The following is a 271,634-nucleotide window of genomic DNA, read 5'->3' on the forward strand; positions in this document are numbered from 1 at the left end:
GGACACTGGTCAGTGAAAAGAATATACTAAAATGTGTAAAGAAAAGCAGAGATTCAGAGACAGAGAGAAGGTGAGTGGTCGAGCAAGCAAGAGAGGGGTTGGTCCCAGAGCTTCTCGAAGGTTTCTTGTACTAGTTTAGTCTATGTGAACCCTTGCAATAACATCTTCCTTCCTTCCTTCCTTCCTTCCTTCCTTCCTTCCTTCCCTCCTTCCTTCCCTCCCTCCCTCCTTCCCTCTTCCTTCCTTCCTTCCCTCCTTCCCTCCCTCCGTCCTTCCCTCTTCCTTCCTTCCTTCTTTCCTTCCTTCCTCTCTCCCCCACTTCTTTTCTCTGGTAAATTAAATTATCAAAAGGGTCAAACCACTAGTAGGCTTTAGAAGAAAACAAAACAAAACAAAGTATGTTACATTCATGCAATATAACATTACAAACAAGAGGATATAGTCTTTAGAAAACAAATGGTCTGTAGCAGGTTACCTAGTGGAACTCTGTTGTCCAGGTTTGTCCACAGCCCTCTCACCTTACTTTGGTAATAGATCTTTGATTTTCCTTTGGGGACTATCCCACACCCACTGACCTGTCACCTCTGCCACCACCTGTCCAGGCTGGGCATGAGACTCAGTTCTAGCCAATCAGTGGATCCTGATACTCAGACCACAGTCATAGATAGATAATAGCCATGACAGCATTATATAATTTTGAATCACTTTAATTCTAAAGAAAAATGTGACAAATAATGTGTGGAGAAAGAAGGAAAAGGTGCAGTTAAGATTTGGGGGCTTATATAATAGCAAAAAATAGAGACCTAAATAAAAGACCAACTTCCAAACTCTGCTATTAATTACCTAAGTGACCTGAGTCAAGCCCTTCCCTTCTCTGAGCTTCAGTTTCCTTGTTCATGGTATGAGGAGTTCAACGCAACTGTAATCAGGGTCTCTTTTCCTTCCTAAATCTCTAAGCCTTTCTTAAATTTAGAAATTCAGCAGTCAAGTCCGCACCTCCACTTTGGGCATTTTCAGAAGTGCAGGTGCTACGCCTTGGTTTATGACAATGATCTTTTCACAGTCTTGGCCCTCAGGGAACTTGCAATGGATGATTTTGAAGTAGGCCAAAAATCTCCCTTCCCTTCCCTGCGGTCTAAGCTTTTGACCTTATCATTCCCAACCATTAAAACTTGTCCTCTTTAATGACAGTTAATCAGGAAACGAATCTCTGTGACACCTTGCTTCATTTTTTTCTCCCCTGGAGACTTCCTGTCTTCTTCCCTTTCTTCATTCCAGGAACACTGATACATTTGACAGAGGTCATCGGGCCACATGGAAAGAAATGATGTTTTATTCATAATTGATCTACAGAGCGTCTCAGAATTCAAAAGGTGGACCGATCCACTAAGTGGAGGCAGGGTAGTTCTATTACAGATTCGAGGTATTTTGAAGGATCTTTCTCCTCAATGTGCAGCATATATAAGGATGGTCTTGGCTATGTTCAGCCACTTAAAGTTGAAAGAACCCAACTGTGGCTTCTGTATCATCAATTAGCTCTATTACTTGCAGACTAGACATTCAGGTGACTGGTTGATCTAGTTTTTCCAGCTGGATTAGCAGCTCAGATCCAGTGTGAAGGTCTCTTCAGATATCAAAGCTACTGTAAAGTCTTGGATCTTTGAAGCAATGATTACCCTTCTTTAACCCAACCAGTAACCCTTCTTTCTACCTCCCTGGACACTAGAAATTCCAAATACCCTACTGCAGCTCCTGCCCTTCCAGGTTGGATAAGGAAAGTACGGGCACTTAAAAAATGGTTCCTGTTAACATGTTACTTTTAGCTAGGAGACTAGGGGAGTAGTTGGCACTTTCTTACTCCCCTGGGTGAATTCTCTCTGCAGAAACTAGAACCAAATTTATTACTGACTTGCCCACTCTTGGGGCTGCTAGAATTGGGAGGTGAGAGGGTGTGGGCAGAAATACAGTGCCCAAGACTCTACAGTATTTCCAAGGGTGGTGCAAATCCCTAGAAGGCAAAATGAAGCATTTATTTGTAGGGGCGAGGACAGGGGGGAAATACACCACTGTGAAGATGAAAAGCAGAAAATGTGGAAACAGTGTAGGAATGAGGGGGTAAGAAGTTCCAAAGACAAATTTACTACCCTCACAATTTTGTTTCAATCAGATCTACCCACTAAGCAGTAAACTCATTGATTGCTCCAAGGGGTGGGGGGCATAAGAACCTTATCTGGGTTGACTTTTCCAAGTGGGGAAGGGGAGAGTAGGAGATCTCAGTGAGACACAAAGACTGTGGTATCATTTACCCCTACCTTACCTAGGCATCTGTTGAATGCTTTTCTTCCTTAAGTGGTTTGAGACAATCCTTGGACTTAAAACCAATGAGAATGAATTGAATGTTAAAAATACCCACTTCACTGAGGAAGTGATTGGATTAATTAGATTCTCTTTGTGTTATTTTTAGTTCTGGTATATTTGATTGTCTTTTTTTTTTTTTAAACAAAGCTACACTTTAGCAAGTGAGCAGTTGGCAGTATGAGATGAGTGAACTGCCATAAACTCTTTGTAGCTTCCCTGATTCTTTGCAATGCCTGCCACTACAGGTTATCACAATTCATTATAATAATAGAAACCCCGATTTCCTGGAAAGAATGTGCTCTCTTTTTTTTCAATTTTTTAAATGTTTATTTATATTTGAGAGAGAGAGAGAGAGAGAATGAGTGGGGGAGGAGCAGAGAGAGATGGAAACAGAATCTGAAGCAGGCTCCAGGCTCGGAGCTGTCAGCACAGAGCCCGATGTAGGTAGGGCTCAAACTCATGAGCCCTGAGATCATGACCTGAGTCGAAGTCGGATGCTTAATGGACTGAGCCACCCAGGCGCCCCAAGAATGTGCTCTCTTACAAGAAACTAGAAAATAGTTAAGGACTTAAATTTTTTTCTCCTTTTGGTGTCGAATCTTGCTCTCAAAACAAGTTTTTGTAAATTTGTTTTGGTTTTTATTGTTAATTTTACATTTAATCTTCATGAAGGCAAGGATTTTTATATGGTTTGTTCACTTCTTATCCCCAGGGCCTACAGTATAGTAGGCATTCAATAACTACATGTCGAATGAATGAGTGAGTGAATGAACCCATGAATCATAAGTAAATAGCACTTTGGTACCTATCAATACAGAATGCTAAGCTAGGGTTAGGGTTAGGGTAGAGCTATCAAGTCACAACTTTGAGCAGTATGATGACGGCATTCTAAAAGACAATATGAAGGCACTTAGACTTTTAAAAAATGCTAATTACACAAAATGAAGGAATTTTTATGGAAGCACTTCAAAACATTAGAAGTTATATAAATATATTATTAAACTTTTTCATATGTATGATTTGCAGTCTTAATGTTTATTGTGTTTGACTTGCAATTGATTCTACTAGTAAAGGCGATGTGCTATGGCCAAAGATACCAAGTGAGATTTTCGAGTCTCTGTTAAATATGTGAAGTTTCCACAAATACCTAGAGGTCTGGTATGTTTCCTGAAGAGGCAGAAGATCAGGCGATGTGATAAGGTAAAGAGACACTTCCATTCCATCAGAGTTCACTGGGGAGGAAACCAACAGCACAGAGGCGGCCTGTGTTAAAATGGCTGGGATACATTCACTTTGCCATTTGAAGGAATTCAGCAGTACAGACGAGAGCTACATAAGCAAAAAAGCTCAAGTCCACACAAGAAAGTCTTATCTGAATGCTTTGCTCACTTGGAAAAGAATAAGTCTAGGACTGTCCAACTTCCACAACAAAGCAGAGCTTTGGGAAATTCCCATCATCTAGGAAGTAGAGCCTCTTTTTGCTAAACTAGCTATCTGCAGATCTCCTAGGTGTAAAAAAGAGTGAAAAAAGGTCACCAGATATATAGGTAGATGGGCTGTGATCACAGGTCTTGAAGTATTGGGGGAATGCAAAAACCATCTAGCGATAAAGCTTGTCTTTGTTGGGGGTGGGGGGGCGTCTGGGTGGCTCAGTCGGTTAAGCTGGTCTTTGTTGTGTCTCTGAATTCAATGATTAAAAAAAATTTTTTTTATTCCATCTATTAAATGTGAATATATCCGTGAATTCTGGCATTCCTGGTCCTCGGAGCTCCAAATGCCTGAAATAGGAACGGCTGTAGTGTGAATTAGTTGGCCTAAGCTCTTGGGCTGCTTCCAACTTCGCTACTGCTCATGCCCCACAGGTCAAGGAAAGAAGTGATGTAATGCACTTAGCTGGGCCACTTTAATTACAATGCAATGGGGAGGGGGAGGGGTTACAGGCGGTGACAAGTTTAGCGCATGACTTGCCCTGGGATGCAGGAAACAAAAACACGGACAACCATTGGCTGCGTCCACTTCCGACCCGGTATCTAGCTCCAAGTCTGGAACCTTGAAACACTTATTTCCTGGGAAGAGGGGTGGCGCTAGCCCACAGAGCGTCAACCATAAACATACAGCACACACACACACACACACACACACACACACACACACGGAGGCTGGCAGCGTCCTCCCCGCTGAGATGGGCGTGGGGCCGAGCGCTTGGCCCACGGTCCCCAGAAGGTTCCCCCAAAGCCCGCCACAGCAGCCGGGCTCAGCGCTCGGAGCCCGCGGAGGACCCGCGTCCGCGGAAACTGGTGTCACTCGGGCCCGCTCTAAGTGAGCCGCGCTGGCGTCATTCATTCGCAGTGTCCGGAGCGTCCTTCCAGCTGCAAGCGGGGCTTCGCCGCAGGTGCGAGTGGCCCCGACGCGGAGCGTTACCGCGCGGTGACCTCGAGGGCGCGGAGCGGCTAGAGACTGAGGAGATCTGGAGCTCGGCTAGGTGCTGCTGTAGCAGCCGCGCCCCAGCCCAGCTCGGCGCTCGCCGCGGGGCCGTGTCGGCTGCAGGCTCCCGCAGCCCTGCTCGCCGCCGCCGATCCGGATCCCGGGACTGAGCGCCACCACTTCCTCCTCCTCCCGCTCCTCTTCCTCCTCCTCCTCCTCCTCCTCCTCCTCCTCCTCCCGCTCCTCGCGCCGCCGTGGGCCGGAGCCGGGCTGCGGGGCGGCGGGCCTGGGCGTCTGCGGCCGCGGGCTCGCGGGGGGCGGCGCCGCCGCGGGGAGGATGCTGCTCGCCGCACCCGCGTCCTCGCCGTCCTCCCCGGCCGCCCGCGGGGGCTTTGTTGTGGCCCGGCCTCCGCGGACCGCCGCCTGGTGAAGTCGCTCTTCGCCGCCGCACCTAGCGGGCAGGAGGGCGCGCGTGTGCCCGGGAGTGCGCGCCTGTGCGCGCCGGTGTGTGCAGGACCTGACCCGCGGGCCCATTGTGCGTCCGCCCGCGGCGCCCGGGAACATGTGGGTGAACCCCGAAGAGGTGCTGCTGGCCAACGCGCTGTGGATCACGGAGAGGGCCAACCCCTACTTCATCCTGCAGCGGAGGAAGGGGCACGCGGGCGATGGAGGCGGCGGCGGCGGACTAGCGGGTAAGGACCGGCGGCCAGTCCCTGCGGGAGGGGCCGGGAGCGCTGCGGCGCCGCCCGAGGCCCTAGGCTGCGGGCGCCCGGGACGCCGCCCGGTCCCCCGGGGCCGGGCGACCCGCCCCACTTTGGTGAGCGGAAGACCTCAGGAGTCCTGATTTTTCAGTCTGTGAAAGAGATGATTCTTCTCTGACCCTGTCAGGCTATGGGGCCCTTCGAGTACCGGGTGCCCCCTAGGTGGGTGATGTTGATGAGATTGGAGGTGGGGGAGGGTGGGGGGAGCAGCCCTTACGAATTAAATGCAGCACTTCTTCCTACCTCCCCACCCTCCTTAAAAATTATCGTTTTATATATGGGCAAGAGAGGCAAAAGATGGTTCATTTTGACTTCATTCTCTTTACTGATCATGGCACGATCAGGTATAAAATGCTCTTTTGTTTTCAGGGAAGCAATCAGTAAGAGACTGGTGTGGTCATTTCCTAGATTAGTTATGACTGAAGAGAATGAATAAGGAAAAAGGATATTGTTGTTGTTGTTGCATGCACCTAATAAGACCTAAGAAAGCAAGTTACCTGATTGTGAAACGAATTAGCGCTATAACTGCATTTTAACTAGTTTAACTCAGTCACTTACCCGAACCCCCTCACAAGGTGTTATTAATGCCTTATCATTTCGGGATTATAAAATCAGACCAATATCCCAAGTAGTGCCCTATTAGAAAGGTCTTCGTTATTAACTCACGAGTTTGCTTGCTGGGAGATGACCAATAATCTTGAACTCATACCATACTGGAGAAATTGGACCTTCCCCTCCCTATGGTGATTAGAGCGAAGAGAACTGGGATACTTTTTACAGTGAAGAAGTTAGTTGGAGAAATAGAAGGGAGAGGTTTAACCAGGAAAGAGATTGCAGAAAAGAGATGAACCTTGACCTCTCCAGAGTCCAAAATCTATCACCCTCTGGGAGTTTGCATGCTAGCTAAATTGTGGCTTTCAAAATGCCGTGCTATGAACTAAAAATTCTCGATGTGGTACGTATTTAGTTGAGATTGTAGTTTACAGGCTGGTTTTCTCAAGATTAAAATTCAAGTGGCACATTTTATGGCATATATTGGTTTGAAGGATCTTGCTAGTATATGGTATGGCCTATGGCTAACCTGATTTTTCTATACATTTTCTGCCATGAAAGAGAAGGCAATATGCAGAGCTCCAGACCCTGTTCTGGAAATTCTGATTAGTGGCCTAGAATCAGAATTTTCCAGTTCATTTTGTAGAAGTTGTCTAACTATATACGCTAATATGTAGCTTGCGTATCTAAAACTGGGATCAGCTCAGATTGTCCTTTTTTAAACCTAAAACAACAATATAAAGTAGATAGTTTATTATATTAACAAAGAACATTTCCTACCTGAGCTAACTGTCCTACGCCGTGTAACTACTGTGTAGTATTTATTTTCTAGAGTCATTTGCAATAGATTATGAAAGATTCAGAGACGCAGAACCTTCTTTTCCTAGTTAATATTTTTATTATGTTCCTACTGACTCTTAGAGCTATAAGTAACCATAGCCTGCTTGGAATCTCATTATTGATAACTCACTTCAGAAAGAAAGTTACATCTTTTTAATTGGAAAATTGTCATTATTGCACTTACTGCAAGAATAATTGAGATTATCATCATGAGTAAAAATATTACTGCCAACTAAGGCTCTTTTCAACTAACATAGGAAAAATGTCTGCTCTGATAGATTGGTGCCACGTTAAAGGTAGCAGGGACATTTTAGAAATCCTTGTACTATGTGTAGTATATTTGGATCCTAATGTGAGTTCCTTCATGCATTCATTAACGTACTAAATCATTTAACAAATATCTGTTGGTAGTGCCTGAAGTGCCAGTGTCAAGAAGCTCACAGCCTTGTGGAGTAGACAAGTGTTTATAAAATAATCATAAAATTCATATAAAATTGCCAATCCACAGGGTCCCAGCAGAAAACAGAATCAAACCTAGTTCAGATGAAGAGTTTCTTGAAAAGACAACTTAGAAAGGTGGGGGCAGGGTTACCAGAACCAGTGAAAGACACAGTGGTGGGGGGGTGTTACCATCCTAGGCGGCAGGAATGAGGTTCCTGGAAGCCTTATGAGCTGGAGCCAGGCAGGAGGAGCTTTGGGCCTCTGGAGACGCAGCCTCCCCAGAAACACAGAGCACAGCAAAAAGGAAGTGGAAAGGACATGCCTGATTTCTCTCCTCTTACCCTGCCAGCTCCTGCCATTGCCTTTCATTAGTAGAACCCAAGAGAAGCCAGGTGGATAGGATGTCCTGGTGATCTAGTCCCAAGGGATCAGCCTCCCAGGGATGGATCTGGGAGGTGGGGGCAGACTGAGAATGACCAGTACTAACATCGAAAGGAGAGGAGCATGATGTTGGTCACTCCACTCAGAAAAAGAGGATGGAAATGGGAGCAAGGCAAGTTTCCCTGAAGAAGTGACACTTGAGCTGAGAACTGAAGAAAGAAAAAAATTAGCCTGTGAGGAGGGAGGGAAGACCAAGTGTTGGGCATCAATTATCGGAAATTTTCTGGAGGATCTCAGGACCATTATATAGTGTGCATTATCTGGGCCAGTGCACCATTGTCCAGTCCTTAAATGGATGATGGTCATAGGATGATGAGGGGGAAACTTGCTCAGGAGGAGATGGCCAGGAGTGCTCAGTGGTCCACAGTCCTTGGTAAGATAGTAGTGCAAAAGCTATAAAAAATAATGGGTCATAGTGAAGACACTTGCTTTTTTTTTTTTTTTTAAGTTTACTTATTTATTTTGAGAGAGAGAGGGAGAGAGAACCAGTGGGGGAGGGGCAGAGAGAGGGAAAGAAGAATCCCAAGCAGGCTCCATGCTTTCAGCTGCTGGGCTTGATCTCATGACGGTGAGATCATGACCTGAGCTGAAATCAAGAGTCAGACACTTAACTGAGTCATCCAGCGCTCTGCTTTTTTTTTTTTTTTTTAATTAAGCTATTTTCTTCCCAAATTCCAGGCAATATACATAGGTTCTCAGGCAAAGAAGGTTTTTTTTTTTAATTTTTTTTTAACGTTTATTCATTTTTGAGACAGGGAGAGACAGCATGAATGGGGGAGGGTCAGAGAGAGAGGGAGACACAGAATCTGAAACAGGCTCCAGGCTTTGAGCTGTCCGCACAGAGCCTGACGCGGGGCTCGAACTCACGGACCATGAGATCATGACCTGAGCCGAAGTTGGATGCTTAACCGACTGAGCCACCCAGGCACCCCCAAAGAAGTTTTTTTATTGTAGATGCATTCGATGTATTTATTTAACCTCCTCTGAGATTTCATACGTATACAGAAAAGTACACAAAATAAAAGATGCGGAGTGCAATAATTTATCACAAAGTGACACCTTGCAACTAATTCCAGGATAATAAATAGAACATTGAGCCAGAAGCTCCTCCTTGTAACCCTCTCCCATTCACTACTCACCCTCTCCTAAAGAGAAAAAAAACAAAAAACAAAAACCCACTATACTTGTGTTTTGTGGTAAACACTTTAGTGCTTTTCTTTAGAGTTTTTTGGTTTTTGTTTTTTTGGGTAAAGAACATATCTCTTTAAATACATATTTTGGTTTTGCCTGTTTTTTTGAGCAAGGGATGAATATAATCAGAGTGTGTATTCATGTGTCTGGATTCTTTGTTCAGCATTGTGTTTGTGATATTTACAAATGTTGTTGCTTGTGGCTGTAGTTTATCTTTCTGTGCTATACAGAAAACTATTATATGAGTATACCGCAATCATTTGTTCATATTTATCCACTGTGTTGTTGGTGGACCTTGAAATGATCTGTTTTGGGGCATTGAAGGTAAGGTAGCTCTGATCTTTCTTGTGGGTGTTTCTGATGCCTGTGGGCATACATTTCTTTTTGGTCTGTCCACAGGAGAGTAATTGCTAGCTTATAGGTTATGTGTATCTTTAACTTTAGCGGATAATACCAAACTGTTTTCCAAAGTAGTTGTACCAGTATACTCCCACCAGCAGCATATGAGAATTTCCCTGGCTCCGTATCCTTGCCAACATTGCGAGTCTTTGTAATTTTACCTTTCTGGTGGTTTTGTAGTGATACCACTTACTTTTTCGTGACTAATAAGGTTGAGCACCTTTTTGCATTAATTGGCCATTTGAAATAGTCTGTGACATGCCTGTTCAAGTCTTTTGCCCAATTTTCAATTGGATTGTTTGTCTTTTTCCTACTGATTGTAGGTATTTTTAAAAAATATATTCTGAAGATGAGTTCATAGTTGGTTATCCGTGTGGCAGAATCTTCATTTGTTGCTTGCCTGTTTACTCTCTTAAGGATGATTGAAGGTTCTTAATTTTAATATCCAAATTCTTTATAGGTTCCATTTCCTTTATGGTTAGTGTTTTATTATGTCTTGTTCAATAAGTCTTTTTCCAGATTGAGGTTATAAATGTATTATCTTCTAGAAACTTTTCAGTTTTAACTCTTACACTTATTTATTTTTGAGAAAGACATTTATTTATTTTTGAGAGAGACCTGCGCGTGTGTGCACGTGCGTGCATGAGTGGGGGGAGAGCCAGAGAGAGAGGACACAGAATCTGAAGCAGGCTCCAGGCTCTGAGCTGTCAGTTGTCAGCACAGAGCTAGTCTTAGGGCTCTAACTTGTGAACCATGAGGTCATGACTTGAGCCAAAGTTGGACGCTTAACCGAGTGAGTCACCCAGGTGCCCCTAACCCCTACATTTATATTTACGATTCACTGGGAATTAATTTTTGCATATTGTGTGAGATAGTGTTCAAGGTTTATTTTTTTTAAATGTGTATGGACATCCAGTTGCCCCAGCATGATTTATTGGTAAGTCTATTCTGTTTCCACTGCTCTGTAAAGCTACTTTGGTCATGACTCAATGCTCACACATGTGACAATTGATTTGCTTGGGCACTCTAGTCTATTCTTTTTGTCTACTAGAATATTCTTGCACCAGTACCACACTTTAGTTTTATAATAAGAGTTTATATTCATTTGATCAAGTACTCTTATCTTGTTCCTTTTATTTTTTAAGAGTTTCTTGGCTATCTTTGTCTTTTACATTTACACAACATCTTAGAATCAACTTATTAAAGTTCCACCAAAACAAAACAACAACAGCAACAAAGATTTAAACTGTTGGGATTTCAATTGTAGTTGCATTGTGTCTATCAATAAATTTGGGCAAAATTAATATCTTTATAATATCAAGTCTTCTGGTCCATGAACATGGTATGTTCTTCTATTTATTTAGGTCCTTTAAAATTTCTCTCAATGATGTTTCATAGTTTTCTGTGTAGAGGGATTACACATATTTTATTAGATTTATTAGTAGATATTTCATATTTTTTCACCTATTGTATATTGTATCTTTTTAAAATTTCATTTTCAAGGGAGCCTGGGTGACTCAGTCAGTTAAGTGTCCAACTTCGGCTCAGGTCAGGATCTTATGGTTTGTGAGCTCGAGCCCTGCGTCAGGCTCTGTGCTGACCACTTACTTAGAGCCTGGAGTCTGCTTAGAATTCTGTGCCTCCCTCTCTCTCTGCCCATCCCCCACTTGTGCTCTGTCTCTCTCTGTTTCTGTCTCTCTCTCTGTCTCTCTCTCTCTCAAAAATAAATAATAAGCATTAAAAACAAATTTTAAATTTTATTTTCTAATTCTTTTTTGTTGACCTCTAGAAATATAGTTGTTGTGGTTTTATATTGACCTTGTATCCAGAACTTAGCTAACTTATGAAATGAATTATAGTAATGTATCTGTAGATTCTTTTGCATTTTCCACATACACAATCATATCCTCTAAGAATATTGACAGTTTTATTTTTTTCTAATTTTTATGCTTTTACAATTTTTTTCTAAGCCTTTTTTGTACAGGCAAATTATATAGTGTTGAATAATGTGTTGATTGTACATGTCCCCTTCTTTTTCCAGGTCTCAAAAGAAAGACTCAACATATGGTGGTTTTGTAGATATTTTTTTTTCACTTTAAGGGAGTTCTTATTTCTCTTTTGCCAAAAATTTTTAACTAAATATGGATGATGAATTTTTTCAAATGCTTTCCTACATCTGTTGAGGCAACCATATGATTTTTCTCTTTTATTCTGTTAGTGTAGTGACTTACATTAATTGACTTCCAAGTGCTTAACCAAATTTGCATATATAAAAATAATCCAGCTTGGCTGTGATATATTATCTTTTTTATGTGTTTATTAGTGTCACTTGCTCACCTTTTATTTAGGAATTTTGCATCCTTATGAATTGGTAGTATTGGCCTGTAATTTTTCTTTTTCATAACATTCTTGTCAAATTTGGTATCACCATTATACTAGTTTTAAAAAATAAGTTGGAGAGAGCTCACTTTGTTCAATTTTCTACAGATGTTTGTGTGATAGCAGTATTATTTCATCCTGACATGTTTGGCAACATTCTCTGGTGAGGCAATCCAGCCTTGAACTTTTATTCATGGGTTTGTTGAATGGTATGACAACTATTCAAATAATTTAAAATTTTCTTTTATTGTCAGTTTTATAATCTATTTCTAGGACTTATCTTTTTCATCAGGATTTTCAAATATGTTGGCATAAATTTGTGAATAATATTCCCATAATTTTAGTGTCTGTAGGATATACAGTGGTATATATTTTAGATGTGCATTTTATAAATAACAGAGTTGATTTTTTTTCCCTAATCCTGCTTGAAAATTTTTGCCTCCTAATTGGATTATTTAGTCAATGTACATGTGACTTGGGTTTAACTCTACTATCTCATTAAGTGCTTTCTTTTTTTTTTTTTTTTTTTCTCTACTCTATTTTTTTCTTCCTTGCCTTTCAGTAGGATATGGGATTTTTTTTTTTTTTTTTTAATGATTACATTTTTAAGCCTCTATTAGCTAGAAGAAGCTTTATATTCATTTCACTATTCTTATAGTGGTTACTCTGGAGATTTTAATGCATTCTTGATTTATCAAAGTATATTGTTCATTGGTACTTTCATTTTATTTTATTTATTTAAATTGGTACTTTTAATCTTTTCCCAGATAACACAGTAACAAAAGGGTACTTTAACTCCATTTATCCCCTGACCCCCAACTTATATGCTATTGTTTTAATATATTTTAATTCCTTATATATTTTAACACTAGAACATATAATTACTACTATTTTTATTACTACTACTACTATTTTTATTATTATTTTTTAATGTTTATTTACTTTTGAGGGAGAGAGAAAGAGCATGAGCATGGGATGGGCAGAGAGTGAGGGAGACAGAGAACTGCAAGCAAGCTGTCAGTGCAGAGCCCTATGTGGGGCTCAAACTCATGAACCTGAGGTCATGACCTGAGCGGAAATCAAGAGTCTGATGCTTAACCCACTGAGCCACCCAGGTGCCCCAATTACTACTATTTTTAAAAGTCTCTATTCAGTTACATTTCCACATACGTTTACAGTTGTTTTGTACTTTCTTCTTCCATTTTTGTGTTCTTTTCTGGAATCATTTTTCTACTGTCTGAAAAAAGTCCTTTTCTGTTTCTCTTAGTGAGACCCTGCTCCTGAGAAATTTTCTGTTTTTTATGTCTGAAAATGTCTTCATCCTACTTTCATTCCTGAAGGATCTTTGTGTTTTGAATGGTTGGCAGTAATATTTTTGTAAGCAAGGTTAAGGTATTGTCTGATTTACCATTTACTATGTTAATTTGCTTCTGACTTTCTACATGTTTAAGATAGTGTTCAGATTTACCATTTTATTTACTTCTGGTTTACTATGTATTTATTTATTTATTTAGGAGTAAACTGTCACTCTGAATTGTTATTCCTTTGTAGGTAATAGTAACATGTCTTTTTCTCCAGCTGCCTTTAAGGTTTTCTCTTTGATTTTGGTTTTCTGAGGTTTTACTATGATCCAGCTATTTGTGAATTTTTAAAAATCCTGCTTGGTGTAAAGGACTTGTTTCAATGGTTTTGTAAACTTTGCATCCACTGTTGCTGTAAATATTGCTTTTCCCTCATTCACTTCGTCTTCTTTTCTGGCACACCCATTACATGTATATCAGATCTTCTCATTGTATCTTCTATGTCTGTTACCTTCTGATTTTTACTTGCTTCACTTTGGTTATTTTCTTTTGGTCTGTGTTTTAATGTTCGATCTCTTTAACTACATTTAGTCTGTTAAGCCTGCCCATTCTGAATAACTTTTTCAATTCTAAAATTTCCATTTCACTAATTTTTATAAATTCCAGTTATATATCAAAACTCAACATTTTTAAAAATCTGTCTTAGGCATGGCTAGCATAGTTATTTTATAGTCTCTGTTCACTCCAATATCTTGAGCCCAAGTGGGTTTGTTCTGTTGTCTCTTGTTTCTCCCGGTTTTTGCTCATGCTGTTATGTCATCCTGTGTACCTGGCTACTTTTGATTATGTACTGGACATTGTACTTCTACTTTGCAGAAGTAATCTGAAGTAGAAGATGATATAGGAGAGAATTTTTTTTTCCTGCCAATTGCAAACCCAACTCACATTAGTTTTAGGTATTGATATGCTTCAAAGCTGAGCTTTACCCTGAGTGGTTTTGCCTACTTAGATTCACACTTATGATTAGGTTGTAGGTCTTGAAGGTCCCAAAGCAAAGAGACTGGAGCATCATCGCTTCCCTACCTGTTTGACACTGATTCCTGTCCTTGTCTTCATATTCTCTGATTCTGTTAAAAGCACATCCTGACTTTCAGCCACTCCGTAGCCCTTTCTCGAAGAGGCAAATGCCTCCCAAAATAAGAGCTGCCAAAATAGAGCTCTTCTCTCTGAGCTGTTCTCTTTTCTAAGTGAAGTCATTTCTATTTTTTTAATTCTTTGATATTTTAAAGTGTATTTTATCCCTTTTGTATAGGCCTCAGTAGCAAATTACCTTACATACCATTTAAGATGGCTGCTATTATTATCCCCATTTTATAGAAAAAAGAAAGTAAGATGTTAGAGAGATTGCATGACTTGCCATGGGTCTCACAGCTAATAAATTAAGGGCCTATTAGATTTTGTATTTATTTATTTTTCTTTACAAGACTATAGTAGTGTGGACTATCCTTATTTTCCTTACTATCCTCCTTGAGAATCTATTAAAAGCTATTGACTCTATCTCCAGAAAAATGAAAACACCCCCAAAATTTTCAGGAATTCCGGGATCCCTGGCAAATTAAGACCATACATGCTTCCGGTTGGAGGATGTCACCAAGAGATCAACGCAATTTCTCATCATACGCAATCAGAAGTGTAATATCCACCATAAGCTATTCTGTCAGAAATGTGTTTGAGTACCAGCTGTTTGGAGGGCTGAACTTTATAAAGATACACAAGAAGGAAAAGGCAGGATTCTCTTGCTGAGCCCTTCATTACTAACCTAGTGATCAAACCTGTATGAATAAATTTGGGAGAGCTAAGAACAGAGGCATGGAGATGATATTAGTGCAGACCAGGGCTCTCAGATTGTTTCCATTGGCGATTCAGCACTAGACTGTCCAGGAATTGGACTTTTTGCATCACATGAAGACCTTCACAACTAGGGAAATGCTCCATTTGCTAACCGATAAAGGAAACCAGATTGTCACCCAAAAATATGCCTCTTTGACTTAGAAATTATTTTGAGCTGGAAGCAATTAAGAAGCAGTAAACATGGAAAAAGCTCTCCCTTTTCTGCCTAAAGGCGGGAAATAAATTCTCCTTTACCTACTCTTATCAGCCCAGAGAGGCACCAGAGGAATCTGTCAACAAACCTTGTTAAACTAACCCTTATCTTTCTATCTAGTTAAGGAAAATGAGGACGATCTAGCTCTAATTGCATTACTCCTAGCCAAAACCCCTTTTTCTTGTCAATGTTTCACAAAGTATTGTTTCTTTGACTAAAGGGTATCAAAGCTTCCTGCTCTGGCCACTTCTTTATTTCTTTATTTTCTTAGAGTTTTTTTGTTTTTTTTTTTGTTTTTTAAGTTTATTTATTTTTGAGGGAGAGAGGGAGAGGGCGCAAGCCTGTGATCAGGGGAGGGGCAGAGAGAGAATCCCAAGCAGGCTGCTCTGCACCATCATTGCGGAGCCCCATGCAGCGCTTGAACCCAAAAACCAATAGATCATGACCTGAGCTAAAACCAAGAGAGGCTTAACCGACTGAGCCACCCAGGCACCCCTTTTTATTCTCTTATGAAGGCCTCCTTGTACATGCACAAATTCAGTAAAATTGGTGTTTTTCTCCTGTTATCGTCATCAGTTTGGTTTTCAGATCCAGCCAGTGATCCTAAGAGAGTCAAGGAAAATTTTTCCTCCCCTACATGAACAAAGAACTCCCAGTGGTGAGAGAAATAATGCTCTTTAAGCCCTCACCTAACAGGTGCCTGCTTTTAGGGTAAATGCTTTCACCTTGCTAATTTGTAAGTACTGTGTCGACAAAGTTACTGGTTCCACGCAGCAGTAGACGTTTTTCTTTGTGGATTAATTATACATAAGCAAGTAAAACTTGTTTTAGTTCCTAACGAAGTTTAATGTCGTAACTGGTGATTCTGTGTTGGGATGGGCAGTCCTCTATAGTGATGTATGGGGTTGGCTCATACTACATAACAAGTGCTACTAGCAAGGAGCTTGATTAGACAAAAGCAGATATTTCTTGCTTGTTCCATGAATTCTTCCCCATCTACTTGTTATTACGAACTTTAAGAGCATTTCATCACAGAATGATTTAATCACCCATTCCAGTTTGTCCTGAGACTTTACCCTATTCTGCAAAGAAGTTGAAGAGTGAATGCATGTAATTTACGTAGGATTTGAGGTGGCTTTTGAGGTGGTCTTCTGGGTTTTTGTAAACTGGTCTGAAAGGGTACTGGGGGTGGCACCTGGCTGGCTCAGTGAGAAGAACGGGTGATTCCTGGTCTCTGGGTCATGAGTGTGAGGCGCACATTAGGGGCAGAGATTACTTATATAGATAGATAAATGAATAAACTTTAAAAAAAAAAAAGGTAGAGAGGGGAATATTTATTCCAAGATTCCTTTCATAAATTTACAGGGTTGTGACTGACCTCCTGTTCTAGGGACACTGAATATACTTTCCGCTTTGCTGTCTTGTACAGGATTCTCACTTTATGAAGAGATCAGGTTCTTTTTTTTTTAATGTAATTTTTTGTGGTTGTTGTTGATTTTAATTTAAATCCAAGTTAGTTAACATACAGTGTAATAATGATTTCAGAACTAGAATTTAGTGATTCTTCACTTACATATAACACCCAGTGCTCATCCCAACAAGTGCCCTCCTTAATGCCCATTGCCCATTTAGCTCTTACCCCCACCCAGCACCCCACCAGCAACCAGTTTGTTCTATGTCAGAGTCTCTTATGGTTTGTCTCCCTCTCCGTTTTTGTCTTATTTTTCCTTCCCTTCCCCTGTGTTCATATGTTTTGTTTCTTAACTTCCACATTTGAGTGAAATCATATGATATTTGTCTTTCTCTGACTCATTTCGCTTAGCATAATACCCTCTAGGTCCATCTCTGTTGTTGCAAATGGCAAGATTTCATTCTTTTTGATCATGGAGTAGTGTTCCATGATATATACACCATATCTTCTTTATCCATTCATCAGTTGATGGACATTTGGGCTCTTTCCATACTTTGACTATTGTCGATAGCACTACTATAAACTTTGGGGTGCAAGTACCCCTTCAAATCTGTATTTTTGTATCCTTTGGGTAAATACCTAGTAGTGCAATTGCTGGGTCATAGGGTGGTTCTGTTTTTAAGTTTTGAGGTGCCTCCGTACTGTTTTCCAGAGTGGCTGCACTAGTTTGCCTTGACATCAGCAGTGCAAAAGCATTCCTCTTTGAAGAGAAGCGGTTCTACATTGTGGGATGGTTCCTATGCTGGCCCACAAAAGCCTGTTTTGTCCTTTGGAACTAGGCAGCTTACACCAACGGCTGTGGTAGGTAGCACCTTGAGTTCTGGGTCTTGGAGACTAAAGGCCAGGCAGGCTTCAAGGCGCAGTGGAGCGTAAGGAATGCCACAGGCAAGTTAGAAAACCACCAGGATTGCTCTTTGCACAACTTCTTTGTGTTCACTACCTGCCTGACTGGGCGTTGGTCTTTTCCAGTCCTTCCCTGGGGAAGTAGACCACAGGGTTCAAATCCCAGCCCCATCTATTATCAAGAGATATGATTTGGGAAGTTTCTCTTCCTTTCTGAGCTTGATTTCCTTATATAAGATGGTTTAATAATCCTTTAGCGTCTGTTAAGAAGATTCTATGAGTTATGTAAAGTACAGGAAGCATAAAGAGCCATTCATAGATGATGGCCCATCATTGTTCTACCCCTGCGATGATCTCCAGTAGGTGTTAGAAGGCGGCTGACTGGGAACTAATTCACACCAGTGTGTGAGCTGCTGAAGAGTCTGCAGTTTACAGAGACATTACATTTTTCAAAGGGTGCTGTTAAAGCAAATGGATAACTGTCTGATATTTAGGCCACTTAAAAAGGTTAAGGCATAGTCAGGGTTTTTGGAAGATGGTAATTTTTTTTTGAAAAGGTAATTTGTGATCGGCAACTTTAAATTGTTTCTACATGCCGGCCTTTTTTCCTCCCTCTCTCTCCCCCTTCCCTTCATGGACAGGCACATTTTAAGAGCTCTGCCAGGAAGCCTAGTACTGTCTCCCACCCTTCTCCCTCTCCTCTGTCCTTCTTCCCTCCTCTCTCCTTGCACAAATGATTCTCTCTGACAGTCTAGGGACAAGACTGGGGTGGGAGGCAGAGAGGAGCCATCTTTTCTCTTTATATGTATATATAGTTGATTAGTTAACCAGGAATTTGTAATTTAGAAATGTGGGTTCTAATGGTTAAACCAGAGAGAATGGTGAAGAAGTCCTTAACCTACTTTCCTCATTGTTTTCCCTTCCTGTCAGATGTATATGTATTCTAGAGAGCTCAGAGGATAGGCCAGTCATTTTTAAAGGTGTTCTGAAATTGCCACTGGCTTCTGGCTTGCTTCAAATCTCCTTTCACACTTCTGCTGTTAGGTTATTTACCTGTCCTTTCAATAGAGCTAGATTTCCTAGTGTGAGATCCATTCAAGGAATCCATTAAGGTTCTTCTGACTCTCCTCTGGAGATCTGCATTAGAAACTGTCATTTAGATGAAGCAACTGTTTCACTCTGTGTGGGTCCTAGAAGCACAAAGCTAGGTGGGTGACTGTCTAGTCCAAGAGTTGAGGTCTGTGAAATGCACTCTCCCTCTCAGCTGCATTGTTCACAGCCTCGCTGGGCAAGTATAAGTACTTGCTGGAGGGAAGGTCAATTCCAACTTTAAGGACCAGATCTCCGTTTACACTCTGAACAACAAAAAGTGAACTCTGTTGATCTCATTTAGTTTTCTTCTAGATTACCTGCGTGTAATACTTCTTAATAAGGAAAACTATTTACATCGCAATAGTACCAATGACTTTTTTAAAGCTTTGTGTTAACCTAGGAAACAAGGTAGTCTTTAATAAAAATAAGCAGGATTTAACAGACTTATATTTGGACTCTTTAATTAAAGCATAAAAAGAAGAAATCATGAATTCATTTACTGTCTTTCATTCCACTGGCATTTTATAACATTTACTTATCTATTCCTATAGTAAATAATATAAAATACACTATTTCTTTTTTTTTTTAATTTTTTTTTCAACGTTTATTTATTTTTGGGACAGAGAGAGACAGAGCATGAACGGGGGAGGGGCAGAGAGAGAGGGAGACACAGAATCGGAAACAGGCTCCAGGCTCCGAGCCATCAGCCCAGAGCCTGACGCGGGGCTCGAACTCACGGACCGCGAGATCGTGACCTGGCTGAAGTTGGACGCTTAACCGACTGCGCCACCCAGGCGCCCCTAAAATACACTATTTCTAAAAACATCTTCATAAGATTTCATAGCTTCGTGGTCTAAAGCTAAATTTCAAAGCATTGTTATTGTGGTCATGCTTTTTAATTAACACTTGATTCATATATATTTTTTATTAATTTTACAAATGTCATAAAATTTAAAGGCAGAGAAGCTAATATTCGCTGAAATCCTTCTGTGGTTTAGGCATTCTGCTGAGAACTTCACCGTATGTAACAAATTTGATTTTCATAGCAACCCCGTAGGTTAGATATTCCCTCTATGATATATGAGGAAACTGAATGCTTTGAGAAGTTAAGTATCTTACTTGAGGAACCCTGCTACTAACAGAGCTTGGATTTGTACTTGAGTTTGGTTGAATTTGGAAAGGGAGAAGGGAGGTAATAAAAAAGGAGAGAGGAGGCTGAAAATGGAATGCATCCTTTGGAAAGCTAAAGGAGCCAGCCCCGGTCTTAGATATGCAGTGTTGAGTGTGGAAATGAAGGGAACAGGTGGAGCAAGGCTGCACTCCTGGGTTGTGACATCACTGCCTAGCAGCTCTCAAGGGTTATGCTTAAGTGACTGTGTATACCTGGGTGGGAAGCCAAACATCAGCTCTGGATTTTCCTTTGGAAAAAGATTTCCAAACTTTTCTCATTTCCATTTTTCTAGTCAGCTGTCTTTGGGACAACAATATGGAGCCGTCCGTTCCAGGTTGTACAGTCAAGAAGCATTGAACCTTTGGGTGGAGGACCAGACAAGGGCAGAGCCTGTTTATATGAATGAATATTCCGCAAAGACCAGTATCCATGTTGACTGTGAATGAGGTCAATCTCAAAACAAATTATGGCCACCAAGGAGGAAAAATGTGAACTTGACATACAGCATTGGCTTTTTGTTAATGTAATTTGTGTCAAATGTCATAAAGATTTTCTTTATTTAGTATCTACTTTTCTCTTTGTGGATATCAAAATATTACGGAGTTTTTTTATAGGATAATACTCCTCAGCCTTTTTCTTGTCTTTTAGAGATACTTAAGCTGGTGGGGATTTCAGGAGGTCCTTGAATGGCCGGAAATCATATACTAAACTTACGGAATTCATTAGGAATGTGTATTTTTCCAAGGCTGAGGCTCCACCAGTTCCATTAGCTACTCAGAATGATTGTGAATCAAATAAATGAAGAGCTAATACCCTAGAGTCTTGCCTTTCTCAACGGTGAATTTTGCACCAAAGCAATTTTCAGAAACATATTGTTGTTGCTTATGCCAGCAATACTATAAAGTGTAAGAAGCCTTATGCCATTTCCAGGTAATTCTGTTGCTACATATTGTTTAAGCAATAGTAATACATCACTGTCTTTGAATACAGTGTTTAAAATGCTGGTGTTCCTTTTACTCTGATCCCGATACCCCGGTGTGGGACCCTTCAACTATAGCTCTCAGTGTCTCCTGGTGGGGAAGACCCGAGGGGTGGGTGTGTGGCGTGGGGGAGGGGGCAGAGAGGGAGGGTGCTGGCCGTTCCTTCCCTGTAGATGCTCCTGTCAGGCAGCCCTGTCTGGGATGCTCCGTAATGTGGGGCACACAGGTCTCACAGATAACTCCCCTGTTTTTCCCTTATGAATTCTCCTTCTCTACAGGTGAGTGGAAAGAGGAATGGAGTCTAAATACAGAACAGTGAGTTGACATTTCCCTTTCGCTCTCTAAAACTCAGCTATCAGCCTGTCGTTGTGCAGATCTGAGCAGATGGCATGGCTAATCATTACAGACCTTGCACTCCAGTTCACTTAACTGCCAGAAGGCTGATCCTCAGAATAAGAACTGTAAACCCCTCTTTCTTCCTATTTCCTGCAAGATAGGAAGCTGTTTTGCAGCTGGACCACCTCTTGTCTCTCAGTCACGTCCTGAGATTATTGCCTGACTGTAACCTGTGATCTTTAGGAAGAGGGTGCCATCCGCCCTCTGACTTTAACCATTTATCTGCTCTCATCTGTTTATCTGAGCCCCCTGTCGCCTTCCTCCTCACTCTATCCGGGATAAAGGCCTCTCTCCCCTCTTCTGGCAACCCCATCTTCGTGGCACATTCCATGGAGCTTCATAAAGGCCTCATGTCATTTTGTTTTTGAAAAGATTCACACATTATAAAATGCAAGTTTCTTTTTGAAGCCCTGCTAATTTTGTCTATATGATGCTAACCTCAGGATGTGTTTGACCAAACAAACACCCTATGATTTTTCCACAACTAAAATAACTTAGGCTGTACCCTTGATAGGAGTATCTGTAATGTGCTGTGGTCTGTCTCCCCTTTCTTAGCGCCAGTAGAAACTTTGGGTAGTAGAGGGCACCTCTTTACTCTTTTCGTGTTTTGTGGACATTTCAGTTTGTCACTGGGACTGTATACAATTGGATGTTACAGCTTTGCTGAACTTTACCATGTGTGTTTTTAGAAGCCTCTTGCAGGTTTCAATTTCTGATGTGTTTATAACCCACATTTTCAAAGTTTAGAGGAAGAGCACAGGATTGTTAAAGTCTTTAGACGAATACTTTCTTTTCCTTGTTCTTATTCACTAACTAGATCCTTGTCTTAAAGGATCCCTAGGGGCGCCTGGGTGGCTCAGTCGGTTAAGCAGCCGACTTCGGCTCAGGTCATGATCTCGCGGTCCGTGAGTTCAAGCCCCGCGTCGGGCTCTGTGCTGACAGCTCAGAGCCTGGAGCCCGTTTCAGATTTTGTGTCTCCCTCTCTCTGACCCTCCCCCGTTCATGCTCTGTCTCTCTCTGTCTCAAAAATAAATAAACGTTAAAAAAAATTTTTTTTAAAAAAAGGATCCCTAATGAGGAATGGGAGAAGAATGGGAGAGAGTATTTTCAAAAAGCTTAGGAAATGAGGATAATCATCTCTGAAAGGGCCTTGGAAATGTCTTTCAAATAGAATGTAAATGTCACAGAGAATATCTCTCCCGATTGAGATTGTTTATGGCACAAAGAAAGAATTTGATAAAAAGAAATTCTGTATCTATCATTTGTTGTGAATTATATCTGTAGCGTAAGAGTTTCAACATTTTTGGTGGTTGCTATCTGAAAGGGATTTCTGGAATGGAAGGAGACCCAGCAGTGCTGTCTCTTAAATGTGTGGCCATGATTCTTAACTTCTTTGGGACTGTTTTCCATCTGAAAATGGGGATGATCCCCCCATAACCACCTCACATGTTCATTGTGAGGGCCAAATGAGAAACTGAAAGTGCCTTGGAAGCCAAAAGCACTGGTCAATTTTAATAGGTTATCGGGATTTTGTATTTCCAAGGAAGTCCTCTCTTACTGAAGTATCCTTCATCATCTCAGCCAAATCAGGGAAACTGCAGCGGTGGTATCGCGTATCTCCTGGCAAGCCATCAGCTAGCATAGCGAAAGCATGCACCAATTAAAAACAGCGCACAAATAAGACAGGCTTGCCCACAGGAGCACACGTTCATTTGAAAGAAGGAAGGAAAGGGAGGGAGGAAAGAAGAGAAGAGAAAGGAAAAAGAAAAGAAAAGAAAAGAAAATGTCTGCTTTCAGTAACTGGGATGGCAAATTGTCAGTCCCTTTACTTTTTCAATTTTTTTTTTTAACGTTCATTTATTTTTGAGAGAGACAGAGGGTGGCGGGGGGAGGGACAGAGAGAGAGGGAGACACAGGGTCCAAAACTGGCTCCAGGCTCTGAGCTGTCAGCACAGAGCCTGATGTGGGGCTTGAACCCAGGAACTGTGAGATTATGACCTGAGCTGAAGTCTGGCACTTAACAGACTGAGTCACCCAGGCGTCCCAGGCCATTTACTTTTTAAATCTAAGTGAAACTGGCCGACTATTCCTTATTTCCTTGAGAGTAGATAGTACATTATTTTCACATCACACACTCCGTGATGCATTTCCATGTACCTGGTTATGATTTCATTCTGGGACAGTCAAAGTGGGAAATGGAGAGGAAACCTGCCTATGCGTTCTTAGGTGGTCCTTTGTTCAGGTTGCCTAGGTACAATCAGGGAGAGTCTGGGTTTATGGAAATGAATGTGTAAATGCACGTAGGAAGAATTTAATATTATTTAGTTTAAAGTTGTTGAGTTGTTTGCTGAAATTTGACAGCGAAAATGAAGATCCAGGCATTAAGAGATATCAAACTTCGAATCTCTGCAAAACCCCAGAAGGATCTAGGGAACATCTCTCAGAAAGAGAAATTTCTCTGGGAAGACTTTTTGTTTTCCCAGGCAAGTCTGATCTTGACACCAGCTAAATAAAGGAGGGATTAGTACCTGGATGTTTAATAACTCCTGGCATTTTAATTATTTTTTAAAGTTTATTCATTTATTTTGAGAGAGAGAATGAGCATGCCCCTAGGAGTAGGAGGAGGGCCAGAGAGAGAGAGAGAGAGGGAGAGAGAGAGAGAGAGAGAGAATCCCAAGCAGGCTCCACACTGTCAACACAGAGTTCGACCTGGGGCTTGATCTCATGTACTGTGAGATCAGGACCTGAGCTGAAATCAAGAGTCAGAGGCTTAACCAACTGAGCCACCCAGGCACCCCTAACTCCTGGCATTTTAAACTCCAATAATGATTCTTGAAGGGGAGTGAGAAAGGAGGGAAAGGATACTGCCTATACAGTAAAGGTCAGTTTTTAAAATGTTAAACACTTCAGAATATTCTCTGTTGCACAAAGAAATACCTTTTCCCCAATATTTTGAAACATATAGCCCTCTCAGCCTGTTTTTTTGTTTTTCCAGCTTTAATAGAGATGTAGTTTATGATTATCGAGATACATTTCATTACTGTGAATAACGATTGTAGTTTTTTCTGAGTGCAAGGTGGTAAGTGGAAACTGGCCTCGTCCCCAGTGTCAGGGAGACAGTGAGTGATGGGACCGGGGCAGATTGGCGAGTCTGTACCCTGTCCAGATAGCTAGCCACAGGCTGTTATTTACACTGGCAGTTGTAGTGTACAATTTCACCATGATGCCTATTATTATAATTTACAAATAGATGCTGTTGGTTGGAATGTGCCAGTAAGAATGTTCGTTCCCTGCTATTTATTCAGCAGCTTTGAAATTTACTCCAAAGTGTTGCTGATTCAAATAATCACACTTTCCATAGAAAATCTGGTTTCCTGGTAACAGTGAGGGAATTCTGGGGCTTGGGGGAGGGTTATGTCCTATGATATGAACAGCTCTGGAAAGACTTGAATTCTGTATCAAAACCAGTTTTAACTGGTGATGGTGTTACCTGATCAAGATGCGATTTTATTTCAGCTAATGAAATAAACACTTAATGAGTTGAGATGGGAACTGAGCAATGTTTTGTTTAGAACTTGGGGGTCATGAGTGAATAAACAATAGCAATGTCCTAATTGGGAAAGGTGTTCTGATTTCCCAAAGACCTTCTTGTATTTGAGACATCTTATATTAGTGTCTAGGCACAACATATTTGCATAACTGAATAAATTTGTAGCTGTACAAAGATACCTGTTAGTGTTTGGTTTTCTTTCCAAACAAGACCTATGAGAAGTGTCTAACAAGGATAAGCCATTGACCATGGAGACTTGCTGTCCTGGAAGTCAGCTGGAAAAGATTAAGGTATAATCTACCCCATGCCCCTAAGTCCCATTCCCCTTTAATAACTTAGAGCCCATTACTTATTATACATTATTCATACATTCGTCAGTGCTCTTTTGAGTTTATATTTTCAACTGGTACTCCCCTTAGGGACAATGGTGTAGTGTTTAAGAGTATGGGCTTGTGTTTAAGAGGATGGCTTTGGAGCTGCTTCCTAGGCCGGGCCTTGTGCACTTAGCAAAAGGTGTCCCTTCGGAGCTGTGTTGCTGGGAAGGCACAGCAGCCCCCTCCCTCCCCCGCCCCCCCCACCCAGGGCAGAGCTGGGGCTAGACTTCAGCACCACCCATTCCTCTTATCCCGATCCCTGTTTGCAATGCATACATTGCTCAGAGACATAGAACTGCCCTGCACTTGAGTTTGAAATCCACTTCTCACTTCCAAGCTGGTGTGATTTGGGAAAAATTGCATTTCCCTGCCTCAGTCTTCTCATCTTGAAAATAAGGGTAAAAGTAGTACTTGCAGTGGGGTTGTTTACATTTATGAATGGAAAGCATTGAGGACGGCACTCGGAACCTAGCAAGAGCACAGCAAGTCACGGCTGTGATTAAGAGGAGTTACAGAATGGGGAATGAGGATGGGGGGCTTCACCCCATGGCACTCAACTCCATTCATTAGTAGATGGTTTCCATTACCAGGAAGAAATGGAAGCTCAAAGCAGCCATGTTTCTTGCTGGATTCAGCCTTGAGCTCCAGAGCACCAGTGAAGAAACATTTTCGCTTCATGGTGTAGTGCAAAGAGAGGTTTTGGAATAAGAAGTAAACTTGGCTTTGTGGCCCGATGCTGCCAATTTCAATTTTTTCATACAGGTATGAGGTGAGAAAGAGAACCGCTCTTCGGGATTTTCACTAAGATCAGACAAATTGTGAATCTGGATGCACTGAGGTACTTGGGAGATGTCTAGCTTGGTTTTGTTTTGCTGTGAGGTTGGTTGCACTGGGTTTTAGACCGGGTCGTCTTCCACGAAACAGGCGCCAGCTTGCAAACCATTTATTTATCCTCTTATAAATCAATCACTCTGGTGATTTCAAAGGCTTGGTTTTTGTTTTCGTTTTTTTTTTTTTTTTTTAAATGGGTTAGTCAGAAAGAAATGTCTGGATTTGGGCAGTGAGACTCCTCATAATAATTCATGATCCTAATAATAATAATGACAATGCGTCATACCAGTTGAATACTTACTGAGAGTCTGGCATGCTTTTTTTGACCATCACAACAACCCCCAGAGTATCACTTACCATTATCCCTACTTTTTGGTGGAGGGGATTGAGCCTAAGGTCACTCAGCCAGTCAGTGCTTGAGCTGGGGGTATGTGAACCCAGGCCTTGAGTCCACCTGCTGGAACACCCTGCAGCCCACCTCCTTTTCCCTTTGCATTTCTGGAACCTCAAAAGCAAGTTTAAATGGCCCCATGGTCTGGGTAAGAATGTGGCTGGCCCTCTTTGGATCAAGGATAGCTGTCATTTAGCTGGAGTTCATTGAGGACAGGCAAGTACTGCTTGATTGATAGTTTAGAAAAGCAGTTCAAAGCCTATTCAGGGTGGACAGTGATTGTTTCACTGCCTGTCTGCAGTGTTCTCCGTTGTGGAGTGGAGAGTACCCATCATTCGCATTTGCCACCTGTGGTGCTCGGCTCCTTACCGTTGTGTGTTGCTGGCTGTCTTTGGTGTGCAAGCAAGATGCATGTCCTATTTCTTGTTGATGTCTCAGGTAGACAGTGCCATCAGATCCATTATTTGTCAAGGTATCTAACATTTGATTTTGCCCGATTCCAACAGCTCAGAGTGGAGGCCTTCTTCCTGACCAGCTGCCCTTGTTCTCACAGTGGCCAGCTCGCACACACCAGGCTGTAGGAGAGGCGTTAATTGTCAGAGTGGTCTGATGAGGAAGAGCCACTCATGAGAGACCTAAGGAGCCTTGCTAATCAAGTCAAGAATTGAACACTCAGGGGCTCCTGGGTGGCTCAGTCGGTTAAACATCCGACTTCAGCTCAGGTCATGATAGTACAGTTTGTGGGTTCGAGCCCTGCCTCAGGCTCTATGCTGACAGTTTTAGAGCGTGGAGCTTGCTTCAGATTCTGTGTCTCCCTCTCTCTCTCTTCGCCCCTCCCCCCCCCAAAATAAATAAACATTTAAAAAATTTAAAATAAATATTTAAAAAAGAATAGAACACAGACAAAGCCTTTTAGTGCCTCCACTAAGAGTGGGATTAAAGGGTGAAGCTCTGTGAAGTTATGGGAAGAGACCAAGTGGGTGAATGTTTTTTTCTGTCGAAAGTACCCAGGAGTCTATCTGGAGGAAGACATAATCTCTGCCGCTCATGAACACAGATTTTTGGCCCCATAGAGGTCACAACAAAGTGTCTGGGCAAGTCAGTGATGTTATCCCTCCAAAACAGAGTGCTTGCTCAAATCCCAAATGAAATAATTGCTCAAAAGAGACACTTTTCCGAAGGAACATGCTAAAGGATAAAATCCTATTGCATCATTCTTTTTTTTTTTTTAATTCTACTTTGAAAACCAGGAGGAAGGAAAAGTACAGCTTTTTCCATAGGATAGAAGTTATCACCTTCCCTGGTGCCTTCCGTGGGTCCTTGGCTGTTGTGATGGACAAGATGAAATAGGGAATATGGTTGAATGCATATTCCACATGCGTATTTCCAAATCATCTGAATCTTCTGGCAATAGTTAAATCTCATTAAAACCGGGAATTTGTTCAAATCATGCATATCCCTAACATCTTACGGGGAGAGCAAATTAGCTCTCACCCTCGTTGCTTTTATGAGGGCTTTACTTTCAGAAATCCCCTGAGGTGGTTTCACTGTGTGGTCTCTGTTGTCAACAGAGAGAGCCAGGAGGCTGCCAGTTAATGGCACTTCCATAGCTATGGTGAATGAGGACTGTGACATAGAGAAAATGCAAGAAGGAGGAAGGTACAAAGGGGAACAAAGCAGTGCCAGCAGAATCTGGTATGGAACCCAGAATGGCAGTAAACACTCCCATTTATTTGCATTACATATGCCTAAATTTTCATTAGAGGAAACAGATTCCCACCTTTTCTAAAATGGTAACTTAATCGAATTTAATTTGGCAGAACTTTGGCAGAACTGTTAACTTTCTCCCCATTTAAAGTAAAATAAATAAATACAAACCTTCATGTAGCTCAGAAACTGCCTGAACTCGAGAGAAACTTGTTTCCTTTCCCCCTTAGATTGGATGGTGGCCAACATTCCGGACTGATGTTGAACTTGGTATGAAAAGAATGTGCCTGAAGTATATAGCCAGTGACCTTTATAAGCACTGTACCGTTTAATGGCAAAGTGTTTACCACCTTACATTCTTTATTAACTTAAGTCCAGTAAAATCTACTTGTTTTAGCTTTAGTCTTGGTGACCGGCCAAATGTCAGACTGACCTCCCTGTAATGTACCTGCAAATGCTTTACAAATAAATGCACACGAAGGCTCTAAAAATGTTAGTGTATCAGAAAACTATAATAAAGAACATTGTATGTGGAGTAAGATTCTAATTAGAAAAAGGGAATAAATATATACTAGAGATATAAAGGAGAGGCCAGCTGATGTCTCAGGTGGAGTCTACCAGCACGTGATACTTGGATGAGCTCTTTTTTGCCTTTTCCCTGTTTTTACTCTCTGCTAATTCATCACTCATTCATTCATTTATTCATCCATTCACTCACTCATTCATCCATCAAACAGGTATGAGGTGCTTACCACATGTTAGGCACTGAAGATGGAAAACTATATGACGTCATCCCTACCCTTGAGGGACTGGATTCAGCAGAAAACTGCACAGATGTTTAATGCTGAAATCAGTTTCTTGGTTTCGGTTCAGACTTAATGAGGGAGACTTGGAAATGCAGATTGAAATGTATGTGCCCTCTATGGAGATTTGTTATTTGTACTAAAGGGGGATTATGTCAGGGATCATCCACACTCTCATCCTAGCCCATAGGTGGTTTGAGACTTTGCCCCAGGCTGGAATTTGGAAACCCGGAAGTGGGCGCCAGAATGTGGCCAGGCTGTTCCACAGCTGTGGACAGTGACACAAAGAGGGCATCGAAGGTGAAGGCAGACTCAGGGGCCAGAGCCTGACCCCTCAGAGGCTTGAAAATCAGGGCGGAGTCTTCAACTGGAGCGACGAATAGAGGCACCATCTCTCAGACACAGGAACTGAATACAGTTGTGATGTTCACTCTCAGCCTGAGTTCTCTCCATAATTTTTAAATTTGATATTTTCATCTTTATTGTGATGTTAAAAATTAGTAGTACGAATAAAATAATCTTAGTAAGTTTATTCTGCGTTACTGGAGTGACCACCTTCTGACTGACACCAATTTTAATGCTCAAGCAGCACTTGGATTTATGTCTGTGATAATTCCATACCAGTGTTTTAAGCCATTGAGAAAAGTGGCAGAGGAGTTTTATACATTTAACCGGAAGAAGGTCAGATGATTTGACAACACACTGCACAAATGTTTCCTGAATTCGAGGAGAGAAAAATGGTGGTAGCATCACCACATTGCGTAACAAAAGGTAATGAATGCAGTATGGTGAATTCCCCGAGGACCTGTATGGTATTCCTGATCCAAATGGCAGTTTAACTCAAACAGATAAACCTCAGCTTTCCATTATAATGTAGTTATTTTAGATTTTTATTTGTTCTATAATTTTCCTGTATTTAATTTGGAAATACCTTTTGGTTTTAGAACCGTAAATGAGCTTTCAGGGTAAAAAGTTTATACTTGGTTCTGTGCTTGTATGTCTGTGAGTAATGCCATTTTAAGAAAAGGTACTATTGGAGATGAGTGTGTGTGAGAATCTTTTCACTTTTAAGGTCCATGTTTGGGAAACCATATAAGACAGGAAGAGACTGCAAATGATGACTTTTAGTGGCTTTCCCTCAGGCATCCCCTAATTCTTGAGGTTATTTATTAACGTTCTCGGTAAAGAACATCTTCAACACAGCCGAGAAGACATGTCTTAAAATTTAAATAAGTTTTGGGGGCGCCTGGGTGCCTCAGTTGGTTAAGCATCTGACTTTGGCTCAGGTCATGATCTCACGGTTTTTGAGTACAAGCCCCACATCAGACTCTGTGCTGACAGCTCAGATCCTGGACCTTGCTTCAGATTCTGTGTCTCCCTCTCTCTCTGCCCCTCCCCTACTTGTGCTCTGTCTCTCTCTTTTCTCTCAATAAATGTTAAAAAAAATTTTTTTAATAAAATGTAAATACATTTTGAATAATAATACATTTCTTTGATTTGAAGATCCAAAGATATTAAAAGGTATACAGTGCAGTATTTCTCAGCCCTGTTACTCCCTCTTGGTGACCACTGTATTCATGTTTTGTGTATCTTCCCCAGATCCTTTTTTGCATATACAAGCAAACACTGGTATATAGCTTTAGCCCACCCTTCCTTCAACTCCTTGTACAGAAAGGTTTTTCTGCACCTTACTCTTTTCAGTGAACAGTGTATCTTCCTATATCGGGGCACAGAATGTCGCCATTCTTTTTTATGGCTGCCTATTATTCCATTATATGGCAAACCCATCATTTATTTAACCATTCCCCTATGAACAGACCTTTATGTTGTTTTCAGACATTTACTATAAAACTAATGCTCCAATAAATAACCTTGTAAATGTTATTTAGCCGAGTGAAACTTACCTGTGGAGTAGAGACAAAGAGGTGAAATTCAGGGCCATTGGGTACATGCATTTGGAATTGTGATACATGTTGCCAAATCACACTCCCTTTGGGTTTTACTGAGTCACGCTCTCCTAAGCAGTGTATGAAGAGTGCCTGTTTTCCCAGTCTTGTTATAAAGAGAATGTGTTACCAAACTTTGGATTCTTGCCATTCTGATAAATGAAAATAGTATCTCAGTATGTTTTTGATTTCCATTTCTCCTATAAGTGATGTTGAACATTTTTCATATATTTATAACCTATTTCTAGTTCCTCTTCTATAAACTGTCTGTTATTGTTCTTCGCTCGCTTTCTATTGGGCGGCTGCTCTTTTTCTTACCGACATTTAGGAACTATTTATATAGTAAGGACGTGGGCTCTTTGTGATCTGAGTTGCATCTTTTTTTTTTTTTTTTCTGTCTGTCTTTTGACTTAACTTAGGGTATTTTTGCCATGTAGAAATTTGGGTTTTTTTTAAAAATGGTCTCTGGATTGTGAATCATAGTTAGAAAGGCTTCCTACTCCCAAACTCAAAGGGAGTTTTGAAAAGACCTTCAAAAATATGTGCTCACCAGGGCTGATTCGGTCACCTCTCTGGGCTACATCAGAGCCGGGTGACGATGGCACTTCCTGTGGCACTTCTTATGTCATTCCTGTCTATTGCAGAGCTTCAGGGAGCTGAAGCTGGACAAGGATATTTCAGTTGCCTATTGAACCAGTGATAGACCCACTCCCTCCTTAGCCTGTATCCTGTTTCTTTTTCTTAGCACTTTTTGAGAGAGTGGTAAGAGAGAAGGGTAGAGCAGAAATGGCCAGCTGACCCTGGAAACTGCACAGTGACCTTGCATTAATCGGGCCTGTTTGGTCGTATTTCACAGATATAACATCACTTGCTATTTTGGTGACTTTTATTATCTTAAATTTTTTTTCAGAAAGTAATGTTGCCTATACAGGTGAAAGACAGCATTTTGATCATTAAATTTGACATTTTTGTGGAGCCTGTATGTTAAAACGTTCTCATCTCAATAATTCTGAAAGCCTGTCCAGATTGGAAGGAAGCTGTCAAAGACTGGGACGTAATGATATAAATCAGTTAGTTTGAGGCTGGGTCTGTTGGTGATGCCTTCTTCACAGTAAGTCTTTGCAGGAAGGCCATGATGATTAAGTTGTGGCACATGGACATCCTTTTATTTATGTCAGTCACCCAGGGTCTTGAGAAGAAGAGCTGAGAGTACACAGCATATAAGGGGTAATTACTAGGACATATTAGACTTCGTAATTCAAGATACCATAATCACTCAGACACAGCAAGGCCTTTCTCACTGGAAAGGACTCTAATGAGTAGGTACTGTGCTTTCCATCATGCAATCTAATTTGATGGTCTAAGAAAAAAAGGAAAGCTCACCCCCTGCCAAAGGAAGTTGAAAGAAATAAAGAGGAGAGAGGAAAGCAGGGATGAGGGGAGGCATGAAAGATGATAAGAGAGAGCCCAAAGAGTAATTAGCCATAATTCAATGAACAGGGAGGAGAATTGCTGGCGAAATCCAATGCCGTGAGAAGGAAAGAAGGAGAGAAGGAAAGAATGGGATTCAGAGGCACACCTTGGAGAGGATGAGAATGACATTTCAGACAAAGTGGTGATGAGAGTCTTTTCAAAGTAATAGTAAAAAAAAAAAAAAAAAAAAAAAAAAAGAAAACCACCAAATAAATAACAGCAGCATGGAGCGGAGAATAGTCATTTAATTGTTTTAATAATAGCTGAAGACCGAAAGGTTTACAGTGGCATCACTTATAAGAATTATCACTAGACCAGAATCATAGTGTTGTTATATACCACATTAGTTAGTCCCCACTAACCAAAGGCTTAATTAAGAGCAGTATAGCCTTGCCATGATAGCCCCACACCAGACATCTGGTAAGTCTGTGTGTAAACGTTTGCTGGGTGAATGAATGATTGAATTGATAAATGAATGATCTGTTTGTGGCATGCTTAGTGTGACCTAAGTTCAGACTGAGTAAAAATATTTATAGCTTTGGCTTTATTATGATAGTGATTTATCTGTTCGTAGAACCAGGTGGAAAGGTTAATGGAAAGGATTTCAGTAAACACACTCAGTGCAGTTTATATTTCCACTGCTCCTATATTTCTGAGGATTTGTGTATTTTATAGGAAATGAGTAGAGTTGAAAAATGATCAGTGATCGATGGAATTTCTCAAATGACCAAATAACGTGTTTTAGTCACGGCATTTGTGATCACTTCGGCAAACAGTAATTGGTTCATATGCCCATGTAATATTGTAATACTTTCCTTGATTTCATGTCATTTGGAGTGGTTCTGATTGCTGAACTTGGCCTGAGTAAACTTTTTCTCATCCCCCAGAGGTCCCCTGCTTCTGTGGATTGAGCATCAGTTATTACTTCCATTGATTGAAAAACAGGCCCTGTGGGAATCCACACAGGGAGGGATAAATCCTGGGTTGGTGATGGAATAAGCCAGCCCTGAGAAAATGGAGCTAGACATTTGGGACCACTGAGGCAAGGCATGTTTCTGAGAAAGTCTCAGCAAAAGGCGGTTGGTTAAGACCTAGGCAGAGATGAGCAGGTGTTAGCAAGTAGGAAGGCTGTGTAAGGGAATGGAGATATTGGGCAAGACACCAAGACAGGCATTCAGCCACTGGAGAATAATTCTAAGCACTGAGTCAAAATGATCTGGGTATTAATAGAACCAGCAGGAAGATGAGGGTTCCTCAGGTACTCCTTGTCACAACACAGAGACTGCAACCAAGTACCAGTGTTCCATGTTCCTCCACTTTGGGATTTAGGAAGGTGGAGAGAGAGGAAGGAGCACTGCAGGCTCACAGGCTTGGTTGGAAGCTAAATCAGGGTCAGTAACAGGCTAACCAGTTCTCTAAGCTGGCTCACAGTTTCCAAGACAATGCCTGTTGTATTTCATCTTGACTGTGAATCATCTTTATATATGAAAATTTCTAACAGTTACACAAGTGGGAGTTAAGGAGAATACCACAGTTTTTATAGATGGTCAGTTAAGAAAATAATGGAAATGGTAAGGATGCTATAGGATCTAAAGTACATAAGGACTGAGACAAGGTTGAGTTTTCTAGAAGCTAGAGAAAGTTCTTATTATTACCCTTTTTATTTGTACTGTTTCCTTCTGAGCATCCTCAACTCCCTTAAAGAAATTCTAGAAGCTGATGCAGTGTAACTACCACAGGCTTTGGAATCCTCCTGCCCGAGGACCAGTGACTGGAGCTGTCACCTAAGCTGTATGCCCACTGGGCAAGTTGCTTCAGTTTTTGTGAGCCGCACTGTTTTCATCCATCAGAAAGAGATGACACATAAAGATATACATACATAAGGGGCACCTGGGTGGCTCAGCCGGTTGGGCATCCAACTTCAGCTCGGGTCATGATCTCGCAGTTCGTGGGTTCGAGCCCTGTGACGGGCTCTGTGCTGACAGCTCAGAGCCTGAAGCCTGCTTCAAATTCTGTGCCTCCTCCTCTCTCTGCCCCTCCCATGCTCATGCTCTGTCTCGCTCTCTCAATAATAAATAAACGCAAAAAAAAATTTTTTTTTAAAGATATACATACATACATGGCATAGGATGTTCTGAGGTAATTAAACTAGAAAATGCATAAAGTAATTAGGACAGCAGCTGGCATATGGTCACCACCGTTAGCCATTATTGGTGATATTTGGTTGTTTCAGGGGTTCATTGGAATAATATACATATGCCTGGCATAGATAGCAATTTTCATTTCATTTCCCCCAACGAGAGTATCAATAGGCTTCTGTTTATGTGGACTTTGTTCCCCAGACCCTTAGGATCTCTAGAGACTTCCCCACCCGTTGGGTCTAGGTATTTGTTGCTAGTTAGGTGCCAGGGAAATTCTGGAAACTTCCTTTGAAGGCTGGCTGAGCTATAGTGAGGACATGAATTCCAGACAGAAAGCACCTTCTGGGAACCAGAAAAGGAGCTGTGTTTGCTGATGGGACCACGGTGGCTCCCCTCTGGTTGCACACATGAGGAGCTGGTGTAGGGCCCCACTACAAGGGTCCATCTTCCCTTCTGGAGAGAAAACAGAAAATACAAAACTTGTGAGGGCCAAACTTGCCACTAGTGTTGGAGACCTATGGGTCACCTTGGAAACCAGCTCTTCAAAGGCTAGCCCCCCTGGGAGAGAGTGGGTTAAGGAGTGTTGCCCCCCTGATGGAAATAAAAACAGCTGAGAATTTACCACCTTCCCCGCGGTGGCCAGTATTATTGTCCAAGTAATGCAGTGCTATTGGCTTTCCCTTGCTGCACAGGGCAGTCCATGGCCCTTGTTAACCTGTGCAGGGGAAGCAGCACAATGGACTCACTTGAACAGTTAACAGATCTTGGCTCTGTCTCTTGATCTCTCTGAGCCTCCATTTCCTCTTCTGTGAAATGGGGATAAGACTTGCTAGGGGTTCAAAAGGATTAAAGAGGTGATTCTGTATATAAGGAAAGTTATTGATATAAAAGAAGGGGGCATGATAAATCCCCTCATAAAAAGTTTCCTAATTTGTCTTCTGGCTTCTGTTCCCCCTTTCTCAACTGCTGCACACTGCCCTCAGAGGGACTTCTAAGCAACAGTTGTAACTCCAGCTCAGAAACCGTCCTGGGTAAAATAAAGTCCAAACGGTGCAGCGCAGGGCTGCCCAACCACAATCTGGTCTCTCTATTCCAAACCTTATGGCCTCTCCCCAAGCATGCCACATGCCTTCCCTGTTGGCTGGGCTACCTTAGCACACACTTCAGCAACTGCAGTAGGTCCTGTTATTGAACACTTAACAAAGTGCCAGCTGCTGTGTGTTTCTTACGCATTATGTCCTTTAATCCTTACCGCAGCCCTGTGAGAAAGACACTATTATGTCCACCGTCTGGGTAAATAAATTGTGATTTTTACAAATTATATGCCTCGCATCCATCCTGACCCTAGGATTTAGTCAAACTAGGATTCCATACAGGTTCTCCATGCTGGCCGCTTATTTATGTATTTATTTATTTAAGATATAATCGACATAGAACATTATATTAATTTCGAATATACAACATAATGATTAGATATTTGTACATGTTGCGGTCTGATCACTGCAATAAGTCAACATCTTCCACACAATTACAAGAAATTAAAAAAAATGTTTTTAATGTTTATTTTTGAGCGAGCGAGCACAAGCAGGGGAGGGCAGAGAGAGATGGGAACAGAGGATTGAAGTGGGCTTTGTGCTGATGGCAGTGTGTCCAACATGGGGCTCAAACTCAAAAACCATGAGATGATGACCTGAGCTGAAGTCGGATGCTCAACCCACTGAGCCACCCAGGCACCCCATGAAAAATTCTTTTCTTATGATGTGAACTTTCAAGGTCTACTTTTCTTAACAATTTTTATCTCACTGCTCTTAAGTCCTACCTTCTACCAAAGCCCAACTCCAGAACACTGTTCAAAACTGTCTCTTGCATGAGCACCCCAGCCCTGGGCAATCGCCCCTATGGCATCTGTTATACGTATCCTTGAACTAACTGAGCAAATTGTCATTTTAATAGTTATTGTTTGCATGGGCTGCTTCTGTCTTGGCAGCCAGATCCTACTTTCCTCTAAGACAGCAGAGATTATATTTCCATTGCCCAGAAAAGTGTCCTTCCCACAGTTGCTCAGTGTCTGTTTCATGAGGATAAGGATGAAAACCCACATCTCCAGGACTGAGACCATATTTATTCCTTCACCTTTTCTGTTTTTTAATTTATATTAAATTTAATTAATTAACTAATTTTAAGTTTGTATGTAAATTCGAGTTCATTAACATGTAGTGTAATATTGGTTTCAGGAGTAGAATTTAGTGATTCATCACTTAGGTACAGCACCCAGTGCTCAACACAAGTGTCCTCCTTAATGCCCATCACCCATCTAGCCCATCCCCCCCCACCTCCCTCCATCAACCCTCAGTTTGTTCTCTATTGTTAAGAGACTCATGGTTTGTCTCCCTCCCTATTTTTCCCTTCCCCTACGTTCATCTGTTTTGTTTCTTAAATTCGACATATGAGTGAAATCATGTGATATTTGTCCTTCTTGACTGACTTATTTCACTTAACATAATACACTCCAATTACATCGACGTTGTTGTAGACGGCAAGATTTCATTCTTTTTGATGGTTAGGTAATATTCCATTGGGTACCACATCTTTATTCATTCATTGATGGACATTTGGGATCTTTCCATAATTTGGCTATTGTTGATAGTGCTGCTGTAAACATGTGCCCCTTTGAATCAGTATTTTTGTATCTTTTGGGTAAATACCTGGTAGTGCAATTGCTGGGTCATAGAATACTTCTATTTTCAACTTTCTGAGGAACCTCCATACTGTTTCCTAGAGTGGCTGCACCAGTTTGCGTTCCCACCAGCAGTGTAAGAAGGTTCCCCTTTCTCTGCCTCCTCGCCAACATCTGTTGTTTCTTGTGTTGTTAATTTTAGCCATTCTGACAGGTTCTTCACCTTTACTAGACAGTAATAACCATGGTGACTACTTACTAAGATTCAAAATATAACCTTGGCGAGCACTTTTTCGTCTAGTGCTCAGTCTCTCTCTCTGTAATACAAGAAGATGGAAATGTATGACTAAAAGCTTCTCTCTTGCTCTAAAATTAAATATTATTTCAAAAAAAATCTAGAAAACAAAATGCAAGATACTCTGAAATTTATGAAGCACTTCCATACACAGTGTCATCTGATTTTTCCCAACAACCCTGGGAGACAAATTATCTCTGACATAGTAGCAGGAAACTATGGCTCGGAGAGGCTAAGTGACCTTTCTCAGGCCACACAGCTCCTGAGTGGGGAGGTGGGAACTTAAATCCACTGCGTGTGATTACTTTGCACAACACAGGGTGAGCCTTACCATGTCAGAAACATTCCTATTCCATCAAGGAAGTAGGCCAGTACAAATATCTAAATCTCTCCCTTGGATTCCTGGGTACTCTCCAAGATTTAAGTTAAAAGAACTGAGTTTTTATAAGGGGTTTTCCTGATGATCTTTTTGAAAATTATTTGAAAGAGGCATGTTGGTAATTTCCTAATTGTCTGGCTTGCTCATGTGAAAGTATTCCGTCAAACTGGTTATTTATTCATTGGACTCTCTGGCTAGGGGGGCAGGAGGCCTGAGACCTGGGCACCAGTTATATGGGGTGACCCCGGCTCACTTTTCCTGAGCGTCCATTCAGAAGAGTAAGAAAAGGATCGGAGATACCAACACTTTTACAAAAAGGTTGGTTTTTTTTGGTCCTAATAAAAATTTCCCAAGAACTAGCATAAAGAGAAGCAAAGATCAGGGCGCCTGGGTGGCTCAGTCGGTTAAGCATCCGACTTTAGCTCAGGTCATGATCTCACGGTTCGTGGGTTCGAGCCTTGCTTCCTGCTCTGTGCTGACAGCTCAGAGCCTGGAGCCTGCTTCGGATTCTGTGTCTCCCTCTCTGTCTGACCCTCCCCTGCTCACGGTCTGTCTGTCTCTCAAAATGAATAAACGTTAAAATTTAAAAAATTTAAAAAAAAAGAGAGAAACAAAGATCAGGCAAAAGTCACGTGAGTCACCTCCCAATGTACAAATTTCGGTGTATTTTTCTTATAAAAAGAAAAATACATATATCGCATTTAAGTAAACTAAAGCATGTTTGGTACAACTTTACAGGCAAACTGTGGGAAAAACTGCATACTATTAGCTCAATTGAATGATGTCAGTATGCACTGAGATTAAATGTATAGGAATTTTGTAGTGTAAGCGTTGTATACTTTGTTTCATCTAATACAAAGCTTTTCACCTATTTTCATATCATAGCACACTTTGAAAATGGTGGTATTTGCAGGTTACACAAGGGAAGACCCCATTCAGCTCCACTAAGGGCTGAGGAATCCATATGCCTCTCCAGTTCTGAACGTATATTTCAACACCAAACTCCAGTGGTATGATGTGTCTTCCAAAAAAAACCCTCAAGAGAATGGCCTTTCTGTATATTCAGTAAAACTCTGAAAATGAAAAAAAGCAAAAAACCCCACAAACAACAGCAACAGCAAACATTTGTCACCATCTCCTGGCCTAGGAGACAGAGAATTATGGAGTGGGGACCTGGAAACCCAGAACCCTGCTTTCTGTCTCTCCTAGATGGCACTGTGTTGCACACAGTGGAAACCGTGAGTGAACGAAACACGCCTCTCCCAAGTGCGTAATCTTCACGATGTGACTGAGCTGTGGAAAGCATCTGTTTTCCTAGTCTGTGTTCTAGATTTCAGAGGCCTTGGCCCTCGACCAGTGGCGGAACAGTTCTGCAGCCAGGAAGGGCTGGGATGTGATGCCTCACTGTGCCCGAGCTTCTCAGCAGAGCATTTGCTTCAGCTTATTGTGCCCGGGACTGTCCCTGCACTAGTGATTACAGCTGACACGCTGTTGGGAGATGAATTTGAGAGTCATCCATTGTCACAATGGGCATAGGGAAGTCATATCTAAAAAGATAAGGGATGGTGAATTAGCCATCAGAGAACAATCACTGGCATTCTTGAATCGTTTGTGTGGTAGCTACGAAAAAGAAGGCTGCTGAAATTTGAAGAAGCATCTTATTGTTATTTTATAACTGATAATTTATTTTTATTAAAAATTTATTTATTTATTTATTTATTTATTTATTTATTTATTTATTTTGAGAGAGACAGAGACAACACGAGAGGGGAGGGGCAGAGAGAGAGGGAGAGAGAGAGAGAGAGAGAGAGAGAGAATCCCAAGCAGGCTCTGAGCTGTCAGCACGGAGCCCGACGTGGGGCTCGAACCCACAGACCATGAGATCATGACCTGAGCCAAAACCAAGAGTCGGACCCTTAACCGACAGAGCCACCAAGTGCCCCTATAACTGATAATTAAAAAAAACAAAAAACAAACCAAAAAACCTTAGGCTTTTTCTCTATCCCTCTCTTTCTATTTCTCTCTCTCTCTCTCAAACAAATGACAGAAAGGAAAGTTGGGACAAAAATCTTCTGCTTATATCATCTGGATCAGGGAACATAAGGTGATTCTGTACAGAATCATGATGTTTAGCATAACCACCTGAAAGAGTAAAATTTCTGTGTTTATTCAAAGAGTATATTGCCTGAGAAACATTGGCATAAAAAGAATTCTTGCATGTGATTATCTTTTTTAAAAGTTTTAAAATATTGGAGCGCCTGGCTGGCCCAGTCAGTTAAGCTTCTGACTTCGGCTCAGGTCATGATCTCACGGTCTGTGGGTTCGAGCCCCATGTTGGTCTCTGTGCTGACAGCTCAGAGCCTGGAGCCTGCTTCTGATTCTATGTCTCCCTCTCTGTCTGTTCCTCCCTCACTCATGCTCTGTCTCTCAAAAAATAAATAAACATTAAAAAAATTTTTTTTTAAGTTTTAAAATATTTATCTTGTTGTAGTCTTATTCTTTCATTGCATCATTGTGTTTCATTAAATCCAAAGATAGAAACCAAACTTTCAGAGGTCATTTCAGAACCCAACTACTCTAAACTCAGTTTAAATGAGTCTTATTTCAACGAGCATAATATAGTATGTGTGTGTGCAATATATGTATGTGTGTGTATGTCATTCCTGCTTACAGATGGAGGTACGTGTAAAAGATATAATTCAGGGTGACAGAAACATAACAAGACCTTTATTATTTTAATTTCCCCATTTATTAGTAAAACAATAATATAAAGAGTAATAGATAAATATAAATAAATAAAATTAACTAAAAAAATAATACAAAAAATAATTTCCCCACCTTTCATCTTTGTTCGTCACTCTCTACTTGAGGATAGATGAGGCAGTGGCACTGCTGGTGTCATGCTGTTGATAGTCCTACTGCTCTGTGTCTCTTGTGTGATGACATTGTTAATAACATGAAAAAAGAACCGTTTCTTGGAAGTGACTTTGAAATCACTTTGCAAAGGAATGCTCCCCCTACCTCAGTATACTGCCTTTGCTATTGCCAGTGATCCCTTTTTCCATCCATTATCAGTATTTTCCCAAAGAACTTATAGGCTATTTCTAGGCCATACCTGAGCTATTATTTCTTAGGAAATCTCACTTGGATCTAATGTATTCCATAAGGGACTCATCTGTATATGCAGGTCTTTCATATATACTGAAAAACACAGGGGCGCCTGGGTGGCGCAGTCGGTTGAGCATCTGACTTTGGCTTGGTCATGACTTTGCAGTTTGTGGGTTCGAGCCCCACATCGGCTTGCTGCTGTCAGTGCAGAGCCCACTTTGGGTCTGTCCCCCTCTCTGTCTGCTCCTCCCCCCACTTGATACTCTCTCAAAAATCAAAAATAAAAATAAAAGGAAAGGACATGGTGTTATAACGGGCAACTTGACAAAATAAGGGTGTTACTTGCTGCTCTACACCTGGCTTTGCAAAGCCACACCATATTTGGTCATTTCTGCCTTGTTTACTTTCTCCAGTTGTTGGTGCCACGATAGTCTCTGTTATTTTCAGGTCCTTCCAGCTCAGTTTTCTCTTTAAAGCTTTATCTGGGCCGTAGGTGAAAGTCGCTCTCATTGGATGTGTCACAGATTAGCTTTGCTCTGTGAATATCCCTTAGTCTTATTCAGGTGCGTTAAGGCTGAGCTAGGACTGTAATTCTTCTGAGGAGGGAAGGCAAGTGGAGGTGCGTGCCTTCAAGGTGATACAGTCAGACCAAATTCCCGCTCACGAAGCTGGGCTGCTCCTGGGTCTCCCGGCTGTAGGCAGCATGATTGTTTTAATTACAGTTGAATAGCTGCTATTTTTATCTGTTTTGGAATTTGGGGATGCAGGGCTAGAAAGCATGTTATTACTTGGCCGTTGCTGCCTTAGTACTTTGTTACATAGCACTTGTCTTGCTGTAGGAGAAGGGAATGTTTACTCAGTTCATCTTAGATGAGCACGGTTAGCTAGGGTTTTCGTTGGGCTATTTGGGTTGCAAGGAACTCAGGTTACCTCTAGTACCTGGTGTTCGTCGCCAGGACACACAGGAACCGGAACCAGGCTTGGAGAGCTGACAGGAAGCCAAGGGCAGTGGGGGCCTCCCCTCCCCGCTGCCAGGGATCCCGTGCCGCTCCTCTGCCTTCTCCTCTTCTCTCTTCTTGCCCACGGCTGGCTCTCTTGACCTCTGCTTTACATCTTTTCTTTACCTCGGTCTTTCCGCTTTCCTGTCATCTGGCTTGTGTGCTACATACTCTTTTCATGAAATCCTTTCATCTTCCACTTCTGTAGCCACTTGGCTTTTCTCTTGGCATTTCTCAGCTCACGCTCCCTTGAAGAGGTTGTGACTGCCTGCCTCATTTTTCACTCTAGGCTACCTTTGAGTCCTGTGTGTTAGCATCAACCAGAGTCCCTGGTGAAAGACAGCCTTGTCTTGTGGCAGTCTTGTTCTCCACCCCCATGCCTGGCATGCCAAGAGTGACTAATTCTTAGGGTAGCCAAGAGTCCATTGCAGAAAGTAGCAGGAGCGGCTTGGTTACATAGTTTCATCTTGTATAATATCTTAGAGCAGGATATTCGTTGTGATATTTTGTTGTAACTTTATTAGTTCTTGTATCATTTCCTTATTAGAATCCATGAACAAGAGTACAGGTTTATAGAGTTCCAAGAGCATAAAAATTACTTCTAAAGACACAGTTAAGAGTCAAAAGAGTCTGATTGCTTCCCTGTGGGGTGTCTCGCCATATCAATGTCGTTTCCCAGAAGTAACCATTATTAACAGTTTAATGTACATCCTATTCCAGACATTTCCGATGTAGAGATAGCCTCTTTCTTTGCCTTGCTTATATATAACCAAAGGCTTACATACAACCCAACTGTGGGTATTTACAGTCATAAGGAAGACTCCGTAATGAAAGTAGCGAAACTAATTTCATTCATTTAATGTCTGTAGTTTTTATTTGGGGAATATAAACTCCTGACATAAGCTAGTTGTTAAACACGCAGTCCCTACAATTGAGTTAAGCAAAATGGTGCTGTGTGGTTGAATATGTGTCAATTTACAGTATTGATGCACTTCATATACTAGAGGGGAAAAAGGAACTTTAAAAAATTTTCTAAAAGATAAAGGCCAGGCCCCTCTCGATCAAAGTGTGTTTTTGAGGATGCCACTCATTTAGATATTGCCCCTACCTGTCCTATTGCGTTCTGGCAACAAAATTACTAACCTGTGGCTTTATGAAATGAAGTAGCAGCTTTGTTATAAACACAGTAACCACGTATTTACTTAACGCTATTACCTCTGAGTAAAAATGCCCAGAGTAGAAGGTTGGAAGTAATTGAGATAAAACATTTTTTACATCATAAAAGTATTGAATGTACATTAGAGAAACTGTATTCTGTTTGGAATACAGAAACAAGGAAAATTATTTTACTCACCAATATGTTAATTTTAGTCTTTAAAAATAATGCATGTTATGTTTTATAATATGGTAATGTTATATTTTGCTGGGAATCATATGGGACAAAAATTATAGTTTTGTGCTCTTCACATAACATACTCGATAGGTTTCACCAGGTCATTAAATAATCACTTGAGGGCATGATTTTAAATGTCTGTGGGGCACCTGGGTGGCTCAGTCAGTTGAACGTCCAATTCTTGATTTAAGCTCAGGTCATGATCCCAGTGTCATGGGATTGAGCCCTCAGTCGGGCTCCATCCTGAGCATGGAATCTGCTTAAGATTCTCTTTCTCTCCCTCTGCCTCTCTCCCTCGCTCACGCAGTCTCTCTCTCTCTCAAATAATAGTAATAAAAAAATGTCTATCACTGCGTAGATGTACTATGATTTCTTTAGACATACTAGGTCATTACCTAAATGTAATTTAAAATTCATAATTGCCCCTATTTCATGATTTCCTTCATTGTGGAGAAGGGGGTCTCATGAACTAGAAGAAGGGTTGGCAGTGGTCTTGGGGCAGTATGTGGCCCATCCAGTAGAAGATGTCTGAGGGGCATCACCCCCAGGTTTCCCCAAGGTCATTGATGTGGCTTATCTCTTAGGGACTGTGGGCTTCACAGTGATGAACTGCTCCCACCAGCACCAAAAAGGCCCCTCTGTCTTCACTCTGCAGGCTGACATTGGCCAGCCCTGAGCCATCAGGTTCAGGTTTTCATACCTGGCTCTACAGACCAGATTAGAACGAAGACAACTTCCTCTGGCATATATGGAAGCAGCTGTAAATGTAACAAAAATGCATCTACCTTCCTCTTCCTGGGTTGAGGGCTCGTTTGAGGAATCCGAGCACACAGGTGCCTAGAGTATTTTCTGAATAAATTCAGTTCATTGTTCTCATATGTCTGTATCAGAGCAAACCTGAGTCCCTGATAAAAGTCTGAGAATAACAGGCTTGTCCGTAGGGATGAGATCACCACACATTTCGGGGGTCAGGGCCAGCCTCCTGGGCATGTGGCCTGTGCTGTTGCACAGGAACCTGCATCTAAAAGGGCTCCAGGCTTGGATTAATGTTCTACTAGTTGTCTTGAAATTCTTAAGATTTTTTTTAGGTTAATTTATTTATTTTGAGAGGGAGACAGAGACGGGGAGGGGCAGAGAGAGAGAGGGAGAGAGAATCCCCAGCAGGCTCTGCACAGTCAGCATTGAGTCTGCTTTGGGGCTCTCTCCCACGACCCGGCGATCATGACCTGAGCCAAAATTGAGGGTCAGATGCTCAACTGACTGAGCCACCCAGGCACCCCTTAAGACCTTTTGAGCAAGGTCTTCCTTCCTTCCTTCCCGCCCCCTTCCGCCAGAGAGCCCTGCAAATTATGTAGCTGGTCCTAACTGGTGTGCTAGGTAATGTATTAAAATAGTTTAATGATTCCTTCTCAGACATGGCCCCAAAGAGAAGGGAAAATGAATCCCAACTGCCCTTTTTGTAGGAGGAGGTGCATGTGACTTTAAGAGACGGGCCTACAGGGTGAAATGGAGCAGGTCCTGGAAGACGTGGCCTTCAAGGGCGCTTGGTAGATTTGAAGGGCACGTACTACCTGGCTATATGACCAAGTCTCTGCTGAGGAAACGCTCTTCAGACTTCAGTTTTCTGCAGTTACTTCAGGCGTAAGGCAGCTTGTGCTTTATCTTCCGTGATGGAAAATGTGAAAGTCATGGCTTCTTTCTCTCCCTTGGAGCCCTAACTTTCTGCGTGCAGTAGTTTTCCCCTTGTCTGGGGCATACACGTTCTAAGACCCTCAGTGGATGCCTCATACTGCGGATGGTACTGAACCCCATGTATACTGTTTTTTCCTACACATACATACCTGTGATAAAGTTTAATTTATAAATTAGGCACAGTAAGAAATCAGCAACAATTACTACCAGTAAAATAGAACAATTATAACCATACCCTGTAATAGAAGGGGTGTGAATGTGGTTTCTCTCACTTAAGATACGTTATGGTGCTGCACTCACCTTCTCCCTGGGATGATGTGTGATGATGCGATGCCTGCGTGACCAGGAGAAATGACGTGGAAGACACAGGCATTGTGACGTAGCATTAGGCTTCTGATGATCTATGGTCAGAAGAAGGTCATCTGCTTCCGAAGGCAGTTGACTGGGGGTAACTGAAACCAAGGCGAATGAAACCACAGGATAAGGGGGACTACTGTACTTACATGGACATGAATGTCAAAGACCTTGCAATCCCGAATTCCTTTGCTGTACTACAGAGGGAGTGCTCTGCCTCTCTGAGCTCTGTCTTTCTGCCCCCTAAGCCTCCTCCTCCTTGGTAAGAGTTGTGTCAGGGTCTCCTACAATTCCTCTAATGCAGGAGTGCAGATTTTCCATACTTCAAACCGGTGCCCTTGGGATGAATACACGATGAAAACCTCATGCCTCCCCCCATTCATGTATTCTTGCCTTCAGTTGAGAAAGGATTTTTGTTGAGTTTCATTTTAGTTTGCGGTGGGTAAACAATTATTTTAATTTCCCAAATGAAAATGTATACCGTAGAATCGAATGTGCTCTTTAAAAGTATACGCATGATTCTAATAAACATAGTCCTGAGAAAATTACTGCCCTCAAGCCTTATCTTCCTGAATGTAGCGCCATTTTAGGTACTGGTTTGCAACCTGTTTGTTACCACTGCCTTGAGCTACAGAACAGAAATTGAAATTAAGCATTTAGAAATCCAGAGCAAGTTGTTGAATTAAATTATTAAAAAATCGGAGGCTTGTTTGTGTCTTCTTTCATATTCTGTAGCTATGTTTTAGTATTTCACATGCACCATATCTTACAAAAATATCAGTCCATAACAGATTGGAGACTAAAAACAAACTGATTCTTGACCACAAATAGTTTGAGAAGTACTCTCCTAATTGACAGAGCGGCAGTATATTTCCTGGACCACCAGACTTCTCATTACTTCCGTCTTTCCACAAATGGTGACAAACCCCCGTGTTAGTGTGTGTGTGAGTGTGGTCTGTGTGTAAGATGGGCTCTCTCTCCCCTCAAGAGAGAGGCATTGTCGTAAGGCAGCCGTGATGCATGTGTGGCTGGGATGGTGTCATGAGAGACGGCTGTTGAAGTTGAGACAGTTGTGGGTGGCCTTTTCAAACCAACAACAGTGGTTGAGAAACCATTTTTACCTAACCATGCTAGAAGGGTTAGAAAATACTCACTACTAGAAAATAAAAACATGCCCAGACTGTTCTGCACCAAAGGTAGAATCCCAGCATTGAGAATGGTCTCTCCCTTTTAGCCAGTAGGATCCATACTTGAGAACGCCTTTTATACTCGTTGAGGTTATAAAACTGAGAAAACTCCTTGCCTCCATATCCAGCCCCAGCCATCTCTCCCAACAAACCTGCGTCCCTCAGCTCCTTACAGAACACAGACATGGCTCGCATGTCTCTCAGAGATACTGTAGCTGGTCTGCAGGAGCCCATGTGTACCTTCTCATTGTTTATGGTGACACTATGAACTCGGGTGTATTTATAACCACGGAGCTGACCCCTCACCTGCCAATGCCAGCATCCCCCCTGCACGGCTGTGCGCACATCAGTATTCCTAATCTCTTACCTGGTCCCCTGGCCAGGGTGGGGTGCGAACAAATTGTTTACCAGTCTGTGGGTGGGTGCAAGAGTTTACACTGGTTAAACTTCGGGGTAATTTCTTGGTTTTTTGGCAACAACTGCCAGTCTCTGGATTGGTTTCCTTTGCAAAGGAAGAGAGTAGGAAGACTTGTCCTTTCCCTAAATATCTCTGCTTTTGGTCCATCATAGTGCCAGATAAATCTCAATATTCATTAAAAAGTGCCCAATTACTTCAGAAATTAGAGTCGTTGATCTCCCATGATACAAAGCTTAACTGGGAGCTTGATCGGTATTGCCTCACACTCTCTGAAGTGAGATTTTCCAACCTTTTCTCAAGTGTTGGTCTCCTTTCGGTGAATCATTCTTGGGCAGTTTTAATTATTTAAGGCCAATTGGCCAGAACTTATTATATCAGGACTTACTGTAGGCTTCGGGAATTCAAGATCAACAAGGCTGTGCCTGCCCTCAAGGAGCTCACAGTGGGAGGAAACTACGAGCAAGATTCATTAGGAGACATGTAAAAAACTGTGGTGTGGCTGGAGTTTATAACTGTCAGCAGCTGCTTCTGGGTGTTACTGTCTAATCACTTTCTGCCTAATATCATGTACCCTCTATAAGTACTGAGACTTACAGGGGATATACCAATAATGCCTTGGGAGCAGCTGATAGGAAGAGGTGGAAACTTTCCATGGGAGTGATGCAAAGAGGTTTGCAAATGTGACCTCACTTTCTCCATTTATATAGAATATATATATGAAGAAGTAAGTCCAAGTGTACTGCCTCTCAGGCTTTAGGGAGATCAGTGTATATTTGGTGAAATGAATCGATCAGCGTATATATTAGTGGAAGCCTCAAAATGGTAAACTGTGAATTTCTGAACTGGGTCTCCAGCAAAATTCAGCTCAGTGGGAAAAGCAAATAGCTTACAGAACAGGACACTAGAATGGTCAGTAAAGAGGCAAAGATACTCAAACTGATTGGTAATCAGAAAAATGCAAACTTAAACAACAAATGGGGGCGCCTGAGTGGCTCAGTCAGTTAATCCTCCAACTCTTGATTTTGGTTCAGGTCATGATCTTCTGGTTTGTGAGATTGAGCCCTGCATCGGGCTCCATGCTGACAGCACTGAGCCTGCTTGGGATTCTATCTCAATGCTGCTCTCCCACTCAAGAGCCCTCGCTACCCCCCTCACCTCAATAAATAAACATTTAAAAAAATGTTTTAAACAACAAATGGGTACTATTTCTCAGCCTTGAGACTGATGAAAATTTAAAAAAAACAACTGATAATACCAAGTGTTGGGGCCATTATGGAGAAACACATTCTCTTGCTTTCCTTGTAAGAGTAAATTGGCAATCAGTTTGGACAGCAGTTTTGCAATATTTAGTAAGGTTTAAAGGTACACTTACCCTGTGACCCAAGAATTCCATTCTAAAATGTTTTCACATGCTTAAAGCATCATATACAAAAAAAATTATTGCAATGTCTGTTATAGGGGAAAAATTGGAAATAAACCCAAATGTCCTTTATTAGGAGAAAGAGTAACTTACAGTTTATTTATACAGTGAATATTACACAACATTTAAAATGGATGAATTGGATTTACAAGTATAACCTGGGTAAATTTTATAATCATATTATTGAGTGAAAACAATAGGTTGCCAAACAGTATCTACTCTTTATCATTAATGTAAAAAGTAAAATGCATATCAGTGTTAAATGTACATTCATGTACATACACTTGGTACAATAAAAGTATAAGGACCTGGATGGGAAGAATACAAAACAACTTGACAGTGGTGAAGGAGAGAGGGAAGTAGGATCAAGGAGGCACAAAGAGACCTTTATTGTGTGTGTTACACTTTCTTTGTTTAAAAAAATGAGAGAAGAAGGGGTGCCTGGGTGGCTCAGTCGGTTAAGCGTCCGACTTCAGCTCAGGTCATGATCTCGTGGTTCGTGGGTTTGAGCCCCGCATCGGGCTCTGTGCTGACAGCTCAGAGCCTGGAGCCTGTTTCAGATTCTGTGTCTCCCTCTCTCTCTGCCCCTCCCCTGTTCATGCTCTGTGTCTCTCTCTCTCAAAAATAAATAAACATTAAACAAAAAAAAAAAAGAAAGAAGATAGGGACAAATGTTAAAGTCAGAGTAGTGGTGCATGCATTTGTAATTTCCTGTACTCTTCTGTGGTTTTGAAATATTTCATTAACAAATAGTGCGTAGGGCATATGGGGCACTCTCTGAGAAGGTACTATTATTGTTTCTGCACCAGGAGCCCATGCCCCTGAGTTTTCTGAGGCCATGATCTTTGTAGACTTCTGACTGTCTGTATGGCTAAGGGGGTAGAGGGAGACTGAATAAGCTTTAAGATCCTGTCCATTTTAACATTGTTATTCCAAGATCATCAGTAGATGATTGATTGTTGTCATGGCCACATTCCTACATGTCCGGCACTCTCCAGGCACAGAACCAGGGCAAGCGATGACTCTGTGTGTCACACACCCTCCAGTGCCCACAGCCAGATAGGAAACCTAAATATACCAATTTTGTTGTGTTTTCTGAATCCCCTTGAAACCAGCATTTTTATGTTATGAGATGCCCCAGAACTAATATAAATAGGTAGATGTGGGGAAGAGTTATTTTGAGGGCCATAATTTGATTTAGTTATCTCAGGCGATCAATGATTGTTTAACACCAGAAATAGTTGACTAGAACAGCTGCTAAAACAATGCTTTGTGTGGGAAATGATAAAAGGTTCAGTATTTTGACAGCCATTTCGGAGGTATGAATAATACGACTTCTAAGAAAATCCTGATTGCTGGGTTGGTTTGGGGGGATTTTGAGTGTGTGGGGGGGGGAGGTTGGATTCCCTCCCTTCCAATGGTAAGATTTCCCATCTCCTAGTATTCTGCATGGATAGTGGGTATAGGAGGAATGTTTTCCCTCTCCCAGAGTCTTGACTCTATATCAGTAGGGTTTAGGCAGCACAGCAATAAATTACTGTTTAGGTTTTTTAAAAATACCTAACTCATCCATTCATCAAATGTGTATTCAGGGCTTACCGTGCTTCAAGCAAAGTTCAGGACCTAGGAGTCAGAAAGAGTCTGTTAGATTCCGCCGTAAGGGGCTCCGTCTGGAAAGAGGAGGAAAAGTAGAACAAGGCAAAATGTGCAAGTAATTTTAAATAAATTCAATAGGTACTACAGAAACAGAACTTGGAGGGGGATGAGGGATAGAAAGAGGTGGCGTTAAATAATTGGGAGTTTGTCATTTGAGGTGGTGGGAGGTAAGGATTGACAGACAAGCACAACATTCCAAATAGACGGCAAATTCTAGTCAGTGTTACAAAGTGACAGAGTGGAAGAGTGTATTTATTGATTCAACTCTTAATGTGGAAGAGTGTATTTATTGATTCAACTGGCCAACTGCATGCCTCAATTCACAGTATTGCTTTCTGTCTGGATATCCGGTACCTTAAATTTTCACAGAATTTTCACAGCAGTTTTCTGATTGTATATGTGCCTAATGTGAGTATTACCATATTATACTGTCTGCCGTTAACTTTTAAAATATTTCAGCATGGGACCCCTGGCTAGCTCAGTCAGAAGAGCATATGACTCTTGATCTTGGGGTCATGAGTTCGAGCCCCACAGGGGGTGTAGAGATTACTTAAATAAATAAAACTTTAAAAAATAAAATATTTCAGCATGAACCATATGTAGGTATTAGTTTTCATCTAAGTCTTAGTGGAAGCTGGTGGTGCCAGTTGTTTTTTTTTTTATTTTTTTTAACATTTACTCATTTTTGAGAGAGATAGAGCATGAGCAGAGGAGGGGCAGAGAGAGAGGGAGACACAGAATCGGAAGCAGGCTCCAGGCTCTGAGCTGTCAGCACAGAGCCCAACGTGGGGCTTGAACTCACAGGCTGCAAGATCATGACCTGAGCCGAAGTTGGATGCTCGACCAACTGAGCCACCCAAGTGCCCCTGGTGGGAGTTTGTCACAACTGGTTGGTGCCAGTTGTGAGTGCACACTCAGTGTTAGTGAGCTGACATGTAATCAGAAGCCCTCACCCTGGAGAATCTTCTTTAAACAACTCAGTTTTCTTTATCTCTGAGTGACACTAGAGGTTTTGTTAATTAGAGTAATGGATATTGCAGATGAATTTTAATCGGGGATATTTGTGGTGGTGAAGATGAGTGGGATCAGGTTGAACCTTTACAGAGACCTTCCTTCCTGTGTGTTACAGAATATAAAAATCTAGTGAGACATTAAGGATGGGGAAACTGAGGCTCGGGGAGGCTGAGTGTGAGAGTTGGGTGATGGCAGGGCCAAGACTGAAGAATCCCAGAACCAGGACTGTCTCTGTTGGCTGCTCTGCTCAGTGAGGTATGCTTGCCCTTGGGAGAATCTTTATCTGTGATGACACTCTTTTAGGGGCTCATTAAACCAAGGCTAATCCTTGATTGAATTCCCTAACCCCAGACTGAAGTGTGTGTTCTTTAGAACCAACGTAGGTGACATTTCCAGTATTGGGGGAGTTTCATTTCTTTTAGATTCAAGAAAAGTAAAGTATTACAAACACTCAGTTATGAGCGATGTATTTGTATTTCTAGCTCACATCGAAGGGAATCCAGTTTAGCTGGCGTTCTTTTCTGCTTTTCCTATTAATATACCCTTCCATCTGCAGATAATCGAAAAGTAATTAGAGCTCTTCGCAGTAAATCCATGTCATATTAAAGAAAACAAAAATGCAACACATGTGTGGCATTATGTGGAAATTTACCCCATGGAAAACTACAGGCTGTCGGGATTTTATTTTTAATGTATGTTATACAGTCCAGATCAAACAAATGAATTAATTTCCACTCTAGTGAAGGATTGTTTTTCCTGGTGTGTTTAGGTGGCTATGGTCACTGTGGTTTGGAGTGAGCCTAAACAGGTTCCTGTCCTTGGACAAAGACCAAGGACCACTATAGGACTTGCCTACGGTTAATCTCCCATAGGCCTCTTGACTAATAACCCTGGGGCAGGAAGGCAAGTGCTAGTATGATCACTTTACAACGGAGGCAGTCAAAACAACGAGAAGTTAGGGCATGTTCACACCACGGAACTGGCTATAACAGAGTCAGGGTCAGAGCTAAGCTCTTCTGAACACTGGGTGACTGCACAGTGGCTCTGTCCGTGACCCCAGGCTGCCAGAGCAGAAGGAAGTGAATTTCAGTGGTGTGGTGCACATCAGAGAATTCGATATGGTCGGAACCGAACCTCAAGACATTAATAGAAGACGACACATCAAGACATACTGGCGGTGACGGTTTCAGAAGAACTTCTGGTTCAGATTCCGCAGAAGTTTATGCAAAGCCTGCTATGGGTCAGGTTCATGCTTCTGGGAGGCTACTTATTTTCAACAGTAGCAGAGCAAGGGAGCCTGGACCTTTAGCCTCCCCCTCTAAGCCTTGACCACCATCAGTGCTACTCCAAACCATTTGCAGTAAACATGCCATCTAAGGATAAGTCGAATTAAACAAAGGAATGTCTTGGCAAGTTCTAGACCAGGTTTCTTAAGCCCTTATTCTATTCTGCCTCTTGCCCCTAAATCCTGTTATATTTTGTCTTATTACCAGAGCAATCTTGTAGTTGTGATATTGTCTCCATTGTATCATTGAGAAAATCAAGCCATTGAAAATAAAATGCCTTGCCTTAAGATGAAAACTAGTCAGAGTTTCTAGTTGATTCTTCTGAGTCCAAGTCCTGCTGTGTGCTGATTTCCATCTGACCTTGGAATAATTCTGGGCATTTACTTTATAGGGATATTTTGGAGTCATCTTGCCGAGAAAGGGATCTAGTTTATTTGACTTTGTGGAGTTTGTGTGTGTGTCCATGTTATTTTAGAATAGTGGAGAAAACGTTTAGTGCCTAATCCCAGCTTAGGATAGATAAAAGAGGCACACTTTCCTGGAGGGGAGACTTGGAGGAATGGTGGTTTTAAGATAGACTTGCACTTCTAGCGAGAGAGAATGCACGCACACACACGCACGCACATGCACACACACGCACGCACATGCACGCACGCGCTGCAATCCAAGAGTCTGGTGCTTGGGGCACCTGGTGGCTCAGTCAGTTGAGCTTCTGACTTCGGCTCAGGTCATAATCTCACGGTTCGTGAGTTCAAGCCTCGAATGAGGCTCTCTGTTGTCAGCACAGAGCCTGCTTCAGATCCTCTGTCCCCCTCTCTCTCTGCCCCTCCCCTGCTCTCACATGCTCTCTCTCTTGCTCTCAAAAATAAATAACCTTAAAAAAGAGTTGGAGGCTTAACCGACTGAGCCACACAGGTTCCCCAAGGCGCTGCCTCTTCTTAAGTGAGCAGCAGCATATTGGGTATTTGCATTTCTCACAAATAAAAAGGTAAAATCATGTGTTGGCTATTCAGGCTTCCTGGACAGACTTGGATGATGTGGGCAAGTTTCCCCCAGGGCCCGGACAGATCAGTGAGGTTCCTGACCCACAGAATTCTACTGTATGTTACCAGGATGCCTTCCTGGCATTGTTTGCCTTTCCAATCATTTTAATGTTTGATGTGACAAATGGCAAAGGACTCTGCCACTGCGATGGGAACTGAGATGAGAAAATGCTTGTTTCACAGCCCTTGTTCACTCCTGAACAAGTGTTAAGACTCTGTTTGGCCTTCTTTCCTCCTAGATTATAAATACCTTTAGGACTCTCTGTCTTATTATGTTTTGTGCCCACAGAGTTTGCTTTGAACGTAGTAGGTACTGATTTGATGGTTGCTGAGCTGAACTATACTTTTCCAATATGAAGAAAAGTGGGGCAGATTAAAATAATATGTAGGCCAGCCTGACACAGTAACTCAGATAGACATGACTAGTTCCTGGCCTTGGCAAGTTACTCAAATTAAGACTGGGTTTCTTAGGTGGAGAGAGGGAGAAAATAATGCACATTGGGTCTCATGTAGGTAGAGCAGAGACACCAACATGTAAATGCTTAATACCTTACTTATTTTTATTTTAAATAGGCATTTATGAATACCAGCTTATGCAGACTGAGCTACCAGCTTTGCTAGCCTTCGCTTGCTTTTGAAACCAGCAGACTGCCTTCCAGCCTGTGCTGTTTCTCTTGGTGGTTGTTGGAACAAGTCACGTAGAGCCGACATCAGAATGTTTAAGATGAACATTTTGTCACGGCGGGGTGCGACAGGAGAGGGGTTGTCGAGAAGGGTTGTAGAGGAAGACCATTGGGAGGTCCAGCCGAAGGGGTGTGTTGACACTGCCTCTGGGAATTTGGGGAAGCCCTGGGGAAACCCTTAAGCATTTTTCTGCCTTCTCCACCCTCAGGCCTTCTCGTGGGTACCCTTGATGTCGTGCTGGACTCCAGTGCCCGGGTGGCTCCTTACCGAATCCTGTACCAGACTCCTGACTCTTTGGTCTATTGGACCATCGCCTGTGGTAAGTAGTGATATTCAGAAATACCGAGAAACCTCATGATTCGTAACTTTCGGCCAGAGAGGAAGGAGCCTTTATTTGGGAATGCAGTCTCTTGGTGTTTTAGGGTAATAACCATAGCCATTTCGGCAGATGAACCCCAAATCTCAATGGCTTAATGCAGGAGCGGTTTCTTTCTCACTCTGGTGAAGTCTTGTGTGGATCTTGTGGCCTCCTCCATCCGCAGTGACACAAAGCCTCCATAGGAGGACAACTTAGAAGGGGAAAGAGGGAGGTAGAGGCACACCTGCATTTAACTTCCTTGGCCCAGACGTGTCACACACCACCTCCACTCACACTCCGTTGGCTTGAACCAGTCACAAGACTCCAACCTAACTCCATGGGCAGCTGGGAAACGAAGAGAAACACAAACACCTGAGTGTACTAAGTGATACACGCATATCCTAGCACAGTGCTTCCTCCTTGGGTAGGGATCAATTCTTTTTCCTGATGATAATCTGGAATAATGTCCTGTGTTTAAAATGGTGGTCAACAGCTCTGCCATTGTTGGATCTCTCACAAGAATGTTTCATCCAAAGTGGCCAAGGTTTTATAGTTATTCGTTTGCCTGTGCCTTTACAAATAACCATAGGAAAAGCAAGGACACAGAACCCTTTTCTTTTCATTTTTTACTGCCACTTGGTTTTTATTATTATTAATAATAAACTTTATATTTATTTTATTTTTATTATTTTATTATTATTATTTTTTAATTTACATCCAAATTAGCATATCGTGCTACAATGATTTCAGGAGTAGATTCCTTAGTGCCCCTTACCCATTTAGCCCATCCCCCCTCCCACACCCCCTCCAGTAACCCTCTGTTTGTTCTCCATGTTTATGAGTCTCTTCTGTTTTGTCCCCCTCCCTGTTTTTATATTATTTTTGTTTCCCTTCCCTTATGTGCATCTGTTTTGTCTCTTAAAGTCTTCATATGAGTGAAGTCATATGACACTTGTCTTTCTCTGACTAATTTCACTTAGCATAATACCCTCCCCTTCCATCCATGTAGCTGTAAATGGCAAGATTTCATTCTTTTTGATTGCTGAGCTATACTCCATTGTATATGTACACCACGTCTTCTTTATCCATTCATCCGTCGATGGACATTTGGGCTCTTTCCATACTTTGGCTATTGTGGATAGTGCTGCTATAAACATTGGGGTGCATGTGTCCCTTCGAAACAGCACACCTGTATCCCTTGTATAAATACCTAGTGGTGCAACTGCTGGGTTGTAGGGTAGTTCTATTTTTAATCTTTTGAGGAACCTCCATACTGTCTTCCAGAGTGGCTGCACCAGCTTGCATTCCCAACAACAATGCAAGAGAGATCCTCTTTCTCCACATCTTCGCCAACATCTGTTGTTGCCTGAGTTGTCAATGTGAGCCATTCTGACAGGTGTAAGGTGGTATCTCATTGTGGTTTTGATTTGTGTTTCCCTGATGATGAGTGAAGTTGAGCATTTTTTCATGTGTCAGTTGGCCATCTGGATGTCTTCTTTGGAGAAGTGTCTGTTCATGTCTTTTGCCCATTTCTTCACTGGATTATTTGTTTTTTAGATGTTGAGTTTGATAAGTTCTTTATAGATTTTGGATACTAGCCCTTTATCTGCTATGTCATTTGCAAATATCCTCTCCCATTCTGTAGGTTGCCTTTTAGTTTTGCTGATTGTTTCCTTTGCTGTGCAGAAGCTTTTTATTTTGATGAGGTCCCAGTAGTTCATTTTTGCTTTTGTTTCCCTTGCCTCGAGAGACGTGTTGAGTAAGAAGTTGCTGCGGCCAAGATCAAAGAGGTTTTTGCCTGCTTTCTCCACTAGGATTTTGATGGCTTCCTGTCTTATGTTTAGGTCTTTCATCTACTTTGAGTTTATTTTTGTGTATGGTGTATGAAAGTGGTCCAGGTTCATTTTTCTTCATGTCGCTGTCCAGTTTTCCCAGCACCACTTGCTGAAGAGACTGTCTTTATTCCATTGGATAGTCTTTCCTGCTTTGTCAAAGATGAGTTAGCCACACGTTTGTGGGTCCATTTCTAGGTTCTCTATTCTGTCCCATTGATCTGAGTGTCTGTTCTTATGCCAATACCATACTGTCTTGATGATTGCAGCTTTCTAGTATAGCTTGAAGTCCAGGATTGTGATGCCTCCTTTGGTTTTCTTTTTCAAGGTTGCTTTGGCTATTTGGGGTCTTTTCTGGTTCAATTCAAATTAGACTTTATTTTTTAGAACAGTTTTAGATTTATAGAAAAATTGAGTAGATAGTTCAGAGAGCACCTATCTGCCCTTCACACACATTGTTTCCTTTATTATTAACATCTTACTGTGGTACATTTGTTTTAGCTAATGAGCTCATATTGATACACTATTACTAAACAAAATCCATAGCTTATTTAGATTTCCTTAGTTTTTTTTAAAAATTTTTTAAGTTTATTTTTATTTTTTTGAGAGAGACATAGCAAGTGAGGGAGGGGCAGAGAGAGAGAGCGGGAGACAGAAACCCAAACAGGCTCCATGCTGTCAGCACAGAGCTGATTGCAAGGCTCAGACTCATGAACCATGAGATCATGACCTGAACTGAAGTCGAGTCAGACGTTTAACCGACTGAGCCACCCAGGCACCCCTTGATTCCCTTAGTTTTTACTTAATGTCCTTTTTCTGTTCCAAGATCCTATCCAGGATACTATATTTTGTTGTCATGTCTCTTTAGGTTCTTCTTGGCTGTGGAAGTTTCTCAGGCTTTCCTTGTTTTTGATGACCCTGCCACTTTTAAAGGATACTAGTCAGGTATATTATAGAAGGTCCCTCTATTGGAATTTGATGTTTTTCTCATGATTAAGCTGAGGTGATGGATTTTTGCTGAGGAACATCACAGAGATAAAGTGCTATTTTTATCACATTATGTCAAGCAAGGGTACCTATTGTCAATGTATGACTGACGATGTTTTCTTTGATCACCCAGCGGAAGTAGTGTTTTTTTGGGTTTCTCCACTGTTAAGTTACTATTTTTTCCTCCTCTCCATGCTGTATACTCTCAGGGAGGAAGTCACTATGCACAGCCCACCCTTAAGGAGTGGGGAATTTTAATTTATTCAATTATTTTTATCAGTATGGAATCATATATATTAATTGTATACTTCGGGGCAGTCTAGTACCACTTTATTTTGTTGCTCAAATCATTCTAGCTTTGGCCATTGGGAGCTTTTTCAGTTGACTTTGTTCAGTCTTTGAACTGATCTCTACTCAGTAGGAAGTGCTGTGCTCGGATCTAAAGATACAGAAATAATTAGATCCGGTCTCTGCTCTTGAGAACGTAAGTAAATATTCATTTATAGCCCAGTGTGAACCAGTACCACACGCTGCCAGTTGATTGCAGGGTGCCCAACTAAAGTCAGGAATCTCAGCTGGCCTTTTACATAGGTAGGGGAAATGATCTGGGTGTGAGCCCCAGCTGCTGGAAGGCTCCAGTGCTCTATTCATGCTCCCTCAAGGATTTAATGGTACCTGAAATTCTAACATTGTAGTGTTGTATCCCTTTCAAGTTACTCTGGTTAAGATGCAAACAGTCCCATGAGACATGATGGAATTAATCAGTCATTTATGCATTCTGGTGAATGAAGGAATGGCATCAGGGTGCAGGGCATGGAGAAAACCACCTAGGGGTGAAGGGTGGGGATTGGAGTGAGAGGAAGGAGATAAAGGCTAAAGGAAGAGGGAAGCTGGGACCCTGAAGAAGACAGACTTACCAGTGTAACCCAGGCTCCTGTAAGTTAACATTCCAGCCATCTGTGCCATTTATTCAATACAAAAGGGAAGAACCCAATAGCTACTGTAGAGTGGGGAATGCCCTGGGGTGGTTGGTGAGGAAAGTGTCACATTTAGTTGGCAAACATTCTAGAATCCTGTTAAAATAGACATTGTAGCCAGCAAGTGAAGAAATAAAAAGAAAGGGAATTAGAAATCAGACAGAACCACTAAACTACTTGACTTAACAAGTGTGTGCAAAGGACACTTTCACACATTCTCTTTCACCTTCCAGCCTAGCACTTGTGCCCAGAGGCTTTTGAGATCCTTTGGAGCCTGGAGCTCCTTAGAGCTCTCCTATCTGCCTTTCTAGTGCTCTAGGTGCCTGCCCTTCCCAGGTCAGTGTGCTTTTACACTTCGATGAGCTGCTGGTTTGTGCCTCATGACTCTTCTTTTCCTGCCCTCTCAGCCTTAACCCTTTTTTTTTTTGTTTTGTTTTGTTTTGCCTGTTACCTGACATTACTACTCTTCAGTTTGTTTCTGGGACTTTGCCATTCTACGAAGCACATGCTTCTGTGAAAGCTCATGTGGGAAAGAGCCCAGAGTTACAAAGCTGAATTGTTCCTGAATTATTTGCCAAAACAAGGCTAAGGAACACTAGGCAGTAAATGCTGATGGCATAATTTATACCACAAAGAGATGTACTTTCATTTTCCCAGTAAGTAATGCCTGTCACAACTGTATGATCTCATTATCATAAACCCAGAACAGTTTTAGCTTTTGTATGTATTGATTACCCATAGAGAGAGCTCCAGAATTTCCTTGTGGAAGACTCCACGGAAGTGACAACCACCGTGAAAGTCCCATTCACCCATTAGCCCTTCTTATCGATTTCCATTTAAAACCCAAATTGCTGGCTCCCTTTCAGGAGAGGATTTTGAGAGCGGAAGCTGCCAGCTTTCAGATTTCTCTGATATGCTGACCTTCTGGTTTGTAATTTTAGTGTTATTTTTTGTAAACTACAGAGTTGGTACTGGTGAGACAGTATGTCAAGAGCTTTTTAATTTGCTTCAATTTCTTGAGTCTTTGCTGTAGGGAGAAGCTTCAGCAGAAAACTGGGTGAGTCTAACTCACTGCCCTGTAGAACCCATAGCATTACAAAACCTTGTGTGCCATGCACCTTGTGAACCTTCAACATGTCAATTGAATTGAAGGAAGCATCTACTGTCAGAGTCTTGACGTAGACTACTTTCTATAGAAGAGCAGTGGTAAATCCTATTCGTTTGACTTGCCTTTCACTTGAGCCACAAAGAGCCAGGCAGAAGGAGTCTTATGGGCCTAGTCTCACTTGCTCCCAATATAATAATCACCTGGCCCTTGGCGATAATATGATCCATAAAGAAGAATGGGAAAAAAAAGCAGGAGTTATTTGGTAAAACACTATTTTCGTATGCTTCTTCTAATCTTTTAACAGTTGTATCCAGATTGGTTTGAAGAAATTGATGCTTTACATTTCCTTGAGACCTTTAATTGGGAAGGAGAGCCAAAAACCTTCCTAATAATGGCCGTGTCTTTTCACTACTGCCCAAAATGAAGCCACCATTCTCTTTGGTTGATATTGCATCACACCATCAATTGTAGCTTGCTGAAGTGCGTTTTGCTCAGTGGTTTATGCAGTGAATTATACCTTTTGCGATCTCTAAGATCATAAAGAAAGCAGTATCCTAGGGATTTGGACAGCCAGCTTTGTTGAGCTCATTATATTCTGACAGTCGCCCCCACTCCCCACCAGTCAGTTGACTGACTGTTTTGCACCTGAGACTCTCACAGGGCGCTAAACAGCTATAGGTCTTCCCCCAGCAGCTAGAGTTTTGGACTTGGTGCCCCAGAGGCAGGAGAGAGCCTAGTTCTCTCTGTCCTCCTTGGCCTTAAGTGGATTTAAGTAGAAGGCAACCCATTTGGCTTTCCCCATTAGAAGAACTAGAGAAGGTTCTAACAGTAAGAAGGGTTATACAACCTCAGTGAAAATACAGACACATAAAAATGGTGGTATTTCCAAGGACGTTGTCTACAGAGGAAGTCTGGGACCGCCAAGAAGAGCAACAAACAGAAAGAAAGAAAGAAGGAGCTGTTGACAGTTCCCTCTAGATACATCTGACCTTCCAGCAGGACTGATAAAGGAAACAGGGTGGAGGATGTGTGTTTGATGGGCATTTCACAGATGACACAGCCCTGCATGCTGCCTTGATTTGGCTGCCTATTGATTTAGTTTCTCTTTTCTTTACCATCCCAGAATTTCATCTGGGCCTAGATGTTCATTCAGAACTAAGTCTTTGCTGTAAGAGAAGCTTTTTCAGAACTGAAAGATATTTTAGCTGCCATCTTGTCTAACATCTTTATTTTAATAGGATAGAGGCAAGGGGAATCGCCCAGGTTCACAATGCTAGCTGTAGCTGGTTAGTGCAGAGCTGAGACCAAGTTCTCAGCTCTCCCCCTTCCCAGCCTAGCAACACCATCCTGGCTTTTATGATTAAACATTCTTTTAGTCAGCAACTGGTAAGACCCAGAGTTTAATTAAAGATTGCTAATTCTGTTTCTGCCATTTCTCTACAATTGATAGAGAAAATGTGGGGGTAATTTAGTTGCCATCCACATGAGGTACACGTAGTGTGGAAGTTGCTATTTTATAATCCTTTCTTGGTCTGTGTACCTCAAGAACTACTCTCGTATCCTTGGGAACATAGCAGCTTAAAAAAAAAAGAACTTCCTTTTTTTCTTTAAGCAATACATGTTCATTGCAGGAAATTAGAAAATATAGAATAAGAAAAAAGAATAAAAATTTGAAAACAGTACCACCTTCCAAATCACCTTTCAGACTTTGTGTGTGTGTGTGTGTGTGTGTCTATACATACACTTACATAGGTATATTTGTGCATACATACATCTATGTATATAGACTTTCCACATTAATAAAACCTATTTCTCTAATGTGAGTTTTAATAGGTAGATAATATTTTATTGTGCATGTAACATAATTTATCTAACTGACACAGTATTATTGGAAATGTGGGTCTTTCCCCCCCTAATGTTAATTGCATGTTGAACAGCCTTAATCAGTATCCTCTGAAAAAAATCTTTTCACATTCCTTTAATTATCACTTGAGGATAAATTTATAGAAATAGTTATGCTGAGCCAAAAAAAACACACATATCTGTAAGGCTTTTAGTATTTCTAGCTTGATTGCCTTCCAGAAAGATAGCCGTTTACATTCTTTCCATCAGAGTGGGAGAGGACCTTGGCACTTAAGTGAAAAAGTAAAATAAGGACATCAATCACTGATTCTTATAGTCAAGGCTGGATGAGTTACCTGGGTTTCTCTTTTGTCAAAGTGTTATGAAGCTATGAGCATATTGTTATGACCGGTAAGAGATTATAAACAGAGTTATATGAGAAGCTTACAGGGGCTCCTGGGCAGTTCAGTCAGTTAAATATCTGACTTCGGCTCAGGTCATGATCTTGTGTTTCATGAGTTCAAGCCCCACGTCGGGCTCTGTGCTGACACCTCAGAGCCTGGAGCCTGCTTCCAGTTCTATGTCTCCTTCTCTCTCTGCCCCTCCCTTGCTCACACTCTGTACCTCTCTCTCAAAAATAAATAAACATTTAAAAAATATGTTAAAAAAATAAGAAGTGGGGCGCCTGGGTGGCTCAGTCAGTTAAGCGTCTGACTTTGGCCCAGGTCATGATCTCGCAGCCTATGAGTTCTGTGCGGACAGCTCAGAGCCTGGAGCCTGCTTCAGATTCTGTGTCCCCCCCCCTCTCTGCCCTTCCCCCCGCTCACACTCTGTCTGTCTCTCTCTCAAAAATGAATAAATGTGAAAAAAAAAAGCTTACAATAGTTCCACAAGGAGTTCTATGCATGCCTTACTTCAATAATGTGTACACTTTGCAATCCAAACAGAATGATGCCATGGCCAGAGAGATTTCTGCTGAGTGCATGTTAGTCAGGCAAGGGTTAAACAGCTGATGTCTTAGTGCCCTGACATCGGACTTTCAAAATATCTTCTCCATCACAAGTCAAGATGAGATCTTTATGTTCTGCTACTTAGAGTGGCAAAGGCGACTGTTTATTTAGTGCTTTGTATTTTCTTGACCTGTGCTAAGGACTTCACATGCCTGTATTATCTTCTTTGATTCCAGCACAAACCAGTGTGGCAGGTGTTGTTACCTGTGTATTACAGATGAGGTGTTTGACGCACAGAGAAATGAGCTAATTTACCTACCATCCCAAAGTCAGTATGTGTGCTTTTGAAACCAGGTGTACTTTTTTGACATCAAAGTCTGTGTTCTGCTCCGTGATATGGTTTTGTCTCCCCAATAACCAGGCTTCTTATTATTCCAGATAATCCAACCTCAGTCATACTTACCGCACTTAAACATAGGTTTTGCATCACAAGGAAATGTCTGCTGGATATCTATCCATAGGGCCTTAGCCTTTGTTCTTAATCCTCAGAGGCCAGATCTGATAGAATCCATTTGTGGGTCCCTCTTAATGCTTTTTCCTTTTTATTTCCAGTAGTCTTTATGTGCTTTAAGATACATTTAAAGCTAGATGAGAGTTTAGGCTAGGATGATTTTGTATTTTTCATCATCTTAAATAATGTTTACATTTTGCCCAGGTATATGCACAGGGCCTGTGACTAGTATTCTTAAAAACAAAACAAAACAAAACAAAACAAAACATAAACAAAACTCTACTCTGAATGATAAAGATTCCCACTTTTCCAAAATTAATTTCTCGGTAACCTTAAGCCCATCAAGTGTCAATGTAGTTTTTATTACTGCAGAATGATTTAACTTGGGTTAACTTGGATTTCCTGAAGGGTTCTCATTCTCGACACCGGCTTTCTTTGTTGTTCCAGCTGAATGTACAGTCAGGTCAGCTTGTTTTTCTTGCTGTATCTCTGTAAATGAAGCCTTTTCCAGAAAATCGACAGCCAAGCCCTTCCTTTCTTATTCTGAGTGTCCAGCACATTCTGCTCAAACTGCTAGGTAAATAGACCTGTCCCTATTCACAATCATGGCACAAGAGCTTCGTGTCATCTCACCTTAAAAAATAACAAAAGAAAAGTCCCAACATCTTAAATATTGCAGCCCTTGTATTTAGTTTCTTGAGAAATGAAAGAGCTATTTCTAAGGAACATTTAGGATTGCAACATGGTGTTGTTGGAGTTTCGCTCCTTCCTAAAGAGTGGTCTGCCAGAGTGACAGTTGTTCCCAAACTGTTGGCAGGGCATTTGCTCTGTGATCTCTGAGATGTGATGTGGACTCTTTGTTCTGGAGTGAGAAGTGGACAGAAATGGATACCTGATTTCAGAAATACTTTTTATCAGACTGGCATCTTCAGAATCTGTTTTGTCTGCTGGGTCAGGAAATCAGGCTCTGCTTTATAGGTGTTGTCATACTTTTAGACTGTAGAACATGGAGCCCTGAACCCCTGTCTTCATTTACCCTTTGTGAATTTAGCAAAGCGTTCAGAGAATATGGTGCTTTTGTCTAGTAAGCAGTAAATGTAAAAGGTGTATTCCATTACTCACCCTGGAAAGTATCCGTTGGGTACAGATAAGTATCCATAGTTAATTCCTGAAACTACCATTGGCTGATGGCTTTCTTTTCTCCACTAATACATGAGACTTTCTTTTCTCCACTAGTATATGGTGATGATGGTTTCATATAATGGTACACAAGGTTGTTTCTTATCTAGAGCTCAGTCTTCTGGAACTTGGGAGTCTTAGATGTAGATGTAGTCAGAAGAAACCTCCAGAACCTGTTTGGTAGTACAGAAGCAGGCCCACGGCACTGAATAAGCTGAAAGAGCTGCAAGACCTAAAGATGTTGAGATGTGCGGCGTCAGTTCCTCAGTGAGTGGCTCATTCTAGAAGGCCAGCCTTTTCATGTGTCACTGAGAAGTGTGGGAGAAACAACAGGAGATGGAGAGCGGGACAGAAATAGCACAAGCAGCAGCAGTGGGGAGGGCAATGATGGTAACTGAAGATAGAAATGTGGGGATTCACATCCTGAGCAGCAAGAAGTGTAGAGAAGAGCCAGTGGTGCAAATGGCGTTAGGTGGTAGAAGGTATAAGTTATGGAAATGTTGGGTGGGACAACGGGGTGGAGAACAGGAGGTCTTGGGACAGCAGAGAAGGCAATAGGTGGGGAAACAATGTGTGTAGTAAATCTGAACTTCACATGAGAGCAGGCGCATTCAGGGTGGTATGGCCATAGATTGTAAATCTGAACACGAATACAGGAGCGGTCAGATGGTTATTGGTAGATGGGAATCGGCCATAATGTTTTCGTATTATATCCGTGAGAGTTGGAAGCATGAGTGAATGTGTGTTGAATGAGTGCATGCATGCGTACGCCACCTTTACCGTGTGTGTGTTGGGAATGGGGTGGGTGTATGGGTATACTTACAGGAATATGTACACAAAGAACACTTTGAAGGCAGCATGTACAAAGCTGAAGGCATACCTGTTCTGTCCTAGGTCTCATAGCTGATGGACTTCTCTATCCAGGATAACTGAGGATTGGTGGGGTTGAACTGAGGTTGGGTTCCACAGCCAGTCTAACAGGGCGTGTAAAGTCAAGTGTCTGATGTGACTACTTGGTCAAAGGCAGAGCACGGTGAGATACGAGTCAACAGCCAGACCACATGGAAACCTGCCTGTGGAAGGCATATCTGCAGTCGACAGAGGCAGGGGCAGAAGAGAGGCAAGATCAGACAGACGCTGGGGAACTGTGCCCAATGGGTCTGCAGGACCTCGGCAGACTCATGGGCCTCCAGGACTGACGCTGTCCTAAGGTGCATACATCTGACAGTGCAAACCAGCACAGATGGCCAGGGTGGAGGGCTCATGGCAGGCATTTACCGGGCTCTCTCTGTATATCACAGCCAGTTATAGCTGGTGATGCTAGTAACCTGTTTACAGACGAGGAAGGACACAGTATATTTTAGAAAATTATCTAATGACTATTTAAAATTTTAAAGTCTCAAATGTTCTTCTTTAAGATGTATTTTTGAGAGACAGAGAGAGAGAGAGAGAGAGAGCACAAGCAGGGGAGGGGCAGGGAGAGAGGAAGACACAGAATCCAAAGCAGGCTCCAGGCTCAAAGCTGTCAGCACAGAGCTGGATGCAGGGCTCGAACTCGTGAACCGTGAGATCATGACCTGAGCTGAAGTTGGACGCTTGACTGAGCCATCCAGGCTCCCCTGAAATCAAAAATGTTTTAAAGCTCTCTGGTAAACTATAGAATAACCCATTACCTAAATATTCCAAATGGGCATTCTTCTTTGCATCTGAAAAAATATTTCCTCCTTTCCAAAGTATGTCTGTGGACATTATTCTTTGGGATTTTTACAGCATTGCCCTGAAATCGGTAAGCGTTTGTTGTGGTTTTTGTTGCTGTTGTTCATTCATCTCCATTTCACAGATTAAACAGACTGTCTAAAGTGATCCAACCGGCTAGTGGCAGAGGGAGGGGGGCCCAGGTGTTCTGAGTTCTAGCTCTCGCCATAACGACATAGTACAGAATCATCAATTGCCCTCGCATGTGGTTGACTATGACCCCAAACGAGTGAGCCAGGGAAAATGCCCACAGGGAGCTATAATCTGTTCTCTCATGTTTTCACAGGACTGCCTCTCCACTAAGAAATCTGCTTTTCACCCTCTACATCAGCATTCTGTGAAGGCAGTTTTGGTGTTTAAAGTAAAAGAAAATGAACTTGGGTTTTGTTTTGTTTTGCCTCTCCTTAAATAGTGGGTCTGAAACCTCTCAAACCTACCTCATTCTCAAAGAGATTTTAGTTTTCCTCCTACAGTTCTGGTATCATTGTAGGCGCATTCGTGTCTCCCTTCCTTGTCAGGAGTCAGAATGAGATTCTGAGATACCTTGAGTTACTGGTGACAGAGAATAAAGAGGGAAGACACTATTAAGAAATCACATAAAAGGAAGCTTGGGAATTGAAAGAGATGCCAGGAGGTTGGATCAGTGGAGTCACAAAATCATTCCTTAATTCTGGAATGAGCAGCGCATACGATTTATATATATGGCATATGAATGATTTATAAAACATTGTTTTTCTGCAAGATCGTTAACAATCCCAGGGCAAGAATAAAAGGGGAGGGGATTTAGTCCAGTGTCTTTACAGCCACATCCTGACGGCCTCTGTGTTATGCCCTGCAGTTGTGAGCAGAGAAGTGCCCGTTACATAGGCTACAGGCTAGGATTGTTTAAATGTGGAGGTTGCCAGGCGAGGTGACTTACGCTTCTTATTCCCTACCCGCGTATAGAGACTTGGTCGGAGGCTGTGAGGATGACCTCATCCCATTACATTTCAAGGCAGCTGTGCCCGTGAGAGCCAGGCGGCTGTTCCCTAGCTATAGTCCATTTTCACATCTCATTCATAATTGAAGTGAGTGGGGATAATTTTTGCCCATTATAGGAGGTGGTTACATCAGACCTCCAGTGGCATACCAAAGCTCTCATTATTGCAGCTTAACAAAAGTAACCTAGTCTCCTAGCAAGATCTACGTCACTCTGTGAAGTGCAGGTTCTAGGAGGGAGAAAAATGGAAGATAGTGCTCAAGTCCCAATCCATAAAAGTGAACGGGAGAGATGCTGCTACCTTCTACGTGGAAACAGTGTGCGAAAAGTGTCTGAACTCACCTGGTCAGACTTGACTATAACACAGTACTTACTCTTGGGTTTTCACATCGCTACTTGTCCTCTGCGTCTCCTCTGAAGAGGAGAAAGCAGTTAAATGCAGTTGTCTCCTTTAGTGACATTGCATATTGATGAATTGAGCCCGTTTACATATCTTTTAAATTCCGAAAATTCTGTTATCATCTTTACATTCATACAGGTGGTTCCAGAAAAGAAATCACCGAACACTGGGAATGGCTTGAGCAGAATCTGCTGCAGACACTCTCCATCTTTGAAAACGAGAATGATATCACCACATTTGTGAGAGGAAAAATACAGGTAGTGGGTTGTCTGTTTTGTTTAGTTTTAACTTTTAATTGGAAATAATTTCAAACTTACGGAAAAGTTGTAAAAATAAGAATTGTGTAAAGCCACACCTGTAGACCATCTGCATATTCTCCTGTTGTTAACATTTTACCCAGCTACATTATCGTGTGAGTGCTCATTTACTTTCTATTTGAGAGGAATTTCCTCCAAATACCTCACTGTGTATTTCTAAGAATGTTCTATTGAATAACAACACTGCAGTTATCACCCACAATAAATTTAACATTAACATCATACCTTAATATTTGGCACATATTCCAATTTTGTTAATTGACCCAATGTACAACATTTTTTTCTTTTCAGTCCAGCACAAGATCTAGTTTAGGAAGCTGTTGAGTTGGTTTTCGTCTGTTGTCTTCTTCAATCTGAACATTTCTATAGCCTTTCTCTGTCTTTTATGACATTCATGATTTTAAGTTCTGGTTTTTTTAATGGGATGTTTTTCATTTTGGGTTTTGTCAGATATTTCCTATGATTTGATTCTGATTATGTATTCCCAGGTGGAACACTTCATAAGTGATCTTATGTGCTTTTAAGAGTATCAGTTCTGGGGACACATGATACCCATCTCCCCTCGTTGGGCGATATAACCCCAGCCAGGTGTTACCTACCCAGTTTCTCCACTGTAGAGTTACTAATTTTGCCTCTTCAAATAATAAACAATTTGAAATTTTCTGTAGGAAAATATTTTAAGGCTACACAAATATCCTATTCTTTATCAAAATTTCCCCATGATTTAGTGAGGAATCATCCCTTGACGATTTTTTTTTGTCTGAACCAATCTTTGCTGTGATGTTTTTACAAACTGATAATTTTCCAAGTCCAGCATTCTCTATAAGAATGCTATTCTACTATAAGCAAGGGCTCTCTCATCATTTATTTATCTATTTGTTTTGGTATCGACTCATGGATTCCTGTTTTTCGGTTAATGTTTCATTACTGGGCTTAATTATTTTGGTACCCACACTATCCCAGGTTTAGCTAGAGGAAACACCTACAGATTGCCTCCTTTGTCCTTGTGACATGTCCCTGTTGCTTTTTTGAGCACTTCTCTACTTCTGCTATAGCAGGATGTCCTAGACTCCTCTGTACTTTCTCCATCCCAGTCCTGGAATCAGCCATTTGTTTCTGTTCGCTTTCAGTTTCAGGCCCTATCTCCTTTCCCGCATAGTTTAATATTATTTTTTGCATGCAGAAAATTTTAACTTGCTTCCGAAAGTTTAAATTCCTCAAAATGTTACTCCCTTCTGCAGTCTTGCTATCCTGTTCTCCCCAACCCCTTGCAGTTAACCAACCTCATTATTATCGGGCCTATGCTTCCTGTGTTTCTTTTTGTGAAAAGAGGCTGGTATATGTTTTGTTTTGTTTTTTAATTTCTCTTTAATTCTTACACATAAGCCTTCATGTATATATGCTCCTTTGCATTTGCTCTTTTCAGTCAGTAACTCTTGGGTAACACCTCATATCAGTTCATAGAGAGTATCCACATGTTGTGTGTGATTATTTGTTATTTAAAAAACATTTTGATAGTTTGGTTTTTATGTTGAAATATTATTAATTTTTAGATTTACAGAAGAACTGTAAAGATAGGACAGAGAATTCCCATAGACCCTACCACTCAGCTTCCATTAATATTAATATCTTCTATAACCATAGTATATTTATCAAAACTAAGAAATGAACATTAATGCAATATTGCTAACTAAAGGCTTAATTTGGATTTTACCAGTTTTGCCATTTCATGTCCTTTTTTATTCCATGATCCAATCCAGGTTCCCATGTTGCATTTAGTGCCTAATTCTTTTTTTTTTTTTTTTTTCCACGTTTATTTATTTTTGGGACAGAGAGAGACAGAGCATGAACGGGGGAGGGGCAGAGAGAGAGGGAGACACGGAATCGGAAACAGGCTCCAGGCTCTGAGCCATCAGCCCAGAGCCCGACGCGGGGCTCGAACTCACGGACCGCGAGATCGTGACCTGAGCAGAAGTCGAACGCTTAACCGACTGCGCCACCCAGGCGCCCCCATGTGCCTAATTCTTTTTAATGGGTGCATATTATGTGTGTACGTACCGTAGAGAACTCAGCACTCTCTTATGCTCGAACATTTAAGTGGTTTACGATATTTTATAATTATACTTATCTGTCTACATATACACACATACACACAAATATACAGTATATGCATGAATTATACTTCATGCATATAGTAATAAACATGTATGTATATATGCATGTGTATTTTTGTATTGTAGGGATGTATCTTTAAGATCAACTGGTAGAACAGAAAATGCATGTAGAAAATGCTGAATATTACCAAATGCCCCCTCCCCCCGCTACAGAAATTGTAACCTTTTACATTCCCAGTGGCTTGTAGGGGAATGCCTGTTTCCCCACAGGATAATCCACCCACAGGTAGATTATCAAGCTTTTGAGTTTTTGTCAATCTGATGGGAGAAAAATATTTTAGTGTTGTTTTAATTTGTATTTACCTCACTTATAAGTGAAGTTGAACATCTCAGGTATTTAATGGCCATTTTTATATAGCTGTAGATTGTCTGCTGGTGTCTTTTGCCTATTTTTCTATGGGACTTTGGTCTTATTTTTCTTTCATTTTTAAAAGTTCTTTTATATAAAAGCCATTAGCCTTTTGTCGGTGATATTTTCTCTGAATTTGTCATTTGTCTTTTGACTTTGCTCATGATAGTTTTTGCCATGGGACGCTTAAATGTTTTATTTAGTCAAGATTAGAAATTCTTTCCAGATTTTTAGTCGTAGTTAGAAAGCCTTTCTTTATACCCAGATTAAGGAAGAATTCTAGGAAGTGATCTGATAGTTTGCTTCTCATTAAAATTCCACAGGATGGTCAATTTCTGTTTGATTTCTTCTCCTTCACTAAACTTTTACATGAGCAAGTAGTAATTTCATAATCTGAAAAAGAAGTGGAATTTCATTGCTGTTTAGGGTCTAATGTTGTGGAAGGAGAGAACTGAATTTTACCTGGACCACATAAAATTAGAGAGGGCTAAGTAGCACAAAAACACATACAACTCATCACCCTCTCCCTTTCTCCCTCCCTTTGCCCCTCAAGATGGATATTTATCACTGCTTCAAGACGGCTGATTTCAGTTCATTTCTACTCTGTTGTAATTAAAGAGACTAGACACGTAATGAAGAGGGTAAAAATAAGAGCAAGGAGGACATTGGAAAGGTTCAGTTTGAAGCTGGGAGGAGGTGAGAGCTTCCAAACAAAAAAGGGGTTTCTGAGTAATGGAGAGTTGTGTTACTGATAAAACCCATCTGATTTTATAACTTCTTCATTTCATTTCTGAGTCATGTACTGACCTTCTGGGAAGTAATGTAAATGGAGAGAGTGTGAGTTTCCTCATTTGGCTGCATCATAGGGGGCAGCGACTGGTGCCGGAAAGGGCTTGAGGCCTCTTTCCCATCCAGGAGCCACTACTGAGGTTCTCCATTACAATTTCCTAGTCCTCCCTCAGATGGCATGTCTTTGGATGATAGATACAAATAAAGAGCTATAGGAGGAAACTGAAACTTAGAAGTGACAATAGCCAGGAGGAAAACAAAAACAAACGTGAAAAAACAAAAAATAAAACAAGAACCAATTATGTCAAATAGCTGTTCTTCTCACTGTTTGTATTACACCCAAAATGTCACATTTAGTTCCCCTGAAACCAATTATGAAGAAGGAATTGCTATTAATGCAATTATGTGTGAAAGAATGTCATTCATGTGCAAATGAATGGTTTAAGCATTCCCAGTTGTCCAGTAATGAAGGGAACCAACAAATTTATTTGTTTTGAGATTTAATTAACTTTTATAAATTATAAATATAATAATTAACTACAGAGGCAGCCATAATCCAAACCCATAGAGTGTATTTCTTTCTAGATTTCTGGAGTGCATTTTATCATAATAGTAGTCTTACCATACTATACAGTTTTGTATCATGTCTTTGTTTCCTTGACTGGTATTGTTATATAATTTTTAGTTGTTGTTTTAGTAATGGCATATCATCCCACTATTGACCTTACAATTCCTCTCTTTCTAGAAGTCTCCCTAGCTTCTAGGCCAAGGGGAACAGACACAAACAGTGATATAATGCAGTGAACACTTGTGTTCATATAAGGTTTCTTATAGTTTTTCTTTCCTTTGGGATAGATTACAAAATGTTGGTTATGAGTTAGTATACACATTTTTAATGGACCTTACTAGAGATTATCAGTGTATTGGAATCCCTGTGTAATTTGCTTACTTTTCAACAATCTGGTTGTTTAAATGGTTTTGCAAAGTTAATAGGTCTTGTTTTAATTTTCTGTCTTTGATTGATTATGAGGTTGGACTTTTTCTATGTTTGCTAAGTTAATTTTCCTTTTTGTGAATTCTCTGTCAGTGTCCTTTGCATATTTAAATTTATATTGGACCTCCCAAGTATTTGGATTATATGTGGGGTTGTTGCCTGGAATCAGGGCAACCAATTGTATGTTATGTAGAGCCTGTAGAACATAAAAGAAGGAGAGGGGCGCCTGGGTGGCTCAGTCAGTTGAGCATCCGACTTTGGCTCAGGTCATGATCTCACAGCTCGTGAGTTCAAGCCCCGCGTCAGGCTCTTTGCTGACAGCTCAGAGTCTGGAGCCTGCTTCAGATTCTGTATCTCCCTCTCTCTCTGCCCCTAACCCACTCGCATTCTGTCTCTGTCTTTCTCAAAAATAAATAAATGTTAAAAAAAATTTTTTTAATAAATTAAAAAAATGAAGGAGATATTCCATCCCTTTGTTCCATCATCCAGTCCACCTGGCTAAAAAATTATAGCAAACTAAGGAGAGGTTCTTCATTCTGGATCCTCTCTTTTCTTAAAGGTGGGGAAGTTGGGAGTTGAACCTTAATAGGGACTATTACCTTTACTCTTGAAATTACTTGGCAAGGCCTGTTCTGTTGACATTAGTGTGTTAGGCCCTGGAGTGTTTCAGAGTATTGTTTCTCAATTCAGTAGCCTCATAAATTCTCTCATAAATTTAGATGAGCATTCTAAAAGTGTGGTATTTAGTAGATCTTGGATAATGTAGTTTGAATATTTTTCCACTCAAAAAAAGGGTATCATTTGGTTTGTTATACATCACTTCCTTCTAATAGTCTCCTTATTCTGACTTTAGGTCCAAGCCCTGCTAAGTGGTCCAGGAAAGAGCAAGTATTAGCCCACTTGAGGGTCTCCAAGCTTACTCTCAGTCTATTGGCCATCAGGATTGCCTAGGAACCTGACTGCTACTAGTTATTAGTGGGTTCCCATTCAGTCACTTTTATTTATTTATTCGTTTATTTCTTCTTATATAAAAATTTTCGATCCCCCTCTAAAGGCACTGATAACTTGAAATGTCACACAAGCTGTAGGTGTATTTGCCAATTGGGAAAGGTTTTTCCATCCTTCTTCTGAACTGGCTACTTCTTCCCACCCAGAGGTTCAGTGCCCTCATGCCACCTCATGGTTGTCTCAAGTTCCCTAATAGAGCATGCTACCAAAGCCCGCTCATCCCCAAAATAGCTTTAGTCCAAAATGGATCTTCCCTGGTCTCCATCAAAGCCAACCATCTCTATTCTTTCGTTGTAGAAGTAGCTTTGAGAAAAGTAGAGCTTGACCTTTGGGATGGCTCTATCATGGTGAGCTAGGAAAAGCAGTAGAACTTGCAAAATCTTTACATCTTCACATTTGGAAAATAAAACTATGGGCTTCATCCTAAGTGAACTTAATAACATGATTAGCACCAACAAACAGATATGCAGATCTATATTGTCATTTCAAAATCTTTTAGTACGCAGATGCTCCTTGGTAACTGGCTTAGAATTTGGGGGTTGCCTTCGAAAATAATTGATCAATTTTAAAGAAAATTCTAGCATTAGAAATTGTTCTCTTCTTTCCTCTCCAATATCTATAGCATACAGAAAAAAGCAGCCCCAGTTGTATTAATACTGGCTGCATGCTTTGTTTTATCCTCGCTTAGGGCATCATTGCAGAGTATAACAAGATCAACGATGTGAAGGAAGATGATGACACGGAGAAGTTTAAAGAAGCCATCGTGAAATTCCACAGGCTGTTTGGGATGCCCGAGGAAGAGAAGCTCGTCAACTATTATTCTTGTAGCTACTGGAAGGGGAAGGTTCCCCGTCAGGGTTGGATGTACCTCAGTATTAACCACCTTTGCTTTTACTCTTTCCTTATGGGAAGGGAAGGTGAGTTGTCTAGAATTTCAGGGGGAAGCTTGGGAGAGTCTGCTGAGGTTCACCCTGAACTCATAAACAACAGCAAAGTGCCAAAAATAGGTCTGTAGTTATGACTGGGTCAACACTGTGTTTTAACTATTTAACAAGTGAAGTCAATTATTTTTGTCTAATATTTGTAAACAAAAATGGTTATTAAGTAATAAAGATCCACCAAAGTTATAATTAATGCAGTTGACGTGAACTTAAATCCATAATGCTTATGAACTCAGAATTTATGTGGTTTGAGTTTGTCTCTTAAGCAAACAAAATAGTAATGAATACGGGCATGCAAGCTCAAAGGAAAGGAGTGCACCGAGATTGGGGGTTGGGTTGTGAGGCTGAAGGATCCTCAGGGGCTTTGAAGGAGCCAGGTGTTGACCAGCCTTGTTCCCTGTGCTCAGCCAAGCTGGTAATCCGGTGGGTGGACATCACACAGCTTGAGAAGAATGCCACACTGCTTCTCCCTGATGTGATCAAAGTGAGCACGAGGTCCAGCGAACATTTCTTCTCTGTATTTCTCAACATCAATGAGACTTTCAAGTTAATGGAGCAGCTCGCCAACATAGCCATGAGGCAACTTTTAGACAACGAGGGATTTGAACAAGATAGATCCCTGCCCAAACTGAAAAAGAAGTCTCCTAAAAAAGTGTCGGCTCTAAAACGGTAGGTGACAGAGACAGAGTCTTACACGCTTTAGAAAAAAGAAACCCTTACATTCTTTTATGAAATTTAACATTTCCTTAACCACTTCAAGGGTTCTCAAGACTTTTCTGGGTATTGATACAGAACTGAAAGAGACTGTCTGAAGCAGTCACAGTTCAGTGAGTGAAGCAGACAGCCAGCTTTGGCACAAAGTGACGGGAACTCTTCCGGTCCTATGGGCGGTGCGCCATGGGCACACCCACCGGGAGATGGGGCAGGGTGGTGGAAAAGGCCCTCAATGGAGGCTGCTTGGAGTGGACTCTCAGGAGGTAGTAGAAGTTGCCTATGTAGATTTAGTAGGATGGATATTTCAGGCAGAGGGAATAACCTGATGCAGGAATCACAAGGGAAGAGCATAGAGGGAAGTGAGTCCATTAATATCTGGAAAGTGGCAGGTCATGGGATGAGGAGAGGCTGCAGAGAAGCCTGGAAGTCTGGATGGGGGAGTGGGGCTAGAGAGAAGGCAAGGAAAAAGTCGGTGCTCTCAAGTGTGAGTGTATGCATTGGAATTGTCCTGGACCGAGATGGGGAATGAGAGAGGGAGAGCATGTCTAAGGGATGGGAGAGCTCAGTTTTGATCATGTTGAGTTGCCTGCAGAGCATCACATTGGAGATTGGTCCAGTAACACATATGGAATTGGAAATCGCTGGCATATAGCTGGCAATTGGGACCTGACAAGAGATCACTGCAATTAAGATGCCTGGTGATTTGAAACGTGTTTCAGTGGAGTGGTTGTGGGTGAATGGTGTTACTGTGGTGGATTGAATAGCAGATGGAAGGCAAGAAGCGGGAATTAGGCAAGTGTAGACTTGCTTTTTCAAGAAATGCAATGGGAAAGGAGGGGGTTGCTCTGATAGAACATAAAAGATTTGAATATAGGATAGCCTGGGATGAGTTTGTGGTGAGGGTAGCTGCAGGGAAGGAGGGAGCACAGAGCTACAGCTGTAAGAAAACCAGTTATTTTAATAGTGACATCTGAAAGGGCCTGGAAAAAGATGCTTGTGTGTGCAGATGCCTCTCCCTCTGAAATGGAAAGGAAGTAAGAATAGGTGAGGATGGAGGTAATTTGCAAGTAGAAGGGAGGAGGGTATGGGAGGAGGGGAGCTCCTCTTTGCTATGTGAAGCCAGAAACTCCACCACCCAGAGGTTGAGGCGGCATAGAAGTTTGACAGGAGAGGTTTGAACCACCGACCGACATGATGAGCAGGAAAAAGGAAAAAAGATTGTAGTCAAAGAGGACCGAGCTGAGGTTGGAAACTCTGGTTGTCGGAGAGATGGGTTGTTCCTGTGTCTCAGGCAATTTTGTTGTCTTTTTAGGACAGACAGTGATAGCCAGCAGATTCATGAGGCTGGTTTGCATTCTCATTAGGTCTTTCTTAAAAGGTAAAGCCCAGAAAGTGGCTCTGGATAAATACAAATGGAATAATCTTGTTAGACATTATTGTATTCCTTTGGAAAAAGAATGGATTTCCTATCCAGGCCTAGTTTTCCTAAGATTCTTGAACATTTATAGATATTGATTGTAAAACGACTACACAAGGGACCTAAATATATCAAAGTAATTATATTACACTTTTGAGTCATAGGTTGGAGTTAGCTCCAGTAGAAAGCCAAGAAGGTAGGGATACGTCTGGCGAGATCGAGGGGCGGAGAGATGGGTTGGGGAACGTCCACTGACACGTCCTTGAGAAGGAACGGAAACCTTGCTCTTGCGTGAGGTGACACTGTTCCTGCCTTCCAGCGATCTTGATGCCAGGGCAAAGAGTGAGAGATACCGTGCACTTTTCCGACTGCCGAAAGATGAAAAATTAGACGGCCACACAGACTGCACCCTCTGGACTCCATTCAACAAAATGCACATTTTGGGGCAGATGTTTGTGTCCACAAATTACATCTGCTTTACCAGCAAGGAGGAGAACCTGTGTAGCCTCATCATCCCACTCCGTGAGGTAGGTGTCAGCGGGAAATGGAGCTCTTAGGAGCTGCATTTGTAATACTCTTCCGTGTGAACCAGGAATGTTGTTTTTACCAGCATTTCGTTGGCTTTTAACCATAGGTGAATGCTCATAAGTCTTTGGTGGCACCTGCCACGCCCTTTTGTGTGTTGTCATTGCTCTCAGTGACCTGTAAGAGCTTTTCTTCCTAGAAAAGGCAGCCTAGAGTTTTAAGATGGAGATTGTACTATTATTATTCAGGTGTGATGAGGCCAGACCCATCAGATGGCTTGTTGGACTCACAGTCCCTCCAGGAGAGGCCATGGGGGCACATTGGGAAGCACACACTTGGTCCGCAGGCAGAGGGAGCCGTGAAAATGTGGGCAAGAGCCTTTCCTTTAGGGTGCCTGGGTGGCTCTATCGGTGAAGTGTCCAACTTTGGCTTCAGGTCATGATCTCAAGATTCATGAATTAGAGCCCTGCATTGGGGTCTGCACTGACAGTGTGGAGCCTGCTTGAGATTCTCTCTTTCCCTCTCTCTCTCTCTGCCTTGCCTCCATTCTCACTTTTTCTCTGCCCCTCCCCTGCTGTCACTCTTTCTCTCTCTCTTTCTCTCTCTCTCTGTCAAAATAAATAAACTTAAAAAAAAAAAGCCTTTACTGTTATTTCCGTGGGAAGAGACAGGCAAGGCAGAGTAAACAGGTTTAAGATTGGCTAATCGGAATAATTTCAGCAGGCTGTGGGGCATAGGGGTTGTCCCTAGTTATCTGGTGTCTGGCCCCCCAGTGATGAGGACAGGGATAGTGACCTTGAGTGTGAGAGCTGAATTAAATAAAGGAGGTGGGTGGGAAGTGTGGGCTCTGGATGGTTGGTTTGCACAGGAATGACCTGCTTATAGGTGAGTCTTTTATTATCCCTTGGAGCTTGCTAACTCTGGGAAGATGATCCTCCCAGGGCTAGCAAGGCCCAGGATGTCAAAGCATCAGATATAGGAACGAAATGTAGTTACTACAACCTGCTCACAGCCTGAGAGCAGCTTGGTCACAAGGAAACGGTCTAGATTGTCTAGATTGTGAATCAGAAAGCCAAGTGTTCACTTCTGATCTGTCAATTGCCCACAGTAGAATCTCCGCAGTTGCTGGCCACAGAGGCAGATTCCTGAACCCGCCCTACATCTGAATCTCTGCAGGTTTAGGAATCTGTATTTTAATAAAGTCCCAGGCTGGTCCTCATGCACAGTGAAGGCATTGTGCATTCTTACTCTCTACACATTCTTACTGTATCTGGGGAGGAGGTGGGTCCTGTCATGTCTTCACGGAGGTAGATTGTTCTGGTACTTGTATGGAAATCTTGCCAGGAGGTTTGGAGTTAAGAAGGAACTCCATGTTAGGCTGTTGGAGGCTGGAAGTCTTACAGTCTTTTTTTTTTTTAATTTTTTTTTTTTTAACGTTTATTTATTTTTGAGACAGAGAGAGACAGAGCATGAACAGGGGAGGGGCAGAGAGAGAGGGAGACACAGAATCTGAAACAGGCTCCAGGCTCTGAGCGGTCAGCAGAGAGCCTGATGCGGGGCTGGAACTCACAGACCGTGAGATCATGACCTGAGCAGAAGTCGGACGCTTAACCGACCAAGCCACCCAGGCACCCCTCTTACAGTCTTAAAGTTGTCCTGGTAACAACTTCAACACGCCCTGTTGCTTTTCTAGAAGTTAAGGTGGTTAGAAGCTTTGATTATATAATTAAGATTCACCCTTTGAGATTCCCTAGAGTAAAGGATTCAAGTTTCCCTCTGCCTTCTTTTCTTAAAAAAAAAAAAAAAAATTATGTAAGCAGATTTATTTTCTGGGTTTTTTTTTTTTTCTTCTTGTTTTAAGAATAATTCACGGGATGCCTGGGTGGCTCAGTCAGTTAAGTGTTTGACTTCGGCTCAAGTCATGATCTCCCGGTCTGTGAGTTCAAGCCCCACATCAGGCTCTGTGCTGACAGCTCAGAACCTGGAGCCTGCTTCGGATTCTGTGTCTCCCTCTCTCTCTGCCCCTCCCGTGCTTGCTCTCTCTCTCTCTCTCTCTCTCTCTCTCAAAAACAAATAAAAACAGTAACAAAAAAACAACCAAAAAACATTTTAAAAAAGAATAATTCACTATCATCACAGAAAATTTGTGAAAGTATATACAAAAAGAAAACAAAATTCACCCTTAGTTCTATCCGTCAAAGATAGCCACTATTAATCTGCTGTACGGCTTCCCAGGCTTTTTCTGTACTTTGCTGTGTATATGTCATTTATATTATTAAGGCATAAAACATAGAGAATTTTTATTTTTTACCTATTTCCCTTAATACTGAGTATATATTAAACTTTTCCCCATATTATTACTCTTTTACAGTGTAATTTTTAACAACTGCATATTATTCCATTAAATGTATATATAAAGCTTATTTGCTCAGTTCCCTGTGGTTGGACCCTTGTATTGTTTTCATTGTCTCCCAATCATGTGTATAATTTTCCTTAAAGTATGAATTATAAATTCCTAAAAGCTGAATTGGTGGATCAAAAAGAATGCAAAATGTTAGGCAGTTGTCAAATCTAGTTCTTCTCATAATATGAGCTAACTGGTATTATAACACTTTTTGAGGCCAGGATATGTTATGGGGGCAATTCTGAGACAGATAATTCAACAAGTACTGACACTTGGCCCTGGAATGGATTTCATAACATTTCCCAGTAAATGTACCTTCTTTGCCATAGGCTGTCATTAAACTTAATTTTCTTCCTCAAGTACTACCTACAAGCAAGTTACCTGCACCAGCAGGTTCCTTCTTCAAGAAAGAAACCCATTCCAGGATTAAGGATGTGTAGTTGTGAATCTGAGGGAGTCATCGCTCTGTTTATCCAGAGGAGGAGGCAGTGGAGGAGGTCATAAGCTGCTGTCAATATGTCCGCTCTCCTGTTCACCACCTCCAGCTGGCTCTGTTTACCCTTCAGTGCAATATACAGTACAATAGTGAGAGTTCAGGGCACCTGAGAGAATGGGGATTGATATTCTCAGCCCATCTTCTGTTTGCTTGTTTTCCCTAACAGGTGGTGGAGCAGAGATACTTCAGTTATATTTCAGGGTAAATTGGAGGAGGAGCGACAGTGGGCGTAGCATTGAGGAATAAAGCACGTTGTGGTTGGTGGATGCAACTTTAAAGAACTAGCTCAATGAAACAGCAGTGACCTTCCCCTTAACCTGATGAATCTCCAAGATAGAATAATGATAGACCCCAATCCTGACTAGTGGGAGAAGCAAAGGACTTAATGTAATTTTTACTACCTTTAGGTAACCTTAATGACAGAAAAATGATGGCGTGGGCCCCCTACCCTCCACCCTCTACCACGTACATGGGGTCTGTCTGAGCAGACAGAACTGAGTTAAGCTGATCTATGAGCAGCAGTCTCCATGGGAACATTACATCCTGCTTGAAATGGAAACTTTTAGGATTGTATAAACTAGGAATTATTGTTCCATTTGATTTTTTAAAAATAAGCCAAAATATTGACTGAATATTGTTAACATATATTTGACATACAGACTTAAGGTAGACCAAATTGACACAGAATCATGGAATCATGTTACTACAGATTTTGAAGAAATGACTGAGGCAGCAAAGCAGGAAGGTAGAGTGAACCAATTAGGTTCCTCATTAGATGGAGATTCCAGATGAAGTCTCCCTTTTTTTAATTATAAATTACCTTTTAAATAGTATATATTAAACATGAAGCTTTGATTAAATTCCAGTCTATTTTATAACCCAATTGGTAAGACAAACGTGTCTCATTAAACTAGAATACTAAAATGTAGCTGTTACCCTTTCCTTTGTCGCAAAGCTTATGGGATAGGATTCTACCAGAAATCATTTGTCAGCAAAAAATATTTTGTAGTGCATGTGAGTATTCATATGTTTTATGTGGGAGCTTCCTGGTTGTTTCTGTGTTCATCTAGCTAAAGGTCTTTCCACTTTGACTTCATCAAGATTCACATGGCTATCTAGGTTTTAGGTATGGAACTTGAACCTTTATTTCCCTTGGCATGTGTCATTTAGTCTGAGACATCTGGTGACCCAAAGAATCAGAAAAAAATTTATGAGAAAAGGAGTTTTTATAGGTCTTTTAAAAATAGGTATTATTTAACATGTTTTAAGTGCCATGGGAAAATCCTTCTCATGGTAAAGAAATTGTTTTTCCCATTTCTGCAGGTTTTTTGCATTAGGAAAAAAAAAAACACTTTATGTGCAACTCCATGTATTTGGGATTCCTTTAAAATATATAAGTATATATCCAACTATATGTATTTATAAAATCTGAGAGTAGAAGTCAGGTTCTGCAGTTTTCCCTCCCTGGAGTTGTACCCATTTTGCACTTGGGGTGGTGCAGCTTTTCAGGCAACTGCAGCAGGTTTCTTAGCCTTGACGGGGGAAAAGATTTTAAAGTTCTGCTTTGGGGAGAATGTATTTAACATGAAAATGTTGATAAAGAAGTTACAGTTGAACCTGTCTAGACTGCTCACAGGTGGAAGTGAAGAGGGGAAGCGAAATTGAACTTTAAGTATTATAGTCAGAGCTGCTGTAAATAAACCGTATATCTAGGGCTCGCTTTGAGATCTTTTTCCCTAATGTGCTAAAGAAAAATAGTTTTTTAACAAAATTAATGTTTATTTTTGAGAGAGAGAGCCCGAGTGGGGGTGGGACAGAGAGAGAGGGGGAGACACAGAATCCGAAGCAGGCTCCAGTCTCTGAGCTGTCTGCACAGAGCCTGATGCAGGGCTCAAACCCTCGAGCCATGAGATCATGACGTGAGCCGAAGTCGGCTGAGCCACCCAGGTGCCCCAGAAAAAAATGTTTAATGTTTACTTTTGAGGGAGAGAGAGCATGCTGCATGTGAGCGAGGAAGGGGCAGAGTGGAGGAGGACAAAGGATCCGAAGCAGGCTCTGTGCGGACAGCGGAGAGCCTGACGCAGGGCTCAAACTCACAAACTGTGAGATCATGACCTGAGCCAAAGTCGGACGCTTAACTGACTGAGCCACCCAGGTGCCCCTAAAGAAAAATATTTTAATGCATTTGTCTTACTTTCCAGGTGAGGGAAATCCTATTATAAGGCACCAAATGCATGTCTTCAGTTCAGAGCTAAAACAGATGTCCTTCTTTCCTACTTGTCTCCTGATGTGGTAGATTCATTTCACCACACACATGCGCACACACACACAGAGTCAGCCAGTGCAGGCAGATAGGGTTGCAGTTAAGCTGTTTACATCATGTCTGTTCAGAATGGAGCCTTTAAAAGTTTCAAGTGGAAAGAGAGGAGGGATGCAAAGCTCTGGAATTCCAATGAGATGTTTGAAAGGTTGGCAGCATTTTGAAAGCCATCCCAACATTAATCTTGGCAAAAAAGCACAAGTATCACGGGTTGTTTCTGTCTCTTATGGATGATGCAGCAGCCAGAAGTCGGCTCCTTTATGGCTTCGTTAAATTTTAATGAAAATCAAGGAGTTTCTTTGCAACACGTCTTCTAAAGCTTGGCCCTATCGACGCCTGGCCCACGGCGTCGAAAGGGCCAAGCTCTGTTGGGGGCCAGCTGCCCTGTGCACTGCAGGGTGTTTAGCGGCATCCCTGACTTCTACCTGTTAGATGCCACTGGTACCCTCCACTGTGGCAACCGGAAATGCCTCTAGATGTTGCCAAATGTCTCCCAGATAACAAAATCACTCCCAGTGTAGAACTGCTGATTTGGAAAGACCAGCAAGACAATTCCAGCTTCTGATAAGAGCTCCAGTTTGATTTGTTATGAACTATTTTATTTTACTGGAACAGAGTCAAAGACTCTCATTCTGCCTCAGTAAAATACAGGTGGTTCCTCCAGAATATGAAGTGTTGTGTTCCTTGTTTCGTGCTGCTCAGAGGCTACTGCTGGGTGATCCCTGGAAAGTAATGCTTTGTTTCATGTTTCATGTTTCTTTTCAGGTGACAATTGTGGAAAAGGCAGACAGCTCCAGCGTACTCCCCAGCCCTTTATCCATCAGCACCAGGAACAGGATGACCTTCCTATTTGCCAATTTGAAAGATAGAGACTTTCTAGTGCAGAGGATCTCTGATTTCCTGCAACAGACGACCTCCAAAATCTACTCGGACAAAGAGTTTGCAGGCAGCTACAACAGTTCAGATGATGAGGTCTGTGGGAGATGCCTGAGGGTATTTGCCTTCGTCCTACTCTGCCCCAGAATGTTCCCTTCCTCATCTGTTCTGTTTGATCTGCAAGCTCTGCAGCTGTGCTAAGATAAGGCTCCTCCCCTGATGCCCAGGGAAGTATCTGAGCAATAACTCATTTGAATCCCATGGAGTTTGTATTTGGGATCCCAGAGCTGGACAGCCTTGTAGATCATCTGGTCTAACCTGCCTATTTTATAGTTGAAGAAATCATTGAGTGATGTGTCTTGTTTACACAGCAAGTGGCTCTGGTCCATATAGTGACATTATCGGGAATGCACAGAGGTCACTAAATAAAGTCTCAAATCTGAAATGCAACATCATGATGATGATTTTATTCTGATAAAAAATACCTATTGTGTCCCTTTTGAATTAGGCCCTGGACCAACATCCAGGGAAATTGGCAGCTAAAACATAATTGTAAAGATGGTGACCTCACAAGGAACATCCCTGCCCCTGTCTACCCGGTCTGAGCTCATGTGGGCATGAGGAGGCGGTCCCTCTGTCAATAAGCAGTTGATTCAGCCCCATCATGCTTTGCCTGCATGCTAATCGGAGGCTAACGGTCAACCAGTTTGTTGCAAAAATGCATCGGAAATTAGATGAAACGTGTTTTCAGCACTGAAGCTCTGTGTTCTGTGACCCACAAACCTGCTAATCCCCGCCAAAATGCTGCCTTACTGCCTTCCTCCTGCGTCTTCACACAGCAAGAACCATTTTGGGAACCATGATGTAGCTGTTGGTGTCTGTACAGAGGACACTGAAGAAGTAGCTTCTACGTCTGTCCCTTTCATTGTCTGTCCCTCTCTGCATCGGCAGGTGTATTCTCGGCCCAGCAGCCTTGTCTCCTCCAGCCCTCAGAGAAGCACGAGCTCCGAGGCCGATGGAGAGCGCCAGTTCAACCTGAACGGCAACAGCGTTCCCACAGCCACGCAGACCCTGATGACCATGTATCGGCGGCGGTCCCCCGAGGAATTCAACCCGAAGTTGGTGGGTGCCTCCTGCCCTTGCCTGAAACTTTTCTATATTAGAGCAATAACATTTAAAAATACTTGTAATCTAAGTAAACTGATAAATATTTCCGTAAAGAAACATTTTCCTAGAAGCGCAGCAGATTTTTATCTAAATCTCTCATTCGATTGTAGAACAGCTTCTTCAAAGAAGGAGATGAGTTGTAGAGTTACAGGTGACATTTGTTTTTATCTCGTCTTGAGTGTTTAAGTCAGCCAACAAATAAGTACGTAATCTCTCAGCCCATGTTTAAAAAACGTCAGCTCACTTTCACTCGGAGGTGTACATATAAAGCCATAAAGACAATTCGCATTCTGCTGACCTGTTTCACGTAAGTGGAATTCTGATTCTGGTCTAGAAAGCTTCGAGGCAGGACCAGAGGCTGTGGTTCAGGTGTCCAATTAGGGAAGGACTGCAGAGAATCTGAGTTCTTTGTTCTCCTGAGTTCTGTCCAGAACTGAACCACTCCATTCACCAGGGGAGATGTTCTGACCTTCCATCCAACTTCTCCTGTCTGTCCCCGACATGCTTTGGCACATAGTCATGTTTCATTATCCCTTTCAGGCCAAAGAGTTTTTGAAGGAGCAAGCTTGGAAGATTCACTTTGCCGAGTATGGGCAAGGGATCTGCATGTACCGCACAGAAAAGACCCGGGAGCTGGTGTTGAAGGGCATCCCGGAGAGCATGCGGGGGGACCTCTGGCTGCTACTGTCAGGTATGGACAGGCGTGGGGGGCGAGGCGTACTGGCCCCAGGGTGTGCAGGACCTCAGCGCGCCCCTTCTGCCTTCCCTCATGCACCTGGGCTCTTTTCAAATATGCAGTCCTCCAGTTCAGCACTAAATCCCCTTTCCTTCCCAAAGTGTTGAAGTCCCTCGATAAAAACACAGGACGCATATACACCTGCCCAGATATTGAAGCCCCCATCCCCCAAATCCGCATAACCTCTTCCATCACTTCACTAATGCTATTTAGAAGAAGAGAGATCCTGAAGGGTAAGAGTATGATTCTTCGTGATTTTTGAAGTCCTTGTTCCTTTCCCAGCTGTGTCCACTTCGTTGAAAATGGGTAAGTGTGGCACACGCTCAGAGCCCTCATTAAGGTGGGGAGAGGGAGGAATGAGAAAGCCTCGTGCTTGGTTTCTGCCACCTCCTGCATTTGCTGGTTATCACATGGAGATGTGAAGGGAAGGCCAGAACGTGCACTAGAACTGAAGGCCCACCCAGGTCACACTTACACTCCAAGCTGGAGATGCCAGGAAGGACAGAAGGGGGTTGTCATGGACCTTTGGGTCCCCCTCCAGGCTCCTGCCCAGACACAGCCCTGTGGGGTCAGACCTTTGAGCCCTGCTGGAGACCAGAGGTTCTTCAGCTAGGCCTGTCATACCTTCCTCCCAGCCGAAAGCATCTAGGGGTCTGTTCTGTCATGAACATCCAGGGCGTTTTTTTGTGGTCACCACTCTTTGTAAATCAGGTGCTTTACCTGGTTAGAGGCCTGAAATGTAATTGTTTTAAATAAGCTTATTTGAATATTTGTATATGAAACTAAGATGGTCTGACACGAGTGCCATTATCAAAACCTTTTATTTTAAAAATAACATTAAAATTAGAAGAAAAGTTACCAGACTTACAGGACAGCCTTAAATAAACAAACAAACAGGTTGTAGCTCTTTCTAAAAGTAAATACAAATGGTAATTGCCCGTAATGAGATGTATTAACATCTCAGCAGTTGGGGGATAGAATCCTGAAAAATAATTGGCTTTATGTGTTTCATGTAAAACTAGTTTGTTCTATCCTCGTTCATATGGCTTTTTCGTTGTCCTTCAGTAGACCAGCCTTAGCTCCTCATTTAGAAATCCAAATTTGAGGGGCGCCTGGGTAGCTCAGCGGTTAAGCGTCCGACTTTGGCTCAGGTCATGATCTCACGGTTTGTGGGTTCGAGCCCCACGTCGGGCTCTGTGCTGACAGCTCGGAGACTGAAGCCTGCTTCAGATTCTGTGTCTCTCCATCTCTTGGCCCCTCCCCTGCTCATGCTCTGTGTCTCTCTGTCTCTCAATAATAAATAAATGTTAAAAAAATTAAAAGAAAAAAAAAAAGAAATCCAAATTTGAGTCAAATGATCTCTGATTACACAAATCCAGACCAAGAAGAGCCTTCCTGTCCGGTTTTCTGTCTTCCTTGTGTCTGGTGAACTAGTCACCTCCACAACTTGATTCAGATCGTTGACATTGTAAATACAAAATTTCTTTTTCATCCTCGTTCAAATCAGAAGTTACTTACAGCCACATTTTGGATGAAAACAAAGCTCAAAGTCAGCACCAAGAAACAGTACACAGTGGTACACAAGCACAGTTGCAGAGACGCATCTAGAGTTAGATCCAGTGTTTTCTTTAATGGTGATGGAGGCCCGAGGGTGGAGCGGGCTCCCTGCTGCCTCTGTTGGGTAGACAGCAGCCCCTGTTTCCATCCAGCTCCCTGGAGGTGGGGTGCATGTGAAGCCAGCCCACCCATGGGGAGAGCCCAGCTTCTGGTAGGGGAGCCTTGCCTGGGTGCCGCCCTGCTCCTCGTGACTCTCAGGGCCATTGTACCAGGACCTGGCTCAGTGTATCCTGTGAAGTGAAGTGCAGGCCAGAGGGTAAGATATCTTTGCAAATCTCCCTTGAGAACAAAGCAAAAGCCAGTGTTAAGTTGCTGTCAACCAGACTGCCTTATCCAGGGTAAGTGTGAGTGGGAAGCCTGTCTCCCCGGGTGACTGTCATTGACAAGGCCCAGGCCATCCCAAGGGCTCTAATTTCTAATCAATGAAATACAGATCAGTCTGTCCTGTGTTGTAGTGTGTGTATGTGTGTTTAACATGTGCATGTGTGTGTGTGTGTGTGTGTGTGTGTGTAGAGAGAGAGAGAGAGAGAGGGAATTTATAATTACCTAAGTTGTATTTAAGTAGATTTTGATTTAGATATTCTCATATAGGGCTTTCTGTCTTTAAGAATCTTAAAATGCAAGGATCTCAAACCAGTGATCCTCAACTCATTTCTTCATCCTCATCCCAACCACCTGGGAAACTCCCACCCATGAGGGTGGCTCACTGCTAGGAATGCCCACCCCACCCACCCCCCTGCACTTCTCCAAACCCCTCCACGTGCTGTAGCACCTCCTCCTACTCTTCAGTATGGCTGTTTGGACTCTTCAACGCTTATGCTTCAGCAAGCAGCGTGTGGACTCGTTTTGAGAGACAAAACTTCCCTTTTCAAGTGAAATCTTAAGGAAAACCCCAATAAAGTACCAGCAAAGCTGCTCTGGTTGAGGGAGGGCTGAGACGGGGAGGCTTCGGCTTACTCTTCCCCTAAGTGGCTCCCCAGGATTGTTCTTGGAAGTTCTGTGGAACACAGATTTTTCGCTTGCAAGCCCCTGCCTCGGGAGCTCTTTGAGCCCACGTCTGTGGGACGTCATTGTTATTTCGGAAGTGTCCTTGGAGCGGTGAGGAACGTGAAGGGGTTCAGTTGGGAAGCCATGTCTGCAGACCGAGGGCAGGGCTTGCACTTTTGGACGTTGTATCTGTTGGGTATTTCCTAGGTGCAATCAATGAGAAGGCCACACACCCTGGGTACTATGAAGATCTAGTGGAGAAGTCCATGGGCAAGTATAATCTCGCCACGGAGGAGATCGAGAGGGATTTACACCGCTCCCTTCCAGAACATCCAGCTTTCCAGAATGAGATGGGCATTGCTGCTCTACGGAGAGTCTTAACAGCTTACGCTTTTCGAAATCCTAATATAGGATATTGCCAGGTAAATGACACAGATGGTTTAGTTTTTTTTTTTTTAATTGTTTATTAACCAGTAAGTAAGTGAGAAGAAGAAAGAAGAATGGTTAACTTCTAGAACCATCCCTGCACCTAAGTTTCTTGGCCTCAGCACTGTAGACATTGTGGACTGGATAATTCTTTGTTTGTGCTTTGTAGGATGTAGGATGTTTAATAACATTCCTGTTTAATAACACATTTAATCACATCCACCCACTAAATGCTAGTAGAACCCCCTAGTTGGGACAACCAAAATGTCTTTACGCATTGCTGAATACCCCCTGGGGAGCAAAATCTCCCTGAGTTGAGGCCACTCCACTGAGCAGAGGAGCCAGGAGATAAGGATGCCCTTTCTGGATCCAACACCATGTAGCTAGGTGACCTTGGAAAGTCGCTTCTGATTACTCTCTGAGCCACCCCTCATCCCTCCCTGAGGTAAAAGAGAGCATGCCTGAGCACCAGGCCTGTGATTCTGGATTCTCGGTTCCACAGTGCTCCTACTTTGCATCCTAGGTAATAACGTCCTTGAGAATAGAACTCTTTTATGCTATGATTATATTTTAATACACACTAAAATAAATGTCTAATCCTCTATTTAAAAAATGTTGCCCCCATACCAACTAAAATTATCTCTTGTACTAGGACATATACCACAATTTGAAAAGATTATATGACTTTAGACTTAAAGGCCATATATTCAGAGAGGCCTTCCCTGACCATCCGGCTAAAAGCTAAAGCAAATCTGGGCTTGCTTTGACAGCACATATACTAAAATTGGAGTGATACAGAGAAGATTTGCATGGCCTATCGCATGGATGACACACAAATTTATGAAGCGTTCCGTATTTTTGTGGGAGATAGAGGCTTCCAGTTATGGAATGAATAAGCCACAGGAATAAAAGACACAGCGTAAGGAATGTAGTCAGTAATATTGTAATAGCAATGTATCAATGTATCTGTAGGGACAGATGGCAACTACACTTGTGAACATAACATAATGTATAAACCTGTGTCAACGGTACTCCAAAAAGATGTGAAAAGAAATCATAACCAAATACAACCTTTAATATGTTGACAAATACTTCAAACTTGCCCCAAATCCAGAAAGATGGTATAATGTATTTTTTACTAAATGACTGCTTAACACAAAAATACATAAATAGATAAATGCTAAAGTAGGCTTAATTCCTCTACACACACACACACACACACACACACACACACACACACACAATACAGGTCTTCCTGTACCGCATTACTTTACCGTTTTGATAGCACTTCATTTAAATATACTCCCAAATTGGTTAATTAATGTTTACATCTTTATTCTGTCTCTCTGACATCAACATTTAAGCCCTGTGAAACTTGTCACCGCTGTGTCCTCCCCTCCTACCCATCCCCCAATACTTAGTCTAGAGCCTGTTATAAAGCAGACCCTCAGACTTACCTTGACTAAATGCCTAAGGAACCAACCGTGATGTACTAGAATCGTCAGGTTAATTCTCAAGTGAAGTTTTAATAGTGATTTCACTTGGGAAAATATTAAGACTTACAAGAAAAAGCCTATTAGACCCAAATTCCTTTTTTGGTATGCATGTTGTAGAAGTCTGATGAACGATTACTGGTTTGTAGATCAAAAGATGTACCGGACTTAGTTGGCTTCTACAATTACAGAATTCATATTTATCTTTTGATCTTCCTCTTTTTAATTAAGAGGACTATTAAAATAGTTGAGCCTTGAGTGGTTATGAGCTATGTGATAATATCTTTTAATAAAGTAGGTTCCTTTGGAGTCTAAATCACTGTTACATATCACTACCGTCCTTATCCAGATGGAAATAGTGGGTGAGGACGCCAAATTTGAAAGGTTTTATTGTTCTCAGAGGAGAGCCTCAGGCCATGTGTACTTGGTTATAGAAACCATTATGGAACATTAAAAAGGAAACATTTACCTCATGAATTAAGGATTGAAAACACTGAGTTTTCACAGGTTAACAAGCTTTGTCAAACAGCCTTTGGGCAAAGTTTTTGCATAAGGGCTTGCCTGTGTGCAGGGGCTCAGTCCTTGGTGAATATTAGTGTTCATAAAGACCTTTAACGGTTACCAGATCAAGGACTAAAGGTTTGTACATTTTTAAAGTGTTCTAAATAATATAAGCAAAACAAAACTTTGGAATAATATGTGTGTCTAGCTTGCAGAGCCTTTAAATGTTTATTATCTGGCCTTTTGCTGAAAAAGTTTGCTGGCCCTGTGAGACAAACTCAGTAATTTTCTTTAGGTCAGCAAGATTTCTTATGCTAACGTGTATGATGTATTTAAAATACATTTGACAACAGCCTTTTTCATGCCTTTAGGCCATGAATATTGTCACATCAGTGCTGCTGCTTTATGCCAAAGAGGAGGAAGCTTTCTGGCTGCTAGTGGCTTTGTGTGAACGCATGCTTCCCGATTACTACAACACCAGAGTTGTTGGTATGTGCGGGATGTAGTTAACATTTTGACCCACGGCTCCCACGAAGGTGTTTCTAGAGCCAAGATACCGGCTAGAACACCATTTCCAGTCACCATTAGCCAAAAGAATTTTAGACAACTCCAGTTTCCCAAAATGGGAGTGAGAGGGCTTGAATTAATATAAGATTGTACACAAAGGAGCCCCGTGGAGCGTAAGAGAATATGCATGTATCACTGTTACAGGAATTATTTTAGAAAACATTTGATGTGGGTGTCACTCTGTGGCATGTGTGAACTGCACCAAACATGTCAGCTGTCAATCAACCTGAAAAGATTTGGCAAAAAATGTTTTCATGAAAAGGATGCCATCTGTGGAGAACAGAAATATGCAAAAAAAAGAAAAAAGATCATATAAAAATGTACGCAAAACTAAGTTGCTGCAGTTTTTTTCAGAACTGGTTTCATGGCAAAGCAAACAATGACTGTAAGCATTTAAACAAATTATTACTGTTACTCCTTATAATCCTCTCACGTGTTAGACATTCCCTTTAGCAGGACAAGCTTTTTGTTGCTAGTGTAGTAAATTGTATGCCTTATGTGCTCTTCATTTCTAAACCTTTTCATACTGATTCATTGATTTTGATTCATTGGAAAAATTCTCCAGAAACGCCAGTAAGTTGATCATGAGTGTGTACAACTGGAATGCTTTTTTTTAGATTTTTTTTTTTTTTTTTAAGTAATCTGTACACCCAGTGTTAGGATCGAACTTACAGCTCCAAGATCAACATGCTTTACCAATAAGCAAGCCAGGTGCTCCTAGAATGCTATTGAGCTTAAAAAACACTCATTTAAGGGGCACCTGGGTGGCTCAGTGGGTTAAGCTACTGACTCTGGATTTCAGCCCAGGTCATGATCTCATGGTTCATGGGACAGAGCCCTATGTTGGGCTCTGTGCTGACAGTGAGGAGCCTTCTGGGGATTCTCTGTTTCCCCCTCTCTCTGCCCCTCCCCACTGTGCTCCGCCCCCCCCCCCCCCGCCGCCTCTCTCAAATAAACTTAAAAAAATAACCTCTCACTAAAATCAACAACTCATTTGTGGGGACTGTGCATCCAGAAAAGCATTTTGTTTTTTTATTTTTTTAATTTTTTTATTTAAAAAAATTTTTTTTAAGGTTTATTCATTTTTCAGAGATGGAGAGAGACAGAGTGTGAGTGAGGGAGGGGCAGAGAGAGAGGGAGACACAGAATCTGAAACAGGCTCCAGGCTCCTAGCTGTCAGCACAGAGCCTTACACGAGGCTCGAACTCAGGAATGGCAAGATCATGACCTGAGCCGAAGTCGGACGGACGCTCAACCGACTGAGCCACCCAGGCGCCCCAAAGCAACTTGTTTTTTAAATGAGTTTGCCAGGAAACGGAGCTACTTAGATATACATTTCATGCCTAACCGAACAATTATATATCATGAAAACTTTCTAAACTGACTTATCCAACAACACTTACCATTGTGTTACTGCCCTTTTGTGGTAGGGAAGCAGGACAGGAAGACTCTGGAAAGAGAAGAAACACCCAGAACTAATCTGCTGACTGAGCTATGTTGACACCTTGGTCTAATAACTTAGTACCTGGTAACATGGTAGCAGAGAACAGTTAGAGAAGGGAGCTGAGTTCCGTCCCCGCAGCAATTGTGAGCTGGATTATTTTAGTCAAGTCATTTGATTGGGTTCTTGGGTGAGAAGGTGCAGTGGGTTCACCTGCGACCCTTTGTGCCCACCTCCGCTGCAGGCGCGCTGGTTGACCAGGGTGTCTTCGAGGAACTGGCGCGAGACTATGTCCCGCAGCTCTACGACTGCATGCAGGACCTGGGCGTGATTTCTACCATCTCCCTGTCTTGGTTCCTCACGCTCTTTCTCAGCGTGATGCCCTTTGAGAGTGCGGTTGTGGTTGTGGACTGTTTCTTCTATGAAGGAATCAAGGTGATATTCCAGTTGGCCCTGGCCGTGCTGGATGCAAATGTGGACAAACTGTTGAGCTGCAAGGACGACGGGGAGGCCATGACCGTTTTGGGAAGGTAACAGACCAAGCCTCACTTTGAAAACCCCTCCGGTTCCTTCTCTGAACTTGCCTTCTCTCTTTCCCCTTGGTTTCGTGAGTCTTACTTGGCTCAGTGCAGCATAATGCCCACTTCTGTCTGTGGCTGAGGATTCATTTTCATAGGCTGCATCTTTAAAAGTTAGGAAGACTTTATTCTGTTCTTAAGGAAATACTTAAGATGAAGTATAAATTTTAAAGTATGCTTTAAAATGAAGAGTTTGCAGAAAACAGAGAACTGTAATAGGAGAACTCCAAATTAGCCTCCGGTGACTTCTGATTCCTTTCTTTGTCCAGGTATTTAGACAGTGTGACCAATAAAGACAGCACTCTGCCTCCCATCCCTCACCTCCACTCCCTGCTCAGTGATGACGTGGAACCCTACCCTGAAGTGGACATCTTCAGACTCATCAGAACTTCCTATGAGGTGGGTCTCGTTCCCTACCTGAGTGGTACAGTGCTCTGAGAGTGCAGAGGGGGACACTGATGTGTGGCACCCACTTCCATTGCTAACCACAGATATACGTGCTTCCTTTCACCTTCTGAGAACTAATTGCCAAAGCAAGCAGCTGCCTTCCAGCTGACGGCTTTGACTTTCAGAGATAGGGACTGAACGGGGCCATGGCCCCTGCTGGCTCTAATGCCATAGAGCAGATGGCATGACAAGCTCTTGCCCCCTGGTTCTTTGCCATGCCCACCCTGAAGCCTGATCAAAGTAGCAGCTCAGATTCAGCTCTGGGTGTCTTGAGGAGGGGCTTCGAGAGCAAGCATGCTAAAGTCAACCTGCACACACTGATGAACTCTCTATTCTCATGCCAAGACTCTCAGGTCTTCTCTAACGAGAACAAGCCAATTCTCTTCAGTTCAAGACACATGGAATAGCCTGTACCATCCTAGAGATGAACCAGAGTCCTGGTATTTCTCTCAAATAGCTTGACCTGGCTGGGGAGGATGCTTTTTGGTTCATGAGGACCCTGGATCTGGCCCTGAATCTCAGAATAGAACTAATGAGCTTCTAGGAGTGCAGGAACCAGTGTTATGTGCTTCGTAGTGTTTGGTGGTTTGTGGATCCCCAGTGACTCAGTGCCCATAATACCTAATGGTTTCTTCATTTCCTGATCCTTGGCTGTGCAAATTTTATAGAGATGATCATTAAGAAAGAGCATGAATATTCTGCTGAGCACAGTACTCACGGATATCTTGGGAATGTATGACTATGATTTTCAGCATTACAACTAGTAACAGCCTGGATTAAGGGACAAATAGCAAGGGACAAGCTGAGGTCAGAAAGCCTCTCTTGAAGAGAATAAAAAATTTGGTACTTTAAAACATAATTGGTATAGATCCAGAAATCTTTTCAGAAACATATGCCCTTTCACTCATAAAGGGGACAAGACTGGTAATTTGTTATTTTTAAAAAACTTCATTGACACTCAATATGTGTTGAGAACAAAACATTTTTTGTGTCTTTTAGAATCATTAAAGTAATGCACGTTTATTTTTAAAAATGTAGAAACTATGGAAAAATAAACTATATTCTATCAGCTATATTTACTATATTTCCCTCAAGTAGATTTTTATATTTGTAATACGCACTTAAAAAAAAAGTCTCTACTAAAAAGTGCTTTGTAACATCCCATTTTTCACTTAAAATATATCATGAGCACTCTCTAATATATTATTATTTAAAGTCATAATTTTAATAGATTCTTAATATTTTGTTTAATGAGGTACCAAAATTTATTTAACTGGTCACTTTCATTGTACATTTACTTTGGTTGCTTCCAAATTTTCAATATTTTATGGCAAACTTCTATGCTATTACATACATATATGAAGAGTTTGCAGAAAACAGAGAACTGTAACAGGAGAACTCCAAATTAGCCTCCGGTGACTTCTGATTCCTTTCTTTGTCCAGGTATTTAGACAGTGTGACCAATAAAGACAGCACTCTTTATTTATATATATTCACACATACGATATATCCTATATTGTGTGATAAACTTGTATGCAAATATCACATCTCTGATTATTTTCTTAGAGTCCTTTCTGAGGAATAGATCTATAGCAATAGATCAAAAAGTATGAATTATTTCCAAGCTCATAGCATACACTGTCCAATTTCCATGAAGATTGACTTGATTTATATTTCTGCTAGTAGAGATTAAGGATGAGTATTTCACTTCAGTCTCTCCAAAACTGGTTATTATCATAATGAAATAAAAAAACATCACTGCCTCAGGACTTTGGGATAATACTCTGTTGGAAATTTTGGATGATTATTTTTCTAGAAAAAGAGCCCATGTAATTAAAGGCAATAGTTATTATTATAGCTGTGAGTTGTTTTTCTAAAAGGCATCCCCTGAAACCTTTATTGTTAAGAAAATTCTGGACCAGAGTAATAAAGCTTAGTATGTGGAAACTTAGCTTTATTCTTCACAGCAGATAAGCTAACATCATGCTGAGGTCAGCACTTGACCCATTTTTAATGGGAAAGAAAAGAGAATGGAGACAAGACCAAGGGCTGGTTTCCATTTACATCCTGTCTGGCTGATCGCTAATGGTGGCCCTTTGGCTGCCAAACATCCTGTCGCAGGAGACAGCAGCAGTTTCCTTCCTCTGCCTGGACAGACAGCCCCTTTTATTTATGCCAATGCCTGTATTACCTGGTCTTTTGATGCATAATGACTGGTTTTTTGTTTTTCGTTTTTCATGTCACTGCACCACTCATAAGTTTCCAATGGCTCCCCAGTGCCTTACAAATCAGCCTAAAGAGACCACCACAAACTCTTGCCCATCTCCCTTTTCCCCTCCTAACCATTAGATTGGTGGTTCTCAATCTTACCTGTGCGTTAAAACCACTTACAACTTTTTTCCATGTCAAGCTTTTAAAAACATAAATTCCCAGGCTCCAACCCAGACCAGTTAAATCTGTATCTCCGTCATGAGGCCTACAAACTAAGTATTTTTTGAAAGTCGCCCAGAGGGTTCCAGTGCCCGGGGAGGGCTGAGCATCACTGCCCTAGATGCAGAATGGGGCCACTAGTCTCAGAAGCTGGTTATAACCTGGTTTGAACTCAGGCAGGACACCAGTTTTCTAAGGCATGCAACACATTTATCTCTGTGCTTCAGGATAATTAGCCAGTAAAATGGAAAGGTAGGAGGAATACTGAAAGTACCTTCAGCTTTAAGATTCCATCAAGGCCTAATCCAGGTTGCTGGAGGTTGGTTTGATATTGTTGAAATTTCTCCTGATGAGTAGAGATAACTTTATTCATAAATACCTCATGGAGCAATTCTTGTTCATTATAAGTTCTCCCAAGACCCTCTCTGAAGGAATTGTGTAGACAGTTTTCTTCTGGGTGGGCCCTGTGTGTGAGGCTCTGCAGTTTTGCAGGGTTACACAGAAGTAAAAGACAAAGCCCTAGCCTTCAGGTTTTATTCGTAGACCAAGATGTCCCTCCTCGAAAGCACAGGGACACACGAATACAGGACCTTACGGCAGGCGCACGACCACCACAGAGCTTCTTCATGTTCAACGTGACCCAACCCGGTGGGTTTAATCTGAGAGAAGCTAGCTAATAGAAAAGGATGTGGCTAAGGGCACCTGAGTGGCTCAGTTGGTTGAGCATCTGACTTCGGCTTAGGTCATGATCTCGAGGTTTGTGAGTTCGAGCGCCACATCGGGCTCTGTGCTGTCACCCTGTCAGCGCAGAACCTACTTCCCATCCTCTGTCCCCCTCTCTCTGCCCCTCCCCTGCTTGTGCTGTCTCCAAAATAAATAAATAAATATAGAAAGAGAGAGAAAGAGAGAGAGGGAAGGAAAGAGAAAGAAAGAAAGAAAGAAAGAAAGAAAGAAAGAAAGAAAGAGAAAAAGAAAGAAAGAAAGAAGGAAAGAAAGAAAAGAAGGAAAGAAGGAAAAGAAGGAAAGAAGGAAAGAAAAGGATGTGGCTACTAAAACACAGGGAGAAGTTTGCGCGGGACAGGCAGTTATGTGTTGGGCTTATTGCTGATGACCACAAAAGGTACCGTTCACTGAGAGCCTGCCCTGTGTGAGGCAGGGTGACGAATACTTCATAGACAAACCCACCAGGTACCAGTTAACCCATTTTAAGGTAAAATTGTAAGTTGAGAGAGGTTGAGCTAGGTTTTCCAAGCCACACAGCTAGAAAGTGACTCCCTAGCATTAAAGCCTGGGCCAGTGGGGTTAGTCTGGATAGAATGGAGATGGAATTGTAAATATACTGGTGAACATGAGGTCAGTGGTCCAGTAGAGACTGGTTCGCGGGGAGTCTTGAAAGCACTGATTGATTTGCAAGGCACTCAACAGCACCTTGGAAGCTGAGGGGAGTTTTTCTTTAAGTACATTATTTCTGCTCCCTATGCAATAAATTGAACTGGGGAGAGCTGAAGGAATAGACCAGCAAAGAAGATACTACAGTTGTGTCAGTGAGGGAAGACCCAGGAGATACAAGAAACGCCATTGATCCATTTATTTATTTATTTTTTAAACGTTTATTTATTTTTGAGACAGGGAGAGACAGAGCATGAACAGGGGAGGGTCAGAGAGAGGGAGACACAGAATCCAAAGCAGGCTCCAGGCTCTGAGCTGTCAGCACAGAGCCTGACACGGGGCTAGAACTCACAGACCGCGAGATCATGACCTGAGACGAAGTCGACCGCTTAACTGACTGAGCCACCCAGGCGCCCCTCCATTTATTGAAAAAATCTTTAAAGATGTTATGGGTGCCTGGGTGGCTCAGTCAGTTAAGAGTCCAACTTCGGCTCAGGTCATGATCTTGCGGTTGGTGAGTTCAAGCCCCACGTCGGGCTCTGTGCTGACAGCATAGAGCCTGGAGCCTGCTTCGGATACTGTGTCTCCCTCTTTCTCTGCCCTTACCCCATTCATGGTCTCTCTCTCTTGACCTCTCTCTCTCTCTCTTGACCTCTCTCTCTCAAAAATAAATAAACATTAAAAAATAATGTTATAAGTGCCTATCTTTTGCCAGGCATCATGCTCGGCCTTGGCGATACGTTATCAACAACTGGTGTGAATGTTTTTCTTTCTTGATCTTTAATGTATAGATATTTTCAAGCACAGTAGACACTCAGAGGATAACCTGATGCATTTCCATTAACTCATCACCCAGTCCCAACAATTATCAACATTTTTCTGATCTCTTTCATCTAAGTCACTTTTTTTTTTCCTGGAGTATTTTCAGGCAAACTCTAGACAGCATATTATCTCACTTGTAAACCCTTGATTATGCATCTCTAATAGGAAGACAGTTGGGGCTTGACATTTTTTGCTAATCTACAGCTTTTAATTCCAAGTTTAATTTTTAAAAAGTTGTTCTTTCCTCCAAAAAGTAATGCAGACCTCTCAATTAGTGATCACCAGTTGTTAGTGGTACCTTAGTTACATATAACGTTAGGACATTTTGCCTGATCTTTAGACATGTGCTCTTTTCCTCCTTTTGCCAACATTACTATTGGTAATAACAGCTACCGTACTACAACCCAAAGAGGCAGGAATTATTTTCCCTTATCTTGCTGATAAGGAAGCTGAGGGACATCAGGTTTCATGAAATCTCTGTGGAATTTGAGACTGGCATCCATATCTGACTATGAAACTGTATGCTTTCTGTAATATCAAGCTGTCCAAAGCATGTCTCCTGTATAGAGGCCAAACTGTAGAATAATGGTGTATTTTTATTTTTTTTAATGTATTTATTTATTTGGAGTGAGGGAGTGAGAGCACAAGAGTGAGTGGGGGAGGGGCAGAGAGAGAGAGAATCCCAGGCAAGCTCCGCACGGTCAGTGTAGAGCCCCGATGCTGGGCTCAAACTCACAAATCAGGAGATCATGACCGGAGCCAAAGTCGGGTGCTTGGCTGAGTGAGCCACCCAGGTGCCCCAACGGTGTATTTTTAAAGAAGATGCTCTAGAGTGGGTGACAAGCACACATGACTGCATGTGAGACAGACACCGAGTGGGAGGGGGTGAAGGAGTGGGGAAACGTGGCCTCGGGGCACTAGATGGTAAGGTCCCTCTTGGTGGCGAGCCAGCCTCTTTGCCACTGGAGATGAGGAACCATTGTTGCCAGACCTTTTGATTGTTCAAGAACTTGGAGGTCTTGATTTTATTTGAATTGTCCTAATTTTCAAAATACACTTTAGGCCAAACAATACATGCCATGAGCCTCCCAACCCAATGGCTGCCTCTTTATAATTTCTGCAACTTTTAAAATAAATTCTAGGGAAATATATAATGATACAGAGCATTGTGCTTTGACTTTTCCATGCCCTATGAGAATTAGTGATCACCAGCCTGAGAATCAGGTTGTATTTTTATGCCCCTTTTACAAATCATAGAACTCAGAGAGGTTAAGTAACCTGTCCAAGGTTTCCCAGTATGTTGGAGCTCAGATTCAGATCTCATATCTGTTTATCTCTACTGCTACTCACCATTTCTTATGTTTTAATTAGCATGTTCAAACTACAGCTAATAATTAGTTCACATGGGATATTTTACACTGAAGCTGACTGAAATGTTATTTTGTAAACATTTTCCTCATGTGACAATGGCTTTTCTAGACCTTTATGCTAGGCAAAACTTTAAAACTTTGTGAGGAACACAAATTTGGTTATAAAACATGGGCCTGCTTTCTGACAAGAGTTAGGAAGGTGTTGCCTGGATATTAATCTTGTCATGAATAGAGACTTCTTTAATGATCAGAGGACCCCTGGAGAGACACTCATTCAGCAAACATAGGACACCAACAAACAAACAACTCACACTGACTTCATGTCCTGGTTCCTTCTTCTCTTCTTCCTCCTCACCCTCCTCTTTCCTCCACGGGAACACCTCCGCCCCACCCAACACACAAGCACCCGGGACAGACAGATGCGGTCATGGCAGAGAGCAGAGCAGAATCTGGGGGAAGTATTCCTTCAGCAGTTTGAGAAATCTCTCACCCAGCCCTTGGTCTCAGCGCCCCCCACAACTTTCTGCTACTATCCCATCAGTTTCTCTTTTCTCCCCCAACCCACTCTTCCAAGGCACCACCTTAGGCGTTTGGAGATTTGGGGAGATTTCTGACCACAGAAAGGACCCTCAGGTGTGAATCATGCTCAGTCCTCTGGCTAACAGGAGTGAGCCCCATTCTGTATCCCAGGAAAATGAGTACCCCAGAAAATAAGAAACATTTAAAGGGCACTTTTGAGCATAATGTCAATGGGATACCCTTACTGAAAAACAGACGCTGTAGAGTTTGGATTTTAGAAACGATGCCTTCTTTTTGTTTCAATAAATTTCCTTGTGGTAGGCAGATTCGTTCAGATCATCCCATCCCTTACTTAGGACTTAAGGCCTAAACTGTTTTATGTTGCCCCCCCCCCCCTTTTTTTTAAGCCTCAGCATTTAAATATTTCTAGTTCTCTCTGGAGGATTTAGAAAGGAGGAGCCTTCTGAACTTGATGGAGCCTGGCCCTTGTGGTCTCTCTGTAAAATCTCTATTTGTTCTCCATCGTCCCTGTCTTCCCAGCAACACAGGGGATGAACGAATCACAGGAGGCTGCCCAGCATGGGGAAGGGAGCTCTTGTCCACTCAGGAATGATGGTGGGGGTGGGAGAGGCCAGAGAACACGCACTGGGAACTTGAGACAAACTGGTCCCCACATCATTCCTTTTCCCGAGCTGTTCTCCTTGTCTCAAGTCTGTGTGGTGAGAACTGGAATGCAGGTGGGGTGAAGTGGTATGAAATGAAGGGCCGAATACCTAGTTCTTAGCTGGTATCAGCAAGGCCAGGGGAGTGGAGCAAAGAAGCAAAAAGAGGATGCTGTGCCTGCATTGAAAATGCTTCTCAGCTCCTAAAGACATCAGAGATTAGGTTGGAAAATTAGAAACAGCTCACAGAAACATTCAGATAAAAATTGAGTTGGAGAAGAGATGTAAATGAGATGGATAATTTTGTTTATTGTTTAAGGAAGGATGGGTTTTAGAAAATTGAGATAATCTTAGGCTCCCTCACTCACATCACTAAATTCTATTTGTTAGAAAAAGTATTGTCGTTATGTTAGTGAATTAGTTCTTTTCATGGAACTGAAATGTGCAATGCCTGGGAAGAAGTGTTACACCCAGGCTTTGCCCTTGTTTTGGGTAATGGAAAATGTTGGCTCCGGGATGTACCGAGCCACCTTTTTAGTTTGCCCTATATTTAGTATTTCATTCTGTCAGAGCCCCTGCAAAAGGTGGGAGAAAGGGGGATTAGGGGAGAGAGAGAGGGACTCAGTCATTCTCATTGCTCATTTTCATTTAGACATCCTCCAGGCAGGAACTCAGAGTCCATGGTTTCCTTTTAGGTTGCGACTGTTTGCTTCAGATGGAAGGGTCATTGTGTTTCCATTGTGTTCTGTCTGTTACCAGTCCCAGAGGTCTGGCCGAGGGAGGGTCCTGCCTAGCAAACAGCAGGATCCATTTCTAGTTGAGGAACAGATGTTAATTCAGTATAGACATACAAGGCTTCTTGAAGGTCAGGCTAGGAAATAACTCTTTCTTTAGCAATCTGCAAAGATTATCAAGCCAATGTTTAATATTAGTGACTACTGTCAGTTCTTTATATTAATACATCTATCTTGTTCTAACCACAGTTCTACAAGGACAGTTTTGGTGTCTCATTTACAGAGAAATAAAGTGAGGTTCAGAAGACTCAACTGAATTGCATAGACTCGCAATGGCAAAGAACATGAATTTGAATAAAATTGTGTCTACTTCCAAAATCTATGCTCTGATCTACCCAGAGATGGGAGAGAACTTCTTGTTGGATAGAATGGTGGGTGGTGGAGTTATGGAGCTGGTGTCTGGGCCTCAGACTTGCACCTGTGGAACTCTGAGTCACTTATTTAACCTCTCTGAACCTTGGTTTTCCCATCTGTAAAATGGAAGTAATGGTGCCAACTCACAAAGTCATGATAAGGAGCCAATGACACAATTGTAGGTTCAATAAAATTTAGTTTTCTTCTGTTTTACAACTAATGTTTTCTCATTGTTGTGAATCAAAGGCATATATATTTTGGCTCAATTTGAAGTAAATCCAGTTCTCTGTCTTTCTTTTTTTAATGTTTTTTTTTTAGTGTTTTTATTTATTTTTGAAGGAGAGAGAGACTGAGCACAAGTTGGGAAGGGGCAGAGAGAGGAGACACAGAATCTGAAACAGGCTCCAGGCTCTGAGCTGTCAGCACAGAGCCCGATGCCGGGCTCCAACTCACAAACTGTGAGATAATGACCTGAGCCGAAGTCGGACGCTCAACCGACTGAGCCACCCAGGCACCCCAATCCAGTTCTCTGTCTGTAGCCTGTACTTTGCAATGAATGCTTTACCAGCTCTGTGGGCTTGGGCAAGTTAGTGTTTTTGTTAAACTTCTGTTTCCTTGTGTCTGAAATGGGGAGAAGAGCACTTCCTTCCTGGTATTATCATGAGAATTCGATGTATTCAGCAAATATTTGTTGAGCATTTAGTAAATCAGCACTGTCCTCCACTCCAGTGGACACAGTCTCTGCTCTCATAGTAAGTGGGGGGGGGGGGCGGTAGGCGATAGGTATAATAAGTAAAACCCAAACATAAGGTAAAATGGTAAATTCAGTTTCTTCTATGTATCAGGATTGTGTCTCCATAAATCTTGCAGACTGTGTGCTTTAGCAGATTTCTCAGAAACACCAATATTGCTCCTTTCCAGAAATTTGGAACCATCCGGGCAGACTTGATTGAGCAGATGAGATTCAAACAGAGACTAAAGGTGATCCAGACACTGGAGGATACTACGAAACGGAATGTGGTAAGTCCTTTGAAAAATAGTGGATGGCCTTCTTTCTCCATAAATTCCTGCTTCACAGACTGAGATGATTTAAAAGAAGAAAATCAGGGACTTTCCCAATATAACATCTTTGAGATTGTGAAATTAATTGTGTCTACCTTCTTAAAGGTCCGAACAATTGTGACAGAAACTTCCTTTACCATTGATGAGCTAGAAGAACTTTATGCTCTTTTCAAGGTGAGTTCTTTTTTATTAATGTCTATTTACTTTTGAGAGAGAGAAAGAGAGAGAGAGAAGCAGAAGGAGAGGGGGGGAAGGGCAGAGAGAGAGATGGAATCACAGAATCCAAAGCAGGCTCCAGGCTTTGCTGACAGCTCAGAACCATGAACCGTGAGATCATGACCTGAGCCGAAGTCGGATATTTAACTGACTGAGCCACCCACATGCCCCTCAAGGTGAGTTTTAAAGTTAAATGCATGTACATCCAGGGGAATAAAAGAGTTCACTGTAATGATTCAATTAGTTCTAGATTTTTTTTTAATATTTATGTATTTTGAGAGAGAGAGCACGAGCAGAGGAGGGGCAGAGAGAGAGGGGGACAGAGGATCTGAAGCAGGCTCTGTGCTGACAGCAAGAGAGCCTGATGCGGGGCTCGAACCCACGAACTGTGAGATTATGACCTGAGCCACAGCTGGGCACTTAACTGACTGATCTACCCAGGTGCCCCATTTCTGTTAAATTGTTAAGGGACAGCATGAGTGTCGACATGCATAAATATGAAGATAAAGCTGAGAGTATAAAAATGGAGTGCTTCGGGGCACCTGGGTGGCTCAGTCGGTTGAGCATCTGACTTCAGCTCAGGTCATGATCTCACAGTTTGTGTTTTCAAGCCCCGTGTCAGGCTCGCTGCTGTCAGCGCGGAGCCCGCTTTGGATCCTCTGTCACCCTCTCTCTCTGCCCCCCTCCTGGGCACGCATGCTCTCTCCTCTCTCTCTCTCTCTCAAAAATAAACACTTTTTTTACAAATGGAGTGCTTCATATGAAAAATAAGCATTTTCTCTTAACTGACTTAAGCTGATGTTTTAGCGCTGTTCCACTCCATATATATTTTAGCTATTTCCTTGGTCCTAACAAAATGCGGTATTACTTTATAACACTCATTGGAATGATGGCAGTTGAATTTAAAGTCTCCCTGAAATTATTGTATGTTATAATGTCTTACAAAAAGCTGTATTAAAGCACCCTCAGAGCTTTCCTGTATTAAGCTATGTTAAAACACACTGAAAAAGAGATATGTAGCCAGAATAAGAATAAAGCTGTTCATATGCATAAGGAAAAGCCTAATTGGTTAAAGTTCTGTGATTTTCATTCCATAATTCAGCCCATACCAATCTTGATCCTGAATAAGAAGACATTTTATTAGTAAATAAAGCAATGTAGAATTTTTTTCTTCTAGAAAAAATACTTTTAACCATCGCTATCAACCTCATAGGTAAAAATGTGGCCACTTTGGAGAAACTTTGAAAAGATGTCTTTTATGCTGATGCCAACTTTATCCTGATCTCTAATTGGGTAGCTTCTTGTATGTTCCCCTTTTATTGCCAGAAATAACATGACTATTTGGAGACCTGCAAACATAGTACAGCAGGGAGCATTAAGGGACAAAGGTCTGGGTTGAACACTAACAGATCTTAGAATCAGAGGATGTGATAGCTGGGAATGTTTCCACTAATATCCCCACTTGCTTGTTAGCTACTAAAGAGCACCACCATTATTTTCTGTTTGTTTGTTTTACTGGTGCCTACTACAGTGTCTGTCCCTGGCAGGTGCTCTAAACATGTGTATTGAATACATGGGTAAGTTAGTGGTCAGTGGTCCATAGCTGGTTAATGATGCCCTTCGTGTACCCCAGCAGCATGACCAGCAGAGTGGACATCACCCCCCCACCAGCCTCTATTCTGCACTTGATGGTGAGGTCTTTATAGTATGCCAGCCCATTCATATTTTATTCATACGCCATAACTAACTGCTCAGTGTAAGTTGGTTATTCATACGAAAAGGGCCCCTCTTGGTTTCATAAAGGAAAAATACAGTGATCCAACTTGGATCAAAACCAAAGATACAATGATCCAATTAAGATCAGATTTTGAAGAGATGCTGAAGACCAGAAGAAATCCGCTTTACAGGGTGGCGGGTAAGATTTGGGGTAACCGAGCAGAAGTGGGAGTAGCAGCCAGAGGCAGCAAGACCATGAACAGATAGCAGGAAGGGCACTGACGTTAGGAAGAGGAGGCTGCTTTGGGGGGACACAAGGGAAGGGAGCGCCAGAGCTGGTTGTGCGGAAGTCCCGGACCCAGAAACTGCCGAAGCCTGGGCACGTCTGCACCGGTTGTGTCATTCGCACCTGAACAAAGCAAACTCTTCTTTTACTCCAAAGTCCTGCCCTGAGGCTGTGTTGACAAACAGGAACTCCCCCAATCTACCATGCACCCTGAGAAAGAACCTGAGACTCGGTGTCAGGGGTCAGAAGGAGCCTCAGGAGATACCGTGGAACCCAAGATAAAAACTTCATTGTGGACTCTCTTTTTTTGAGTCTTCTGAACCCTTTCATTGGCTTTAAATCATTTGAATGAACATTGAGGCATTGCTATGTGTCAGACACCTTGCCAGACTTCTTGGTCCTTTAAAAAGCCAATTTTGGGGAGCAGGGGGTGGGGAGGGGTTCCTGCATATACAAAGGAAAGATGCATCCCCTCTGGAGGAGCTTATAAACTTGGCAAACTACTAAGTCCTATACCTGAAACTAACGTAACATTGTGTGTCAACGATACTCAAATTAAAACAAAACAAAAACTTGGAGGAAAAGGGTGAAAGGCTGCCACCTTGAGGCACATTTGATGGCAAATGTAGTTCAGGGCCCCATTGCCCTAATTTCTCTTGAACTCTCTAAATTATTCCTTTGGTCCTTTTTGGATGTCTGGGCCCCTAGTCCCCCCATGATGGAGTGTAGGGGCTATCAAGGAACTGGCTTGTCTTTTCCTGATGTTTGTGAGCACTGTCAAAGTGCCTGGGCTCACATTCCAGCCTGGTTCCAGAGTAATTTGCAAGCTTTAGTTAGGAGGAAATGCCTGAGGCAACCTTTATCCAGGAAGTAGCTCAGGCGAAGAGGACCCCTCCCAGGGATGTATTACCAAGGCCATCCCACCCACTGAGGGCTGCTGGCATCACTTTAGGGCTTGATCCTTGCAGGCTCTCTGACCTCAGCCCCACCTGCCTGCCTTGAACATCCCCCCACTCTGACCTTACTACTACAGCCCAGGAATGCATTCCCAAGCCCCCGTGAACTCTGACCCACTTCCTTTATTCTCCCAAGGCTGCATTGCAAAAACCTGCCTTTGGTTCTGCACTCCACCTCTTCTTCCCCCTCTCTTGCCTACCCCCATTCTTCTCTTTTAGTTTGTTCCCTGTGATTCCCAGTAAATAATTGTGATCAAGACATTTGGGCTTTGTTCCTTTCTAAGAGCAAAACTACTACTATACCCACCCACTACTGACTCCCCCCTTACACAGCTCCTAAGCTAGGGGAAAGATCTGTTTCGAAAGTGCTCTTTTTCTACTGCAATATTTATACATTACTGTAGTGAGATACTCAGACAGTACAATGGGGAATAAAGTAAAAATAAAGTCCTCCTTTTCACGCCCCTCCCATCTCCCCCATTTACCATCCAGAGCTAACTGTAAATGTCTGGGGGAAGGGTGTCCTTCTGGGCCTTTCTATTACAAGTTTTATCTTTGTGGTCTTCCTAGAATGGGTGCACATATCTACCAGGATCAATATGACTTCATGAATAAGAGGCTGCCTTGTTTCCAAGGACAGAAACAGGAAGCTTTTTGTTGTTTCCAGATCTCTATTCTCCTCACCATAGTGGTTCCTACTCAGAATTTTCCTAGAGCTATTTTCAGATGCGTGAAATAAGAAAACCACACATTTTAGCTTGAATACTGTGACTATGATATTTATGTAATTTCAGTAACCAAGAGGAAAAGGGTCTTTGGGACACTAAACTAGGAATTCAGAAACCCCAAATGTCATGATGCTTCTGCCCTGAGTACGCAGTTGATGACCTCGTGAGAGCCCCTCAGCCTCTGGGCTTTCTCATCCTCACCTAGAAAACAAGCTGGTCAGATTGCCTAAATTACAGATCCTTTCATTTAATTTTTTTAATAAATATTTTTGTTTATTTTTATGGGTTTTTTTTTTCTTAAACGTGTGTCAGTGTGTAAAGGGGAAACGAGTACGGGTAGAGGCAGGGGATGTGGGGGGGGTTTTTTTTTCACCTACCTCCAGTAACTGAGCTGGACCTTTCATGCCGGATGTAACCTGCAGAGGTGGTTGCCATGGAGTTGGTGGGGGTGGTCCAGTGGAGATGGGTGTAGAACGAGAAGACAGGGAGCCCTAAGACCAGAGCTCCTGCCCCAGGAGACACACACAGGTGGATCGAAAAGGCTTTTTGCAAACGTGAGGCGGGACTTTTCCTTCCCGGCAAGTGCCCTGAGATCGCATCCCCAGTAATCCTCTTTTTTTCTTTAACTTTTCAGGCAGAGCATCTAACCAGCTGCTACTGGGGTGGGAGCAGCAATGCTCTGGACCGGCACGACCCCAGCCTGCCTTACCTGGAACAATATCGCATTGACTTTGAGCAGTTCAAGGGAATGTTTGCTCTTCTCTTTCCCTGGGCCTGCGGAACTCACTCTGAAGTATTGGCCTCCCGCCTCTTCCAGTTGTTGGATGAAAATGGAGATTCTCTGATTAACTTCCGAGAGTTTGTCTCCGGCCTGAGTAAGCATGGGATGTTACTTCATGAATTGGGAAGGGATGACAGGGCAGCAACAGCCACCCCGTTCCTGGTGGTCCTCAGTGCTGCCCTCCGGGCCACAGCCCCGCACTGCCTCCAAGGGTTTAGAGGGTAGAGCGTCTCATTTTAAGGTTTGCAAACTGATGGTAAAATTCGTTTAAATGAGCGGATATACTATATGATTAAAGCATTCGACACTAGTTAGTCCTCAGCACAAGTTAAAATACGTTATCGGAGAATGTGCAAGACAATAAAATGCCAACTTACACACTGAAACCACAGGCCGTGATACCTTTACAAGAATATTTGAGTGGATTGTTCTTCTTTGACACAAAGTATATTTATATTATGTATCACAAAATGTTATAAAAACCTTTCGTGATGTTTTTAATAAAGGGCTGAAGAAACCGCAGCAGTTCTGCGGTCTCAATGGAGGTCTTTTCTCTCCATCTGGGCTGGAGGAAGGACCGGCTGTCCTGAGAAAGCACACCCACACCTCACAAACAGCACGTGGTTTCTGCCCATCAGCCTCACTGCCTGACCATTATTCTGTGTTAGCAGGACCGCCCTATGTCCTTTAGAACTCTTGCTCCCTTCATGATGGAGCAGAAAGGCTACAGGGTAGTAGAGCTTGGCCCACCAGACATTGAGGTTGTGGATGTAGGACGTGTTATGCCAGTGGGTCAGAATGAGACAAGGAGAAGGAAAAAAAAAGCTCATTCTAATTGTGCCACTCTGTGACCGTGGGCCAGGTACTTTATTTATTCATTTTTTGATGTATAAAAAATTATTTATTTATTTATTTTGAGAGAGAGCAGGGGAGGGGCAAAGAGAGAGAGAGAATCCCAAGCAGGCTCTGTGCTGTCAGCACAGAGCCTGATGCAGGGCTTGATCTTAAGAACCATGAGATCGTGACCTTAGCCCAAATCAAGAGTTGGAGGCTTCACCTGACTGAGCCACCTAGGCGTCCGTCCCCAGGTCATGTATTTTAAAACGACATGCCCTAAGAAAGATGAAGGGGTCAGGCACAGAGCCAATGATGACTCCAGAAAGTGCTCTAAATCTTTAAGAATAATGACTAGGGCTTAAAGGCCGAGGGAAACTGATGGTTTTTAAAAAGGCAAAGGGGAGGGGCGCCTAGGTGACTCAGTCAGTTAAGCGTCCAACTTTTGGCTCTGGTCATGATCTCACAGTTCCTGAGTTCCAGCATCAGGCTGTGTGCTACCAGCACAGAGCCTGCTCAGGAATCTCTCCCTCTCCCTCTGCTCCTCTCCTGCTCACACTCTCTCTCTTTCTCACAATAAATAAGTAAAAATAAAAAATAAATTAAAAAAATCCTGCTCAGGATTCTCTCCCTCTCTCTCTGCCCCTCTCCTGCTCACACTCTCTCTCTTTCTCACAATAAATAAGTAAATATAAAAAGACAAAGGGGTGTAGATGAAGTGCACTTAGGAAGGAAAAAATTATTTGTATAAAGCACTCACATATATGCTTAAAAGGGAAGGGGGACATGGAAGAACTAGCCTTTCTTTAGTGCAGACACTACTCAGATGCTTTAGAATTTGTATTTTATCGCTAAATCCAAACAGTAGCCTTTTGAGGAGATACTAATGACAGCTGACATTTATACAGCATTTACTCTGCTGCGGGCACTGCGCTCATGTTTACATGCATTCAATTTGCCTAAGACACACAACTACGAAATTGAAGTTTGAACCCAGGCACTTCAGGGGCCCACTTTGTGCTCTTACTATTATGCTTTATTACCCACGTGCTTACTCTTATTAGCCCCTTTTTTGGCTAAAGACATGAAAGCTCAGAAAAGTTAAATAACTTGCTGGGACACTAGTTTCTAGCGAGTCAATACTTACCTGTTATTGGACTGAACTACACAGTTAGTACATGCTGGGCCCAGGATTGAGAGAAGGGCTGTCTGTCTCAACGATTCATCCTTTTCTTGCTACTCGATGCTGAGGACAGCAAGCAGGATATTTCTTAGGAAGGAGGAGGTATTAATTTTTAATTACACAAGTAACATATAAGTACATCCCCCGCTTTTTTAAACAGTGAAAAACAATCCAGGCAAGGCTAAAGACCCCTTTATCCCTCTCCTAATCTTTTCTGCCCCAAGGTAACTACTTATTGCCAGATGGGTGGCTTTCATCAAATCCAAAGGGGATTTATAAAAATTATCTTTGGACAAGATTAAGGAGGAGGAAAAAGAAACCAGTGCTGCATTAGAAAAGTGATAGAATTTAAGAGAAGTATTTAATTGACTTAAGTTCAGGTGACTCCAGTAAGGAAAATACTCTTCAAAATCTTCAAGAAAGGAAAGAGAGGCTTGGAGTCCAGGATAGTGAAAACACTGAAAAAGAGTATTTAGGGTTCTCAAAAGGCAGTTGAGTTCTTGAGCAAAGTATGCCTTGCTCCAGATACTGGGAGAATGCTCAGAGCTGTTGTCACTCTGTGGGACAATTATTATGGAGATAGACAAGCAGACCAAAAAAGAGAAATTCTGTTCAGGTTTTAAAAACTAAAAAACAGGGGCGACTGGGTGGCTCAGTCGGTTGGGCGTCCGACTTCGGCTCAGGCCATGATCTTGCGGTCCGTGAGTTCGAGCCCCACGTCGGGCTCTGTGCTGACAGCTCGGAGCCTGGAGCCTGTTTCAGATTCTGTGTCTCCCTCTCTCTCTGACCCTCCCCCGTTCATGCTCTGTCTCTGTCTCAAAAATAAATAAACGTTAAAGAAAAAAATTTTTAAAAACTAAAAAACGGATTCTGGAAAAGATGATATCAATCCCCAGGAAGTTCCCTCTAGAAATTCATTAACAGACGGTCTATGTGGAATTAGAAATAAGGGATTACTATCAGAAGCCACAAATGAACTGTATCTCCTTTTCCAATCGTGTTGCTGAAAGGCAGGCTCTAAATATGTCATACGTGTCCTGATGCAGCTGGTCATTTGACAGATAACTTGTTATAAATGGAAAAGGTAGGAAGGAGTATATAGAAGTTGGTGATTAGGTAACTGGCTGAACACTGCCCCCAAAATATGATGGTTAACGAGTCCGTTTCAACTGAGGGTTCTCTGGTACTTTGGGTTTGATATTTGACCTCTGATTTTTCCTTCATTTGCAAATGAGTAACTGTCAGGATAAAATGACTTTGAATAGAATTCTTGGAACAGTGCCTGACTTAAAAAGGGTTTAATGACAGACATTTATTAATTATTTGCTTTGTGTTAAATCTCGTGCTAACTGCTTTCCACGTGTGTGTCACTTTTCTTCTCACAATAATTTTACGAGATAGAATTGTCTGTCATTACTTTCATGATTAGTATTAGTTGGTGTGCAGACATCTTGGAGTTTAGTTAACCACGTGGTCAATATGAAACTCCAGAGTGAAAGAGTATAAAAAATTGAATGTAAACTCAGGCCATATTAGTGGAAAAGTCAAAAACAGCTCCACTATTCTCTGAAGTAGATAAGAGTCTTCTGGGACTCTCTCTCCAGAGAGATATTGATTGATGAGTTGACACATAAAGTGGATGTGAGTAAAAATGGGGAAGGCTATACAAACCATGTTATGAGAAAGTGGAAAAATTTGGAGAGGGCACGATAAACTTGCCTTGAAAAGATAAGCTTGAAGGAGACAGGTGAGTTGTCCTCAAAATCTGAAGGTTGTTGTATTGAGGCAACAGACCTATTCTGTTTGGCTTTAACGAGTAGAATAAGGGAAAGAAGAGCAGTTCCAAACCTTTTTTTGAGTCATGGACTCTTTGAGATCTAATAAGGACTTTGGACATTTTCTTCCCCTCAAAATGACATGTGCACATAGAGACAAATTTTCTATTTCATGGGCTTTGTGGACTTTCTGAAGTTGAGATTGCAGGTTAAGGATCCTGAGACTAAAACAAAAATTGCAGAAGGACTTTCAGTAGTTAGAGAATACATCTGCAGAACGGAATGCATCTGGTGGTGATGACCTCTCCGTCTCTGAAAGTGTTCAAGCAGGTGCTAGATCCCTGCATTTTGTCAGTGCGTGAAGGGAGATGCCTGCATTTAGTGGACACCCCTGCTGTTTCTGGCAACCCAGATTCTGCAATTCCTCTTTCCCCAAAGCTGACTAATCTTCAACTGGCTGCTCTAAGACTAGATATTTGTGAAGGATTTTCTGATTCCAATACGTATAGACTTTAAAAGAAAAGTAACAGTGTTCTTTTGATTGAAGGGATGGTGATATGATGGCAGACAGATGAGGATGAATCAAACTGAAGAAATATTTAGGAGAACCCCAAAACGACTAACAGGGATTTCTACAATGAATAATTGGAAGCGATCTCAAACATGTTTCGAGATTATTTCTGAATTCTGTTTGAGTGTTGAAACCCAGTTAAATGGGTTTTCTTATGAATAACACATTTATTATGTTCCAGGCACTATTCTAAGTGTTTCATACATGTTAATACATTTAATTCTCACATTCCTTTGATCCTGATGTCAAGACCACTGGTAGAATCTTGTGTTTATTATTACACAGGGCAAACTGAGGTACAGAGAGATTAACTCTCCCAAGGGCAAATAGTAAGTACAAAGGAATTGAACCCAGGCATCTGGGTTCCAGAGCTCTTAACCCAAATATGTCCTGACCAGACCTTTTGTCACCTAATGTCTTTATTTCAGTTTGCAAAAAGTAGACTTTTTAGGGGAATGCTAAGCTGAGAGGCATCACTACCACACATGATACATTTCACATTGTATTTATATGATTCTAGGTGCTGCATGCCATGGGGACCTCACAGAGAAACTCAAACTCCTGTACAAAATGCATGTCTTGCCTGGTAAGTGAGCCACACAGAGGAGCCCATGTATTTGTGACCATGACCTGGTTTGAAAGTTCTTTTTTTGATATACAAAATCACTCACTGGTCACTAAGCATGAACTGAATAGTAATTACCTGCATAGGTTCCTGCATCAGTATGTGCTTGATTCCATGGTCATTTACCTGTCTGAGGTATGAGTTATAATAGAAAAGAGCAGACATCTGCGAGAGAAAGAACAAATAACATTTGGTAACTCACGAGATACAAAGGTCGCAAAAGAGGAGAACGTAGGACCTGAGATTTTGAGTTTAGAAGGAGTCATTTTAACACTGACAGAAACAAGTGGGCAAGATGGAGAGGTTTTGAGTTCAGGTTTTAAAAGGTTGGTCTATAGCTTGGATATATCTAGCAAACACTAAAAAAAAAAAAAAAAAAAAAAAGGATTGACATTAAGGATAGAGATAGGGTAAAATTGTAGATTTGAGAATTATCTTTAATTGTATACAGTTTCCTAAAATTTGGTTTGTAAGGCAGCATTTCACAGAATTTAGGACAGTCTCGTAAAAAGGAAGAGGCAAAGGGACACTTCAGTGTGGAGTTGTTAAAAAGGAAGGTGGAGTGAAAAAATGGAATGAGCCCCCCACACCCCCCATGAGGCTATAGAGGCCGTCGGCATTCAGGGCCCCCAGTAATGTGCCCCCTCTCCACCTTGGTACCTCCAGCTCCTCGTCCTCCCCCATGTCACTTCTTTAACAAAGCACACTTTCCTTGAGTCACCGCCCTGCCAATACGAGAATGACCTCTCCTCCCCTCTCTAGAGCCATCCTCTGATCAAGATGAGCCAGATTCTGCTTTTGAAGCAACTCAATATTTCTTTGAAGACATCACCCCAGAATGCACACATGGTAAGTGACTGTCCTCCCCATAGGTACAGTATTTCTTTTCTACAGAGCCCTCTTGTTACTAGAAAAAGTTGCCTCAAAGCTAGTCAGTCAAAGAAGTATATGAATTCAGTTGCCTAATACATTACTTTCTTTTCAGATTTGTGAAGTCAAGCAGCCAACAACTAGGGAGTGGGTACTTTGCCCACTGAAGGGAGCATGCACACTGTGTCCCACTGGCTTAGAGAAAACATGACCCCTAGAGCGATATATTTTGTTCCCCTTTCCCTACTGTAGTCAGGCTCATTAAGAACATCATCCTGTTATTATTCTGCTATCCAGAATCAGGACATTTATGTCAGAAAGAGTTCTCTTATATCTGTATGTAAGAGATACACAGGCTCTGTAATAGGTGTCAGTAAACTTCAGCCCAGGGGCCAAATGTGGCCCAGGGTCTGTTTGTACAGCCTGCGAACTAAGAAAGGGTTTTACAGGGGCGCCTGGGTGGCTCAGTCGGTTAAGCGTCCCACTTCAGCTCAGGTCACGATCTCGCGGTCCGTGAGTTCGAGCCCCGCATCGGGCTCTGGGCTGATGGCTCAGAGCCTGGAGCCTGCTTCTGATTCTGTGTCTCCCTCTCTCTCTGCCCCTCCCCGTTCATGCTCTGTCTCTCTCTGTCTCAAAAATAAATTTAAAAAAGTTAAAAAAGAAAAAAAAAAAAGAAAGGGTTTTACATTTTTAAATGGATTTGAAGAAATCAAAAGTAGAATGATATTTCATGATATAGGAAAATTATATGAAATTTAAACTTGAGTGCCTATAAAGTTTTATTGGAACACTGCCAAGCTATTCATTTATGTATTGCCTCTGGCTACTTTCGTGCTATGGGTGGTAGAACTGAGTAGTTGAGACAGAGGCAGTGTGGGCTGCAAAACCTGTGAAATATTTACTGTCCAGTCTTTTATGAAAAAAAAAAAACGTGCTGACTTCTGCTTTATGTAGGTATGGGTACTAGGTCTACACAGACATGGTTCAACTCACTGTATACAATGAGATACACAGACGGTGTCTGTCTTGTATGAATCTAGGCAACATCTCTCAGTAGCTATCGCAGTGACTTCTCTACCTTCTCATTCATCATTACTGCAGCTTCATGACTTCACCCAAGTTCAAAAGTAAACATGGGCTGCTTCTGGGTCCTTTTGCCTCTTAAATCTTATCATTCCAAAATAAACACAGTTTAGACCAGCTTTTTTTTTTTAATTGGAAGTTTTAACTTACAGTGTTGTATTAGTTTCAGCTGTGCGACATGACTCAACAATTCTATACATTACTCAGGGCTCATCACGATATATGTGGTCACCATATGTCACCAAATAACGTTAGTATGATTGAGTAGAAAGGGGTGAGCCAGACCCAGTCTTATTACTATTGGCAATACAAGTTGAGGGTAGGATCTTTGGACAGAATGCCACTCTGTATATTGTTACCTAGGTGAGCTCAGGTAGGTTCTGGCATCTCTGAGCCTCAGTTTCCTTTTGTGGAAAATGGAGATGATAGCTGGCATATTGGGTATAGTATGGATTTAATGAGCTGACATAGTCAGGCTTTTTTAGCATAGTGCCTTAGCATATCTTACAATATTCCTAACTTTGTTTGCAATAGTTTTTTGGCTGCAAAATGTTAGCCGTATCTTTGTTAGTAAACACTCATTTCAGAAAAGGATTCACTTATTTCAGAATGCTTCAGGAATGGTCACATGCTAATAGGATTTAATAATCATTAAAAGTTGCTTTAAAAAAAAATGTTTTTCTAACTCCCTAATCACTATTGCTTTGTGTTGAAATTTTAAAAATACAGTTATAATATATATATATATATAAAATAAGCTAGGGGCGCCTCGGTGGCGCAGTCAGTTAAGCGTCTGACTTCAGCCAGGTCACGATCTCGCGGTCCGTGAGTTCGAGCCCCGCGTCAGGCTCTGGGCTGATGGCTCAGAGCCTGGAGCCTGTTTCCGATTCTGTGTCTCCCTCCCTCTCTGCCCCTCCCCCATTCACGCTCTGTCTCTCTCTGTCCCAAAAATAAATAAACATTGAAAAAAAAAAATTTTTTTAAATAAAATAAAATAAGCTAAAGATAAAGCTTACAATTTTGTAATACAAAGATAACAGTATCCTGGGATACTTTTGTCATGTTTATTCGTATAACATATGTAATTATGATAATATATGCATATATATAAAACGGGGATCAAATTGCCTATACAATTTTGTATCCTACTTTTTTTGTTTAAAATCCCGTGAGCATGCTACCATGTCATTAAACATCCTGTGAAAACCTGGTTTTTATTTATTTGTTTTTAATTTTTTTTAATGTTTATTTTTGACGGGGGTGGGGGGCAGAGAGAGGGGGACACAGAATCCGAAGCAGTTGCCAGGCTCTGCTTGCAGTAGAAGGGGCCCCCCTGAAACCAGGCGCCCCCCTGAAAGCCTGGTTTTTAAATGTCTGTACAATATCTGTTGCATGAACTTAACCGTACTTTAAAATATTTTTGAATATCTACTTGTTTCCTAAGTCATTTTCAACATTAAGAGGAGAAGAATTTCTCAATGACATATAGTACATTGTTCTCACTCTGTCTTAAAAGCTGCTGAGATTAACCTGACGCTGAATTCAGTGAAGGTCACATATCTGGCAAGCCAGCCACCTTTTGGATGATTGAAGATGTGCTGGAATGCATTTGGACAGCTGACAAACTGAATGGGAAGTGGGAGGGGGAGTTTTATACCTCTCCCTTTTGAAGTCTTTATGTGCCCTGTAATGTCCTGTTTTTAGAAGAAAAAGGAACACAGTTAAAAGTGGTTTCCTTGAAAGTCATATATTTTTTTAAATTTATTAACTTTGAAGAAGAGAGAGAGGGAGAATGAGTGGGGGAGAGGCAAGAGAGAGGGAGAGAGAGAATCCGAAACAGGCTCTGCTCTGTCAGTGCAGAATACATGGCAGGGCTCGACCCCCACAAACCATGAGATCATGATCTGAGCCGAAATCAAGAGTCGGAAGCTTAACTGACTGAGCCACCCAGGAGCCTCAACAAGTCATAGTTTTGAAATACCATATTATGAATGTAAAGGAATTTTGTAGCATATCACATTTTTTGGTTTTCTTTTTTAAAAAGTGAGTTCTTTATCTTTTGCAGAGCCTGGCAGAAAACCAGTCTCATGAATACAAAGTTAAGATGATGATATAACAGAGAGGGTAGGGAAATCATTCATTGGACCAACACCACCATTTTTTAAGAAGGGAAGACTACACGACATCGTTTCTTAAATTCCTAGTTCTACACTGAACCCTGTTTGTGAAAAATAATTCTGGGGGAATCCACTACTGAGAAATAGAGTTGTCAGATAAGATAAGGAACACCAGTAAAATCTGAATTCGAGACTAGCGAAACATCATTTGTTTAGCACAAGTATGTTCCATGTGATATTTAGGACTCACTTACACCAGAATATTATTTACCTATCTCAAATTCAGATTTAACTCAGTTTACTGGGTTTTGGCTTTGGTTTTCTTTGTTTTGCTAAATCGGGCAGCCATACCTAAAGGTTTTCCTATTTTCTACTGCAAATGCTGAGTCTGTGGGTGTATTATATAACCTTGTACTTTTCTTTCTTCCGCACATTTCTTGGCAGTGGTGGGGCTGGATAGCAGGAGGAAACACGGTGCGGAGGATGGCTTTGTGACAGTGAGTCTGCAGCCAGACAGAGGTATACATCTCCTCTTCCGCATGTTTGCCTCATGCTGGGTGAACACTTGTTTCTGGCCCTTTGAACACTTACTTCCTGACATTTGGGTTTTAGGGAAGAGGGCAAATTCTCAAGAAAATCGCAATTATCTAAGACTCTGGACTCCGGAAAATAAATCCAAATCAAAGAATGCAAAGGATCTACCCAAATTGAATCAGGTAAGTGTCTAACATTTCAGTTTCTTCATTTTGAACCTTGAAGATGTTTTCCAAGTCATAGAAAAATGTAGACTACGTACCCCTGAAAGATAATGGTAACTCAATAAAAAAATAAAAAATGAATTAATAAAAGGGGATGCCTTGCCTGGGTGGCTCAGTCAGTTGAGCCTCACGGCTCAGGTCATGATCCCGAGATCATGGGATCGAGCCCCACGTCAGGCTCCATGCTGAGTGTGGAGCCTACTTGGGATCCTGTTTCTCTCTCTCTCTCTCCCTCTGCCCCTCTCCCCCACTTGTGCATGCCCTCTCTCTCTCTAACTAAAAAATAAAATTAATTAATTAATTAAAAGATAATGGTAACTTGGGGTATTCAATTAAGATCTGTTTGGATCTAGTCTGTGCATGTTTTCATGCATCAAAAATATGTTCAATCGTGAGGAGGTGACCCACCCCTTCAGAGAAAATGCAAATCACAAAATACTCAGTTCTTAGAGTATACACATTCTCATTTCAGTTATTAAAAATACTCTCAGATACTCAGAAGACATGCTCATGCTGTTTTCAAATGACCGTGCTCGGCTATAAAGATGTCTGACACATTTTTTCCTTAAAAAGCTGAGTTGTAGTGAGGCAGAGGAAACAATATAAATAATACAACCCAGGATGAAACTGTTGTCTCCTAACAGGAGAGCAGATGAATCACGTGGGTGGGGAGTAGAAGGCATCACTCCTGCCCACGACACCAGCAAATGTGAGAGAGGGGATTTGAGCTAACCTGGGGCTGCACGCTGAAGAGTGTAGACATGAAATGGGATGAGGTCTGGGATTTACTTACAATACTTGAACAGAGGATAAAAGAGTTGGTGAAGCAGCTAACCGTAGGACAATCTTTCTAGACTCTGGGTGCCAGCTACGTGAAGGCTCATTATTTCATCCTTTCTACTTTCATGGATGTTGGAAATTCTTCAAATTAAAAAGAATGGAAACATGAGTGAAGAGACTATTTTTTCAGGTTCATTTATTTAGTTTGAGATGGGGGGGATGGGCAGAGAGAGAAGAGAGAATCCCAAGCAGGCTCCACACAGTCAGTGCAGAGCCCGATGCGGGGCTCAAACTCAGGAACAGTGAGTTGATGACCTGAGCCAAAATCAAGAGTTGGCACTTAACCGACTAAGCCACCCAGGCACCCCAAGTGAAGAGACTTTAAACAGTAGCCAGTTGGTTCTACGTAGAGGACTTTTCAGAGTCTTTCAGGAGCCCTGTTATTAAATGGCTTCACAGTCCGCTTCAGTCCTGCCTCTGTGCTTCCAACGAGATGGTCCCATCCTCTGTGTTTTTCCCGATCACTTTTTAGGGGCAGTTTATTGAGCTGTGCAAGACCATGTATAACATGTTCAGCGAAGACCCCAACGAGCAGGAGCTGTACCACGCCACAGCTGCGGTGACCAGCCTCCTCCTGGAGATCGGGGAAGTCGGCAAGCTCTTTGTCACCCAGCCTGCCAAGGAGGGCGGGAGCGGGGGCAGCGGGCCCTCCTGCAACGCGGCCATCCCTGGCGCGCTGTTCCCCAAGAAAGGGCCCGGCCAGTCTTACGTGGTGGAGGCTGTTGAGCCCCTCCCAGCCGGCTTGGCGGTGGAGGGTGAGGAACACTCCCTGGGAGGGCAGTTGGAGGACATCAAGCTGGAGGACTCCTCTCCCCGGGACCACGGGGCCTGCTCCTCCATGCTGATTTCCGATGACGACACCAAGGACGACAGCTCCATGTCCTCGTACTCGGTGCTGAGTGCCGGCTCCCACGAGGAGGACAAGTTGCACTGTGAGGACATCGGGGAGGACACCGTCCTGGTGCGCAGCGGCCAGGGCACGGCGGCCCTGCCCCGGAGCACCAGCCTGGACCGGGACTGGGCCATCACCTTCGAGCAGTTCCTGGCCTCCCTCCTGACTGAGCCGGCCCTGGTGAAGTACTTTGACAAGCCCGTGTGCATGATGGCCAGGATCACCAGTGCAAAAAACATCCGGATGATGGGCAAGCCCCTCACTTCGGCCAGTGACTATGAGATCTCCGCCATGTCAGGCTGACCCCTGCGCCTTCTCTGGGGACCGGGAGGGGAGGGAGGGTTTTTTTTTTAATGTTCCGTGTTGGGCTTTCTTTCTTCCTTTTAAATTAAATATTTATTAGTACCCGGCTTGAAGCCTAGTGTTTTCATAATATAATACAATGAAAACTGTTGGAGAACTATTTAAACACCTCGACGTAGGTACAGTACACTGTCTTAGGGGAGGGGATTGAACAGAATACAGTTAATTCAGTGAATTCCAAAAAAGATTAATCTGTCCGTGATATGTGTGTATTTTAACTTCTGAATCTTGCTGTTGAGCTGTGTACATGGTTAAAAAAATAGTGCTGTTTAACGCTAAATAAGGCAGCAGCCTTTTGTGTCTTTGGGCTTTTTAGATAAAACTAGAGCCGTCAGGAAAATGAAATGCCACAAACACAAAAATGTTCCTCAAAGGAAAAGGCATTGTTGGCGGGGGTAAATCCTATACCATTTTAGGTGGAGGGTGCATTAGAAATATTTTTTAAGATTTGAAATATATTTCATAAAAGTCCTCTATTCAGAAATCATATTCAACAGATGTTTCCTTTCAAGGGGAAAATATTTGAGGCTCTAAACAATTATGAATTTTCACATGATGCCAGAATAACACTTCCAGTTGATCAGTTTGGACCAATACTGGACCAACTTTGCATTAAAAAAACTGTTGTGATTATTTAAGTCAGCGGGCCAGAATTCAGGGAAAATGAACAGTCTTTTGTTACAGAGAATCTGAAAATGACAACAAAGATAACCGAGGGCTCAGGATTTTTTTTTTTTTTTAAAGAGTAAAAGTACTGATGCTTCTGATACTGGATCTTCAGCTTCTTGTTACTCATTGCAAATAAAGCAAAAACTAAAACCGATAAACTTTACCATTGCTATACTGTGCATAGGTTCAAGAAATTAAACTACGTATCTTCTATGACCATCTTTCCCGTTAAATCGATGTCAAATAGAGATCATGTAAAGTAAAAAACAAAATCTGCAAGATAACGTACCTGAATGTTTTAAAGCAGAACTTGTCACTTTATTAAAAGAATAGTATGCTCTATCTATTTCCTGAATGGATGTGGAAATGAAAACTAGCACACCTGCACTTTGGATTCTTGCTTTTTTTTTTTTTTTTTTTTTTATTACTCTCACAGTTTTGCCTTTTACAGATGTTGAAGGTTTTTTCTCCTTATTGTTGACTTCATCATCGCGGTCACATTTTCTTTGCTGATTCAGAGTGTCCCTTTCGACACATTCCTTTATTATGCATTGTGGTTTTTTTTGAGCTGTTGCTGCTGTTTCTTATTTTGTTTACAGAATGATTTTTAAACTGTCAAATGAAGTAGTGTTAACCTCAAGTAGGACAAATGTGAACAAATAAAATACATCAGATATTCAGATCCGGCTTTTATTTCAGTGCTTGAGTTCCTGCCCAAGGCAATAACGTTATTCTTTTGACAACTTTGCAGGGGAAATTATATTTAGGCAACCATTTTGACTAAGTAAACCAACACTTAGAGGCAAATATTTTCAGATAAAAAAGACCGTGTGTCGTGGTGTGCATATGAATGGGTGTATTTAAAATAAGGAAGTGAATGTGTATCAGTTACGTAATTATTTAACTTATTCTTCGGAAGTGATAAAAAAGTGAAAATCATTAGTACACTGTAATACCATTTGGTATGTATCTAGTTGGGTAGCTAGTCATTGATTTGATTTGACTTTTTTTTTAATATTTTTATTTTATTTTTGAAAGAGAGACAGAGTGCGAGTGGGGGAGGGACAGAGAGAGCGGGAGACGGGAGATGCGGAATCCTAAGCAAGCTCCAGGCTCTGAGCTGTCAGCACAGAGCCCAATGCGGAGCTCACACTCACGGACCATGAGGTCATGACCTGAGCTGAAGTCCGAAGCTTAACGGACCGGACCGAGCCACCCAGGCTCCCCAATTTGATTTGACTTTAAGGTTGTTCCGCATTATTCCATCATGTGTTTAACTGTAAAATCCTATTCTCTTAACCACCTCTACCTTGCCAATATCAATGATGGATCTGGGAGGGGAACAGGCACGCGTTTAAATGCATAGCCCCAGGTAAACAGGAGGAGTCAGAACGTTCCATTGTTACTGAGAAAGGGACTGTGACTCAGCAGCGTATGTATTACCCTGAAAGCATGTCTCTGAGGCTGTGTTGTCATCTTGCCCCCCTCTGTTCAAACACATCATAGTGCTCGTCACAGCGGAACTATACTTACTACGTAAAGGCCATTCTTAAGTCTGTTTGCTTCCGTAGGCTGCACGCGGAGGAGTCCTGAGCCTGTGAGTTGATTATTTCCAGCTTAGTCTGTGAGACAAATGGGCCTGTCACCTCATCCTCTTAGCCTCCAGAAGGCGGTCAGTGCCTTTCAAAGAGCATTTTCTGAGAAAAGATTAAAGTTCTGTCTTCTTTTTAATGGGTGTGTTATGTCTTTTTAGTATCTCCATGGATTCTCTTGATTTCAATTTATTGTAATTTACTATCTCTGTATGGTCCCTTTTGATCTAGCTCTGTGATGATTAGCTTCCCAGGCTAATAATCGTTACACCATCCAGATGGTGGCTCTCGTGTATATCCTAATAGACTCGAACTGGCATCCCTGTGAGCTTTTAGCTACAGAGCTCCGGCTCTTGGCCACCAGTGGTGTTTTTACATATGAAAACTCAAAAGAAAAAGCTACTGCCAGGGGAAAGGAAGAAACCTTTTGGAGCCTGGATGCTAGGGAAGTGGGTGTGCCAGAGAAACCACAGATCCAGCCCGGGTGTCGTTCCATCCAGCATTACTTCAAGTCTGATTCTGGAATGGAGGGGGGACAAACTCTGTGGAAGTGCCACAGAGGGAGCCACAGGCAATGGGAAGGCTCCTGTGTCAACAGTGTCCTCGTCTCCCACTGAGGCATGCAATCTGGGAACCATGGCTGCCAGGCAGAGGGCCGCCGTCTGTAAGTCCTTGTCACAGCAAGTAGGAAAGGTAGCTAGACATCTCCTCACTTTCCTGTCCCCAGAGTTTGGATAGCAGCCCCCTAGTCTTGGGCTGGTCTCTGACTGAAGCTTTGTCTAGGGGGTCTAAGCTTAGAGCTACCTGGGGCACCTGGGTGGCCCAGTCAATTGAGCATCTGACTTCGGCTCAGGTCATGATCTCACAGTTTGTGGGTTGGAGCCCCTCGTCAGCTGTCAGCACAGAGCCTGCTTCGGATCTTCTGTCCCCCTGTGTCTCCATCCCTCCCCTGCTCCTGCTTGTGCTCTCTCAAAAATAAATAAAACATTAAAAAAATTAAAAATAATAAACTTAGAGCTACTTTAGCTCTTGAATCTAACAGAGTGAAACTCCTGGGGAGCGCGTTGACAGCTGCCACATTTCCAATCCCTCTGGCTGCTCTGAATGTGAATTCTTCACTACCTATCCCATAAGAAGGCTCTTTCGTGACGGCATCGACTTCTAACCTGAACAGAGTAGCAGTTGATGTGGTGAGTACAAAGTATTTCACACTATTTTCTGCTTGAAGATGACTCTTTACATAATGTTTAGGGCCCCATGCCTTCTGTTGAGCATTTTCTTGACAGTCTAATTCTTTAAAAGGAAAGCTCGGGGAGCCAGACAAAGGAATTGAGAGCTAGGCACAGTGTGAGTACAGAAGACTTGGATCAGGGTTCTCTGCCTGTGGGCTCTGTTAAAATGCCAGGCTGCCAGGAGGCGGGTCAGCTCAGCCGCCAGAAGCAGATGACTCAAGGCCAAACTATAGATTGTGAGGGCTTCCTGGATTCACAGCTGCTTCCTCTCCTCACCCTTCACAGAGAGGCCAAGAACTCTGCAAACCCAAATCCTGTAACTCTTCTTAGAATACTTCAAGGGCAAGTATCAGCTAGACTGATGCCACATCCTAGGACTGGGCTGGAGGCAATCTTGAGCCCTAGAATAGGTCTAGCAAATTCACTTATTTCATGGATATGGCCTACCTACTGGGTGCCAGATACTGTTTCAGGCTCTTGGGGTACAGCAGCAAATGACACGGATCAAAAATTCCTGTCCCTAAGAGAAACTTCCGCTCTGATAAGGGAGATAAGCAAGATAAATGCCATCGATGCTATATGTTAGTGACGCAGGCAATCAAAATGAAGCAAAGGAGCAGGGTTTGAAAGGCTGGGGTGCTCAGGGAAGACCTCACGGAGGTGACTTGTGAGTAAAAGCTGAGGGAGCGAGCCGTGCAGTTATCTGAGGGGAGAGCTTTTCACACTAAAGGAACCCCAAGTACAAAGGCCCCTAAAGTGAGAGGCTGCCTGGCAAGTTTGAAGCAGAGCGAGGCAGCTGTGGATGAACAGAGGGAAGACGCTAACAATGAGGCAGAGATAATGGGGAAGCAGATCTCACAGGATCTAGGAGGTCAACGAAAAGGCTTCGGCTCTTAATGCCGAGTGAGATGGAGTGGCCTAAAGAGTCAGGAGCTAGGGAGGCACGTTCTGACTTAGATTTTAAGAGTAATTCTGGGGGCACCTGGGTGGCTCAGTCAGTTAAGTATCCGACTCTTGATCAGGGCTCAAGTCATGATCTCAAGGTTCATGAGTATTGAGCCCCACGTCGGGCTCCACACGGACAGTGCGAATTGGAATGCTTGGGAATCTCTCCTCTCCCTCTCTCTCTTCCCACCACCCCCCCCCAAATAAATAAATAAACAAAAGAAAAGGAATAATTCTGAGCCTGCTGTTGAGAATAATGGTAGAAACACAGCAACAGAAAGGGGCAGACCAGTTAAGAGATCAGGGTCCTAACTGGGGTAAGAGTTGGTCAGGACTGTTTCCTCCACCCTCGCTCCATTCTCACTCTAGGCCCGAACTAGAATAAGGGTACATCCACCACGCTCTTGTGGTCCAAGAAGTCCCAGGCCAAGTCAGACTCAAATGGAGGGAAACCAGACCCTATCTGTCGGTGAGAGGCGTGTCAAAGAATTGTGCCCCCTTTTGCTCTGTCACATCTACCAGCCTGGGTTTTCCTGAGTCTTCTCCAGTGTTTACCAAACAGCATCCACATGACAGATTTCCTGTCTGCCCCCATTTTTACCACCACTCGGGGAACCTCAGCATCTATAGAGAGAACCCAGCAAACACTCCAACCTCGATTTCTGTGGCTTTTCATCCCCCGTTACGCCTCAGAGATATGAATGAACCTCCCAACTCTCCAGCTGTGTTGCACCCACCGCACCTGCCCATGGCACTCTCAGTCTTCTAACCCTCAATTTGCCATGTCTCTCTCTGAGTTTCCTCATCAGATCCCATCCCCTGGTCGTCTCTTCAACCGCTGTCTTTCCAGCTCTCTCACTTCCGCTTGTCCTCACCTTCTGTGGCTCCCACTTGTGGTGGCCTCTCTGTGATCCACAAATCTTGAATCATTACAAGCATCTGCCTTCTTCAGTCGCATCTTGGCGGCTGAGTAGCAGGGGCTTCCAGGGCAGGGAGGGAGTTCACGATACATAGATTTGTGCTGCTACAATTTTATGTTTGTCTTCAGGTGAGTCTGGAATGACAAGTCAACAATCCCTTTCCACATCCCTGATCCAATCCTCCTTATCCCAACATAAGCTATTTGAATTCTTGACTCCTTTCTTAAAGTCCCCTAACCCCACTCCTACCCCCTCTTAGGTAAAAAATTTGATTCACAGAGATAACCAGTGCTATCAGCTGCAACTCTCCACTTTTAGCCCCTCAAGTACAAATGAATGTGTACCCACGATCTACTTTGCTCTGTCCTCCATCTTGGAGAATATTTGGCATCTTTTCATCTCTTTTGTCATCAACATCTTCACAATGGATTTCTTGGCCTTAGGTTGTGAGAATGTTTACTCCATTCCTCAACTCTGTTACCTACTCTGATTACTGACTTATCAACTGCGTTACAGTCAAACATCACAAAAGAGCAGTGTAATCTTCCACCTCCATATCTTCATTCCCAACCTAACTTCCCTTCACTTTAGTAGGACGCAGTGACTCACCACTGAAGCTGCTTCTGCCGAGGGCACCAGTGATTGCCTAGACTCCTGAATCCAATAGATGCTTTCTGGTACTTACTGCCTCTTTCTATGACATTTTGATCTGGTGACATTCCCACATTAAAATTCCCTCCTCCCTTGCACTGTGAAACCAGTGTTTTCCAGATTCCCTTTTCCCTCTCACACAAAGTCTCCATCAAGTATCCAAGCCTGCCTCCCTTTGCTGTCCCATCATGGGTACCACAAGGATCTGGCTAAGGTTGTCTCCACTGCGTGCCCTGAAGGAGCTCCCCGACCTCAGTTGTTTCGACTCCTGTCTGTCTGATGCTGACTCCCGAAGGTTACTTCAGCTCAAGCTTCTCTCCTGAACTTTCGTTCAACAAGTATGTATTGAATGGCTTGGGTATTCCAAGTTTTGTCCATTCTCTCATTTCCTGAATGTACCAGAAGCACCTTGAAAGTAGACTTGCTATTTTCTTTCTATGACATATTCCCCTTTGCTATCCCTTAGCTTAATGACATTAATACCTGTCCAGTACCTGAAGCCAAAAATGGGAGTCGTCTTCGATTCCTTCTGATAGCATATGACCCACATCCAGTTACCAAGACCTATCCATTTTTTTCTAAACATCTCTTAATCTGTGTTCCTCTGTCTGTTCCCAGTTATACAATCAGTCTAGCCTTGTACTTGTTGATAGGTTTAAGAGGGTTTTATTAGGCTCATATTAATATTTGATGTACCCTCATCCCTCTGAACGATACTTTTTTTTTAAAAATAGGTTGTGCATAAACAAAAGTAGCAAACCAACTACCTGTCACATGACACGAGAAACTCTATTGCTTTGTAGTTAAAAGAACAGAGCATGTCCAGTCTTTGGTGGATCGAGCAGGCTCTTGGCACCTTGTCTTTTCTTGACACCTTTGCACAATATCTAATGGTCAAGCTTTATGCCCAAAAGTGTGACCCAAAAAGGAACTCAGAGGTCACTGATGCTCTGATGAAAGGCTAAGTATGGATGTATCGTCCCTGACCATGGCAACACCAATGCAGCTTTCCTTAATTGGGTCTGTTTTTTCTTAATAACTGGAAGGCAGTTATTCAAAACAGCCCTTTGGCTATTGGTCAGACTGAGTATGACATAATTACTCTTCCAATCCTTGGCAAGCAAGAAAAAAGTGATCAAGTCTGTAAATTCATGATGTTTGTGACAAGCGTCTGAAAGAACAAAGTTGGCTGGATTGTGGCCACTTTATTTTTCTGCCTCTAGTCTTCCTTCATACCTCCAGTTACTCTTTTACGCTGCTGTTACATGATCTTTCTAAAACTTCAGTGTGATCATATTCCCCTCTCATCCCAACTTCCTACAGGAAAATAAACAAGCATATAGGAATGTTCATGATCTGTCACTGCCTGTACACCTGTAGACCAAGTTGTCAGCATTCATTGGTATTCTGAGAGGTGAGGGACCTAAAATACAGCAGTTATTACGGTTTGTTCATTTTCCCCACCGGCTGGTTTTGGTACATTATTTACAGCATCCTTTGTCAAAATCTGTGAACGACTTGTGCTATCTCAACCCCTCCCTCAACTGCTGCCACATCTTTAGGTCTAGAGTAAGAGGTAAAGGAGAGTGTTGACTTTTGAAGTGTTGGAAGTGAAAGGGAGCTTGGTATAAAATAGTATGTGGTTAATATGACATTTCATCAGAAGCCAAAAATGGAGTCTTAGCATCAGATATTTGGACATCAGTCTTGTATAATTTGTATTGAAAATCCAGGTATCCCCAGTGTGATAGACCATGGTTATCTCTTCTCACCATGAGAAGTGAAGAACTATACATCATAACAAGGGGGGAAATTGAGAAATAATACCTGAATTCACTGGGTCCTTCTTGAAATAAGCCAAAGAAATCCTCAGTGAAGCTGAGAAGATACTTGAAAGAATTCGTGAAAAAAATAAAAGTATAAAATGTCTCAGGATGGGGCACGGGGTGGGGGGTGATTTCCTCAGCTGCTGGTCTCATAAAGAAGATGCAACACGCAATAAGGGAATTTGCAAATGCCCGCTGCGGAGGAGTTAACAGGGGTATGTAAGTTGACTTCCTAAAAGACTGAAGCAACATATAAAATTTAAACTCCTTTGAAAGTGAAGTATTACATAAAATAGCTTTAATAATATACCCAGGTTGGCATGGAGATTTCAGAATCTCCTTTGAAAATCCTCCTCCTTTCTGAATAGGGAGGAGCCAAAGGGAGGATTTTCGTAGAGCAAGTTGTCTCCAGTGGCTTTACCAGGTTCAGGGCGGGGCAGGGGGCAGGGGGGTGTTGCTGTTAAGAAAATAATGACTGGAAGTCCCCAGGCTGCAATGCCGTCACCACCTTGTCCACCATGGCTCAGTCTGGAATCCTGAGTAAGCAATGCTGACCTGGACAGTGACAAGGCCAGGAAAAGATTCAGACTGTCTGGAAGATAACAGATTCACACATTTCTCCAGCAAAATGTTTACAGTGTGCTGAGATTTCTTGAAAAATGACACTTGGCAGAAAGACTTCCAGTGAGCTTAGCCTTCAACTTTGTTAAACTTAAACTCTCTACATGCTACAGTAAAGAAGTCTCCAATAAACATTAGTGCATCTGCATGGACATCACATAATAATACTTAAATATTTTGTTTGCTTTTTACAAACAAGTAATACACAGATGCAACAATCAAAAACGAATACACATACTGAACAATAGAAAATTATGTGGAAAGGAAGTCTTCCTTTATTAGCCCCTCAACTCCTACTTCCTACATGGGGGTAAGCATTCTTGGTAGATTGAAGCTCATTGGTTCTATAAATTTATATACACATCTGTGTACAGGCGTTTTTTAAAAAACAAAAATGAGATCAGATTATAGTCATTCTGTGATTCCATTTTTTATCACCTAAGTGTCAGGGAGATGTTTTCATGTTGGGATATACAGATACTACCTCATTTATTTTATATTTTTAAATTTTTTGAGGTTTATTTATTTTTGAGACAGAGAGAGAGTGGGGGAAGGGCAGAGAGAAAGGGAGAGAGAGAGAGAGAAAGAGAATCCCAAGTAGGCTCTTCGCTGCCAGTGCAGAGCTGTGAGATCACAACCTGAGCTGAAACCAAGAGTTGGATGCTTAACTGAGCCACCCAGCACCCCTACTTCATTTATTTTAATGGCAGCACAATATTCCATAGAAACAGAATATCCCATGCCATACCCACCTTCCCGCTCCCAGGTGATGGGCTTTTACTATGGTAGAGTCTTCTTATTATAAACATTATAGTAGCAAAAATCATTATAAAGACATTTGGGGCATATATAAGAATATTTCTTTGGGATAGAATTGACAGAGTAGGGGCGCCTGGGTGGCGCAGTCGGTTAAGCGTCCGACTTCAGCCAGGTCACGATCTCGCGGTCCGTGAGTTCGAGCCCCGCGTCGGGCTCTGGGCTGATGGCTCAGAGCCTGGAGCCTGTTTCTGATTCTGTGTCTCCCTCTCTCTCTGCCCCTCCCCCGTTCATGCTCTGTCTCTCTCTGTCCCAAAAATAAATAAACATTGAAAAAAAAAAATTAAAAAAAAAAAAAAAAAAGAATTGACAGAGTAAAATGTCCATTTAAAATTGTAACAAATACTGCCAAATCACCTTTCAAAATAATCTACTTGCTTACACTTCCATCAACAGCCAGTGCTCTCCTCTCACAGCCTTCAATGACTGTGAAGTTAACAACCTTTTAATTTGTATTATTCTGATCAGTGAAAGAGAATATTTGATTTTTTTTTATGTTTATTTTTGAGAGAGAGAGAGAGAGAGAGACAGATGTGAGCGGGGGAGGGGCAGAAAGAGAGGGAGACACAGAATCTGAAGCAGGTTCCAGGCTCTGAGCTGTCAGCACAGAGACTGACGCCGGCCTTGCTTGAACTCACCAACTGCGAGATCATGACCTGAACCAAAGTCGGACGCTTGACTGAACCACCCAGGTGCCCCAAGATGATATTTCATCTTAAGTTGAATTTTTCTCATAATAAGGATGTTGAATATTTTTTTAAATGTTTACTGGTCCTTTAGATTTCTTTTGCATTTGTCTTCTAACCTTTGGTGTCTTGTGTTCTACAATAGTGGGTAATTTTCATGACATCAGGTCTGCTTTTAAATATGGCTTCTGTTTTTGTTTCTCTAGTTCTTACATGCCTTTCACTATGGCAACAACAGGAGAGTAAAATGAAAGAAAAAGAGCAGCTTATTAAGTATAGTGAATTGATCCACCTTCCCTGAAGGCTTGTGACTTACCAAATGTGAGACGTTTCAATGGTATTCTTAAGAGCCACTATATTTGCCACAGAGCAGACTTGATGCAAAGCCTCTAGTTACACCTGTTCAGTTGCATCTCACATACTCTAGTTAATATCTGTTCTGTTACATCCCACTAGAGGGTAATGTTGGGCTAAAGATGTATGTTTCCTGTGACTAAAGTTGAGGCTCACATTTAATACATTTTGGTAAAAGTTTTACTTCTCCAGTCAAAACTGAAAGGATAACATTTCCCCTTACTGCTCAAGACAATTGGGGCAGAAAAAGACCAGGGAGTTTGAATGCAAGTGTAACTGAAAGGATATTATCAAGAAGAGCTTGACAGAAGCATCGGCTTCAGGCAGCACTCCGCAGACAATGCACCGTATTCTGTTATGAACACAGGAAGCCAAAGGATCAAAGGGAGACAAGATTGAATAGAAGGTAGATGATGCCTTCATGATGCGAACATTACCTGACATTGCGTATTTCCACAGCATTTTATTTTTGCTCGAAATGTAATTTCCTCTTGGGTTCATGGCCTTAAGCTGGCAAAATCTCCCTTTACAGCCCTGCCAGTGCCAGCCTGTCTCAAGGGGCACAGAGTTCGTCCTCCACAGCCAGTGTGTTCTGGCACCTCTCTTCAGGAGCTGGCCTGGGACCCAGGTGACCCCCTGGTGGCCTCCCCTGACAAACACAGTGGGCGGAAGCCAGTTTTCTGTACAAGAGCCAGTACTAAAGTCATGTACCAAAGCACGAGCTAGGTTGGATGACTCTTCAACCTTTGGAAGATCTTCCACCCCCCAAGTTCCCTTCGCTCTGTTGCACACTTTTTATTTTCTCTGCAAAGGAGGCAACCTCAGGTGCTCTTCTAAAAGCTCCTTTAAATGCATGAAACGTCTGAAGAAACTTAAAGGCCAGGATGATCTCAGTTAATGAGACAGCCATTTCAGGATTCAAAGGTGCTCCTTTAAAAATAATAAAGCCTCAACCTTTTCAGAGGGATCGATGCAGGGTCGGCCTTCAGCATGAAAGCTCACAGACAGCAGCAGCACCAGCAGACAAGCCGGGTAACGTTCTTTCCCAAATTTGGCAAGAAGGAGACAGGAAGACAGAGCATGCACACATACATACGTGTGCGCGTATGTGAGAGGATATATGAGCTCACTGAGTAAAATAGCCATGCCAAGTTCCAAACCATCAAGGATCAAGGTGGCTAACCCCCGTAGAAATGTCCAGTTTTATTTCTGATTGGCATCCCTAGCTGTGAGGAGCAGGGACGTGGCAGCGTGGAGAGCCAGGAGGCAGCAGGTGGGGCAACCGCATGCTAACACTCCCCCATGTTTTCTACCGCGCTCCTGTCCCCGTTCACGGAGTGAGACTTTGGAAATGAGAAGGGATACTATTTCCCAGTGTAAAGTCTAGAACCTGAGAGTTTGAGGGGTGTGGGGGGGGGGTGGGGGTTGGGGAGAATAAAAGGCCAGGGAGTTGGCCAGCAGAGGACAGATCAGTGGAGTCACCTCTTCTGGGAATAAACATCCTCCCCACACACACATCTCTGCCCTTTCCAAATCCACCCCCTTCTCTCTCTCCTTTCCCTCCCTTCCCACTAAACTCTTGCGAGCAAAAAACTAACCTGGAGATTTTAGTGACCCCTTTGGTTCCTAAGAGGCAGAAAGGAAGAGATTCAGTAAAACCGCTCAGAGAAGCTAAACCTGTGGGCTGACTCTACTCCTGGCATTCGTCCTTCCTATGTCTGTATTTAAAAATATATATTATTTACTGTAATACAGTCTGAAATACCATGAATCAGAGAGCCAACTGTGGTCGAGTACTGCCCTCAGACATGGACATTTGGTGCCTTGTCTTAAGCCCCACGCTTTAGTGGTTCTGGCTTTGTCCACCCAATCAGGCTGTATGGCTCCTGAAATACCACTTCAGAAGAACCACGGAGACTGCTCAGTGAAGCTTCATTGCCCTCACCCTGTACGCCACATTCCAGAACCAGGCCCCGTTATTCCCTCCCCAAAGAGTCCTGAGCCCCTGCCGAGGCCTGCCCGGCCTTCCTCCCACCCCCCTGAGAGCGGATCCATATATCCTAGATCTGGGATCCTAGAGCAGAAGGGTGCCGGTGAGTCACCTGTTGGGAGGAATGTTTATGGAGCCTCAGTGTAAAAGTTGGGATGTCACGCCACGTGCATAAGGCCACTCGGGGTGAGATATGGAGCGGGTGATAAGACAAGGGGGTGGGCTTAAGGCATTCATGCATATTCTTGCCTCACCCAAAAATGATTACAGTGAGCCAGCTTGGGTTAACAATCTTTCTTCAAAATGGAACCATAATGACTTACTCATTACTATGAAATCAATTTATAAAGGAACCATTAGACCATAACACGAGGCATAAGCAGGCTCAAAGAATAAAAGTGAATCTGACAGTCTTCAGTTTCAAACTTGTTTCATTTCCAGACAGCTAAAGAAACTCTAAGAGCTTCAGACATTTTGCAATTTGTCAAAACACACGTTAGGTACAAATATTAATAGTCAGGGTTTCCCTTTGAGAACTGCCAGTATTTCACAGCGCTTTTCTAATTTTTATTTATTTGTTTATTTATTTATTTATTTATTGAGAAAGAGAGAGACAGAGGGTGAGTGAGGGAGGGGCAGAGAGAGAGGGAGACACAGAATCCGAAGCAGGCTCCAGGCTCTGAACTGTCAACACAGAGCCTGACACGGGGCTCAAACCCATGAACCGTGCGTGAGATCATGACCTGAGCCGAAGACGGATGCTCAACCGACTGAACCATCCAGGCACCCCACACAGTGCTTTTCTCCCTGGTGGGAGATCCCCCAGGCAGCCTCTCCTTGGGATATTTATGTCCTGAGTGATTTTCCTTAGCACACACTAGACAGATGGGGGTGTCAGTTATCCTCTTTCTGGGACTACAGGCCACCTCGTCCCCAAGAAACATTAGAATTCATTTTCTTTTTTTTTTTTCAATGTTTATTTATTTTTGGGACAGAGAGAGACAGAGCATGAACGGGGGAGGGGCAGAGAGAGGGAGACACAGAATGGGAAACAGGCTCCAGGCTCCGAGCCATCAGCCCGGAGCCTGACGCGGGGCTCGAACTCACGGACCGCGAGATCGTGACCTGGCTGAAGTCGGACGCTCAACCGACTGCGCCACCCAGGCGCCCCAGAATTCATTTTCTAATGGACATGTAAACCTGTCTGCTGCTTCTTACTATTTACAGTAAAAAGAATCCCCTTTGTTTCTAGCTGGCAGTCAAAATTACTCAATTTGTACAAATGACATTAAAATGTAAGTTTATGGCTGCAGAATACAGTCCAGTCCAGTTGTTTACATATAGATTTTTATTTAGAATGTTTCACATATGTGGGGCACCTGGGTGGCTCAGTTGGTTAAGCTTCCCACTTCGGCTCAGGTCATGATCTCACAGCTTGTGAGTTCAAGCCCCACATCGGGCTCTGTGCTGGCAGGTCAGAGCATGGAACCTGCTTCGGATTCTGTGTCTCCCTCTCTCTGCCCCTTCTCCACTCACACTCCGTCTCTCTCTCAAAAATAAATAAACATTTAAAACAAAATTTTTTTAAATGCTTCATATATGCAAACAAAACATTCAAGCATAATAATGCTTGAATAATAATAATGTAGCTTAATAATGACTTTCTAATACCTTAAAGATAAAGCAGCGGCCCACCGTTCTTTACTCTTCTTAAAGAATGTTACTGAGGGCTTCTGCTTCTAGGTAAGATGGGCCAGCTGTGCCTGAACAACTAGCACAGCTGGGTTAAACACCAAAAACCAAAAAAAAAAAAAAAAAAAAGACATAAAAACAAAGCTGTCTGAAAGCAGCTAGGACTTCAGGGACCAAAGTCCTAGAAAGAAGAAGTATGCACGGAGCCAATCCCAACATTCTGTTCAGCTTTCCCCCATAAGGAATTAGTCAATTACGTATCGGCGGAGCGCAAAACGTGATGGCAAAGAGGAAAGGTGCTGAATAAAGCCTTTAGTAGGGTCTTGAGGCTGGAGAGACAAAAACAGGAATGCAGGAGTGACAAGGCAGCAAGGACATGAGGGGCCCAAATTCTGGAGAGAATGTTAGCAAAGAGAAGTAAACTCTACATGGAACACTCCTCTCCCTTCAAGGCTTCTGCTCATTGCTAAGCAGCGTATCAAGAAGCTGAGCAGAATTTCAGGCATCCTCGTTGAACAGGGAGCTAAAAGCCAGGGAGTTCAAGCGGAAATCCCAGAAAGATTTTTAAAACTCAGCCAGAGTTGCCACACCATTTGGAGCCTGAGTATCATGGCCTCCCACCTGCCGTCCTCCCTAATGAGGTTCAGAAACAGGGGGGTAGCCATCTGCCTCAGGGGCACACGCTCGTCCAGCCAGCGCTCATAAAGGCCCCCTGGTTCCCTTGGCAGTGCCCCGGTCCAGCAAGGTCACGAGGCACTCACATAACTGCTGGGAAGCCTGTGAGGAAACCCGGGCCTTCTGCAGGTTTCCAGGAAGAGTGAGGGGCCGCTAGCTCCCTAAATCCCCTCAGCACTTGAGTCTTCCTGGGCTTTCGTTTGCCCTGGTGTGCCACTACTAACGTGTCCACTGGTCATGCATATCTGGCTTGGCCTCATCTGCTGCTTTGCCGTTCTTTCCCTCCATCGTTTTGGCAGAAGGATTTGTATTTGTTAATAGCTCTTAGCTTTTGCCTGTAGCCATAATAACAGCTTCCGTTTACTGTGTCGATGCTGTGTTGCCCATAGCCCTACGTGCAGTATATTATTTCTAATTCTTATACTCATCTCTCAAGGCAAGTCTTTATTATTCCCACTTGATGGAAGGGTAAACTAAGGAACTTGCTCAGTCCTGTATAGTAAGTGAATAGTAAGCCAAGATTCAAAATCGAACCTTTCTGACTCCAAAGCCCCCAACCCTCCAACTCTCGCACAATGCCTCTCCTGTCATCCTGAGGTCACTGCTGAGAGCCCAGCCTCACGCCTTAGAATCCTAGGGATTTGCCTGGCCTGGGGGTGAAGGTGGTGCTCGCCCGGTGCAGGACCCTTCACTCTACACTTCTCAGCTCGGCCCCGGGCAACCCTTCCCCACAGGAGAAGGGGCCCTCACAAGCAGGCTAGCTGCAGCACTGGGAAGGAAGAGGGTCTGGGGTGCTCAGTGACAGACACGGGGTACCTGTTATTTCCTTCTCCTAACCAGTTTCTTAGGATCGGGTCTACACTTGTGATCACTCCCAAATTACAGGTACCTACTCAAAACTTTATGAACAGTCATTTGAAGCAAACTCCTTGAAATATTTTCTGCACTCAGCAACAGAGCCACTGTTCTCGCTCCTTCCACCTTCTACGTCGCCGGTCACTCCTGCTCAGTCTCCTTTGCTGGTTCCCCAACATCTTGATGTCCACATGTTGATGTGTCCCAGGACTTGGATTTGGGTCCTCTTCTCTTCTCCATCTGCACTCACTCTAAGTGGTCTCATTAAGTCCTGTGTTTTATTTTTTTTTAATTTTTTTTAACATTTATTTATTTTTGAGACAGAGAGAGATAGAGCATGAACGGGGGAGGGTCAGAGAGAGAGGGGGACACAGAATCTGAAACAGGCTCCAGGCTCTGAGCTGTCAGCACAGAGCCCAACGCGGGGCTCGAACCCAGGAACTGCGAGATCGTGACCTGAGCTGAAGTCAAACGCTTAGCCGACTGAGCCACCCAGGCTCCCCAGTCCTGTGTTTTAAATATCATCTGGATATTAATGAGCCTCCCCTGACCCCAGAATCATACACTCAATTGCTTGATTAAAATGACTTGGATGTCTTTTTTTTTTTAAGTTTATTTATTTATTTAGAGAGAGATGCGGGGGCAGGGGGAAGGGGTGGAGAGAGAGGGACAGAGAATCCCAAGCAGGCTCTGCTCTGTCAGCACAGAGCCTGCTGTGGGGCTCAATCCCACAAACCATGAGATGACGTCAAGAATCGGATGCTCAACAGACTGAGCTACCCAGGTGCCCCTGAAATGACTTGGATATCTCATAGATTAAACTCAACAAGTCCAAAGCTGAATTCAGTACTTCACCCACTCCCTCAAATCTGCTCCTTCCACATTAGCTCCATTCCTCCAATGGCTCAGGCCAGATTATCTTGGAATTATTCTTGACTTCTCTCTTTCAGCCACATGCTATATGAAATATGTCACAGAATCCTATCAGGTGTGGTCTAACCATTTCCACTGCTGCTGCCCTAGTCTAGACCACTACCAAACTTACTTGCATTCTGTAAAAGTCTCCTAACTGGTCTTTTTACTATAATCATTGTTATACTATAGGCGTTCTTTTTGAAATGTAAGCTACATCACTTCTATTCTCAAATGTTCAGTAACCTCCCACCATGCTAATAATTCCAGGGGTTCATCATGGCGTAAATGATCCAGTCTTGGCAGCTGCTCTAACCCAATACTTATGCTCTAACACATCCACCTTCTTCCCTCTGCTTCAGACACGTTGATCTCTTTGCTATTGCTTAAATATGTGATCAAATTCTTGCCACAGGGCCTTTGCACTTGTTTTGCCCTCTACCTAGAGCACATTTCTGTCAGTTATCAGCATGGCTTGTTTTCCTTCTGATCTCTGTTCAAATCCTACCTTATTAATGATGTCTTTCTTGAGTACTATGTCAAAAACAACAGTCCCCAATCATTCTGTGTCCTCTTATTCTGCTTTAGTTTTCTTCGTAGCACCTATTATCACCTGATATTATCAATGTCTTTATTTGCTTCTTATCTCTATTCTTTCCCCTACCCAACATAATTCCAAGGAAGCAAGTATACTGCTTTATCCTCTGGGCTTAGAATAGCTCTTGAATCGTAAACATATTGAAAAGTATTTGTTAACTAAGCGAAATATACATATCGAGCCCTTATACGTACAAAGCACTATGCTTAAAGGATGAAGGAAATATGAAATAAACAAACAGATATGACAAAATCCTGTGCTAAATGGATTTATACTCTAATCATAATGTCTAAAAAGATGAATGGGTTAGATACATTTTTAAATCATACAAGGGAGTGAAAACAGCAAGTGACTCCCAAGGCATCATATTCATTTATGTAATTTTTGGGTCCAGCCCCAGAGGATGACCTACATTACCAGGGTTGCAGCCAGGTGAGGGCAGGGCAGGCTGGGGGAGGCGTTATCCTAAATCCCCACCCAGGAGCGTGGTGGAGTGTGGAGATCCCTGCAAGCCCAGAAGAGATGAAATATCACAAGTTACTTTTCCCACGCTTTTTCAGCTCCCCCTGGACCACTATACTCCCGACCAGTGACAATGCTACAGGTGGGAAATGCATTGCATGATTTGTTTGTTTTTTTAATGAGTTGAATTTTCACTAAAGGAGGCAAGCTTAAATTCTCAAAAATCACAGTGTATAACTCTTGTAAAATTCAGACATATAATTTACAGGGCAGAGGATTCCTCTGAGGAAACGTGGAACCTAGACATTTGAATGTACTAAAAAGGAATGATTTTTCCTACCTTTCTGAGCCTACGGTTATCTTTTTCTTTTCGTTATAGCCATGTTAACAGAAAACTCTATAGTTCATGAATTGCTTATAATAGCAAGTCTAAGCATTCATTTCCAGGTCAGTAGCTCCCACATTATGAAAAATTATGATTTACCTTAGTAAAAGTTCTGGTTGGTACTTAAAGGAGTGGTTGAATTTTTTTTTTTTAATGTTTATTTATTTTTGAGAGAGAGAGACAGAGTGTGAGCAGGGAAGGGGCAGAGAGAGAAGGAGACACAGAATCCAAAGCAGGCTCCAGGCTCTGAGCTGTCAGCACAGAGCCCGATATGGGTTTGAACCCACAAACCGTGAGATTATGACCAGAGCCGAAGTCAGACGCTCAACCGACTGAGCCACCCAGGTGCCCCAAGGAGTGGTTGAAATTTAAAGGACTAAATCTTTTAGTTGATTAAAATTAAGAGCATATGTGACAAAGTCTATAAGCAACAGATCTGGATTCCAAAAGAACTTAGAAACCAAGAGGACCCAATCCATTGAAGAAGATCAGAGTCAAGAACCTCTGAAATACTCATTCACTGCCAATTATTAAAGGTAATCCATTCAAGGGTTGGTTTTTTAAAATGATTTTGAGTGGGGTGCCTAGGTGGCTCAGTTGGTTGGGCAACCGACTTCGGCTCAGGTCATGATCTCGTGATTTGTGAGTTCGAGCCCTGCATCAGGCTCTGTGCTGACAGCTCAGAGCCTGGAGCTTACTTCAGATTCTGTGCCTCCCCCTCTCTACGCCTCCCCTGCTCACTCTCTGTCTCTCAATAATGAATAAACGTTAAAAAATAAAATAAAATCATTTTGAGTGTATTTTTTATTTACATACCGTAAACTGCCATCTTTCTGGTATACAGTTCTAGGAGTTGTGACAAATTCATGGAGTTGTACAACCATCATCACTATAATTATGGTTCAGTGGAGCTCTACCTCTCACCCAAAACTCTCTCATTTAACCTGTTTATAGGCAAACCCTTCCCCCCAGCCCTAGGAACCACTGATCTCTTCTCCTTTTCTAGAGTACTGCCTTTTCTAGAATGTTATAGCAAGAGAGTCAGATGGACAATGCGTAGCCTTTGAGATGGGCTTCTTTCACTTACACTAATTCGTTTAAAATTCATGCATGTTGTTTTTACTGCTATGTGGTGTTTCACTACACGAGTACAACAACACAGCCTGTCCATTCACCAATCGACTTTCCTGGCCCTCTGTGTTTGTAGTCTCTGATGATCTAATACGGCTCTAGAGACTAAACTTATTGATTAAATACTATCCTTTGTACATTTTATGTCTACTCTTGTAAAAATCATTTTTGTGATGGGGCGCCTGGGTGGTTCAGTCGGTTAAGCAGCCAACTTTGGCTCAGGTCATGATCTCATGGTTTGTGGGTTCGAGCCCCACATCAGGCTCTGTGCTGACACCTCAGAGCCTGTTTCGGATTCTGTGTCCCTGCCTCTCTCTACCGCTCCCCCACTTGTGCTCTCTCTCTCTCTCTCTCTCAAAAATAAATAAACATTAAAACATTTTTTTAATCACTTTCATGTTCAGTTTTATAACCATGTTTACAACATGTAAATCTACATTTAACTGGCTGTACCGCCCCTGCCAGTCCTTCCATGTTCCAACTTCTCCATTTTTTTTAATTGGCAAAAATATCAAAATCATTTGTGCTGACAGCTTGGAGCCCCGCCGGAGCCTGCTTCAGATTCTGTCTCCCTTTCTCTCTGCCCCTCCCCCACTCGTGCTCTGTCTCTCTGTCTCTCTTTCTCTCTCAAAAAATAAATTAAAAAAATTTTTTAATTAAAAAAAAAATCTTGATATCATGATATCAAAGTCATCAGGAAATCTCAGGTTAACATAAATAAGTATAAAAAGTATCTAGTTATTAACATAAATAACAAATATTAACATTCAATAAAATTTCAATCAACGTAAACCTTAATACGGCCAAGTGTATGCAATTTTATTCTGTGTCTTAAAAACAAATTTGTGGATAACTTTCTTGGATAAGGTAATACTTTTTTTGGAATGAACAAAGTGTCCCGAATGACACTTTTTGAATAGATGGAAGCTTCATGAGGAACTTCACTTCAATAAACTTTGAGTATGAAAACCCCAATTACCACTATAGCATGAATGCCAATTCATTCATCTAAGTAAGCATTTTTATATGGTTTGAATTATCCTTTTCTGGATATTCTATAGTTTTTCCTGTTTTTGAACGCAAAATATTTACTCTTGCCCTCCATCTATTTAAACATAACAAACTTTCGGGTTTTTGTCTTGTTTTAATGTTTATTTATTTTAAGAGAGAGAGAGAGCACACACGCAAGAGCTGGGGAGGGGCAGAGAGAGAAAGAGACAGAATCCCAAGGAGGCTCTGCACTGTCAGCACAGAGCCCAACACGGGGCTCGATCTCACAAATGTGAGATCACAACCTAAGCTGAAACCAAGAGTCAGATGCTTAACTGACAGAGCCACCCTGGGGCCCCCTGAACTCTTTGATTTGTTTTAACATGGCAATCTATTAATGATCTGGTTTTCCATTTGTTCAAGATCATGGACTTTAAATGAGATAAGCTGCATTTAAAGCTAGTTAGACAGACATTCAATGTCTGTTTAATTTACTTTATGAAAGCTAAACTAGTAAACTGTAAAAATAATAAAACTACTGATAATATACACACAAGGGATGTTCATCTCAATACAGGCTGGAGTCCATACTACTAGAAAAAAATATTATTATTTGAAATAATAAAAAAGTGCCCAGTTTACAAGAAATAGGTAATAAACGAGGGAGGATTACAGTGTAGAATCACATCCAAAATGAAACTATGGACAGGCTCATCTATATTGAAAACTATCTTAGTCCTCTGTCCCAGAGTAACAACTTCTGCCCAGCAGATTACAAAAGTCATATAGATGAAAGTCATCACATAATAGAAAAGATATGGACAAAAGCAGAGTTGTGTGAATTCAGGCTTTGATAGACAGGTAGCTGGATCTTCCAAAAGAAATACAGGCAATTGCAAAACAAATTAAAGTTGCTGTAAGAAAATGAAGTCTGTTTAATGAATATATGGATGCTTGGTGGTTTTTAGATAAATCTAAGTAATAAACAAAACAATTTACTAATTTAAAAAAAGCCACAACTAAAGGTAGTAATCCAAACAGACAGCTCTTTAACAACTCAGTGCATGGAAATACAAAATCTTGAAACAGGATATGATGGATAAGTCACCAAAAGTGAAAGATTGATGAATGCTACTGAAATGCACAATGTTCCATAACACACGGGTGTTTTCTTACATTCCTATCAGAAGATTTTCATAATATTTTCCCAAATGTAATTTCAAAAACACCAGGCAGCTATCATCTGGGGATGGTTGGACGACTGGTGCTTAAAATTCTGGTGCCCAGGAAACACTCACACGCCTTTTGTTAAACTTCAGAAGTCCTGCTGAAATACGTATGCATGTGGTACTATTATGCTTTATTTTCTATGTCCTGACTTCTCCAGCAGGGATTTCTAACCCCCAGTGGCATTTCTTGGTTAATAGTGACTTGATTTCTGTTCTTCCACTACTTATTCTCTTACTTGTCTCTGTACAGCTTGATGTTGCCACACTGGAAAGCTGTGGACGGTTAAGGCACCAAACCTGTGGGCTCCTCCCTGAGCAAAGATGGCCTGGGGATTCCTAACGCGGCTGTCTGTCTGTCTGCAGGGCAGGAGCTGTGGCAGAGGGGATCGCTCGCCCACCTGCACGCAGGTGATGGAGGCAGGGAGCGAGCGCCTGCTACCTGGTCCTGCAGCATTGGGGGACAGGATGCCAGACTAGGCATGGGGCCAGGAAGCCCTCCTCTGACCAGGGTCCGTTCCTTGTTCTGCGAGCAGTTCAGGTAAGCCAAGGCCGCAGGCAGCCTCTTCCAGCTTCTTTCTTGGGCTCTTAATTTTGATCCATCCCTCCATGAGCTGGCCTACTTGTTCAAGTAATTTTTACCTGAGTATCTGGATGTTTCTGAGCTTTCCATACCTTATGATTGGATCACTATTCTCTTTTTGTCATGTTTATTATCTCTCTAATCAGCTTTATTTTCCTGTCCGATGTTCTCTGCATTCAGGAAGTTTTCTGGTTTGTTCTCAAATCACTGTTAAATTCTAGTAGTGAGTGCCTTGCGGATGTTGGCAAATTCACTTCTGATGCAACTTCATTTCTGATTCCCGTTCCTTTCTGCACGTCTGGCAGAAAATTTATTCTTCGTTATTCTGGGCTGCATCCTGGGGTCGTGCTATGGATCTTACAGTGTCAAGAGTGGGAGAAGAGTTTTTTCCTTGCTTGTCTCCACACTTTTCACGCCCACACCTGGGGCAGGTAAAACTCTCTGAAGCTGCTTTTCTTTCCTGGGGATTGGTGGGGGGCAGGAGGAGGGGGCAGTCCACTGGGTCCCATTGTTCTTGGAAGCCATCCTGCCTCTAACCAAACACCCTCTTCCTTTCTGGGACTTGAGTTCCCGGACACAAAAGCTGGGAAGAAAGTCTTTTCAGGGCAATGTGTCCATTCCACTAATTTGTTTCTACCTCTAAAGCAGTAAGTGTAAAGCCAGCTACCCACTTGAATGAGATGAAGTTAAAAGGAAAAATACAGGAAGGGGAAAAAAACCCATAAAATAATATTTTGAAACATTAAGTAGCCCTATGCAAATTCTGTGTATTCTTTCCACCAGATCAGATTTCCATTTGGCTATTGAAATTTTGATTTCTCTGCCTTTCTTTCTTAGCTCTCGCGGGTCCCTTTTCTTCCTGATTCGCCTGCCTCTCATCCTCTTTTAATATTTCCCTTGGCATGATTTCTCATGGGACTTTCTGCTTCTTTGGCACTTTCTGCTTCTTTTTTCAAAATTCTTATCTTCTTTACATCTTTAAAAAATTTTTTTAACGTTTATTTATGTTTTTTTTTTTTGAGAGAGAGAGAAAGAGTGCAAATGGGGGAGGGGCAGAGAGAGAGGGAGACACAGAATCCAAAGCAGGCTCCAGTCTCTGAGCTGTCAGCACAGAGCCCGAAGCAGGGCTTGAACTCACAAACTGTGAGATCCCGCGCTTAACTGACAGAGCCACCCAAGCGCCCCCCCACCACATCCTTTTTAATAGGCCATGAAATTTGTCTTACATTTTCTTCCAGCTCCTTGAAGAGGGAAGTTCTCTTTGCCACCATGCTTCCTCTTTGTTTTTCTATTTATTCCTTTTTAACCCAACGGTGACATCTAAGCTCAAGGTTTGCCAAAAGAGCCCTCTGCAGGGGCGGCTGGGAGGCTCAGTCGGCTTAACCACCCAGTTTTGGCGCAGGTCATGATCTCACAGTTAGTGAAACGGAATCCTGCGAGGTGCTCTGCGCTGACAGCTCGGAGCCTGCTTGGGATTCTTTCCCTCTCTCTCTGTCCCTCCCCAACTTGCATGCACGCACGCTCTCTCTCTCTCTCTCTCAAAATAAATAAACTTAAAAAAAAAGTCCTCTGCAGCTTATCACTGGCACCTGTTATGGGTTGTGTTATGTCCCTCTCCCACCAAATTCATATGTTAAAAGATGTAACCCCAAGTACCTCAGAATGTGACTTTATTTGGGAATAGGGTTGCTGCAGATGTAATTAGTTAAATTGATTAATTAATTAATTAATGACGAGGTCATTAGGCAACATGGATGAAGCTGGAAGACAATTATGCTAAATGAAATAAGTCAGACACAGAAAGGAAAAAAATCTGAGGAGTACCTGGGCCGCTCAGTTGGTTAAACATCCAACTCTTGATTTTGGCTCAGGTCATGATCTCATGATTCATGAGATGGAGTCCTGGATGGGGCTCTGAGCTGAGAGTGTGGAGCCTGCTTGGGATTCTCTCTCCCTCTCTCACTGCCTCTCCCTCCCTCTCTCAAAATAAGTAAACTTTTTTTTTAAAGGGTACAAAGTTATAGTTCTGTAGGAGGAATAAGTCTAGACGTCTAATGGACAGCATGATGTAGTTAATCATACTGTATCGAATACTGGAAATTTGCTAATAGTGGATGTCAGGTGCTGTCTCCACAACAAAAGAAAAAAATGGTAACGATGTGGGGAGATGCATATGTTATTAGCTTAACTTAGTAATCATTTCACTATGTATATGTACATGCACACCTCATTTTATTGCACTTTGCTTTATTATGCTTCACAGACACTGCATTTTTTACAAACTGAAGGTTCGTGGCAACTCTGTGTCCCCATTTTTCCAATGACATTTGCTCACTTTGTGTTTCTGTGTCACATTTTGGTAATTCTTGCAATATTACAAACTTTTGATTATTATATGTGTAATGATGATCTGTGATTGCTGATTACAACTTGCTAAACGCTCAGACGATGTTTAACATCTTTTAGCAATAAAATATTTTAAAATTAAGTTATGCACATTAATTTTTTAGACATAATACGATTGCACATTTAGTAGACTACAGTATAAACATACTTTTTATATGCACTGGAAAACCAAGAAATTACTTTGACTAGCTTTATCGTGACATTCTCTTCATTGTAGTGTCTGAGACCCAACCCAAAACATCTCCGAATTATGCCTGTTTATCGATTATCATGTCATACACCTTAAATATATACAATTGTTATAGATGAAAAAAAAAAGATAAGGTCATTAGGGTGGGCCCTAATCCATAGGACTGGTGTCCTTATAAAAAGACATACACACACACAAGGAGAACACCACATAAAGGTGAAGGCAGAGGTCAGGATGATGCTTCCCCCTTCCAGAGACTGGCAGCAAACCAGCAGAAGGTAGGCAAGAGGCATGGAACAGATTCTTCCTCAGGGTCCTCAAGACATCTGCCCCAAAGCCACATAAATGTATCTAAAACACAAAACTAACTTTGTCCCTCCCGTGTTTAAAACCTCCTCATTACTTAGAAGAGCCTCCCAGAGTTGCGCTGCCTCCTTAGGCTCAAGTCTGGTCTCTTGCCTCCTCCTGCCTTGCCTTTTATGATCCCAAAATACCAATAAGCTTTTATTTATCCAAACTTACTGTGCTGTTCCTTGGTTCCATGTCTTGGCTGTGTGGTCCCATGTGACCAGCATGACCTTGCTCTCCACACCTCTTGCCCGGATAATTCCTACTCACTCTCTAAGACTTGGATTCATCTGCATCATCTTCCGGAAGCCCCCCACATGCCCACAGTCTGCGTCAGATACCCTTCTCTTCTGCTCTCTGATCACCTGAGTACATCTCTAACACTGCACCTAGCATATTATATCACGATCATTATTAGTGTGTCCATCTCCCCAGACTTCAGCACAGTGCATGCAGCAAGTGCACAATAAATGCATGTGGAATCACATTCGCTGCATAAACAAGTAGAATGATAGAACAGCTAGAATGGGAGAAGAGCTCCACCCAATGAATAGATACCCCCAAATGCCAATCCTCTTCATACCCTATCAGGAAATACTGAGGGACGCCTGGGTTGCTCAGTCGGTTAAGCGTCAGGCTTTGGCTCAGGTCATGGAACACGTGAGCTTTGGCTCACAGTTCGTGAGTTAGAGTCCCAAGTGGGGCTCTGTGCTGACAGCTCAGAGCCTGGAGCCTGCGTTGGATTCCCTCTCTCTCTCTACCTCTTCCCCATTCATGCTCTGCCTCTTTGTCTCTCAAAAATAAATAAACATTAAAAAAAAAAAAAAGAAGCACTAAAAAAGAGTTTAGCACAGGATCTAAACAAAGAGGGAGCACCTGCAAAGGGAAAGGGCTAGAAACATGAAATAGAGCACAATGCTAAGAGTCTACTTCTAAGTAGACTAAACTCCAAGAGAGTGACTTCATTATGAAATTTAGCTGGGCAAAGAAACCCTCCAGGAGAGTGATCAAAAGGTCATTCTACGGATCACAGGAAAATAATGCAGAAAAGACTTTGTTTTCTTATCTGTGAAATTTGGACATCTTATTTTATTTTTTTTAAGATTAAAAAAAAATTTTTAGCATTTATTTATTTTTAAGAGAGAGAGGGAAAGGGAGAGCGTGAGCAGAAGAGGGGCCGAGACAGAGGGAGACACAGAATCTGAAGCAGGCTCCAGGCTCTGAGTTGTCAGCACAGAGCCTGACTCGGGCCTTGAACTCATGAACTGCGAGATCATGACTTGAGTCAAAGTCGGCTGCTTAACCGGCCACCCAAGCGTCCCTTAAGAATTTTTTTTAATGTTTATTTATTTGAGAGAGAGACAGAGAGACAGAGAGAGAGAGAGAGTGAGAGAGCAGGGTAGGGGCAGGGAGAGAAGGGGATAGAGGATCCAAAGCGGGCTCTGTGCTGGTAGCAGAGATAACTCACAAACTGTGAGATCATATGACCTGAGCTGAAGTTGACACTTAACCAACTGAGCCACTCAGGCACCCCAGAAATTTAGACATTTATAAATCAGTCGCTTATGTCTTTCCAAACAGTCATTCTGACTACACAAGTAAAATGTAAAAGAGAGAACTTGTATGGAATTTTAAGCACACAAATACATTTGCACATGACAAAGAGTGCATATAGTCAGATGTTTCCCCCATCTTTTTGCCTCCAGACCCAGCACCTTGGGCACGTCAGGTGTGGGAGACTGCATTCCGTGGGGAGATTCTCCACTGCCTGCCCCTTTGGCATCTTACCCAGCACATTCAAACAACAATGTGAAAATAGTTCAAGGTAGTCATTTCTTTACTTTGCCTGGCTCCATCATGCTGTAGATGAAATAAATCCAACCTTTAATTTTTAGTGTCAGGCTGCATCTTTCTCAGACAGCTTGCCACACAGGGGCTGCAGTGGGACATTTCACAGTCTGGCCAAGAAGGCCTCCTGGACGTCTCTGACTTGGGAGCAGTGTTGGAAACAGGCAAACTGAAGCAACAACCACAGACATCACCGAGAAGGCTTCCAGGGTAACCTCAGTTAGTCTTTGCTCCTTCCCCCCGTGTCCATTTCACATTCACACTAGGGCTGCAATCCTTGACCTTTAGCCAAGTCCTCTCCGCCAGGCAGGATGCATCGCTCTGACATTTCCATTGGTCTGGGAGATTAGGGGAGGGAGAGGATCCTGGAACAGGGCCATGACCTCTAACCTGGCAACCATGTCCTCATCACAACAGAGCCCAGCAGCCCCTACACCCTGGGAGCCTCAAGGCTGGCTCTCAGCTGGAATGGCCCCATTTCACCTTCATGCCACTCCTGGCTGCCCTCCACCAAGAGATCTGGGTCCCAGTCCTGCTTCCCCTACGTAATAACTGCATCCCAGGATGGGTCACAGAATCTGGAACTCAAGTTCTCAGAGTGTGAAGGGACTTGTACACCTTTCAGTAAAACTGTTAGTTGAATGGGGCGCCTGGGTGGCTCAGTCGGTTGAGCGTCTGACTTCGGCTCAGGTCATGATCTTGCGGTCCATGAGTTCAAGACCCACGTCGGGCTCTGTGTTGACAGCTCAGAGCCTGGAGCCTGCTTCAGATTCTGTGTCTCCCTCTCTCTCTGACCCTCCCCCGTTCATGCTCTGTCTCTCTCTGCCTCAAAAATAAATAAACGTTAAAAAAAATTAAAAAAAAACAAAAAACTGTTAGTTGAATGCTTTGGTTCCTTACAACTACCTGAAAAATGGTCATCCAAACTGCATTAATAAAATATAATTGTAATGATCATTTATTATGCCTTTTCTAGGTGCCCCTCTATAGTTATTGTGCTAAAATCTTACTAGTATTATTTAATTACATCCTCACAATATCACGATAGCTGCAATTTTTAAAAAAATTTTTTTAATGTTTATTTATTTTTGAGAGAGACAGAGGCAGAGTGTGAGTGGGTGAAAGGCAGAGAGAGAGGGAGACACAGAATCTGAAGTAGGCTCCAGGCCCCGAGCTGTCAGCACAGAACCAGACACAGGGCTCGAACTCACAAACCACGAGATCATGACCTGAGCCGAAGTTGGACGCTTAACCAACTGAGCCACCCAGGCGCCCCACTATAACTGCACTTATGACTGCCATCCCTATTTTACACACAGGAAAACAGGTGTAAAGAGATTAAACAAATAAATGTTTCATGAAATGAAATAAAGTGATTTTAAAAGTAGAAGTGTTGCAATGTTTATTCTTTTCTTTATAAATCCCCTCATCATGTATACAAACCAAGTAAAGGATATATATTCCATATGACTTTTTTGAAACTTTTTATATGATTTATTAAGAAAATATATGAGTATACCTAGGCATTCTACATCTTTAAAGCATAGGAAAACTACCTAGAACCAAATATCTGTAGTGATGCAAACTCCTTACCCAAAATAGCAACACATTCTATCTCCCATCACATTGACTAGTAGAATATTTTTTACGCTTACCTAAAATATGCTTACCAGTACTCTCCCTACCTCGGCACTAATGCTCTTCCCTAATTGTGTACAGAACAAATCTCACCTGTCCACTGCATATGCCTCCAAGTATCTGAGGACAGGAATGTCCTATTCTCCAAGTCACCTCTTCCTCTTCATTCTCTGGTCCCTCCGCTGGGCCTCAATCCCTGTAAATCAAATGTTTCTAAATCTCATATATCACCGTCTCCACCTCTTCCACCAGCTCTTCCTGAAGATGAAATGAAATAAAGTGATTTTATTTTATTTATTTTTTTAATGTTTATTTATTTTTGAGAGAGAGAGAGCGAGACAGAGTGCTAGCAGGGGAGGGGCGGAGGGAGAGGGAGACACAGAGTCTGAAACAGGCTCCAGGCTCTGAGATGTCAGCACAGACCTTACGTGAGGCTCGAACTTGGGAATGGCAAGATCATGACCTGAGCCAAAGTCAGGTGCTCAACCAACTGAGCCACCCAGGCGCCCTTGAATTAAAGTGATTTTAAAAGTAGAAGTGTTGCAATGTTTACTCTTTGTAAATCCCTTCATCATGTATACAAACCAAGTAAAGGATATATATTTCACATGACTTCTTTGAAACTTTTTATATAATTTATTAAGAAAATATATAAGTATACCTCGCCATTCTACATTTTCAAAGCATAGGAAAATATCATGTCATAAATATATTGGGAAGGCAGTTTGGGTATCATATAATGACAGAGGGTTTGGGGCTCAGACAGACCCTAAGTGTACCATTCAGTGGTTACATGACCTAGGAGAACATTCTAAACCACTCTAAGCCTCTGAGTTTCCTCATCCATGACGTGGAACAACAGTAGTACATTTTTCAAAGGGCCGAGATGAGGAGTAGGTGTGTTAAACTTCAAAAAGTGTTTAGAACAGTGTCCAGTACTTGTTATAGGCTATGTAAATATTTGTTATGTGCATGAAGTGGATAAATCTTTCATAGGCTTACGACAGTTATGTGCAGCTGGTGCTAAGCACAAAGAGTGATCCATTAATAAGAATAACCTCATGTGGGCACCTGGGTGGCTCAGTCAGTTAAGTGTCTGAATTGGGCTCAGGTCATGATTTCACGGTTTGGAAGTTCAAGCCCCACATCGGGCTCTTTGCTGCCAGCTCGGAGCCTGGAACCTGCTTCGGATTCTGTGTCTCCCTCTCTCTCTGCCCCTCCCCCGCTCACGCTCTGTCTATCTCAAAAATAAACATAAAAAAAAAAAGAGAATAAACTTATGACACAAGAATAGTCATTGTAAAAGTGAAGAATACGAGTTCAGAGAAGTCATTTGTCCATGCTCACTCAGCCAGGAAGTATCTTAGCTAGAATTTGCACATGGGCTTGTTTCTCTTAAATGACTGTGCTATGAAAACAGAATATTTTCTCCTTTAACACACAGTTTGATAGTCTCTCTCTTTGGGCTGGGCTGGACTAAGAGAACCCCTTCCTGCCCTCTCCCTACTTTCCCAATTCCTAAGTGCAGTCTCTCCTTCCATTTACGTACCGCTGCATACAGGTGGACACCTATGGGTCACTAATATGCATGATTCTTCTGACAAACCCAGGTGAGACAAACTGATGTAGGTACCCCCACTACTTTGCTCTTACAAATATTAGACTGCAGTAAGCATCATCCTATATATGGCTTTTTCACATTTTGGCTAATTATTTTAGGGAAGGTATCCAGAAGAAGAATCATTAGATCAAAGGACATGGATGTTGTCTTCGCTCATTGCATACTGCCAAACTGTTTTCTAAAAGAACTGTGGAAATTTATAATGATGTCATTAATATAGTACTGATATTATAATTATCACGTTTTTAACATTCACAGTTTGTAATTAACTCATTATTTATGTATATTTATAAGATTAAATTTATAATATGAAAATATACATGTCAATGTGGTAATAATTATAATTTTGGTAGAGACAGGGTATTAGTTTATTAGGTGAAAAAGGTACATTACTTTATCAATGACATTAAATATATCACCTCTATTTTTAAAATTTGTATTTCTTTTTTTATGAATCATCTCTTCTGTCATTTGCACAGTTATCTATAGAACTACAACACAGTGTTTCCTATTGGTGGTTAGTGACAGAATTATGGGAAAGTGTAGAACAGTATTCAAATGCACAGCATTATCTTTTTTTATGTAATATAGAGACATTTGTTCAGTGATTCCTGATTGGCCACAGCTTGAGCAAGTACAGTTGTAAATGTTGCTCTAAATTTTCAAAAAGGAAATAGGAATTTAGTACGTTAAGAACTCGCTGCCATTCCTTAACCACGTCATAAAAGGGCTGTTACCCTTGGTCACACTGACCTATTCTTCACCTCTTCTTCTTTGTGCCAGAAGAGAAGTCTGACCTTGGGGACGCCACCCTCTACCCTACTGTTCTCTCCGACCTGAGGCAAACTTTCTCCTACTTCCTTCCAAGGGCCTCTCAGAAGGGGTGAGTTGTGAGCTGGGGACTAACCAGCTGATAGCAGATGTTCACTAGAGTCACCAAGGAAAAGTGTCCCCCTCTTAGACACTTAGTCACACTATACTGAACATTCTCGATCTCTGCTTAGCCATCAGCCTCAACCTAATGACTCCACCACAGCATACTCCCTAAGATGACTGATAGCGTTAGAGCCAAATTCAATAGGCTTTTCTTCACTTTTGTCCTCTTTTGACACATCTTCTAAATTTCATGCTAGTCGAGACCCCACCCTTCCTTAAATTATATTCTCTAATATCATGGCTCCATGACTGGACACACTACGAATTTTACCTTTGACAAGACCATTCTTCCCAGACCATAACTCTGGGTACCCCTACCACTTGGCCCAATCCTGTTGTACTCACTCCCATTTAAAGCGTGCCCTTTCTCATTGCATCCATATTGCTGTCTCCCAAATACCTCCCAGCTCTGATTTCTTGCTCTTTTAGTATGTTATATGTAGTTTTCTATGGTAGCTTTTTACCTATGATAAACACTCTTCTCTTCAAATAATTCCAAGACTTTAAAAGTTAATCTCATCTTCTTGCCCCTAAAATCACCTCTCCTTCCCAACTGTCTCATGACAATCAGCTGGCACCATCACTGAGCCTACTACCCGTGCTCTTTTATTTTTTTAATGTTTATCATATTATTTTTGAGAGAGAAAGAGACAGAGTGCAAACAGGGGAGAGGCAGAGGGAGACAGAGACACAGAATCTGAAGCAGGCTACAGGTTCTAAGTTGTCAGCATAGAGCCTGAAGTGGGGCTCGAACCCACAAGCACGGCCCAGGGGGACGCCCCGGCCAGGTCCACCCCCCAGTCTGCGGGGGTGAAATCATGACCTGACTTGAAGTCGGATGCTTAACCGACTGAGCTACCCAGGCGCCCCACTACTATCCATGTTCTTAAACTTAGAGTCATCTCTGAAAAATCTTTGACTCTATATCAAACCATTCACAAAGCTGTATTGTCTACCATATCAAATACAACATGTACAATCTGTAAAGAACTACACAGGCATGAAGTGATAACATGAACACACATTTGGAATAGACTCTCAGGATCAGCCCTCAGCTGGTCATGTTTGGCTTCCACATTTTCATCTTTTACCAACTTCATCCCTGCCTCTCTCCTTCTTACCATCACCCATTTTTCTCAGGCAGGTCAACAGAACACATCCCCATACATTCACCTTGCTTTCCCCAAGTCTTTGCCTTTGTATATGCCACCTACTTGCCTCAACTGCTCTTTATTTCAGCAGGTGTTTGCAGAGGAGGAAAACCACTGTCTTCTTCTCCTGTTTATTCAGAGCCCACCCTACCTTTACCATTGGCTTCCTCAATATCTCTCAGCCATGTCCTCTCTTGGAAGTCCTCTAGAAAGGCTTTTCACACAGGGCACACAACCTGTTCCTACAGAGTATTTGGAAACCATTCTCTAGGGGCTCTGTATCCTATTTTCCCTACTCTTGAACCGAAAGAATAAATGAATGCTCACAATACAGATTTGCACAGGGTAGGAGTAGGAACAAAGACACATTGCAACATTTAATTTATCACTGTAGGTAAGCTAGCAACAGATTTCCCACCTGGGATGCCTCTGGAACCATATTTTACTAGAAGGAAGCAAAAGTGGGAGTCCAGATGACCAAGCCAGATCAGAAGAACTGCCCCTTGGAGCCAAGGGATCTGCCGGTGTCATTTCCACCGCCCTGTCCTAGGAAAGGAAAGTAAAAGGAGCAAGTTATATCTCGCTTCATAGAGTGCATTAGCAATTTACTATTTGCTTTCTAGAATGTCAGTGATTTCATTTGACAACCTCTGCAAAAAGCGTTCAAACGAAACACTTTATTTCTTTTTAAAATTCAAGGTGTTCTTGGTTCCTGCCTTGGATTTTCCCGGGTCTGGATTTGGTGGTTGGAAAGAAGAAAGGAGGATGAAAAGTTAAAAAGACAGGAAAGGAAGCCGAGAGGATGCCTGCAAGGTTCCCAGGGTGCCCGAAGGATACAAGGGGCGCTCCACTCTTGCTTGGGTGAATTCCCAGCTCTGCAGGACCTTTTACCAGAGTCCCCGAGATCGCGCTTGTTTAGGAAGCCCGCACCTGCTCCCGGCCCCAGCTGGGACCAGGGCTGGTCCCTGCTGCGGTGCGCCCTCCCTCGGAAGTGCCGGACGCAGGGCGCAGGGCGCAGAAGGCTAGGTGCGCGGCGACTGCTTTCGGGGTGGAAGCCGGCTCTCCAGGCGCGCGGCGAGGATGCGGGTGGGAGGGACTTGGCGCCCCAGGGCACGCCCCAGCCAGGTCCACCCCCGGTCTGCGGAGACCTGGCGAGCCGCAGCCCCCGAGCGGCTGCCTATATAAGTCACCCGGCGCTGGCAGGGCGCACGGGAGCTTCCAGCCAGCGAGCCTTGGTCCTCCCCGGCGCGAGGGCGGGAAGACGAGAGGTGCGCCCGGTTCCACCTGCAGCCACTGCCCGCGCGCCGCCCAAGCTGCGAGCGTCCCCCGCCTCTCTGAAGTCAGGAAGCCGGTTTGCTGTCCCAGCGAGACAGGGGAAGAGAGGCAGGGAGAAATTCCACCTTGCGGGGGCCCGAGTCCTTCGTCCTTGCGCCCGCTCGTCGCTCCGCAGTTTGAGCGAAGATGGTGGGCCTGACAGCCTCGGACGTGCCCCCGACCATGGCGGTCAAGATCTTCTCTGCTGGCGTGGCGGCCTGTGTGGCGGATGTGATCACCTTCCCGCTGGACACGGCCAAAGTCCGGCTACAGGTAGCGAGCGAGATGGGGACGTGTCTCAAGGAGAGGGAGGACATCTATTCTGTGCGTCCCTTTGACAAGCGCTTTGGTTTAACCACCCCTTCTCAAGGCAGGGCCGTCGGCCCCTTAACAAATGGTGCGGCATTGTCACAGCACTGGATGCATTAGGGTGGGAAACTGGAATGCTTTGAGAGTAACGGAAGAACCACAAGAAGCCACGGAAGACAGGTTGACCATGTCTGCTGCCAAAGCCCCCAAAGTTAGGGTGTATTAAATGTTCTAACGGCTAACAATACCAGCCTCTCCCAGTTTACAAGCCAGGCTCTTTGCCTTCCTTAATTTGGAGGGGTCACATTCGCATCTGCTGCTTAGGGGTCCTGGAGAATTTATACAGGGAGGGTGGGAATGTTCAAAATGTGCATTATAGCTGATCTCTCTGCATATATACATAGCTAGAGAGATACAGAGATATATAGGGAGACGTTGCTGAAAAGGGAAAAGGAACTGAAAATAGGAACACAGACGGAAAAATCTTGGCTTAAAGTTTCTCCTCCACCGAGGACCACCTATGGCCAGTCTTCGTTCTTTCCTCACCAGTTAGGATCCCCTTACTCAATTTTAACTTCGCTCTGACCTGTCCTTTCTCATTTCCAGATCCAAGGCGAATGCCAGACCTCCAGCACCATTAAGTACAGAGGTGTCCTGGGAACAATCACCACTCTGGCAAAAACAGAAGGGCCGATGAAACTCTATAGTGGGCTGCCTGCTGGCCTCCAGAGACAAATAAGCTTTGCCTCTCTTAGGATCGGCCTCTATGACACCGTCCAGGAGTTCTTCAGCGCAGGGAAAGAAAGTAAGCAGGGAACATTCCTGGGAAGGACAGATAGAAAGACATGCCCTGAGCCCAGCTCTGGTCAAGCAATGTTACATGCAGGGTAGTGGTTCTCATAGCAAATTGTCAAGGAAGCATCCAATATTAGCTTGGTACTCACCGTTCATGGAAAGAAAAGTGTGCAAAATCCAGTTTTCAGATGCAGATTTATACTTGTAAAAATCACCCGGTGGATCCTAGATATTTGGGGCCTCATTTGGATATCCATCTGGAGAAGATGGATGGGCTGCAAAATAACATTTAAGTCAAAGTTCTCCAAACAGTGAAGTCTCTCAGGAACACCAGTGGAGCTTGTTAAAACTCCCAAGTGCTGAGGACTGCCTTGTCCTCCGAATCTGAATTGCTCAGGTTGGGACCAGGGAATCTATGTTCTCACAAGTTTCTTGGAAATTTTGGCATGCAGCAAACTTGAAAACCTTTGGTCTGAAGGGAAGAAAATCAGACCTCATGAGGAGAGTTGAGAGGACAGGAAAAAACTCGTTTCCTTTAAGAGTTTCCTTGTCAGGTCTCCAGTGTTAGAGAAGACCAGAGAACCGAGTCAGGTGCAGCGGTGAGGAAGGACTACAGTGGACTTAAGCTTGCCAATTTAAAAGATGGTTATCTATTGTATGTTCAGCTCCTAGACAAGCATGATGAGAAAAGAGTACAATCATACAGTTAGGAAAAGAATTGCTGTACTTCCTATATGCAGGTTAGTATGTTAAGTGCTGAATTGATATTATTTTAACTGACACAGTGACTCTATGAGGTAGATGTTATTGTCTCTATTTTACAGATTAGGAAACAGAATGACTGAGAAAGCCCATGATGAGTAAATGTTTTTGATCCATACTTTAATTATGGGAATGAGCATGGGGGTGGGGGTGGGAGAGGAGGGCTCCAAGACTATTTATAGCTGATTAAATAATATCTGTCTTGAGTAACTTAGGCTAAAAGATTTCAAAATTTTATATCAAAAATCACTTTTTTTCACTTCTTTTTGTTGTTGTTGTTCCCTTTGTAACCCTTCATAGCCTGATACCACTTGACATCCCATACGGGGGCCTTTTGCCCACTTGGGATTTTCCTAAGACCTCGAAGTCCAATAATTAACATCACCATTGATGAGAGGAAGGTTAAGCCTCCCTGGTGACTGGTGCCTCCTCCCAGTTGGGATATACAGAAAAAGAGACCCAAATATAGGAAAGAACTAAGTATTGTGTTTCTTGGTGCTTCAAAGTCTTTTAAAAAATTCTAGTCAACTTTGAGGTTTCTAGCCTATAGTGATTTAGCACATACTTAGTGCATGATCATCACAAGCATTGGGGAAATAGAAAAGATATAAAGATAGAATAATACTAACTACTAAAATTAAAAAGACAGAGTTGCATTCTGGGTCTTGGTTTTTTGTTTTGTTTTTTGTTTTTTTTTAAATTTTTGCTTGATAAATATTTTTTCTCTCTGAATAGCAACAGCTGGTTTAGGAAGCAAGATCTCAGCTGGTCTAACGACTGGAGGAGTAGCAGTATTCATAGGGCAACCCACAGAGGTCGTGAAGGTCAGACTTCAAGCACAGAGCCATCTGCATGGTCTCAAACCCCGATACACCGGGACTTACAATGCTTACAGAATTATAGCAACAACGGAAGGCCTGACAGGCCTTTGGAAAGGTAACTGACTTTAAGGTGAATTTTATAATTATTAAAACACATGTATTCAATTACCACTTTATCGTATACTGGAGATATTAAACATTTTCTTTTCAGGGACTACCCCCAATCTGACGAGAAATGTCATCATCAATTGTACAGAGATAGTTACATATGATCTAATGAAGGAGGCCCTCGTGAAAAACAAACTACTAGCAGGTAACTTCCTATTGTAGATAACAACCAGGTCTGTGCATTTACAATTTCATCCTGGAGCTTCTCCAGCCACATTGTACTAAACCCCCTAATTGTAACAGTTCTCTCTTTTAAAAAATTAAGTAATTTTGAACATTAGATATAACTTTTTTTAAATGATTATTTTTGAGAGAGAGAGAGAGAAAGAGAGACAGAGTAAGAGCAGGGAGGGGCAGAGAGAGAGGGAGACATAGAATCTGAAGCAGGCTCCAGCTCCGAGCTGTCAGCAGAGGGCCCAATGCAGGGCTTGAACTCAGGAACCTTGAGATCATGACCTGAGCTGAAGTCAGATGCTTCACCGACTGAGCCACCCAGGTGGCCCCATTAGATAGAGTTTTTAAGGAAAAAAGTGGCGGAGGGGGGAGCACCTGGGTGGCTCAGTCGGTTGAACGTCCGACTTCGGCTCAGGTCATGATCTCACTGCTCATGAGTTTGAGCCCCGTGTCCGGATCTGTGCTGATAGCTTGGACCCTGGAGCCTGCTTCAGATTCTGTGTCTCCCTCTCTCTCTGAACCTCCCCTGCTCATGCTCTGTCTCTCTCTCTCTCTCTCAAATATAAAATAAAATAAAATAAATTAAAAAAATCCAAACTCTAAATATTGGATGTTTTGCTACAACAAAAAGAAAATGCAACTATATTCTTAATCAGCATTATTCTCATTTAATACTAATATATGGGACTTTGTTGGCATCTTATTCTTTATATAGCATAATTCAGAAGGTGAGTCCATCCCACACTATATCCAAATGAGCTGGTTAAATAAGGAGCTCATCAGTGTTTTTATCTAAAATATAGTACCATTGGATAGGTTCCTAAAATATTCTAACAGGTTCTATAAGGATCTGATAGAGAACTGAAAACTAGAAGCTTCTTCCAAAAGTCTGATGCTGACTTGTCTCATTGGTCCGTTTTAGATGACCTACCCTGCCACTTTGTGTCAGCTCTCATTGCCGGATTTTGCACAACTGTTCTGTCCTCTCCAGTGGATGTGGTAAAAACCAGATTTGTTAATTCTCCACCAGGACAGTACACAAGTGTGCCCAGCTGTGCAATTACAATGCTCACTAAAGAAGGACCACTGGCTTTTTTCAAAGGGTAGGATATGGTCTTCTCTATCTGTAATGCTGTGTTCACAGTATCTATGTGTTTTGGGGTGCTGTCTTGTCCAAATAGTTGACATATAGCTGACCAGCCTTTGTCTATGCAGTATACTTAGTATCTACTTTTCCTTGCCATAAGTATCTCCAATCCTCCAACACTGGGCCAGAACATTAAAAACTGTGATATTAAAATTTTCTCAGCCTCAATCAGAAGCTCACTTAAAATCAGTGACCTCTCACTTGGTCCCAGTCTATTGGAAACATAGATGGGATTTTGCCTGATCGGGGCTAGAGAACTATAAAGTGGAGAGAAAGTGTAATAGAGGAGTAAGAGAAAATAGGATTTGATTTTTACTATTTAAATTTTTTAAAAATATTTTTTAATTTCAAGTTTTTATTTTAATTCCAGTTAATGTACAGTGTTCTATTAGTCTCAGGTGTAAATATAGTGATTCAACACTTTTACTTTATTTTTTTTTAATTTTTTTTTAATGTTTATTTATTTTTGAGACAAAGAGAGACAGAGCATGAACGGGGGAGGGTCAGAGAGAGGGAGACACAGAATCCGAAACAGGCTCCAGGCTCCGAGCTGTCAGCACAAAGCCCGACGCGGGGCTCGAACTCACGGACCGCGAGATCATGACCTGAGCCGAAGTCGGCCGCTTAACCGACTGAGCCACCCAGGTGCCCCTAAACACTTCCATACATCACCCAGCGCTCATCACAAGAGCCCTCCTTCTCCCCTATCACATTTTTAACCCATCCTCCACCCGCCTTCTGGTAACCATCAGTTTGTTCTCTATAGTTAAGGGTCTGTTTCTTGGTTTGTCTTTGTCTTATTTTTTTCCCTTTGCTTTTTTGTTTCTTAAATTCCACTTATGAGTGAAACCATATGGTATTTATCTTTCTCTGACTGACTTGTTTCCCATAGCATTATACTCTCTAGCTCTATCCATGTCATTGCAAATGGCAAGATTTCATTCTTTTCATGGCTGAGTAATATTCCATTGTGTGTGTGTGTGTGTGTGTGTGTGTGTGTACCACATATTTATCCATTCATCTATCCATGAACACTTTGGCTGCTTCCATATCTTGGCAATTGTAAATAATGCCGCTATAAACACAAGGATGCATGTATCCCTTTGAATTAGCTTTCTTATATTTGGGTAAATACCAGTAGTGCGATAGCTGGAATTTTCACTATTGTGACTTGATGGACTCAGATTTTTAGATTGTATTAAAGTAAAAGTAGAGAAAAATCATTGCCACTGACCTGGAAAAGTGATGCAGAAAATGGTGTGGCTTAGATAATTATTATACTCACCTAGAAACTAGTATCGTGTAGATCCCATTTCCCATTAAGCAATATTATATTGGAAACTACCTTCCTAAGAAAATACAGTATGAACTAATTTATGGATATACTTCATAAGGACTAAACTAGTGATAATATAACAACATTCTATAACCGTTTAAAATTGTAAGGCAATGCCTCAAACCTTATCAAAAGCATAGATGCACCAATCACATTATCCACAAGGTTCCAATTCACCATAATCAGCACTTATATGTTAATACAAATGAAATACATTACAAAATTAATTTAGAATGGATATATCAGTTATCAACCATTAACCATTTAACAATATATTTTTTTTTAAATTTAAAACCTTTTGGGGATACATGTGACAACAAGGATGAAGCCTGAAAACATTACGCTAAATAAATTGAGCCAGCCCCAGAAGGACAAATGTTGTGTAATTTCACATATATGAGGCATCTAGAGTAGTCAGATTCATAGAGACAGAAGTGAATGTGGTTAGCAGAGGCTGGGGGAGGTAGGAGCATAGGGAATTCTTGTTTAATATGTACAGTTTCAGTTAGGGATGACCAAAAGGTTCTGGAGATGGGCAGTGGTTGCTCACAATGTACTTAATGCTACTGAACTACACACTTAAAATGGTAAAATGGTAGACTTATGAACATTTAAAATATGTAATTAAAATATGCACACACACACACACACACACACACACACACACACACATCCATCCAGGAGTCAGAAGAAATGTATTGAGACCTAAACAAAACAAAACAAAAAACAAAACCACACACAAAAATCTTGGGGGTCTGATTTTTATAGGCCAGATCTCTTTAAAAAATCTACCCAAGGCAGATTTAACTGATGACATCTTTTTCTGGAATATCTCATTGCTGCAAACAGGCATTTGAAGTCAATCATTTGGTCTGCACAGTTTGACATAATTCTTAAACATAACACATACACACACACACACACACACACACACACACACAAAACCCACAAAAAGCAAAACCAAAAAATGCACTTAGTCTCTTGACAGTTTAAGGACAAGAATTGCCAAGATCTGGACAGCACGAATTTCTTCACTCTGGAAAATGGTCGGTCCACTTATCACTTTTTCTTTGCTTTCTCCTTTTCCTCTTTCAACAGTTTTTATCTCCCATCCAGAAAGCAGAGCAAAACAAAGCAGAACTTTCCCCACCCCTCAAAAAAGGGGAGTTATTGGAAAATGCCCCTTCAGGAACGAGACATGCTTTGGAGGGAGTGAAGGCTGTGTATGTATGTGTCTAGATGTGAGCACCTCGGTTTTGTTGTTTTGAAGAAGTTTTAGACAATATTATTTTAGGTGCACAGTAGGGAAGGGTGAAAAATAGCTACCTTTAAGTGCCTTTATTTGAGAAGAGTGGCACAGTGAGAAGCATAAGCTGTCTGTGCCGCAATAACTTTAAGAAATCTAACAAACTCAGAGAATGGTGATGTGCACTTTCCTAGATTTGTACCTTCCTTCTTGCGACTCGGATCCTGGAACGTCATTATGTTTGTGTGCTTTGAACAGCTGAAGAGGGAACTGATGAAGTCAAGGCAGACCATGGACTGTGCCACATAATCGTCTTCAGGAAAAGGATGTAACACAATGGTGGGAATCTGTGCTGACTGACCAGATAATTAAAATCCAAAACAAACAGAACCTACTCATTTTATTTCACCCTAAAAAGATAGAGGAACACTAATTGAATTTTGGACTTTTTAAAGAAAAAATTGTATTTATTTCTTGTGACTTTTATTCTCAGTGTTTTAAGAGGGAGTGTTTTAAAGAAAAAATTGTATTTATTTCTTGTGACTTTTATTCTCCATGTTTTAAGAGGGAGAAAACAAAACACTCAGTATGCACCCTGGCAAATGCAGTGTCCGGATAAATGACTGAATCCGCCTGTTTGGGGAGGGCTGGGGTCTTACGATTGGATATGAAGAACTTTAATATGTTTTAATTATAATTCAGGTCGCCAGAAGAGGCAAATGGAGCAGTGCATTTTAGGTTTATAAATATTTAATGTTTCCTTTTAACTTATTAACCCAGTTGTAAGTTAATATATTCAATAAAGGACCATTAATACCTTTAAAGGTTTGCCGTTTTGGACCTATATCTGAATCTAAGACTTGCAGTTCACCTAGACTACAAAGTGGTCCAATAACAAGTGAAGGTCTTTAGAACCAATAGGCAGAAACTTACTTTAAATGTAATTATTAGTTTTTTTTTTTAATTTTTAGAGTCTATATTTTACGGCACTTTTAACAACTTCTAATCTAAGTCACTATAGTCATTTGGGCCTATTGTTATTAGAATCATGGTGTCGGGGCACCTGGGTGGCTCAGTCAGTTGAGCGTCTGACTTTGGCTCAAGTCATGACCTCATGGTTTGTGAGTTCAAGTCCCATGTCAGGCTCTGTGCTGACAGCTCAGAGCCTGGAGCCTGCTTCAGATTCTGTGTCTCCCTTTCTTTCTGCTCCACCCTCCCCTTCTCTCTCTCTCTCTCTCTCTCTCTCAAAAATAAATAAACATTAAAAAAAATTTTAGAATCGTGGTATCTATCCCAGAGTTACAGCATTTTTGAGCCAGAAGGTACCTTTGGTTAGATACAGGAACAGTCTTAGATTTCTACTGGGATAAAAATGAATCTTCATGGCATCTTTCCAGCAAAGCTAAATTCATTATTAACACCTGCAGTAACCTTTTATCATGCCTACAAACTGAGTGCCGAAGAGACAGGGAAAGAATAAACAAGAGATTTACAAAGTATAAGGCATGGTCCAAGCTTGTTTTCAACCCCAAACAAGGAATGACACAAGGTCCAGGAAGCCCACAGGCTGTCAGGCAGCATTCTATTTGTTTTTATCGGCTCCATGTTCTATCTACTGTTGTCTTTTTCCCCTTGACTTTATGAGGTTTTTTCCCTGGTGCTTATTTCCCCTGTTGTTACCTGCAAAAGTGTCTTGTAGCAAATGTCTTCAATATCCCACACCCATCACCCTGCTCTCACCACTTTAGCACACATGGGCCTGACTTCCTATTGTCATGTCAGCACCTCTACAGGGTCTTCTGGCCATCAGAGCCATCTTTGCACACCTGTGCACGGCATGCTAGAAGTGCAGGGAAAATAACACACCCCTGGGAGGCCCTTGCCCAATAACTGATGGGAGTTGGTGTATAAATACTTCAGTCCCCTTATCCTCAGATGGAGTCACCCCTCATCCTCATCCAAGGGCTCAGAATCCAGTTACACACAATGTTATTTTACTTAATACAAAATACCCTTAATGGGAGGACTTCAGTTCCCTCCCTCGGTTCCCCACTCCCTTACCAGCACTTACTGGGATCACCTCCCAAATGAATGACACTTCTTTATCTCTAGGTCTGATTCTGGGGGAATCCAAATGATGAAAGATCACCACCTTACAGCTGCATATTTCTGTCAAGGATTAGGAAGAAAACATAAAACTTCGTTTCTTTGCTGAAATCTTGCTCAGGCAATAGGCAGTAGTAACAAGATGCTGCCCTTTGGCCAAACTGTAATCAGGCTCCTCTGAGCTGTGTTTTCCCAAGAAGTGCCATTGTTAGGCATGTCTTCAAGAGCTCAGTTTTAGCAAAAAATCAGGCTGAATAGGTTTAGCCAGAATCCCTCACCCTTGATAAATGATCACCCTTGATAGTTGATCAAATTCCTCCTCTACCATTGATATCTGATCAATTCTCTTGGATTTTCTATGTACATATATCACTTATGAATAGTCACTTTTCTTTCTTTCCATCCACTTGTCTTACAGCACCAGGTGGGATTTATAGCACAACTTTGAACAGATGTGCTGTGACAATTTGGATTACTCGTCAAATGTTCACTCCTTACCCCTTCCTAATAGAGTATATTTCGCTGTTTCATTGATGTTGGACTTGTCCATGTGACCTGCTAGATGACCAAGCGAACATTGGTGGACATGATGTTAGCAAAGGCCTGAAATACCTTTGAGTCACTGGGCTTGTTGTTTCTGTGCTTCTGCTGCACCGTATAAAGAGCATACCTCAGGTAGCCCACTGGTCCCAGACGCACAAGTCACATGGAGCTGACAAGAAGCAAACTCACGACCTATGTTTAAGGCCAGCTGAATCCAGCTGGGATTAGCAAAGCTGCCTGGTTGGCCTACCCACATGTGAGGAGGAAATGCTTTTTTGTATGCCCCTAAGATTTTTGTATGATTGGTTGTTATGCATTGTTCCTGTGGCAAAAGCTGACTGATACAAGTGGTGACACCCTTTCTTATTTCTGATCCAGACATTTTACCGTTAAATATATTTGCTAGGGTTTATTTTATAAAGACACATTTTGTAAAATTAAGGTAACCCCTATTTCTCATTTGCTATGTTTTTAACATGAATGGATGTCGAGTTTTTATCAAATGCTTTTCCTGCGACTTTTAAGATCATCATGTGATTTTCAAATATTAACGTGGTAAATTTCATTAATTTTATTCTGGGAATTAACCCAACTGAGCTATAATTGATCACACATTAAAACAGCATATCTATATGCAGTTCATTATTTATTATGTAATATATGAAATTCAATATATTTCTGGATTTCAGTATGCTTCTATTTTATTTAGGATTACTGCATCCAAAGTGACATTAGCATATAATTATTCTTTTTTGTTCTGTCCTGGTTGGGTTGAGTCATCAAGATTATGATAGTCTCATGAATTATAGGGTGTCCACCCTTCATTATTTAGAAAAGATTATGAAAATTGTTACCATTTTATTGTTAAATGTGTTAACTCACCAGTGCAAGCTACACGGAACTGTAGGTTTTTTAATGGAAAGGTTTTTAATTACTGAATCCATTTAATAGTGCTAGGACTTTTTGATTCCCTATTTCTTTTTGTACAGTTTTGTTTTGGTAAGTTATATTTTTCTAGAAATGTTTATATCCCATCTCAATTTTCAAATTTTTGAGGTTATCCTCAATACATTTTCTTTCCAATGTTTGCAGGATCTGTAGTGATGTTTCACACTCAATTCTTGGTATCATTATTTGTTTTCTTCCTTATTCTTTAAAATTTTTAAAAATTTTTACTTCAGAGAGAGAGGAAGTATGAACAGGTGGCAGGGAGAGAGAGAAAGAGAGAGAATCCCAAGCAGGCTACATACTCAGCACAGAGCCCGACATCGGGCTCCATCCCACGACCCTGGGATCACAACCTGAGCTGAATTTATGAGTTGGATGCTTAACTGACCTGAGCCAGCTGGGCGCCCCCCTTATTCTTTATTTATCTCACCAAGGTTAATAAGTATTATTAGTCTTTCCAGGCAACAAATTTTTACTTTTGTTGATTCTATTGTATGCATTTCTATTCCATGCATCTAAGCTCTGACCTTTAATATCTCCTTCTTTATTTTCTTTACATTTATTTTGATCTTCACCAAACTCCTTGAGATGACTGCTTTGTCTTTAATTTTCAGCCACTTTTTTCTAATACATACATTTTAAAGCTATAATTAGTATTAGCTTTAATAAAGTTCATTTGCTGAATCCAACCAGTTCCATATGTAGTATTTTTGTTTAGTTCAAAATGATACACACACAGAGGAATGCTCTGCAGCTGTAAATAAATAGAATAAGGAAGCTATGTATTAATATAAAAATGTATCTAAGATACACTGTAAAGTTAAGAAAAGCACACTGTAGTGCAGTATGAATTATTCCTATCCTTTGTAAGAATGGGGGGTGGGAGTGGTAGCTTCTTTTCCTTTTTTTCCAACTCTTTTCTGGTCTCATAACCAATTGTTGTTACCCAATAACATCTTAAATAGGTAATTAGTGGATGAGTTAGTCACAAAAATAAAAATTTTCTGTGTATTCTGATTTATCCTATAGGAACATGATTAAAGGGTTAAATAAGGAAGTCACTGTTTCATGAACATAAATGGCTTAAGTAAGGGATGGGGAGGATAGGAAGAGACAGAAGGATTAGCAGAGCAGCTTGTAACAATTTTGACACACTTTTTTATTTGTTCACAACATTCTGAACAAAATGACATCACATTTAAACTATTGCTTTTACATATGAAGTTAATTGTTTTATCCAAAGTAGACAAAAATCGATTTCTTTAAGTTGACAACCAGCACTTTTTCCCCCAGGGAAAGCCACTGCTTATTTTTTTAATACATTAACAGAACCACAGAATTGCCCTATAATTAAAAAAAGAAAGAAGGAAAAAAACAGGATTGCCCTATAATAGTTAGGTCTTACCTGAACTACATTCAAACTTTTTCTTGTCAAAAGGTGAAGCCAGAAAAAAAGAACCAGCTCACTCATGATTTCTCTCAGATGTTTAATAAGTCCCTTCGTCTTTGTTAAAAATCTGCTTGTGCGGAGAGGTTCATAAACGTGAAAATGGAAAGGAAGCCTCCCCAGACTTGTTCAGAGAGAAGTTAGGTGGACCCTTTATCCTGAGAAAATAGCTGCTGGCCCCTGATCATTAATTCTAAACATTATTGCCCTCCAAGCCAAACTTCTCTTCTGTGCCATGATAGTGTGTAATCTTTTCTGCTCTGGAAACGAGAATTCCACTTTCCACTCATGTAATGCTGCTCCTTTGAGCAAATCTTTGACCAAGTTCTATTTCGCTGAATGCAAAGGGGAGAAACAGTATTTAAACAATTATTAATACTGGAATAAAAATGAAGAGTACATATATTTTTCACATAGAAAACTACATACAAATCCAAGTAGCTGTTAAAGTAGAAAAAAAATCAGGATGGGCATTTTTTAAGAAAAAGATCCTGTTTTCTAAACTGGTACCAGTAAGACATTGATTTTTATATCTAACTATATCACCATATTTATATACAAAGAGAGGCTGATCTAGGTTCACTGACATACTGATATCCCCTGATTCTCCCATTTCCCTAAAGATTGTCTTTCAGAACATACTTGAACTACGACCAGTATAATTCTATTTTTACACCATTCTTGTCACTGGCACGCTCTCTTTGATTCTGGCATATACAAAAATTGATTTTAACATCGATTCACGTTTCTGATGCTAAAACAAACATAATTTTCCTGCTACTTCAATTCTATCACTACTTTGGTATTTTATTCATTATTACAGAAACGGAAGATTCTAAACATGGATTTTAAGACTACATAAAATTCTAACACACATATGCTGAAAGCAAGGAAAAATAGGACAGGAGACACAATTATATTTTTTCATGTATGTCACTATGTTACATTCTAATTTACAAGTGGGGACGCTTAGCTTGGCTTCCAGACTATCAAACTTTAGAATTTATTGGTATCTTTTAGACCAATTCACTACAGAGCTTCTGAAATGGTTATTGAGTACCTGAAGCAAAAGCAGGACAGTATCTATATTGTACAAACAGTGATGGATTTAAAGAACATATTACTGACCAAACTTTCAAATGACATTCTCAAAACATTATTACAAAGTGTTCTTCCTCCATAGAAGGTGAAAAACTTGATTACTTTAAAAAGTTTTCCCTTCCATACATACTTGTGTCATTCTTTATTAAGCATACTGACAAAGGTTTAAATCAGTTCAAGACCTCAGCTGTTGAAAGATTAAAATATAAAGGTAAGAATTTTCAGCATAAACATTAAAAGACTAACAGAATTGCTTTCCATGTAATAGTAAACACTATAAAATGAGCTTTAATGGTTAGCACCTGATCCTTACCAGGATTTTGCTACATCTCCTAGAACTGCAGAGCTAGAAACTAATGCACTGAAAGCATAAAGAAAAAATTGAGATGATCCCAGGGTTTAGAAGTCTCCTACAAGAAACCAATTTTAAATGCCTGTGATATGGAGACACTAAACCACCACAATCAATAATAAAGTGAACCCAAGTTTTACGTGTTTTATCCTGTTGAGAAAGTAATAGTTTTGATGCTGCGCTTTCAATGTGTGTGCTATACGACACTGCATCTGTTACTTTCCACTCAGATGTTTTTTTACCTCTCTTTGACAAGTTTGCAGAAAGAGGTCTGTCAAGAGACATGAACGAACACTGAAAGTCTCGGGTCTTGCTACCACATGAGTCAGTCCTTAAGCACCTGATATACACATTTAAAGACGGGCTAACTCTCATCATATTTAAAATATGTCTTTAATAGGCCGGTTTCTGTAGGATTTAAGAACTTAGTGATCAGACAAACCTATCTTTAAACTTTTAGTTTTGCTAGGAGTACAAATGTCTAAAACACACAAGGAAGAAATCATTCCCATGAGAAGCTCATCACTATATAATCCTTGACAGCACTTGATGCCCTCCTGAGATTTTAGGAGAATAAAGCTATACGAAATGCACAGTCATCATCCTCAGGCTACTTTTGAATCCCACAGACCACTAACTCAAAGAATACCCACAAAGTCCATATACCATTATCCAGAAACACCATGGAGGCAAAGCAAAAAGAAGCAACAGTTAATCGTAAATAAAATAAACCAATGATGTTTCACCAGTATTTTTGAAAAGCTTTAAGTTTTCCTTTTGTATAAGTTCAAAGACAGTTTTATTGAAATAGTCACTGTCCTTTGAATACAGTCTAGATTTTCTTAGCCAATACATCTCTTTTCATAAACACTCACAGGCAGAGAAGCCTCATAAAAGGCCTTCACACCAAGCATTATTATTCTTTTCTACAACTGACTGAAAAGCAAATAACTGAAGATGAGAAAATGCTTTTAAGCTTTAAAATACCACTGTGATATTTTAAAGTGTGGTATTTAGAAACAAAAAAGCTAGTCACCAATACTGTCATTCTCTCATTATCCATTATGCTAAATAATCAGGGAAACCAAAAAGGAAGAGGCCATGATTCTTTATCCTGTCTGACATATCAATGCTTTTTGCTACTAATGAAGCAACATTAGGGCATGTGATTGAGATGCAAACAAAGAAAACCATGAAGAACTACTCTTCCTGTTAATTAACCTAGGAAGAAAACATGACAAAGAAAAAGAACAATCATCTCCAAACTAAAACACAAAAAAATCTTAAAAGAGCTTTGAAAGGTTACGATACTGACTTGATAGTACAACACATAAAAATGAAAACTGATTCTTACACATTTTAATCAACCAATTAAATACAAATACCTGATTTGTACTTTTACACTAAATGGGCTAAGTCCCAAGTTCCAAACTGTAGTTCACAGGACTCTACAGAAGGGATCTTTGGAAGGATAAGGTACCTTTGGAAAACAGTGTATAAACAACTGTAAACATACACTGATTGTCCACTAGCTTTCTTAAATAGAATTTCTGAAATCTTTTTGTAGGAAATTATATATAAGGAGTGTAATTGATCAGATACTTTCTATTACAACATATAAATTCTGTTGTGTGTGCAAAATGTGGTAGAAATAGAAGATACTACGGATGATTCATATTTTTAAAGTAAGTGATACATTACAATCCAGTAAGAGTCCTTTAATCTTTTCATGAAACTTCTCTCTATACATGTTGAAATACATAATGCTTTCTGGCTTTTCTTCAAACCAAAACTTGTCAAATTCATAGACAAGGTAACCTGCGGTTAAAGAAAAACAAAACATAAATATAGTCTCAGTAGGGAAATCACAACCAAACCACCTCATTTTAAAGTACAGGACCATCCTTTAAATTATATATTAAAATACAATAATCAGAAATCATATTAAACTACTAGAAACCTGAAAAACCTTATAAGAAATATTTTTGTTCAAAATAAGCAGGAATTTCAATAAAATATTTAGTATATTTACTGTTTGTCTCAAGTATCAATAAAATCCCTCAAATGTAAGAGATACAGTACTGTCAAAAGATGCCTTGGGAATAGGAAGAAAAGTTATTCCCAGAGACCCCTGAAACACAAATATGAAAGTAATGAGAAAATGTGGCACCTGGGTGGCTCAGTTGGTTAAGCGTCCAACTCCTGATTTCAGCTCAGGTCATGATCTCACGGTTCGTGAGTTTGAACCCTTCGTTGGGCTCTGCATTGACAGTGCAGAGCCTGCTTGGGTTTCCCCACCCCCCCCTCTCTTTTTCTCTCTCTCTCTCCCCACCCCCCCTCAAGTAAACAAAAAATCTGAAATAACAAGAAGACATTAGACAAGGATAAAGTACACAAAAGCCGTTTTCTATTGATTTATAAATCTAATAATTATTTCTACTTTCTTCAATGAACTATCAACATCTTCTCTTTTTAAAAAGAACACACAGTGCTTGCTTCGGCAGCATATACACTAAAAAAAAAAAAAGTATACACAAACTCTAAATAGTAGGCTTAATGTTTTTGTTTTTCAATATCCTCATGACAGTAGCCAAGTTAACCCTCAAAGTATTAACAGTACATAATAAAAATAAAAACGTAAATAGATACATTTACAAGCAAAAAATGTGAATTTAAAATCACTCTTAAACCATATTTGGATTCAACCAAATATATGTATTTATTTAACAAATGCTACTATAGTCGTGCTCACCACTTGCTCATGTGTGTATTTACTCTCCCAGCAAGCCTATGATGTGATATTGTTATTCCCATTTTACCAATGAAGAAATGGGGGGCACAGAGAGTTTTTACTTTTTTTTTTTTTTTTAGTAATCTCTATGCCCAACATGGGACTAGAACTCATGATGCTGAGATCAAGAATCGCATGCTCTAGTGACTGAACCAGCCGGGTGCCCTGAGAGCTTAAGTAACTTGCCCAAATCATATAGTTCGCAAGTGGTCTCTATTATGTTATAAATTAGACTTTGTATCCACCAGAATCTCATTTCCTCTTCTGAGAGGATTTTTAATAAGGGATAGAAGTGACTTATTTCAGATAAATGGAGGAGGGGAGGGAAAGACAGTGACTACATAAAAGTGTGGCTAGATAATCATAATCACTTAGTATGAAAAAAAGTAAATTCCATTTTAGAAATTAGTCATAAGGCAAATACTAACAGTTAAGAACCATGACATTTCAACACTGAAATATCACTTCATAAGAAGGCCAATTTAAAAAAGATTTCAAAGTAATCTCTTGATATGATAAAACAGATTTTTGTTAACTAGGATATATGAGAACAGCAAAGAATAAGGCCTCTTTGAGCAGAGGGTTTTTCATTCCCAAAAGCCAAACTGAGAATGGTAATCTTGTACTTATTTTTAAGTGGTATTGTTTTTAATCTTTATTTCATTCAAAATTTACTTTGTGCATACATTAGAATAGTACATCTATAGAAATTATACATTCATATATAAATTGAACCTGTTCTCCCCCCCATGCCTACTCCCAATATATTGATAGGGACGTACAACAAAAAATTTGGAGATTAATATGTTGGGTAGTATGAAAACTAAGACATCTATACAAATTTGATATTTTTGTTTTATTATTTTTGGCAATTATATCTCATCTATTTACCATTCTTGTAAGTCCTTTAAATTGCTTTTCATTACTTCCTAAGCAAATGAGTATTTAGGTTTCGAACAAACTGCTCAAGTATAAGGTACTAGCAATTTCTTGCTTCAGAACTGAGTTGTTGGTTTATAATGTAAACTGGTCTCAGAGAAAGACCAGCCTGAGACTATAATGGCTACATTGATTTAATGAGACATCAGGAAACTGCAGGAGATGAGAACAAAATTACAGAGGGCTGACAGGGCCTTGCAAGACTCCGAAAGCCTTGCAGAAAAGGATGGAAAAGAGTTGTATCCACAAAGCACATCTATTGCTGTTTTGCCTCTAGGAGGTTTCAAACACTAGACTCAACAGAAACACCATACAAAATTTCTAACCTCAAAATTCCCCGTATGCTTTTACTGTCCCTGACCAAAGCCACAGGGGCACTTATGGTTTTCCAAAAGGGGTTAAAAGAAGGTAACCATAGGAACAAGGATTAACTGTAAACTGGCATGAGGGATTTATTGGGATGATAAAAATGTTCTAAAAGTGGACTATGGTGTTAGTTGTATAACTCGGCAAATTTACCAAAACTCACTGAATTGTTCACTTGAAATGGGTGAATGTTATGGTATATAAATTATACCTCAATAAAGTTGTTATTGAGCCATAACTTTTCTGTTATACAAACTTGAGTTATTTTTTTTTGAATCACCAAACCACTCAGGTGACACTGGATATCTGCTTGCATTTTTGACATACAACACAAGGGTGACAATGGAGCTAAGAAACTGAATTGGCACTCACTTGTTTCCAGCCTTGTCTATAGAGAACAGTAACAACAACAAAAAACCAGTAGGGATAACGAGGGGAATGGGAGATGGAGATATATCACAGGGAAATAATATATGTGAAAGCTAATCTCTTTATAGTTCTTTATTCTACACAAAAACTTTGACCTTGGAATTGATTTGTGCAAATGAACTGGGCCCAGTCCCCCAACAAATAAGGTTTGAAATTATTTTCTAGTTAGAATACGCTCTTAAAAATAAAGGATATTTAAATACCTAAAAAAGAATATCTAAAAGAATATCTAAAAAGAATATCTAAAAATAAAGAATATAAGAATAAAACCTTAATTAAGACAAAAAACTTCAGGGGCACCTGGGTGACTCAGTTAAGTGTCGGCTCAGGTCATGATCTCACAGAGCTTGAGTGAGAGCCCCACATCAGGTCTCTGCTGTCAGCACAGAGGCCGCTTTGGATCTTCTGTTCCCCCTGTCTCTGCCAATCCCCTGCTCATTCTCTCTCAAAAAATAAGCATTTAGGGGCACCTGGGTGGATCAATAGATTGAGCATCCAACCTCGGCTCAGGTCATGATCTTGCAGTTCGTGAGTTTGAGCCCCGTGTCAGGCTCTCTGTGGTCAGCACAGAACCCACTTTGGATCCTCTGTCCCCCTCTCTCTCCCCCACTCAATGTGTGCTCTCTCTCAAAAATAAATAAACATTAATAATAATAATAATAATAATAAATAAAGATTTTTTTAAAAAAGACATAAAACTTTACAGTAAAGGGTATAAAAATCAATTTGGGGGAGGAAACTCCAGTGTATAAGATTAAGAGAGGTGCGTGTGTGTGTGTGTGTGTGTGTGTGTGTGTGTTTGCTTTAAATGTTCCAAGAAATTTGAGACATAAGCTTAATTGTTTCTAGGATGATGCACAGCTCTTATCAATCTAGAACTGATAAAAACAAGGCAACTGAGAAGGTCCTATAATGACTTTTGCACCTCAGATATTACCTTGATGCTCTTCCTAGACAGGAGCCAAACAAGATGTTGATGCTGAGGGCACTGAGATCAACAATATCCAAAGATGCTCGTGTTACCCATAAATAGGGGAAAAAATACTGGGCAGAAGTCATTTTGCACTGCGTTCTTACCTACCACACTTTGTATTTACTTAAATATGGTAAAATGTTTAATTTGGGGGAGGGGAGAATTTTTTGATTGCTTCTTTTTATATTTGTTTTATGTTCAATTGGCATCTTTAAACAAGCATATATTTCATAGAGAAAACAAATTATCAGAGGCCGTCAGTGAAGTCCCAGGAGTCTAGACACTATGCTAAAAGTCAATGAGAGGTTTAGGGGAGTAAATCAAATAAGACTAATGGGGATAAATAGTTCCCTGGCAACAAGATGAAAGATAAGACCTGGAGAACAGGGAAAAGATGATGCAGATTTGGATAAAAATCTGTTCAAAATGCCCAACCCCTAAAAAAGGAGACTGGCTGAGCCTGACCCAAGGCAAGGAAGGGTCTATTCCCAGCTCATAGGACGAACACACACACTTAGAGTCTGTACTAATGGATAGGTATGCTGGGGCTATACTGACCTGGTTTCACGATTTGTATCTGGGAGCAGTCAAGGCACGGAGACATCTCCAGTATAGTCAGGAAGGGCCAGGAGGGTGTATAAATAAAACTACAATGATAACTCTGCTATGGTAAAGGAAACCAGTGCCCCCAGACAGATCATCGACAGGGGTCCTAGGGACCTGAAAAACCTGACCTTCCATCTGAAAACACATTGTATCAACTCCTACTTTGTGTGCCCATCTCCATGAGATCCTTTAACCTTTTCCATTAAAAAAAAAAAAAATCTAGACATCCAAATGCTGGAGGCTAAAGAGAGAGGTTGGGCTGAAGATGTACATTTTGGCATCACTAGTACAAATATGGTATGTCAAACAGGGGACTAGATAAAACCACTTGCAGATAGAATGAAGGGCTGAAGACAGAAGGGGGTCTAGGGCTGGGCTCTGAGGTGCTCCTACATTTAGTAAGGGAGTAGATGAAGGCTCAGCATAAAAAGTCTATGGATGAGTCAGTTGGGGCCAGAGAAAAGACAAAAGAATGTGCCATCAGAAAAGCCCAGATAAGGTTGCAAGAAGAAAGGCATGGTCGTTACGCCTGGTGCTGCTAAAAGTATCAAATAACACAAAGAAAAAAAAGGTGGCAAGTGGATCTGGCAACAAAAAAGGTTGTTCATGTATTTGAAAAAGTCCGTTTTAGGAGTGTAGTAGGGAGAGAAACCAAACTGGAGTTAGAAAAAAGATGAGCAGTTAGGAAGTGAAAACAGCATTTATTTTAAAAGTTCTACAACGAAGGGGAGCAGATAAATGGCAGTGGTAACTGGAGGTAGATGCCGCACTAAGGGAATGTTTCGTTTTGGTTTGGAAAATGAAGGCTACATAAATGCAGAGATTTTGCCTAATTTCTGCCATATCCCCAGTGCCCAGAACAGCATCTGACACACAGCAAGTGAATGAATGAATGAATGGGAGATACCAAAGCAGGTCACTAGTTCTGATAAAAATATTCCAAAAGAGGAGAAGAGAAGAATAATAGAGAAAGAAATGGGTAGCCGAAGGAACAAAGTCTCTGATAAGACTTGAGAACATCATGTCTAAACTGAGATTTGAAAGATGAGTAGCATCACCTAGAAAGAAAGGAGGGACCAGAACAGTGCTCCAGGCAGAGTGAAAGGTCCAGAGTCAAGAGAGAGCACGACACATTTGCTCAACTAAAAGAAGACCAGGGTGCCTAAATTTCAGACTGTGGGGAGTTGGTGTTCGGCAGGAGATGAACCTGGAGAAGTTACCAAGGTATGGATTATGAAAGGCCTTCTAATGGAACCTTTTAAAGAATTGTAGGCAGTGGAGCAAAACGATTAGATTTTCACTTTATTTTATTTTATTTAATGTTTGTTTATTTTTGAGACAGAGAGAGAGACAGAGCATGAACAGGGGAGAGTCAGAGAGAGAGGGAGACACAGAATCAGAAGCAGGCTCCAGGCTCCAAGCTGTCAGCACAGAGCCCGACACGGGGCTCGAACTCACGGACCGTGAGATCATGACCTGAGCCGAAGTCGGACGCTTAACCGACTGAGCCACCCAGGTGCCCCTAGATTTTCATTTTAAATAGTCCTATCTTCAATGTGTAGAAGAACTGGAAGAAAGTCATCAGAGAAACACTAGTGAAAAAGCTAAAACAGTAATCTAGTAACAAAGCCTGATGTCATGCAGTTACAAGGGGGATGGGAAAAAGTAGATAAAGGCAAGAGAAATTTAGGAAGCGACACGCCGGGAGTAAGAGATCAAGGGAAGGCCGGGGAGGCTGTGTGAAGGAGAGACTTGGATGACACCTTCAACAATGGAGATGAAGAAGTTATGATTCGGCAATTTATTACCTAACTAGTTTCCTATATCCTGCCAGCATGCAAAAGGTGTTACAAAAAGATCAAGAAAAGTAGAATGGGAAACTATGCTAGGTTTAAATTCTTTGCCTCTGAGCAATAGCTTCACAAGATAAGTTCACTTGATTAAACCTTCAGTGTGTGCAAATACCATCACAATAAAAGTTAATGGAACAGTGGTAATAATGACAGCATTAGGAACAGTTATTAAGTACCACCAACCTAATACCAGAAAATCTGGCCTTGAAAAGGGGGGGGGTGGGGATAGGAGGTGGGGAACGTTCCTTTAAATTTTCTTACAAGACTAACAAAATAATCTGTGAATGGTCTGTCCTTGACTCAGCAGCATTCACTAACCAGTATTCAAGAGAGAAAATTCATTTTATAGTTGACTACAAAAATGGATGTCTACAGAAAAACTGCATAAATCCTAAATTTGCATATATGTGAAAAAACTGCCTTGCTGAATTTTTTTATTCAGCAAATATAGAAACTGATGGTAAAATACTCTTGGGGACCCATCTACCATTATTTCCCTGTTTTTCAAAGACCCTAAATAAAATGACAAGCATAAGTTATATACTTAATAGAGATATTAAATTATATATCTTCCTAATGATTTAAAGATTCTCTTAGAAATATCTAGTTTTAAGTCATTTTAATACTCACAATAAAACTGATGAAAGTGTTCCATTGTCGGTATACCAGGAACAAAGTTGTAGAGATGAAACTTCAAAGCTTCACTCTTTAGCAAGCTATAAGCCATCTCAGTAAGGTTGATTCCAACTATTGCATAAGAATACCTATGTCAGAAACATTACCAGTTATACCAGCTAGCCAAACAGCTCATAAAATAACTTTAAAATTATGCAAGAAATCAGTGAAAAGTTACTTTGATCCATTTCTAATACAGTATTGATTCTATAATAATCTCTACCTATTAAGAAAAATAAACCAGAATAGATAAAAGATTTCTGTTCTTTTAGAGGCTGTTGACTTTCTGGATATAATCTAAGAAAGTAAAAATGAAGCTTTGGATACAAAAATACTGACTCAAAGGGGCACATGCACCCTGACGTTTATAGCAGCTTTATCAACAAAAGCTAAATTATGGAAAGAGCCCAAGTGTCCACTGACTGATGAATGGATAAAGAAGATGTGGTGTGTATGTATGTACACACACACGCACACGCACGCACACACACATACGCACACACACACACTATAGAATACTACTTAGCCATCAAAAAGAATGAAATCTTGCCATTTGCAACAACGTGGACAGAGCTAGAGTATATTATGCTAAATAAAACAAGTCAGTCAGGAAAAGAAAAATACCATATGATTACACTCATGTGGAATTTAAGAAACGAAACAGATGAACATAGGGCAAGGAAAAAGAGAGAGAAGAAAACCATAAGAGAGTCTTAACTATAGAGAACTGAGGGCTGATGGAGGGAGGTAAGTGGGGAATGGGCTAGGTGAGTGATGGGTATTAAGAAGGGCACTTGTGATGAGCACAGGATGCTGTATGTAAGTGATGAGTTACTAAATTCTACTCCTGAAACCAATATTACACTATGTTAACTAACTGGAATTTAAATAAAAATCTGAAAAAAAAATCCAATATATATGTTTGTGTGTGTGTATATATACACGCATATGTGTGCGTGTATGTATATACACACACATATATATGTAAAGCTATAAATGAATAAATAAATAAATATGAAGCTTTGGTCACACAAATACCAAAAACCAAAATCCTTAAAAAAATTAAAAAGAGTACTACATACACTCTCATTGACTTCTAACACACACTGGGTAACCTTACATTTTCTCCATTATCAGAGTATTTATTTTTATAATGTAATATTTTAATAACATTTTTTCAAAGATAGGTCTCATTGGAATATAAGAATAAAATAATAATGACAAAGCTAATAATAGGGCCTCATTTGCATTTCACTTCACAATTTTCAAAGCTATTTTTCATTTTCCTATTTCTATTTCAAAGCTATTTCCTATTCCTATTTTCAAATCTATTCCTCAAGAAACTTTCTTAAAGTTCCTTACCTCCATTTTATAGACAAACTATATCTTGTGACAAAAATATACTGAATACAAAACTGATTTATGATCCACTTAACTTTTAAAATAATGTATCATGCAATATCCTTTATAAAGTTCTTATTAAAAATAATCTCATTTTTTAAAATACCATGAAATACTTTCAAATTCAGATAATCTCATCAACACTGTAACATTCAAGAATTTATAGTTGCCTTGATCTATCCAGCTTACCCTAATTTTGGATGATTTGAACGGGAAAGAATCTGGTGAGCTTCACTGGTATAGTTTTCACTGAAATACCTTTAAGAAGTTTAGGAAAAATAATAAAATACATCATTCAAATTGAAGATATCCAGGAGAAATTTAAAAAACTACTGTTAAGACGATAATACTGCCACAATCATCCCAATCTCCATCTCAAATCATTTCAGGGACTCAGAAATGCTTCTGAGTCAAAATTTAATTCTGAGCTATCAGGCCTATCCTGTTAGTACAGGGCATGGGCCCTTGGCAAGGCTTTAAAGTACTTAAGCAAACAAATGATTTAACAAGAGGCGTTCTATCTATCTTTAAAACAGATCTAGAGTTCTTCTTGTTTGTTTGTTGTGACTTTAAATTTTCTATAAAATAGTCCATGTGTGCCTGTTGGGACATCATCCTTTCACCTTGGCTTATTTCTTCTATTGCAGCTTAGGTCAGTATTGTGTAATGGTGTTTTCCGTGCAAACAGAAGAAGGTCAATAGCCTTTCTTCTGCACTAAAAATATCCTCCTTGGTCAGTGGTATAACTAAAATGCTGGCCATAAAACAGAAGTATTAGCAGGTACCACAGAGAAATATATAAAGCTATCTGTTTGTAGGCTCATACATCCTGTTGGCTTATAGTAATGAAACTTCTTTGAGTTCTTAAAGCTAGGGACTAGTCTTCTGTTCAACCTTCTGGATCACCTCATGACGCACTGGTACTCATACACATATACATATATACTTATATGAGCATAAGAAGTAGAATAAAAAGTGGATTTCCATGGTTCATTTAAATTTTAGAGGGCATAATCATTGAGATTTTCATAAAGTACAGAAATTTCTAACCAAATTTTCCGATTTTCCTTCTATAGATTAATAATATAGATTTCCATTTTTCTTTACTGGCTCTAACATTCAACCCATTAAAAAACAAGAGTTGTTAACTCAGAAGTCTGTGAATGAAGGATCATTCATGAATGAAGGCGTATCCATGAACCACCTTAAATTATGCATAATTTTTCTGAGTATACATTTTCTGGGGAGAGAATATACAAACTTTCATCAGATTCTCAAAGGGATCTATAATTCCCCAAAAAGGAAAAGTTCGGTTTTAGTGCAATGCTTTCCTTACATACTCTCATTTTTCTTCTTTATCCCTAGGTTGGCTCTAAGGATGCCTTTACTAAACTATTTATATTTCATTTTCATACATGATACTAATATAATTCAGTATTACATTATTATTTCAATAATCAAGTTACTCTTAAAATACTCAATCTGTAACACAGAACAGTATTTAATTTCCTTGATGAACTTATAGTCAACCCCTATCTTAACAGCATCTAAGAAAAAGGAACATCTGTGCAATAAGGAAAACTATTCCTTACAATAATCTGCACTGAATTCCCTCCCTCCTTCCTATCCTCCTTCCCTCTCACCTGCTTGCCTGCCCACCTTCCATCCTTCTCCTTCCTTCCTAACTTTTCTCCGTTCCTACATACAGTTTTGGCTTTAATTTGTATGTTCTTCTAGTCACCTACTTCTATTTGCTCCTCTATTCAGATTTCTTCTTGAATTCTTCAGTCTCTCTTGAATTCATTTTCTGTACAGTATCCTTTCTTCTTCTACACCTGCCTCAACATTCATTCAACCTAAGTCATTATTATCAAACTACCAGCTATATTTCAAAGCAACAAAATATCTCAAGAGATTAGATAACGAAGGCAGAGAAAGATAAAAAATAAATTACATGTGGACATTTGAACAGCTCGCCTGCTTGTTGACTATATTGCTACTTTGACCCCGAAGACTCATAGCTCCATACATAGAACAACAAACATAACTGTAGAGGAATCAGCTCTGATTTTTTCTGTTTTCAACCATCTCTAGCACATCATTGGCAATCAAATAACTATTAACATATGTGCGTCTTGGTCATTTTTCAAATTAGTAATATTAGCTCCACATAAAAGTGTCTGTAAATCATTTAAAGGTCTATTGGAATCCCTTACTACAGTCTTGAATCAAATCCTACCAACTTATTTCAATGTTAAGTTAAGTGCCCCCTGGCAAATGCTGAAAAATCTTGATTTCTTAGGAAAAGAGCAAGAAGCAATGTTACTCATAAAAAGAAAAGAAACATCAGAAGAGTGTTCAGCTAACTGAGGTTCAAGTATCTGTGTAATTTACAAGTACCAAGAAAAAAGATGGTTTTTAAAGGTTAAGAACAAAGAATCCATGTGTTCTGAAAAACAATGAATTTTAAAATATTTTATAATTCTTCCAAGTGGAAACAAACTGCATTTATTCTACTTCAATTCCAACTGGAAGTTTGTTTATCGAAGTAGAAAACTGGCAATCTCATTTTTTGTAATTATTATTTTTATATTATGTTACATCTTTGGCAGTTGTACTTACAGGGAATCTTTATACTTATAAAATTTAGATATTACAGAAAATTAAATACTTTTGTAACTGGAAAAAAAACTGGAGATATCAAAACCCTCCTGTGTCTGTTTTCCCCCAAAATAGCTTTATCCATACAAATCTAGTCATTTTTTCTCAATATTAACAATCGAGCACAGTTTTAGGAATAATTTTTTCACAGTGACAACCATCCAAACTTTGCTACTGGTTACATTTCCCATTCTAGGCACTTTATAGTCTATAAAACACAATTCGAGGAGAGACGCAAACACTAGAATCTTTTAATTTGCATATCCACTTCCATATTAATCTTTCAGTTTATTTTCTAGAATAGTTTTGCCATCAATTCTGACTTTAATCACATATTTTGGAATTTCATGTATGTGCCCAAGTGTAAGTATTAAAGGAGAAAAAAACAAAAAGAGAGAGTTCATATAGGCTCTGAAAAGTCAGGGCTTTGGGTCACTTGTTACAGATGGTGAAGAATAAGTGTGAAGACACTTCATTTGTATCTTATCGAGTTGTATTTCCCAAAATGGAATTAGAGAATCAAGAGAGAAGAGGCAAGAAGATAAAAAGAGTAAGAAAAGAGTGTATATAATTAGTTAAGAGGTATCAGAAAGGAGGCCAGGGAGAGAAAGGAAGAAGAAAGATATTAGTAAGCAAAGAAATCATACACACAGAAAATCTTCCCCATGTTTTCATATTGTTGCCAGCACATCAGTAAATACTTCTAGCAGTGTAGCTATTCAAATTCAGAGAAAGTGTGAAACAACTAGATCAATTATTAGAGTTAAATAATATTGGAGGTTCCATGTAATTTCATTTAGAGAAGAAAAAAAAGTTTATTTTCACTTACACGAGATTGATTAATCCAAGTATGCCCATGCCTCTGAAGTCTGTTTTGGGATCATCACCCTGGAAACCAATGTCAGCCCACTGCTTGGAGATTCTAGCCTTCAACTTTTTCGTGGGCATTAGAAGATTCCAAAGCTGTACAAACATGCTTCCATATTACAAATAATAGTGATGTTCTTAATTTACCAAGACATTTTTCTTCTCATAGCTAATATGAGTTAAGTCAAATGCTTTCAATGTTAAATAGCTTTTGTAGACAAATTATAGGTTCAACAAAAACTATACTTAAGAGAACATTACAATTATCCTAAAAAATGCAGCGTACTTACCCTAACTTAAAAGACTGATATAAAGAACAGTAGACTTTGAAAAAGTGTCAAGTAAACAGATATCCAAAACAGTGAAGTATCTTTATTTACTAAGTAATACATATATACCAGCATTGGTAAACTGCCTCCTTAAGAAAAACACTGTTAGGTACTTGGTCCTTGCTCCAAACACTAAATACTTAAGTAGGCTCCACTCTAATGGTGAGTGATTAGTCCCTAATCAGAAGGGAGACAGGGAGGGAATCATGAAGAAGTAAGACTGCTAGTATTTCAATCCATATGATCATTATTTTATAAATTTTCATAATTTTAAAAGAAAAATATAATATGGCTTGGTTTCAAGTAAATATGTTCCTTAAGACTGAGGGTTTAAGAACAGAAATCAAATATTAGCACCAAACTAACCAAAGCAAAATAAAGTTGAAAAAATTTAATCCTTTTCTAAATTCAACACCACAAAAGTCATCAAAGAAACCAGACTTATAAAAATTATTAAAAAGTTTGTGAATATTTGCAGAACAGAAATACCTGCATTTTTTTCCATTTCACTACCATTTCAGGCATTGTTGAGTAAAGGACTCCTAATGAAAGGAGTATCCTGTCACCTAAAATAAAATGTGAAGACTTGTGACTTTAAGACAGGGTCAAGACTCTGGCCCCGAAGTGAATCCAGGCATTACATTAGATTTTACCTGGTCTCTTCTCTTTTTACTAACATATTGGCATCTCTCCATGAGTTTGGCAAGGGGTTTGATGATGGGTGGCTCAGTTGGTTAAGTGTCCAACTCTTGGTTTCGGCTCAGGTCATGGTCTCCCATTTCGTGAGTTTGAGCCCCACATCAGGCTCTGTGCTGACAGTGCAGAGCCTGCTTAGGATTCTCTCTCTCCCTCTCTCTCTGCCCCTCCCCCACTTACTCTCTCTGTCCCTCTCAAAATGAATAAACTTAAAAAAATTAAAAATAAAATAAAGTAAAATAAAATGCACAAATATCAAACTGCTGGGCTCCATCTCTGGTGATTCTGATTTCATAGGGCAAAAGTAGAACCTTCAATTCTAAATATTAAGACACTGGTTAACTTTAGTGAAGGTGGGCCTTAAACTACACTTACAGAAACATGTACCTACTTTACCCACAGAGACTGCTGAGTCTGTGCAATGGCTGGGTGGTTCACTGCCAGCAACTGGCTTTTTACCTTTAAAACCGGGTTTCATGATGAATCACTAAGATAAAAATTCCCTTGACTAAAATGCTTGGATTTATATCTTACCCCTTCTAAAGGGAAGGTATTACGTAAAAAGGGTCAGAAGTTAAGGGAATAATGATTAACAATGAGGATATAAACAGAGGGCAAGCCACAGTGAGTGCCCAGCACAATTCTAAAACTTTGTGTTTTTTTGATTTTTTTTCTATAACTTTAAATATACAAATTCAGTCTACACTAACAGCCCTTTGAGATACGTATTTTCATCATTCTCATTTGACAAAATCAAGTTTTATTTTTAATTTTAAAATTAAGTGAAGTATGTATTTATACTCTTTTTGAAAAACAGGGTTGTTTTTTTTTTAACTTGTCTCTTACTGTTACTTAGATACTACTAATGCCTCTTTCTACAGCATTTTTATGTATAACAAACTCCTAACTCCAAGTACAATGTGCTATTTTCTTTGACTTTAACCATTAAAAATAAAATTGGCCCTAAAGCAAATTACTTTATCTTCTTTGGGCCTTAGAATCCTCATCCCTAAACCTAAAATGAAGATGCTAGACCAGATGATCTGGAAAGCTTATTCCGGGTATACTAATCTCTAATTTTGGCCTCTCACCAGCCTCACGTATTTATACTTTAGAAATAAGAAATAGGAAAATTCAAAGTAAATTTTATTACTTCATTAATTTTTAAATCTGTGGTGGCATTATTTGGCAATTCACATTCCATAAATCCTAAAATATTTGACATAATAATATGAAATGGGACATCCACGTTCACAATTTGAAAGTAAGCTAAAAAAAAATGCCTAACTTAAATGAGCGATTTATACAAAAAGTAGAGGGAACATCTGAAGCTTATGGACTCATACTTATCAGTTAAAAAGATATCTCTCTTAATAAGTTTATCTTTTATTTCAGAATTAAAAACATTAAAATTTATGTGAATATATTTTAAAGAGGCTTATCAGAATATTATAAAAATAGTTAACTCAAAATCTTTTGCCAACAAAAGGGGCAAAGAAATTGGATGACTGTGTAAGCCTCTAGAATTTGCACACAGACCTTACTAGCTCAAGCCCAATTTATTTTTCCAGTGTCCAATAACTCCAAATACTGAAAACAAAATTTTACCTTGAGAAGCAGCTTTTCATGTTGGAGGTTATCAGAATCATATGGCCTTTTCCTCACACTCTCTACATCCAAATAGAGCTGTTTATAACCGGATATCTGCAGTAAGCATGCCTTCATGCAGATTTTAAAACTGAAAACGATAAAATTAATATTTTTAAAAATCACATCTTCTTATCACAATAATGTCTTCCATAGCTTGTGGTTCGTATGTCTATTTAGAAAGCATCTCCTCAATTCCTCATCTAGTGAAGTGAAATGGTTGAAATGGATGATCTCTACAAATCCTTCAGCTCCAATATTTTATAACTGTGCATGTGATCTCCACACCTCACCATACAAGTGTATAATAAAAGAGAATACTGTAAAGACAGCATACCTGGCATCCTTCTCAGGGTTAATATTCTTTTCCTTCATTATATCTTCTACACATTTGTCTACTTCACTCTGAACAACAAGTGTTGCTTTCTGCAAAACCTGTTTATGTGAAAGAAAGCTGAATGAGGAAAATCCCTTATAGTTGAAACACAACAGTAAGTTTTGGGGGCATTTAGTCTTTACAATGCATATATTAAAATGCAAAATAAACCAAATTTGCTTCACTACAGCTAAAATCATACATACACACATACAAACAAATATAAAAGAGAAGCAGCATGATGTATCAGATAAAGGCTTCTTCAACTTGAATCAATAGGTTCTCAACTGGTAAGTTCTTAGCAAATGAGCTACCACCACAGTGGGTGCATGAAGCAGATATATAAGTTTTTTAAATTACATAACAAAAACATGTGTACAAAAATTTTAATGCAGAAGTTAAGAAAAACTTGGGGCATCTGGGTGGATCAGTCGGTTAAGCTTCTGACTTCGGCTCAGGTCATGATCTCACAGCTTGTGAGTTCGAGCCCCACAGTGGGCTCTGTGCTGACAGCTAAGAGTCTGGAGCCTGCTTTGGATTCTGTCTCCCTCTCTCTGCTCCTCCCCTACTCGTCCTCTGTCTCTCTCTCAAAAATAAATAAATAAATAAATAAAAAGTTAAAAAACTTGAATGCAGAAGAGCAGAAAGAACTCAAAATATTCTTGCAATTACTGACCCCCCAGACATAGCCCATGGTAACAGATATCCTCAGTCTTTTTTCTATGCATATAAAGCAGATTTCTTACATAATATGTCCTATAAATGTCCACTGGATCCTTCTTTCAACAATCAAACAAGTTCAGGTCTTTCTTACCCTTAAAAAGTTTCTTTAACTCTTATCCCTCTGTAAACTACCATCAAAATCCTCTCTGGTATCCCTTATAACTCCAGGCAAAATATTCTCATCATACCTGGAGTTACACCTCTGCATATCCTGGGCCTTTCTTCTGGAATGCTCTTTCCCAATCAATAACATATCAATACTTCCCATTTTTAAGTTAGCTCACATACCAGGTCAAAGAAGCCTTCACTGATTCTATTCAAGTGGAATTAACCTCTCCTCTCTTTGAATCCCCATAATAATTTATCTATAACCTTTCTATGATATATTCTACTTTCTATATTATAGTTATTTTTATATATTAAGTAGAAAATTCTTTGAGGACAGAGATTGTATCTAGTTCATCTTTTCATATCCTGCATGTAAAAGATAAGTGACAAATAATTGTTAAATGGAGATATTTAACAGATAAAAACCTGTGGGAAGGCAACTGTTTCAGTAAAAGATAAGTACAGCAATGCATACTATTATTTAAAAGCAAGAAAAGGGAAGAAAAAGAAGACTCCCCAAAGTAAATTAAAAAATGAGAAGGAAAATGATCAAAGACTGACAGTAAAGGTACACATATGGTCAACAAGATCTAGTTGGTCAAATGCTGAGGTAATATACCTACAGGAAATATCTTAAAACTTAAAACTTAAGCTTAAAACTCAGGACTAATGAAAGGGCTACCTTTACCATGGATAGAAACCTTTTGCCTCCTAAAACATGACAAACCTAATCAAATATCACCTCCTTTTGTGAAGCCTTCCTTGGCCCTGGAGTTAGCTACTTCCCTTTATCATACCTCAGTGACAGAGCACTGACTACACCATATTTGTTTACTTTTATTTTATATATTTGCCAACGGGCTTTGTCTCTCTTATTTACTCTTACATTATGAATGAATGAGTGACTGAACTTGCTAAAGCCCTACATAAACTTAGAGTTCATATTAGAAACAATGTCTAGTCTCTTAGCAAATACTTTTTCCTGCAGACTGACTTTTTAAAAAAAATTGAGGTATATTACAGATCCAGTGAAAGGAACAGATGTTACTCAATTTGATCAATTTTGACAAATGCACATAACCAAGTATTACACATCCCTATCAAGATGTAGAACATTTCCATAACCCCAGAAAGTTCCCTCGTGCCCCTTTCTCAATCAACTGTTCTTTTAAGAAGCAACCACTACCCTGATTTCTATCATCATAACTTTGTAGTGTACACATAAATCAAATCAGAAAGTAGGTACTCTTTTGTGTCTGGCTTCTTTCAATGTTCCTAGGTTTCATTTACATTCTTGCTTTTAACAGTAATTTGTTTCTTTTAACTGTCAAGTAATATTCTATTTTATGAATAGATCTTAATTTGCTTATTCATTCTTGTGATGGGTATTTGCACGGTTTCCAGTTTTAGATGATTATCAATAAAGCCGCCATAAAGATCCTTTATTATCTTTTTGTAAATACAGGTTTTCATTTCTCTTACACACCTAAGAGTGGAATTGCTAAGACACAGGATATGTTTAACTTTGAAGAAACTGCCAAAACCATTTTCCATAGTAATGGTAGCATTTTATACTCCCATAGGTGCTCACCAACATTTGGTGCTGTCAGCCCATTTCATTTAGGAAATTTCATCATCCTATCCTAGTGTGCATGTAGCGTCCCCTTATTGTGCTTTTAATTTGCATTTCCCTGCTAATAATGTAGAGAACTTTTAGAAGTGCTTTTTGGCCATTTTTATTTATATATACTTTTATACGTACATATGTATGGATATATGTTCCATGTCATGTATATGTACGTATGTATATATATATATTTATATACATGTATATGTGTGTATACACGCATATGCAGCTCTTTCCTTTGTGAAGTGACTATTCAAGGCTTTTCCCCTTTTTAAAATTGTGTTGTCTTTTTATTAGAGATCTCAAAGTACTTTACTAGATACAAGTCTCTAACCAAATATATGTGCTAACCAAATATCTTCTCAGTATGCTGCTTGCCTATCCATTTTTTTTTTTGCCAATTCATTTTTAAAAGACATCTTTGATAAGCAGTTTTTATTTTGATAAAGCCTAATTTTTCAACTTTTTCTTAAATGGTAGCACTCTATCTTCTCTAACAGAAATCTTTGCTTAACCCATGGTGGTAGATATTCTCCAATATTTTGAGAAGCTTTAAAATTTTAAACACAGGTGTAAAGCACGTATCAAATTAATTTTCACATGTAGGGGAAATAGGAGTTGAGTCCCGACTTTCCTCAATTTGGATATACAATTGTTCTAGCACTATTTGTTGCACTTTCCTGTTCTCACTGAATTGCTCTGGAATCCTTGTTAAAAATGACATGTGGTCTATGGGGCACTTCGGTGTTTGCTGGTTAAGCATCCAACTCTTGATTTGGGCTGAGGTCATGATCCCACCATTGGGAGACAGAGCCTGGTGACAGGTTCCACACTGGGCATGGAGCCTGCTTGGGATTCTCTCTGCCTCTCCCTCTCCCTCTGTCCTCACCCTGCTCCTATGCATGTGCACATACACATACTCTTTCCCTCTAAGAAAAAATTACATGTGGTCTATTTCTGGTTTCTCATCTGTTATATTGATCTATTTGCCTAGAAAGTTTTCCATTCAGGTAGCTTAAGTCCTCTAACTTTGTTTTTTTAGATTACTTGGGGTGTACTAGGAACTTTACATTGCTGTATAAACTTTAGAATGAGTTGTCACTTTCTTCAAAAATAGCTTGTTGGGATTTTGACTGGAATTGCACTGAATCCACAGGTCAATTTGGGAATTAACATCTTAACAATATTGAGTTTTCCAATTGATGATTAGAGTAATCTTTGTGCTTTTAACGTTTCTTAGGAAAACAAGTTTTAGTGCAGTCTTGTGTAGTTTTCATTAAATTTATCATTGAGTACTTTGTTTCTAAATGCTATTGTAAGTGGTATTGTTTTGTTTTCCAAAAGTTTGTTGCTAACTTATAGAAACACAGTGTCCTGAGACATTGCTAAATTCATTTATTAATAATGCTAGTAGTTTTTGTAGATTTCTTAGGGTTCTCTGCACTCACAAACTCTTCCACCTGTTAATAATGACAGTTTTCTTTCTTTCTCTTTAATCATATGTTTTGATTTCTTTTCCTTACTGGACTACCTAGGACCTCCTCCACAATACTGAATAAAATCAGAGAGTAACTATCCTGGGCTTTTTCCCCATTTGATGTGGGAGCATTCAATATTCCAGTACTATGTATCATGTTAGTTGCATGTTTTTCACAGATGGCCTTTATTAGGATGAAGAATCTCCTATTCCTAGTTAGTTTAGCTTTCTAATCAAAAATGGGTATTGAGTTCTGTCTAAATACTAAAATAGTTTAGTATCTATTGAAACGATCTTATTTTTCTCATTTATTTTGTTAATGTGGTGAATTATATTCATGGATTTTGAAAACTCAATCATGATGTAATATCCTTTTTATGCATTACCAGGATGAATTTGCTAATGAAGAATTTCTACATCTGTATTCATGAAGGATATTGATTTGTAATTTTTATTTAGTATACTGTCCTTGTCTGGTTTTAGTTATCAGGGTCATACTGGCTTCACAAAATGTGTTTCTTCCTACTTGATTTTCTAGGAGTTTATGTAATAGTGGTATTATTTCTTCTTAAATGTTTAATAAGAGTTCACTAGTGAAGGAGAGTTTTTAGTGCAATACTTTTAGATTATAAGTTCCATTTGTTAAGTATATGGCTATTTATATTTTTAAATTTCTTTTTGTGTTAGTTTTGATAAATTGTGTTTTTCAAGGGCTTTGTCCCTTTCATCTAAGCTACAGAATTTATTGGGATAAATTCATAGCATCCCCTTATACTTTTAATAACTATAGTTTGATGTCTCCTCTATCATTCCTGATATTGGTAATTTGGGTTTCCTCTCTTTCTTGATCAATGTTCCTAGAGGATTATTAATATTACTAAGAATCAAATCTTTTCAAAGAATCAGTTTTTGAGTTTGTTATTTCCTACTTTTGTCTGTTTACCATTTTATTAATTTTTTATCTTTTAATTATATCCTTTCTTTTCCTTACTTTGGGTTTAATTTGCTCTCTTCTGGTTTAAGGCATAAACATAGATCATTGATTTAAGGCCTTTAAAAGCTGTTTAGGTACACTCTACATTTTGATATGTTGTGTTTTCATTATCACTGAGTTCAGTTTTGTTTCTTTTTTTTTTAATTTCCCTTGTGAGTTCTTTTCTAATTCACGGGTTATCTTCCAGATACTTGGGAATTTTCTAGATGTCATATTTTTCTTACTTCTAAGTTAGTACTATGGGAGACAGAAAACATACTCTGTATAAGTTCAAACCTTTGAAACTTATTGAGACTTAAAGACTCACATATTGATGTGTCTATATAAATATTCCATGTGTACTTGAGAATGTGCATTTTGCATTTGCATTTGTTGACTATAAATGTCATTTAGATCAAGATGGTTAAAAGTATTGTTCAAATGGTAAGTATCCCTTCTGATTTTTTTTTTGTCTTTTTGTACCATCAAGTATTGAGAGGTATTTCCAGCTACAATTGTTGATTCATCTACTTCTCCCTTTGAGTCGATTTTTCTTCAAGTATTTGGCAGCTTTGTTAATAAGTGCATACACTTAATATGTTGTATTTCTTGATAAATTAACCCTTTTATCAATACAAAAAAGTATTTAGTCACTGGTAATATTCCAAGTTTATATTTTCTGAAACAAAGACACAACAGCTTTTTTATGCTTGTTTGCATGGTGTATCCTTTTGTTTTCTATTTGTTTGTGTCTTTATGTTTAGAGTATATTTCTTGAAACAATATTCAGTTAATTGGGTCTTACTTTTTTATCCATCTGTCAATCCCTGGCTTATTCTCTACCTTTTTGGTAGGTCTGCTTCCCCATCAAAAACAAAATAGCAGCCTGGATGGAGGATAAATATAAAACATTACAATGTTTTCTAGTTCTTATGTACCCCACCATTTTGAAGGTATATTCCATACTGGAATATATAGTACTCAGAGAATTTCTGAGGTCAGCAATTCTAAAATTTTCTTTTTTAACCTCAAACCATGTAAGCACCCAAAGACTATTTTCCCAATATCATTTACTTTTTACTAAAGAAAAAGCGGGTGACAGTATAAGAACAACAAATATGAATCACTTATCATATATTTTGTAAGAAAAGATATATATGCTTATACATATGATTTTATTATAAAACATTAAATGAACATTAAAGTAATATAGTCTTTTTTATTATACCTGCCTTGATAGATTACAAATTACATGATTAACACATATTCATAGGCAGCAAATATCAACAGTAAGTTTCACTATGCAAGCAAATTTGGGCAGATTATACATACATTTGTGTTTGTATACAGTGTGTGAACATCTCGTTTTTGAAACACCATGCCTATGTAGTTATATACTTAAAGGTTGGGTACTTAAAGTCTAGCTTTTGCAAAATTAGAGACCAAAAAATATGCAAATACACATCACTATAGCAATGACCCACAGGCGACTAAACTGATGCCATAAAACTAATTTATTATTCCACAGCTAGAATGTTATTATTATTATTTAAAAGCTAAGACAGCAGCTGCAATTGAAACAAACACAGCCAGTTAAAAACACTATTAGACTGACAAAGTGTTCTTTTCCTAAATTTCAAATATTTCAAATACTTGTATATGCATTAGTACAGTGAAGTTTTATAACATTACCATACATTCCACAGCAGCCATGCTTCTTAGCAGAATACTGAATTAGACTCCTCAAATTCTAATAAAGTTTCCATTTTCATTTATAAATCCCAAAGTTTAATAAATCTTAATATATAATTAATAAGTAGTCCTTAGCCTAAAATACCAGCAAATGAGACTCAATTTTTAATAGTCAAGAAAAGAATTTCCACTATGAAATAGTTCACAACCCAACAGGACCATTCTATCACTGCTTTAGGAAACTGGCCTTAGATTAAAATCACTTTTATTCACAGCAATCATCAGTAATGTTGAGAATTTAAATACCTAAGAAGCTTTCATGAATATTTTAAAGTTCTCAAAACCTTGTAGTGTATATTGGTTTAATCCCATTAATATTACCAATAATTACTATTTGTTGGATACTTATTGTGTACTAGGCATTCTCTTAGACTGCTTTCATATTAATATCTCCTAACCTAAAACAATCACTTGGGCATTCACACCTCCTTTTACAATGAGAAAATAAGTAACTTACACAAAAGTCAAACAACTAGCAAGTGATAAAATCAGGATTTGAACCCAGACTTTTCTCATGTACATAAAAAAGTAGATCAGGTTAGTAGAAATATCACAAAATCAGAATTTGATTTTACTCTACAAAGTAATTGGAAATATGTGAGATGCAATACATACCAGAAATGGTATGTTTAAATTGATGAGGCTTCCTCCATTTGTTTATTGACAAGTTTATTTTAGATTTCAAACTTCAAGAAAACAAAGCTTCTACGAAATATAATTCAGTAACTACATTTGTTCACCACCCATCCTTTTTTTTAGTATGCCCTACATAACACTATTAGTAATCTATACTTTTTAATAATAAAACTGTAACAACACAAATGTTTATTTTTCAAAAGGACTTTTCAGAGTCAGTATATCAGATAAAAAAATAATAAACATTGTACTGCTCTTTAACTCATTACCCCTACCTTAAAGTTCCCAAACACTTCATCCTCTATTTATCTATAATTTCACAAATTGCCTATTCATAAGTATATTCAACACTGGTTTTTATTTCTTTTGTATATTGCAAAGACCCTGGTGGAATGCTGAATATATGGCACTGCTCAAATCTTTGGTCAAAGATTCGGCCAAGGCACTAGAGTTCTTAAAAAGTAAAATCTTATGTATGGTCCCACATAAATTTGGCATAATTTTACTACACATAAAATCCCATTAGTAAAATCTGTGACCAAAACTGTTGTTACAGTTATAGTAACAATAGTTACACATGGTGACACTGAGCAGCTAGTTTCAGAATTCCTCTTGAGGTTCTTCCACAATTTTTGACAGTTACTTTGTGAAATTGTATCCTAAGTTTCAATTAATGGAAGGAACCATATGGGTGTATAAGGTAAAAATAAATTTTTAGAACCAACAACTTATTAACTTTTTAGATCCTTACATTCTCATTAAAAAAGACGAAGAATATTAATCTCTCTAGGATTTGGAATAAAAGAGTAGGACTCCAGACTCTTGTTCCCCAATATATATTCATGTACATGAGCTTTTCTTACCTTGACCATTAATAGAAAAAGATGGTAACTAATCAGTAAAACACTTATTTTATAGGTTACTTTCCCGAACATAACTGATATGCTTGCAATATTCAACAATGTCCGTTTACTCTCTGGCATGAATTAGTAACTCATATCAATATCACTAGACAACAGTAAGTCGACAGTTTTTGACTCTTTTTTATCCACATTGTACATCATGACCAAGTACAAACATACACATGGATATCTAAAATATAAACAGATGCACACACACAGATAATGAATATTAAAATTTCATAAAACAGCATTTAACCTTATTATGACCAATGTTTTCTAATTCTATTCTATTCTATCCCTTTTGTTGTTAATGCTGGCTGTGATCTCCTACGGGATTTCAAACAATGATCTAAATGACCCATTCTCTACCTTTGTCACACCGAGTAATACATATACATACATATATACGTATATGTATACATATATAGAAAAAACTGTGAACTACTATAGAAGAGAACAGCATGCAGTAGATTGAATTACTGGTCCCAATTTTTCACTCCCCTATAATTAAATTATATACTCACATGTTTACCATGGCTTTATAGCGAGCATAGTGTATTTCTCTACTCCTTGATTTGGGTTTGGCTATGTAACTTACTTTAGCAAATAAGATGTTAATAGACATGACAGACATGTCTGTGTGGTTGGACAAATAATGACCTACTGCAAGAAGAACATTCTCCAGGTATCTACTGCATTTTCAACCTGGGTTTCATAATGACACAATTGTAACAGATCTGAACTTGGTACCAACTTGAAGAGCCTCTCCAGTTGGCCCACAGACCATGAGCAAGAAATAAACAATGTATTATTATATATGCCCCTGAGATTTTATAAGTTTGTTACACAGCAGAAGCTAACTAATGAATAGCATGAGGTATGACTTATTTTAGATCAAAAGACACATGATACAGTTTTTTATAACTATCCAAAATCGTTTGCTTTATCTCTCACGTAAGAATCTATCCCAAAAACACAGTTTATGAGGTTTTTCTCTTGAGAACTTGCTTTTTCAAAGGCTATCAAGTTTTGAGGCAAAATAAACAAGCAAAACCTCAGATAAAGACAAATTATTCAAATACCTTCTTTGTGCACAAGTAGCACACCAACATAAAGAAAATGTTTCAAAAATAAAATATTACCTCTCTTTTTGAAAGAAAGAGAGAGTATGAGAGCAAGGGAGGGGCAGAGGGAGAGGGAGAGAGAATCTTAAGTAGGGTCCAGGTCAACGAGGAGCCCCACAGGGGGCTCGATCTCACAACTGTGAGACATTTACTTTTAAAAAAGTGGGAAATTTCATGCAATACTCTTTACAGCAAAGACTTGTAGAACATAAAAAAATAATTAATTCAAAAACTGAGGTATTATTTTAAAGAAAAAGTTTTCTAAAATTACCAGCTTGAGATAATCCTACCTTATTCTTGGAGTAGGTCAAGGAATTTTCTGAAATAAAGAAAAAAAAAAAAAAAGAATGTTACCATTTAAATGCTGTTTGTGAATTACTTTATAAAAAACAGTATAAATATCAAGCCAGCAATAAGTTAATAGTTTAGAAGATGTAATTTCCACATGAATAACACAGGAAAAATTTTTAAAAATTATCCTTATAGATAACTAGATATGATTCCAAGAGTCTCAACCCAACACAACACACCAGAGCCAAAGAGGTGGGACTGTCCTAATTTCCCCAGGGTCATCTGTTTCTATGCAAACTGCCAAGTGTCTACTAACCACTGCAATTCATTCATGGCTGCCTCACAATAGCTTGGGTCCCAGGAACTCATCTAAATACTATATAAGGAAAGTGCTCTCTACTACATTTTTTTTTCATTTGTTAGCCTTATGGAGTAGGCATTTAGATTTGAGGAACTAGCAAGTGAATCATACAACAACGAAGGGGCAAAAATAAGAGATTATTTGGCTAACTATCTTCTAACAAATAAAAAAATAGCTTTTCCATTCTTGTCTTTTATTTTAAGAATGACCAGACCATTTTTACTAGACTATTTAACATTTTTTTTCTGGTACATGTACTAACAGTCTCTTTATTCTCAGCAATTTGAAAAATTCAAGACAAATAGTTTTGCTACAAATTAATGCCTTAACATGTTCTTCCCCCATACTACAGAACATAAACCACTACTGTTAAGATTTCTCATCAAGAAGTACTTTGTTCTTCTTAGAGCAGCCAAAAGGGCAAATCAAAAGAGCAGGCAGTAATTGAAGTCAGCCACAAAATTGTGAAAAAACTAGGGAAGTAATTAAACTTCAATCATCCAGCTGCCCTGAGGCTTACTCCCTCCTTATATCTCTCATTCTTCCCAAGTTGTCTTGGATACCAACACCCACCCCCCAGATCTCACAGGGGTGAATTTCTTCCTTGAAGCACGCTGTTCAACACAAAGGAGGGTTTGGTTAAGTCATGATTTTCCCTTTAACACAGTGAACATGAACTGTAACCAATTCCTGATCTCCCTTACTCTGGTCAAAGAGTGATGACCTCAACCAAATTTCTCACTCCTCTGTGTTCTAATTTAAAGCAATAATTTCAATTAACCACTGAAAGCTGATGAATTTTAGAAGGTAATAGAGCACCACTGTTCAACAGAAATCTAATGCAAGGCAAAATGTGAGCCACATGTGTACTTTAAAAATTTTCTAGTAGCCACATTAGAATAAAACACACACAATTTTATATATTTTAACCCAATATATCCAAAACATTATCATTTCAACATATATTAATGAGGTTTTTCTACATTCCTTTTTCATGTAAAGTCTTTGAAACCCAGTGTATATTATATATTTCTGCACATCTTAATTCAGACTAATCACATTTTGAGTGCTCAATAACCACATGTGGCTGCTGGCTACAACACTGGACAGTGCAGACTTTGAGTGCAATAATCTCTATCAGGGATCACTAGATACCTGTTACTGTTCTTTCATGAATTACATAAGACACTAAAAGACTGATGAAAGATGATGAATATAAAAGTGGATCCAGAGTCAGACACCAGTCTTCCCCACCAGTTAAGTAAAAATTTCAAAGGGCATAGAAATACAGAAATTTTTCTCTGGAAAACAGGTTGCAACTATAATCTAAGGTATAACTGATGAATTTCACGAGCCAAGATCATTCTTTGCACAGATGTGGAATTAAATAATAATGTTTCTTTTCCTATAAAATCATAATATAGTTCTAGAGCAGAAATCATTCAAAGCTAGATTTCAAAGATTAAAAACTAAGTTTCTTGATCAGGATACACAATGAGTGCAACTGCCACTATGAATACCGAGAAAAAATATTCACTCAGAGTTACTTAATCACCCTTTTTCAAATAACATTACCTATCCTGTGTGTCCTTTGTGCACCTACATAGGTATCAAAAATTCGCTGCAATTCACACTTTCCGGTCATCTGCCGTAAGAGCCATTTCATCCAAAATCGAAAAAAGTGCCCATAGAAGAACTCCCACAAAGAAATAAACATTTTTTTTTTCCTGGAGAAGGAAATATATGACAGATTTAATGACCTTGAATTAGATTTTAAAAAGGAAAAAAAATTACAGTTTATCCAACTCATCAAATCCCAAGTTATACCTATCATGCTTTTCCACTGGGTCTACTTTGTAGCAGTTATTTAGGCATGTAAGAAAACAAAGACTGAAGTAATAAATACCATTTAGATCAATTAAATGACGGATGGTCAAATGGCCAATTTATCACTTTTTAGGAATTAACTGTAAAAATCAAACTACTTACTTAGATTCAAGTTCTCAGTTCCCTATGTTCTCATCTTTGAAAATGGGGCCCAACTTAGCAACAATTATATCAAATATGCCTTATATCAGAATCGTTTGTAAAAGGAAGAGTTCTTTTAACCCCTATGTATAATTCCAGTTACATCTGTCCCACAGTCAAGGAGATTCCAGCAAAAAAACCCCACTACATATGGCTTACAAATTGAAGTATATAAGTTGAACACAAAGTAGATCGCACCCTGGCTAATAATTGTTGATTTTCCATTCAACAGGAGAAGGGCAGAAACACTAAGAAAAGTAACAAACTACACCCTCAACAGAAATGAATCTTTATGCCATTAGAAAAATCTTGAGCTTCTAAATGAAGCGGGGGTGGGGGGAATACAAGTGAGGAGTTACTTTAAAATAAAAACGCTTATCTCCTTCCTGTCTTCAACATTCCCTAGATACATCATCTCTAGACTACGGTCTGAGGGGGCTGTCAAATTTGAAATCCCCGCAGGCCAGTGCAGAAGCAGCGCCCATCATCAGAGATCGGCTGAACTGTTACTCTAAAATGACTCTATCTAGTCCGCGCTCAATAGGACAAAAGAAACAAGAACTGCCAAGCGCAGGGAACACAAGCTTCGAGGCGCCTGAGCTCCCCAGACCTCGGGGAGTGGCTGCGCGGAGCCCCCCCTTCCGGAGCCTGGCCGAGCCCAGGTCGCGCGCTGGCCGCGAGTGGGAAGGTACGGCTCGCACAAAGCCCCGCCGGCCTGGACGCCCCACGGTTTTCGTTAGGACACCGAGGGTCTCAACTAGCCCGCGCGCCCTCAGCGCAGCCGCACCGAAGCAGCACGGGGCGAGAGGAAAAGAAACAGCAGCCACCTCACAGGAGCGGAAGAACTAGGGGGAAAGCTGGAGCTGCCTCGGTTTCCCCAACTGCAAACAGCCGGCAACGGAAACGACGCTACCCGCGGAGCGCTCCCTGCAAGCACCGCGACCCGGAAGTGGGGGAGCGAGGCCGCGAGAACGCCTTTCTCGGGACCCTGCCCGCCCCCGCCCCTCCGGCCACTACGATTGGCCCGAGCTCCACCAATTGCTAACGCTAAAAGGAGGTAGCGCTGAATAGCAGGCGCGCGTGCTCTTGTTCTACGGACTCCCAACGGTTTCCCTGGCAACGGCTACCTGGAGGCTAACCCGGCGCCAAAGGTTGGTCTCAAAGTGCAGCTCTGGAGGTTTTTCTCGCCTTAAAACCCAGGTCATTTCCGCTGATTGAAACTGTACTACCCCTAGACTCCAAGCACGGAAGAAACAGCGTACTTTTGGTAACTTTCAGAGCACCAAGATTACAAAAGCGCTTTCACCTACGTGTAATCTTAATCTTGCGAAGAGATTATTAATAGTCCTACTTTATAGAAGAGGAAACAGGATTTACGTTTAATGACTTGCCCATGGCTAATGCATGGCAAAAAAGGAGAGCTCTGTATGTTGAGAAAAGGAATTTGAACTTTGTCCTAAACCTGAGTTTCTGTAGGAGGAATATTCCAGGCACTAGAAATGCAAGTGCAAAGGCCCTGAGCCAGGAGCATACTTCATACATTTGAGGAATAGCAAGAAGGCCAGAGTGGCCGGAGGAGAAAGGACAAGGGGAGAGTAGAATATAAGTTCAAAGGACAACTTCCATTAAGAAATGACTTACCCCGACCTACCCACAACTCCTAATCCCTCAACCCCTTTTCTCAAAAGCAGCCAGTTTTTTGTTTATACCTCCAGGAATGTTTTACGCAAGTGATATTTGTATAGTCCCTGCATCCCCTTGTTAACACAAATTGAAGCAGCAATACACACTTTTCCGCACTTAAATCAACATATTTTTTAAAAAGTACTAAATTGTAGAAAATTAGACGTGAAGGTTGAGTCATCATCCCTGCTCCGTAAAAGCAACCAACAATCAATTTGGTAATGAAATTTGACCATCTACTATAATAATAAAATCATAGAATCTTTGATCTTTTTTTTTTAATGAGTTTTTTTTTAACGTTTATTTATTTTTGAGACAGAGACAGAGCATGAACGGGGGAGGGTCAGAGAGAGAGGAAGAAACAGAATCTGAAACAGGCTCCAGGCTCTGAGCTATCAGCACAGAGCCTGACATGGGGCTTGAACTCACGAACCTCGAGATCATGACCTGAGCCGAAGTCTGTGGCTTAACCAACTGAGCCACCCAGGCGCCCCTAGAATCTTTGATCTTGAAGCGAACTTAGAGATCATCTCAGTGAACACTTCTTATTGTACGTAAAAAAGATTCAGAAAGGCAAAGTACATAGCCAATTTGGCAAGTTAAGAAATAGAAACAAATTTCTACTTCAAGTGTCTTCCAATTATTACACAAGACCTTTATATGATTTAAAGTGAAATAATCCTGTGGTGCAATTATATATAATCTTTTTACCTTTTAAATTTGCTATGCTGAGAGTCAGGAGTACAGAGGAACTCTCGCCTTGTCTCCACGCTGCCCATGGCCCACTTCTGTCCATGTTTTTCTCTAAGAGAAAGTAATGGTAACCTGTTTGGTTAGAACCTGAAAAGTTGATCGGACTGCATTTATTGGAAGCAAGGTCATTGTACGTTAAAATGTCATGTGCATATGATTGCCTCTCCTCTTTTCCACTAATTCATTTGCATATAACTGGCAGATATATGAAGCCCTTCTTGTCTCTCAGGGAAGATTGGCCTTCTCTCTCTCTTATTCTCTTTGGTTTTCTGGCTAAATGGTATTTAAGTCCTGAGATTAGAATTCTGGCTTTAAGGAGAAGGTGGAACCTACTTAGATCTCTGAACTAACCTGTGTGCTCTAGCTGGCCCTATCAAATCACCTACATGGAAAACAAAGGCCTCAGTGTAATGATGTTTGGTTATATTTTTGAGTAGTACTGAGGAATCCCTGTTTTCTTGGATTCTCAGACTAAACAATCAAGCACTATTAATTTTAGAAATTGCATGGGGCACCTGGGTGGCTCAGTCAGTTGAGTGGCTGACTTCAGCTCAGGTCATGAACTCACAGCTCATGAGTTCCAGCACCGCGTAGGGCTCTGTGCTGGCAGCTCAGAGCCTGGAGCCTGCTTCGGATTCTGTCTCTCCATCTCTTTACCCCTCCCCAGCTCATGCTCCATCTCGGTCTCTCTCTCTCTTCTCAAAAGTAAATAAACATAAAAAAATTTTACAAATTGCTTAATGGACATGTTGTTTGGCATGACTGTTAATCAACAACTTGTTGCAGTGTTCAGTATTTGATTCATAAAGGACTCAAATATCCCCTTTTGGTATTTAATATCAAATTAAATACCCCCTTTTGGAGTATGTGAGGTCTGTAATACAGCAAATTTATAGTGAGAAGGAAAATTATTTATTCCTTTCACTAACAGTGAAATGGATTATCTCTGTGGAAGCATTAAAAATGTTAAGGTTTTATGATTTATGTTGTACTTCCCTAAAACTATTTTTTTCGGGGCGCCTGGGTGGCGCAGTCGGTTAAGCGTCCGACTTCAGCCAGGTCACGATCTCACGGTCCGTGGGTTCGAGCCCCGCGTCGGGCTCTGGGCTGATGGCCCAGAGCCTGGAGCCTGTTTCCGATTCTGTGTCTCCCTCTCTCTCTGCCCCTCCCCCGTTCATGCTCTGTCTCGCTCTGTCCCAAAAATAAATAAAAAACGTTTTAAAAAAAAAAAACTATTTTTTTCTAAAACTATTTTAAATACTATTTTAGACACTGTAATGAGGGGAAACACCTCACATGTATATGGTTTACCATCGGATTCTTTTAGTGGGAGAACAAGGAAATACACAGAATGCCAAAGCAGATTGTTTCCCCTAGCTACCGGTAATGAGCTTTACCAATGAAAAGAAAGTTTAAACTATTCACAAGTAAGCTAATGCACTGGAGTGAAAATGGTAACCAGAACAAAGGAAATAAACATTTAATCAGGTCAAATGATTTGTATGATTGTTTTTAAAAAGAAGAGAGGGTGAGAGGGAATAGAGAAGCAGGAAATTGGAATAGAGAAGCAGGAAACGATGTACAAAGGGTTCATTAGCACGTTTGGTAGTAATAGTTGAGATGAGGGAAATCTACTCCAGCCCTGCATCCACCTCACCTAAGTTAACCTATCAGATCAGCTCCAATGATCCCAGCCTGGAAGAGTTTAAAGCTAATGATGCTAAAGAGAAATAGGGAAGAAAGGTGTGTTTAACACAGGGTGGTGATTTCAATTCATCTATTAAGGTTGTGGGAGAAAATGACAATTAACTTGAGGGTCAAGAAATCTTCATTTGGGCCCTGGTAGCAGGTCTGAGATTGCTTGATATTGTTAATGTTAAGTGGCAGAGGATAGTGGAATACTTTTGGGGGATTATTGAATGATGGTGTGATATGTAGCATAGTGCCTCCAGGGCATTGGAAAGACAAGTGGAGCATATGAAAATGTTGGGGTAGGTAACACCAGAATCACCATGAAGCCAAAGATGAAGAAATAAGAAAGGAAGAACTATCCAGTTCTTGACTTTACCTGAATATATAATTAGAATCGACGTGATGATGGTCCTTGTCACTAACAGCTTAAAGCCAAAAGGTTTTAAGAGCCAGAGAAGTCTGCCTTCATGTAATTTTAAATGGACACACAAAATGAAAGCCCTGAGAATTGCCCAAACCTTCCTTTGTAGTAAATATTGGGCAGTGTCAGATTCTGGAATGACACAGAAAATCTCACCTTTCAGTAACTAAAGGAGAGCAGAAGAGCTAATTTCCACTAATGCTTTGTATTAATCTTCTGCGACCCAGGACCAAAAAAGAAGGCTCTGGAAAACAACATGTTAACTATTACGATTTCAACAAGGTAGTCTCCATGATTTAAACAAGTGTCTGGGGGTGCCTGGGTGGCTCAGTTGGTTAAGCATCTGATTCTTGATTTTGGCTCCAGTCAGGATCTTATTTATGGTTGTGGGATTGAGACCAATGTTGAGCTCGGTGCTGACTGCACAGAGTATAATCTCTCTTCTTCTCTTTCTGCCCCTCCCTCTCTAAATAAATAAATAAATAAATAACAAAACAAACGTCTGTTGTGCCAGACATTGTAAAAACTGTAAGAGGTTCAACAGGCTAACTGGGACTGAGAGTTTTTGTGATCATTTCAGCTGGTTCTGTCTTCTTAATCCCACTCTCAGAAATCAAGCACAGTTTGCTTGTCCATGAAAAGGAATGTAGTATCTGTTGAGAGTCCTTCCCCAAGACATCTGACCTCTCCAATTCACTGCCACAAAATTGATGAGATTGGATGTAGACACGATCACCATCAAAATGAAGTTAATTTATTGCAGTGATGATATTATGATCATTCCCCCCTTGGAGGAAGGAACTCAGAAGATTTGAGATAAGTAGAGGCAGATCTGACTACCCAAATGGTTCATTAACTCAGGTAAAATTCAGCACTTACCACAATCAGTTAAATTTATCAACATAACTTTTGGTTACCAGAGGTATTCCATGAACAATAAATAAATAACTCTCCCTCCAGGACTCCGCCAATTAAAAAAGGCACAATACCTTTATGAACTTTTTGGCAAGCTATGAAAAATATATAATGGGCAGTGGCCTAAGTATGCTTTGAGACCCTACGATTCTAATACATTCACGGATAATTTTAGAAGTTTCTGATGCCAGAATACAAGCAAATTGGAAGCTTTGAATAAGATGTAGATAATACTGCCGCCTTGTGGCGACCACTGGGATATTTTTACTCAAAAAGTTCCTAATGATGGCGCTAGAGAGCCATTTTGCCAGCATAATGTTGGGCTCTAATGAAAACAAACCCCACAACTTGAGCAAATGAAGATCTGAACTACCTATGATATTGCATGGGTAATAACAGGGAAAAAAAGGAGGTTGTGATAAATACGAGGCTGCACAACAAAGTTCTCAAATAAAATGGACTTCGTGTCCTCAGAGGGACCTCTGAGAAGTTACAACACACCCATGACCCAGTAGCATCTGGCATTAGGACTAATTCACAGTTCACTTCTCTTGCTGAAGCGTCTGAATCTCATGACTTCCCTTTCAACAAAATAAAACAAGTTTCTTAAAAATGAACAAACAAAAACAAAGATAAGTTTCTTGGTTTATCCATGAGAAGTCCTGTGGCATAGAAACTGCCATAAAAAAGTCAGCTACTATGTGCTCTATGGAGTAAAAACCCAGTGAAATAATGCCAAGGTAAGTTCATGCAAGGGGCCAAGTTGAGGGCAGTATATATGGCAGTGCAGGAAGAACTTAGGTTTTTAACCTCAGGGCAATGTGTGCACATTTAAATGGTCATAAGCCAGTAACCAAATGAGAATCTTGGTGCATGAACATGAAGAATACTCCTATTGTAGGTGATGCAATTGTGGAAGACCCTATGGGGCCTCAATTATAGTGGATCATAAGAATGGAGTTAGTGAAGGGCGCCTGGGTGGCTCAGTCAGTTGAGCGTCCAACTTTGGCTCAGATTATGATCTTGGTTTGTGAGTTCAAGCCCCACATCGGGCTTGCTGCTCTCAGCATAGAGCTGGCTTCGGACCCTCTGTCTCCCTCTCTCTTTACCTGTCCCCCTGCTCGTGCTTTCTCTGACTCAAAAATAAATAAACATTAAAAAAAAGAGAGAGAATGGAGTTGTTCAGGAGGAGGATGAAATGTCAAGCTGATGCCCTGCCATTTTCTAGAAGGAGCCACGTAATTTAAGTGGGTACAGTGAGCCAAAGCCATGCAATAGTGCGTGGAATAATGATGTATTCCACTTGTGTTTTACCTGTGCCGCTAATGTGGTAAGAAACTATTGAATGCTAATAACAACAGCAACAAAATTACCCATTTAAAGATGGCATTCAGAAAAATCTCCTGGGCAAAAGGATCCAAGCATAAAAGCCAGTGAACTATATAAGATTACTATTTGCAGTCCCTACAGGATCCAAATGAGTTTGACATTTATTCTATCTTGGACTAAAGCCCAAACAAACACTGTCAAGTGCTATTTGGTTCCCTATAATACCTCTCTCTGTGTGGGCTGTGTCAATAGGATGACGCAGGGAGCACCAAATGTGGGGCGCTCTGATCCGGTGAAGGCTGGTGGCATGGGCGGTGAAACAATTCACCTAAGGCCGAATAAAAGAGATAAAAGTTTATTGAATACACTGCCAGGGAGCAGTGGGCAGCACAGCAAAGGAGAGACTGTTTGTGACCAGGTGGTGGTGAGGGCCCACAGTTCTAGGGCAGAGTGAGAGAGTATGGGGACATACGGAATTGTCCCTTTTTTGGTAATCATAAGAAGGGTGCCTGGTTCTGGGGTGCCTGGGTGGCTCAGTCGTTTGAGCGTCCGACTTCGGCTCAGGTCACGATCTCGTGGTCCGAGAGTTCGAGCCCCGAGTCAGGCTCTGGGCTGATGGCTCAGAGCCTGGAGCCCACTTCCCATTCTGTGTCTCCCTCTCTCTCTGCCCCTCCCCCGTTCATGCTCTGTCTTTCTCTGTCTCAAAAATAAATATAAACATTAAAAAATTTTTTTTTTTTTAAAAGAATGGTGCCTGGTTGTAAGTGGACAGTTAGGGCCTTTGGCTATTTCGAGGTGGGTCGCTTAATGAGCCTATTTGCATCCAGCTGTGTGGTTGCTGTGGGCCCTTTTGCCTTGCTCTAAACTCTGGACCAAAGAATGCATTCTACATTCCGGTGTGCAGAAGTAGGCCCCCCAAATCCCAACATGATACGGACACATCAAATTCTTTGCTACCTGTAAAGTAATTGTTAAGTCGATGCCAGAACTGGTCATTGAAACATTATTGAAAATACGATGTAAAGATATGGAGGGCTGGCTGAATCAGTTAGGTGAAATGTGTTTTGTCCAAATAGAGGGGTAGTAAAGGAGGAATGGCTTTTTTGAGTGCTGGAGATGGGTACAATTCTGGCCATCAATTCCAGTGTATAGGTTTTTCTTTTTTTTTTTTTTTCCCCCACACCTCTGAGTAATGCTCAGACACCAGCTGGGTAACCCACAGTTCCGTTCAATTCGGACACTATCTACCTGGAGGTAGTGTCAGATCCTACAGGGCTCAGTCCTACAATACTTCTCATCCATCCACTACTGCAGATACCACTTGAAACTTGTCACCTGTGCTTCTGACTTACTCTCATAGATCAGAGGTTCCAAAGACCCCTCCACAGGTTGGGTTAATTTGCTTGAGCAGCTCACAGCACTCAGAGAAACATTTTACTTACTGGTTTATTATAAGGGAATATAACTCAGGAACAGTCATATGGAACATAGGGCAGTATATGGAGAAAGAGGCATGAAGCTTCCACACAATCTGAGAGCTCCACTTCCCCCTAATCTCCGTGTGTTCCCCAATCCAGAAGCATTCCAAATCCTGTCCTTTTGTTTCATTTCTTAAGTTTATTTATTTTGAGAGACAGAGTATGCAAGCAGGGGACGGGCAGAGAGAGAGGGACAGACAGAATCCCAGGCAGGCTCTGTGCTGTCAGTGCAGAGCCCCATTCCAGGCTCAAACTCACAAACTGTGAGATCTTGACCTGAGCCGAAACCACGAGTTGGAAGCTTAACCAACGGAGCCACCTAGGCTCCCCTCCCCCCATCTTTTGGTTTTTTTATGGAGCCTTTATTACTTTGGCCCCCTTGGTGATTTTTAATCTCCTGCCCCCCTTCCCATCCTCAGAGATCAGGGAGATGGGACTGAATGTTCTAACACCCCCCACATCCCACCTTACTTAGGTGCTTTCTGAAAGCGACTTCATTAACATAACAAAAACCACTCTTATCACTCTTCATCTTAGGAAATTCCACGGGTTTTAGGAGCTCTGTGCCAGGACTGGCTAAAGACACAATATATATTTCTTATTATAAATCACAATATTGCAATGGGAGTGAGGAGGTGGAGGATGGTGCTCTGACTCTCTCTCTCCCACTTTACAAACTTATTTTAGTGGATCCCATGGGTAAGGGACCAGCACTACCCTTGGAAGACCCAGTGGAAGGAGGCCTTGCTGCCCAAGACACAATTTCCATTCCTTTTGACATAAATGTGCATATTTTTTTAAATGTTTATTTATTTGAGAGGAGAGAGAGAGTGTGAGCTGGGGAGGGCCAGAGAGAGAGGGAGACAGAGGATCTGAAGCAGGCTCAGTGCTGACAGCAGAGAGCCTGATGTGGGGTTTGAACCCATGAAGCATAAAATCATGACCAGAGCTCAAATTGGACACTTCACCGACTGAGCCACCCAGGCGCCCTAAATGTGTATCTTTTTAAGGAATCCCCTGTGTTGGATAGTGACTTTGTCACAGGAGGGTGGGAGAGACACTGGTCCTTGTCTCAAGGATTCGAAGAATGAATCTCGAGGACCACAGAGAGTGAGTAAAGCAATGGAGTTAATTGAGGGGAAAGTATAAAGCTCTCTCAAGAGTGAGAGGGGTCCTGACTGGGTAGCCACAGAGGATTTCTGTCCCTGAATTTTTATTGGCACTTTATCAGAAAGTTTGTAAGACTCCACTCATGACATCTAGCCTAGGCAGGTCTGGAATACATTTATCCACCCACACCCCCGACCCGAAATCCCCACTTCTTCAGCCTCCAGATTACAGCTCCTGCCTGCCTCCCTGACACTCCTTTATCTCTCCCTGCCTAATGTCAACCCTTTCCCCACTCAACTTCACATCTTGTGGCCAAACGAGGATTGGCTATAGGTCTCACTCCCAGTCACCCCATAGGGTGGGAAGATAGCTACATCGTACTTGACTGGGGCAAGCCTCCCACTTCCTCCTGGGAATGGACAAAGGGGAGGCCCCAGCAAGTTTCCGACAGCTGCTCTTTTTGTGGGTTGAGAGTATGGCTGAACCAAAGGGGAGACCAGGTTTGTGTTCTGACAGGTGATAAATGGAAAAGAGACAACATTTTACAAGAAGGAGAACAAGTAACTGGCGATGCTGGGAAAAGAGACTGTCATTCTTAGTCCTCGAGAATGTCTGAGAGTAAGAGAATGATACTACAGTGGTTTCTCTCAGATGTGAAGCTACATCATGGCTGATGACGGGAGAAGCCCTAAGAGCTGTTCTCCCCTGAAAATTAGATTGAAGCTGATTTCGATGTCTGGCTTGAAAACTCTGCCAGGGTAATCTGGAGAAAAACTGTGACACAGGACCACTGAACCCCTGCCCCAACAGTAACAGAGTGGCACTATCATTCGGGTTGTGATTTATGAGCCATGCTTGTTTTTCTACTGCTTCTCTAGTACCCTATGTGGTACCTACACAGCTTCCTAGTGTTGGTGACAAGACAATGTCTTGTCCTTGTTCACTCCTTCCAAGGATGGTGAGGCTTCTGCCGCCTATCTGATGCTTTTGTGTGCGTTAGTACAAGATGCACTCCTTGCTCTCAACAGAACCAACCCGGCAGCAGAATGCAGGTGGTACAAGGGCTGATTTCAGCCCTCACCTAGGCAAGGCCCCTTTGGTGGGATTACAGCCTGTCAATTCAGGAGGCAATCCTAGAAACTGAAAGCTTTTTTTTTTTTTTTTAAATTTTATTTTTATTTTTTTGTTTTGTTTTTGTTTTTGTTTACCTAACCAGGCCCATCTTGGTACATTGAGGGGTAGGAAATAAATTTTTATAAATATTGTTAACTTCTAGAATATAATAACTAGGGCACATAATGGAATCCCCCTCGCTGGTGGCAGAGAATGTGGTGTCTTTTAAATGAGTATTTTGGGGGTGCCTGGGTGATTCAGTCGGTGAAGCATCTGACTTCAGCTCAGGTCATGATCTCGTGGTTCGTGGGTTCTAGCCCCATCTTGGGCTCTGTGCTGATGGCTCGGAGCCTGGAGCCTGCTTCAGATTCTGTGTCTGTCCCTCGCCCACTCACACATTGTCTGTCTATCTGTCTCTCTCTCTCTCAAAAGTAAATAAACATTAAAAAAAATAATTTAAAAAAATAAATGGGTATTTTGGGACGGTTTGAGCAAAGAGAATAAATTAGGCAATATATACCTTTTTCTAAGTCCAACCTTTGATTCCATGCAGTGTTATTATTGTGAAGTGGTTCTCAAAGTGTCATCCCTTGGACCAGAGGCATCGGTATCATCTGGGACTTGTGAGAAATGCAAATTTTGGAGTCCCAACCTTACCCTGCTGAATCAGAAACTGAGTATGGGCCCAGAAATCTGCCTAACAAGGTGTCTAGGTGATTCTTGTTTAAGAAGAACGGCTGTCCTAGATGATCCATAAAAGTTCCTTTCAGTACTGTCATTTACCCGAATTGTGCTGAACAGATGGCACTCGCCCTGGGCACAGATGACTTATTTCTAAATCACTTGAAACAGAAAATAGGACCAAGACAACTGGCATTTTATCAAGTTATTATCTTTCAGACTGTTTTCACCTTCAGGATCCTATATTTATACAAGACTAGTCTTGTCTCCACTAGTAAGTTTATTCTGCTGTACTAATAACAGTCGTGAGACCACCATTTAGACTGAAGTTAACTCTAGAAGCCCTGAGGGCTATAATGCTGGTAATACCCCCAGAGGATACTCTTCTCATCCCTGTTATTATTCCTATAAGTATTTAGCAATTATTTAGCCTGGCAATTCTCTACTTCCCTGTGGTCTGAATGTGCCACTACTTTTATTTATTTATTTTTAAAGTTTTTAAATGTTTTTTATTTATTTTTGAGACAGAGACAGAGCATGAGCAGGGGAGGGGCAGAGAGAGAGGGAGACGCAGAATCTGAAGCAGGCTCCAGGACCTGAGCTGTCAGCACAGAGCCCGACGCGGGGCTCGAACCCACGAGAGTGAGATCATGACCTGAGCTGAAGTCGGACACTTAACCGGCTGAGCCATCCAGGCGCCCCTGTGCCAATACTTTTAGAAAACAAATCTGGGGCGCCTGGGTGGCGCAGTCGGTTAAGCGTCCGACTTCAGCCAGGTCACGATCTCGTGGTCCGTGAGTTCGAGCCCCGCGTCAGGCTCTGGGCTGATGGCTCGGAGCCTGGAGCCTGTTTCCGATTCTGTGTCTCCCTCTCTCTCTGCCCCTCCCCCGTTCATGCTCTGTCTCTCTCTGTCCCAAAAATAAATAAACGTTGAAAAAAAAATTTTTTTTTAATAAAAAAAAAAAAAAAGAAAACAAATCACAAAAGGGAGGTGTGAAGGTCTTTGAAAACGCTACTGCATTCTTTACTGGATTTCCTGGAGTGATACTTATTGTTGGCTTGAATGGTAGCAGGTAGTGACTATAGTGGTTAGTTGTGAACATAGCCCAGTTGTACTATAGGCTTGTGTTTCAATCAACACCTTTCATCTGTAAAACACCCTGGAGCACACAGTGGGGAACATGATATGGAGATATGTAAGGCATCATCTTTTTCTTTCAGGGACTTCTAACATGGTAAAGGGAATAAAATACGTGCGTAACAGGTAAGTGATGCAGACTGAGTGTCCTGAGAGAGAACCCAAGGGCTACAAGCTTTCAAAGAGCATAGAAACTTCTTTATACGTGGGTGATCAATGAAGCTTCATGAAGTGACATTTCAGCTGAGTCTTGAATACTTTTGAAAGGTAGGCGTGTGTGTGTGTGTGTGTGGTGTAGTCCGTGTTTGTGCATGAAGAAGGTGGAGTCAATAGCCAGCAATTGACTGCTTGTAGCTCCAGTACCTAGTTCAGTGACTGGCACAGTGTAGATGTTCAATAACTATCACATGTTCTGATTCATAGACAAACCATTGCCTGATTATCAGGGTTTTGGATTTTCCTTTCTTTGGAAAACAAGACAAAAAGAAATAGCTAAAATATAAAAATCAGAAGACACATGCTGATTTCAAAAGCATTAAGATGTGAGAGCAAAATGCTTTTTTGAATCTTGAGAACATGGTATTTGGTGAGTTTGAGTGCAGCAGAACTTTTGAGTACTAAATTGGAGGCATATCAGTAGCTGGGATAGATACAATAGCTGCAAGGTAGATGGAACCAGATTGTGTAAGGTCCTGGATTCCAGGACTTTTCATTTTTAACACAGAGTTGCTGAAGGATTTTTGAGCAGGGAGTCTGCCATAGAAAAAATAATAGAGTTAGTGAGAAAGTGAATATTGCTCTGATGAATAACAACAGAAAACCAAAATGTATTGAGCATTACATAATGACAAGAAATATGCTAACTAGTTTTGAATGTTATTTAATTCAGCAACCTTGGACAGATATTATTCATCCCATCTTTCTGTTGAGGAACACTAGCTCAGAGAGGATTAAAAACTTTGCCTGGATACTGCTAGTGGATTGTGACATCGTTTGCTTTCCAACAAAAAGCTGACAGGTGTGAAACTGGAGACCAAGTAAGAGGACTATGAGCTATTGAATTTGGAGATATCTTGAGCTGGATAGCTTCTTCCCACATGTCAGTCTACTCTACAGGAGGCAGTTCTTAAGATTTAATACACTGCACAGAACTTCCTTGCCTTCTGGCTTCCAGTAGAGGTTAGCTAATGGGAGGAACTGGCAAGGGACCAAAGGGATGAAGGACAATGAAGTTGAGGTGTCTCTCCCAGCTGCCATTCCTGGGATCTGGCTGGGTCACTGCTCAAATGAAGGTCACAACTCCTGGCCATCATCACATGAGAAAACACAGCTTACAATGGCATCGTTACACTGATATGTGTTCAAATGTTTCTTCTTTCAAGGAGCCAGAAACTAGCCCATCCAGTGGTATAGTGCTGGTTCGAAGTAAAACGCTTATAACCAGACACTGACAATAAGATTGCTCAGTGTGGAGAACCACAGTTCATGGAGCCCAAAGAGTCTCACCCTACTGATTTTCTCCTAGTGTTTCCCAGCCTTGGTTTGTAAAGGGCTGAGAAATTGATATCTTGAACTTGGCAAAGGTTAGCAAACCTCCCTTGCAGTGCTCATTGTATATATAACTTTTTTTTTTTTTTTACAATAGTTGACTCCTTCATCCTTTTTTTTGGGGGGGGGGGGGGAGGGGTTACCAAAATATAAAAGATAAAGGGATAAAGCTGAAAGTCTGGCGTTGGCCATTTCCCACACAAAAATCTAAGCCCCCTAAGTTATTTGGGCATTTGATGGCTTTCATTTAAAGCTAAAGATACATATTTTATTTAGGAACTTATATTTATAAACTTCTTATCTATGTACAAGGTTTGTAGCAGAACTACTTCCAGCTGTGTATCCTGTAGCTCAAATTCACAACGGCTCCTTTCTTTCAAGGTAAAAGATACCAATAGCATATTAGATACTATTATCTTTATTACCTTAAAAAAATTGGGATGTTGTGAGGATTTACCCAGCTAATACATGCAAACTGCTTAGCCTAGGGTCTGGCGCAAAAGTCACTGTTACAGGAAAATAAATTAACAGTTACTGAGCACCCACCACTGTGCCACGCAGTGCAGAGCTTTCCCATAGTTGATGGCATTTAACTACCCTTAGTCCTAGCAAGGGGTTCGGGATGCTAAGTGCTGAGCGGAAGGACAGGCGTGCTGAGGTCCTCACCGACACAGGGAGGACAAGGGGGCGCGGGAGCGCGCGTCCAGAGGCGCAGGCGCGGCGGCGCGCGCTCATCCTCCGCTGCTGGGGGCGCTGCTTGTTGCCTCCACTCGCCGCGCCGCAGTCGCCCGCGTCAGGCCGGCTCCATGAGGACGAAGCACGTGAACGTGCTGATCGCGCTGGCCGCCTTCGTGCTTTTCAGCTTCTCCTGCTTCTGCATCTCCAGGATGACTCAAACTAGTAAGCTGAGGGTGGCTTCTCCGCCCCCTTTGCCGCCCCTCCGACTTCGGGGCTCCGGGATTGCCGGGGCGGCCGGGTGGAAGAGAAGGGGGGGCGACGTGAGAGCCTGACACTGTCACCCACTCTCCTATAAGGTGTTTTACAATTGTAGCCCTACCCCCGACCCCAGGCTCCGGTCCGACCGGCGGCGGTTAAGCTGTAACCGACGCCCCTAGTTTACCCCGGCGGCCGCGACCCCCGCCAGGCGCGCGCGCTAACCGATTGGCCTGTGGGGACCTCCCGACGCCCTCCTGCCTGCGCACTCGGTTTCCCTCCCAAGGTTCAACGGCCCAGGGTGTTCCCTGACTCCCTGCCGCCACCAGCGTCTTCCTCTTTCCCATCGTTTCCAGAAACGGGTGAATGTCCGACTTAAGAACTCTTTCCACTTTCGTGTTCCACCGTTAGATTATGGAGCCACCTTTGAAGGCTCCTGAGAGTATTTTTTTGCGAAGCCGAAAAGGGGTGAGATGATGGAGAGAGACAACTTAGAGCACTGGTATAGCAGCCGAACATTCTCAAGTGGGCCATGTGTCTTGCATTGCAACTTTGAAACACCAAGATTTTAATTCATTTTGTTTATGGGGTTCTCAATTTGAAATTTGCCCAGTGAAATTTGAACTTTAGATAAACAATGAGTAAGTTTTTAGTATGAACATTGCACGGGGGTTGAGGTGGGAGGTAGGACTCCTGGGTGGCGTAGTGTCAGTTGAGCATCCATCTGACCCTTGATTTTGGCTCAGGTCGTGATCCCAGGGTTGTGGGATCAAGCCCTCCCACCCCCACCTGCTTGGCGCCGAGCTTGGAACCTGCTTAGGATTCTCTCTCCCTCTGCCCCTCTCTCCCACTCACTCGTTCTCTTTTTAAAAATAAGTTTTAAAAAATTGCACGGGATATATTTATACTAAAAGATTTATTGTTCGTCTGAAATTCAAATTTAACTAGATTTCCTGTATTTTATCTTTCAGCTCTTCTTGTCCAATGTCTAGTGTAACATTTTAGCGTCCATATAATTGGATTTTGAATTTAAGCTCAAGAATCCTGTAAATATATTAAGTCTTCCAAGATTGCTCTTAGGTTGTTTCAGGTTAAATTTTCATTCATTTTTTTAATGTTTGTTTGTTTGTTTGTTTGTTTATTTAGAGAGCACACAAGCAGGAGAAGGGGCAGGGAGAGAGAGAGGGAGAGAGAGAATCCCAAGCAGGCTCCATGCTGTCAGCACAGAGCCTGACCTGGGGCTCAAACTTACACACTGTGAGATCATGACCTGAGCCAGAATCAAGAGTGGGAGGCCTACTGGACTGAGCCACCCAGGCACACCGAATTTTCATTCTTACTAAACACACTTATGACTCAGATTCACACAATGTAACCTTGGTGGTCGTGTCAAGGATCAAGTGTGGAAGTGGCTTTATTCCTCTAATTAATACTTAATTTTGTCATGTACACACAATATCGACATTCTATTCCGTTTGTTTCAGAGATTAGACATGTGTATTAATTGATCTGATTCATGCTACTAATATTTGATCATTTTGTACACTTTCTCTCTGTTTCATTTTCTATAAGGAACGTTAGCCAAATGTGTTTTTATGTATTTTAGGACAATAAACAATTTGCACTTTTATAACAAAAATAAATCATAACTCATAATGAGAAAGCAAAACATAAACTCCTTTTTCTAGTAATCTTGGAAGGCAATTCACTTTAGTAACCTCAGAAGGCATTTTAATACAGTTAATATTATTAAAATGAAACTGTGGACTTCAGACAGCTGGAGAAGTGGAGGTGCCATGTACTGGAATGGTGAAGGCCGGGACAAGGGCAGATCGGGGTGAAATGAGTATTTCCATGGCGCCTATTAGACATCCCAATGAAAGTATTAATAGGAGATTGGCTATGTCATTCTGGGTCAGGACTGGGGACAAAAATTGGAGAGCTGTCAGCATACAGTATTTAAAGCTACGAGATTGAATGAGATCATATAGGGAGTTGACATAGATAAGGAAAGATTCCAAAGACTGAGCCCTGGGGAATACTAACATTTCAAAGTCAAGGAAAAACTAGGAAACTGAGAGAGCCAAGAAAATATTTCAAGGAGGAGAGTTTCACAGTGTCAGAAATGCTGATGAAGTTCTTCAGTACAGGAAGAAACACCCATCCACTTGTAATCCTTAAAGTCCTCATTCCTATATTATTGGTGAATGCCGCAGCCACTTCCTCTGCAGGCTACAGTCTGAGAAGGCACTTCCCGGTCAAGCACAGAAGACCACTTAGGTAAGTGTTTTGCCAGTGCCTGTCCCAGACTTCCAGTATCCCGTCTTCTCTGGCAGGTGGTAGGCTATCCCTGCATTTAAGCCCAAGTAGGGCACATAAGCCCATGTAGGGCAGATAACCAATTCCAGATCCTCTCCTGAGTGTGTTTCTGGGTAATGCAGCATTTAGTGCCGCTGCCCATGGAAAAGCTACCTCCCTGGAAAAGCCAGCACTGGCCTGCCACTACCATTGGCAATAGTGGGGCTGCAGTTGGCCTGCTGCTGCCTGAACATCTGACACTCCAGCAGGAGCTAGCAGTTCGGTGGAGGAACCACCAGAAGCAGGAGGACTCCACCTTTTTGCAGCCTCCAGTCTGGCACAACTGCCTCCCCTTGGGAAAATGTGATGAGAGCATGGCTGGTAAGGAAGTCTGGGACAAGTAGCAGACTTCTGGTTTTAATCAAACCAAAGAGGATCTAGAAGGGGCACATGAAGACCGGATGTCAGCACACAGAGTCCAGGAACAAGCCAAACTAAATAGCACATAGTGAAGGGACGTATATAAGTTGATAAAAACTGTACTCTAAAAAGCAAAGGAACAATAAACAGGTAGCTCAGGAGAGTAGTGACATTAGTGACATGGGATGGGGCAGGGATCCACTCTTGGAAGCAAAGGCACTGGGCAGTATTCTAGTTAGTAGCTTGGGTGATAGGTTACCTGGGTTCATCTCACATTATGCTACAGAGCTTACCTATGTATTCCACATTTTTCTTTTGTATGTATAAAGTTATTAAAAATCAAAAGAATTTGTACAGTGTAAATATGAAAGCAAGAACACTGAAATGATAGGAAGCATATGGTACTCAGTTCACTTGAGAATATAGAAACAATCAGAATGCATTTTTAAGACATTTTAAAATAAATGCCAGTACTCTTACAGCCACATGTAATTGATTTACTTTAAGTTTATTTATTTTGAGAGAGACAGAGACCGTGTGAGCAGGGAAGGGGCAGAAAGAGAGGGAGGGAGAGAGAATCCCAAGCAGCTCCGTGCTGCCAGCACAGAGCCAGATGCAGAGCTTGAACTCACAAAACTGTGAGACCATGACCTGAGCCGAAACCAAGAGCTGGATGCTCAACCAACTGAGCCAGCCAGGCACCCCTGTAATTGACTTTTTAAAAATATTCATTGAATTCGAGAGAGAGAGAAAGAGAGAGAGTACAAACAGGGGAGGGTCATAGAGAGGAGAGAGGATCCCAAGCTAATAGCACAGAGCCCGATGTGGGACTTGATCCTACGAACCATGAGGTCATGACCTGAGCCGAAATCAAGAGTCAGGCCCTTAACCAACTGAATCATCCAGGCGCCACCCCATACCCCTTGTAACTGATGTTTAGAAGCAGTTCAACTTGTGAGGGTTATAAATATGAGTGACTTTTGTTTTCCCAATAATTGCCCGTGTGTGTTCCGTCAAACACCCTATTCTGTTGGCACAGAGATTCATAGTGATATTTAAGACGTATTCTGTATCTCTTTTGTTTATTTTTGGTTATTCAAACAGTCTCATTCCTGTTACTAGAGACCCTATCCCATTCTTTTTAGAACTTTAACCTCATAGTCAATTAAGGGCTTTCTTTTCCTTTTTCTGCGAGACAGACCAGTCTTGTGGTTCTAGGAAAACTCCATGGCAAGAGAAGAAAATGATGTGTTCTGAGACACTTGTCCTGGGATTGGTGTAAAACTTCCCCAAATCTTAGTGGCTTAAAAACAATAATTTTGTTTAACTCTTGGTTTACAAAGAAATTTAAATCAGAAATTTAGGATGGGCTCTGCTGAGTGATTTGTGATCTGCAATGGTATCAGCTGGGGTCCTTGGGGCTGGAGGATCTCCTAAGAGGCTTTCTCACTCTGGCATTTCTCTTGTCTCCCCACATGGTGGCTTATCCTCCATGGCCTCACCACTTGGCATGGGCTCCTCATAGCATTGTGGTCTCAGCAGAGTTTTACTTTTTATAAGGCAACTACCCTTCAAAAGGCAGGAAGTGTTAGTTTCCAAGCCAGTTAGGAAACTGCCCCCCAAATTAGTACTGCCTTACCTCTGCCGTAGTCTGCTGGTCTGTTTAAAACCACCATGGGTTCGCCCAGAGTTGAGAGAACAGAGAAACTGAATACCTCTTGACGGGTGACTGCAGAAGAGCATTTGCTGTGGGACATACTGTTGTAGCATCTTTGGAAAATATAATCTGCTGCACCCTTCCTCCACCCTTGCTCTGTACCCCTGTGGTATTGGGGTGGGAAGGGGTGCAGGGACAGAGGTTTCCTTGCGTGATGGCAGCCTGATGGTTTCAGTCTCTCTGGAGAGTGCTTATGTGTGGCAGAAATCCAGTGCTGACTCTTACGCAGTAGTTTGTGACTACTTCTGAGATCTGCTGGGGTCTCCTCACTTCCCATTCCCTGGTGTGGGGTATCCATCTGCCTGAGGGCCCCCTTCCTTGCGCTGCCCTTGCCACAGCCTCTTGTTGCTAGGACTTTCTTGCCTAGCAGGTGGCCCTCTTCAGGACCTGCAGTATGCACTTGAGCCATAGCTGACTCATGCATCTTTGCCATTTCTAGCTGCATGCAGGGTACTTCACAGACGTTTTCTCTTAGCTTAGCAGTTTCTCTCCCACTCTCCTGCCCCTTTTCATCTGTCAGCATGAGACATTTTGTTAGTTTGGCAGTTCAGCAATTTTCAGGGTAGAAATCCTCTCCAGCCATTGACTTGGTGAAAAGAGGGCTCATTCTGGAGCACCCAAACTTTATAAATGAATTTCTTGGGGTCTCACTTTCTACCATTGGTAGAGGGAAAGCAGCCTCCATCCTATCCAAGCGGGATAAGTACATAGTATCTACTGTTGTAACTATATGTGTTGTAGTATGTACATAAATACCAAAGTGGATGACCTTGTGAGAATATGCGTACAAAATGCCATGGAGCAGAAGTGGTAAGGAGAGTGGTCCCAGCTGTAGCTCTACATCAGCAGAGTCCACGATGCAAATGGGGTCCATTCAAGACAATAATTGGAGGGGCGCCTGGGTGGCTTGGTCGGTTAAACGTCCGACTTCAGCTCAGGTCATGATCTCACGGTCCGTGAGTTCGAGCCCCGCGTTGGGCTCTGTGCTGACAGCTCAGAGCCTGGAGCCTGCTTCGGATTCTGTGTCTCCCTCTCTCTCTGCCCCTCCCCTGTTCATGCCCTGTCTCTCTCTGTCTCAAAAATGAATAAATGTTAAAAAAAATTTAAAAAAAAGACAATAATTGGAATGTCTTGTGGAATTTAAAGTATATCTAGAACAACAATGCTTGACAACAATCACAAGATAGGAGAGGGGTCAGTGGAGTTAAATGGTACAGACTAGCAGCACTGATGAAAAGTGAGAATGTAAGAATTTGTATGAGACTGCAATAAGTCAAGGACTCAGATTGAAATCTAGTCTGACTACTAAACTAATAGCAAAATAATGCATAACAATATCACTCATTATAGTAAATGCTCCAAAGAGGAAATTACAGTATTTTCTGACTGGATATAAAAACAAAACCAAACTTAATGTTGTTTACAAGGGATACATTTGAACTTCAAAGACCTGGAAATGTTGGAAGAGGGATGGAAAAATTTATATCAGCAACCTGACCCAAAAGAAGGTTGGTATAGCTATATTGTTATCAGCAAAGTAGGCTCTAAGGGCAAGTGTAACTTAAATGTTGAATAAACATGGAGAACTTCATTAGCAATTAAGGAAATGCAAATTAAAAACACAAGATACCCTTTCATACCTTTCAGATTTTTAAATTTAGGAAATCAGACATTTGGTGAGGATATGGAAGTGCAGGAATTTACACACACTCCCCTTGGGAGTGGGGCGTATACATTCAATCACTTTCATTCTGTGACGTGCATTTCCTCTGTCCTAGCAATTTTTCTGCTAGTCAGGGCTGACACTGGTGCGCAGCTTTACTCAGTGGTTTATGGCCAAGTCCTCTTCTTGGTGATCGGTACCCAGGCCATGCACGTTGTTCAGTGTTTAGAATAACATCCCTACCACCAGATAATATCCAAGGGAAATTCTTGAACACATATGTGGTGTATCCTTGGTTGCATTTTTTGTAAGTGTTCAGCAAGGGTAGAAGAGGTAAATATGTTGTTGTATGTTCAAAACAATGGCACATTTAATGTAGTAAAAATGAATGAACTAGAGCTTGACTTACCAGTATGGATTGATTTCTTTTTTTTCTTTTTAATTTTTTTTTTTAATGTTTATTTACTCTTGAGACAGAGAGAGACAGAGCATGAACGGGGGAGGGTCAGAGAGAGAGGGAGACACAGAATCTGAAACAGGCTCCAGGCTCTGAGCTGTCAGCACAGAGCCTGACACGGGGCTCGAACTCACGGACCGTGAGATCATGACCTGAGCCGAAGTCGGACGCTCAACCGACTGAGCCACCCAGGCGCCCCTGGATTGATTTCAAAAACATAAATTAAGCAAAAGGAACAAGTATAGAAGAATACATATAAGTATTATTTTTTGACTAATGTCTAAAAACAAATGTGCATCAGCTTGCAAAAGTGGTAACACTTAAAAGCAATGGATGATTAATACAAAATTCAAAATTCTGCTGATCTGGGAGTGGGGAGGAAGGGGAACATGATCTTGGAAGGAAACAGATGGAATATTTTTAAGTCTAAGGTAGTGACTTCATGGATGTTCATTCTTGTCTCAGACTGTTTTACATACTCTTTGCAATGTCTGAAATAGTTCATCATAAAAATCTCATGCACAGAGGGACTACTCAGAGAGAGTTCAAAGAGCATGGTTTGTAGTGTAATTTGATTATTGCAAAGTCTATGTGGGCTGGAATAATACAAAATGTATTGTACCTTTTTAACTTCATCTCCTACCAGCTGCCTCAGATAGTCTTTCTTTGGAACCATGTTTGGTACAAATAAATGAATAATAAATTTGAAGTGGTCTGCCAATACTTTCACTTTATGCCATTCGTTCTCCTCTCTTTCTACCCCGAGTGAATTACTTGCTTTCCCCTCAGAACGTCCTGCCATTTCATACTTATGCATTTATGTTGTTATTTTCTTAGTTTGAAATGGCCTTCCCTGCCCTTTGCTGTGTTGCAAAATTCTATACATTCTTCAAATTCTCAAATATTTCCTCTGCTCTGAGACCTTTTTCCCTCCCTCCCCCACTCCTCAGTCTTCCTTACTAGTTAAGCATTTCTGCCTCCCTTTGCCTCTGTATTTGAGCATAACTCTGTTTTCACAATTACACTAACTGGTTGTTTAAATATACGCTCCTTCCCCCATGTCTTGTCAGGTAATTTAGAGCAGGAACCTGACTTATCCATGTTTGTTTACCTTTCACATAGCTCAGTGAATGACACGTGGTAAGTATTACATGGCAGAAAGAATGCAGACCCTGGGATGCTTCTCATTGCTGGAGGTATTTAGTGAATGAAACAGAGTGGGAAAGTCAGGTCATGGCCATATGGATAGGACCTTGTATACTAAGGCAAGCAGTTTGGACTTTATTCAGTAAACATTCAGAGAACCATTTAAAGTCTTTGGGAAGTATTTCCAGAAGATTAAGTGTGGATTGGCGGTGAGAGACTAATTAAGAGGCAGTTACAATAGCGCAGCTAGAAGCAATAATGATCTACACTATGGTAAAGCCAATGATGAGAAAGATAAAACAATTAAAGAGACTGATAACAGTGCTTCTCAAATTTGAACGTGCACACCAGTCACCTGTGAATCTTATTAAAGTTCAGACTCTGACTCAGTAAGTCTGGGGTGCAGTTTGAAATACTGCATTTCTCTTTTTTTTTTCAAGTTTATTTTTTATTTATTTTGAGAAAGAGAGGGAGAGAGAGAGAACACGAGCAGGGGAGGGGCAGAGAGAGGAGAGAGAGAGAATCCCAAGCAGGCTCTGCACTAACAGCCTGCTTGAACTCACAAAATTGCGAGATCATGACCTGAGCCAAGACCAAGATTCAGATGCTTAACTGACTGAGCCACCCAGGTGCCCCATGAGATACTGCATTTGTAATAACCTCACAGCTGGTGCCATAGACCTGCTGTCCAGTATGGTGACCCCTAACTAGGTGGCTGTTGAGCACTTGAAATATGGTTAGTGCAACTGAGGCACTGAATTTTAAATTTTGTTTTAACTAATTTAAATGTAAGGATTGAAGCAGTGCAAAATATTTCTCCACTAAGCAAAGTTTTATTGTTTTGTTAAGACTGCATGTCAGTTACCATTAAAATTTAGCATGCAAATGAAGATGTACTACAAGTATAAAATATACACAGGATTTAGTCTACTTAGTACAAAAAGAATGTAAACTATTCCATTAATTATTTTTTATGGTGATTATATGTTTCAGGTATATTGAATTACATTAAATATATTCTTTACAATTACCTTGCTTCTTCCTACTTTTTTTTTTTATTTTTTAACGTTTTATTTATTTTTGAGACAGGGAGAGACAGAGCATGAACAGGGGAGGGTCAGAGAGAGGGAGACACAGAATCTGAAACAGGCTCCAGGCTCTGAGCTGCCAGCACAGAGCCCGACGCGGGGCTCTAACTCACGGACTGCGAGATCATGACCTGAGCCGAAGTCGGCCGCCCAACCGACTGAGCCACCCAGGCGCCCCTCTTCTTACTTTTTTAAGTGTGGCTACAGAAAATTTAAAATTACAAAAGAGTCTTACGTTTTATTTCTACTGGGGGGCTGTGCCTCAGACTCTTGCAAAAGTCAGTGGTACTTAGGACCTCACCTGGCCCCTTTCTGATGGGTGGAAGTCACATTGGCCCATTGCACACATGGACTGGTGTCTGTTTTTATAATTTCACCACAATTGACTCAAAACATCATATTATTATTAATTTCAAACCTTTGCAACATATTTTTATAACATTTCATCCTCACAAAATACCTGAATGAATACACAAATAATATAAATATTTTTCTTGTTGAATTATCAAGTAAAAATATAGAAGAAGCAGATGTAAGACTAGGGAATATCTCTTTTACCTTTTTTGCATGGATGTTTCTGCAAATACTGTTTCCTCTAGAGAAAACTCTTTCTTTTCACGTTTACCAAATTGATCCCTCAGGGACTGACTTACATTGGGGAAGCTTAGACATGTTGCATCACCCATGATGTATCAATTTCAAACACATGATCCAATTTGCAAAGAGCATATCACTCCAGGAGCCCCAGGAATAGTGTTATACTGGTTAAACTATGTCTACTTCTAAAGTTTGTAAAAATCTTCAAGCAGTATCTACCTTATGAATATTCAAGATTTATCTGGGATAGCTGCAGTTCTTTTGATTAAAGCACAATTCAGTTTAAAAATCACTCAAATAAATAAACATTTAAAAAATTAAAAAGGGGGCACCTGGGTGGCTCAGTCAGTTGAGCGTCCGACTTCGGCTCAGGTCATGATCTCTCTGTCTGTGAGTTCGAGCCCCGCCTCGGGCTCTGTGCTGACAGCTCAGAGCCTGGAGCCTGCTTCAGATTCTGTGTCTCCCTTTCTCTCTCTGCCCCTCCCCCACTCATGCTCTGTCTCTCTGTCTCTCTCTCTCTGTCAAAAATAAACATTAAAAAAATTTTTTTTAAAAATCACTCAGTTACTATGTTGGCAAGTCCATGCATTAATTTGTTCATTCATTTCAGCATATATTTGTGAGGGGCTATATGCCTATTACTGTTTCGGACATTGGGAATTTAGTACCAAAACCCCCCAAATTCTTGCTATTCTCAAGCTTGCATTCTAAAGAGCTCTGGAGAGAGACATAAAAACAGTAAATACAAAAAACAAAACAAACAAACAAACAAAAAACCCCAACAGCATATACATAACAGAAAGTCTGGTAGTGATGAGAAATTTGGGGATGGGGAAGGGTAAGAGAGGAGTGAGAAAGGGGTACTGTTTCATATAGGGTGGCAGGGTAGGCTTCTCAGAGGAGGTAACATTTTAACAGAAAACTGAATGAAATTGGAAAACTCTAGCCATATCAATATCTGGGGGACAAACAGTGCCTGCTCAGAAAATTGCAAAAGTCAAAGCCCCAAGGTAGGAGGGTGATTCCTGTGAGGAACAGCCACCAGTGTGGCTGGAGCTGAGCTCCCCCTGAGTGGGGCAGAACAGGTAGGAGATGAAGCCAGGGAGGGTCAGAGGACTGATCCTGTCATGGTGAGGGCTTTGCTGATTTTACTAAGTGTGAGGAGAAATCTCTGGAGGATTTTGAGCAGGGGAGTGGCATTATCCAGTTTTGACACTGGCTGGACAGTGTGTGCCCTTGGTTCATACGAGGCAGATGAATGAAAAAAGTATTACGTGTTTCTACCCAAAAATACCACCATCACTTTTACAGTTTCATATTTTACCCTAATTAAAAAAAAACCCATCTGAAATTTATTTTCTAAACTGTGAATTTACCTTTTTTCTATCCAAACTGTTAGCCATTTCCTATGCTTTTCCTAATTGAAATACAATATCCTATATTCTTGTCTCTAATAGTTTTTTCTTTATGTATTTTGGTATTTGACTACTTAAAAAATAACTATGTTGTTTTCATCATAGATTATACCTTTTTCAGCATAAAGGGAATCACTTTAACTTAATGCCTTTTCCCCTGCGTTATTCTATCTGATTTTTATATGACAGAAAAAAAAGTAGGGTAAAGTCTAGAACCATGTAAAACAAAACATTAGAGGTGATTATCGTGTGTGTGTGTGTGTGTGTGTGTGTGTGTGTTTCAACCTATGAATTGCTTATCTAATTAAATGTTTAAATATTTTAACAAAGCAGCCAAGATTGGAAGCTGCTCTGTTCCCTTCTTTTCCTCTTGTCTTTTTTCAAAAGTTTTATTTATTTAAGTAATCTCTACTCTCCACATGAAGCAGGAACTCATGACCCCAAGATGGTACTCTTCTGACTGAGCCAGTTGGGGCCCCTGTTCCCTTATTTTCTCTGGGCCATATTCTAGTTGCTTTGTATCCATTAGAATGCAAGTTCCAATGTGTTAACAGGTATCCAAAACAGCAGTGGTTTAACATTTAAATAATAGGCTGGTAGGGAGACTCTTCTCCCTAACTTCATTCAAGGCTTTGGGTTCCTTCCAACTCATTGCTCTTCATTATTCATTAGGCAGAATTGGCTCCTGAGTCCTGTGTTACTGTAGCAACTTCATGGAGAAGGAATGAAGGAAAGTGAGAGAAAGAGGGAAGAGGAGATGAGACAGACAGGCAGACACACACACACACACACACACACACACACACACACACACGCCCATTATAGGCTCCCGACTTCTTTGGGCTATCTCTTATCTCCCTGACTATGGCGGCAAACACCACAGATTGCTCATCCATGTGCAACCTCAGCCTCTTTTTCACTTACAGAGCTGTGATATTGTTTGGGCCTGCAATGCATCACCTAAAATTACTTGACTTCCAAGACTGCAGCTAATTCAGTAGGGAGCTGCATGTGCTCAGAGTTAAGACCTCTCCTCCCAGTCTCAATGCCTCTGTCATCAGGGGCAAAAGAGAGTCCCAGAGACCCTAATGGTCAGAGTAAGACACCCACCCCTCGCCCTCACACCTCCATCAATAAAGCTCAAGAAAGAACAGCGGTGTTCCTGGAGCCCCTGACAAGATAGATACACATCCGTCTGTCTTCCCAACGCTCACCATGTTGTCCCCACATTCTACGTTGAGACCATCAAAGTTGATCTCATTAAGCCCTTTATCCCAGCCCCTGACTCCCACGTTAATCCTCTTCTGGACTCTAATCCACACATGGTTCTACGCATTGTGCCCCCCACCTTTCCAGTTCTACTCCCCAGCCTTCCCAGTGCCCAAAAGCCTTGACTGCTCACTAGAGCTCACGGCCATTATAAGCATTGTCTATGTCTTCATCCCTTAAAGTTTCTTTTGCCCTCTTTCTTTCACTGAAATTAGCTCTTGCCTGAGGACACTGCTTCTGAGACACTGAGGACACTTGCCTGAGGACACTGTTCTCAAAGAGTGGTGTTTTCTCTCCCACACCATTTGTTCTCAAGGTAGGGTAGATGCCCACCTTTCCTCTCATTGTTGCTTCCAAATCTTTCTCTCACCTTTCTTCCCAAGATGCCTCATTATTTACCCTGACGATATCAAGTGATACCCCACTTTCTCTCCTTCTGCAATCATCTTTAAACTCTCGGGTCACTCTCCCTCATTAGCAATAATTGCCATGTTTCCGTAATCTCCATTTCATGCAACCAAATCTCTGACCACCACCTCCCAAATTTCCAGGCCGTTGTCTTTAGTACCCCAACTACTGTAATCTTTTGACACACCGAGACCTACAATCTGTTGATTCATCTACCTTTTCACATGCCTCCCCCTCACGGTGTTCTTCCTCATCAGGTTTCGATTCCATGGACAATCATTATAACAGCTCCCTAGTGTACACCCTCAAGTCCCTTGGTTCTTTGTCAGTTATATCCACTTGGCTAAATCACACCCTGGTGAAATCCTGTCCTCCTTTTACTCTGCATCTGCCTCCTGATGACTGAATGTGGCTGGAGTGAAATAAACAGCCACGGTGACGGTCTCACTTCGAATTCATGACCCCCTGAACTCCGGCAGGCCCTGGAGGCTGCATCAGAACCATGCTACATTTCCCTGTCCTGTCTGCCCTCCTGCTCTCCCAGGAAACTATTCCATACTTCTTTCTCTTCAGGCCCCAGTACCTCCTCCTCCCCTCACTCTCAGTTGATGACCGTACTTCCTATTTCACTGACAACTAGAAGCAATGGGAAGAGAGCTTCCAGAAGTTCCATAGTCAATGGAAATCCCACCATCGTTGGGGTAGCTAAGGGCCAGGCATCCTGAGTTCTGTCCCATTATGGCTGCAACTATCTGTGCTTCTGGCTGAAGCCCACCTTCCCCTCGCATACCGGATGCCATTTCCTCTTGTCTACTTTCACACGTATCTCCAGTTTTCTCCCTTTTCCCGGATCACATCCATCTGTATACAAACATTGTGTTTCTTTCCCATCCTATGAAGGAAAATGAAGAACTCTCTCTCTCTCTCTCTCTCTCTCTCGCTTCCACTCCCACCCTAGTTACTGCCCATCATCCTACCCCCTCTCATGGCAAAACTCCTCGAAAGAGTTGTCTAGATGCCCTGTTTCTAAGCCCTCTCCTCCTGCTTTCTCCTGAACCCATCCAGCTCTAGGCTTTCACTTCACTGCTGCACAGCCACTGGCGACTGCACACTGCTGAGTCACCGTCCACCCCGTCCTCATCCCCCTCGTCCTGTTCAGCAGCAGCTGACAGTTGATGCCTTTCGTCTCCTTGAAACACTTTCCTCACTTGGTTTCCAGGTTCACACACACACGAGTTTCCTCTTGCCTCACCAGCTAATCCATCTTAGCTTTGTTACTGTCTTCTCTCATTTATTCACCCTGTAACTTGGGGTGCCCCAGGATTTAGCCCTTGGACCTCATCTCTTCTCTACTCATCCTCATTCCCCTAAGTGATCTCCTGAATCTAAACAGGGCTCTCTAAATGTATATGTCCAGGTCAGGCCAGTCCTCCTGCCAGACTCACGTGTGGAGCTACCTACTGAGATGTGTGAGAAGCACCTCAAATCTCATACATCTCCAGCCAGACTCCTAGAATTCGCACCAAAGCTTGCTCCCTTCACCTTCTCCGTCATAGTAAATGGCTATTCCCTTCTTCTAGTTGCTCAGAATATCATTATCTCTTTTTTCATGTCCTACATTCAATGTCAGCAAATTCTATTTTCTTTCCCTTCAAAATATATCCAAAATTAAACCATTCCTCACCACTTATCCTAACAATATTTTCTAAGCCACAGACATCTCTCCCCTGATCTCCCTTCTTCAGTCTCAGTTTCTCTAATTCTGTTTTTCACACAGCAGTTAGAAGGAACCTGTCCTGATGTAAATCAGATTATTTGAGTCTGTGCTTATGGACTTCTGTTGGGTCTCCACTTTGCTTCAAGTAAAAGCTAAAGTCCTTACAACGGTGGCTTTGTGATTTTATCACCTACTACTCTTCCTGTCATTCATTTTGCTTCAACCACACTGGGCTGCACGCTATTTCTGGAAATAATGGGTGCACTCCTGCCTCGGGGCTTTTGCACATGCTCTTCTCGCTGCACCAGAGTTACTTGCAGCATTCCTTCCTTTACTTTGTTCCTGTCTGTGCTCACATGTTACCTCCTTAGAAAAGCCTTCTCTGATCACCCTGTTGACAGTTAAAACCTCCCCAACCCAGCCATCATCAACACTCTGTATCCTTTTTCCCTGCTTTATATTTTTCTTGTACTTACCATCTTTCTAATAAAATGTATAATTCACTTATTCTTTTTTTTCCTTCCAGTAGGATGTAAGTTCCAAGGGGATCAGGAGTTCTGTCTGTTCTGTGCATTGTCATACCCACAGGACATGTAACATTATTTAGTTTAATAAATATTTGTTGAACATATGAATGAATTGAGTGGCCAGGCGACTGTTCTGGCTAGTGAGCTGTAGAAGCCCCTGACAAGAGCAGTCCTGCCCAAAGAAAAACTCAGGCTTTCCTTGGAATCGTAAATGAATTCTGAACACTTCGTCACCGTGTTGCAGGAAGAAACAGCAAGTTGCTTCTATTCTTCACACCCCACTGTCTACTGAAACCAAATGGTTTGTGATCTCTCAGCTATAGCCCCGTCTTTCCATCTGTAGAGAATATGCAGTATTCCTAGTATTGCACTGTGAGGGCAGTGACAACCCACACAAATTGCCAACCAGTAAACTGACCGGTCCCAGACATCTGCCTATTCACTGGGTCAGCTGGATCGATTCGGGGGCCCAAATTAGGAGGCCTTCACAAGGTTGCTGAGAAAAAATTAGTTCCGAGCAGCAAATCCTCCATCTAATCGTGACTGAGTGATTGATATGTGCAGATGAAATTGTGGCTTGGATCTAACAGTGCCTTTTCACCCTTGTCATTTGTCTTTCACTGTTGTCTGGCCTTCCCTTGGAGGTGGATGGAGGGAAGACACCATATATCTTGTGCCACCAGCCAGTCACTAGTGAAGACTGCAGGTGTAGAGCCTTGAGTTCTGCTGGTTGTATCATAAAAGGCCAGGGACTTGTGCATGGGTGGGGTACAACACATTGCCGAGGACTGCCAGAACTCCTCATAATTACACAATTCTCTGCGATGATTAGCCAGCCAGTTGGGTCTTTCCCTAAACCTCCACAGCCCTGTTTCAGCCAGCCCAACCATCCATAAAACCCAAATCAACTTGTTTGTTTGTGTTATTCTATTGATGGGTGTCCCTGTTGTCAGGATAATCCATATAACATGAAACTGTTGCATTTGAGAGATTCAGTGACAGGTAACTGGAGACGGAGAGGTGTTGTGACAGACCCTAGAGATGGAGCTGGCTGCCAATTGAGCACAGGAGCGATGGGGCTCCCTCCAACCCAAAGGGGAGAAACAAAACATCCTATTAGAGAGCAGCGAAGCAGCAGGTTCACTTTCCCCTGTTGTATCTTGGGGTGGATGGTCCATTGAGCCTTGGCAGGGAAGTATTAGAATATTACAGTTTACTAGTTGCTTCCTATCTTCAGTTAGGTAGAATTCAGGCAAGACACAAGTTTTGTTCCAAGCTGTCATATCTGAAAGGTAAATGGAACCAGCAAGATGGATATACAGTGCTGTCAAGAGAGGCCACTTTTGCCCATGGCCGGGGATCCAAGACTTCTGGGAACCAGACACTTAGGCACCCTGCTGGATTTCAAAGACTGAACCCTCTGCCCTAGGCTAAGGCTGATGTGCGCCAAGGCCGGGATGAAGGAAACATGCAGGAGATAAGACTGGGACAGTATTTTTATCACTACATTTTCTTACTCCATTTTGTAAGTGAATCTTACTTTTGCTCTCACTATAATGCCAGCCCTAATCTCTCCCTTGAACTTCAAAGCCTAATCTCTCCCTTGAACTTCAAATGTTTGCCACATATTTGGAAACCTCATAAGCATCACAATTGCTCTTTTCCTGTTTCCCCAATTCAGACTGAAGAAATCTAGTGGTCATGTCTGAAGCCTAGCAGGGATTCTAGTCTCCCTCTTTCAGTCAGTGCAAAGTCTTTCCAATGAAAGCTCTCAGATATTTCTCATCTTAACCCCTACTTCCTAGTCCTTTCTGCTATGGCTTATTCTTTGGTCATCTCTCACATGAAACTGCTATCACTATAGTTTCCTAAATGGTGGTTTCTCTGGCCTCAGTTTTGCCTTCCTGAAACAATATATGGCTACGAGAATGATCTTTCTGAAAAAAAATTTTTTAATGTTTTTTATTTACTTTTGAGAAAGAGCAAGACAGAGCACAAGCAGAGCAGGGGAGGGGCAGAGAGAGAGGGAGACACAGAATCCAAAGCAGGCTCCAGGCTCCGAGCCATCAGTACAGAGCCTGACGCAGGGCTTGAACCCATGAACTGTGAGATCACGACCTGAGCAGGTCAGACACTTAACCAGCTGAGCCACCCAGGCGCCCCCAGAATGATCTTTCTAAAACACACATTGCACATGATAGTCTTCAGCCGTGTTTCTCAACTGAAGTGGTAGCCTGTAGTGATGTTCCAAGGTATGTAAAGTCATCGGAAAAAAAGGTTGGGAGGAGGGCAGAACATGACTCCATCCATTATCTTTATATTAAAACAAATACATTTTAACTAGATTTATTGTGGTGACCATTTCACAATATAGGCAAATATTAAATCATTTTTAAAAATTTTTGTATAAAGTTTCTTTATTTTGAGAGAGAGAGCGTGCGTGCGTGAGAGCAGGGGAGGGGCAAAGAGAGAGAGAATCCCAATCAGGCTCCATACTGTCATTGCAGAACTGGACAAGGAGGTTTGAACTCACGAACTGTGAGATCATGACCTGGGCCGGAATTGAGAGTCTGACGTGTAACTGATTGAGCTACCCAGGCACCCCTGAAAATTACTTAACCGAAAAACAAAACAAAACAAATATATACCGTAGAATGGGCTGCAAAACTGCACACATTTTAAAAGAACTTCACAGACATTTCATGACTGTGGTGGGCTATTTCAGGTTACGCCTCCACCCACATCCCTTTTATTCAAATTTACTGCCATTAGAGGGTTTTTAGAAGAAATGTTTGAGAAACTCTGGTGTATAGGGAAAACTTCAAGGTCTTTATCATGGCTTATCAAAACGATCAGCAGAACCAGATTCCTGTTTTCACCTCTGAATTTTCCCACTATTATCCTTGAGATACTGAATAGCTTCTAGGGGTATAGAGACCATGTTTTGAATGCCTCCTTGCATTTTGCACAGTGTTCCAAATAGAACACTTTCCCTTGCTTCCCTTGACTGCCTAACTCACACTCCTTCCAGAGTCCCCTCAGGCAGCACATCCTCCAGAATGCTTCTCTGTCTTCTCCCCCTGCCCCCCATCAACCCACCCCCCCCCCCCAGCTGTCTGGGCTCTGTCCTCTACGCATACTATTATCACTACAAGTTAGGGGCTGAAACCTTATTCAGCTGTGCTCATATTTTCCTTTCATTTCGTTCTAGAAAGACCATTTTAAAGTGACCACTTGGGCCTTCTCTCAGAAGCTCATTACCTCTCTCAGAAGACAGAGAGATTCATCTGAATGGGGAAATTGGTCAGACTCGACTTATATAGACCACACTGACAGGGGGGCAGAATGGCTTCCTTAAAAAGGCAACTTGGGCCATCTCTGGACTCTTTCTCTTATAACATCTCTTATGTACTCTATGAAAGAAGGGCCAGTTCTCCCTGCTTTTTCCCCCGAAGTAGTGAGCACATGTGACAAGTCACCCCCTTTGTGGGTGTGGCCCCACTGTTGTCCAGCAGCTCTTTTGATAATGGGGTGGGTGTAAGTTAACTTGGATAGGGAAATAGGACATCCCAGCACACACTGCAATGTACCCATTGTCAGGCAGCCCCAAATAAAACTGACAGCCAGTGTTTGGGGCTGGTGTTATCTATGTGTACCCAATAAGTTAAAACCCTAATAAGGAGAAGGAAATTTGTAACATCCGAAATATCACAATGATTTAAATTATCAATTAATTTAGTTGTACCAATTAGCCTATAAACTTCCTGAAGGCAAGAACTACCATATCTTTTTTTATTGCTGTATGTCCTTTGACACACAGTAGGTGGCACATAAAAGGTGTTTAATTATTTTATTTGTTAACTTTTTTTCTGATTATAGAAGCAATGCAGCATGATAGAACAAAAGAATTTTATAAAAATAGGAAACAAAAAGTGATTCAACAAACTAAAGATTATATATTAACAGCATGTAAACTTGTATACTTTTTCTTTTTTACTATCTGTACATTTTTTTTTTAAAAAAAGGAAATGATTTTATGTACAGTTTTGTTTTTAAAGAACAGTTGTTTTGGGGCACCTGGGTGGTTCTGTCGGTTAAGCGTCTGACTCTTGATTTCAGCTCAGGTCATGATCTCACGGTTCGTGAATTCAAGTCCCACATCAGGCTCTGCACTGACAGCAAGGAGCCTGCTTGGGATTCTCTGTCTCCCTCTCTCTGCCCTCCTCTGTTCATGCTCTCTCACTCTTTCAAAATAAATAAATAAACATTAAAGAAAATAAAATAACAAAAATCAGTTGTTTGTGCAACATTAAATATAATGTTCTTATATAAGATGATTTTCATAGCTGCATAGTATTGCATTGATAAATGAATAAAAAGTAGCCCATTGATAAGTAATATTTCTCACACATTTATCAAAGCATTTTTTCATGTGCTTTCCCACATGGTTTACATGCATTATTGCATTTCTTCTTCCCAACTCTGGGGCAAGAATTTTTTTTTTTAAGTTTATTTATTTATTTTGAGAGAGAATGTATGTGTGAATGGGGGAGGAGGAGAGAGACAGAGGGAGAGAGAGAGAGAATCCCAAGCAGGCCCTGCACTGTCAGCACAGAGCCCAACTCAGGGCTCGATCCCATAAACTGTGAGATCATGACCTGTGCTGAAATCAAGAAATTGGATGCTTAACCAACTTTGCTACCCAGGCGTGGGGCAGGGATTTTTATCCATTTGCGTATGAAGGAACATAGGCTAACAAGCATTAAATAGCTTGTCCAAGGTCACTTGGGTATTAAGTGGCAAAACTAGGATTCAGTTATATATGATTTAATACCAGAGCCAATATAACTTTTAAAAGGATATTCTGGGGGCGCCGGGGTGGCTCAGTAGGTTAAGTATTGAACTCTTGATTTCGGCTCGGGTCATGATCTCATGATTTGTGACATTAAGCCCATGTCAAGCTCTGCACCAACAGTGTGGAACCTGCTTGGGATTCATTCTGTCTCCCACTCTCTCTCTCTGCCCCTCCCTCACTCATTCTCTCTCTCTCTCTCTCTCTCTCTCTCTCTCTCTGTCTCATTCTCTGTCTCTCTTTCTCGAAATAAATAAACTTAAAAAAAAAAGGATATTCTGTAATTTATTTAACATATTTCCATTGTTGGGCATTAAGGTTGTTTCTTGTTTTCTTACAATAATAAGTAATGCTGCTTATATTAAACATCCTTTGAGCCAAATCTGTGTATATATTTCTGGTCGTTTTTTTCAGATAAATTCTTAAAAGCCAGTATTTTGGCTCAATTGGTTTTTTCCTTTAATTACAAATCTAATACGTGCACAAAATAAAAAATTTGGAAAATATTAAATAGCACAGAGTTATAAAGCAGAAACTATTTATAATAATTCCACCTTCCAGATAGTACTATTTTAACGTCTTACTCTTTCTCCAACCTTTTATGTGTATCATATGTACATATTTATATATAAACTATATACATGCACATATGTGCATGCACACACACACACACACAGGCACACAGAGAGTGTTATATATAGCTACATCAAAGCATATATTTTACTTTTTTGTTATGTATTACAGAAAATTGTATGATAGTATTGATACATATATGAGCATGTACGCATATGCTTTCTTTGCAGGTAATCAATTAATTAATTGTAGAAACCATATTTTGGAATTTAAGGAGAAAATTCTACGTTTAAAAAATAAAACTGAAAGAAATCGCCAAGAGCTGATCAATGCCTTGAGTAAAATGAAGTATGAAATGACACAGAGAGAAAATACGTCCACGGACTTAGGTTTGTGTTACTTTTGTTTTTGTGTGTCGTGGTTTGTTTGTTGGTTTTGTGTTTTGTGTTTTGTGTTTGGAAATTTAGATTTTCTGCTTTCTGATTTTAGGACATTTCTCCCCAACCACTAGAACTAAATTAGTACTTGCTCTTTTATTGTGAGACATACAAAAAATCAGGTAAGAGATAGCACTGATACGCCTCTTCTCTGTAGCCCAGAAATGGTCTTCCTGTGCTTTCTGTGTGAAATGCACCGCCTTCGTGTTCCATCCAAAAGACACAGCCATTGCCCTGAGGCTCACTCTGACCCCTCCCCTCTCCCTCTTGCTTATTTCCATTTCAGTCAGCAAGCAATCCTGTAGGTTGGTAATCCTATGTACTTCACAAATCTGTCCACATTTTCCTATCACCATCTCTGCTGCTCTAGTGAGGACATCTTCATATTTCATCTGAATGACTGCTAACACTTCTATTTTTCCCTCTCCAGACTTGTTCCCACCTGTCTATTTCCACCATAGACAGTGAATGCTCACTCTACTGTATATCATCCTGCAGTGGCTCCCATTTCTCCAGGATAAAAAGTCCTGCCTCTGTTTCTCCTTTTGTAGCCAGGTACTCCTTGCAACCACTAATCAGTTCTCTGTTCTTATAGTTTTCCCTTTTCCAGGATTCCATACAAATGGAATCATACAGTGTGTAATCCTTGGAGACTAACTTCTTTCACTTAGTTGTTACGTGACCAATTTATATATAAACCATATACATGCACACATGTGCATGCACACACACACAGGCACACATTGAATGTTATATATAGCTACATCAAAGCATGTATTTTACTTTTTTGTTATGTATTATAGAAAATTGTATGATACTATTGATACCTATATAAGCATGTACACATATGCTTTCTTTGCAGGTAATCACTTAGTTGTTATGTGACCAATTGTTGCCTTTATATTGCTGAGTAGCATTTCATTATATGGTTGTAGATTGGATACAGTTTGTTTATCCTTTTGCCAATTGAAGGACATTTGGGTTTTCATTTTTTGGCGATTACTAGTACATAAACATTCATATATAGGTTTTTTTTGTTTGACGAGAATTTTCTTTAGCATATATATATATATATAGATATAGATATAGATATAGATATATATCCTGAATATGTATCGGATGGATATGTGATTTGGAAATGTTTTCTCCCAATCTGTAGCTAGTCTTTCCTTCTCCTTGTGATGTCCTTCAGAAAGCAAACATTTTTAATTGTGATGAAGTCTAATTTGTCAATTTTTCTTCTTTTTTATTGTGTTTTTGGTGTTATCTTTAAGAACTCTACCTACATCATGGTCATGAAGATTTTCTTTTATATGTTTGTTTTTAATTTTATAGTCTTGGCTTTACATTTAGGTCTATGAAGTCTTTGAGTTGGTTTTTATAAATGGTATGAAGTATAGGTCAGGATTCAGTCTTTTTCATGTGAGTGTCCAAGTATTCTAGCACCGTTTGTCAAAAAGATTGTCCTTTCTGCATTGAATTACCTTTGTACTTTTTTTTTAATCAACTGACAAAATTTATATGGGTATATTTCTGGATTCTCTATTCTATTCCATTGGTCTGTGTATCTCTTTTTAATGTAATACCATGCTGTCTTTTTTTTTTTGTCTTATTTATTTATTTTGAGAGAGAGAGAGAGAGAGAGAGACCAGAGGAGAGGCAGAGAGAGAGGCAGAGAGAATCCTAAGCAGGCTCCACATTGTCAGTGCAGAACCTGATATGGGGCTCGATCCCACAAACCGTGAGATCGTGACCTGAACCTAAATCAAGAGTCGGATGCTTCACTGACTGAGCCACCCAGCCACCCTAATATTATGCTGTCTTGATTACTGTATTATGTATTATGAATTAAATTAGATAATGTGAGTCTTTTAATTTTGTTCTTCTATTTCAAATTTGTAGAGGTATATTCAAATGAATGGTACAAGTAGAGTAATTAAATGTTGAGCTACAAAACAAAGTTATAGATACAAACTTTAATGTGATATTAATCTGAATAGCAGATCAGATCAATTATAGCATGTTTCCATTATACTTCATTTGGAACTGACAGTTCTGTGAGTCTCTGGTTATGTAGCTCAGAGTGCTAGACTTAAATATTACTTTTTAAATAAATATGAATCATCACTTCTAGGCCTTTTGGCTAAGATCACATGTATTATCTGTTCTTACAAGTTTAAAGAAATAGGAATCAATAACATTTGAGCTATAAATTATAGCCAAATGATTTTATTAATTCACATTTAATATTATTTCTCTTATATATTGAATACTGAATTAATCTGATAATTACATTATGAAAATTGTACCAAAGAGAGAAAAATCTCTATAGTCATGAACTTAGAAACCCTATTTTTTTCTCTTTTTCAGTTGAGAAGAAAATGAATACATTGGGTAAGGGTGAAACAGTGTCTAATAATACATTTGAAGTCCTAAAGTTCTTTTTCCCTCATCTAAGGAAAGTGGGCAGAATTTATCCTGATGTAATCATTGGCAAAGAGAAAACAGGTGGTAAGCAAACTTAGATTTAGAAAATCAAATATAGCTATTTTGATCTTGGGGGACAAGCTTTTAAGTTTTTTTGAACACTTCTCTATTATTATGCATGCTTTTATGTTTTAAAATGTAATCCATTGATATAATACTCTGATACATAGACCACCAGCCTATGTGGCATTAATTTGGACTGCCAGAAATCAGTACATTATCTGGAAGAAGAAACTAGTTCAGTAGATATTTAGAGACTTGAATTCAAATTCAATTTTAATACAGATGTTTTAAAAACAAGTCATTATAAGTCACATGCAGATGTGACTTATATGAAGCATCTGGCAACCCTTATCTCCCTTGGTTTTGATAAGTGCATTCTTATTCAGTTGTCTTCCTATTCCCCATCTTTCTGGGGACCAAGGTCAGCAAAGTCTTTACAGAAGAGGTGATGTTTGAGCTAAGCCTGAAATAATAAATTTAACCTCAGCAGGTATTAAAGAAGAGAAAAAGCATTTAAGTTGGAAGCAGGGATATTAGGGCGAGTCTGAGTGCTTGCCATTCTCACAAACCTCAATCATTCTAATGAGTGAGTCACTCTAGGCCAGCGGCAGGAAATTACAGCCCTTGGGCCAAATCTGCTATTTTAAAATAAGGTTTTGGTGGACCTGGTCAGTGTTCATTGTTACTTGTCTATGGTTGTTCTCCCACCACAGTGGCAGAGTTGCGACAGTGACAGTATGGCCTGAGAGACAAAAATGTTTACTATCTGGTCCTTTACAGAAAAAGCTCATTGATCTCTGTTTGATCTAGGTAGTTCCTTGGGAATATGTAGGATTGTTTGATATCACATGCCTCTGCCAAGCCTGTTGTGTTGGGATGGGGATGCCAGACGGCGGTGTTTAACATCTGAATTCTCACAGTGTTCCATATACTGAGTTAGTATGTTTTCTTTCATTATCTCATTTGATCCTCACAATCCAATATGATTATCTCTCTTTTACGCCTAAGAAAGTTGAGGTTTAGAGATATTAAGGTACTTCCTGAGGTCACACTTGAGTGTCAGGTTCCCTCTTAGGAGTATTTTGAGTGTGGCATGTAAATGTGTACATATACATGCATGTGTATCTGTGTGTACATATGAGAAAGTGTGTGCTACACAAAAGCTATAGGTAACAAGAGGATGAGGTGAAAGTCGTAGAACAAAAATCCATTACATAGAAACCCATTACATATAAAATATTGGATAGCAAGAATAAGCACACCCTTGAATAAACATCAGCAAAGATAAGCAGAAGCCCAGTAACTAATAGACCCTAACACATAAGACATTTGTAAAAGCACTGAAGACTATAGCCAGGTCTACTGGGGAATCTGTCATCAGGCTTATTTATTCTGTATTCTGAGTATATCTCAAATAATTTCTGCTCTCTACCCTCTATTAACTATTCTCCTTGAGCTTTCATTTCTTGCCCAGTATAATAGACTTGTAATTTTTCTCATGGTTTTAGTGTTACTACAGTCAATCCATTCTTCATATCCTCCTCAGAGCTATGTACTCAAATGTATACCATGCTCAACTCTTGCTTAAAGTCCTTTGCTGGATCGTCAGTATATTTAGGATGTTAGCTCCTTGCCATGGTATATGCACAATAGACCATATCTTTCAAATCTCAAATTTTGCCACTTCCCTTCCTTTCCAGCAACCCCAAACCACTTACAGTCCCCACAGATAGGCCAAGTGATTAGCACATGCTAATCACTGCCTGTAATGAACATACCACCTCCTGTCAACCACAACTCACTTGTCATGGAAGTCTTTATCCAATATGACTTTTCAGCTTAGCTAACAACTTCTTTGTGCAGTCCTCCACGTCCTCAAGGGACCGGCCTCTACCAGGTCTCTACTAAGCCCTGGGAAATAGTGGTGGGCAAGACGTGACCCTCATCCTCCTAGAGACGTGTGAGAAAACAATTACAGTATAAAGTGACCAGTGCTATGACAAGGGAAATACAAGGTGGGGCAGGTAATCCATACTTGGGGAATTAAGGCAGACTTTCTGGACGAAGTGGCATCTAAACTGAGACATGAAGGGTAGAAAGAATTGGAATAGGCTGAATGGGGAAAAAGCACGTGATGGACAGTGGAAAAGTAGAGGATGTTCATCCAGGTAGAAGAAAAGGAAAGGAGAGGTCTAACAGTAACAGCAAGAGGGCCTAGAGAAAAAGTGTGGCATATGTGCCCAATTGGAGCTGGAAGTTTGGGGCAGTGAGACATGAAGCAGAGGCCAATAATAAAGGGGCTTGGCCATTCACTTATTCACTCCAAATATATTGCTGTTATGATGTATTCTAATAACAAAAAGGATGATAAGTACTATGTAAGACAAATATATAGCTGGTACACTCAGCCTCATTTAGAAAGAATGAGTAGAATTGGCACAAGGAGACTGAAGAAGAATGTTCTAGGCAGAGAAGGAATGGTGTATGTGCAACGATTTGGAGGTGAGAGAGTCCTGTTTGGTCAGTTTATGAAGCTGAAAGATGATTTGTAGACAGTTGAAATAGAAGACGTAGGTTGGCACCAGGTCACTAAAGGCCTTGGAAATGTTTGTAAGCGTATTCCTTATCCTAAGGCACTGGAAGTCATTCCAGCAATTGCATTTTATTTTTTAATTTTTTTGTTATGTTTATTTATTTTTGAGAGAGAGAGAGAGAGAGAGCAAGAGAGAGATGGGCAAGGGGCAGAGAGAGAGGGAGACACAGAATCCGAAGCAGGCTCCAGGCTCTGAGCTGTCAGCACAGAGCCCGATGTGGGGCTCAGACTCACGAACCACAACATCATGACCTGAGCCAAAGTCGGATGCCCAACGGACTGAGCCACCAGACACCCTTTCAGCAATTGCATTTTAGAGTGGATCCCAAATTTGAAACTTGATTCCTGCCTCACACCACCCATAAAAATCAATTCCAGATGCGCTGTAAGCCTATATATAAAAGGCAAACAGTTATTTAGGAGAATATCTGTTATGACTTGAAGATAAATGAAGATTTCTCAACAGGAATCAAAACACTAACTATAAAATAATAGGCGGATAAATTATACTATATTAAAATTAAAAATTTCTGTTCATCAAGAGGTAAAAAGTTGAAAAGGGAACCCAGAATAGGAATTGATATTTGTAATACGCATAACTGACAGAGCATTTATATTCAGAATCTATAAAGTGCATCAATAGATAAGAGAAATCCAGACAACTCTAATAGGGAAACAGGTAAGAGCTTAAACAGAGATTTTACAAAAGAATATCCAAAGACCTATAAACATATGAAAATATGTTCAACTCAATAGTAGTCAGGGAAATACTGATTCTTACTGTTCTCACCAAGGTTCAATAATTTTTTGTTACATAAATGCTTCTCAGTTTGTTGTATACCAGAGCCCTGATTGTTTCCCCCTGGTTCTATTATTGCCAAGTTCTATTATTGCTAAGTTCCTCACTTAGCCATTCTAGAAGTCCTTATCCCTGTCTTAACGGAGGGGAAACTGAGACTGGAGAGGTTGTGTATCTTGCCCAAGTTCATACAGCCAGGCACTGGTGTTGACTTTGCGCAGACTTCAGTGATAACAATCTTGGTAGCTATTTAGGATGGCATGAGGTCTGTTCCACCAGTGTTCCAGTCAATATTGGGCAATAAAAGTAACTCAGGGGCATGGATTCATTCCATCAAGTCACTTGGAAATTACTTCGTACATTTTTTTTTTCCACAGATGAAAATATTTCATAGTATTTTTCCTGTTTTGGGTTCCAGTGTGTTCTTAGGAAGAGTAGACAATCGGCCAGTGTGTCACATTTTGTATCCAGTTAGGTAAAAGCTATAATAAACAGAGAGTAGTTACTTTTATTTTTCACTACACTGAAACCCTCCAACATGAGAAAATCTTGGAGACTACTTAATGCATTTACTAAGAATCCATTGCAAATTGGAATTTGCTTAAGCACAAAATGAACTTTGTAATAAAAATTAATAGTAGTTTGGATTATTTTTGTAATACAGTTTCAGACACTCTTTTTTGACCATACAACTAACCCAAGCATAGTGATAAGCATAGACATTAATGATAAATTATGTTTTTTCTCTGTGGTTCAAAATGATGATTCCATGCACCTATGTCTGCAGTCTCTTTTGCGCTGGGTATTTCCACTGTTAGCAGAGGAAATCAAAGTTACCTGAAGCAAACCCTGAATTCTGTTGTCTCCAGGATGACTCTCTCAGAAGAGAAGGACTCTGTGGTGATTGTCTCGGTGGCAGATGTACGTATGAAAAATAAGTAGCTCTCCAAATACCCTTCCTCCACGGTAATCACTGTATCGTTTCAGATGTTTTTCTCAAATTTAAAAAAGCAATTCATAGATGCCAGTTTTGGATAGCAGACAATGTATTTGAAACTTGTTTGGCACCACTGAGAAAGAATTAAATATGTCAACCTAAAAAGAAAAGATAATGGTTACATGCAGAGAAATAAGATTGCATTGTTAAATATGTTACTAGGAGCCCTGTGTACTATATGGTACATAAATTATATTTATAAACAGAACATCAAAATTGAAGCTACAGTAGAAAACAAAAACAAAAACAAAAACCCTGCCCAGCCCAATAAAAGGTTGGCATATGAATCAAGAGGTAATTTCTGTTAAATTAAGTAACAATAACTACTATGAATATTGAAGCACTCCTTTCTGTATCTCAAGGATTGTGGACCATTTTTATATACCTTATTTGTAGCCTGCATTACATCCTTGTAAAATAGGTATAGCTCTCCTGATTTTACAGGTGAAAAATCCGGGCTTTATAGAAAGTAAGTAACTTGCCCAGTAATTAATACAGCAGATTCAAGTCTATGTCTAATAGATTCTCTATCTTGCGTCTAATGCCATGTAAAACTATAAAGCACTGAGTAAATATTAACACCATAAAACCTTTTGGAGGGGAATTTGGGAGTTTGTGTTAGATTTAAAATGTCTATATCCTTTGTCTCAGAAATCTCAATTCTGGGAAGTTATCCTAAGGAGATAATAAGGAAGAATTCCAAAATAATAAAAATATGACAGTATGTGACAGTATCTATAGTCGTTGAGAACACAGACTCAATCTAGATTTCTCTGCTTCCTGGCTTGTGAACTTGAACAAGTTCCTTCACTTCTCTATGCTTCACTTTCTTTCTCTGAAAACAGGCATCATAATATTACCTATGTCATAGTGTTGTTTTGTCAATTAAATTAGCTACTGTATTTAAAGTATTTGGAATGATGCATGACACATAGTAAGTGTTCAATAAGTAATTGTTTCAAGGATTTTCAGTGCACAATTGCTTTTTAAAAGCATAATATTGGAAACCACCAAAAATGTCTATCAATAAGAGGCTGGCTAAATACTTGTCTACATTGTGATAATCTGCAGTGCAATTGTAACCATTGAAAAGAGAATGAATATCTATATTCGCTGACATGAAATTATGTCCCTATCATACTGTTGAGTGGGAAAAAAGTTGTAAAGCATCTCATTTAACATAATGTTATCTATGTAAAATGCGATAGAAGGAAGGAAAGAAGTAAAAAAAGATATACAGATAGATGAAATGTATAAAGAAAAAAAATGAGCAAACCTTGGAATAATGGTCTCCAAAATATAAATAATGGTTATCTCTGGATAGTAGGAGATGTAGGGATCCTTTGTCCTTTCTTTTGAATTTTCTATAATAAACATGTCTTTGAATGCAGAAAAAAACTCAAAATAAGCAATAGAAGAACTAATAGGAAAATATAAGTAAAAGATTAAATAGTCATTCTGTCCAAGTTTAGTTTCTTAATATTGGAAGAATATACATAATCTCCAAAATGTTTTGCCACATTTCTGTATATTACATATTACAATCTTCATTTCTTTGCTGCTGACACATGCACATATGCCTTTATAAAATGTTTAGACCAATGATAAAATATTAGGGACAGATTTTAAAATGGAATGTAGAATGTTTAAGAAGTGTAACTTTAGTACTATGTTTAAAATGTAATATGTTTCAGGGAACCTGGGTGGCTCAGTCAGTTTAGCATCTAACTTTTGATCTCAGTTCAGGTCTTGATCTCGGGGTCATGGGTTCAAGCCCCTTGTTGGGCTCCACGCTGGGCATGGAGCCTACTTAAAAAAAATAAGTAATATGTTTCAGTATGTAACAAATAGCTGGTGATTCAGTGTATGGTTATCTTAAGAACCTTAAGTACTGTCATAGAGTTATCTGTATCATGACAGATATATATTTTTTAATGTTTATGTATTTTGAGAGAGAGAGGGAGAGGAAGAGTGCGCGCGGGGAAGGGCAGAAAGAGAGGGAGAAAGAGAATCCGAAGCAGGCGTCATGCCCAGCAGGGCTTGATCTCAGGCATCCCGAGTTCATGACCTGGATGGAAATCAAGAGTCATGCTCAACTGACTGAGCCACCCAGGTGTTCCTTATGACAGATATTTTTAAGTAAACAATCTGACTATATACATTTCAGGGTACTCAGATTTGACAATACAATTGTCATCATTCAGACATTTTTCAGAATTTTGTTTTGAGAGTGCTTGTGGCCCTGAAGCAATATCATTTAAATGCCATCACTTTTGTAAAAAAAAAAAAAAAATGCCATCTGAGAATAAACTACCGAAAGATATTTACAAATGAGTCTGCCATCTAATCTAGCACAGCATTTGATGAAGAGTAGGCAAATAAGTTTGTTAATGGGCAAAAATTTGGGAATTAGGCTGAGTAATACTGCCTGGAAAACTGTGGTATAATATTGAGGTACATTTAGTACCATATAATACTCACAAAATGAAGACATCTTCAAAAAAAGCAGTTCTTAGGGGCACCTGGGTGGCTCACTTGGTTAAGCGTCCAATTCTTGATCTCAGCTCAGGTCATGATCTCATGGGTTCTTTAGAATGAGCCCTGACAGCACAGAGTTTGCTTGGGAATCTCTCTCTCCTTTCTCTACCGTTGCTCACACATGCGTGTGTGTTCTCTCTGTCTCTCTCTCTCTCTCAAAATAAATAAACTTAAAAATTTTTTTTAAACTTCTTTTTAATGTTTAAATTTCAGGTGGGGGGGGAGACCCAGAGAGAGAAGAAGACACAGAATGTGAAGCAGGCTCCAGGCTCTGAGCTGTCAGCACAGAACCCGACATGGGGCTCAAACTCACGAACCACAAGATCATGACCTGAACTGAAGTTGGATGCTTAACCAACTGAGCCACCCGATGTGCCTCTAAAAAATTTTTTTTAAAAAGAGCAGTTCTTAGAAATAAGCCATCCCATTTTTAGGACAAAACTGTTTTAGATACATAGGTTTTTGCATACAAATTTTTAAGTGCAAATAATGTATAGTGATATTTTGTATTGTGACAAAGGAAGAATGAAATATTTTAAGTATTCCAGTCAGGTCTTTTAGACACAAGGATATTTTAAATTCTTTTATAGAAAGTGAAAAAATAAAAAAATTCTTAGGACACAATGACATTCCACACATAAACTAGATTTACATGTAGCAAACATATCAGTAAAACTATGAGGCATGCTTAATTTCAGTAAAATATTTTTCTCATTTTCAGAGAAATGAAGATTATTTAAAATCTGTTGTTGACATGATTACAAAAAGGTGAGTACTGTCTGATAAGCTTAAAAATAGCTGTTCTTTCATTTTTTCTTTTATTTTTTCTGCCCAATTATTTTATTAGTGACATATTCTTCTTGATGAGTGTAGCTGTGTAGATGGAACTACTTAGAACTAAGGGTAGTTCTAAGCTGTGATGAAGTATAGCTTACAACTTTTTCCAATTTTCTAGGTTATCTGCCTCATAAAATCCATCTTTTTCATGTTATGATTGTTATATCTATTCTCCCTGAAATCCACTTCTTCTGAGAGAAGCCTACTAGATTATTTTTTAAGTGATCTTGTGTTCCTTACCATATGAAGTTACACTCTCCGCCTCTGCTTATGATCTCCTACTGGACGCAGCCCAGGAGAAGCAAGCACATGCTGACGAATGTACATGAGGTGATTCATCCAGCAAGACCCTATGGAATTGGTCCCAGCCTGTTAGATGTTTATGTTCACGTGGGTGATACAACTGGTAAAAAACAAATCACAACAGGGAAGGTTACTTCCTGAGAAGTAAGTAACAGGCTGAGTCTAAAGGTGTGAGTAGATCTTCTTCAGGTAGATCCAAAGAGAAAGGGAATGCCTGGCAAAGAGAATTGCTTGAGAAGGCAGCAAGGCCAAACAGGAGTGTGCTAGAGTTTTGGAAATATAAGTATATCCTGAGGTGTGGATATTTGGGCTTGAGGAAGAAGTATCAGTGGGAGCTAAGGCTGGCTGTAATAAGATCATGAGGAGTCTTGGATACCATGCTAAGGAATATGCACTTGATTTCACAGCCCAGAGTTGCAAAACATGGCCTTCCAGCTGAATCTGGCTACTAGACGTGTTTGGCTTAGACAGCAAAGTGTTCTGTGGTTTTTTGTTTGTTTGTTTCCTCACCAAATAGCTCAAGGGGATGAGGCAAAGTTATTTTAGTCAAAAGAATTCCAGCTAATAAGTGTAGAATGAATAGAATTAGAAAATCACCATTTTGAAAACAACTGAGTCAGGCATGTCATTAAGTGATGGGGAGCTTTACAAGGAAGGTGTACTAGCCAGCATCCAAACAGGAAAACCTTTGGTAATTCAGATAGAATTTGATACAAAGAATTGGTCAAAAAGTGTTTACAGGGGCTGAGAGAACCAAAGAGAGAAGAAAGGAAATGGGAGAAGTATGAAGGAAGACAGGAGTATATATACCGCAGGATCTGATGTTGGGCTGCATCTGCTGCTGTGTTGTTGAAAGAGCCATGATCGCAGGTTTGAGCTGTGCCGCCTTCCAGTTCTCCGTTGCTTCCTGCTACTCTATCCTGTTGCTGCTGTGGCCTTCACCAGAACCTGAAAGTAGGAAGAATATCCTCCTTGTTGACTGCCTTCCAGTCTCTTGATACTGCCTCCCATGGGCAGAACCTATGTCGAAGATGTCTAGCAAGGGGGCCTGGGATTGTGGCATGCAGGAACCCTCCCCCTATAATACCTGGGAGAACAGAAGTGTGAGAATGGGGGCTGAGGGCACATGCGCAATCCGCAGGAGGGGGTCAAGTGCCCCCACCTGAACCTGTGATCAGTCACAGCACCCCTGGAAGTGAGACAGCGAGACAGTTTGTGCCTTCCGTTGTGATGTAAATGAAATACACCATGAAACAACTCTAGGGAATTATTGCCCACCACTCTCCAAAGTATAACACAACACAAACACAAAATACAACATCTACTTTAAATCCAAGTTTGGCGTCTAAACACAGTGAACAAAGGAAGCAGTCTGGAGTAGCCACCAGAATGAGGACGGAGGACATTCTGTAAGACAAGTGACCCCGTTCTTTCAACAAGACTTGTTTGAGAACAAGAAGAAAAGAGAAACTGAAATGATCGGTCTGGGTAGTAAATTTAGAAAAGAAGTAAGAGGTAACAGATTACAATGAGGGGATCTTACGTGGATGCTTATTTGAACACTCCACATCCCCCACTGAATACTTGTCAGGCTCCTGGGGACATGTGAGTTATCAGCTGAATATTATGTGATATTACGTAACTATTCTTAGTCTTGTAAGGTGTGATAATGGCATGCAGTTATGTGAATAAATGCCCTTTTTTGATTTTGACACTGAAGAATTTAAGGGTAAGAAATGATATCCAGGATTTGTTTTAAAAAACTTCAACAACAAAAAGTGGGCTGTATAGATGAAACAAGTGTGGTAAAAAAAAATAATGGTTGTTGAAATCAGATGATTTGGGATTCGTTGTATTCCCACTTTTGTGTGTGTGTGGTAATTTTCATAATAAAAGTTTAAAGAATTGAATTAGCCTATTTTCAACAAGCTCGATGGATGGGGAGTAAAGTTAAACACAGCAGCCTGAGGGAAAACTTGTGATAGGGGAGGTCTGGAGATGGGGGCTCCGGGAGTGGTTTTATATGTGATCTCATCCATGGGAGGAAGCTGATGGACAAGGTCTAGGGGCAGTGGATACCAGGCACATGTGGAAGGAATTTTAGGCAGGACTAAGCTACAATAAGGGGGAAAACAATAAGAATAGGTGAAGGAGCAGAAAAAAATAATTAGTTTGAGAAAGGAGGGTGAAACTAAAGAATTCCATCCTTAAAGGCTGTTCCCTGTGAAAGAAAAACAGTATGTTGAGAATGAGGGATTTATTGGCAGTGAGCTTGAACTGGAGAATGGTAGTGAACCCTCGAAGTAGATGTTGTGTGTGGAGGGAGATAGAGCTGGGCAAGATTAATGAAAACACCCATATATGTCTGTTTTTTCCCAAAAAAGATTGCCCAGGAGAAAAGTTGCCTCATACTTGAAATGTTCTCCTAATCCAGGATATGCTCTCTTGGTTGCTTTACTCTGCATAATAATCCACTATTTGGAGAATACACATTAGCCTGAAATGACTTCAGTCTATACTAGGTTGGTCCTTATAAGGGAGTCTTAATAGGATCCGTTACAAAGAAGGTAGAGGTTTATAAACAATTCCTGGGGATGTCTTTGCATAATTGCAAAACTTTTGAAGATGACTTTAAAAAAGAATTCTAGTATATGGTTACTTGTGGAGATCACAAAAATATTACTTGATGTATAGGGATACTTACGTTTTGCTATAAAATGTACAAAGACAATGTCACTAACTGGTATTTTAGCCAGGCTTGAAGATCATGTGTATCAGAGAACTGTATTAGATGATTCAAAAAGATTCGCATGATGATAAGGATATTAATGTTAACAATACAGCATAAAGGGTTGGGATACAATTTTATTTTTTGTGAGACTAGAATAAAACTATAATTTAAAATTTTAATGTAGACTCATAACTTCTCATTTATATGCCTACATTTTTCTGTATTTAATTTAGCTCAAAACCCTCTTTCTAGGTCTTCTTATTGGGGTTAATGAGAGATTGCTCTATATGTTATTGACCCTAAATTTGAGACTATATAGTAATTGTTAAAGGACCCAACTAAGGTTATATAAAACCTTATATGAAACTGTATGTAGCTATGTGCTTTATATAAAAATGTAAAGCTGTATGGTTTCCATACTTTTATGACTGTAAGGTAAAATTACTCATTTATAATGGCAACAACATACAATTATATTATTTTCTCTAGTCATTGGCAATTCGCAATTCTGGTATCATTATCTCCAGGACTTTTGATGCTATCCATAACCTCATAAGCTAGAAAAGGTTTAAAGAATCCTAGAAAGATGTCACCACACAAGATTCAAGGGTCTTGCTTAAGACAGACTGGAAAAAAAAATGAGCCTGGAATCTTTCTCTTTATCAGTAATGGGAAATTATACCGTCAAGATAGAAATTATTTGTAACTGGGCCTTTGTTGTTTTGAGACTTTGCATGAAATTTTCTAGAGGACAAAATTTATAAGCTTCTGTAATCCTATTTTTTGATGATTGTATATGCTGCAACTTAATGTTATTTTCACGTACCTCTGCTATTCTAAATTGTTGTACAAAGTTATTCAATTTTACTTTTTTAAAATGTAGGTATTGTGTTACTAATTTTTACCCCAAAGCAAGCAGAATTCCTCATTCTTTTCTTTGATCCAGCATTTTCTACTCTCCAAGGAATATACTAAAATTAGTGTTTAAAAATCTTTCCAGTTGATACACCATAAAATCAGAGGATTCAGGAAGACTTTCATCTCCTGCACTTCCCCATTTACACTCCCACCTAAATAAATAATAAGTCAACAAACAAACAAATAACCAGAAACTCTTCCACTGATGCATAGAGCCTCATTAGAATCGAGTTACCTGTAGAACAGTTCTTTCCCTGGAAGGGAGTGTATCGCTATGCTAGGTTTACAGATGAGGAAACTGAAGGTTAGAGCAAGTAAATGGCTGGTTAAAGTTTGTAAGTGATGGAAGCAAAATTAGCAGAGACCCTTTTCTGGGTTCAAACCCCACATTCTCGGTAGCACATGCTGCCACCCCATGCTCATGATACACACCAATTTCAAAAATTTGGAAACCATTTTAAAAGCAAACAAAAGGAATAAAATTGTCTGCATTCTAATGTCACAAGAAGGCAACACAAGCACTGTGATCAGGTGCCAACAGACTTTGGAAGAAGGGGTGAGATGATGACGTGCATTTGTTATTTGTGTAACGGTATGTGGGCTGAAGAGCCCGAAGCAAGTTTGTACTTTATGGAATTATTCGCGGTGAATATAGAATGATGACTCAAATTCCAACAGTGTTGTTGAGGAAGACGTGTTATCAATACATGGTAACTGAGATTCGTTCGTATTGGAATTATGCAAAGTGAGAACTGCCTATTTTGCACATAATTGAGATTGTGCATGTAAAACTCTGCCCTGCTTTTTCACCTATTAGTAAAAAACAAACATTTTCTTGAGACTTTAACATTTTAATAAATAATGTAATGCCTAAACATAAATCCCACTTAAAGTCATATTCTCTCTAAAGGAAAATCATTCAAAATGTTCTACCTGGTGTCCCATCCTTTACCTTGATGGTGGAAGATTTGTATAACAGCTTTTGTGAGCCGTGTGTTGTGCATTTTAATGATGGTCTATAAATATTAACTTAGAATTTTTTTTAATTTTCAATTTTCTTCAATTTTAATACATATTTTTATTTTATTTAAATCCAACATACATTGTATGTTAGTTAACATATGGTGTGATGATAGTTTCAGGAGTAGAATTTAATGATTCGGCGCTTAACTTTTAACACTCAGTGCTCATCCCAACAAGGGCCTTCCCCAAAACCCATCATCCATTTATCCCATCCCTCCACTCAACAAAATAAAGATTATAAAAAGCATACATAGTCATCCAATGAGTGTGGACAAGAGTCACCCTTAATCCTTGCTTGTTGTGACGAGTCTATAGTTTCAGGAGCCACAGTGCTGTTATCCAGTAGGAATCTTATAAAGCTCAAAAGTATGCATTTTTTTATTTTTTAAGCTTATTTATTTACTGAAAGAGAGAGAGAGAGATAGAAGAGATGGGGGAAGGGACAGAGAAAGATGGAGAGAGAGAATCCTAAGCAGGCCGTGTGCTGTCAGCTCAGAGCCTGACGCAGGGCTCAAACTCACAAACTGTGAGATCGTGACCTGAGCCCAAACTAAGAGTCAAACGCTTTACTGAATGAGCCACCCAGGTGCCCCAAAACTATGCATTTTTAAAAATCACCTAATGTTCTAGGCTAACTCACTAGTTTCATTATTTTGAATCTTTTAGGGTATATATATATGGTTGTAAACTTGCAAAAATTTAAAGTGCCTATAATTTTTATGAAAATAAATTAATTTTATATATTTTAACTTTTTGTTATATTGTGCACTAATTTATAAAAGAAACACTTTAGCTAAAAAGTATTAGTTTCATAATGTGGATATCATGTATCAACCTGTGAAATAATTCGAATAAAAATATTACATGGACATGCATGAAGACATTCTTTTTAAGTATTTGTTCATTTGGTAAATCAAATTTTCAATTACAAACTTCCACTTCTGTTTACAGATTCAAAAGGCAGCTGAAGTCTGGATCCTTGGAAGTCATTTCAATACCTGCCTTTTTTTATCCAAACATGTTACACGTCAAGCAGTCAACTGAGGACTCAGGAAAATTAGAGAGGTATCAGGGCACCCAGGTGGCTCAGTCGGTTAAGTGTCTGACTTCAGCTCAGGTCATGATCTAACAGTCTGTGAGATCAAGCCCCGCGCTGGGCTCTGTGCTGACAGCTCAGAGCCTGGAGCCTGCTTCAGATTCTGTGTCTCCCTCTCTCTCTCTGTCCCTCCTCCATTCGCACTCGGTCTTTCTCTCAAAAATAGATAAACATTAAAAAAAATTAGGTATGATGTATTAGAAGACAGTATTCTCAAATAACAAACTTCATCGGATGTACTGTTGGAACCAGCATCTAATAGATCCCATTTCACAGTCAGTTCTTACAAGAATGACTATGTGCGTCCCTTCCCAGTCTGCGTCCAGCGACGTCAGGTTGGTAGCATGAAATCAGCGATGGTAGGAGCAATTACACTATGGAAATGGGCAGAAGCTACAAATCGTGGTTCATCCCCACCCCACTCCCCAGAAAACATTTACCACCAGCACTGGATTGTCAGTGTTCACATGTTCAGCTGATAATTAGCAAGGGCATAATGATGGGGGAAAAAAGCCTGGGGTTATAAATTATTACACGTGCCTTCTAATTCCAGCTTTTCTGTTTGTTGGTCATCCTGGCAATTTAGCCTTTGTTTTCTTAGCTTCTTCCACTTTCTGGTGTGTATAATAAAATCTACATTGTATATTTGGAAAAATCATGGTGAGAATAAAATATGATAGTATTTATGAAAGAATTTTGAACAATTGAAAGGTTTGTATGTGTACAAAGGAACACTACTGTTTGATTATAAATGTGGAAGGTATTATAAGAAATGTAGTAATTCGGTTCCTCAAAACTTAATAGAGTAAAAGAAATGCCAGAATTCAGAAAAAACATCTTATCCCAGGAACCTCATTTAGCTCTGTTTTGTTTTACAATAATAAATGGTATGTCAGAATCTGGAAATCTCTTAAGGATTTTGTTTTAATTAAGTAGTCAGTTTTTAGAGTCATAAAGCTGGGAGGCATTCTAGATCCTGTTTTTCCTTCTGCCCTTTATGTCTCTATCATTTCTTCTTTAAAAAAAAAAAATCTCTCTTGGAGCGCCTGGGTGGCTCAGTCAGTTGAGTGTCCCGACTTCAGCTAAGGTCATGATCTCACACTTGGTGAGTTCGAGCCCTGCATCTGTCTCGCTGTTGTCAGCGTGGAGCCTGCTTTAGACATTCTGTTTCCCTCTCTCTCTGCCCCTCTCCTGCTCACACTCTCTCTTTCAAAAATGAATAAACATTTATTTAAAAAAAAATCTTTCTCTGCATCATCCCTCTCCTTCCCATTCCTCTGCTGTGGACCATTCCTCTGCTTCAGGCGATTAATGATCTATTTGCTTTCCCTAAGCCTCACCTAGCCTGTCTTCCAATTCATTCTCCATAGTGTAGACAGAAGAATCCCTTTTCATAGGAGATCAGGTGCAAAGTTTCCTTCATGATCTGGTCTCTTCCCACCTTACCATCGTCAGCTTCTTTCCCATCCATTCTTGGTGCTGTAGATCTAAGGTGGCAGGCTCTCTCACATGCTTCATGTCTTTGCGATACTGGTCCTCTCACTGAATGCCCTGCTCCCTGCTCCACCCGCCCTGTCTTATGTTACATCGTCATTGCCAACGTCTTTGTATATCACTTAACTAATCATTCTGATCTTATTATTTTTCCATATTTTCATAGAAGATTATGAAACCCAGAAGGGCGAGAGGTGCATTGTGTATTGTTCTTTGTATCTTAAGGAACTGGCCTTGCATCTAGCTTAGTGTTAAATTAGAATCAAGTTTCTTCCTACTTTTATTTGAACGAGACCTAAGATGAGAAAGGATATTAACTTTCTTGTACAGATCAAAAATTAACTGACCAAAACGTAAAATTAATAGATTATGCTTATTCTAGTTTAGCAATGGCAGGTATCGGCCACTAAATGAAGATGGGAACCTTTTTGATGTAACTTTTCAGTGTAACACTCAATTTCACTTACTGTAGACAGTACTCCATGTTAGCAAAGGGCTAAACAAAGTTTGTGTTTAATTACTGGTGTGCTTATAAATAATTATATAATAATGACAAATATTAACAGATTTTATTATTTATCTTTAGTTGGCGCATCAAACAAGTACTGGATTTTTGTTTTTTGATGCTTTATGCCCAACCAAAGGCCATGTATTATTTACAGGTAAGACCTTGGTATATATATGTATAATTTAAAGTGGAAGTATTATGTTCTCCTTCCTTCCTGCTTGTATTCCTCCACCTTACTTTGTATTCAGAAAATAAGAAAATGCCAAAGAAAATGCCAAAAGGAAGTTGAAAGTTGATTTGAACTAAGTCTTCTAGCGGGGTTTACTATTAACAGAGGAAATCATAGTTACCTGAAACAAACTGAAAAGAACTTCTCAAATTAGAAAAAAATAGAAATGATGCTCCCTACATTTCTCTCGCCACAAATTTATTACATTAAACAAACATTTTGAACACTTAATATAGGCCATTGGTACCCTACATTGTCTCCTCTTGTATTTTATGTTCTACCCACTTCTACAGTGCCTTACTGTATTTCTTAAATAAATAAACTGTATATAGTTTGGATCCCCTGAATTCTGGCATATTGTTAAATAAAGAGTTTTGTGTTTCAGCCGTGAGTATATACTTCACTATACGTGACAATGTGCAGTTGTAAGAAGAGTTTGTAAGATATCACTGGAGATGAGAGAAACGTTAGAAAAAAGCCTGAAGCAAGGTGTTTCTCTTTTACCGGAATTAAAAAAAAAGAGCCTTTTGATTTCTGGTTAACAGAAACATGAGATCCACCCAATGTATTCTTCCCAATTTGAAACAATGTGATTCTAGTTTGTGCTCTGGTAACGTGCTTGCGGATTTCCACATTTTTCTGAATCATTTAGGAGGCCCTCTTATTGTATAGATTACCCATAATATATACGAAATTAAAAAAAGAAAATTCTAGGGGAGCCTGGGTGCCTCAGTATGTTAAGCGTCTGACTCTTGATTTCGGCTTAGGTCATGATGTCACAGTTCATGAGATGGAGTTTCGAGTTGGTCTCCGTGCTGCCAGCACAGAACCTGCCTGGGATTGTCTTGTCTCCCTCTCTCTTTTGCGCCCCCGCCCCGCCGCCGCTCATGCTCTTCCTCTCCCTCTCTCTCTCTCTCAAAATAAATAAATAAATAAATATTTTTTAGGAGAAAATTATAGTTTCTCTTTCCCCTTCTCTTATGGAGAGCTATTCTTAGGCTTATGTGTACCAACATTCATCTACCCAGCTAGTTGTGGATGAGAGTGCCAGTTCCCTTTCATCCTCTCATTGCCAAGCACGGTCCCTGGTCCTCTGGTGACAGGACCTGGCGCCTATCATCTCAAACATAAAGCTAGTTAGGCTTAAACTGGGAATGGAAGTATTTGTAAAGATGTAAATAGATTCGGATAAATAGATTTTTTTCAATGAAGATTTAGATTGAGTGTTGCATATTACTACTTAGGAAAGAAACCTCGTCTCTGGTCTTAGAATCTCAAAGTGAAAACTAATAGTAAATACCCTCAGTGAATTGAACTAAAAATAAAATAACCTCATAAAAACTGGTTTTTCAGTGTATTCTATTGAGAAAGTATTTTCAGTTCTCAAGCAAATGCAATTTATTCAATGGAAGCATCAAAGGAACTAATGACTTTTGTTTTTTTCCAGCTAGAAGATGATATCATAGCTAAAAAGATGTACTTTACAAAAATCACAGATTTTGTGCATAATATCACTTCAAATAATTGGTTTTATATTGAGTTTTCAATTCTTGGATTCATAGGTAAGCCTTGTATTTTCTAGCACACAATAATCTTAAAATTTCTTAAAAACTTATTAGTTGCTTAATGGAAAGGAATGGCATGATTTCTGTAAAGATACTGTTAATTTAACAGTAAGATTAAATTCAAGTATCTTGAGTTTCAGTAAATGTATTTTTAAACCAATCTTTCCGAGATAGACAATATAAATAAGCAGCCTATACATGTGATGAAAATGTAAGAAAGCTACTACTTGCTAAATGCTTGCTGCAAGTCTGGCCCACATGTGAACTCAGTGACTAAGGGGTACTGCTCTATTTTACATGAAAACTCAGAGAGTTAAAGTTGTAAGAAAGGAATTCTGATTTAGGACTACCGTACTCTAAATTCCTGGTAATTTCCACTATGCCAAACGTGACATACTTAGAAAAGTATAAAAATAAGTGAATCATACCCACCATGGAAGAATGCCTAAAATTGGGCCAATTGTGGGATTTAAAAAAAAAAATTCTTTTATAGACTTTCTTTCTTCTTCCTTCCACTCTTTCTACCCTCCCTCCTATACTTTTTCTTTTGTTTGAACCTTGAGGTGGCAAGTTGAATTACCACACTCATTCCATGGTGCATATCATCCTTGCTTTCATACAGGAGCCCTCTTTTACTTTGTTCTTTCATTTTATGCCCAGTCCCTACTCCCGCTTCCTCCCACCCCCCAATAGGCTTCCATTCTAATATGTTCAAAGTGTACATATAGGGGCACCTAGGTGGCTCAGTCGGTTAACTGTCAGACCTCTGCTCAGGTCACGGTCTCACAGTTTGTGAGTTCAAGCCCTGCATCAGGCTCTATGCTGACAGCTCAGAGCCTGGAACCTGCTTCAGATTCTGTGACTCCCCTCTCTTTTCCCCTCCCCTGCTTGTGCTTTGTCTGTCTCTCGCTCTCGAACATAAATAATAGACATTTTAAAATGTTGGGGCGCCTGGGTGGCGCAGTCGGTTAAGCGTCCGACTTCAGCCAGGTCACGATCTCGCGGTCCGTGAGTTCGAGCCCCGCGTCGGGCTCTGGGCTGATGGCTCAGAGCCTGGAGCCTGTTTCCGATGCTGTGTCTCCCTCTCTCTCTGCCCCTCCCCCGTTCATGCTCTGTCTCCTTCTGTCCCAAAAATAAATAAAAAACGTTGAAAAAAAATTTTTTTAAATGTTTAAAACAAAGTATACATATAAATATGCTTATATTGGTGTTTATCATGTTTTTATCTGTTTGAAACTTACATAAATGGTGATGTGATAACCCTCTTAATGCCCCTTAACATTTTTGTCCTCAAAACTAGATTTTGAAACTGTCAACATGTTGATTTGTGTCAATTTAGTTCATTGTTTCTTACTGCTGTTGCATACACCCCACATAATAATCCATTTGACTTCTCCGTCCTCAAAGTGGTCAACTTTGCTCCCAACTCTCTGCTGCCACAAAGAAATGAAGTGACATATTTTGTCCCCTGGATCAGGACCACTGAGGGCGAATATGACTGTGTCTCTAAGTCATGCCAGATTACTTTGCAGGTTGGCTGTACAGTTTATAGTCCCCTAAGCAGTGCGTATGAGTTCCCACCTCCCCATATGCTTGACAACATGTGATTCTATTACATCATTTTTTATTTATTTTTGCCATTGGGAGGAGTGTTAAGAATTTCTCTGATTGCTAGTGAAATCTGTTATTCATATACTTACTTGATAACTTTCTTTTCCATACTTTCTGTCAAGTATTGCAGAATCCAATTTTGAATCCCCAAAGGTTTATGCTCAGCTTTGATTTAAATACGAGGAAAAATTATAGGTAACAGCAATACCTGATAAGCTTGAAGAGGAAGTAATTTTGTTGATACATTACTGTGAAAATTTAAAATTTTTTGTATCTTTCTCACCAAAGCCCGGTGTGAGAAGGCTGGAGAATATTCACATTCTGACCAAGAGCACACTGAACAAGGAGCATTGTATATGTAATCCTGAAGTCTTATTTAAGCTTAAGTTTACAACAGCTTTGTTTTTTGTTGTTAGTGTTGTTATAAAACTAACAATGTTCTTACTCAATATTACCAAAAACATGAGTTTGCTAAATAGAATTTTACAGCATGCTGACAGCAGATAAGGAAAAGACAAATATTGATTCAACTATTTCCATCATTAAATCACTTACTTTGGTTACTATATAAAAAACAAAAAATTAAAATATAACTATACATTTGATTAAATAACTCATACAGATTCAACTCCTAGTAAAGAAAAGGAAGCATGATTACTTCCTACTATCATATTTATTAAATAGGTGTATTTTACACTATTTACTTTAACATTTACCTGAATCTTATACCTTCAACTTCATTTTAAAATCAAAGATGCAGTATATTAGAAGAAAGCAATTGGACCTAAGGAAATATCCTACTTTAAAGTATAGCAAATCTTTAAGTATCACAAATATAAGATAGAAATAAAATTCTTATAAAATGAAGGGTGCCTGGGTGGCTCAGTCGGTTAAGCAGCCGACTTTGTCTCAGGTCATGATCTCGCGGTCCGTGAGTTCAAGCCCGCGTTGGGCTCTGTACTGACAGCTCAGAGCCTGGAGCCTGCTTCTGTTTCTGTGTCTCCCTCTCTCCTGCCCCTCCCTCATTCGCTCTCTGTGTCTCTCTGCCTTTCAAAAATGAATGAATGTTAAAAAAAAATTTTTTTTAATTCTTATAAAATGATGCTCAAATATTGAAATAATGCTATATTTTAATCAAAATTAAATACTAAACATAAAAAATGTGGTAGATTGATAAAGTTCTACAAAAGTCAGGTTATAGATCCGCTTCTACAAAATTAAGTAAAAATTATAGCTTCTGTACATTTCATTTTATGTATATGTATCTTTCACAAGACTTAGAAATTGATCCTCATTGGTTATCAAAATTGGTTTCCTGAGGGTATTCACTATTCTAAACCTGCTTCACACTTCTCTCTCCCAGAAGTGTTAATCTGTAATACTTAAGCAGATATATTATTTTATTATCCTTCAACTTCATGAATGCTTTAAGGATATACTTATATAAGGATATATTTAATTTTTAATGATTTTTTGGTCCTTTCTCTTGTTAATAGAATGAACAACTATATATAAGGGTTATTTTATAATATATGGTATAAACACTCGAGAGTTATTTGGATTTGTTTACTTTTTCTTCGTAGGAAAGCTGTTTAAATCTGAGGACTTAACTGACTTTGTGCGTTTTTTTTTAATGTTCTACAAAGATAAACCCATAGATTTGCTTTTGGGGGACATTTTTCAGGTAAAGATGTGTAACCCAGGAGAGACTTCTGTGAGTATTTTTTTACTTTGTAAATACAAACTATTTTAGGAAAATACTATCTGTCTAATGTAATTCCCTGAAATTTGTTTACAGAACTAAACCTGATGAGTGCACTAGTTTTTAAGTTCTGGTATCCAGAATTTTTACTGACACTTATACCTACTACATCAAATAATGAGAGGCCACAAATTTAGTGAAAAGTGGAAGAAAAGTGACAAACAATAATAAAATGATAGATGCAAATTAAATATGTCAAAATATACCAGCTAAGAGATAGTTCATCAGAATGGATTAAAAAACACTATGCAATTATTGCTGTCTGTACTCAGTTAAAATATAATTAAATACATAGGTTAAAAGTAAAAGATGGAAAAATAAATACCTTGCAGACAATAACAAAAAGAAATTTGTACTAGCTATATTAATATCAAAGTAGACTTTGGTGCCAAAACCCAAAAAATTTGACCAGGGATCAAGAAAGATACTAAAAGAGTCAAATCACCAAGAAGATATAACAATCCTAAAAGTGTATGCATCTAATAAGAGAGACTCAAATACATGCAGCGAAAGATGACAGAATTAAAGAGAGAAATAGATTAGTCTACAAGTATAGTTGGAGACTTCAACACTCCTCTCTGAAGAACAGAACTGGTGCATAGAAAATCAGCAATGAGATAAAAGAATTGAACAACACCATCTACCATCTGGATTTAATTGATATTTAAAAGGCACTACGTCCAACAGCAATACAAAACACATTATTTTAAAATACACATGGGGGGGCGCCTGGGTGGCTCAGTCGGTTAAGCGGCCGACTTCAGCTCAGGTCATGATCTCACGGTCCGTGAGTTCGAGCCCTGCGTCAGGCTCTGTGCTGACAGCTCAGAGCCTGGAGCCTGTTTCAGATTCTGTGTCTCCCTCTCTCTGACCCTCCCCCATTCATGCTCTGTCTCTCTCTGTCTCAAAAATAAATAAACATTAAAAAAAATTTTTTTTAAAAACAAAAATAAAAAAAATAAAATACACATGGGGACTCCTGGGCGGCTCAATTGGTTAAGCATCTGACCTCAGCTCAGGTCATGATCTTGTGATTCGTGAGTTCGAGCCCTGCATCAGGCTCTGTGCTGAAGTGCAGAGCCTACTTGGGATTCTCTGTCTCCCTTTCTCTCTGCCCCTCCCCTGCTCGCTCTCTCTCTCGAAATAAATAAACATTTAAAAAGAAGAAATTAATAACAGAAAGATAACTGAAAATCTGCAAGCACTTGGAATTTAAACAATACACTCCTGAATAAACCATGAATGAAAAAGGAAGTCTCAAAGGAAATTAGAAAATACTTTGAATAGAATGAAATGAAAATACAACCTATCAAAATTTGTGAGATTCAGCTAAAGCACTGCTTAAGGAGAAATTTATCCTAGAAGAAATCTTTACCTTAGAAGAGAAGAAAGATTTTGCATTAATAATCTCAGCTTCCACTTTAAGAAACTAGAAATAGAGAGTAAAATCAACCCAAATCAAGCAGAAGTAAGAAAATATTAGCTATGAAGTCAGAAAGCAACAAAATTGAAAACATAAAAGTAGTTCTTTGAAAAGAGCAAGAAAACCAATAAGAAGATTGACAAAGAAGACTCAAAAACAAATTATCAATAATAGAGACTATCATGATGCATATGTATGAGTGTGTGTATGTACTAACAAGATATGTAGATTATATGCTGAAAACCTAAAAATGCTGATGAAAGAAATAGACATACCATGATCATGGATTGGATGTGTGTAAATGTGATATGCAGATAGGTATGCATGTAAGCAAGATGTTTAGGTTGATATGTAGATGTTGGTATGTATATACGTACCTATCTACATATCAACCTAAACATCTTGCTTGATTAAAACATTATTTCAAAGTAGATCACCTATCTAAATATAAAACAAACTTTAAAACCTTTAGAAGTGTAAAAAAAATATCTTCAGGATCCAGGAGAAGAGTTCTTAGACATGATACTAAAACTATGATCCATTTTTTTAAATTACTAAATTAGATTTCATCAAATTCAAATCTTTTGTACTGTAAATTTTACTGTTGGAGGATAACATACCACAGACTATGAACAAATATTTGTAAATTCCATATACAACAAGGACTTGTATTCACAATATATATAAAATTCCCAAAACTCAATAACAGGAAAATAACCCAATTAAAAAATAAGCACAACGCTTGAGTAGACACTGCTAAGGTAGTTTCTCCCTTACTGCAATAAGCAATTAACTCAGCTTTCCTTTAGCAGAGCTAAAGGGGCATTTTGTGGGAAGCCAACATTTGATAATGCCATCTCATTGGAACTTCTATTAATAGCTTAGCAAATATTATCATATTTGCTGGTTTTTAACTCCTCAACTAATTTTATCTGACCTTAGTTTCAAATTAAATTAACTCTAGATTATTTAAATACTTTACAGTTATAAAAACAATCCTTTAATATAATACTTTCCTACATGTTTGTACTGCGTAGAAATACATTTAAGTAAGCCTGCTGTTTAAAGATTGCAAAAATGCAATCTACCAAGTGGGAGAAGATATTTGCAAATAATATATCAGATAAAGGGTTAATATCCAAAATAAATAAATAACTTATACAACTCAGCACCAAAAAACTCCCAACTAATCCGATTAAAGAATGGGCAGATAACCTGAATACTTTCCAAAGAAGCCATACAGATGACCAACAGACACATGAAAAGATGCTCAACATCACTCATTATTAGGGAAATGCAAATCAGAACCACAATGAAATAGCACCTCACACCTGTCAGAATGGCTAAAATAGAAAACACAAGAAATAACATGTGTTGACAAGGATGTGGAGAAAAAGGAACCCTTGTGCACTATTGGTGGGAATGCAAATTGGTGAAGCCACTGTGGAAAACAGTATGGAGTCTCCTCAAAAAATTAAAAATAGAATTACCATATGACTTAGTAATTCCAATATTGGATATCTACCCAGAGAAAACAAAATACTAATTGGAAAAGATATATGCACCCCTGTGTTTATTGCAGCATTATTTACAATAGTCAAGATATGGAAGCAACCCAAGTATCCATCAATAGAGGAGTGGATAAAGGTGTGGTATATATACAATGGAAAATTACTCAGCCATAAAAAAGAATGAAATCTTGCCGTTTGCAACAACATGGGTGGACCTAGAGGGTATAATACTAAGTAAAATAAATCAGAGAAATACAAATACCATAATATTTTACTCATGGGGAATTTCAGAAACCAAACAAACGAAGAGATTGACAAACAGAACCTTAAATATAGAGAACAAACTCGTGGTTGCCAGAGCAGGGAGGTGGGTGGGGAGATAGGAGAAATAGGTGAAGGGGATTAAGAGAACACTTATCTTGATGAGCACTAAGAAATATATAGAATTGTTGAATCATTATATTGTGTACCTGAAATTGATACAACACTATGTTAATTATACTTGAATATATTGAGTATATAAATTTGAGATGGATTTTTATGAATTTTTAAGTATACAGTATGTAAAGTAATTCTCAGTGATCGTAATAATTTCAAATGTTTGCTTGTAATATTAAGGGGTGGTTTCACAGGTCATCTTTCTTATTTTTATTTTTAATGAGATTAACCAAATCTTTTTTCTATAAAGCATAATATTGGTTGTTTTAATCATGTTTTTTTTCTACTTAATACATTGAGAGGGGTGTAATAGTGTAGGAATTAATTAATATGAAAAGACAAAGAATAATATAGTCTGAGAGAATGGATAGAAAAATACAAAAAAATTTCATTTATGTTGTTGAAATAACAAGAATGGAGTGGAAAATTATAGTTGGTACAGCAGTAGCCTGATTTTCTATGACAGAGTTCAAGAAAATACATGCTTTAACTAACACCTTTTTGTACCTCAACTTTTATTATTCTTATGAAGAAAAATCTAAGTAATAAAGTTTTATTTAATGTTTAAGTATTAAAATAGAACTCTGGCAAAAACTAATATAATACAGAATTCTTCCATCCATAAAAGCAATAAAAAGGAGTATTTGGGTTGTTACAGAAGATTATTGTTTCTCTTTTTCCCCAGGAAAAATGTGCAGAACGAAATAAGCAAATTCGTATTCGATATAAACCTTCTCTTTTCCAGCATGTGGGTATACAGTCATCATTCCCTGGAAGAGAACAATATTCCAAAGTAAGATTTTGAAATGTTACTTGAGTAATATAAAATGTCTTGTGAACTTATAAAATATTGTTTAGGAAAGGAGAGATGGAAACATGAGAGAGACTGTAAAATATGGTTGTTTAAACATAGTTCATATATGTTGTGAAGAGCAATCATCTTTTCAAGACCAAGTTATCTGTCATGGTTAGAAAAATCTAGCCTATGTTAACTTCTTTGCCTTACTATTATGTAACAGCTGTGCAATTCAAGTAATGACTAAAAACATGTTTTAAAAATCATAATACACTCACTATTTTAGTCTAATATTTAAAATTAGACAAGAATATTTCCAAATAAAATGTCCCTATTATTTAATTTAGATGTATCAACATTCTTATTTCAGATCACTATTTATTGTACCAACAAAAATTTGATTTTTTGGTATTGTTTGGTTTTTATCATTCTTAAATTTTCCATCATTTTTGGAAACAATGTTATTTATAATTGAATATAATTGAATTATAAAATATATAGTATATATATATAATATAATGTAATTGAATTATAATTGAATGTTATTTATAATTAGCATCTTGGTAGGGTAGAAGAAGCAAAGACTTCGGAGTCAAAACACCTAGTTTTTAGTTACGGTGACCTATGTCCTCTGTGCTCTCTTCAGTCTGTAAGAGGGAGAAGTTTAAATTAGATGATCCTTAAGATGTTTTCCACCTTTGAAATACTATTGACATCTCTCCCTTCATTTCTTCACACAACAAAGCAAATGATTGCTTTAATCTTTGGCAGTTGAAATGAGAGAAATGCACGTGCACATACTCTCATCATTTCATTCATTATTTTTGATCAGCCCTCCTTCCACCTTTTCTACTCCTTATCTCTATATATTTATTGTACTGAGTTCTTTGGAACACTGCCTGAAACATAGTGTGAATTTAGTAGATGTTAGCTATTAGCTATTATGCAAGGTGAAATTCTAGATTGAAAGTATTCATTAAGCAAAACAGACAAGTGTCTGGTATATTGAAAATTTATGAATCTGCATGCAAAAAATAACATCATAAAAATACATAAAACATAGCTGCAGGTGATGCAGAAAGAAATTGGTCTATACCATTCTATTTGTTGGTGCTGTTATAATGGAACTCTTTTCTTCCATTGTATTTTTTTGCTTGATGAGCTGTTTTAACCTTACCTTTGTAAATTTACAACCGATTAAGTAGAATATTTATCTAATCACTCATATTTTAATGTTATAACCTAGCTTTTTACCTTTTTATACCTCACACCATGTAAAATAGAAATAAAAAACAATTTGGTGACATGTCCAATGTGGATTGTATATTTTTAAAATATATATTACTTTAATTATTATAATTATTTAATCATATTATTTTAAAATTTTCTAACAGGATATTTATTATTAGGAGTTTCATAATTCGAGTACCTTCCTTAAAAATGATCAGCATCATTCTTTGGAAAAAATGACATAATGAGGATTAGTCTTAGTTCTCAACTTTCTTCAAAGTGGCTAAGAGACTATCTCATATAAAAAATTAAGCCTTTGATAATATAGTGGTAAGTATAAAAATTGATATAAATATATAGAAAATTATCAGATATTTATTAGCCTTATTTTATAATCATATTTTGTGTATTTTTAAAACTTTATACATATAACTTTCTGATATACTCTCTAATATTTTGTTTGAGAATAATGAGTATTTTCTTTTCCTTTTTATCATATACTGTACACATACAATGAATTTGGAGACAATAGATCTCAGTTTGAAGCCTCATTCTTATCAATAGATGCAACACTATGGATGAATCTCTAAAACACTGTGCTAAATGAAAAAAGCCAGATGCAAAAGACTATATACTCTATGATTCAATGTGGAATTCTAGAAAAGGCAGATCCTGACATCTTATTATGATTTTAATTTGCATTTCTTTGATGGCAAATGATGTTGAGCATCTTTTCATGTACTAGCTGTATGTATGTATATATGTATGTGTGTGTGTATATGTGTGTGTGTGTATATATATAATGAAATATAGATTTTTACCAAATATGGATTTTAATGAAATGTAGTATATAGTTTTTGAAATGTCTGAGTATTTGCCCATGGGTTGTTCACCTGTTTACTTTTGTTTGTACATACATGGTCTCTGCTTATGACTTGCTCTTTCATTTTCTTAACAGTTCCTTTCAATGAATGAAAGACTTTCACCTTGATACAGGTCACTCCACCCAAACCTCCACTCTGTCCATATAGTTATGTCATTGCTTAGTTCAGTATTCAATGATTTCATAACGAGAATATAAAACCTGTTTACACTTAAACTGCATGGTATGCTCTATTTTTCCTTTATTATGCAGCTTTTTTTTGTTTTAAATTTGCTTTATTTCAATGTACTTATCACTAATTCATCCTCAGATTCCCTGCAAATTATCTAAATCTGTTCCTGATGTATTGAAACATTTTAAAAATCATGGCTGAATGTTGAATATTGTTGAATGCTTTTCTGCATTTCTACCACTTCCTAACCTTGAAAAATCTCTCTCCTGCAGCCTCTGACCAGTTCTAACATATATCTTAGGAACCAGGCAGTTGATTTTCCTGTTTTCTATATCTCAAATCTGTATCATTCTTGGTCAACTCATTTGTTTCAGTAAAGCACACTCCCCTCTTCCTGTAATTTCTTGAGAAAGATTGTGTAGGAGATAAATTCTTGGAAAACTAAAACATCTTAAAATGACTGCAGTCTATCAAACTTAATTGTTAGGTTGGGTAGGCAAAGGATTCTGAATTCTGATTTTTTAAGGTATTCAAGACTGTAACTGATGAAAAGTAGTTAAAGCCATTCTAATTCCTGTTTCTTGGTATCAGACCAATCTTCCCATCTGTAGACCTTTAAAACTTTTCTTCTATTTGAGATTCTACAATTTCATGATGATAGGATAGGTCTATTTTTATCTATTGTGCTTAATATTTGGTAGGGCTTTTTAATATGAAAACTCGTGTTTCGATTCTGGAAAATATTCAGAAATTATTTTGTTGATAAATTTCTCCCTCTGTTTTCTATGCTCTTTTTAAGGAACCCTATTTCAAATGTAAGATTCCTTAGATTGATGTTCTCTCTGTCTCTTACTTTCTCCTTCCTATTTTCTTTCTATTTGCTTCACTCTCTGAAAGTTTTTCTGAATTTTGCCTTATATCCTTTTTATGAGTGCTTTTTTGTTTTGTTTTGTTTTTTGGGAAGGAGGGCAGTTTTCATTGATTGGTTGGTTTGGTTGTTTGTTTGTTTTTTGCTATTGTAGCTTTAATGTCTGAAGAACTCCTTTTGTTCTCCTAATGTCATTGTCCTCTTTTATAACCCTTGGTTCTTATTTTATGATTGAAATACTTCTACTTAACCCTCTGAGGATTTTAACATTTTTAAAATATTTTTTTAAGCTTCTTATTCCTGCATAGTTTCTATTTCCTCCAAGTTGGTTTGTTGTTGTTGTTATTGTTGTTTTTGGTCTCTGTTCTTCAAGTTGAAGGATTTCCTCAGGTATGTAGTGATCATAGATTGTATGTTCAAAAGGAGAAAGGTGGTTGGAGGCCCTGAGCACATGGCTGAACCTGTCAGTTTCACTGTCTGGGGAGGAGTGGCTAGGCTCTTTCCCTAAGGAATCATCTGTTCGTGTCTCTAAGTTTTGCCTCATGGGCTAATTAAATTGCTAGAGAATCTGGGAGCCCAGTAGGCAAAGATAGTAGGGGTTTTGGTGTTCACTTTGTCAATATTCACTTATTTGTCTTGTTTATCATTGTTATCCTTACCCTGGTTTGAGTCTAGATACCCTATGTTTGCCTTTTCAGAGAATTACCCTTCAAGAGTGAAGAGAAGATCATCACTTCGCTCCATGGGGCGGAAGAGGGTATTTAGAGCTTCAACTACCTCAGACTTGCAAGCCAGTCTCACAGTTTTGCCCCATCTTCACCTCCATTTTTAGCAGTAGGGGGGTTTCTCTGCTGCAGATGGTACTTCTGTTTCCATACAGCTTTCACAGACCTCCATTCTGTTGCCATTGTTTCCCCTCCCATTCTGTTTGTAAGATCCTGTATTTTTAACTGACCCTGAAGGTTAAGTGTGACTTCTAGAAAGAGTGAAAGTAAATACTTGTGCCTGATTCACCGTCTTTATTAGGCAGCCTACTAGTTCATTCTTGAACTTTGACTCTTTGGCCTATTTGTTTTTTGACTTCCAAAAACAAAATTTTAATTTCCAGGACTTTCAGCTGATTCTTTTTATGTACACAATACCCTTCCTATCTCTCAGAGACAATTAGTTACACTTAAACATTAGCACGTTAGTATATGTGTAATTCGTTATTTTAACCACTTTCTATGCTTATTGTTAGTTCTGCATGATTGCCATCCTTCTCTCCATCTCCCCTGTTTCTCAGGGGAAAACTCATGCAGTACAGAATATCTTTCCCCACAAAGTGCCATGTTAGATTCTGTCAGTGAGAGATAGTCCCAGTAGATGTGGAAGACAGCAGAGAAGGTAACAGTTGCCTGCTGTGGACAGGAAATTGAGATCACACTTGCTGCCAGGCAGCTGAGATCATCTACCGTGGTTTCCATATGACCCTCGTACTTCCAGATTTCCTGAACGTGCCTTCTTGACCTTTGCTCCCCCAATCCTTCCAACAATTGGGTTCACTTCCAGTTTGCTCCATCTACATTAAGTCTACTTCTTTATTCAGAATACCTCCAGTGGCATCTGTTTCCTTGACTGACCTCAGTTTTCCGCTGAACTGAGATTTTGTTTCCTGCTTGTTGAGACTCTCTATTTGTTTTGTCTGTGAATGCTGACTCTGTTTTCTGTCGCCTTCCTCCACTATTGGTGGGAGGAATGGGGCAGTCTACTGCTGCTCCCTGTGCACACAAGCTTTTTTTCTGAGTAGGGAAGACCCTTCTTGCTTCTCCACTGGAAACACCCACACCCAGTGCCTCTGCTGGGGAATGGTCGTTTCTGATGTCTGCTGCTCTGCATAAGCACGTATATTCCAACTGTGACTCTGCAGTTAACCCCAGGGCTCTTGCCTGTTCCCCTATATCCACTGTCTCTTGAGTTTGGGTCATCCTTAGAGCTACTCTCACCTTTTTAGTAGCTGGTGCCAATGTGTTTTGGAATTTGAAATCCTCCCCTTCTCATCTGGTCTCATATGCTTTCCATCTGACACTCCCTCAGAATGATTTCTATGGATGGAAGGGTGTTCATGCAGAATTAACATTTGATACTTCAACAGTAAAAGGGGCACAATCTGCAACTATGTGAATGGAACTAGAGGGTATTAGGCTAAGCGAAATTAGTCAGTTGGAGAAAGACAAATATCATATGACTTCATTCATATGAGGACTTTAAGATACAAAACAGATGAACATAAGGGAAGGGAAGCAAAAATAATATAAAAACAGGGAGGGGGACAAAACATAAGAGACTCTTAAATATAGAGAACAGAGGGTTGCTGGAGGGGTTGTGGGAGGGAGGATGGGCTAAGTGGGTAAGGGGCATTAAGGAATGTACTCCTGAAATCATTATTGCACCATATGCTAACTAACTTGGATGTAAATTAAAAAATAAATAAAACTACTAATAAAAATCATCAAAATCTTAAAAAAAAATAAAAATAAATTAAAAAGGTACATAGTATATAACCAAAAGTATGCATTATTTATATACATACCACTTCACCATGAAAATGTGGGTGCATTTCCATGAAGATAATCCTGCATTCTGTGAGTTCAATTAGACCTGCATCATGTTGTTTGTTTGTTTTATTTATTTTTTTAGTGGGACTGAGGTCAGCAAAATTTGAAGAAGGTAGCGCAGGTAACAAATTTCCCAGGCAACTTCTTTATCTGTTACCCTCTCAGTCACCTGTCTTTCTAACAAGCTCCTTTCGGAAGGTCTCCCTTCTTTCCTGCAAGAACAGCAAGAGACCACCACCACCTCATTTTTTCCCTCCCACATTAGGAATTTGAAATGCCTTCAGCACCCTCCACTGCAACCAGATTTCCCTATCAAAAACAATTTCAGGGAAATCGGGAACTGTCCTTTTGCTAACATTTTTAGATATTTAAAATTAGGTGTTTCCAAACTGATGAAAGAGCTGCAGAATGGGTTACCCCTTCCATTTTCCAAAGGGTGCGTTTCAAAATGGAATAAAATTCAATCGTATCAGATTTTTAGCTTTGTTTATATTTATTAAGCAATATACATATATCCGGCTGAACATTAACAAAAAGAGCAACAATCCTCTGCATTTTCCCCATCCTTATCTGACTCACCAGAGGCAAGGACATTTAATCATTCTGGCTTAAATGCTTGGCAGTTTTCTTTATATTGCTAAATAATACACTTACGCTGCTAATTTTTATGTGTCCACATTATTTTTCCTGCAGTATAGATGAAAATTTAGATACTTATTCATTTTTATTATGTTTTAGTCAGTTTGGGCTGCCATAACAAAAAACAAAACACACGCACACAAAAAAAACACAAACTGGGTGGCTTAAACAACAGAAATTTATTTATCACATTTGTAGAAGCTGGGAAGTCCAAGATTAGGATGCCAGCATGGGGGCTTTTGGTGAGAGCCCACTTCCTGGTTTGTAGACGGCTGTCTTCTGACTATATCCTCACATGGCCAAGAGTAGAGAAAGGTCTGGTCTCTTTATCCCATTATAAAGGCACTAAAGTCGTTCATGAACATTCCACCTTTTTGACCTAATTATCTCCCAAAGGCCAAAGGCTATATTTCCAAATACGCTGAGGATTTAGGCTTCAACATACGAATTTGAGGAAGGAGATGCAAATATTCAGTTGATGGGATATTATGACATTGATTATTTTGCCCCTTTCTTTTCTGAGTTTTCTTTTCTGAAAGAATAATCAAATATTAAGCTTACTGAATTGACCTTCTACGTGTCATAGCTTTTATTTACTATGTCCTATCATTGGTTTTTCTATGCACTAGGTGGATTCCTTGACTAACTTTTCTAATAAATGTTTACTTTATTTTTGTTTTATTCCTTTTTTCCTAGCATCCACTTGCGCTGTGAATACAATTTTTCTCAAATCTCAGGATACTATTAGATCTCTTTATGAAACATTTTTATTTTTTAAAGTTTATTTATTTATTTTGAGAGAGACAGAGAGAGTGCAGGAAGGAGACAGGCAGAGAGAGAGTGGGACAGAGAAGCCAAAGCAGGCTCTGTGCTGACAGCAGTGAGCCTGATGTGGGTCTTGAACTCACGAACCATGAGATCATATCCTGACCCGAAGTCAGATGCTTAACCTACTGAGCCATCCAAGTGCCCCTCATGAAACATTTTTAAAGTTCTCTTCTGCATTCTGAATGCGCTGTTTTTTCTGTGACCAGATAAATCTATCTGCTTGTCTATTTTGATCTGTGTGTTAGGTTACACACTTTCCTCAAATATTTAGTGATTCTTGGTTGTCTGGTGGCAAATATGGGTAATTTTAATTCCTCTCCCTCCCCACTCCTTTCCCCACACTGCATTTATCTTCATATTCCTTTATAAAATTGAAAGGAATGAGGCTTCCTGAGAGTTTTTGGTACATGGATAGAATTTGTTGGCTTATGGCCACCATAAGTCGGTTAAGCTCCGACTCCGGCTGAGGTCATGACCTTATGGTTCATGAATTCGAGCCCCTCTGCTGTCAGCACAGAGCCCACTTCAGATCCTCTGTCCCCAGCCCCACCCCTTTCACACGTGCGTGGGTGCACTCTCACACGATGAATAAACATTTAAAGAAAAAAAGAATTTTTTGGCTTACAAACTCTGTTGTAGAGTATGTGGGTGACTAGGCTGTGATTGTTTTGTGTTGGAGTGTTTTTTTTCCGTTTTTTGTTTTCCCAGTGGTTTGAGTGAAGGGGCACCAACATCGCAACCTATGTCCCAAAGAGCTTTGTTCTGGGACATAGGTTCACCCAGTGCCTGCCCTAGTTGCTAGTTACATCTGGGTGGCTCATTCAGCTTTCCTTAGAGAAGACTATGTGTATCAGTTGCCTGGGGCGAAAAGGCCTTGCAGCTCTCCCGTGCCCCTGACAACACTCCCCCTTCCTTCTTCAGGGTTAGCTCCGCTTTGGCTTCCATCTTTCATCAAATTTGCCATCTCCATTCTAGCCCTGTGTTCCACATGCTGAAGTCACAGACTCCTCGGCTCCATTGTCAGGCCCCACTCTTCCATCAGATTTATGTCTCTCGTTAATTTGATTAAATGTCTCCTCAGCTGTGAGCCTCCTCTATTCTTTATGTCGTTTGGAATTACATATTTTCATTCATTCACTATCATTTCAGTGGGGTCTAGCTGTCCACTACCTAGAACCAAGAGTTTAGATATTACATTTCAACTTTTGTCAACTTTTAATTTTATTAAGTAAAATAAAATTTACATTCATGACCCCAGCAAGATAAATGTCACCCTCTTTTCTTTAACCAGGTCTAACATAGCAACACTTTAATATTCATTTCTTTAAGTCTTTTTAAAAAAACTTCTATGTAAAATTTGTTCCTTAACCATTTAAATTATATATTACACTTCTCACAAAACTTTTTAAAATGTAAGATAAATTTTCTATAGTTCATTAAGGAGAAAAATAGTTTGGTTTATTTCTATTCATCTAGCTAGTAGTTCAAAAATAATAATTTAATAAAAACATTTATCTTGGTGATGAATATTCTAAGTTTTAAATTTTTAAAAATTTTGCCTGCCATCAATTTAAATGTTCTTTATCATTTCATGTTCTACATCTATAATAAACATAAAAGAGATTTAGAAACAACTAAAATATTTCTGTATGAATAATTTCTGAAAACTCAAATAAGATACTTAGTTTTTCTATTAGTTGGTAAGCAAGAGAATAGTGTGTTTTTATAATTTGCCAGCGCTGCATCCTACATGAAAAGTTATTTTTGTTTTACTGCGGCTCACTGGGCATAGGGCAAAGTGTTTCAATGTGTTGAAGTAGGGTTACCAAATAAGATACAGGATACTTAATTAACTTTGAATTTAGTTAAACAATCACTTTTTTTTTTGTATGTGTGACCCATTTGTTTTATTGCTGTTGCTAAATCTACTAAGCCTCATTGGAGGTGATGGAGGGAAAGGAAGTAGATAGATATCTCCCATCAAAATGCTTTAATTGAATTATTTGAGTTTATGCCTTTGACTTTTACTGAATAACAATATATGGCATATTTGCATGTTTTTCAAGACTATTATTTAAAGTTTTGTTTTGTTTTTTTTTAATGTAAAGATACATGTGACAACTTTCTCTTAATTAGAAAAAGGATATTCTTTCCCAAGGAGTAGTCATGATTTCTTTGGCCCATTGTGGGTATTTTTGTTCCCTTTGACTAACAAGAAATTCAAAACTAATTTAATATGAAATGTAGTACTCATATTTTCTTGCATTCACAGCAAAATGTCTCCAGTTCTAATTTTATATTTAGTTTCTGATTTTCTTTCATATATTAGTGTTAAAAGATTATTATGTTTCAATTTTATGTTTATGTTTCAATCTTAAATCTTTCCTATATTTATTTATATTTTAAATTATAAAAATAAAGTGAATGTTTAAAGATATCTGGATATTGTCATATTAGGGACATCTGGCTGGCTCAGTAGAGCATGCAACTCTTAATCTCGGGGTTGTGAATTCGAGCCCCATGTTAGGTGTAGAGTTTATTTAAAAATATTTGTACCTTATCTATAACAGTTGGTTGGCTTTAGTGATAATCCCAGGTATCCCAGTGATGGAAATCTACTTTCAGTAATTTTAATACCATGATGGTATTAAAATTGATATTGTCTAATACATCTTAAGAATCATGTCTTTGCCAATTTAAATATTCTTCTCTACTTATAAGGTAAAAGAGTGGTCAAAAGGATAAAGAATGTTATCAAAATATTTCATAAAAATAATTATATCCTTGTGAATTAATTTCTATTTAATTTTCTAGATATTATACATTTCTTGTTTTTATTTCAGAAAATATGAAGATAATAAGCATAACAAGAAAAATTCTGTAATACATTGGAACCTCAAATAAGCCTGATTTCTCATGGCATCTTTCAGAAATTATAATAATGAAAATGCATAATCGTATAGAAGAGAATTCAGAAATTAACACACTTGTAGGCTTGAAAGTGTTAAGCTCCCTCTTATGTCAAGGAAAATTACAGTGTTTATTTATGATGTTTGTACCCTTACTATTATAATTTAATTAAAAAATAGTAAAGGCAGGGAAGTTTTTGAAAATTAAGAAATGAATTTTGTTGACATAGTTAAGCTATCACATAATCTTAATAAATAGCTAATAGTTCAGAAACTTGTCATGGATAGGTTCTGTGTAAATTGGTATATGTTCTTATCCATTTTGTTAGGACGTCTAAAGAAAGCACAATTTAAGCCTGGGTCTGGCAGTGCCACAATATCTTCTTGTCTTTTAAATAAGTGCATTTAAAACTATAAACTTACCCCTAAAGTGCTGTTTGAACTGGTTTACCAACCTCTTGATATTTATGTATTCTGATAGTCATTCAGTTCTAAAAGATTTTGTAATTTCTCTTATTATTACTTTCTTAGCTCATGGGTTATTTGGGAGTGTTTTTTTTTTTTTCAAATATGTTGGTTTTTGCCATCTTTTACTGTTGATTTCTCATTTAATTACATTGTTCTTAGTGGATTTTACCTGTGTGATGAGATTTGAGAATTGTTAAGAATGCTTATGTTTCATGTGAGTTTGAAAAGAATGTATAGTGTCTGTAGACTCCCTTTAAAATATGTTGCATTCATTTGTTTCTTATAAATGTGTTTTGTGCTTTGAAAACGTCTTCTTAAATATTCCCAATTATTGGGTGCAGAATTCTCTTATATCAGGCTTTTTAATTTACTTATTCAGGTTTTTAAAATTCTTCCTAATTTTTGTCTGCTTGATTATCAGTTTCTTATAGGAGTCTATTAAACTCCACTATTCTTCTTGTTATTCTGTTGAGTTTTATTTTATTTATTTTGAGAGATAATAAGAGATATTTCTTCTTCCTTCTTATTCATCAATAAAATATGAAAATTGTACTTCCTATTGTGTATTACCTATCCTTGAGTGCCAAAACTTTACATATTTACCTCAGTATGAACTGTCTCACATATCAACATATAAAAAGAATATGAAAGATGAGCTGTTCACATGTGTCCATTTCAGTCTCTCCTTTTAGAAAAGAAGAAGCAATATGTCAAGTATATTTCAGTGAATCTGGGTTAGGGTGGTTGGTGGGGGGAGAAGAAGAAAAGACATTACATGGATGTTACCTGTGGCAGATGCTAGAAGAAAAAAAAGAGAGAGAAGTTGAAGAGAAGCCTTAAAGATTCAACATAATAACTGTTGCCCTTAATGAAATGATTCCAGAACAGAGAATTTTGGCAGTCAACACAAAGCATTTCCAGAAAATGTTCATAGTGTAGCCAGGAGAGACACCCCCAGTTTCCATCCCCATCTCTTCTGCCCAATTGCTGGATGTTTGGACCATTTCACTCCTCACCCATGGTCCCTGGACTGAGGTGTCTGAGAAAGGGGTGATTTGGAGAATCCCTGACACTCATCTGGGATATAGCAGAGCAAATAGCACTTATTGGCTGTTTTGGGCATTGTTTTATAACATTCATACTGATTTTGCTTTTAAAAGTCACTTTCCCTCAAGCATATGTATGAAAGCACATGATATATTTATGCCCTTGGCTCAATATAACAGATGAGTTTGTAGAAACCACATTCAGACAAATTTCTACTGAAATCTTTTTTTCCCCCCTTCAAACACTACTTTTGAAGTAAATAGAAGCTCTGCAAACTTTGGAGACATGATAGGTAAAATTCCCTTTTACAAAAAATTCAAGTATTGAGATAAGCTACCAACAACTGCACTATTTACCGTTGAAGTAAACAGTAACATGGTAATATAACTAATATTGGCAGTAATAGTAAATGTGACTACACTCTTGGGGAGAGGGAGAGAGTTAACCCTCTACCAACATAGGTGTATAAAAGTATCTCAGGGTTTGTTGTACACTCTTAATACGGACCATCCACCCTGTGGCAGAATTTCAGTAATTATCTGGGCAGGCATTTTCCTATAAAAACTAATTACATTTTTAGATGTTGTGTTATTAATAGCCAGTCATAGGCAACAAATTATGAGGAAGTTTATGTGAGCTGATAGGTTTTTGTTTTGCTGATACTAGTTTTCTTTCTAAAAGCCCAGATAAAATGATTTCTTAGAATGCAGTTTACCAAAATTGATGTGAGTAGAGACAAAGTTTAAAAAAAATTTTTTTTAAATACGAAATTTATTGTCCAATTGGTTTCCATACAACACCGAGTGCTCATCCCAATAGGTGCCCTCCTCAATGTCCATCAACCACTTTCCCCTCCCTCCCACCCCCCCATCAACCCTCAGTTTATTCTCAGTTTTTAAGAGTCTCTTATGGTTTGCCTCCCTCCCTCTCTTTTTTTTTCCTTTCCCTCCCCCATGGTCTTCTGTTAAGTTTCTCAGGATCCACATAAGAGCGAAAACATATGGTATCTGTCTTTCTCTGTATGACTTATTTCACTTACATAACACTCTCCAGTTCCATCCACATTGCTACAAAGGGCCATATTTCATTCTTTCTCATTGCCAAGTAGTATTCCATTGTGTATATAAATCACAATTTCTTTATCCATTCATCAGTTGATGGACATTTAGGCTGTTTCCATAATTTGGCTATTGTTGAAAGTGCTGCTATAAACATTGGGGTACAAGTGCCCCTAGGCATCAGCACTCCTGTATCCCTTGGGTAAATTCCTAGCAGTGCTATTTGGGTCATAGGGTAGATCTATTTTTAATTTTTTGAGGAATCTCCACACTGTTTTCCAGAGCGGCTGCACCAGTTTGCATTCCCACCAACAGTGCAAGAAGGTTCCCGTTTCTCCACATCCTCTCCAGCATCTATAGGCTCCTGATTTGTTTATTTTAGCCACTCTGGCGTGAGGTGATATCTCAGTGTGGTTTTGATTTTTATTTCCCTGAGGAGCAGTGAGTTGAGCATCTTTTCATGTGCCTGTTGGCCATCTGGATGTCTTCTTTAGAGAAGTGTCTATTCATGTTTTCTGCCCATTTCTTCACTGGATTATTTGTTCTTCGGGTGTGGAGTTTGGTGAGTTCTTTATAGATTTTGGATACTAGCCCTTTGTCCAATATGTCATTTGCAAATATCTTTTCCCATTCCGTCTGTTGCCTTTTAGTTTTGTTGATTTTTTCCTTTGCAGTGCAGAAGCTTTTTATCTTCATGAGGTCCCAATAGTTCATTTTTGCTTTTAATTCCCTTGCCTTTGGAGATGTGAGACAAAGTTTAAACCAATAAATTTTCATAGAAGAAATAGAGAAATGTATTGAGAAATTATAAGCACAAAGAGCCACCAGGCCCAGATGATTGCACAGGGGAACTTAACTAAACTCCTAGAAACCAGATAGTCCCAATGTTTTAACATTGTTTCAGAGTATAGCAAAAAAAGGAAAATTCACAAATTCTCTTAATGATGTAAGTATAACATGAACACCTGGTCCTAATAATGACAGCACAAAAAAGAAAACCACAGACCTATACCATTTATGACAACTGATGCAAAAATCTTAAATGCAATATTAGAAATAAATTCCCAAGCCAGGTTAAGAAAACAACATACCATGACCCGGTTTTTTTAATACCAGAGGTGTAAAAATCTGGGTAGGATTCTTACTAATAGGTCTAAGGAGAAGAATCAAATGATTACCTCCATAGATGCTGAAAAAAGCCTTTGAAAACAGGCAAGACCTATTTTCAATAAGAATATTAAAGAAAATTGCAATGAATGGATACTTTCTTAACATGATAAAATTAAAGGCCAGATAAAAAACACATATGAAAAATGCATGTCTAAAAGTATGTCTAAAAAATTACTTGTTTATATGAAATTAGAATCTCATGGGGTGTTGTGTATTTTAATTTGCTAAATCTGACAATCATAAATACAAGGTATGTACCTCAATCCTAAAAATGGTTCTTTATTTAATGGGGAAACACTGGAGGCATTTCTACTAACATCAGAAAACAGAGCAAATGATCCCCTGCTATCTTCAGGACTGTTAAATTGTTCTGGCAATGTTAGCCAGTGAAATTTGATAAGAAAAAAAGATTATAGGCATAAGAATTGGAAAATAAGTAAAATTCTGCTTGAAGAAGTCAGGGGACTTAATCACAAAACTAATTCAAATAAAATAATTTAGCAAGGAATCAGGATATAAATTTGGCATTCAAAAATTATTAACTACTTGGGTGCCTGGGTGGCTCAGTCAGTTAAATGTCAGACTCTTGATTTCAGCTCAGGTCATGATCTCAGGGTCATGGGATCAAGCCCCACGTCGGGCTCTGTGCTGGACATGGAGCCTGCTTGAGATTCTCAGATTCTCCCTCCCTCTACTCCCCCCTCCCCCACTCCTGCTCATGTGTGCACTCTCTCTCAAAAAAAAAATTACATATATATATGTATATATAATATATATATAAATGAGTAACTTCTTAAAAGTGAAAATAAATCCTTAGATTATGTGATGAATGAGAAAATCTCTTTTATAACAGCAGTGAAAAAGATTCAGGAACAAACCTAGGAAGAAATGTACAAAACCAGGAAACCGTTTGAAAGTGATGGAAATATCCTGTATTTTGATTGTGGAAGTGATTTCAAAGGTGTATACATACACCTGTCAAATTGTAAACTTTAAATGAATGATATTTATTGTATGTAAATCTCAATAAAGTTGATCTAAAGGTAAACTACTGTGTAAAACCTATATGAGGAAGGCTATGAAACTCTCCTAAAGATGCAAGAGGAGACTCAAGCAAATAGACCTCTCTCTTCTTGGACAGGATATCTCATCAAAATATTAGTTCTTACTAAGTTAACTTAAAATTTTATTGTGATTACAATAAATATGCGAACAATCCTTTTTTTCCTGGAGGTTGGCATATTGATATTCAAGTTCATATGGAAAAAAAAAAAACCCATTCAGGAATATCTAGAAAAGCACTGAAAAGGAAGTGCTAAGAGGGCATCTGAAACAACCAGATACTAAAACATTTTTCAAAGCCTCTATAATTAAAATAGTGTGATACTTTGTGCTAGTGCTACGCAAATCAGTGAAATAGAATCGAAAGTCCAGAAATATACCCAAGTAAATATGGATATTTAGTAAATGATAA

The 271,634-nt window shown here is 40.3% G+C and overlaps 4 protein-coding genes, 1 non-coding gene and 1 pseudogene across 6 annotated transcripts; 5 read left to right on the forward strand and 1 right to left on the reverse strand.

Annotated features, from left to right (window-relative positions):
- The first annotated feature begins 5,123 nt into the window (after positions 1–5,123).
- On the forward strand, positions 5,124–119,471 carry TBC1D9 (TBC1 domain family member 9). The gene is made up of 21 exons (XM_030313021.1): positions 5,124–5,474; positions 54,173–54,283; positions 66,981–67,099; positions 73,162–73,390; positions 73,822–74,083; positions 75,865–76,072; positions 82,056–82,262; positions 83,118–83,288; positions 83,874–84,024; positions 86,881–87,095; positions 89,465–89,582; positions 91,346–91,631; positions 91,949–92,078; positions 101,388–101,486; positions 101,634–101,702; positions 106,065–106,305; positions 111,095–111,160; positions 111,962–112,048; positions 115,714–115,788; positions 115,882–115,985; positions 117,340–119,471. Exons 1-21 carry the CDS (start codon positions 5,345–5,347, stop codon positions 118,060–118,062), a joined length of 3,801 nt encoding a protein of 1,266 aa, XP_030168881.1. The 5' UTR covers positions 5,124–5,344; the 3' UTR covers positions 118,063–119,471.
- LOC115513162 lies at positions 87,858–87,959 on the forward strand. Its single transcript, XR_003968585.1, has one exon. It is a non-coding gene; the product is annotated as a U6 spliceosomal RNA (small nuclear RNA).
- Positions 119,472–139,721: 20,250 nt separating the features above from the next.
- On the forward strand, positions 139,722–159,196 carry UCP1 (uncoupling protein 1). Its single transcript, XM_032593040.1, has 7 exons — positions 139,722–139,891; positions 150,771–151,658; positions 152,301–152,499; positions 153,987–154,187; positions 154,284–154,385; positions 155,337–155,517; positions 158,338–159,196. Exons 2-7 carry the CDS (start codon positions 151,533–151,535, stop codon positions 158,450–158,452), a joined length of 924 nt encoding a protein of 307 aa, XP_032448931.1. The 5' UTR covers positions 139,722–139,891; positions 150,771–151,532; the 3' UTR covers positions 158,453–159,196.
- A 3,688-nt stretch (positions 159,197–162,884) lies between these two features.
- On the reverse strand, positions 162,885–194,202 carry ELMOD2 (ELMO domain containing 2). Of its 2 annotated transcripts, XM_032592894.1 has the most exons (10): positions 194,079–194,202; positions 192,799–192,950; positions 190,862–190,890; positions 186,963–187,043; positions 181,211–181,308; positions 180,835–180,964; positions 178,164–178,297; positions 174,863–174,931; positions 173,228–173,361; positions 162,885–166,458 (listed from the first exon to the last, which is right to left on the reverse strand). In XM_032592894.1, exons 4-10 carry the CDS (start codon positions 186,972–186,974, stop codon positions 166,313–166,315), a joined length of 723 nt encoding a protein of 240 aa, XP_032448785.1. In that variant the 5' UTR covers positions 186,975–187,043; positions 190,862–190,890; positions 192,799–192,950; positions 194,079–194,202; the 3' UTR covers positions 162,885–166,312. The 2 variants fall into 2 exon arrangements, with proteins under 2 accessions (XP_032448785.1, XP_030168883.1); XM_030313023.2 differs by lacking the exon at positions 186,963–187,043 and having other exon boundaries at positions 194,079–194,190.
- A 13,716-nt stretch (positions 194,203–207,918) lies between these two features.
- Positions 207,919–260,209, forward strand: MGAT4D (MGAT4 family member D). The gene is made up of 12 exons (XM_032593067.1): positions 207,919–208,012; positions 228,423–228,581; positions 231,000–231,140; positions 235,299–235,432; positions 238,768–238,814; positions 244,810–244,923; positions 247,035–247,110; positions 248,633–248,747; positions 251,945–252,075; positions 256,181–256,288; positions 259,818–259,834; positions 260,143–260,209. The coding sequence occupies exons 1-12, from the start codon at positions 207,919–207,921 to the stop codon at positions 260,207–260,209; spliced, it is 1,203 nt and encodes a 400-aa protein (XP_032448958.1).
- Positions 230,753–230,875, forward strand: LOC115513247 (annotated as a pseudogene).
- Positions 260,210–271,634: the final 11,425 nt, after the last annotated feature.

The sequence above is a fragment of the Lynx canadensis genome, chromosome B1 (assembly GCF_007474595.2).
Source record: "Lynx canadensis isolate LIC74 chromosome B1, mLynCan4.pri.v2, whole genome shotgun sequence".
Classification (NCBI taxonomy): Eukaryota; Metazoa; Chordata; class Mammalia; order Carnivora; family Felidae; genus Lynx; species Lynx canadensis.

What these genes read in the sequence shown, in the direction of transcription:
- TBC1D9 (XM_030313021.1), top strand. Translation starts at nt 5,345, where the DNA reads ATGTGGGTGAACCCCGAAGAGGTGCTGCTGGCCAACGCGCTGTGGATC. An exon ending in ACAACAGTTCAGATGATGAG is followed by an intron (nt 82,263 to 83,117) that starts GTCTGTGGGAGA and finishes CTGCATCGGCAG; the next exon opens with GTGTATTCTCGGCCCAGCAG. An exon ending in GAGTCTGCAGCCAGACAGAG is followed by an intron (nt 115,789 to 115,881) that starts GTATACATCTCC and finishes TTTGGGTTTTAG; the next exon opens with GGAAGAGGGCAAATTCTCAA.
- UCP1 (XM_032593040.1), top strand. Translation starts at nt 151,533, where the DNA reads ATGGTGGGCCTGACAGCCTCGGACGTGCCCCCGACCATGGCGGTCAAG. An exon ending in CTTCAGCGCAGGGAAAGAAA is followed by an intron (nt 152,500 to 153,986) that starts GTAAGCAGGGAA and finishes CTCTCTGAATAG; the next exon opens with CAACAGCTGGTTTAGGAAGC. An exon ending in CCACTGGCTTTTTTCAAAGG is followed by an intron (nt 155,518 to 158,337) that starts GTAGGATATGGT and finishes GCACTTTCCTAG; the next exon opens with ATTTGTACCTTCCTTCTTGC.
- ELMOD2 (XM_030313023.2), bottom strand. Translation starts at nt 192,940, where the DNA reads ATGTTTATTTCTTTGTGGGAGTTCTTCTATGGGCACTTTTTTCGATTT. An exon ending in ATGAAAAGCTGCTTCTCAAG is followed by an intron (nt 178,298 to 180,834) that starts GTAAAATTTTGT and finishes ATGTTTGTACAG; the next exon opens with CTTTGGAATCTTCTAATGCC. An exon ending in CTTGGATTAATCAATCTCGT is followed by an intron (nt 174,932 to 178,163) that starts GTAAGTGAAAAT and finishes AACTTCTTAAAG; the next exon opens with GTATTTCAGTGAAAACTATA.
- MGAT4D (XM_032593067.1), top strand. Translation starts at nt 207,919, where the DNA reads ATGAGGACGAAGCACGTGAACGTGCTGATCGCGCTGGCCGCCTTCGTG. An exon ending in TGGCAAAGAGAAAACAGGTG is followed by an intron (nt 231,141 to 235,298) that starts GTAAGCAAACTT and finishes CTATGTCTGCAG; the next exon opens with TCTCTTTTGCGCTGGGTATT. An exon ending in TGATTGTCTCGGTGGCAGAT is followed by an intron (nt 235,433 to 238,767) that starts GTACGTATGAAA and finishes TCTCATTTTCAG; the next exon opens with AGAAATGAAGATTATTTAAA.